Source organism: Acartia tonsa, chromosome 10, assembly GCF_053477335.1.
Source record: "Acartia tonsa isolate MP-2025a chromosome 10, ASM5347733v1, whole genome shotgun sequence".
NCBI lineage: Eukaryota > Metazoa > Arthropoda > Copepoda > Calanoida > Acartiidae > Acartia > Acartia tonsa.
Genome location: NC_137269.1, coordinates 15,188,525 through 15,476,882, shown reverse-complemented (window position 1 = coordinate 15,476,882; position 288,358 = coordinate 15,188,525). Strand labels below are relative to the sequence as shown.

At 31.4% G+C, this 288,358-nt stretch overlaps 11 protein-coding genes and 1 long non-coding RNA gene across 14 annotated transcripts; 8 read left to right on the top strand and 4 right to left on the bottom strand.

The window, feature by feature from the left end:
- Nucleotides 1-581: 581 nt before the first annotated feature.
- Nucleotides 582-15,850, top strand: LOC145329514 (uncharacterized). The gene is made up of 11 exons (XM_080173714.1): nt 582-959; nt 2,336-2,429; nt 3,413-3,469; nt 5,170-5,230; nt 6,006-6,106; nt 11,014-11,088; nt 11,309-11,525; nt 11,780-11,936; nt 12,265-12,334; nt 13,509-13,548; nt 13,817-15,850. The coding sequence occupies exons 2-11, from the start codon at nt 2,380-2,382 to the stop codon at nt 13,886-13,888; spliced, it is 900 nt and encodes a 299-aa protein (XP_080029840.1). The 5' UTR covers nt 582-959; nt 2,336-2,379; the 3' UTR covers nt 13,889-15,850.
- A 1,606-nt stretch (nt 15,851-17,456) lies between these two features.
- Nucleotides 17,457-28,804, bottom strand: LOC145330544 (uncharacterized). 2 transcript variants are annotated; one of them, XM_080175166.1, is made up of 8 exons: nt 28,716-28,804; nt 23,712-23,810; nt 22,544-22,585; nt 22,260-22,334; nt 21,914-21,989; nt 21,491-21,586; nt 21,201-21,244; nt 17,457-17,635 (listed from the first exon to the last, which is right to left on the bottom strand). In XM_080175166.1, exons 1-8 carry the CDS (start codon nt 28,761-28,763, stop codon nt 17,606-17,608), a joined length of 510 nt encoding a protein of 169 aa, XP_080031292.1. In that variant the 5' UTR covers nt 28,764-28,804; the 3' UTR covers nt 17,457-17,605. The 2 variants fall into 2 exon arrangements, with proteins under 2 accessions (XP_080031292.1, XP_080031293.1); XM_080175167.1 differs by lacking the exon at nt 23,712-23,810 and having other exon boundaries at nt 28,716-28,785.
- Nucleotides 28,805-55,520: 26,716 nt separating this feature from the next.
- Nucleotides 55,521-60,902, top strand: LOC145330543 (Na(+)/H(+) antiporter NhaA-like). The gene is made up of 10 exons (XM_080175165.1): nt 55,521-55,704; nt 55,976-56,120; nt 56,937-57,055; nt 57,528-57,614; nt 57,911-58,002; nt 58,776-58,848; nt 59,223-59,314; nt 59,619-59,754; nt 60,116-60,302; nt 60,637-60,902. The coding sequence occupies exons 1-10, from the start codon at nt 55,659-55,661 to the stop codon at nt 60,719-60,721; spliced, it is 1,062 nt and encodes a 353-aa protein (XP_080031291.1). The 5' UTR covers nt 55,521-55,658; the 3' UTR covers nt 60,722-60,902.
- Nucleotides 60,903-63,999: 3,097 nt separating this feature from the next.
- On the bottom strand, nt 64,000-142,312 carry LOC145329513 (neuronal acetylcholine receptor subunit alpha-3-like). Of its 2 annotated transcripts, none has more exons than XM_080173712.1 (22): nt 142,263-142,312; nt 141,821-141,888; nt 140,006-140,071; nt 139,612-139,668; nt 128,505-128,614; nt 126,683-126,746; nt 115,876-115,950; nt 103,175-103,219; nt 101,470-101,523; nt 95,589-95,689; nt 93,414-93,481; nt 90,011-90,051; nt 89,218-89,311; nt 84,137-84,234; nt 83,592-83,708; nt 82,575-82,633; nt 81,591-81,687; nt 79,576-79,660; nt 71,514-71,581; nt 66,481-66,534; nt 65,919-66,059; nt 64,000-65,609 (listed from the first exon to the last, which is right to left on the bottom strand). In XM_080173712.1, exons 1-21 carry the CDS (start codon nt 142,309-142,311, stop codon nt 65,934-65,936), a joined length of 1,596 nt encoding a protein of 531 aa, XP_080029838.1. In that variant the 5' UTR covers nt 142,312; the 3' UTR covers nt 64,000-65,609; nt 65,919-65,933. The 2 variants fall into 2 exon arrangements, with proteins under 2 accessions (XP_080029838.1, XP_080029839.1); XM_080173713.1 differs by having other exon boundaries at nt 64,120-65,609; nt 65,966-66,059.
- On the top strand, nt 107,965-114,308 carry LOC145329512 (uncharacterized). The gene is made up of 9 exons (XM_080173711.1): nt 107,965-108,093; nt 108,677-108,831; nt 109,631-109,744; nt 110,526-111,103; nt 111,343-111,399; nt 111,837-111,877; nt 112,269-112,406; nt 112,825-112,875; nt 113,269-114,308. The coding sequence occupies exons 4-8, from the start codon at nt 110,914-110,916 to the stop codon at nt 112,849-112,851; spliced, it is 453 nt and encodes a 150-aa protein (XP_080029837.1). The 5' UTR covers nt 107,965-108,093; nt 108,677-108,831; nt 109,631-109,744; nt 110,526-110,913; the 3' UTR covers nt 112,852-112,875; nt 113,269-114,308.
- A 9,088-nt stretch (nt 142,313-151,400) lies between the features above and the next one.
- Nucleotides 151,401-155,705, bottom strand: LOC145330541 (uncharacterized). The gene is made up of 3 exons (XR_013883455.1): nt 155,611-155,705; nt 154,803-154,881; nt 151,401-151,512 (listed from the first exon to the last, which is right to left on the bottom strand). It is a non-coding gene; the product is annotated as an uncharacterized LOC145330541 (long non-coding RNA).
- A 10,691-nt stretch (nt 155,706-166,396) lies between these two features.
- Nucleotides 166,397-173,196, top strand: LOC145330449 (uncharacterized). Its single transcript, XM_080175083.1, has 8 exons — nt 166,397-166,405; nt 167,599-167,721; nt 169,604-169,687; nt 170,182-170,267; nt 170,602-170,643; nt 171,010-171,063; nt 171,612-171,696; nt 173,113-173,196. The coding sequence occupies exons 1-8, from the start codon at nt 166,397-166,399 to the stop codon at nt 173,194-173,196; spliced, it is 567 nt and encodes a 188-aa protein (XP_080031209.1).
- A 209-nt stretch (nt 173,197-173,405) lies between these two features.
- LOC145330448 (uncharacterized) lies at nt 173,406-199,614 on the top strand. Its single transcript, XM_080175082.1, has 20 exons — nt 173,406-173,526; nt 175,356-175,461; nt 176,359-176,455; nt 177,289-177,390; nt 179,415-179,532; nt 180,206-180,359; nt 180,678-180,774; nt 181,205-181,281; nt 182,025-182,158; nt 183,335-183,440; nt 187,421-187,494; nt 187,959-188,027; nt 191,738-191,805; nt 192,588-192,678; nt 193,497-193,629; nt 193,742-193,810; nt 194,048-194,171; nt 195,480-195,519; nt 195,622-195,704; nt 199,364-199,614. The coding sequence occupies exons 1-20, from the start codon at nt 173,450-173,452 to the stop codon at nt 199,612-199,614; spliced, it is 2,070 nt and encodes a 689-aa protein (XP_080031208.1). The 5' UTR covers nt 173,406-173,449.
- On the bottom strand, nt 188,378-191,574 carry LOC145329511 (uncharacterized). Its single transcript, XM_080173710.1, has 4 exons — nt 190,952-191,574; nt 190,594-190,715; nt 189,681-190,262; nt 188,378-189,027 (listed from the first exon to the last, which is right to left on the bottom strand). The coding sequence occupies exons 1-4, from the start codon at nt 191,256-191,258 to the stop codon at nt 188,521-188,523; spliced, it is 1,518 nt and encodes a 505-aa protein (XP_080029836.1). The 5' UTR covers nt 191,259-191,574; the 3' UTR covers nt 188,378-188,520.
- A 5,982-nt stretch (nt 199,615-205,596) lies between the features above and the next one.
- LOC145330447 (uncharacterized) lies at nt 205,597-230,420 on the top strand. The gene is made up of 25 exons (XM_080175081.1): nt 205,597-205,704; nt 205,914-206,053; nt 206,398-206,415; nt 206,540-206,636; nt 206,949-207,030; nt 208,379-208,421; nt 208,494-208,508; nt 208,724-208,814; nt 209,819-209,885; nt 223,314-223,389; nt 223,655-223,754; nt 225,524-225,654; nt 225,727-225,741; nt 225,888-225,969; nt 226,060-226,457; nt 226,591-226,752; nt 226,821-226,926; nt 226,995-227,119; nt 227,210-227,312; nt 227,413-227,528; nt 227,650-227,740; nt 227,882-228,291; nt 228,501-228,673; nt 229,593-229,952; nt 230,295-230,420. The coding sequence occupies exons 5-25, from the start codon at nt 206,995-206,997 to the stop codon at nt 230,418-230,420; spliced, it is 2,826 nt and encodes a 941-aa protein (XP_080031207.1). The 5' UTR covers nt 205,597-205,704; nt 205,914-206,053; nt 206,398-206,415; nt 206,540-206,636; nt 206,949-206,994.
- A 1,273-nt stretch (nt 230,421-231,693) lies between these two features.
- On the top strand, nt 231,694-241,307 carry LOC145330540 (uncharacterized). The gene is made up of 12 exons (XM_080175162.1): nt 231,694-231,835; nt 232,028-232,149; nt 232,484-232,595; nt 232,941-233,007; nt 233,397-233,506; nt 235,588-235,666; nt 235,888-236,008; nt 237,266-237,357; nt 237,596-237,681; nt 240,179-240,272; nt 240,925-241,114; nt 241,207-241,307. The coding sequence occupies exons 1-12, from the start codon at nt 231,704-231,706 to the stop codon at nt 241,298-241,300; spliced, it is 1,299 nt and encodes a 432-aa protein (XP_080031288.1). The 5' UTR covers nt 231,694-231,703; the 3' UTR covers nt 241,301-241,307.
- Nucleotides 241,308-241,448: 141 nt separating this feature from the next.
- LOC145330538 (uncharacterized) lies at nt 241,449-251,523 on the top strand. Its single transcript, XM_080175161.1, has 17 exons — nt 241,449-241,570; nt 242,030-242,171; nt 242,613-242,681; nt 243,208-243,358; nt 243,926-244,035; nt 244,190-244,269; nt 244,594-244,679; nt 246,640-246,756; nt 247,144-247,234; nt 247,405-247,517; nt 247,622-247,720; nt 248,206-248,273; nt 248,586-248,711; nt 250,079-250,155; nt 250,577-250,632; nt 250,848-250,899; nt 251,437-251,523. The coding sequence occupies exons 1-17, from the start codon at nt 241,471-241,473 to the stop codon at nt 251,475-251,477; spliced, it is 1,578 nt and encodes a 525-aa protein (XP_080031287.1). The 5' UTR covers nt 241,449-241,470; the 3' UTR covers nt 251,478-251,523.
- The last annotated feature ends 36,835 nt before the right edge of the window (nt 251,524-288,358 follow it).

The following is a 288,358-nucleotide window of genomic DNA, read 5'->3' as shown; positions in this document are numbered from 1 at the left end:
TACCTCTATGATTATTACCGAGATAAATATATCAATCTCTCAAATTGGTAAGTCTCTTGAATGTAGGTTAACCTTTTTTATGTGATTCTTTTCAATGGTTTCTCTTAATCTTACTTTAGATTTACGTATTATGTATATTCATTTGTTAGCAAACTTTTGAATAAAGACAAACTATGACGACATATTTTTACATGTTTTCTATCCGATCTCACACAAATTACTACAGTTAATTAACTTTACAATGTATTTTTCCATCGGGATCAAACCACTTCAAAATTACAAAAAAACTGAATCATTATTAAGTTCTTACTTTACATAGTTTCTCAAAATACATAGGCCTGATTTCTTATGATTTAGTTTGAGTTGCTGCAGTTTTGCAAATATTCAAGAATCAAATCTTAAAAATTTTCCAAAAAGAGGTAAAACTGCTGTCTAACCTTACCCCTCCCTTTACCCCTCGACACTTTTAGAATAGCTGCAAAGGCCCTCGGGGGACCAAAAATGGGGGAGGTAAAAAAAGGTTCCGTCCCTCCCAGTTCCAAATTAACATTCAGGGGGTAGACATATTTTTTTATTTCTAGTCTATACGCGGATATAGTGTCTACAAGTTGTTCGGGGGGAAGAAAATAAAGAAGTGGGAAGCAAATTCAATGTAACCCTTTTATCTCAATTACCCCCCATTAAAATATAAAACCGCGTAGACACGTATTTGTGGTTTCTTTTGGTCATATTTGAAGCATAGTGCTTCACACTTTTACGAGTTTAACAGACCATTTTAGCCAAAGAAGGATTATTGCTATATGTGGTGGCTACACTTTTTATGGTGACTTTGTAGTTAACAAGTGATACAAAAAAGTATTTTTTTTGCGCAAATTTAACATTTTAAATTTTAAGCAGAATAATTAAACGGGATTTTCTAAAACTACAAAAGTGATTCAGAAAAGAAATTTATTTATTAGGTAAAAAGAATAATATATTTTCTCGTATTCATTCGAATCCGGTGGATAGGAACCGGTTCTCATCCATACGAAAAAACTATGTCTAGCATCGTATTATATCCAGCTTTCTACGAATATAGAAATGTACAATCATAAGATTAAAACCAGTTTTTTTAGCCGGTGCCTTCGGCACCACAGGGCTAAAAAAAACTAGTTTATTCTCATAATTGTACTTTCTATATCCGCGGAAAACCGTTTATAATACGATGCGAGAAATAACTATTCTTGGTTTAAAAATAGATCGAAAAAAAAGATTGTAAATGAAAGTTGATAAGATGTTTTTAATTAATTTAAGTTTGCCTTGAGGCTAAGGCTTAAATCAATTTTTTTCAAGATATATGGATGTTTGGTAATTTTTTTTACAACTTCTTTATTAGGTTCGAATCCTTTAGACACCGCTTCTGAGAATTTATAGTAAATTAAAGAAAAAAAATAAGTCCAGTGGGATTTCTCTCAGATGGGGTTGACACAACCCTAACAATTACTTACAACACGATTAGCCTATTTTATGTAGGAGTAGGTCAAAGCATCCAGGAATTAGTCCCAAGAGGGGACTAGAGTCCATCCCACCCTCACATACATTTCTTTAGAATTTAAGAATTTTTTAAAGCCAAAACTCCCAAGGTTGTGTGACGTACCACATCCTACGAATGGTCTAAAACCGGCCTGGCTTAAAAGACATAAGCTGCAATAGAAACACAAGGACAATCTATAACTTTAGTAAATAGGATTAGGATAAGAATTATTCCTCTTATGTTTAGTTAAATCAATTCAATTATTCCTTATTAAAAAGCAAAGTATCGATTCATCTGATTCTAAATACAGCACAAAATACTGCACTGACAACCTATAACCTATTATTTTAGAAGGGTTAAATTGTGATAAGATTAAAAATATACAAATTTAAATTTACGGTACTAGGAGTGAAATCGCTTTATATATTTACAGTCAAGCAAAATAAAATAGAATATTTCAACTAAAAGGTTTAGTGATTAATGTTATAAATGTGTTAATGATACAGAAACTTTACTACTTTATGTAATACTTGTGGGAAGAAGGGGAGGGATCCTCCTTCCATTTTAGTTTTAAAAATCAAATATTTTTTTTTTTTGGGGGGGGGGGATGGTTTCCAGGGGCGATTTCTCTTGGTAAGTTTGGAGTTATTCTTCCCCAAAATATTTATAAACATTTCCTAGAACTATAAGAAGCTTTTTTATAAATATGAACCTAATAAGTCCAACAGTTTGCGATTCTTAAGTAATACGCACATACACAGACACCACTCTGCTACTTTTATATAAGGTGATGTGCATATATTTACCATTGTTTATTTTCAGATATCAAAATATCTGTCACTGTGGCTGTCCCTGGGAAACGAGGTATGGGAAGGAAAAAAATTTCGATTTCCCGCATTTCGGATGAACGGAATAGGAAAATATTCAATCATTTTATAAATTTTTAAAATTCACTAAAAAAAGAATGTTTATGAAATTGCACCAAAACGACCGCACTAGTCCCTTCGAAGCCAAGATTACCTATAATTCTCCTTTACCAACCCAAGTTAACCTAACTTTAAATACAATTTATATGGTTTGAATTATAAAGAAGCCACGCTAATAAATAAGGAAATTATATTAGCTGTAAGTGAAGCTATAACTTTTTAATGATTTATAGACAATAAATGACAATATAATTTACTTGGTTCGTAAGTCTTCTATGCAGCAAAAGACAGTATGAATACTTTTTATCATTTTTTTGTTGGAGTTCTCGTGTTTTCTATGATTTATTGCATACATATCAACTGAACATCCACTTTGTCTGTTTGTTCTTCCAAGAATTTTTGTACTTCGCTGCATATAGATGTTGTCATCCTTTTTAATTATATTTGCGATGTTGTTATTTAACTTAATTAATAAGAATGAAATTCACTCTCTTTCATAAAGAAACATTTAAAACTTCACAAAATATAACTTAGCAAAAAAGATAGCGACTGCGCCACTAGAGACATATTATACATCAGGAAGGAGGTGAAGGAGTCAAGTCTAAAACCTGTGATAATGAAAAAAGCAAGGATATCCATCAGTTTTTTTGTGGGGGGCAGGGGTGCAATAAGTATTTTTTATGGGGTGGTAGAGTGAGAGGGGGGCGTTGAGTCTTTCTTTTTCATTTTTAAAATTAAATTAGTCATTTTGAATGAATATCCCTTTTCTTTTAACACTTATATAATTCTAATTTTGGAATTTCTTTGTTCAAAATTTGCCATTTTTTCTTTATTAATTAAAACTAAAAGCATGACATAATTTTTATTTCATCGAAAAATGATACTGCGCTTCTTATAAAATATTGGGAATTAAAGAAATATACTTGATAAAATATAAGTAAAGTCATAAAAATGATTGAAAATTGAAATATAGACAAGTAACGTTTACAAAACGGAAATTTGGCTTGATGAAGAAAGCATACGAACTCAGGTAACAAGTTTTTTAAAGCAGCGTAGCAACTCTACAAGTACCACCGTCTAAACTGACTGCTAGCGTCCAAACGGCTGTACGCAAAACTTTATAACCATTTTTTTACTGTGCAGATAAATGCGCGAAAATTATCTATTTTAAGAGTGTTTTCTCTAGCCCCGAACTATATTTTTGATATAGCCTTATATATTTTTCAATCAATAGGTAAGTATCACATGTAGAAATTGGATGAAGATTGATAAAACTCAATTGTTCAAGCCCTGTATCCTAGAGATGCACATTAATATGCATTTAAATGACGTCATTGTTCAACTTCAAACAAGGACAACCATGCCATTGTAAAAAAGGAAGGAATCGTTATTTTCGCCCGCTGCGTGTTTCACTTTATTAGAGCACATAAAAACCTGGTGTTAGATCCAAGTAATAATAATATATTCAATGATTTATTTCGTGGTTAAATTTAGGTCTTAGGGTGATTTTGGACTATTTTACTATTAAACCCCCCATATTCCTTTTAGAATATAAATTGCAATTAATATCATTACTTAAAAAATATTTGACAATAACTTGATATTAATATATAATTTTTGAGCAGATCTGCAGCAAGCGTGCATCATAGTTAATCGCCTTTTGTGGGTTCTCCTCTGACTTTAATGTTTAAGACTCTCTTTAATCGTATATATTTTGTTTTGTTTTAACGTACTAACTTTGGCAGGTGGAAAGTACGTAAAACCCTAAATAAAGAGTGACTTTGCACCTAAAAAAATTAGGAAAATACATTTAAGGACAAATAATCTAGAATTAAAAGCCATTAAGAAAGCATAATTAAACATAATATTTAAAGTAGCGTTATTACCCTGTAAACGAATAGTGGAGTTTACAAATCCCTTGCCGAGTAATTTAAAAATTTATTTTCAAATGTTACAAGCCATTGTTAATATTAAAAATGCGATGTTTTTCTAATCTAGATACTAAATACATCTTAAAAGAAACACCGCAAATACATATATTTTTATCAAAATTCAAAAAGAAGGGAAGGGGATTATTGATGATCCAGTGGAGGTTGGAAAGAACTTGACGGATAAATAAACTGCATTCAGAAATGGAGCAGAAACAATTATGTCCCATAACGTCAGTGTTTTGTAGAAAGAGTAAAGTATTTCATATTCGCAAAACTACACAGTAGCAAATTGTAGGGGATGGTTTCTTGATTAGAGTGAAGCAAAAGGGAAAGGGTACAAAACACAACATGTTTGGTCAGCCGTTTGGACAATAACAGCTTAATATGTTCTTTTTTTGTAAGATATGTTTGATATAAGCAACAATAAATGTATAGTGTTATACTCCAGAAAACTACCTGCCTTATTCTTCACTGACCCCTTATTATGCAGAACACTGTTATCTTAAGATATTTGTGATTTCTCTTTATGCTTACATTCGAAATGTTGAGAAAGTGCCACAGCTTTGAAGAGTTTTTTTAAACGACTGTTAAAATATTAAGGATAATAATGTAATTTTGAATTTTTTTTATTGTTTATTCAAGACAAAAGCAAATGACTCATTAAATTCATATTTTTAGCGTTGTTACCATAAAGAAACATAAAAACCTCTGTTTTGATATTCATTATGGATATAAATATTTATATGTTGCCCCGATATTCTCTTCTTTCACTTTATGCCATGAAATATTTTGTTTTTAGTGTTCTGTGTGATTGTGAGATAGCTGTCATCATTTTTAACTCACACAACAAATTATTTCAGGAAACAAATCAATAATAATAAATTTTAAATTGTTTTATATTAAAAGTAGGATGTATGTCTATCTCTACACATTTTAATTTCAGTTATAAAAATAAAAAAGTAGACAAAGTATTTTTGGGAGAGGATTTTTTCTATGGGCGAAACAGTTATGTTCCTTCCCTAGAACTATGAGAAGCATAATTGTAAAGGAGAACCATATCAGTTCAGTAGTTAGTGAGTTCCTTCAGTAAGGAAAGCCATCATGTTATTTTTTCATAAGGATTACTTATATTGTACCTACACTGTACAGTATAGTATGCCTCTTCAGATATAGACCAAATATTATTAAAGGAAGCCTACAAGAAATACAACGCTTTAACTGCTGAAAGACTGCCACAAGAAGACCCAATACCCTTAATTTGAGGCCTTCAGCTTCAATAACAAAAAAGTTCGTTCTATGCATTTTAAATGACATTTATGTACAAATGAAAATAAAAGATTTCCATTGCTCATAATAGAAATTACAATATTAAATTACGTTAAATTTTGTTTCTAGGCTACGTAGTTTAATTTCTAAATTTCTAACATGAGCAATGAAAATCTTTCAAAATTTTTATTGTACATAAAATGTCATTTTCAAATGTCTAGAACTTTTTTGTTCTTAAAGCTGTTGGCTTCAAATTTTGGGTATTGGGTCTACTTGTGGCAGTCTTTCAGCAGTTAAAGCGTTGTATTTCTTGCAGACTTCCTTTAAAATGATATAATAATATATTTATTATTGATATTGTGCCTACAGTATGCCTCAACAGATATGGACCAAATCTTACTAAAATACACAGAGTATGATCAGCCTCATGAATCTCAAACCAATGCTGATATTGTTGAAACCATACACAGGTAAATAATTATTTTGACGGAGTAATTTATACAGTTCTAAATGAGATGTTATAAACCTGAAAAGCAAGGCATAAGTATTAGCCTGGTAGATAGACAGACCGATAGAAATTTGAAATAAGTAAGGAAAATTAAGTAAAAAGATTAATAAATAAAAATAAATAGTTCGATAGATATAGATAGACAAATGACAAAATAATTACATAACACAATAACAACTCTTTTTGCTCCAAAAAGTTTTTTTCCTTTTAATGACAAATACCATCTAGTTTGATGTGTGTAAAAGTGATAATTATGGCTTCAAAATCATTTCATTCATAATATGTTTAGATAAAGAGATAGGTTATTCGTACAAATTCTGGATATTTAAATATAATAATGTCCATAATATAAAAGCTGTATATGATAATATGTTTTCAGGAATACATTAGGTAGTTTTATATCAATATTAGGGATGGGTAGGCCATGTTGTAGCTTACTGGTTAAAAGTCGTAGCGGACACACAGACAGATGTTATCGTCAATTATCAAAAATCTTTTCACCCATTATACTTAAAACGCTGACAACTTAAAACAAAGAAACATAAGTAGCTAGAAAAAAGAGGAAAAAGAGAATTTAAACATTTAAACACTTCTTTCATCGAATCACACATTTAAACAAGATGTTCATACAAAATACAAGAAAAAAAATAATTTAAAAATTATTTATGATAAAATTGTAATTTTAATATCATTTATCTTCCCCTGTTTATTTTCCTTGTTAAACTGCTGTTTTATATTTGTTAGCACCATAGACAATAGACTAAAACCGCCCAGAAAACCTAATAAAAAGCTTATTTGAAATAACAACCATAAACATGTCATTACATTTAGTAGTAGATGTATGGATTACGACACAGACAGACAAAAATCAAACCACCTTATGTTGTACATCTTTGTGCTTTTAATGTATCTTCGCTACAAAAAAATTATCTAGAATGTATGAATACCAAAATGAATGATCAAATATGTATAGGAGCAAAAACGCTGCTGTAAGAAATTCCAAGATTTGACATTTTATTTGACGAATACAAAGCAAATTTTATCGTGATTTACTTTTACTGTAAAATTCCTTTAAGCCTACAGTGGGCCACGACACCCTACCCCCAATTTATGCTCTTTGAATAAAAGTTTTTTTAAGGAGGGATGGAGGGGTTCTGTCTCCACCCCTACCAAAGTCTGTACAAAATATCGAAGAATGGAAAAGAAAATAAAGTATAAGGCAAAATGAAAGTTTGCGATCAATTACTAACATAACCATATTGGGCTACATTTGTACCAAATCAACCTAACATAAAATAACATCCACAAAAAAAATCAATGATCAATTTGACATCACCTTAATAATTTGAATGTTTATTTAAAAAGAAGCAGCTTACAGTGCCTAATAAAAATTGACGTTACCAATGATAGGCTAGTATACATTGTTATTGACCAATGGTAAAATGTATACTGGCCTATCCTTGGTCATTTGTATTGTATGACATAATTTTTTATTAGGCACTATAAGCTGCTTCTTAAAGAATGGTAGATATGGTTGGAGGATGCATTGTGTGTTCTGATTGTGTTTAGTTGGACGCTTCTACAAACAAGATGTCAGGATGTTTAATAATCATACATTTTACATACATTTTGTCATAATTCAAATACATATTACACATTTATAATCATTCTATACTTTAATAAGTAGTAAGTTGTATATAAGATTAAGCATGCCAACTAAGATCTATTAAACAGCAGGACTATATGTTACACCTTTTTCATAGACAAAAATGTTCTTGTTAAAGTTAAAATGAAAAAATCAAATGATGAAGCCAGTTTTACTAAAGCATAAAAATAACAAGCAACACTTATTTTAGTCTTAAATATTATCTTCAACCAGACCGTAGCTGAATGTACAGACAGATCTTATTGATTAGTTGCTGCACAGCAAAATGCAGACAGAAAGCAAAAATAATATTTTTTCTCAAGTAAAAATGAAAATCACCCTGTAAACTACATACTTAAAATACAAACTTTTAATCCCTTTTAAAATTTTGTCATAAAATCATCTTTAAAAGTTTCTTTCTGTCAAAGTGGAAGAATTTCTTCAACTTTTTAATCCACAGTTGATTTTTTTTTGCAAAAAATGTTATTATACAAACATTTTTGCAATATTTTCTGCATAGCTCAGCTACTCTATAATCAGCATATGTCCGTACGAATATAAGTAAGTCAGACCCTAACCCAATCCTAAACACAAATGCAACGCCTACATTGATGGACTATTGATCGGTAGAACCATTAACAGAATTGTCAAAAGACTGTCTACATTAAGTCTAAATTACACTTCAATGTTGTTTTTATTTTAGCTGTATAAAAGTATTATTAAGTTATAGCTGCCCTACTTATATGCATAATTATTCTTGTTTAAAGTCAGTTAATTTAGTAGAAAGATTTCCTCATCGAAATGCCAAAAGATTATCAAATCATTTTGTAAAATCATTGGTTAAATTTAAATGGAAGTTTAAACATTTCAGTGATTTAGTTATTTTTTAATGAAAAATATAAAGAGAAAGAGAATTTTACGTGGCGACCTGTCGCACTTTCTCATTGCAGCTAGCTGACTGCAGCATGTCTTTTGTTGAAGAATTGACTTCTTCTGCTGAGGATTTTTCCATTATTTACTTTTCATTAGCAGCAGTATACTAAAAGCAGCAGGAGGTGTACTTAACTTTAGAAAATCAGGCGCATGGGTAGGGCACCCGCAAGGGTTAGGCAAGGGAAACAACCTCTCATTATTTTTTTTATTTTTAAAAATGTATGACTTCATAAAAATACGTCTATGAGGGATGAGAGGAGAAGTGGGAAAGGAAAACTTAAAAAAGAGATGGATAATAGTTTTTTTTTATGCCGTCACACATGACACTTTCCAGGGCTTCTTTGGCTACTGAATAGAGTGATTGGCTGGTTGCTATAAATAAGCAAAACAATGTTGCATTCAAAAACTTTTTTCTTCTTCTCATTGTAATGAAATTCCGTAGGAATAACTAAAGATTAATTAATATAATTCCTAAGTATACTGTAGCTAATGTCTATGGAATTTATTCATATAATTCAGCTGGATTATTAAAATAGATAAGAGAAGCTGCGATGATATGAAGACAATCCACAAAAATATTATAATTTTTCATTTAATATCCGTGGAAAGCTGTCTTTAATGCGAAGCGATAAATAACTCTAGTATGGCTTCGAAACCTATTAATATCCGCTGGATTATAATCGGACTTTTTTTTTTAAATTTTAATATCCGCAGAAAGTTGTTTATAATACGATATGATATGATAATAATAATGTTACTTCTCTGAACCTATTTTAAGAAGCCAACTCTGATATAATAATATTACATTCTGATCAGAGATATAGGGATAAGGAAATTCCGTTTCCTTTCCTTACTCAATATCTAAAACATTTGCCTGCAAAAGATCGCAAAATGGTTGGCTCCATTGACAAGTTTTTATTATTTTATGGTCTGAAAATATTTTCCTCTCCTAAGAACCCAAACCCCCGAGGCTAAGTGCGAAGTTAATTGTATAATCACTAATCTAATGAAAGCAAAATTTAATAAGTTTGAATTTTGGAGAAGATTTATCGTACATTGACTTATCCTAATATCTTTGTACATTTCTTTATAATATTATGATTTGATACAGGGAGGAGAGATTGGACTGTAAATTATACTGGTACCCAAAAGCTTTATTCTCTAGTATTCATTAGCTTTGAAAAGTTGGGTATTATTGTTAATTTTTTATTGGTTGGTTCAATCTTGCAGTGTCCCAACTTTACCACCAATAGTCTTAATCTTCAGAAGGGTTGATTTTGTTTATCATTATTAGGCTTGTACATTAATTTATCCACTAAGATCCAAGGATTTGTCAAGCTTTAAAGTTGGTACCATAGGGATAGAAAAATTTTATAGAATTTTATCAGTGAATACAATTACATTTTAATTTCAACATACTAAAAACATTCATGATCATCCCACAAAAAAATTAAAAAAATTCGAAATAAAACTACTGCCTACACCCTTGGCTGTCAGTTTCTACAAATATTGATATTATACCTATTCTATCTCATGTTTGCACATGCACGAATAACAATGTCAATTTTATACAAAAGTAGCGCAGCAACAGAGAGCTAAAAAATGATAATAAAGAGTGAGATAGAGAATGAGGACTATCTAAAAATAGTCTGCGTTGGAAATTAACAATCTTTAAGTAACAGACGACCTGACGTTTAATATGACGTCTTACTGACATCGTTTAGGCGTAAAAATTACAAAAAAATGGAGAAGTTGCGCTACAAACAGAGTTGCAAACTGTTTATTTTGGACATAATTCGACGATAAATAAACTATTTCTGTTTCTTATTGTTTCTATATCATGATTTAATCTGATTTTATAAAGAACTTCAGGTATATTTGTTTCAGATCACTCTGCAAAATTAATAATCAAATAGATATATTTCATTATGATATTTTTTCTTGAAATTGTAAGGTTGCGTGAGCTTTTTAAATGTGTAAAAATAACATTAGAAATAATGTTAAAAAAAAGGATAATTTTCCAGAAGAGCTGCGAAGTCTGGCGTAATTAAAGTAAGAAAATACCTGAGGCTACAAACAATTTCAATGTGTGTTAGAATTTCCAGACAAAGGTTTAGCAATCAATGGGTTCTTTCATGTTAGTTTAATTAATTAAGGTAAATTGAACTTCAGATCAGGAAAGGGCTGGGAGGACCTAAACTAATAACTATTCCAGGAAAGGGCTGGAAGGACCTTAACTAATAATTATTCCAGGAAAGGGCTAGCAGGACCTAAATTAATCATTTTTTCAGGAAAGGGCTGGCAGGACCGGATTCTCCAGAGCCCGATGACGGATCTTATTCTATAGTTGATGATAGCTCACCCAGGTAAACTTTTAATCTATCTATCTGTCTATCATCTTTTATTTTATTCATCAACCTATCTCTTTATTATAAAAAATATCTGTCAATGTACCCTAAAAATAAAATATTTATCAATCTGTTCTAAAATATGTATCAATATAAACACCTTTTTTCACACACTTTTCTCTTACTATCTAGTATATTTACTTATGTTGATGTCTAATTAATTATAATTATTTTTCAGAGAAGAATTTTCATTGACTCGAAATCCTTTCCACTCTTCGCTGAACCCCTACAAGTTCCCATCCGCGCAGCGACTTTTGGACCTGCCCCGCCCCCCGCACGCCAGCTATAACCCCTCGCCTGGCTCCACCCCCAGCTCGCCGACAGTGTCTCCGCCCCCTCCAGGATTGCCCCCGGGGTTGCTGAATCCTTCCTCATCGCATCCTATCCAGGAACGGGTACTTAATCTTTTTCCTGCTGTTTATTAACAATGAATTAAAACAAGGCCATAAAAAAGGGCTTTACACCTACGATCAGACTGGGAAAAATAAGATTTCCATTAAATAAGGTAAAGAAGCGAATTCTATGTCTAAAATTTTTAAAAGGGCTTTACACCTAAGATCAGACTGGGAAAAATAAGATTTCCATTAAATAATGTAAAGAAGCGAATTCTATGTTTAAAAATTTTTTAATCATGAAAAATACAATTAAGTACCGGGACCAGATCCCACACCCGCTGGCCCCGCCACGACTGTTCTCCTCGTCCTCTGCCTCGTCCTTGTTCACAACTACACCCTCGCTGTTGTCAAATCCGTTCAGCCAGAATCCCCTCGCACCAACCACACAGCCTAACTTTAGACAAAGCTCAGGTTAGTACGGCCCAGTTATTTGAAAAAATAGTTTAAATATTAGGGCTTTTTTTTATAATTAGGTTAGAAATCTTAGCCACTCCTTAACCAATACCAGAAAGTCCGCTTGTCCATTTTAAACAGAATCAATTTTGGCTTAACAAAAAAAATGTTTTATACGGTATAATATTTAATTTACTAGTTCGGACAAAATTATCTAATTATTTATATTCTAATTATTATTAAAGTGCATTTATTTTTGATGAGTCAGTCAAACAAATACTAGGCAAAGAAAGACAGTGTGTCTAATAACGTGACAAGGACTTATGAATTAATCACTTATTTTTAGGACTCGGACCAACAACCTCAGGATCACTCACAAGCCAAGAATCTCCTTTCTCAAGTTTAAATGACCTCAGGTAATCTAAGATCCCTGTAATGGGTTCATGTTCTGTATACGTAGCATAGGAATGGTTCTTATATATTTAAAAACAAAAGCTTATGACGTTTCTAACGTTATGTATAACATTTTTCTACTATTAACACAAGCCGCGTAGTTTAAATTAAAAATTTTATGAGAACTTTATAAAATGTATTTACAAAAATATCTCTCATAATTTGAATTAAACAAAAAGAGAGATTTGAAATTTCATATTTCTAATAGCGCGCAAAGCTACTTTAAACTCACTTTGTACATTTTTTTTCTAGATGAAAAATCTGAAATAGGCATTCAGTTTTTACCTTTTCCACCAGTTAAATTTGAAAAAACGTTCATTTGTATGGCTCCAAAGACCTCTAAAACAATGGTCTCTAAAAAGTTTGATTCTCTTTGACTGTAGGACTTATGTCACACTTTTTATTGTTTTGGACAAAAACAGCAGTAAAAAATCTTCAGTCGTACTATGCAGTAATTGGATGTCTATCTAAATAAAAGTATGTAGATAGATATGAATGTGTGACTGTCTATGAGAAATTTGGTGTATCCTCTATCTATCTGATTAAAATTATTTTGCTTGAAGTATCAGATTTAATTTCTTTAAATAACCTTGTTTCCTCAAAATTAATCTTGTTTTTTTTTAAAGTTTCGCTTCTTATGAAAGCTGCTATCCTTGTTATTCATGTGAATAGAAGGAAATACAAAAGAATTAATTAATAATAAAAATTTCTGGATCTGATAAGAAGAATGGAAAAACATTGAAATTCAAACTTTATTTTATTCAACTTATAGACGAATTGTACTTTTAAGAAATTTATAGTGACTCCACGTACATCATCGAGGAGAACTGTACCCATATTTTACCTAAGTCTAGCAGCCATGACCACTTTTTATTAAAGCCATATAGTCGACATAAACAATTAAAATTCTAAATCAATAATATTAAGAGTTATGACAGGGGATGAAACCACAGAGATGTAACTATCATACCATTTTGCTTAATATATCTCAAAACATGTAAAACCAACCAGAGATATAAAGGGATAAGACAATGGCCGATAAATTGAAGTACATCCCAAATGATGATACTCTAAATTATAACTTCTGCCCTCTCTCACTGATAACCTACCCTTACGTGATTATTTTTATATTTTTAGATTAACCCACAACTCATTCAGTCAATGGCTTCAAAGTCAGGTAAAGTTAATTTTAAATTGAATTTCAATTCCTGAATATTAAAGTAGCTGAATGTGCGTGCGTCCAGTATGTTTTCGATAATCTGTACACCGTTTTATCAGGAAAGTTTTGTATTTTTCAATGATAGAAGATTTAGAGCAAAAGAAGAGAGAGAAAAAAGAAATATTAGTCCCCTATTAAAAAAGCCATTTTAAGACCTTTAGTTACAGCTAGATAGGCATACTATTTCATACATAAAATGATTTCCTAACTATTAATTCTACTTTAGAGTCCGCATGTGAAACCAGAACCTGTATCACCACGTCAAGAAATATCCAACAAGCCGGAATACATATCTTGACAATAACAATATATGTAGTTCAGAAAAACAATTTTCTGTGTATATATATTTCTACTTCTTTTCTTTGGATCAAAGCTACTCTAAAAGTTTCTGTTATAGTTTTTAAATTTAGTGTCAAAACGTTTCAACCACTAATTGAAATCTAGTAAAGTGATAATTTTGTGTATCATAATTGGGATTTTCATTAATTTATTGTCCATTGTCTTATCCCTTATTCTATACCAGTAATATAAAAAGGACAAAAAAGTCATTTGTTTTTACAAATAGACTTAATTTGTCACCAATAAGCAAAAGATTTTGTACCTTTAATGAAACTTAACATTAAAAGCTAATGCTTTATTATCCTGAAATAATTTTAGCTCCATTTTTCTTGTCCTAGTTATTTTTTAAAGACTTTAGGGGAGAAACTCTTACTCACTGAATAATAATTTAAGTTTAACCTATTTTTCTTTTCTTTTAACACTACAAGTAGAAAATATTATATAGCTCAAAAAACTTAGCTATTATTAAGCGACAAAGACAAAAACAAGTTTAAAAAGAATTTTAGTTTGATATTTTACTTAAAGATAAAGGCTGATTATTGGCCGAAGATTAAAGTAATTATTTACAAAACGAATAAAAATAATTATTTTTTATAGTAAAATTGTAGTTTTTTAGGCAGCTTAGATAATTTAGTCTTCCATATGAAATTATTTTTAGTAAAAAAGCTTCTCTAGAGAAATCTTTGTTCGTTCGTTGTTTAGAGGATAAAAAAAGAATACTGTTTTATATTCTTTAAATATTGTCATCTCTGTTAAATGAAAACCTACTCTGTAATTAGAATACTTACTTATAGAGGAAATAATTTCTTTCTTTCTTGTTAATTGACAAATTTTAAAATATTGTTTAAAATCAGAACTTCTATCCTTACCACCTATACTTGATTTTTTTTGTTTTTATCAAACACTTTTGCTTTTTACTCTGCGCTATAATATTTACTCTTGATTAGAAAAATATTTTAATTGAAATTGTTTTGTGAAAATATATTTGAAGGAAAAGTAATAAAATGTTTATATTAATTAATGAATATGTAGCTAGAAATACCAAGAAAAATAGCACATTTTTGTTATCTTTTTTTGAAAATGTCTCCAAAAGTAGCCCCCCCCCCCTCTTTTTTCTAGGGCAGTTACTTTAAAATAAAAAGTCCTGTCCGTTCATCCCTTACAACTTGACCCTAACCTAAGTGTCTTCCCTTATACCATTAAACTGTGTTTATGGTAGAGTATTCTTCTTTATTCAATTTTAGAACTGTGTTAGAAAAGACAAAAAAGCAATTATTACTTTCTGTATTTAATTATTTTGAGGGATGGGGCTACTTTATTTAAGAGGTTAATAAGAAATTTGTCAAATATTTTGTTTAATTATATAGATATTCCTATAGTATAGATACAGATAAAACAAGGATTAAAAAATAACAAAACAGCGAAATGTATTTTTCACAAAACGGATAAAAAATGTGATTATAATTTATTGTTTTGATAATGAAGTTTTTGAAACTTTTTATATTATTTTACAAAATTAGCTAATATAAGATAGTTTGAAAAACTTTAAAATGTTGTTAAAATAGTTTTATAAAATTAATCAAGGACAACCATGTTCATAGGCAGCACAGCAATAATATGCTAATAATTCCTTGATATATAAGTAAACTAATATAAAAACGAGTGTGTCATGAATAGTATTTTTTACTTAAGATGTTTGACTTTATACGATTTCATTCATGGTTTGAATTTTAAAATCCATTTTAGTTAAGAACGTTATTGTTATTTTAAATTCACTGATCTTTGGATTTAACCAACTTTAAGGTAGCTGCGCTACTTATAGATTGTGATAAAAATGTAGAATCAATTATATGTAAATATCTTTGTTTGTATAGGATCCATCATGATTAAAAACTGTTTATTTTTTTATAGTAATGATGTGTTATTCATAGTAATTGTAACTCTGTTTTTAGCATATTGCTATGTTATGTATTTTTTTTATCAATGATATTCAAATAAATGCTACAAAATTATATTTATTTTAAATTATTTAAAAATATTTGGATTCCTTCACTTCTGCACGTAATCAAATTAAGAAATGATCAGTATGGCAAATTATCATCAAAACAGCACAAACTGAATTTCTCGGCTGCTGTTTAAGACTGACTGATTTTGTTGTGAATATACCCCTTACAAAAAGCATTCAGTATGCAACTTACCTGTCGCTCATGATACGATAGACATTTATTTATTTATATATATAAAGGTTTTGAGATTTTCTATCATTATTCTACCCCTCTCTCTCTTTTTTTTATATAACCAATATGCATCTTCTTTTAGAGCCATTTTGTCCGTTTGTCCATCCATTATTTTTTCATGCTTGTTTCCAATATAAAATACTTTCCGGATGCATAGACACTAAAAGCAAACAATTTGCTCAATTCGATAATGCTTTCAATTAAAATACTAACCTAACCAACCTTAAGACAAAATACTAACTCATTTAATCGTCAATATATAAACCTTTAATTTAAAAAGACAAAAAATCATTGGAAAGATGCATTATATTTTCTAATATAATCTTATGCATCCTGAAATAGATTAACAATCAGATAAAATAATCATACCAAATAAAAAGAAATCAAGTATTTTTTTATTATTTTACTCACAAATGATTTAATTCTATAATATTTTAAATGAAAATAATTTGGACAGTTGCAAAAAAAATTTCTTTCAAAAATTTGATAATCAAATTATTTTTCAAGAGTCGAGTAGACATTGTATTAAAAGACAATCTATTGGTTGTTGATGAGACACTGTAAAGAATAAAAGGGATGATACAATAGGAAATTAATAAAATCAGGCAGATAAGATCCACAAGACTCAAAATCTGAGTTTATATATGTTATTTCTTTCTTAAATCCCTAACGATTTTATATTATTGCAATGTATAATTTTACTTTTGCTTCCACAAAAATATTTAAATTCGGCTAAAAAAAGATATGTTTACTTTCCTCTATTGGCCATGTAAACCAAAATATGAAAATTACCCATTTTCCTATTCCTATATCAAGGGAGTATTAAGTAAAAAGAAAATAAACCAATAGCCTCAATGACACCCTGGGGAATTCACAAATAAATCTTTACATAGGATTAGTAAACAAAACAAGGATGACAATTGACAACCTACATTTAGAACGGAGGTTCATTTATTCAATGGGTCGGTTCACGTGTGAAATAAGATCATAAAGTAGCAATAATATAAAAAAAAGAAGCATTTACCTGTGTATTAAGCTAAATCATGACAAACTAAAAGATTTAGGACTTAAATTATAAATCTTACTCAAACCTACGAAATTTAAAGTGATAGATTTTGGTTATTTAGCAATTATGTCAATTCTTTTAATATTAAAGCGATACTTTTAATACATGCATTTCAAGTATGATAGATCTATAATTATATTTAATTATAACTATTGAGTAAATTTTATTATTAATTTAATAAGTTATATATTAGACAAGTAAATATTTCAAAATATTGAATTTTATTCCAACAACATCCTTTGCCTGTAACATTTTAACTAGTTAAACAGTATAATATGCAAAAAAAAGGTCGATTATATAACATTATATTATTTAATAGATATATTCAATAAATTAATAATGTATCACAAAATTATTGATGGAAAAGTTGAAACTATTTTCCATAGTCAAACGCTCCAGCTCTAAAAAACCAAGATTAGCATTGGTTTCCAAAAATACCTACTAATAAAACTTCCTTCATTAAAACTCATAAACCAAATTTTTTTTAAAAATGCAGATCTTTGGTTAATCTTATTGTGGACTCAATTGTCCTAGTTATTCTGATATGGACTATGTCACCCTTGTCCACTCAACTTCTTTTATTACAGTTGTTGTTATTCTATCTAACATTATTCTGTTCTATCTTATAATAAATTCACAATATTAGACTATATGCACGCATTAGTAGACTGGTTATTGGTGGATAGGTGATTTGTTAGAGTTTCTACCAATAAGTACGAGGTAAAAAAGAGATGAATTTCTTCTTCTTTCATATAAATTGCATAGTATTAGCTAATAATGGATTTATAGAAAAAACGTTTATATAAAATAATACTAAAAATAGGAATACTTGCATAAAATTGATGGGTTGTGGTTAATTGTAAAAAGTTGTGTTTGTGTGTGTTGCTAAATTTATGTATGTATGTTCACAGCAAACCAAAGTTATAGTTATTTTGCCATCGGGCTGTGGAGAGACTAGCGGACGGTTATATAAACCTTAGTTAAAAGTAACTTCGCTGCTAAGAATGCAATTGTCAAGAACTAAGTAATATAATATACACACACATTCTCATATTTTATTAATTTTGATCTGCATACTTAGATCTTATTTTATTTTAAGGTAAACTATGTTCATGATAAAAAATTTTTTTTTAGCAATCATTGGGTTAACAAATTGATATTATATTATTATTAATTATTTTTATCATCATAAAATCTATTGTTTACAAAATATTTGTACGAGACTAAAAATTGGATAGCATGGGAAACTTTAATTTTTTCAGAGCCTATATCTTTAGTGAAGATACTTAAAATTTTGCTAGTATGATACCTGTAAAAAAGTGTTGTATTATCTGTTAACTGTCATATAAATAATAAAAGTACATTAAGATGATACATTAAATTAAATTTTATATCTTTCTGTCAGGGATGGAAAGGACAATGTTACATAAATCTTTTTGAGCCAATCCAACCCTCATATTCATGAGGTTATAAATGCCAAATTATACTCATATTAATTTAGTCTAAACTAATAAATGAATAATTATCTCTTTCCATAATCCCTGTCTTTTTTATAGTACTTCACATTTATCTTCATAACTTTAATAAAACAAAGACTAATTTTTGCGCCAGTGACGGAGCATTTGGAAGACCTAATTAAATATTATGTAACAAATAAAATATTTATACAAGACAATTTCTTAGAGCGGCTTTTTGAAATTTATTTTAAAATTCTAAAGCTAATGTAATGTAGGATTTTATTTGTAATTTCACGCTGTTACAAAAAAGAATTGTTATGTAAACTATAGAAGTATAATGCCGTAAAATTTGGAAAAAATAAGATTTTATTAAAATTTAATAATAATTCAAAATGTTTTCCGTCTGTTATAAACAGTATGAGGGAAACGTGAATTTCTCGAATGATATTCAAGATAGACTGCTAAATTTCCTTTGTAAATATTCTGTGTATCAATGAGCATCCAGTTAGTAATTTACATTGTCTGTCATTCTGCTGGTCATGCTACAATAGTCCTAAACTTATCCTTATGATTAAGTAACAAGATGTCTGTCTGTTTGTGCCGAAGTATCTCGCTAACCGCTGAACCGATATGATTCTCCTTTACAGGGTAGCTTCTCATAGGTCCTGGGAAGGTTAATAACTATTTATGGAGAGAATAAGAAAAAAAATTATTTTTCTTTTTAGAACTAAAATTGAAAATGGGGATGCCCGAATCCACCCCCCCTCAAAAAAATCTTTTTGGTACTTTTCTTTTTAAATCTAACTTTTAAAAATGGGTAGTCGAAATCAACCCCCCTTCCTCCTCAAGTGCCCCTAGAGGCCTCAAGGGGGGCGTGGCCGCTAGTCTTATATAAAATATGTAAAAGATTTTTTTTTGACACTGAACACCTTCTCTATTACTGACTGTGTCAGTTCGTCTTACACAAATTCTTGTGCTTCGTTTCTTTTCTTTGTTTCTTTATGTAAACCTTGTTTTTTTCTCTCTCAATAATTTAGATAATAATTGAATGTTTAAAGATAAAGTCTAATTTGCTTCTTATGAAATAATTTTACTTGTATTTATTTGTTTAATTGATATTTTCCACAAAACTTTTTTTTAACTATTATGCCAACTAAAAAGTAAATATTAGACAATAATAAATTGGTTATGTCTATATAGCACCCGTTCCAATATAAAGAACATAGATAAAGATAGAACTTAAATTGTCTTTAAATTCTGCCATAAAGAACAAGGATGACAACATCCATAAAAGCGAAGCTCTGAAACGGTAAGACAAATGGAAATTAACACTTGTATAATGTCAGAACTGAATAATCAGAATGCGAATGTATAAGAGTCAAAGCAAAATTGTAAGTAAATTTGTTGAAAAACTGCTTGATACAGGATAATGATTATGGACATACTTACATTTTTAGGACTTGATTATAGAGTTGCTTCGCTTATAATATTGTACTTTGTTGTCTCAGGAATCAGTATACCAAAAATCAGACCAATCGGATAATTAGGTCACATACAAATTTGTTGTTAAAAATGTAAAAAATATCAACATGTTTAAAATGGACGTACGGACATTCTGGTAATGATTATAGAGTTGCTACGCTTTCTAACTCGTACCTAACTACTAAAGGAATTACCATGCAAAATTTGAAATCGATAGGACAATTCTAACATGCCTAAATTAACGAAAAAAACTATTTAAAAAAGTAAAAAAATCAACATATTTAAAATGGACGTACGGACATTTTAGTAATGATTATAGAGTTGCTACGCTTTATAAATCGTACCTAACTACTAAAGGAATCATCATGCAAAATTTGAAATCGATAGGACAATTCTAACATGTCTAAATTAACGAAAAAAGCTATCCGTTACGGACGTACGGACGGACCGACCCTAATTATAGAAAAGCTTCGCTTTTAAAAAAGAGTGGTAGTATTTTTATGTCTATTTTTTTAACAGATTTGCAATCGGATATATCCAAGCTGCTCTTTGTTAACGATTTTGTTAAATACTTTCTAGAATAATTTAAAAACCTAAGCTTATTTCACGTATACCATTACCAAGCTTCATTGAGAGGTGCAAATCATTTGTTGTTGTTGTTTGTAGCCAGGTCAGGAAGCAGATAAATTTAGTTACAATATTCCAAGAAATTCTGCGCTCTTTTTGGGCTGCGTCATTAAAAAGATGGCAGAACTCTGGCATTGAACTGTAATTCATCTGCTCCTTCTGGAGCTTTGGTTCGGCAGGCGCTGATCCCACGGGGGTGGGCGTAGATGTGGGGCGGACACCCCCCTGCCCCCTGCCCCTGCCTGCCATGACATCCAAATCATTTAGTTTAGTTTACCGGTATAGTTTTCTAAATGCATAGAAAATATTTTAATTCTATAAGGTTATTCTTGATTTTTATATAAATTTTGTTTTCATTATCTCTCAGTATATTAGATATTATTTGATGCCAATATTGTTCCTGATAGGTCTAGCAGGACGAGGTATAGCTCCAGATTCTGCCACTTCTAAAAAAATAACAGATACAATTTTTACCAAAGTAATAACGTTTTATAAACGATAAAATAACCACACAAAACTAACAAAGTCAAATAAAAAATTCTGAAATGGTCATAGAGCTATTGGCCGAGGTAAGATAAGCAATAAGTCTTTTCTTGCTTGTTTAAAAATCTAAATATAGAAATTGCTTGCAATTCATTACACACTATTTAAACTAATATAATGATATTTCTTCGATGTTTTAAAATGCCTACCTGTAGACATGTCTTCTGGAGGCTTGGTAAGAACAGGTGGAGGTTCCTCTGTGAGGTCGTGCTCAGGGGCAGGAGGATGTAAAGTTGACATTGACCCTGAAAAAAATTATTAACTGGAAGCACAACAAAAAAAACAGAACTCTTTAACGAAAAGCAAAAATTAGATCAACCATGAGACAATTTTGTAAAACTTATCTTTATATAAGTCTGTCTGTGTAAACCGAAAGATCGACCCTAGAAAAAAATTACCTCTCAAAAAAAAAATTCTTTTTTCTTAATAAAGTTAATATTGAAACTAGAGGGTCGACCTAAGTGCCCCTAGAGACTTTTAGGGTTGTAGCCGCTACTAGTTAAAAAGATAATTATGTGTAAATGCGAATTATTTTGTCAGATATTGTCACTGAATTAAATTATTGATTATACCTTGCTCTTGTTTAATTAAAGGTGGTTCTGGTGATTCATTCTTTTCTTCATTTTCCGGGGGATCTGCGTCATGGTCCTAAATAGATAAATAGATACATTTTCTTTCAAACTGAATGACATACTTTGGGCTCTAGGCATAGGTAAGCTGTGTTCCTATACTTAGGCCTACTCTAATAACTACAGAATACATGGGTACTCTTATTGACACTTTAGAAAGGCCTTAAATCATATAGCATCTGCGCTTATAATGCTGAAAATATTCTAATAGTGAGTACAGAATTTCGCTCAGTGAGGTAATAACAGCCTCAAATAATAGAATAGCTACTCTAAAATTAATAAAACTTACTCTAATGGTTACTACAGGGTTAAATGGATGTTCAATGGCATCTGGTAATGGGGTTCCCCCTCCACTTACAGAACCCTGAAGTTAAATCAATTAATTCGAGACAAGTAAACAATTAACTTCAATTTGCGACTAAAACGGCTATAAAATCAAATTCAATGACGTCAAAATGAAATATATTATTTATGTACATGTATCAACAGACATTTAACGAAAAAAAGATTTGTTCAACATTTTGCTAATATTGAGATGTTGTTTATTGAGACGCCATTCTTGGTAAAATTTACCTTATTATTATAATTTCCATTGGCTGCGGTTGAATCTGATGCCTAAAAAGGATAAATGTTATTTAATTTCAATATCTTCACCAATTTGACACGAAAGTAAGGTGAAATCGTACCATGGTTGATTTAAAGAAACTTAATATGGAATAAAAGTTAATAAATCGTCTCTAAATTATGCAAGTGTGTAACCCTGTTGTTGTCATATGATTATTTTTAACGTCAATGCCCTTTGCCTCTATTAGAAAAACTAGATATTTGACTGAAATTAACATAATTGTTGTCCACTAAAGTATTTATTATCGGCTGTTTAAGTCAAAATATATATATAAGCAATATTTCAGTATCAGCAATATGGGTATTTTGATTTGTTGTTGTGACAGAAAATAAAGACAAGAATAAATAGTAATAGAAGAAAATATTTAATGTGCTCACTAAGTACCAATTAAATAAAATTTTGGATAACAGTTAACTGTTTTTTTTTTATATATACCTAATAAATAGCTAGGTCTAACTACAAGTGAATATAGAAAAAAATAAAAGCAGAAAAGTGCTTTCAAATATATGATAACCAGACAAAAATTCTCAATTAATCCAACAAATACACTTTAATGATTGTTAGACATTTAGATTTTAGAGTACTTATTACAAAATCTTTAAAAAGGTTTAAATTTTTCAAATAAATCTCTTTAAACATGTAAATTGCCGCTCGTTACGTCGGCTTAGAAGGTCTGAAACAAATAATGTGGAAAGGTTTTGCTACAAAAAAATAATGTTTAATTATAATGTATCGCATCAATAATTTCTTAATAAAAAAATAAAACTTCTCACAAATAACAAAATTTTAAAAATTGATATTAACTACTGGTAAAAGAGATTCAAAATAAAGCATGATGAGTTCTTATGGAAACCTTAAGCGAAAAAAAAGTAAAGCTAACCGTAACTTTCAGTCGCAATTATTTAAAAATGTAACAAAACACTGAAAATATATTATTACGTTCAGACTAAAAGATTTTTATTATCCGAAAATTTTTTCAAGACCACCGTTTTACTACAATTCTTTAGGTCCATACAAACTAAATGTGTTAAAGGTAAAAACAGAAAGTAATTTTTTGTTCAAAAGAGGTAAAATATGTTAAACCCAAAAGCATCATGCACTTGCTTGCGCATTTACCTCTGAAACAAAAGTTCTAATGGACAGCCTATGAGTGCCAGGACCAATATGAGCGGTTAACAATTCTTCCCGGAGTAACACATGCGTATTCTTTCTACTCTAATATATACAGTTATTTATTATACAAAGTAGAATGATGTCTATATGTCCGTCTGTCTGAAAGATTTTGGTAACCGATTAACAGATTGGGCTACACTCCTCAGGGGATATAGCTACTTGAGCTGCGATGGTTTTACTCTGTTTTCTTGAAGGGTTGAACATCCTCCTACCCTGAAAAATCCCCCAATCTTTTCTTGTGGAAAATACATCAATCAGAATTTTTTTTTCTTCTTTAAAATAAAAAAAATGTGGAATTTTTTAAAGGTTGCAGCTTCTGAGGCCAGGGAAATAGAAAATCCAGATTGTCTAGTAAAGTAAAATCTAAAAATCCTCAGCTCAGACAAACAAAACATATAAGCGTACATTTTTAAGGTATATCTAAAGATATTGATTTATGTATACGAGATATGTAAAATAGCTTAAAACCATCACAGAACCCAGTTTATCTTTTTTGAAAGCACAGCCAAGTCAGTGCAGCGGTTATCAAGATATTATGAGACAAGCAAATGATTGGTTGGACGGAAAGCCAAATATATTTTCTGAGATTCTTTGCGCATACGGACACACACATACAGAATCCTGTTACTACTGTTACTGTTATAAAGATTGATCTATCTATCAATATATTTACTTATGTATAAACCTATCTTCATATATATTGATGTAAGAATGTGTGTATTCATGGGGTAGCCAATGTAAAGTTTTTGTTACTGTGTGGTCTCTAATTTTCCTTTATATTTTATACAATACATGAGACCAAAAACTTGAGATCTAGTCAGAAATACGAAGTTAGCTATTTTTCCTGTTAACTTTAAATAGCTGACGACATATTAGCTAGGTCCACAGCATATGTCCATACACTATTAGAACCAATTTATCAAGACCATAGGGGTTGGTAGACGTATTATCCCCCCACCCCGCCTCTTTGAAACTCATTTACTTAAAAAAAATTTCATGAAGTTAGGGGCCAAATACTATAATTGTTTTTGGATTTATACATATAATTTATAGACCTTGCTGGGTTAGCCCTATAATGACATAGGGTGTGTCCATCTAGATTGTCGTATACACCAATTAAACAAACAAATAATCCTCCGTATTTCCAACTCGATACAAAACTTGTATTGGACAGTCTAGATTCCGTACATATAGAATAGATATGGAGATAAATAAACAAGGAAAATTATGTCGCTAGGAACAGAACAAAACAATTTGACAGCTAAAACAGAAAAAATAACTTAGACTGAATGTAACTCTACATAAGAGGAAAGTTTAAGTAAATTGTCAAAATCTCTTTAAAATATATTTGAAATACTATTAAAAATAATATCCTGAAATAAATCATGTCAGTCATGATTTTTATAGAGATATAGGATTTCGGTTGCTATAAAACAGGTTTGGAAAATACAGAATAAATATATATCTTATAGTTTTATAGAAATGGACGACTAAAAAGAAAATTAAAATCAAATATTTAATTCCTATTTATTTTGGTTGTGGGATGACCAACAAACCAGAAATGAACCCTATAATTTTGCATTTTTCTATCCACGGACAATTGTTTATAATGCCATATAATAAATACTTATTATAGTATTCAAGATATTTTAGATAATAATAAAATATAGTGCACTGCACAGTAGGGCAACCTCTACCAAATGCAGAAAATGTGGGTGCACAAAGTTACAGATGCTGTGAGTATTGGTGCAAAAAATGGGGACATGATTCCAGTGACGTCACATTTTTCTTTCCCGAAAAAGGGAAGGGGGGAAGAAAAAAAGAGATGGGAGAAAAGGGGGGTTTCCCCATCTCTTTTGAAGAGATTTTCTTCCCCCCTTCCCTTTTTCGGGAAAGAAAAATATGACGTCACTGGAATCATGTCCCCATTTTTTGCACCAATACTCACAGCATCAAAGTTACAACATTAATAATGAATAAGTACAAAGAATAAAAAAATGTGTAAAATTTTACAGGACAAATACAAAGCTTCCTAAAACGTTATACACAATTTATTCCACCAGTCCTTGATTCGACGCAAAATATGACAACTTACTTCTTTAGTTAAACAATATTTTTTTTTTATTTATCGTTCTACACTGCATTGCAGCAAACAAGAACCACCAAGGTCATATTATACTAAAGAATTAATTTAATTTGACCCATTTCAACTTTAATTAATCTTCCTCCATAAATTTAATGTTTATTTTGTACTTTTAAATATTTTGTTTTCTCTATGTTAAATTCCATGTTTAGCAGAAAGAAACAAGAATTACAACATACATAAGTATCAAAGCCATAGATTTATTAAACCTTTCAGCAATGTAAAAAGAAAAGTCAAACAAACGGTCTGTGATAAAGTAAGTTATATAGTAGATACACATTGATTAAAAGAAATTTCTTACGAATTACAAGTGAGTTATAGAGTAGTCCTCCCCAAAAAGGAATGATTAACTTTAAAGCCTTATTTAGACAGACGGGCAAAAAAATGCATTCATTCTAGCAGAAATATTTGTTTAAAAAATAATGTATGTTAGACTTTAGTAAAACGTTTAACGATACATAAGTAAGATACACTTGAAACTAGAATTGAAACTGATGATTACCCTTAACAGATTAAAATCCAAAACATTTTATTTTACTGAGTTCTATTGAAGAATCTTTTCATTTTCCCTCTGAATTTTTATGCTTTACAAGTTTAAAAATTAAGTGTTCTCTATAATTATTTTCTTTTAGTAATTATATATCAAATTATTTTATGAAATAGGTCAAAGGTTTGTAAAACAAAATTGATTATTTCTCTTTGTTTCAAAATGAAATTATACATAATAATAAAATCTAGGACAACTTAAATGCATTTATAACAGCCAGAGCAAACCTTTCCTACAATTTTCTACAACATCATTTATGAAAATTGGACACTTTAAAGTTTCAGATATGAAAGAATTGTCCTATCATTATTATACTAAAACTTGTCATAAATTTTAAACACATAATATTATCAATTTATAATTTTGATAATAAAAAGGTATTTAAGGCAAATTTAGGTCTTAACGTTTTAAATTAAGTATTTTTCATTTTTATTACAGAATTTAAAGAAATTATGCCCTTATAAATTTAAGGGAGTTCTAAAAGCTTTTAATTGTGAAGATGTGAGAGAGTAGTTACTTTATAATTGTATAACTTGTTAGTATGATTTATTTAGATTTGATAAGTTTGTAATTTTTTTATATGGAAATACAATAATTACTTCTTATCATTGCTGTGTTACTTCAAAACAAAAGAGTCCTTGTTTTATTGTAAACTTTATCCCGCTTATCAACTCTTAATGTTATGTTAATATATGAATCTTATTTGTAATTTTACATAATGTAAAGTACTATATGTACTAGCTACTATAGTATAGTATTGGCGTGTATTTAACTCATCGCAAAGTAGAAACATGAGTTCATATCTTACAACCAAAAATTATTAATAGCTCAGCATCTCTATGAATGTTCACCGTTTTGTAAATCATAAAGTTTGAAATATACTTAACTTTTCTTAAATTATCATCAGTATGAAACCAAATTAAGAACGATTAAACCTTTTCTCTTTTAGAAACATAATTTATAATTCATTATAAATATTTATTGAGCTGCCTGTATATAATTAGAAACCAGCGATCATAGTAAATTACATGACTAAAATTTTTCATATTTCAAAATATTAGTTGTTTTTGTATTAACACCACAAGAATAAAGTTTGCGAGCTTACAATTTTGACTAGAGGCATTACTTTCCAAATCTTTTATATATTTCTAACTTTTGAGTTTATTCAGCATACCAATAGTTACAACCATGATTTAGGGATATGAGAAGGCGCTAACTGCTAACCCTGTAAAAAATAACTCCTAATTTTTAAAAAATAGCTAATTTGCGTCAACATAATGAATATTAATAGTATAAAACCTAACATAATCTAATGAAATTCTAATATCAAAATTTGATAATTATATTGATCAATAGATAGTGATACACAGAACTTTAACTTGAAAATCGCACATTATATATTTTACATGACAAATAGAAATTTTTTATTACTTTATCCCTTATTCATGGTTATAACAAAGCTGACTTAGCAAAGTTGTAGTTTAAAGTTTCCATAGCCTAATATTTCAATACATGTAGATTCTGATTTTAGTGGAGCAAATAAGTAAATTAATGTTTATTGAAGCGGCAATTATAATTTATTTATAATGTTATACATAGGCTGAAACCAGTTTTATTTCATTATCCAGATTCAGAAATGGAAAATTGATCTATTTCAGTAATTTTATATGTTAATCTAATATCTATAAAAATAAAAATAAGAATATATATATTATCACTAAGGAGTAAAAATAAAATAGGTTTTTTTCTCTGGTACTAAGGACTTTTGCAAAATAGATGGTATAAGTAAATATAAGTATAAACATATTTCAAACAACTTGACTTATAACAAATACGTACTAAAGTTGATTTTATTTTGTTGGTTCTAGCAAAAAGTGACACCATTTTATATTTGTTATAACCTTACATTCTTCTAATATCAAAGATGCAGGGGTCTCTTTTATCTGCTTAACTCTTAAGATCTCGCAAACTTCATGACGGTTCTCGAGTAGCTTATCACAGGTTATGCCATGTTTTTTGGATTTATTTAACACTATTTAGACAAGACCTTCACGGAAAAATATAAAGCTCTTTATATTGTCTAAAAAAATTTACATAAACGTTATGACCGAAGTATTTAAATTTATTCCCTTTTTTATAAGCACTATAAAGAGCTTCATTTCTTACGTCTCAATATTATACACTTTTAAAATAATTTTTCTAACGACTAGCAATTTTTTTCCAAAATTTTTGGCAAAGCTACTTAATAAAAAGTTACCTGATTGACAGGGTACCCATCTGTCTCACTAGAAGGTCCACAACCCATTTCTACACATACTAATTAATATGTAAATAAATTAGGCATACAAATATTATAGAGAAAAATATTATAGCATTACAACTGGAGGGCTGATATAACATTTTAATCACTATAAAAATAGTTGGTTTTACCCATTTATAAAAAGAGGAGCAGCAATAAGCCAACATTTTTAAATGCTCGCGAAAAAGGTAAGAAGCACAGAAAGTAACTAAAAGAATAATGGTTTGAATATTTAAATAGAAAATACAGTATAAAATACACATACATATATTCTTGGTATTTAGGTTCAGAAATCAAGTAATAATGAAACAAGCTTAAAAAAATCGTATACATAAATTTTGGGTCCCTTTCGTGGCAACGCCTCTTAAGGGGCGTTTCGTATCATTTTTACAGTAGCTTTTCCCCTATTTCTAGCCCAGGGGGGGGGGCGGGCTCTAACTCTGCCCTGCCAATTACCTAACCCTGCGGGGCAATTCCCTAACCCAACTTAACCTAACCTAACCTAAAAGACATATAAAAACTAATGTGAGGAGTAGGAGAACTTTCCTTAAAGTAGGAACTCCATAAAATTAGATATAACTAACTTACCCCCCTTTGGGATGAATCCACCAGGCCAGGGCTAAGACAATAGTATATTGTAACTTTCTTGTAATGTTCAAAAGGATTCAATTATGCTCACATCTAAATAAGAAACACTCTTTTGCCTCTAACTTTTCAGTCCAGATAGTGAAATAATTTTAAAACTTATTATTTTATTGGTTGGAAATAATTACAGCATAAGATGCTGTACGTATTGGTGCAAAAAATGGGGACAATTTTTAAATTAATTTGACGGGGCTGTTTATTTACGTCACAAGTGAGGGGAAAGAAAAGGGAAGGAGGAAAGAAACCCCCTAGAAAAGAGATGGGGGTATGACGTCACACGCCAAAACAATTTGAAATTTGTCCCCATTTTTTGCACCAATACGTACAGCATCTTCCCTTTTTAATAAAACCCAGAAAAATAATTTTCCCCTTATGGCTGGCCTAAATTGACTGTCCGGTGGCTTTCTTTCCCAGTTTGTGCACCTTAGTTACCAACACAACCAGGGACAATTATTCAATCATTTTAATTAAATTACCCCCCCTCCCCTCCATCTTTCAATGTTGTTGTGAATATTTTCATCAGCCTAGCTATTCTACAAGTTCCATATTTGGTTGTCTGTCGAAAATACTTCTTTTTATGTATAAAAGACGCACTTTATTGTGCCTATTAAAAAATTACGTCATAATTATGACCAATGATAGGCCGATACACAGACTTACAATTAGATTCCAGTACACAGTTTAATTGACAAATGGTTGGCCAGTATGACGTCATTTTTTTGGCTTTATAAAAAGCTTCGTATAAAACTGTCAACTCAGCCTTCTTCTTTATTTTAACTTCGCTTATATTTGACCTAAGTAACCTTTTATTTATATTTTAACTAAAACTTACTACTAAATAAACAAATCTATGTTTTATTTAACTTTCACTGACAGAAAAAAATGTCTTAGATGAGATTTAGTACAATAGATTCTTCATGTAAAACAAAACGACCCTGCTTGTCCATAGAATAAAACAAACTTTGATTTTTAAATAAAACAATGAACGTTGGATCAATATTCCCCCCAAATCTTGTCTAAATTCAGCGTTTGGTAGATGGTAAACAAAGTATAAATATTTTCAAACACAACACATGAAAAAATAAAACACATAGTATTTTAAAAGGAAGGATTAAATTTAAAATTTTTCTTTGGGCTATTTGTTTTTTGAGTGTTGACAAACCTTAAAAAAGATCAACTCTTGGCTGGGACCTGTATGAAGAGACCCTAAAACAAGAACATAACCCAAAAGAGGTTTGCGAAATTTCTATATGATTGTCTGTGTCCCGAGTTACCATATGCTCATTTAGTGTCACATCAAAACAAAAAAAAACATTGTTGTATAAACAGCAGAGGAATATATGAACACAGTAATAGTGTCTGACTGATTATGACGTAACAAAAAAAATAGCCAATGAGAGGCCACTATAAATTTTACCATTGGTCAATAACGGCCTCTCATTGGCTTTTTTTTTGAGTTACGTCATAATCAGTCAGACACTATTACTGTGTTCGAATATATTTGTTGGTTGTCTAAAAAAAAGTTTCATAATTCCATATGGTATTATGAAACTATATGAGTAAAAACATAAAAAAAGGATAATTATATCCATAATGTACTCAACAGTAACATGTTTGTAAAATTTTAACCCCTCGACAGTGTTCTACAGTAAACGTAATGTTATTAATAGTATTTTGAAAGTACTGTCAATCAATCACGAAACGTGGCATCTGTTTAGAAATTTCAGCATGTTTAATATCTTAATAATTAATCAACCTAAATGATTTTCGAGCCATTTACTATTTTATATGCACGTCGATTAATTTTAATATTACAATGGGGTTTCCCTCCCATTCAACTATTTCAATAAAACCGTCCTCCCACCAAGATTAATTAGAGTGATGATAGTATCTTCAGGCATAAACCTTTGAAACGGCCAATGTAATGAAGGCACAAAAATGAACAAATACAAACCCAGAACAACTTAAATTTATTTAGTTCTACGTATAAACTTTTAGCGCGCCTACATTAAAATTCAGATAAAAACAGTTAGGTTACACAAAAATTGTAAAAGCTAATAGACACCATGAATATTTTTTATACCCTTAAAAGGTAATCTAGGGTACTAAAATTCTTCAAAATATGAAATAATTCCAAATTCCAGTTTATTTCATTAGTAAGTAAAAAAGTTTTTGTTGTAAATCTAATACGAAGACTTTATGCGGATTTTATAATTTCGTAGATTTATCAACAGGGATGTCAACATTTATGAGTAACGAAGTACAAAAAAGATCTATGGAAAAACGCACAAAAGTGAGTTATAGATCAGATGTTCAGTTGATTAAGTAAATTAAATAGAGAGAATATGTAAAAATCTAAGAAAATCACGGTACTAAAAATTAAGTATTTATGCCCTTTAAAAAATGAATGATATACAGAGGACAAAACCAAGTATAGATTAGATGTGCACAGGTCATTGAATCTTAATTAAAAATTTCTTCAGTCTATCTTATCTAGAAGCAAGAAAATGCCAATTCCCCAATTGCATTACGGACTTACTGACTGACGAACAATCAAATTAAATAGTAGAGTATCTTCTCTCATAGTAATCTATCTCTAATTCACTAATTTAATTATCGAAATTAATTAATCGATGAAGTTTATGTATATAGATAATTAAATATTTACTAGATCTCAAAAGCGACTATAGGATAAAATACAAGTTTAAAGAAATAATGTAAGTTTTCATATTTATAATATTTTGATATTTGATTTAAATGTGTGCTTGTAAATGAGATTTATGTCAACAATTTGCATATACAACAGTTACTTCCAATATATCAAGGATTATTCTGTCCATTAGTAGCACAGCAAAAACAAGAGTTACAGTAACAGAATATTTTAATAGATAAATCTGTAGGAAAATGTAAGATATACATTATGAATGTTCTTACCCTTGTTTAAGATTAAAAGTGTCCTGGTAATCACAAGTCAAACAAAAAAATTACAAAATATAAAAATATCTCTAAACAACATAGCAAAGTGGATACACTAAATTATGGAAATGCCACTTAAAATCATAATCTATCAGTATTATGTAAGCTATGTAGTCGAAAATACGGACATATTTTAAATGTATAAAAATGTTGCTTTCAATTTTAGGGTGAAGTAAAATTGAGGTAAAGTAGGTCACATTTCAAAACAAAGTAGAAATATAAAGATCAAGTAAAATATAACTTTTTTTCCTTAAATCTGAATAAACATTAGTTTAATTTTAGTAAAAGTCAGTTAACTTTTCTATAAAAATACAGAATAAATTTTATTTCAACGTTTTTTTTTCTACAATTAGAGTAGGAAAATACGAGGAAATCTATCTGCTATATCATTTGTTTAAGGGAAATAAGCTTGGTTTGAATCATATACATTTTTACCTCAAGTAATACTGTCTCCCCCTCTGTAAAAATCCTACACTATGAAAAAGTATGAATTGGAAAAGTAACTCGTCAAAATCGAAATAGAGCAGCCATAACAAACTTGAAGAAAAATAAAAGCTAATTATAATTAATTAATAATATTCAAGCGATTTTTAGTAATTTAATATTTTAAAATCCCTCTATAAACAAGGAATTCACGAATTTTACGAAAGCCAAAGTATGAATATTTGCCACTATGTTTATAAATCACTGTGTTTCCCCGACTATGTATCACAGTTTGAATGTAGGAAGTTACTCAGCGGGAAGAAAATATTAAGACATCAACATAATTCTTTTTTAAAAGCAATATTTACTATTTTTCTATCTCAAGGAATTTTCAGATTCCTTTTTTTTTTGTAGTGAAGCTACTTTATGAATGTTCTTTGTATCAGCTATATACCAGATATCTCTGTTTCTTCGCTAATATGATTCTACTTTTACATGTAAATAAACAGAATATCAAAACAACCATACACTCTCTAATATGTCAACACCTCTACACCTATCAACACCTCCTTTAAGAAGAGTCTACACCCCCTTATTACAACCAAGAAGTCCAACCCATCTTAAACTTAAGAAGGGTGTTAAAATAGGTAAAATAATAATATCTAACACTTAACTATAATATGTTAAATGTTTTTTTTTTTAAACGAATGCTTTGTTAAAGTCAAACTGTCTCTAAAATGTTCAACTAAATAAGAGCGAAGCTCATATAAAATAAATAAATCAAAGCCAGACTGAGAAAGGACATATGGACACAATTAGATGCAGTTATAGAGTAGCTTTTCTACACAGGTGTTTCTTAATAAAGTTGTCTTTCATGACTGTCACTGAACCCAGAAAAAGTGTCTGACAATGACGTCAGAAAAAATTAACAATTAACCAATGAGAGACCGCTATATATTTTACCATTGGTCAATTACAGTGAATACTGGCTTCTCATTGGTTAATTGTTATTTTTTTCTGACGTCATAGTTCGACACTTTTACGAGGTTCCTGTCACTAGATATATCTGTCACTAACGTACAGACACTATAATAGAAAAGCTTAGCTTTTGATAATAAATATGGCATAAATGTCTTTCAAACCATTATTTAAGTATATTTACTATACTTTACATATACTTATATGTTTATTATAAATCATTTTTATGCTATTACAGCTCATTTTTATCTCTTTTTCTCTCTTTGTCCACTTATCTCTTACTCCTATCTCCTGTAAATGAAATAGAAAAATAATTGATGAGAGTGTTTATGCAAAAACTAAGGCACGGTAGCCGTAGAAAATCCCCCCCCCCCCCCTATTTAATTTCCCTTGAGGTGCGAATTGTCGCTTTTGTATCTAGTCCTATTCACGCAAATGAAACAAACTCGGCATCTTATAATTAGTTGAGTGTTGGGTCACCTAAAAGAAAAATAACCCTTTGATTGCACGATTTGTCTTGGTAATGAGTTGCGTCTGTTCATGGGCCAAGGCATTACCCCTACTCTAACTATTGATGTCACTCTCCTGAATTAGTAGCAGTAAGAACCTTTTAAACGTTTCTAGTATGGCGTAGTATGGTCCATACTTAAACCCGTCACCTCCTTGACAGCAAGCCGACAAGTTACCAATTGCGCTGACGCCACGGGTTTTATGAAAAATTTTCAGCTGCAGCCACTATTATAGCCACAATAGGTTTATTTTTATAAAGCAGTCGATTTATAAGTTGCAGTAACCTGCTTCACCTCTTAAAAACTCGTAGTCGCTAGTTGACCATCTGCAAAAGGCATTAAACGAACCCTACCAAAAAGCTTCTGATAACAACACAAATGGTATCAAGCTTTTACAATAGACAATAATCATCTTAGCATAACTTAAATATTGCATTTACAATATTGGCTCATATTTTATAATAGAAATAACTTAATTCTAAAAAAAAGAAAATTATTCCTGTGATAGTTCTAGTGGTTTATAGAAATATTTACAAAATATCTGAGACCGTCGAAATGTATTATTAAAAAAGTTTGTTAATATAATGATGCTATTAGGTATTGTGTATATATCCAAATAAAAATTTTGAATTATCAAATAATGATTTTTAGATAGAACCAACGATAACAAACTAAACTAAATTACTAACAAACTTAGCCTATAGTCCAACCTTGCTAATTAAAAAATTTGCAAACCTATGCAGTTATAGTTCTTAATTACAAAAGAATATATATAAATAGAAAATGACTAATTTACTGACGATCAAGCTGATTTCCAATGTTAGATGTATTTATAATTGTATTTTAATAAAGATATTATATTTCACAATGAAATAAATATAAACTTTGTATAATTTTACAGGATTATTTTCATGTTTGCATTGTAAGCCAAATAAAAACATCTCAAATTTTGAGAGTTTTTATGTTTGCATCATAGAGAGTGAAGTATTGTTTGATTATCTATTATTAATAATCTTTATTCTAGGGATTAAGGTATAGGTAAAAAACCCTCTATATCTGACGTAGCGGATATCTGTAATTGTAATCATTAATCATTTTAGAATCAATGTCGAGCTTTTTATGAAGATCCTTAAAATAGAAGAGATTGAAAAAGAGATAGCAGAGATAGAAGAGAAATAGAAAAAGAAAAAAATGAAGGAGAGAAAATAATAAAATGTTTGCGTTCATGTGTTCTTATTTTTTAGGACATAAAGAGAGGTAGAGAGAGAGAGAGAATGAGAAAGAGAGAGAGAGAGAGAGAGAGAGAGAGAGAGAGAGAGAGAGAGAGAGAGAGAGAGAGAGAGAGAGAGAGAGAGAGAGAGAGAGGTGTAGATGAAGAGATATAAAGATAAATAAATTGCCAAATACATTGCACCAAATCAAAGCATAACATTTAAACAATTCGCTAATGCCTCAAAATGAAAGGAATCTTAATGTCATTAAAGTTAAGACGTGCCATCATACAGACGTACAGAATCTTATAATAGAAAAGCTTTGTTTTTAAAAATTGTAAGTTTACAACAAGTTAAACAGTGGAAATGTTAACTAAAAGACAACTTGAAAGGTATATGAACAAAAAATTTATTTCATTAGTTGATACTTGTCTTTGTTCAATACTTTTGCGGGGTGTATGGCAAAAAAGTTTGAAAGTGCTTGTCTTTTTTCATTCTCCTACAGAATATTTACCAAGAACACAATTTTACAGTGCTTGTCGTTGTTACTTACGTCTACAGGTTGTTTACCTAAAAAAACACACAGTTCAAAAGTTATTGTCTTTGTTAATGTTTCGTACTACTGCAGCCATGGTGTTTACCTAAAAACACAATTGAAATTGCTTGTCTTTGTTTTTATTTAGTGTCTTTAATAAAAAAAGCAAAGCTTAAAAGTGTCTGTCTTTGTTCCTTACTTCTACAGGGTTTATGGAAAAAAGCTCAATATTTTAAATTGCTAGTCTTTTTTCTTCTTCTGCAGGGTGATAAAAAAACACACTGTTGAAAGTGCCTGTTTTTTGTTTCTTACTTCTACAGGGTGTTTGCAAAAAAACACGCAGTTCAAAAGTGCCTGTCTTTGTTCCATAGTTCTACAGGGTGTTAACCAAAAAAACAAACAATTAAAAAAAACTGCTTATTTAATAAGTTGTTTACCAAAAAAGTTTAAAAAGTGCTTTTTTGTTACTTACCTCTAAATGAACACACAACTTATAAAATTATTAAAAAAACTAAGTAACTACTCTAGTATAAAAATATTCTCGAGATAAAGCAGCAGCGCCAAAAGTTATTGAAACGTTACTCAGAACAGTGATTACATTCTTAATGACCTCTTTTTATATTCGTATGTTTATAAGCAAATGATCTTGGTGTTCAAGCAAATCAACTCGAAGTCATTAGAAGTAGTGCAGCTACTCTGTAAGTATTGGATGTCTGTCCTTCTGTTATTGTATTTAACATGCTTTGTAAAAACCCAGAAAAAAAAGACCAATAGAATTACTCACGACTTTTATCTGATACAATCCCCCCCCCCCACACACATTCCCTTCTCGCCAATTTAGCAAGAAACAACTATAAAAAAAACAATCAAAATAAGAAAAAGAGTACTCATAGTTAAATATTATAATATAACGTTACTATAAAACGTTGAGTACCAGTAAAATATCCCCTCCCTCTCAGCAACAACCCTTTCTTCTCTATTTGTTCATTGCCTTTCTCCAAATTTAGGTTTGAATTCTAAATACAAATTAAGAACTATATTTATTTTTGTAACATTGTATTTCAGCCATTAGTATTGACCTCTGCCAATAGTTTAGCATATCATTATTATATCTACATTATCACAAATACATAATTGCATATAATAATTATCCTTACAATATGTATTTATTCATACATTTTTAGGGCCTAAGAAAACGAACCAACCAACCAAAATTTAACAAAGTTACCAAAAGTTTTAAGTTAACGAATAAGAAAATGTTTATTTTATATAAAACTTTGGGTACAAGTGTAATTAACAGTCCAATATCCCCTCCCTTCCAGAACTCAAGCTGTTTTAGGAAAGACCCGTAGGATATTAGTACAAGGTCAATGCTTACTTCGCCATGGAGTATACATCCCCCCCCCCAAAAAAAAAATATATATATATATTCATTAGAAACACACGTTAGAATTGAATTTTTCTTGCGCATTTATGTACTGTGCGCTACTGATGAGTTTTGTTGTCTTGCCAATGAACTAAGATAAGCTATTAGCTCTTTAAAACATCTTTTAATGTTAGTTAAAACATACATATCTTCGTAAATTTGACTTGATTCCGATATTTTATGTAAAGCAACAACACCAAGAGGTCATTTGTCATTCCTAGACTATTCATACAATTTTTCATAAACATATTTCAGTAGCAAAGCAACTTTACAAGTATTAATTGTCAGTTAGGATGTCTTTTATAAAAGCATATATTCACACTAAATTAAAAGCCTTTTCAAATTTCTTGCTTACATACCTTGACTTTTCATTTGTTAATTTATATATTTATGTGTTATTTATGGACGTACTTGTACTTGTTTATTTCTCAATATGGCTGAAAAATTGTTATTTAATGTCTTCTCTCAGTGATATACATCTTGTATGACTACAGAGATAGGAAAATGACTAGAAACTTCTTGTGTTTAATTATGTCTTTATAGCTTAGATATTTAGGAGATGATATATTTATCAGCCATTGGCACTTCCAGTAATATTTGCCGAATATTTTAAAGCTAAAAAAAGCAAAAAAGACATAGGCCGAACTCTACAAAATCTATAAAAGCTTTAGGTTGACTGATTTTATAAAGGTATTGTTGGTTGTTCTTGTTTAGGATGACCTACAGGAAAAATCAGTCGACCTCTAAAAGTTATTAGTGAACTGGGCAAAAGCTTTTTAACATTTGGAGTATATACATAACAAATAATTCGGATATTAAATTCAGGTATTTTATTGGTAGGGCTGTAAGAGATATGCTTTTGGAAACGTAATAACTCTATAAATAATTTTATGGCATAGCATCTCATAATTGGGTTTGAAAGGTTATTATAGGCACAAAATAACATCTAATATATTTAACAATTTATAACAGTATTTCTTCAGTCTTTGGTTTTTATGGATTTTATCATTCTTAATTGTAATAAATACCCATATTCACAATTTTACATTTCCAATAATAAGATTCCAAGTAAAAATTTGAAGAAATTTAAATTTTCTTTGCATAAATCTTGGAATAATATTGAATCTTTTATAAATAGGTTGTGATTTTTATTGATATATGAAATATGTATGTTTCACACACAGGGTGATTTGTTTGTTAATTTACAAGTGAGAATTACAGGTATGCAGTTCGTAGCTAAGTAATAAATAATAGGTACTAGCAGCTCCGCCCCTAAAGGTCTCCTCGCGCACTTTTTGGTTATATATTTTTTTAGAGGGGGGCCGGGGGGGGGGGGTTTCTCTTGAGAGGGTGGAAGTACCCTCATTCAAAATAGTTATAAACCTTCCCACGGCATATGAAAGATTCACTTATCGGTCCAGCTGATAGCAAGGTACACAGAGATAGACATCCTGAGAATTTTAAAGTATTCTTGAGTGAAGGTTACAAACTTACAAAATAATAGGGCTAAAAAGCGTAAGCTGGGATAGACTTTGATAATGTCAGAAGTTATCAGGGATAAGGGATGGGAAACTTAGGAAAATATTATTTATGCCTATTTCAAGCCTAGGCCTAAAAACCAGTTATGGGATGGTGCATTAGTTCGTTATCAACTCTTATTAAATAGCTAAATAAGCATTAAGAAGTTGAAGTATAGAATAAAATTCGGGTAGCTAGTCTAAAATAAAAATATAACTTTTTATAGGACAAATATGGTCAATGCCTTTTATTTCAATTATGTTTATCTCTCCTCAAAAAAATTCAAATTGTTTAATTTACTAATTCAAATTTTTTCAGACGGCTTAATGTTGGGTTGGCCTGAAACAGATTTTAGGGTGTGTTTTTGCATTTTATTTATGAGTAAAATTTAATTTAAAAATATTATGTTATCATTGCTTACTAAAATTCAAAGTCGAAAATATATAAATCAAGTAAAAGTGAATAAGTATCTCTGTAACATTCTATCAATTAACTGTTCCATGTCAAGATTAGACATAATTAAATTTTTCTTAAAAAACTTAATTTTACCTTTAAAATAAACAGAAATACTCAAACAATTGTGTATTAAATTATAGCAAAGTTAATAAAAAAAATTTAGGAAACTTTTATTATTTACATTTAAAACTAGTTTTTTTTGTTAGTATTCATTTAAGGGGGGTTATCATTTCTGCATAATTTTTTTTAAATTTGAATGGACCAAATACAACAGTTTCTTTAGCTACTTACATTTCGAAAAAAAAATCCTGTTTTTTTTTTCTTCTATAGGTTCCTTTTCTGATTGTGTAACTCTAAGCAGATTTCAAAATAAGCTGATGTGGTGAAACATTACTTGTTTATGTTTAATTATTATTATTATTTTAGAAGCAGAAATTTGTTTATGTTTTGAAATTTTTTTGTGATGCGCCCTTTGCCCCGTTTTTTATATTGGCTGCCTCCAATTGCCTATTGGTTGGTACAAAACAAGCCCAAATTACCAAACACTATTGGTTTAGAGTGGTAGCCAATAGGAGCCTGCCTCCAATGAAGTCATTTAATTAGGAAATGATAAATGTTGCATTATCCCTATCAAAATCAGGCCGGGAGCTTATTTATGGCCAGGTTTCCTATCCCTTATCCCTGGATGTCATGGTAACATTTAAAGGAAAGCTCAAAATCGTGTTATCAAGCTCTAATAGAATCCGAGGACGGTTGTAAAGGAAGGATTTTAACCCCATAACTATCCCTACTGATATGATTGGGGTATAAACATCTGGGGCTAGAATAAGTAAAACTTTTAACTTTTTGAATACACTCTGTATATGCAATTGCCATGCCAAGACTCAAAAAAAAATTTTCAATCATTTCAATTTAAAAGGACGCTTAGTAGTTATTTTTCTTACTTTCGTACCACCAAATGGCCTCATTTATTGAAGGATGTTAAAATTATTTTCTTGAAGTAAAGTAAAGTTAAAAAAATTTCATTATGAGTAATTTACTGACAATCATCTGAAGCTTGTCATATCTTATTAAACAGATGTATCCTGGGAACTTATGGATCATGATGATTAAAGATAATACATTCCCAATTAGGATAAACATAATTTCTTCTTCTACAAATTGAAATTATTAGTAGGAAAGTTTAGACTTTTTAAATTACTTTCCAGTTTTTATGCCAATGAATAAAATAATACGTTTATAATCTTTGGGAATCAATATAATTTACAGAACAGTACCACTTCTCTCCCCTTCCAATGATTCATGCATATACATTTAATTAAGAAGTAATAGTGTCCTTTCAAAAAATGAAATTGAAAGGAACACCCAAGAAATTTATATTCAACATTTATACACAAGATGATATTCAATATAAAAGTTGGCAAAAGGGGATGGAATTTTGTGACATCTCGTAATAAATGTCTATAGAAAACAACAATATACAAAACAAAATTTACATGGCTTATGAAATTCTTAAGCCCTAAAAAATCAACGTTTTACTTGAAAATTAAACTAACCCAAATCCTGAAATAAGTGCTCTGATTGTAACCAATAACAAAACTTGCCAGCCTCACTAATGACAAAATTAACACAACATTCAACTGATTTCGGAATTAAATTTTTTTTTATAGCTTTCAGTATTCATTTTGATTGTACCCTGACTTATAACTATTTATTCAAAGGAAGTTTGATGTAAATTTGAGCTTTCTTTGCACCTATCACTGTTCTAACCTCTTTTCGAGGAAGCTTTGTGTTTATCAAGATCGAAATTAATTCCTTATTTATTATCCCAAATTAAGCGCAAATGTCGTCTTGTTTGACTTTCCTTTTCTAAAGAGACGCGGCATGGATTGTTTATATTTTGATGCGTCCACGTTCGTTACTTTTGAATGATATGTGAGTGTGTGAAGATTTCGGAGAACAAAATTGGGCCAATCATTGGTCTCATAGTGCGTGAACGACCCTAGTATACCAGGGGCTTGAAACCATAAGAACTTCAGGTAGAATTTGTTAATTTTATTTAAATGGAATGGTGTATAGGACGATTATATTTAGTTTAAAAGGCTTTAGCCAGCTAAGCATGAAACTTTATTATGATTAATTATTATGTTTTAGTAATTTTTTATGTGCTTTTATTTTTGCATTTAACAATGATTTATTAAACCAAATAATTTTCCTTTAAAGCCAAAGTTTCCAAAGATTCTTAACCGTAGAGAAAAATGATTTTAAAAAGCAATTAAGATTACGTGGTTATAAAAACTGGAATTTTGTATTAATTGATTTTGTAATTTCAGGACTTTGAAATAGTTGCCTCAATAAATCTATAATCAAACCTGCTGTTGAAACTTGATGGTTCCTGGTATTGGGGGTTTGTGTGTACGTCAACAAGATCTCTAGAACTTCCCGCTAATTCGGAAGTCACACTCAACCAAAGTGTCATGGTTGAGACAATTTCAAAGTATCTGAAGAATAGGCGTTAGCATTCTTCAAGAGATCAATAGCATCCAGTGATTATTGATGCAATAAACTGTGACAATTTTTTCTGTGAAATAAGTACCTAGTGAATCAATATGCCACTAACCAAAAAGCAGAAAATTGAGCGAGCTATCGCTATTGGCAGTGAAAGGCTAGAAGTGTTTGATGAACAGTTAAAAGTGTTTTATGACAATCTAAAAGCCTGCCAAAGTTTTAGTTCATGTGAAAATGTGAATTTAAAATCAATTCGTGACATTTTTAGTGAGGTCAAGGACCAATCTGACCTAATAAAAAGTCTAAAACCTGCCGTGGAGACTAGTGAGTTGCGCGAGTTCAAGCGTGATTTGGATGAAGCTAGTGAACAGAAAACTGTTGCAGATAAAGTTTATGCATCGTTGGAGCAGTGTACGAAAATTCTGCACTGGCTTGACAATGATTCAGACAACGCGAGGTCAAGCACTGTCGCCAGGAACCTCGACGTCATTGAGAAGGTGAGGATGGACATGGGAGTGCTTAAAATTTCCATGGAGTTGCGCCAAGAAGTACGTGATATGTACCGAAGGCTTAGAGAGATGGATCGTCGTTCATCTAACTTGGATGAGAGTGGGACACCTGCCATACTCTCCAGAAGTATGTCTGCCGTGGATATTCGGAGTTCCAACCCGCAGTATGGGCGCTGGGACAACAGTTTGTTGCCGTCCTTTGACGGTACTGACACGGATTACTCCAACTTTAAACAGGTCTTTAAAGATCTATGCGCTGGTTACGGATTTTCTGACCAGAGGTTAAGTCTGATGTTGTGTATGGAGAAGGTGATAACCAACCCGGAGCTACGCAAGCAAGTGTCAGCGATTAGAGATCATAATGAACAATGGTTATTTTTGGATCAGATGTTTTTATCAAACACCCGCCGGTTCATGAAGATTTTAACTAAGCTGAACAAGATGAAACCTGTGGATAAACCTGTGGACGTGGTTAGTGCAATTGCTACCTTCAAGAGCACCATGCAGGAAGTAGAAGCCATCGTTGGTTCTGCAGCTAAGGATTACCACCACCTAACTCTTATTCATATTTTCAAAGATGCCCTGAGAGAGAAAATTATGATGGAGCTAGGTAGCATGAACCAACCAGACATCAAGAAGATTGTGGAACTGCTGGAGAGGACAAGGGGAGCAATGTTGGCTGGTGATATGTCCTACGACACTAGCGCCGGCAAGAGAAATCGTGACAGAGCTGCCGCCGCGCAAGTGTCTGGCCGCAGCGATAATAAGAATGGAAAGGCTGGAAAGGACAAGACTTCCAAGTGGAACAGTACATGTCCTGTTGAAAGCTGCAAGGAGAAACATCCGATTTTCCGTTGCCTCACGTTTAAGAAGATGGATGTGGTTGACCGAAAAAAAGTTGTCCAGCAGAAAAAGTTGTGTGAACTCTGCCTGTGTGATGGCCATGCTGCTGACAAGTGTAATAAATTGGATAAGCTTGGTGTTTGTGGCACCAATAATTGCGACAGATATCATAGCCGGTTGATCCATGAGGCTAGTGCTGGTGTGAATACAGTCTACAAGTCAAGTTCTGCACCCAGCCCCAGTACCTTCTTACTTCAGTTAGTTCCTGTTGTAGCACCTGGCGGCGGCACCTGCCACTGTCATGTTTGACTCCGGTGCAAATTTGCCACTTGTGTCTGAGAAGTTATCCAACAAGTTGAAGCTGAAATCTACCGGCAGATATACAACTATTTCTGTAGCTGATGGCAGTGAGACTTCCTGCCGCAATGTTGTGTTTTATCTGAAGGATAGGGACGGTAATTTGAGGGAGTTTGAGGCAGCTGTCATGCCTACCCTCGGCGGGGCCAACGAGATGCGCTCGGTCCACCCCGAAACCGCCGCCGAAATATTTAAGATGCCGCCAGAAAGATTTACATATATTAGTGGAGGCTTAGATATCATCATTGGAAATACACATCCTGACGTGTTTCCATCAACCTACCAGAAAGTGGGCCAGTCTATGTTGTGGCGAACCATTTTTGGTAGTGGTTTTATCTGTACAAGTGCTGATGGTGGAGCTGGTGACCAAAAATCGGCATATAAAGCTGTCAGTGTTAGTGGAGGCACCTTGCCAGATTTTTTGACGTCTGAATCGTTTGGCGTACAGCCGCAGGCACTTTGTCCAGGATGTACTGCCTGTCAAGAGTGCAAGGCTATGGCCGACGGCACTACCTGGGACCAGCGTGAGAGGCAGAGAATAATTGAGGCAGGTTTAACACTAGACTTGCAATCCAACAAGTGGACAGGTCAATATGCTTACATTGAAGATCCTCACACTTTGCCCTACAATGAGAGTTTAGCCCGCAAAATTGCTGAAAAGGATCGTGCCAGGATGGTCAAGGAAGGTACCTATGATATGTATGTGCAGGTATTCAATGACGCCATATCCAGAGGCGTTTTTCAAAAAGCAACGCCTGAAGAATTGAAGTATGAAGGGCCTAAGTCTTGTTCATCAATAGTGGTTGCTTTCAAGGAGGATTCAAGTTCCACACCCATGAGATTGTGTGCAAATAGTTCTCTGACGTTCAAGGGTAGCAGTTTTAATCACATAATGCTGGGAGGTCCGCCGCCAATGCAGAAGATTTTTTATCATTTGTTGCTTTTCCGCGGTTATAAGGTTGGTTTAACCGCGGACATTTCCAAGTTTTATAACTCCATCCTGGCCACAGAGTTCGACAGCCAGATGAAGAGAGTTTTATTTTCCCCGACGCCAGACGGTCCACTTGAAATTTACCTGACTAAAGTGGTGAATTTTGGCGAGTTGGCTGCGGGAAATCTGGCAGTTACAGCCCTGAAGTTGACGTCCCGCCTGTTCGGCAGAAAGAGTGAAGCAGAGGTCAAGGAGATGTATGGAGAGGGACAGATAAATGGTAGTGATATTGTAGCAAAACCTGAATTATGGAAGGAGCCAGAAATACCTACCTACCCCGAGGAAAATTTCAAGTTACCTCAGATTCCAGTTGCAGTCAAGCTTGAGAAGCACAGCTTCATAGATGATGTCATTTCGGGGGCAGGATCTGTGCCAGAAGCCAAGGAGATGATGAAAGAAGCCGACAGAATTATCAGCAAAGGTAGTTTTTCCTTCAAACAAGTCATTTATTCTGGTGATGATTGCCAGCCAACCAAGGTTCTTGGGCTGATATGGAAGCCAGCCACTGATGTGTTATCCATCGCCACGAGAGTCAACCAAGATGGTAAAGTCAAGGGAAAGAAGGTGAAAGAGGATGCTGATTTGTACAACCTCCAGGACGCCTTGGACGAGAATCTGACAAAGAAGATGGTCCACAGGTTCGCCGCCCAGACCTTCGACCCGCTCGGGCTTTGCAGCCCTATCTTGTTGAGAATTAAACTTGTCCTGCGGAAAACATGTTTGCTGAATTTGGGCTGGCAAGATTTCATTCCAAAAAGTCTACGGGATGAACTTGTTAAGTCGCTGGAGGACAGAGCTGAGGTCGCTAAATTGGAGTTTGACCGTTGTGTGGTTCCGGAGGAACCAACTGGCCTTCCATCCTTGATGATGTTTTCGGATGGGTCATCAGAGGCCTATGCATGTATGGCATATTTGAGGTGGCCAACTAGGCAAGGGTTTGAAACGTTCCTGCTAGCCACCAAGTCAAGAGTTGCGCCGGTCAAGACTGAATCAATTCCACGCCTTGAATTGATGGGTTGCCAGATGTCCACCAGGTTGTCAAAGTCCATCAGAGATGCCCTGCCCTTTGATGTTATCAGAGTGATGTACTTTACTGATTCATCGTGTGTTTTATCACAAATTGTTTCCAACAGTGCCATGTTGAACACATTTAATTCTCATCGCATTGGAGAAATCCAATCTGCAACCAACAAGGATGACTGGAGGTGGGTCCCTGGGACACACAATGTTGCAGATTTGGGCACCAGAAGCACCTGCAAGGTATCAGATTTAGGTCCAGGTTCCAGGTACAGATTGGGCCCAGAATGGTTGCGCCAGGATGAAAGTGCGTGGCCGGTGAAAACTGCCGAGCAAGTCAAGCAGGATTTACCACCGGAGGAGTTGAATACCAAAATGGTTAAGTTATGTTCAATGAAAGTTACCGGAGAAGCCGCTGAAGATGTCTTTAGGTTTAAGCACAGGAGATCATTTGGACAGGCCAAACGTATTATGGCAGCTGTCCTGCAAGTATCGAACACCTGGTTGAAGAAGCTAAAGAGCAGACAAGAAGGCAAGACTACAGCCGCTGGTAGTCATGTAGCAGCCGCAGATTCTGTGTACAAGCCGTCTTTGTACAATTTTATGGCGGCGGCGGAACTTTTCATTGTGTCATGTAGCCAACAGGATGAGTGGATAAATGACGCTAAAGGCAATTATTCGTCATTGAATCCATTGGTGCATCAAGTATCATTGACCTGGCCTGTCGTTGGTCCCGGAGGTAATTATGTGACCAGGGAGATGCGTATTCTAAAAATGGTTGGTCGTGGCGAGCCCGTCATTGACGCCATTACTGGTGGCCGTAAAATGCTATTTGAAGACATGCCAGGTTTAGTAATTTTGGAGCCTGGTAATTGGTTAGCTTCTGTCATTATGAGAGAAGCGCATGTTGAGCTTCATTCTGGTGTCCGTGGAACTTTAGCTGAGAGCCGCCGTTGGTGCTGGATTGTGAAGGCAAGGAGGTTGTCCATCATGGAGGTGAAGAAGTGTTGGCCCTGCAGTGTTGAGAGGGCCAAGGAATGTCGTACTACCATGAAGGATGTTTTACCTGACAAGTTGGTTCCGAGCAAGCCATTTGAAGCTGTACAAGTTGACCTTATGGGTCCGCTGGTTACGAGGAGAGCTGCCGCTAAAACGAGGAGTCAGACAGCAATGAAGAAAGTGTGGGTGTTCGTGGTAGTCTGCAGGTTCTCGGGGGCGCTGTGGCTGGATGCCTTGGAGAAGTATGATACCAGTAGTATCCTGTTGTCCCTGCGCAAGTTGGAGGCTGTTCATTGTCTGCCGAAGGTTATAGTAAGCGACATGGGCACACAATTATCCGCTGCTCGCAAGGTTTTAGAGCAGAAGTTGGGCAGCCAGGTAGAGTTTTCTTGGTCCCAGATTCCGGCCCGAGCCCACCATTTTATTGGGCAAGCTGAGAAAATGGTGGGATTAACCAAGAGATTGCTGTCCAAGAAGTTGGTGAATAGTTCTGTTAATTTTAATGAGCTCCTGGTGCTGTTGGCAGAGGTTAGCAAGTTAATGAATAGCAGACCGTTGACAATAGAAGCTGCGAATGACGTGGAGAATTGGCGGCTGATTACCCCTGGCCAGCTGCTGGGAAATGTAGACCGCCAGCCGTTGTGCAATGTGGCGATGAAACCGGAGGACCAAATTTCCTCCAGGTTGAAGTTATTAGAAGATTTGTCTGCCCAGTTTTGGACTTCCTACCGCCAGGAGATTTTGCCGAAGATATTAAGGATGTCCAAGTGGAAAGATGAGATGGCGGAGCCGCTAGCTGACGGAGATATAGTGCTGGTTACGAGTACCAATCCGCTGATGAGATGTTTGCGGATGGGCCGTGTGACGAGGATTGAGGATGGGAGAAAGACTGCAAGAGTCTTGTTCAGGCTGACAGATAAATCTCCCCTGGAAGAACATGCTGTATCAGTCAGGCAGTTATTAAAAATTATGATTAATAATTGATTCTTATTTTATGGAAACTGAGATTTTTTTTAGTAAAAAAGCCACATTTTCATATGCCTATTTTTATGCCTAAAATAAGAATCAACCGAAATGCGATTAATTTTTATTCTATTTCATATGCTCAAATTTAATTTTATTGAGTTTAATTTCTTTTCAAAAGTACAATTAATTATAAAAATTACCTGAAAAGTTTACCAAAAAAAAGAATAAATGTGTCGAGGTTGCGTGATTCGATATTTATTCTAAGGAAAAAGATCAAGTATTTTTAGCAGATTTTTTTTAAGATTACATATGAATTTCAATCAAGTAAAACATTTTATTCAGATCAAGGAATGGTTGAAAATTCATATAAAAATTTTCATTTTTTTTTACAAAGAAGAATTGGTATTTTTTTCATAATTTCGATGAAAATTCTAACAAAGATATTATTATTATTTTGCTATTATCTAAGTATTGAAAAGTTTTATTGTTGATTAAGATAGTTACAGTTCTTATTCATTAAGTTTGAAAAACTTTCTGCCCAAGGATTTTGAAATATTTTTTCTTACTACTCTTTTTGATGCTTAACAAATTTAGTTTTAAGTACCTATAAATCTTAATTTTCTTGTCTAAGATTTATTTCGTTTTATATTTTACCATTATTTGGTTACATTTCAACCAGATTTCATAGGTACTTATTGATTTATTAATAATGATTTATTACCTATTGATTATGAAATGATTATTAATTAGTATAAGTTGTTATATTTACAACATCATGATTAATAGGATTATCCATTTTAGGATTTGTGTATGTGATCTTGTGAGTGTCATGTGCCTGGAATATTGTATGGTACAAACCAATCCCCATCCTTCTATCCTTAAATGTGAGGTATTATGAGTCCTAGTGAGGAGTATAATATTGTGTATGCATTTCACGGGGTTTCATTTAGTTAGGAGCAAAAATTGTCATGTTTTTGGGATGTGGCCATTCTCATGTGATTATGGTGAGTTGAGTTTAGTGAGAAATGTTGCTAGTGCTCAGCGCAAAAAACCTTGAATCTCGTTAAGGAAGTTAATTTGACTTTCAAACGGGGGGTGTGTCTTAACCTCTTTTCGAGGAAGCTTTGTGTTTATCAAGATCGAAATTAATTCCTTATTTATTATCCCAAATTAAGCGCAAATGTCGTCTTGTTTGACTTTCCTTTTCTAAAGAGACGCGGCATGGATTGTTTATATTTTGATGCGTCCACGTTCATTACTTTTGAATGATATGTGAGTGTGTGAAGATTTCGGAGAACAAAATTGGGCCTATCATTGGTCTCATAGTGCGTGAACGACCCTAGTATACCAGGGGCTTGAAACCATAAGAACTTCAGGTAGAATTTGTTAATTTTATTTAAATGGAATGGTGTATAGGACGATTATATTTAGTTTAAAAGGCTTTAGCCAGCTAAGCATGAAACTTTATTATGATTAATTATTATGTTTTAGTAATTTTTTATGTGCTTTTATTTTTGCATTTAACAATGATTTATTAAACCAAATAATTTTCCTTTAAAGCCAAAGTTTCCAAAGATTCTTAACCGTAGAGAAAAATGATTGTAAAAAGCAATTAAGATTACGTGGTTATAAAAACTGGAATTTTGTATTAATTGATTTTGTAATTTCAGGACTTTGAAATAGTTGCCTCAATAAATCTATAATCAAACCTGCTGTTGAAACTTGATGGTTCCTGGTATTGGGGGTTTGTGTGTACGTCAACAAGATCTCTAGAACTTCCCGCTAATTCGGAAGTCACACTCAACCAAAGTGTCATGGTTGAGACAATCACTGTGATTACGAAACCTCTACATAATGTCGGAGCCATAATGTCTTAGGGAGTAAGGGAGGGAACAATGGGCAATTAATTCAATTTAAGAGTATTTGCTGAAAGACCTTGAAATCCAGATTAATCCAGAAAATATGGAGGAAATTGTAAAGGGATAGTTAATCAGGGAGTAAGGGAGGGGACAATGGGCAATTAATTCAATTTAAGAGTTATCGCTGAAAGACTATGAAATCCAGGTTAAACCAGACAATATGAAGGTAATTATAAAGGGAGAGTTAATACAATACAGAAAACTAAAAAATAAGAAAAGAGTTCAGAGAAAAAAGCATTCATTTCAAAATTAGATTACAAGCACGTCAGACTGACATAATCATTCTGTAATTAATAACTATAAAAATCTCCTTGGAACCCATTCAACCCATAGCCCCATAACCCAAAATTTAATTGGGTTCTTCAAATGGTTATTAAACAAATATCACAATAAAGTTTTTTTCTATGAAATTATATTTTCTTGAGAGAGAAAAAATTGTTAAAACCAGCCACATCATAACAAATTAAGTTTATTGATACTTGTCTGCAATATTCAAAACTAACACACTAGTTGCGGCTAGTTGTTGCACTAGTACCCAAAGTCAGTCAGAAACTGCTAAATTCTTGTACATTCCCTTTAAGCCAGTACCTAAAGTCTGAGACTCTTAAAAATTGAATATTCGATCCGTTGTCCCCTCCCTTACTCTCTGATAATGTCTACATCTTTATTAATCTTGTAACTTTTTAGTTCATTTCCTCCTACCCATTATGATAAATCAAAAACTTTAAATAAGGTTAGCCACACTGCACCGTAATACAAAAAAACTTTTATTCTACAAATTTCAAAACAATAAAAACGTGAGTTTTCAATGATTAGGGTCCAAACGTCAGAACAATTATATTTTATTTTTTAAAAGTGAAGCTTTTCTATAATTAGGGTCTGTCAGTCCGTCCGTCCGTAACGGATAGCTTTTTTCGTTAATTTAGGCATTCTAGAATTGTCCTATTGATTTCAAACTTTGCATGATTATTCCTGTAGTAGTTCGGTACGATTTAGAAAGCGTAGCAACTCTATATTCGTTACCAGAATGTCCGTACGTCTATTTTAAACATCTTGATTTCCTTTACTTTTTTAACAGCAATTTTTATTAGTAGCGAAGCTACTCTATAATTCACTTTGTCTGGCCGTCAGTCCGTCTTCCGTCAGTTTGTCCGTAACGCTATGGGGGAAACGCGATTTTCTCGGCTCCTACTAAAGATAGACAGCTGGAAAAATTTAGTGAAAACTCCTATGACATTTGTATATCTAATCTATACATTGTTTTGTCCGTCTGTCTGTTAATTGGGGTGCTAGATCGATTCCTAGATTTTTACGTTTTTGTAATTTTCTCGATTCCTGTTCAAGACAAACGGCTGGAATTTTCAGGGATTAAATAAACTCACATATTTCCATCAAGTTTTATTAGGATGCCTGTATTGGTTGGGGTGCTAGATCGATTTCTAGATTTTTAAGTTTTCATGATTTTTTCTATCCCTATACAAGATAGACAGTTGAAATTTTCAGGGATTGAATAAGTTTACACCCTACAAATTTCCATTAAGTTTCATTAAGATACCCTTATTGGTTGGGGTGCTAGATCGATTCCTAGTTTTTCAAGTTTTTGTGATTTTCTCAACTCCTGTTCAAGATAAACGGTTGGATTTTTTAGTGATTAATTAAGTCAACATTCTACATATTTTGACCAAGTTTAATAAAGACTTACTATTGGTTGGGGTGCTAAATCGAATTATAGATTTTCCTATTAGCTTAATGCTTGAAAAGACCATTATACAATATATATTTTAAAAGGTTTCGTGATTTTTAATATTGAAGTTTTTTATGACATATTTTATAGATAATTTTTTCCAGATGTCTATTTATAGTTTTTGAGCTTCGCAACTTATGGATGTTGTCATCCTTGTTTATGTGATTAGATCATCTGATTGATCTGATTTTTGGAATACTGATTCCTATTACAATAAAATACAATATTTTGAGCGAAGCATCTCTATAATCAAATCCGAAAAATGTCAGTATGTCCTTAAACAGAATTCTGTATTAAAGAAGTTTTGCAACAAATTTACGTATAATTTTGTCAAAACTTATATGTTCATATTTTGTAAATACAGTTCTGGCACTCTACAAGAGATAATTTTCGTCTGTCCTACCGTTTCAGAGCTTCGCTTTTATGGATGTTGTCATCCTTGTTTTTTTTTATTAGTATATCTTGTATCTTTTACTAAATATTAATCTTTATGTTTACAAATAATCTCTTACAGTTGGGGAGTTGAATCCATTTTTATAGAAGCAGAAATGTAATCTATGATTACGGTTTTGACCCTCTAAAAACGTAATCTATCATTCCACTTTCCCCTCACTTGGTGATGATATCACCAACCCTGATATGATTTTTGTAATCTACCATTCCAATTTCGCCTCTCTTGGTGATGATATCATCAATGCCAATACAATTTTTGAAATGTACCATTCCACTTTCAAGAGAGACGAAACTGGAATGGGGGTTTACACTTTCAACATTGACATAATTGAAATCATACATACTATTTCTAAATTTTGTTAATCGTAGGAATGTATAAAATACTATTTATAATTCAAATTTTTTTATGTAAATAAAAATTTAAAAACAATAACTAGAATATACCATTACTTTTATGTCGATTTAAATAAGGAAATCAATGTTTATGAATATTCTGATATGTAAACATAAATGTATACCATTACAGTTTCGCCTCCATTGAAAGTGGAATGGTACATTTTAAAAATCGTATCGGCGTTGATGATATCATCACCAAGAGAGGGGAAAGTGGAATGGTAGATTACGTTTTTTAGAGTGTCAAAACCGTAATCATAGATTTTATTTCTGCTACTATAAAAATGGATTCAACTCCCCAACTGTCTTATAAACATAATTTTACAACGTAGCAAGTTAATAAACAAGGAAAACGTATATTGCAGTATAATAATATTTATACTGTAAATACTTATATCAAATATTTTCTTGGTTATCTTGATATTAAGGTAATAAAACATACAAAATACATCTAAACCCCATTTACTAAATTGTCCTCTTTATATTTGTTTATTTAAAGATAATTCTTATAAGGGAATGGATAAATGTGATTAAGGATGAAAGGGGGTGGAAATAAATTTGGTTGAGAAATATAAAAAAATTACCCGATTCTTAAAAACTAAGGGCATTAAACCATCCCTTTCTCTTCCCAAAGAATTTATTTTATTTTTGTTTCTTTAATGTAATTTTTTGGGGCGTTAAAAAAGAGAGCGTAGCGCCTTATAAATTGTTTTTAATTCCATCTAAGACAATCCTAATTTTAAAAACTCTTCGTTAGAGTCAGGGATAAGGGATAGGAAACCTGGCCATTAATTAGGTCCCGGCCTAGATTCTAAAGGGATATTGCAACTATTACAAATTCCTATCAAACTGGCAGACGCTCCCAAGTAGCTAGCGCTCTAAACCAATAAGAATCGGCCTGTTTTTAACAACCAATCACCAATTGGCGAAAATTTTAAAAGCAGACAATTCTAGAAAAAATAATGATTTCGTCTGCTACTAAAAAATAAATATAAATGGTGTTAGATCACATTAGCTTAATTATTAAATCTGCTTAGAGTTAAACATTAAAAAAGGGCCATATAGAAAAAACAAAAATAACGGGATTATTTTTTTGAAAGAAGGTAGCTACGAATTTTCATTTGGTAGTTTATAAATTAGATGTTGTATTTTGAATTTTAAAAATTTAATACGGAATTAATACAACACCTTAACCCTAATATATGTACAATACAACACAGTACAAATATGTCACTACATAATAGAATCCAAAGAATTTGATAGAATGTTACCCAAGTGCATATTAATTTATTTATTTTGAATTTTAATTAGCAATGAAATTTTCAAATAAAATTTTTACTCATTAATAAAAATGCAAATAATACAAACTAAAATCTGTCTGAGGGAAACCCAACGATAGCTTTCTGACAGTTCAAATTACCAAAGTAAAAGATAAAAAAATTTTGGGAGAGAGAAAACTTCATTTTAACAAAAGCCATTAATATATAGGTTTATAAAAAGTTATGTTTTTTACTTTAAACTAGCTACCTGAATTTGATTCTATACTTTATCTACACACACACACACAGCTTTTTCATTAGGGTTTTATACGAACCACTGCGTCATCCCAAAACTGGTTTATTAGGCTAGAAATAGGCCTAGGCTTGAAATAGGCCTGAAATAATATTTTCCTACGTTTCCCATCCCTTATCCCTGGTTAGAGTAAACCCTACAGATAAAACTTTATCTGCAGATAATAATTCAATAAATTCCAGCCGCTTAATATAAACAATCCAGTTAATTCTTAGAACCGATCTAAATATTAGGCTGCCAATTCTAAGGAAAGTTTGTTGTATTTGCCCATCCTATATCAACATGTCAATAGTTCTAGGTCAAATCTATATACATTGCAGTTAGATAGGAATATCTTAATCGTCATTATAATATCAGGGAGTGGTCAATGAGGAATAGATAAATTTTCTATCAACCTCAAATGTGTTTTTAAGATAGAAAAAACCTGAAGAAAATATACAACGTTTCTACCGAATAATGCAAAGTACATTTTTTTAGATATTTCTGAAATTGCATTTTTAAATAATATACTGAACATTCCTAAAATTAGTTTTATGAAAAATGTAATTAAAAAAGATAAGCTAGAACAAAATTTGACAGATTTCCTTATGGGATGTAAAAAGGATGGAAAGGTCACGTAAATAAGAGTATACAGTTACAATATACATAATTTTTCCTATGTATCCGCAGACAATAGTTTTAATAAATCTTCAATATCTGCCATCCTACCAGCTGTAAGATAGAAACTATGAAAAGACAATTAATTTAAAGAATATTATTTTCTAAGTATCTGAGCAAATAAGGATAAAAGAGAATGGAATCTTACACTAGAAAAAGTTGCACATTAGACAGATTTAATTTTATCAGTTACTTTCATTTAATAATAGATCAGTTACTAACCAATTAAGTCCGCTAATACTAATAAAGAAGTTACTAGATCTACCTTGTTCATTAGCATATCTTTAAAATAAAATCCATATGTGAATTGGCTATACAACATACTAGTAATTGTTTTAACGAAAATGTTATTTACTGAATATTGCTGTACTTCTATTAGACATATTTTTTCGTTTTAAGTACTAATGTTGCTTTAGATAGCATTGGGTGTTAAGTAATATGTTTAGTCCAAATACATTACAAAAAAGTTTGGAGATCCAATATGGCATAATATTTTACATTCTTAATATTTATCATTACGCATATTATTATGCATTTATTGTAAAGGATGTTCTGTTTCTTTATATTTTGCTAATATAAAAAGGATTATTTGCTGAAATGAAATAAAACCATGACATATAAGAATATCCTTCGGTCAGTCAATGAAGTTTCATTATAGAATTATTGGAATCCCCATTTATATATATCTTGAATTATAGATACCCTATACCTATCTATACTATATATCGTTAACTTACAGATCAAGCAATCTGCATAGATAAAGGACTATCTTTTTTCTATCTTTTTAAAAGTACCTATAGTACAGTACAGTATATGTTTATCTAATTAATAGTAAGCTAAATAAGAGCTAATAAAGGATGTAAAGTACGGAAATATAAATGAAAATTAATCAAATATCGAGAAAAGTCAAATACATGGACAAAGTCAGTTTAAGAGTATGGTATTCAAAAACTAAAATCTCCTTCATAGAACTATGGACAGACGCACAAAGAAAGTCAACAGTAAGAGTAACATAAAGAAGGAGAAAAGAAAATAATGTAATCTTATATAACTGTTGGAATGATTGAAAAAAAATAGTTATAGAGTAGCTGCAATACGAAAAACATTGTATTAATTATCAAAAATTCACAAATTAATTAAGCCTTACTAAAAATCTTCCAAATAATAAAAAAGAAAATATTCCAAATTTGAAAATTCATTTTGTAGTTTATTGAGGAGAAGGATAGAAGGATACACACAAGCTACAGACCTATTAAACGCAGTTTACATACTTTGAATAGCTGCGGTATTATAAGAATGGCGTCTGTTGTTGCCATACTAGAGTTTAGAGGAGGTATTGGAGGTAACAATTGTTGGATTATATTAACATTTACCTATCAATTAAGAAGTAAAACGAAATATTTTTTAACGAAATAAATCGACTTTTTTAAAACACCACAGTGCGCGCCAGCCGCTCGTCAGCAGCCTTCAAGCATCAGGAAGATTATCCAAACGGGTTTAAATTTGAGGCTAATTTTCTCTAAAACTAAACTAGTGCATGAATAAATCAAATTGAATTAGAAAGTTGCAGAGTAGCATTGCTCCTATAAATCCAATTCTGTATCTATATTTAGGCCATGATGGTGACTTGACTTTGGAAAAGTATAGGCCTGCCATTGACAAGGCATTTTCCATTGAGGATCTGGGCGCTTTTTGTCTGGTTATAAATTCTCCCGGTGGTTCTCCTGTTCAAAGTCATCTTCTTGCTGAATATATAAGGTAAAAGTTTCTATTAGATTCTAGCTTTGGCGAGTACAGGGATTCAGCAGGAGGGGGGGGTGAACGGTTTATTGTCAAGGAGGTTGATACATCTCCTAGGTGTCCTTACCTACATAATCAACGTCATAAAAAAAGTCAAACAAAGCATTTTTGTGATGAGAGACTTTTTGTGAAACTAGCCTTCTAAAGAAATTAAAGCATAAAAAAGACAACCCACATCCTACTGCTATTATGATTATGAAATCGATTACTGTTTTAGTAAGGAACTGCATTGATATTGATATCTGTAGTTGGCATAATTGCAAATATACATTTATAACTTTCTCTATGGGTTTGTCAACAATAAAAGAAAATTGCATTAAAAACATTATCATTAAGATATCTCTATTTAAAAATTTTATCAATGTTAAATGATACATTTTTTGTAGCTTAACTACTCTATAATTATATTTTGAAATTTGGTCGTTTTGGTCCAATTTTTAAAATTTTTGTGGGTAAGAATATCAAATTATCTAAGCAGGGGTCAGTAGCCACAGCCGCTCTAAGCCGCGCGGTTTACTAGGTTATGCAATAAGCCTCAGCTTTAGTAATATAAAACATAAGCCACTCGAAGCCTCAATTGCATTCAGCCTCATTAAGCTACATTCTGTCACATTCAGCCACTCAAAGCCTTAGCTACCCAAAAGCTTCAGACACAGTCAGCCTCAGCCATCCTCAGCCGCACTCAACCTAAGCCACCCTCAGCCTCAGCCACTCTCAGCCTCATCCGCAATCAGCCGCGCAGCTTACAGAAAACTAATGTTTCCCTTTTAATAGGCAATGTGGAGATACAACTGGAGTTCCAATCTTTGCATTTGTGGAGGATATGGCCTGCTCAGGTGGTTATCTTCTTGCTTCAGCTGCTGATCATATATTTGTTTCTATATTTTCTACAGGTAATTATGTCAGGAGAAATTTTGAATAGATAAGTGAGTACATGCACTAATGATGTTTTCACAATCCTATTTTATAAAGTAGTAAGCTTTTTTGTCTGTAGCGAAGGATCTCACTGACTGCTCAACCGATTTGGTTCTTCTTTACAGCGAGGCTTCTTATAGGTTTTGAGATGGTTTTAGGCTATTTATTTTCATGAATGAGTCTGTCCTTTTATATCTGTTCGATTATAGAGAACCTAGATGCTAGGGGCTCAGCAACTAGTGATTTTAAAGAAAACAGATACAGAGCAATTTAGATTCAAATTTAAAACAAATTTTACTTACTAAATTGATAATATACTAAACTAATACCTCATCTTATTATATTTATTTGGAAGTATTGGTGTAACTACAACTAAATTCCAAGTATCTTAACTTTTTATTCTATAAGTATATTATAGGCTGAACTCATACCTAATCTTATCATATTAAGTTGGAAGTATTGGTGTAACTACAACTACATTCAAAGTATCTAAACTTCTTGATGCTATTGGAATAGAAGCTAAGACTTACACTTCAGGTAATTAATCAATAACCAATAACTTCTTCAATCATGCCTAAAACATATCTATAAATTGTAAAAGAAAGTTTATCATAAAAATACAAATGCCAAAAATCTTTGTATTACTTTAAAACACATGTAGGCTTGTCAATATTGAAAAGATAAAGGTGCTAATATCTCTTTAAAAATCAAAATTTGTAATTATCTCTTGGGTCTTTAATGCATTGTTATTTACGTATAACATAAAAAATTTATAATGCCATTAATTGTACAGTTATTATGAAGTAAATATACAACTTTCTTTCAATCAATAGGAGAGAGAAAAGGTGGAGCTTTTAATCATTTTTCTGTAACAACATCTGAAGATGAGGAGGATCTTAATGACATGTTAACTAATATGCATAAGGTAGGAAATTGCATTGGAGATATAATTTATATCATAGGAACTAATCATTAATGAAAACGATTTTATTTGCTTGTTAATATAAGTTAAAACTTCCATGTTTTTTAAGCTCTATTATTTGGATAATTATAATGAATGATTTAATGAAACATACTCACATGTAAATATTGATTTAGAAAATTCTTAAGGACCGGGGTGGAATTACTTTTTATAATTCTTCTAGCGGCTACGCCCCTAGAAGCCTCTAGGGGCACTGGTAGGAGGGGAACCTCATCCCATTTTAAATTTAAGTTTCAAAAAGAGTTAAAAAAATATTTTTGGGGGGAGTGGGGTGAAGACACCCTCTCCAAAAATAATTAAAAACCTTCCAAGGACCTATAAGAAGCTTCACTGTAAAGGAGAACAATATCGGTTTAGCGGTTAGCGAGATCCTTCAGGACAGACATAAAAGCTTACTACTTTATATAATATCCATAGACACAGTGTTTCGCCCTTTTAGGGCTCATCAGTATGGCTCAATTCATCAGAGTCAATTTTGCACGTGGCGTGGCTTGAACTTTATATAATAGAATAACCAACAGCTCTAGAGACAAAAGTGTATAAGAAACTCTCATTAATGAATAAGAATAATAAATTATAGATAATTTTTTTGTTGGCATTTTAGGGTATTTGTATTTCTAAAGATAATAAAAGTCACATTTTTTTGTAAATTGATAGGGATACAGCTTAACTTCCCTAAGAAACTTTCAAGAATTGAAAACTGAAAACATGTTTAGGAGTTTATTAAATGGGTTCTAAGAAGAAGAGAGGGTAAACTTGACTCCTCAAAAAGGAATGAAATATTTTCAGGTATACTTGCAAACTAGAAACGGTCTATTGATGTAAGGACTTTTTACTGTCTTTTTATCATTACTATTAACGAAAGTAGCAAATTTTTATAATAGGTGAAATAAATTGTTATATATCAAATGTTTGACAATACCCAAAATATAAACATGAATCAATCTAATAAATACTAATACTAGTGCAGTGGGAGGGAATAAGTTTTATTGTCATTGACATAATTGTAACATACAAGGGAGTATGAAAGATTGTTGAAAAAGCTGGCTAAAAAGAAATTTTTAAATCCATTAAAATCATTAAATTTCTACTAAACCAAATTTCTATTAAACTAAAAATTAAGCATTGTGACAAATTTTAGTTTCCATTAATTGTTATCTAAGGAGCTGTATTTACTGGTGCAGAAGCCATTGATCTAGGATTAGCTGATCAACTTTACTCTGTCAAGGAACATTCAATCAGAGAAGCCATAGGGGTAAGTCATACATTTTGTTTAAATGGGAAGGTAGGACAAAAAGATTGAAAGGGATTGGATAGGAGGGTTATTTAAAGGGGAAGGAATGGGAACTTGGTGGGATATGGAAAAGGAGGGAAATTGGAAGGGGAAGGTATGTGTACTAGGAAGGGTATGGGAAGGAGATAAGAAATACTTGTATGAGGAAGTGAAGGGAAGTAATTTATAAAGTATCTGGACTCTTTTTAAGATTGGTGTTTGAACCATTTGCCCTTTGCATAATAATTATAAATAATTTTTGTAACAGAGTGTTGTTATATTTTAGACAGAACAAGTAAAGATTGTTAACATAGTTCCCTCTGGAGGGTCAGGTATGATTGTCAGGCTCAGAGATCTTATTGCTAAAACCTCATTTATACCGTCTTTAATGACTAGATTCACCAAACCTTTGCCAGTTTCAGGTATATATTCTATTTAGTTTAGTATCTTTTTTTGAGTTTACTAAGTTTTCAAAGACAGCTTGACTGTTAGTTTTTAAATCATCATGGTAGTTTTATACCATGGTTCTGGTCAGTTTAAACATTATTAGGAAATGGTTACTACAACAAATGTTTAATAAAACCCTAACTTTCAATTTTAGCATTGATTGAAAATTATTCAGCCATATATAAATCCTGTAAACAACAACTAAATTGATTCGAAAAAATATTTGGTAATTTCAGTTGATTTTTTCTTGATTATGGCTTTACTGTATTACTAACTAAAAACTAATAATTACAACTTTTACCATTATTTGTGAATAATTTTTGTTTAACTGTTTAGGAGTATCAATGTCTGTTTTTGGTTTCCTGGCCTTGATTGTTTTAATTCCAATATTCCTGCTCATGTTTATCAGCATTATGATTCTCACAGCTATATTTACAATCCTGGCCATAATCATCATTGTTCCTCTTAAGATTTTCTACATGATCTTTATCTACCCTTGTATTTGGCTTGCTGGATGGTGTAGGTATGGATTGCTTTCATTATATTTCAAGTAAAACAATTTACTTCCACTAAGTAACTCACATTATTTTAACATTTTTAATTTTAAGATGAAACTCTTGATTTTTTTAGTTTTTTTGCAATGAAAGTTCAAGATTTTTGTTTAAAATATCAAACTTTTATAAGAATTGCAGATAATATTCAGATAGTTATAATAGGTTAGATAAACTTTTAGTTCTGTGCGTTATAAAATAATCTGCAGTTAAAACCTTGCAACTTGTCAGTAGAACCAATAGTGATAGATTCAATCTTATACATAAATAATTGGTCTGAAAATTGTAAACACAAAATCATTTTAGTGGTGATAATGAGACTGATGATAAACTTTACAAAAGAAAAAACTACAAGGAGAACAAAAAGTACAAAACCGTCATTACTGTTTGAGATATCTATTTAACAAGAAATTATTATATGTTGAAAAATTGTGTTGTGTTTTATATATTTTATGTTGTGTCATTTAAAAATTATAAAGTATAAATTGTGTAAATATTTTTAATTGTTAACATTTTAAATATATACTTTTGACAATAAATAGTTTTACAGATCAAGAATTTTCTAAAAAAAATACTTTTGGAGCGTACATTTTGTATTAAATTAAAATTCTTTTGTTTTGTACTCAAGGTTTCTAAATTTGATTTTTCCCTATACATTAAATGTTTTTGACATTTAATGCAAAAAATATTCAAAAGCAGTTACTTTACATTTTTATTATAAAGAGACTTTTATTCATAGAGAAAGAATTATTTTGAAAATATAGTTGAATTTAAAATAAATAATAATTAAAAAGCCACAAAATTAAAAACAAACATAAGATATGTTTTATGCAGAGTACAAGTATAGTATGTCATAGTTTTAGATCAAAGCTTTTTCGGTATGTCATATTTTTTTTCTAAAGTGAACGTTTGTCATGTTTTGGTTCTGGCTAAAGACTAGTAAAAATATGAAAATAAACTATTATAGACCTAAAGGCCTCTAGGGGCATTTGAGAGAGGGGGAGCTGAATCCCAAAAACCCATTTTCTTTATTTTAGATTTTTAAAAAATAGTTATAAACCTTCCCGGTACCTGTGAGAAACTACCTTGTTAAGGAGAACCTGATCGGCTCAGCGGTAAGCGAGATCCTTCGGTACAGACAAACATACATCCTTTTACTTTATTATGAGGATTTATCCTTTTTACTGTTTTTTATGTTGCTATCATAGTTCATTTGCTTTTATACAAGAGTAAATCTTTTATAACAATCGTTTTACGATTCTGTACCAATAAATATGTATGTCCCCCTATAAGTACCAACATTAACGACAAGGATTAATCTCAAAGGTACAAACAGCAAAATTATAATTATTGGTTAAAATGTGTAATTATCTTTTTTTGTACTGTATTTCTTTAAAAAAAATAGCGTAAATAATAAAATCATGCTTTTCATGAAAGCTTAGCATATATCACGGGTATGTATTAGGTCATTTGATATAAAGCAAGAAACACCTTTAACTGTATCCCATAGAGATATGGATGTTTCCAATAGTTTAAGTTAATTTGGAATACATAAAGAGATGCAAAATAAAACAAATAGTGGCAATAGTATTATATTTTTGCTAAACCATTTGAGACTTTTGTTTTACTGTATTAACCGGATACTATAATATGAGTTTAGTGATCTGTATATTATCTCTAGCGAAGAAAGGTTTAAGAAGGGTTCGGCAGCCGCGCCTTCAGTCGCGCAGCTGCTGCTAAGAATAGGCTGTGAATGAATACAAAGTTGCGGCTGTGCGTGTCTTTAAGCAGAAGCAGCTGAGGGTGACTATGGTAAGTAATATCTGAGGGTGGCAAAATTAAAATTTGATGGCTGTGGCTCTGTGTGGTTGCGGCTGAGAGTGGCTGATTCTTCCGATAAGCCTGGTTTGTTGCGACTGCTACTACAGTTTTGTCCAAAATTAGCTTGAAATCTGATTTTAAATTTTGATGACTGTGACTGAAGCTTACTGGATTGCTGAGTAGGCCGCTTATTATGTGACACACAGAGCTGATGGTGGTTTTGGCAATCGAGAAGAAATTGTTTTGGCAGCAGTGTGTTGCCATCTGACTACTTATAATTTAGAATTTCTAAAACTTCAAAATTAAAAACTACAAACACCTGTTGGATGTAATTATTACTTAGAATAATAAAATTATAAAAACAAGATTATTATTATGTTTCAGGGTCAACTATAACAGATAAACATTATAGCCTAGCAATTACTCTGATAAAAGTACTTGTAAGGTCAAAGATAAAATTTATTTATAATGGGAAATACACAAACCCCCGTACTGGACCCATCTCGTGCAAATAAAGGAACAAATTCTAATATATTTTGCTCCAATTAAGTCTTAAAAAATAAGTGTTAAATTCTGCCAAACTATTTCTGGAGATGAATAATTTTAATAATCATCACATTACCAGTGAAAAAAAAGAGCAAATTAGAATCAGAAATTATGTTAAAAGGGCCTTTAAAGGTTTAAGAGCAAAATGTAAACGTTTTTTTTGCAGTTTAGTAATAAATTGACGATTCTGATAGCATAGGTAATCCACATGATAGTGCTAAAAATCTTTAATTACTTGCTTTTTGAAAGTTCTAACAACGGTATATGGGGGGGGGGGAAGGTTGTACTCTACCAACATAATAAGGTAGGTATTGCAATATGAGTTATAAATGGGCATCACAATTGTTTCTCCCCAAGTATAATATGGGTCACCTACTTACAACAAATATACTGGTAAAAAGATGTTGTTTTTCTTTCAAGAAATGGGTTCTTTTTCATATAAATATAATTAATTATAAATAAAATTATCATTAGTTTTTTAAATTGTAACGACAGTAACCTTCTTATAGTGCAATGATTTGAGAAAAACAACTGGTTCAAAACAAATTCTTCAATTTATTCTTAGCACTCATACTAGAGATTTTTCGATCAAAGTAAAATAAAAAATCCTCTCAGGATATTTTCAAAAACTGACAATTGGTATTTTTACAGTGCTTAGCAAACACATGTATATTGTACATGTGTGATTATTTGTGCACATTACATGCGGATTTGTTTTCATTGCATCCATTTCCTATATGTTTGATTTCCACAGACTTACAGAAAATCGATAAAAATGATGCTTGATAAAAGACCAAAGGGAGAAATTATGGAATGGGAAAACGGACGACGTGAGTTATAGTTATATAGTTATCAGATTTTCAGTTGTAATGGCAAAGATAAGAAAGTATGTGCAAACACTTAAAGAAAATCACGTAACCTTAAATTAAGGTTTATGATTGTTTTAGCGTACATACAGACGGTCAAACAAATGTATAAACTAGATTCGCATAAGTCATAGGAATCTTGACTGAAATTTGTATAGTGATTAGCTGGTTGCTGAGACAAACTTACGGACCAATTTAATTGTAATTTTTATAGAATTTAATTGCTTTATTTGCAGCACTATTTACCAATTTAACAAATAAACTTTAGAATAGCTTAGGCTTTGCATTTTTTTCTAGCAATTTAATTGTTTATGGCTCGTATTTGTCATACTCATCAATTAATCTTTAACGAGGAAACGACTAGTAAATTATTCTTGAAATAAGCACGGACTACTTACACAATTTTATAGCAGATTCGTTATTAAAAAAATAATAATAAAATTTAATTGTATATTATCTGAAACATCAAATTTAAACACTTTTATATATCATTAATATAATTATTCTACAATTACAATGATAAATAATAATTACATACAGTTAATATTATATTTTTATTTCATGTATATTTTTTACAATATTTTTAAAAAGTTTATAAAGGGCAATTCTGTTTCTGTAAAAATCTCCCTTTTAGTAAATACGAATATTTATTAGTGGTACATCTACTCTATAATTCGTAATTATATGTCCGTAGGTCTGTTTGACATTCACTCTTACTTTTAACAAACCGTAATGATTATTAATATATTCAGACTTTGTCCTTAACTACTTTTTAAAATCTTCAATTCATGTAAAACAGAAAAAATATTTTAGAAATTTGTTGGCGATACCTGCAACAAATTGAATGAATCTTTCTTACTGTACAAATACATACTTTTTTTCATGTAAAAGATTTTAAACTTGTCATTGTTGCGCTATTATGAAATTCTTTTTCATTGTTAAATAAGATTTGACTATTAAATGTTTTAGTCAAAAGTAGCTTTAGCAATGTTTAGTTACATTTATTTTGTGTATATGTATAGTTAAGAAAACTGGAGAAAAAACTCGACATTTGAAAGACAATTTTAAAAACTAAACTGTGATAGGTTTTATTTATAATATGTTGAAAAATATTTCTTTTAAGTCAGGATAGTTTTATTATTTTGCTAATAATAATCAATTCACAAAAACTATTCTTCTACATAAATCAATTCTACATTGAATTCCTTTTTTTACTATATTTTATCTCATATGCGTATATTTACATGGACAATTTAATGAAGTAAAAGATAAGCCAAAAATGATGATATAAATCTAGAAACCTATTTATTTTATAACTGAATAACATAAGAAAGAAAAAAATCAGTAACTAAATGTAATTGAATGATAAATATTTAAGAAAATATTTAAGAACCAAAGATGAATAAGTAAGGGCAGTGGATTATCGGAATACATATCTTTTCATAGTTTTCTGCGGGAAGTAAAATTAAAAGTTAAAGGATTAATTATAGATTTTCTTTAATTTTTTGGTTGGAAAATTTCATTAATAAAAGACATTTTTTAGTATGACCCAGAAACAGTTTTTGGATTCTGATTCGGAGACATACTGGGATTATCTATTCTAAAGCAAATAATAATCTTCAACATTGACTTCATCTTCTTGAAAAACTTTGTAACCCATAGTAAATAATCCTAGCATGTGCTAACATAGGCCTTTCATACTTTTCATTATATCAAAATATTCTCATCTTCATAGTTCATAATTGTTTATGCAAACAGTTTTCTTTATTATCAACATAAATAAAATCTTTCTACATAATATATGAATAATTCAATCTTCACTGAATATCTATTATTGGCAAAAATTTTGAGATTTCAATAGTTTAGAAAAAATTATTAAGTTACATTATTAAACAAAAGCAGCAAAACAATCTACACACTAATATATAATAAAAGAAAATTCCTCAAAAACTTCAAAACTCATATGTGAGCACCTTTATGGTCTGGCTTGTCTGACAACAACTTTTTTACACTGAAACACCTTATTCTTTTCTCATAGCTTCTACCCTAAATATTTTAGGTTTAAAAATATTCAAAAAGTATTTTATCTAAGTTTTCAATTCATGCTTTAAAGATAAGGGAATATACCCCCCCCCCTTTTCATTTACTTCAAAGTATCTAAGAGGCTTGCATAAAATTTTCTGAATGAACTCAGTCAAACAATTCATCTGTAATTATCATCTGAACTTTTGAGTGACGGTTGATAAAACCCCTTGAAATCATACATACATAACTGTACAAAGCCATAGAAAATTAATAGGGGGGGGGGGGGGTGCAATGCATGGATGGTCCCCTGGCTAAACAAATAGGACTTACCCTATTCTAAAATATTTAATTATGTGGATGTTGAACATTTCCTGGACCTAGATGTGGGGAGGATGTGAGGATGACAAACGAGGATATAGTCATCGCCAAGAAGAAGAGCAGCAACAGCAATCTGTCAATGACCAAAGCAACCTGAAATAACAAGCAGTTACGATATGGAAAATTATGCTTAAACGTAAAACGAAGGTTTTTTTTCATTAATTCGTTTATTTTGTCAAGTCTTGTTTAAATCTTGTTTAAATATTGACATTAGCGTAAGTAAAACAGTACATAAATTTTTTAGTGTATAGATTTAAAGAAATGATTATGAACCAAGACAATGATGTTCAATTCAACATCTACAAACCAACAACTTACCCGAGAAAGGATTTTATTTTGGGAAATTTATGCTTAAAATTAAAAGTGATTATATTTTTTTTTTCACTCTCTAACAGTTAATGTAAAAAATCGCAAAATATGATATTATAAATGCAAAACTAAGTACATATATGACATAGTCATTGGTGTTTAGTCATAGAGTAGCTGTGCTTCTTGAATAAATCATAAACAATACCTGTTTCCATTCCAAAGCATGTTGTTCCTTTTTGTCTGTTTGTTGAAATCTCTCCTAATAAAAATATAAATATTTAGAAAATAGTTCAGCTACTTGAGTTTCTGCACTTTTTACGTTTAAGGTGTAATCGATATATTTGATTGTAAATGATTCTAACCTAAAATGAATATTCTTGTAAAATAATGCATTACATTATAAAAAATCTAGTGGTCAGGACAATTCTATCCTATGAAAAATGATACGCTTTGAAGATAACTTCTTATTGTTACTGAAATCCTTATGGAAAGTTTAGACTTGTCTTTTATCCCTTATTAATATAGAAAAAACTCTATAAATAAAATTTCAAAATATGTTTTGCTAAGATGTCCATATGCAGGAATATTGGGCGTATTCCCCATAAGTGCCTATTTAGCACTGACCCCCCCCCCCCAAACTCTTATTTTTGAAAGAAATTAAAAATAAGGATACGGGGTAGTAGTTATTTTTTTGTCTGTTTATTATTTGATGGTTGGTTAGATTAGGTCATATTGGGTACTGGGTAACCTGACAGAGTTTAGGCTAGGAACTTCCCCCACCTGATTTTTAAATTTAAAAAAGGGGGAGAGTGGGTCAACCCTCAATAGGAACATTGAGGAAAGCACTAAATATTTTGTTGGATGTTGTACATATAAAGTTTTGTCAAGCTGTCAGGCACAAATTTCAAGAAAGTTTAGTTAAATTTCATGTCATTGGCATATTCCTAGGAGTTCTAACAAAAAAGGAAAATTATTCATCCAGATTAACAATCTTAAAAATATTCATTTTTTCCAGACAATCCGAAGCCCTATACATATTTAAAGTAGACATAAAAGCTACATTCTTTTGGACAATCTGCAGCCGTTTTGCTGCCGCACTTTTTAAGATGTGACGCTACTCTATAAGTTTCCTCAATTTGTCTATTTTTTATAAAGTAGAAATTTATAAAATTTTATAAGGTTTAAGAGTTTGCTAACTTCAAAATTAAAAATATAAAAGATATAAAATATGTTAAGAATATGATTTTATGATTTATTTACTAAGTATATCTGCGATAACTTTTATTTAATAGATTCTTCCAATTTTTAACATTTACAAAACAGCCTGCTTTATTGCTTCAAGATCCATGTCAGATCTATATAGGAAATAAATGTCTATAAATGAGCTCAAGTTTTCCAAGGAATAAATGTTTAAAACTAATAGAGCTTCAATAATCCATAATAAACTCTCATTGGCCAGAACGACGAGACCCATTATTTAACTTTATTAGAAATAAATTCATTTTTTTCATTTCATGTTGCTATTTACATTATTGTGAAGTATTTAATTTCTAATCATAAAATAGAAAATCAAATTTTTTAATATATTGTAAATTTAAGAAAACTCTAGAAAATATATAGTATTGGAATGTGGAATAGACAAGGAGGTGTCAGGTTAATACTTTAAATGTTAAATTGTACAGCGCTTGCCATTAATAGTAATACTTTTACCTAAACACAGTCGCAAACTATTACTAAGTACAGTTAGGTCTTCCAGGGTGTTCATTAGAAAGGTTGTTTAAATTAAATAACACTTTAATGTTTAATGTTTTTGGATATAAAAAAGACATTGCTCACCCCTAGTCATCCTTGGTTTCTGAACCTGACGCTACAGTGTTATGGACAGCAGCCAAGCCCATGACAGGTAATAAAAGTTAAAATTGGAACTTATCTTTGAAAGAACCATGTTTTAATAATATTTAGGCCTATTATCAAAGATTTATTTTACAAAAGAAATTTTTAACACGCATATTAATCACAACCATTAGAACGAACATTCAGGACTGACAAACATACCTACAAACCCTAACTTTGAGTAGCTTTGCTTCTAATCATAGAACTCAATGAGTTGTAAAGAATATTCTTTGAGTAGTCTAATGAATATTTAAAGATGAAAGGAAACTGATGTGCAATAATTTCCGTCTAAATAAAATACACACAAACCGTTATATGACTGTAATGGTTATATGCTTTTCTCATTTAAAATGATAATTATGGCAAAGATGCAACTAAAAAAATATTAGTTTCGCCAAGCATTCCAATTTTACAAAGTTATTTTTAGTGTAAGTAATGGCATACTATTTTAGTAAATCTACTGAGACAGTATTGTTCACTCAGCAATCTTACAGTTTTAAATCCTTTTCTAGGTGGCACAGCTAATCTTTAAACCAATTTGTTTTTTCTTTCTATTAGATTTGTTGTTTTTTCCCAGGGCAATTGCTCTTGGGAGGGTGAAGGTTCTAGTTAAAAACCTCCCATAGACCTACACGAAGCTTTGCTACAAAGAAGAACATATCCGTTCAGTGATAAGCTACAGATAGAAACACTCTTACTTCAAATAAGGCTTTACATATTTCGCATATTTTTCCTTATACAAAAAATAGTCTAAACAATTATTACATTTCAATATTCTAGGAACTCCAAGAGGGGGGGGGAGGGGTTGCCCCCCTCTATATTCGCACAATATCCTAAAAACTTCCAATGTAAAACTATTGAACTATCCGTCCTCTCGTAAAAGAGATATCAAAGGAAAAAGATACACACATACAAACATTTGGTTACTCCTGTTAAAGTTCTTAGCTTTTTATCGGTGCACTGTGCACGGAGAAGAATTACCCTTGATTTTTCTTGATTTTTTTAATAACCAAAATATAATGAGTTCATAAAAAAAGTTTCCTTAGAAGTTAAATTAAATATTTCTATCCAATAGAAATGCATCTGATTTAGATTGGCATTAGAGACTTATAATGAATCATATTAAAGTTAGGTTAAACAGGTTAATGTGGTACGTGTAAACAACTTAGTTTTCCTGTTTTAATATTTCTAAAAATGTGGCATACGGTGGGAAAAAGATTATTGTTATACATATATGCGATTCAAAACGTCACCATTTATATTTTGACAAATGTATATGGAGGATGTTACATTGATATTATTTAATATCGGCAGAATGCTGTTAGCTTTGACAGGGACTACTTAAGGAAAATGATTTTCTGATTGTGTGTACACCATAGACGTCCAAGCTTTTTTTTGGGGGGGGTGTAAAAAAATTTTAAGGGGGGTAATTCGTTTTTTTTTGGGGGGGGGTAAAATGGCGCGCGAAGCGCGCACAAATATTTTTTACCCCCCCAAAAATTTGTACCCCGGGGGTAAAATTTGCTCGGGGGGGGGGGGGGGTAATTACCCCTCCTGAAATCTGTTGGCAGGGGGTAAATTTAGTATTAAAAATGAGCAAAAAAAAAATTTATTAGAGATTTTTTTTATTTTTGGGGGGGTATTTACCCCCCTAAAATTGTTTGGGGGGGGGGGTAAATACCCCTTCCTAAATGGTTGGGGGTACCCCCAGGGTAGGGGTAATTTTTAAATGGGGGGGTAAAATGAAAAAAATTTTGGGGGTGCCTACGGCACCCCCAAAATCGTTTAACCCCACCCCCCTTGGACGTCTATGGTGTACATCAATTAATCTTTATATCCTTTATTAAATTTTAATTTTCTTGTAATTTATTATCTTTAATTTATAAAATACACGTATATTTCACGAATTTGTATCAAAATAAAGAGAACGAATTTATCCAGCGGTTACCTAAAGATATTGGTAAACTCGCGGAAGTTTTCCAATAGTTGTTAAGATACAGGGTCTTTCAAGAGAAATGAGTTTAAAAAAAACTTAATTATTAATAGAAACAAACCTATTATATAAAATGCTTTTTATATTTGGAAAACCTGTTAGGGGACATTTATGTTTCAAATATTTAGAAATGATTATTTCAACAAATTATGTCTTAAAAACCGTTTTTTTCCAATTGCCTTATTTTGAAGATTTATGAATTTGAAGGTTTAAAAAAATGCGCACATTTTTAAAATTCAAATTGTTCGACTTGTTTTAGTAGTAGTAATATGTTATGCATACTGTTAAAATCGTCATAAGCTCTAGTTTTTGGATATAGATGGACCATTCCTGCGCTACGTATAAAATAGGAGCTACGTGGTAAAATGTTCTAACTTACTTAAATCCTTTCGAACTTTTTCTCACATTTTTTAAAAATGTGGTTTTTGATTACCCCCCCCCCCCCCCCCCCCAAGGTGAATTACTCCCCATTTCCAGATGTTTTACCCAACACAAAATAAAAAAGCTTGAATGTTCTTGTAGAGAAGCTTGGCTTTAAATAATACATAAATTATTTAATTTTTTTCTAAATCTTTTAATTCTTGTGTCCCATCTCTTTCGTACAAAATATGAAAAATCAATATGAAAAATATATAGCAAATAATTATATCAAAGGGGAAAGCAAAAAAACAATGATTTAATTAAATAGTATTGAATTGACCAACAACCAAAATGCTATTCTGATTATGGTAGTAATATTAAATTGCGCTGTTGATATTTATGAGGAGATGGTTCGCCGTTAATTCTATGATGATATTTCTAACTTACTGGATAATTTAAATTTCACTAGAATCAAATTCCAGTAAAAGATTAATTTATCATTATTAAGAAAAAGAATAATCATATTATGGTTATTTTTTTTCTCGACGCATAGCTTATTAACCGCCACAATTATGAGCAACTACCTAGCCCTGATCTACACAGATTGCTATATTTCTGACAAAATGTTTTCCTTCTGTATATTTGTGGTGTGTGTGTGTTAGTGATAAGTTATGCAAACACGAGTTTACCAAGCAAAAACTATTTAAGATGAAAAAAGTAAATAAAATTGTTTTATCTTTATCTTTATGTTGCTATAAGATAGAACAAGATATGGGGGAGAGAGAAACTGCAATGCCAAATGTGTCTAAGTAATAATCGTCAAATCTAAGAAAAAGGATGATATAAATTAGTAGATACAGTATATTCACTTTCATGTGTTACTAAAAGCTTGGAAATGTAAATAAAAAAATATGTGTGAGTGACGGACAGATGTATTAACATGGCCTTATTTTAGATATTCTGCGATTTTAAAAGTAAAAGGAAAAAGTTACCTCGTTTTTGTCAATGGTATTCGATACTTTGTGTAGAACACTCTGAAACTTAAACTCCATTCCATCAACTGAAAACAAATACATACATAAAGACGTTAGCTTTCATCAATTAACTCTGGGGATAGGTTAATGAAATATTATTAATTACCTTTAAAGTCCCTAATTCTGTTTGTGATTTAAAAAAAAATGTGAATGAGACTATAGTCATAATGTCCTCTATCCTAATAGAAAAGTAACTGGATGTCTCGGTGTGTAGCAAAGGATCGGGCTACCGACTCAAATAAAGGGTTGACTTTACCCCCCTTTCCCCCATCATGCCGCACCCTCGTTGGAATATAAGGAAATAGAACATCTATTTAAAATAATCTATTTTTAGATTTTTTAATAGAGTCTCGACCTAACAAACAGACGGACATATTCTTTGTATATAGAAGAGACTGGGCTAAAAATACCACAAATATACATAAAAACTAGCTGGCCTATATTTACATGAGTATTTTTTCAAGCAATACATTTTTGAAAGGTATATTTTTTTCTTTTGTTTTCCTTATGTATGTTATATTTTGACTCTAGTAAATAATTCACCTTTAAAAGAGTAGCCACTCTATGACTAGTATGGTTATACATTAAATCATTATAAATTCATAAAACTTCAATTTTTTAATAGATTTTTTCAATACAAAAATTCAAAAATCTATTTCATGAGACATCAAACATAGAGAGAGAGAGAGGAGACAATGAGCTGTTATTACACTTGTCCCCAAAGTTTTATAAGAAGGTATTCTATTTCGTTTGCTTTACAACTTTAAGGACTTGATTGAATTTTGATTTGTTGGTTAATAAAGTTGAGTATTCAAACGTTTCAACCACTAATTTTAATCTACAGAAGGGATAATTCTATGTATCATTAATTTGGATATACATCAATTTATCGGTCATTGTCTTATCTCTTTATATCCCTGCATCCAAGAGCACTTACAATAAATTTTATCGTTTCAAAATAAATTTTAAAAGTATTTGACATTTTAATCTTGTTTTCATAAAATTGTGACATAAAACTAGTACTGCTTCGCTACTTATATATTAGATATACTTGTTGTTTATGCTTTTAAAAAATATAATATAGAAATAGCATCATAAATAAAATAAAACAATGCACATTTCCCATATACGCACGGTATCTAAATATAGATAGAAAACTAACGTCTATTAGTAGCAAAGCAAAGATATTCTACAATCATGAAACATATAAATTTTATGCCACTTGAGGACACCTATTTGGGGTTATGAAGAAAAAAAAGTTAGAAAAGAAAGCTAATTTCATCCATATTTTTCTGGGTATATATTTCAGTAATTATATAGTTGTTCTTAAAGCTTAATTTATTTTTGTTTGTTTACAAAAATAACTGAAAGTTAAGATCTATGTTTCTCACTTCCAAAAGCCTGAAATATAATACTTTCACACTACAAAGTAACAACAACAAAATTTCCTCAACAAACCAAATCCTTTTAAAACAAAGCAAATTTCTAATCTTGCCCTAAGATTATGTTTTAATAAGTGAAGCAATAATTCGACACTAGAGTATTTGTAGAAACAGTGGAGCACAAAAATATTGAAAGATGACCTTTCATCGACAATTAAACAACCTCTATATTAACTTAAATTACAATCTAATTCTAAATAAATAAAAACATCAAATATATGTGAAAATAAGAATGATTAAGCTACTTGTACTTTCACCTATAGATACAAAAATCCCTTAGAATAACGGTAAATTTAATTTCTATGCTATTATCAGGATTATTTTTGAAAATCGGACCAATAGTGTGAATAATTTAAAAGCAGCTAGAACACAGTAATAGTGTCTGACTGATTATGACATAACAAAAAAAAATTAGCCAATGAGAGGCCGTTATTGACCAATGGTAAAATTTATAGTGGCCTCTCATTGGCTAATTTTTTTTGTTACGTCATAATCAGTCATACACTATTACTGTGTTCCTAAATTAAGGTTTGATTAGGTTAACTAATGTTCAGAGGAGCCTTAATAGATAATATCCTTAAGAGCTAAGGCCTCAGATAGGGAATAAAGTATGTTTTTTAATCTTCGAAAATTTTAAAAATAATGACAAGGAATTTTCTACTGTCCAAAAGTATGCTTGAGTCAAAGTATCGAAATATTTTTTCTTATTTATAGGACAGTAATTTTCATTTCCTTTAATGGATGTTGTCATCCTTGTTTAGAGTAAAAACAAGAAATCTAAAGTGGAACAATATAAATATATGTTCTTTCATTCAATATCGAAAAAAATAAAAATAGCAAAGAAATAAAACCACCAAATTTAAACTATTTGCCAATCTTATTAATTAATCAAAGAATATGACATTCTCGCTTCATAAGCAAAGAAACGGCTATGCTCCTAGAAGTCTATAGAGAGAAGTAGACCCCCACCTCCCAAAATTTTAATTTTAATCCATTTAATGTAAATTTTTGTTCTAGGGGCGAATTCTCTTAAAGGGTGGTGTTGCACTTCTCAGATAGTTTTGAACCCACTTAGGTTAGCGAGATATTTTGGTACACAAAGTCAGACACACATAGACAGACACACATAGAGAGACACACAGTCAGCACACATATACAGACACACAGTCAGACACACATAGACAGACACACAGTCAGACACACATAGACAGACACACAGTCAGACACACATAGACAGACACACAGTCAGACACACATAGACAGACACACAGTCAAACACACATAGACAGACACACAGTCAGACACACATAGACAGACACACAGTCAGACACACATAGAGAGACACACAGTCAGACACAAATATACAGACACACAGTCAGACACACATAGACAGACACACAGTCAGACACACATAGACAGACACACAGTCAGACACACATAGACAGACACACAGTCAGACACACATAGACAGACACACAGTCAGACACACATAGACAGACACACAGTCAGACACACATAGAGAGACACACAGTCAGACACACATAGACAGACACACAGTCAGACACACATAGACAGACACACAGTCAGACACACATAGAGAGACACACAGTCAGACACAAATATACAGACACACAGTCAGACACACATAAACAGACACACAGTCAGACACACATAGACAGACACACAGTCAGACACACATAGACAGACACACAGTCAGACACACATAGACAAACACACATAGACAGACACACAGTCAGACACACATAGACAGACACACATAGACAGACACACAGTCAGACACACATAGACAGACAGACATTAAAGTATTAATAGTCTGGGGTAGCTATTCTAACCAACATTTCTACAAAAAATCACTAAACCTTATAACGTATCTGGTGGTATATTTTGTTTTTGTCATGTAACTGAAGAGGGGTGGGAAAGAAGGGAAGGAAAAGGGGAAATGGGTTGTGGGGAAATTTTCCTCTAGAGTTGTTTGTCAGAATATCATTCCCTTGTCCCTGATTAATAGTTTATTTGCGCAAGTTACTCAGTCATATAAATGTACTTCTATAGTGTTTTATAGTAAATCTGCGGTCCTCGCTCCTCAGAAATAGTATTTCTTTGCTGTGAAGTATTAACTCTTAAGAAATATGATATTTCTTTCTCTAATACAAATTTATCGTAGCTTTGCAATTTTTACACTAAGTAATAAAAGATGTTAAAGAAGGTTACCTCTTCTCCCCAAAATTTGTGGAATTAAATTAGATTTACCCTATCCCCCCCCCCCCCCAAAAAAAAACGCCACTAGGGGGCTTTAGTGGCAAATATAATTTTGGTGTTAGGGTATTTTTTTCTAGGGGAGAGATTTGGTTGGTGATGGTACCCTCCCCCAAAATAAATAGTTCTAAATTTTTACCATACGATAAAGTGTGTACTGTCGCACTCCTAACAAGAAGAAGATTTCTTATGTTGTAGAAGTATCTTTGTATTGTTTTATTAAGTAAACAAGCTTTCATAACATAACCATCACAAAAGAAACACTTAGAAGGCAGGTTCCCCTACGAAATATTGAAGCTTTGTGTTATGAGATGTTGAATCGTTAAGCTTAAATTTTGTGAATGTTGTTATCCTTGTTAAAAAGGCTTTTAGATATAATTTGATTTAATAAAATTGAATAAAGGTAGAAATTTCAAAATTTTAAAGTTAATGATTTAATGATATAGTGTAAAAAACTAAATAGGGATCTAAAACAATTTTGTTCTTATATTAGTTGCAGGAAAAATGCAATAGAATTTTGTTAAAGAAAATTATATTAGATTTAGTAAATAAATGGATAAGATTAAGTGTTCAGAAATAGGATATAGCACTTGAAGAAAATATATCTTTTTCTGTCAAACTAAAAAACATCTAAAATCTGATTATAGAAAGAGTTAAACTGATTAGGTTTGTCTTTTCAGGAAACTTAATATAAATCAAGGTTTTACTTTTTTTTAAACTAGCGGCTTCGCCCCTAGCCTCGAGGGGATTTGCCCCATGAGGTTTGATCAAACCAATTTTTCGTAATTTAGATTTTAAAAAATAAATCTAAAAAAAAAGTTTTCTTTGGGGGGGGGGGGGAAATTTGTTTTTTTTATGGGCTGGGGGGGGGGGGGGGAATCGACACCACTATTTTAATTTTAGTTTTAAAAAGAAATTTTTTTTTTTTTGGGGGGGGTATTTTTAATTTTTTTGAGGGGGTTGGGGGTGTCCCACCCCCCAAGAAAATAGTTATAAACCTTCCCGGGACCTATGAGAAGCTACCCTGTAAAGGAGAACCCGATCGGTTCAGCGGTTAGCGAGATCCTTCGCTACAAACAAACAGACAAACAGACACACAGACAAACAAACAGACAGACAGACATCGTTCTTCTTTGTATTATAGATAAGGTATGTTTACCATACCGATAGATAAATACATATAAAAATAATTTAACGCGGACGAGGCGATATGAAAGTAGAAAAAATAAATCAAATTTTAGTTCTTAAAACTTTCTTCCATTAATATTAGAATAAAAATATATTTCAGGAAAAAACTCTCATCAATCTCTTTACTTTCCTTTTTAATTTACTATTTATAGATAAACTTGGAATAAAATGGATAAACTGGTTTGCAGAAATAAAACCTTTCTGCATTAGTTTCTGAAAAAAAAATATTTAATGGATATATCAAAAGCGAAGCCTTTCCAAACCTAGGGTATTACAAAATCTATTACGGATAACTTTTTTCTCAAGAATTTTGCTATAATAGAATCGTCATATTAATTTCAAATCTTACATACTGATATCTGTAGCAACAATAAACTTTTTGTTCAGTCATTTTAAATTGAAAGTATGCAGTTAGAATATTATTGATTATGTCGATGAAGTATAGCGATGACAACTTTTATTGAATGAATCATATTTTATAATACAAAGTCTATCTGTCATGATTAAGCTTAAGATCTTGCAAACCGCTGACCCAACTTTCTTTGTGGATGGTTGTCCCGACCCTATGGAAAATAGCTTAAAACCTACGTATGAACATTAGGTCCCTAAAAAGAGGAGCTTGTTCGGTGTATAGGTTGACGATGTTTAAGACTTTTAAATAATATGTTAGACTATTGGCGTAAAAAGCAAATCAATGGGGAATTAAGAATCATTCAGGAGATGAAGAAAGGACGGCAATTTTTTATATTATCTTGTTTTAAAAGGTTGGTTACACTCCCTTAATCCCCCCTTTTTCGCACACCGCCGCTGTGACTGACGACGTGGCCTTTTTAAAAAACTATTTAAATTGTATGTTTAGAAAAATGCTCAATTTTTGACAGAGTTCCTATTAGTTGAAGAAATTAACATAATGCACTATATTTTGGCAAGATCATGTCATCTAACCTTGTAATGTAAGCACAAAATTTGATTTAAGGGAGACTCTAATAGTTTTACTTTCTGTTTTTTTTATTATCTGAGTAGAGATTTAAATTAATTTTATTTTTAGGCAAGTTTAGTAATTTGCAACAGGTCAGGGTATAAAAATATTGAAATCTAGGTTTTATCATATATTATAGATTATAAATTGATTTCTTAGTAAAAAGGTTACCTTCATACACTACTTTATTTTCAAATTTAACAAGATTAAGTTTTCATGAAAATTTACGCATTTTAATTTAAAAAAAGCTAACTGTCCTTTCATGTGAAGATTAAAAGAAAAACACGTTTCTGAATTATATTTTAATAGGGAGTAAACACCAAATTTTAAATGGACAAACCACAAGTTATTTATATTATATTTATTTAAATATATATTTTACCAAAAACGTTTTAGGTACTTAAATTCTATACAGACAGACAATCGGACACCTCAAATCTAAAATTTCCACCTATGGTTTGTAATTCAGGTGATTGTAATAACTTTTTAAATAAGAAACATAAAAAATAAAATATGTTTGATGAAGACTGAATACTATACCGTCTATATAAAAGCAATAAATATACATTTTATTGATTACATTAGTAAAAGGCATGAGTCCATGACTAAACTGATTTACTTTGTAATCTATGATTGTAGCCAAAATTAGAACATCTTGTTTATTCATTATGCATGGATGTATTGTACAATAGCATTTATCTATGTAAGCTCTACCTACCAAATATAATTATAACATAAAAGCGACTGCGACATAAACCCTTAAATATTGTATTTCGATAAAATGTCAACTGTTTTTGCGGGGTAAATAAGAGTTGGAGTTTTGTTGTTAACAATATCCCGTAAATAGATGAAACAACTGTTTAGGAAGCAATATTATTCATCTTTATTATTTATTATTATTTAAGGGGGGGGGGGGGGAAGTTCTGACACTTTTGCGTAAACGGTGAGTATAGGCTTTATCTTTGGACTGAGAGGATAGGTTATTAGGGATAAAATCATTCTTATATGATGAATTTCCCCCAGATTTAAGATTTTTTGGATAGGCCTCCAGGTCCCGGAGCTCCAGGCCTCCTGGTGGTCTCTGTACAGGTAAAATTGAAAAAAAAATTTTTTTTTTTTAAGTTACAGGTCAACTTATAAAACAAAATATGAATCTTTTTTAATATTATTCACATATTTGAAGAAAAAATATGCATATTTTGTTTTATAAATTGATTTTTAACTTTAAAAAAAAAATTTTTTCTTCTCATTTTTACCTGTACAGAGACCACCTGGAGGCCTGGAGCTCCGGAACCTGGAGGCCTATCCAAAAAATCTTAAATCTGGGGGAAATTCATCATATAAGAATGATTTTATCCCTAATAACCTATCCTCTCAGTCCAAAGATAAAGCCTATACTCACCGTTTACGCAAATGTGTCAGAACTTCCCCCCCCCCTTATTCAGGTTTAAGGTTATTTTGCATATTGGTAGTATACAAATCACTTAAAAGATACGGTTTAATTTTTCTTTAAAGTTTTTAAAATTAAAAATGAATGGTGATATATACACTTGTGTTTAAATTAAAAGGAACTTGAAACTTAATAATTTTTTCTATAAAACAATGATTTTATAATATTGCAGAAATATGGCAAATCTGACAATTTTAATTCCCTAGAGCTTGAAATATTGATTTACGAAAAAAAGTTGTAATGATTGATTTACCTTACAGCCCCCCCCCCCCTTCCCCTCATAAACTTTACTCCACTTATAAGGAATTTTTATAATTCTAGTAGAACCCATTATTTTTATTTTCCTCGTGTATCTAAAATTAAAAACAAAAATCAAACATAAGAGAAGAGTTTTGTTTATGTCTGAATAATATTCATGACGGCTTCTTAAAATGAATATGTTGAACCCGGTATTAGTGTCGGACTGATTATGACGTAACAAAAAAAATTAGCTAATGAGAGGCTACTATGAATTTTACCATTGGTCAATAATGTCCTCTCATTGGCTAATTTTTTTTTGTTACGTCATAATCAGTCCGACACTAATACCGCGTTCGAATATGTTTATTTGAAATATATGTTTATGACACTAATAAGACAATCAAACTTTGTAGAAGAGCTTCACCTCTCTTTAATAAATTTTACCTTTTGGATCATTTAGAAGATCACAAGTTTGTGACACTGTATGTTGAATAGTGCTGTGCAGTTGTATATTATTGTGAATGCCTCCCTATAATATATTATAATATAGTCACACTATATGTTGAATATTACTATTATAGTTATATATTATTGTGAATACCTTCCTATAATATATTATAATATAGTCACACTATATGTGGAATATTATTATTATAGTTGTATATTATTGTGAATACCTCCCTATAATATATTATAATATAGTCAGACTATATGTTTAATATTACTATTATAGTTATATATTATTGTGAATACCTTCCTATAATCCTATTATATAAAGTAGTTAGCGTTTTTTGTCTGTCCAAAAGGATCTCGCTAACCGCTGAACCGATATTGTTCTCCTTTACAGTGAAGCTTCTAATAGATCCTGAGAAGGTTTTGAACTATTTTAGGGGAGGGTGTCTTCACCCCATCCCCCCACCCAAGATATTTTCTTTACTCCTTTAGAACTCAAATTTAAAATGGGATGAGGTCGACTTTTCCCCCTCCTACCTTAAGTTCACCTAGAGGCTTCTAGGGGCGTAGCCGCTAGTATATTATAATATAGTCACACTATATGTGGAATATTATTATTATAGTTGTATATTATTGTGAATACCTCCCTATAATATATTATAATATAGTCACACTATATGTTTAATATTACTATTATAGTTGTATATTATTGTGAATACCTCCCTATAATATATTATAATATAGTCACACTATATGTTGAATATTACTATTATAGTTGTATATTATTGTGAATACCTCCCTATAATATATTATAATATAGTCACACTATATGTTTAATATTACTATTATAGTTGTATATTATTGTGAAACCTCCCTATAATATATTATAATATAGTCACACTATATGTTGAATATTACTATTATAGTTGTATATTATTGTGAATACCTCCCTATAATATATTATAATATAGTCACACTATATGTTGAATATTACTATTATAGTTATATATTATTGTGAATGCCTCCCTATAATATATTATAATATAGTCACACTATATGTTTAATATTACTATTATAGTTGTATATTATTGTGAATACCTCCCTATAATATATTATAATATAGTCACACTATATGTTGAATATTACTATTATAGTTATATATTATTGTGAATGCCTCCCTATAATATATTATAATATAGTCACACTATATGTTTAATATTACTATTATAGTTGTATATTATTGTGAATACCTCCCTATAATATATTTTAATATAGTCACACTATATGTTGAATATTACTATTATAGTTGTATATTATTGTGAATACCTCCCTATAATATATTATAATATAGTCTTCCTTTAAAATCTGCAAAAAAAAAACTAATCTTCGCAAAATCTCTATGGATATAATAACTAATTCTCCATATAATCTATTTGCTTTGTAATTCACGCTTTAAAATTACCCTCATAACGTGTAAGGGTTTCTCTTAGTTTTCCAATGATAAATTAAAGTTAGCATAATATTGGCTATATTCTTACTTTTCTACTCAAGTATCTCTTAATAATGATATTTATCTGCTTCTAAATGATTTTATGTCACCTTTTCTTTCCTGTTCTTTATTTATTGTTTTTTTTATGTAGCAGAATCAGAGTATATAAAATGTGAAGTATCTGTATTATTTTTGTTATATCAATATTCAGCTTTGAAAAGAACTCTAAATTTAGTCTTTCATTTTTGAACCATATGAACTAATGCTCGGCAGTCGTTAATTGTTATAAATGATATCTTATATAGCTAGGCAATTGCTGCAAATTAAAGGATATTTATAGGGTAGCTTCATTTTAAAATGGCGACTACGGTTGATTTTATAATATCCAGGCTTAGTAAGGTTATGTATGCCGAGCCCTGATATAAACTAACTCTAATCTATTTAAAATTTGTCTGTTGTATACATTAACTTTAATTTAATTTTTAAATTGAAAGTGACGCTACTCTATAAAACATACCTGCTGGTTATCTCTCTGTATGTCTGTATTAACATGATGTCTACCATTCACAACCCCACAACCAACTCCTGCGGGCTCAAAAAGAGGACTGTAGGACCTAAAATATATTACAATAATTTCCATGTTTCATAATTAGAAATGTTTTATTCTTTCTAAAAATATGATCTTTTACATAATACCATAGAAAAACACTTATAATCTAAATTATATTTTTAAGTTGATATTGTCAATAAATCTCTGAATATGGCATATTCGTTAGACGGCACATTAACGTTTGGTTAATAAGGAAATTAAGTCTAACAAACTTAAACGTACGTAATCAATATAATATATGCCTAAACTTTAGACTATTTTATATAAAACTATTGTCATATGAGAGATGAGGTCATTGGTCCAAATTATAAAAATATTTAGGTTAGCCTAGGAGTTGGAGTTTACAGTATTAAAAATTTCTGTGTAACACTTATAGGCTAAGGAAACTCTATTTTCTATTCTAGCCTAGAAAATTTTATAGGATTTAGCCAATTCATATTAAATGACAAAAAATAGTAGATAAATAACCTTTAGAAAATATACAAACTTATATTGGGGAAGGGTGGCCAAATTACAATTATAACAGAAATAGTTTTCGGGAAAACTGATGCCATTTTGAAATTAAAAAAAAGATTACTGTCCTTTCATGTAAAGACATACAAAGCTTAAACATATAGAAATTATATTGCCCTCTAGAATCACCTCAATATTAATAAAAACTAACAAAAAAAAATCATTCTTCGTGCCCTATTATAGCCAAAAATAGATTTTTGTTCAGTAACTTAATTAAAAAACTCTTTGGGTACCTTGATGAAGTCCCCAAGGCCAAAGAAATGACGTCGGGAAAGCATTGATTTTTTTTTGAATAGGTGGAAGAACCAAACACTAGATGTCTATTTTTCAAAAAGGCATAACAAATGACAATAAAAACTATTAGATATAAATTAGTACCTAGAGAAAATACCAGCATTGTCTATGCTTGTGCTTCCTTGGATCACACCATTCCGCTCCTAAAAGAAAATAAGGATTAGATGCAGTTCACGGTAATATGTTCCTGGTATCGATAATTTTTTTTTAAAGTTAGAACTTTAGATTTTGCTAACGTCCAAACGGCTGAACGTCAATATTATCCTTTATTATAAAAAGAAAGCCGACAAAAAATGAACACTCTATACTGGTAATTCATCAAACAAAAGTTATAATGTAACATAAGATCAAATAGAAAAATGTTACATAATTCACAATTTTATAGATATTTTGAATGACCATATAAAAATGAAATTGATTATATCTTACTGCTATGTCATTCTTACATTTTTTTAACATAAATGTAAGGAAACTAATTTAAATTGGACTAGAGTCTTAAATTTTTACTTATTCTCATAACGCATATTATTATCAATTTGTTGTTTTGTCGCATGGGGCGTCAAGCCCTCAATATAAACATGTCCTAATTATTTGTTTGAGTAGATACGCTATTCATAAACAAGCAAATAACTTTTCGATACCTCGTGATAAATATAATTCTAGCCATTTAGATTATCTGTTTTTTGTTTGTTAACAACAGATATTCTTTCATTATTCAATAGATTTGAATAAATTTGATCAAAAATAGAAAAATGAATTAATTCCATTTAATTTTGTATCTTTCAACCTTTCTAACCAATTAGTTATTCTAATTTAATAAAGTAGGACTAACAAAAGGGATCTAATTCATATTCACATTTTTACCTTCATAGGTTTGTAGCTGCGTAATAAGTGAGCAGTTTTCTACGGGGAGAGGGAGGAGAAAAACATAGCCTAATTCATCCAAAGATTTAAATGAGATTAAAAAGTAAACAGAGTTTAAAGGTTGAGGTGTTCTACCTTTCCTAACTAGAGATTTTGTTGGTCATTTTTTGACTCTGTTTAATCTAAAACTTAAAAAATATATATAACAAAACAACAAACCAAACCATACTTGATTACCTTTTGTTGTTTCTCAAACTTGATCTGAACCTTCTTATTTTGGAAATCTGAAGTTGGTTGTATGAAAACTATTCTAGCAAAGAAGCCAAGAAAAATTGCTTTCAATCTGTATGGAACCTAAAAAATAATCTAGATAGTAAAGTAAAAGAATGTTCATTGAAACTTTGAGTTAGAAAAAAGAAGTGCATATAATTTTATTTGAGATTGCAATTAAAAATAATTTTGATCTAATGTTCCATGTTCTCTTTTTACATTTGCACATGACTATTTTGCAGCATTATTCTATTCAGTTAGGTTGGTAATTAATTAATGCATCTTTGACTTTGAATTGGTGATCGATAATATTTATTTTTATTTATGAAAAGCAACTTAACTATCCTATAATATAAAGTAGAACCAAACCGCTGAACCAAACGATTTTTTTAAAATTTTTCATTTACATCTAAAATACGAAAAATTAGGTTGATCAAACCTCTTGGGGCAATGCTCCTAGAGGCTAGAGGCGAAGCCGCTAGTGTTTTTAAAAAGAATAAATCTAAACTGACCTCTGCTCCTCTGAGTCCCCTGTAGTGTATATTAAGTGTTACAACTGCCATGGCACTAGCAAATGAAACCAGACAGATGCTTACACCATAATACAGCGCTGAAAAAAACGATGCTGTGAGTATTGGTGCAAAAAATATGACGTAACAAAAAAAATTAGCCAATGAGAGTCCACTATAAATTTTACCATTGGTCAATAACGGCCTCTCATTGGCTAATTTTTTTTGTTACGTCATATTTTTTGCACCAATACTCACAGCATCAAAAAAACACGCATAATTATTTAAATGTTAGAAATGAAAAATAATGTCTAGATAGGGTCGTTTTTGCCATATTCAATTACATTTAAAATGAAGAATCATTCGATGATGAATATTTGATTTCTAATTGCAATTATTTTCCTCACTTTCTTTTACCTTTAAATGATTTTCAAACAAATCCTTACATATTTATTCCCGATATTTTCAAAGAAGATATGCTGCCAAAAATGCACAAAAAGATGAATAAAATGGTTACATAACTAAGATTAAATTTTACAAAAATCTTGCCATCAAACAATTCATAACCTCACAGTATACAAATGTAAATAAAGAAAATTCTTTGCTTTTTGTTTGTTTCCAACTTTGTGATTATAAAAAGAGATATTTCAACTAACTTTTGAGACAAGACAGGGCAATGGAAATTGTAGAAATTTAGAAATTGATTTCAGAATTTTAATAAAAATATCTTTGAATTTTAAATTTAAATTTTTTTCGGGCCATCGTTCTTGGTTGATTTTTTATTTATTTACAATTTTACAAAAACAAAACATCAAACGTTTTTTTTCTGCGGCTAGTCAAATTGTGTAAGAATTTTTAAAAAACTTGTTTCATGTTGTATGGTTGAGTTTGAATACTTACACACCTTTTCTACATATTTATTTTATTTTCTTGGCAATATTCATCATTTCAAATTTCCAGAAAATAAAGTAAAACTTTTTAAAACATTTGAAATTTTGGCAAAAAGTTTTCTAAAATTTTCAATTAATTTTTTAATCAGTTAAATATCAAGTTTGTTTAGACAATATACTTTTTAGTTTAACATAAATATTATTATATGTTACTGTATCTCTATATATTCTATATACATACAGCTTTGTTTTCTAGACTTTTATACTTTTGTTTTCAGAAGCGTAGTAGATCTCTTGTTTACTGTGTCCAAAAACTTCAACAAATCAGGGAAATTGTTTTTCGGTGCTCTCACTTATTTTAGGTTTTGAAAAAAACTTAATTTTGCAGATGTGAGAAGTTCTATCACTGCGGGGTAGTATCCGTGTGGGGCTCTTAAAAGCTTTAATTAACCTAACCATCCCTGAAATAAGGATCAGCAATGCGTTTCTATAATAATACATTTGTGGTCTATAATTAGATGCAATATGAAGACCAGCATAAAAATTCAGTAAGATTGTTGTTGTTACTCATGGACGTTATCATCTTTGTTTTTAATAATGTTTTGTTATGATATATAACTCTGTTATAATCCAACATCTGATGGTAATTAAAAGATACAATTGAGTTACAAAATTATTTCTAAAAATGTTGTTCCTTATTTAAGAAACTTCTCTATAATTAGTGTATTTTTCTACGCCTGTAGCTCACCTTCTATTCCAACATTTGAAGTTTTGAGAGTTTGCTAAATACTAATTAAAAGTCGTATTTTTTTTGTTTACAGCGCTAATAATTATGGAGTAGTTATTAAACTATTATAGCACTATTATCAAACAAAACAGTAATTCCTCTACGAACCTTTTGAATAACAGCTTCTAATGCTGTGAACCGTAAGGACATAACTAAAACATGGTTTTTAAAAAGAGAAATTAAATAAGAACAATTTTTTCCAGAAACAATGCAGCTAAAACAAGGTAACAATAGTTTTCATTGAAAAAATATTGAACATTTAGCTAAATTTGTCAAATCGTATGAATTGAAACATTAAAATTTTAGTTCAGTAAATTAATTAATGAGTATGACTCATTTCCTATTAAAACTTTAGTTATAAAGTATCTGCTCTGTCAAAAACATGTTAATGATAATTCTAAATTATTTATTTACAAAATAATTTTCTCCTTTTACAACCAAGAAATATTTATTTATAGAAATTTCCTATCTTTTTTAGGATTTTTAATTTAATAAGATTCTTCTGAAAAGGGAATTTTTTTTCCAGTATAGATTCAAAACCGATTCAGAACCGGTTTCCAGCAATATTGAAAAATCATTTATAGCATCGTATTACAGACAATTTTCCACAAATACTAAAAACTCATATATATAATATTAGTTTTGTTAGCCCCGAGAAGCCGCGGGGACGAAGGTTTTAATCTTTATTTTAATATCCGCGAAAAGTTGTGTATATTACGATGAAGGAAGGCTTGATTAATGATCATGATTATGAATAATATTTGGTTGACCAGCAGGATGTATATTTCTTACTCAATTACAAATAATCAGTATTGAGTGACATAATACATATTTCTAAACTTGAAAATTTAACACTTATGTTTTTTGCAAATCATTGAATTTATGTTTGAATTTTCAAAAATTTAACCAGCAGCGAGTAGACGGCGGTGCGCAAAATTCACAACCCCCATGTCTGTTTGTTTGTCTGTCTGTGTGTCTGTACCGAAGGATCTCGCTAACCGCTAAAACGTCGGGTTCTCCTTAACAGGGTAGCTTCTCATAGGTGCCGGGTAGGTTTATAACTATTTTGGGGGAGGGTACCACCACCCTCCCAAAGAGAAATCACAAAAAATCGGGAAAAAAATAAAATATTCGTAGAGACTTGAACGCAACATACATAGAACTTTTCTCAAGTTCCCCTAGAGGCCTCTAGGGACGTAGCCGCTAGTACAATATATAATAACATCAGAAATTGAAAGAAAGAGGTTGATGAGACTTTATGTTTTTAGCTTAGTCTAGTTATTAGGAGTACAGCTTCGTTGTAACTCTACGTTTAGAAGTCAGAGATTTTTAATAAAAGCTTAATATTTAATATAAAGTTCAATTTAACTACAAAAAAATTAAGTACCTGTGGAGAAGCCCCCACTCCACTACTAATTTTAAATACCTAATTAAAAAAAAATGGGGGGCGATTTTTTCATTTTCGGGGGGGGGGGTTGAGGGTGTCCCACCTCCCAAGAAAATAGTTTAAAACCACCACAGGACCAATAGGTTTATACCCTGAAGAGTAGAATCCGATCGGTTCAGTGATTACCAAGATCTTAAGGGTCGGACGGACAGACAGATGGACAGACATCAAGCTACTTTGTATTATAGATAGTTTCATGTACAGCGTCTAAATTGATGAACTTGATTGTTCTTGTTCTTATTAATGATTTGACACCTCGCCCTTTGGTATTGATGGATAGACTTACACAAAATAGATAGATGTTCATCCAAAACAGATAAAGAAAATAAGATTAATTCTTATAGTTTCAATGAACTTGTATCAGGGCTCGGCAGCCGTCTGTAAACCTAAATCTTTTTTTTTAAAATCAGCTAGAAATCTAAAACTGACTCTCTTTTTAACAAAAATCTTAAAAGCATACGAACGGGTTTAAATTGGAGGCTTAGTCGCGACTGACACACGGCTGCTGAGCTCTGAATTGTATATCTTGTATGTATATAAGACACACTTTTTAACCATATTTTTTTTAAAATTTCAAATAGATTTCTTTTATTGAAGCAAGAATATAAGCCACATTGCATTGACTGAGTGAATCTAGAAAGATTGTTGCTAAGGGTGGGTTTTGCTAAGTAGGGCTGATTATTAGAGTTACATATTCCTCCTCTTAGCCATGCAGTTTTGGTTCAGCCCGTGGCTTTTTGGGCGATTATATAAGATACGAATCTGACGGTGAAGCTTGTGACTTTGGTTACCGGGCACTGGATGTTTGGAGCTAATAAAACTTTTTTTCCTGTTGATTTTTGAGAACTATGAAAAGACCAAAAATATTATGTTTTTTCAAATAACTTTTTTCTCTTTTTTTTTATTTCTCTGAAGATTTTAATACTTGGAACTATTTAAAAAGGAAAGGGTTATACAGAATTGCAAGATACTTTTATATTTTTTCCACTATATCTTTTTAATTCACTTTCTTTCAAAACTTAAAAATCTATTAATCTATTTCGTAAAAAATGTGTATAAATTTAAATCATTTTTATTTTCTTAAAAGACAAATGATTAACAAAGTTTTAATACTATTAAAAATTAAAGGATATAATTAATCATTATCAAAGATCTAGAGAATATTTCTTTTGAAGACGCACGGGCGAATAAAATAAGAGATCCTTGAAGCTACGGGTGCAAGCATTATATAATTTAACTGAAGACAGTCCTGATAAGCTTTATTTTTTTGCAGAAAAAAACTTTTAATTGAAAGATTTTTCTGCATTTTGAGAAAAAATTGACGAACAAGATTTTTTATCGGCGTAGTTTATAAAGAATTTAAGCCTAAGTTAAAACCCTCGTTTTATATTCTTAAAATGCTTTTGGTATTAGTTTGTGTTTCCTTTACTCTTTCCTTCAGAGTTAACTAGCACACAAACGTACTAATTATTCAATAATTGCTCAAAATATCCTTGACATTTTGTATATTGTTACATTACATCTAAATATTTTGCTATTTATTGATAAAATGGTACTTTTTAGAGATAATGTCCCTTATAGAATAAGATCCTGAGTAAATCCAGTAAGCATTCACTTCTGCATAGAGGTCATATTCATAATAGCAAATGACATTTAATATTGAGAGTGAAGCAAAGGGGAAAGTGTGGTTTGTGTTGTTGTAATAAAATTTGGTTCTGGTGATGTGATATTTTTAAGTCAATGCACACTAAAAGATGCAACAACTATACCAATCTTATGTAGAAAAAATATTTGTTAATTTTTATAAAAAGGAAAAGAATTATATTATTATATTTTTATTGTTCTGAATACTGAAATAATTAAGAATTTTTTTTATAAAACATTAAAAACATAAAATTAAATTATTTTTTAGTAAAATATTTCTATCAGGCGGACATTTATAATAATATAAATATCTTACTTATGAGAGGAGTTTTCTCTGTGGGAGGCAAAGATTCTCGAATAGTCATCAGGAAAACAGTCATTGACAAAAGAGCTGAAATTCCCAGGGTAACCTAGATATAACATGAATAAAACATTTCCCTTTGGGCGGTTTTTATCAAAGTGTCCCAGTGAAACCCTCCCCATTATTTTCAAGCCAGTGATGTCAATTGTTACATTATATTAAGAACAGAAAAGCCCATTAGGTTTAAAGCCCCCGAAGGGGTTAGGCATAAAGATAACAAGTAACCCTATCATTATTTTTAAAATGAAAAGTGAGGTTTTGTGATTGCTATGTACTTTGAGGAAGAGCACCTCATTCAGTGAAAAAAATCTAGCCACATTTAAGTAAAAATCAACATTGTTAGTCAGCTGATCAAATACTGCTTTCTTATTTTACTAGTAGTTTTCCCATAGCCTCTAGAGTATATTAATTTTATGAAATAGATAAAAACCTTCCGGAACCAATATAAAGCCTACATAAGAACTCTACTAGTTAAATGGTTATACTTTTACAATTGTATTGTGTTTGTGAGTCAACTCTTGTAAGGATGGCGTTACTTGAGGACAGTATTTATCGGTACTTGATAATTATTGACACGTTGACTTCAGAATAGCATTTGATATATATATTCCGTTATAGTAAGAAGGGCTGTATGTTAAAAGAGCCAAATCTGACTATTCGAACACATGGAAAATTTGTTTTAGAGATATCACATAACAGATACTGTTTTGATAATGTTTTAATAAATATATAATTTAATTTAAAATACCTTTTCTCCGGATTCTGATGGCACGTAGAACACCAGCAATGCTGAAATAAATAAACAGGATTTTTTACATTGTTTTGTTGATCATATCTATAGAACAAATATTATGAATGATAAAATCATAATTAGAATTTTATGCATAATATAAGTTCTATTCTTCTATGATTTTTACACTATAACTTATTATAAAAGGATTTTAATTTTGTTTTTCTTATCAACTTCTTCGTTCTAAGTTAAAATTAACGTTAGAGCAATTTTAGAGAAAGGAATATTTTCATTTATATTATGAAAAATAGCTGACGAACAAACACTGGAGGCATAACCAATCTTATATAGAACATTCCAAAAAAAAACCATAGGGAGTAGGAATCTAGAGAAAACGCGCTTTAAATTGATTTTCATAAACTTCATTTACATATACATATTTGGAGTTATTATTTTTAGACAATTTTCATAATATTTTTAATTCATTGATCAAGCCTATATCCATGATTATTGAATCCATTATAAGTTGCTCAGAATTAGTTCTGGTAATCAAATATGTTCATTGTTCAACCACTCTTCAACATTATTTAAGCCTAATACTCAATTAAATAAGGAAAAAATTATTTTTCTAGAAATTTCTGAAAAATATTGGTAGAACTTCCTTGCTGATTTTTTTTTATGAAATACCTATAATAAAATGAACTAAAACCTAGAATGAAAATATATGAAAATATTATTGTCAAATAAATGGTACTAGAGATATTGAATGACATTCAATAGAAAATTTGATATGTTATTTGAAAATTAAGAATCAGTCTATTACTCAAATGCACTTTTCTAAAAAAATAAACAAATTCCCCCTCTTTCCATTTCTTTTATCTCTGTTTCTCATTCTCTCTCTCTTTCTTTTATATCTCCCAATATATAATGTTCTTTTGTGAAAGAAAGAATAATATTTGTATAAATCAGGTTGTGTATTCAGAAACCTGATGAACCTTCATCATAAGTACTAAAATAGCTGAATGTTCACTTGGTCTTGCATAACCAGTAAGATCTCACTAACTATTCAACCGGCTACTTTGATAGTATAATGGGTCAACAATGCAAGCAATCTAACTTAGTATTCCATTGTAGATTTTTTTTAACTATTTGATGATTATCGATTTGAAAACTGAACATCATATTTGATAAGATTAAATTAAAGTTTTTATTTAAAAAATTGGAAATAGTGATTATCGACAACAATAGACCTCAACGTTTACTTTTTACATCAAAATATACCTAGCTTGTGTCCTTCCATTTATGATTATTCTTTCAAAACAATAAGTAGCTTCATTCCTAACTTTTATGGACTTCGCCGAATGAGGGGTCGGGGTTCAATTTTGTTTTAAAAGAACAAAAAGTTTGTTCTTGAAGAGAGGATGATTTTGGGGCTATTACTCTATACTCAAACATTATTGCAACATTATCAAAAAAATCGTTCAGCTGTTTACAAGATCTTATACAGCGGACATATACACAATTTACTACTTTATAGAATAATTAATGTCTTTTTCACTGAACGTGACCATATGCAGTTAACCTTCACCTCATTTTTAGTTTTGTTCACTGAGAGGACAATCAAGTTCTTAGTTAGTGTAGAAATTACAAGCTAATTTAATATTTGATTACAAGAGAAAAGAATAGAAGTTATGATACCCTAACAAAGTGTGATCATTAAAATGATAAAGGTATAAGATTTTTTTTTTGTAGATCAAAGTAAAAAAAATCACTGAAAGTAGAAAGCTCTTGTAATCTTAAGCTGTTATGTTTTTGTAATCCTATATTAAACAAAATAACTTTTACGTTATTTAACTTATAAAGAAATATCATATGTGAAGAGGAGCTACGCTACTAAAATAATTATTCTGGTTATTTATATGCATTTCTTTTGACTAACCAAATAATTAATGAATAATAAAGCCCAGTAGTTGATGAAAATGCAACACAAAAAAAAGATAAAACATTGTTGTATGTGCAGCTACTCTATAATAAGGTAATTCCGTATATAACCGCCCGAATACCAACACTTTCGAATTCAGAAGAATTTAATTACACAAACACAGATGTAACAATGTCACTTAACCTGTCTAAACCTGAAGACAGCCAGGTCTTTGATTAAACAAATCTTTTCTGGAAGTCCTAATTGAGCATGGAAATCAGTTGCCCATTTCAGGCCAATTAACTTCCTCTATTCTAGTTGTTAAGTTGCCTATTTGACAAAAATCACAATCTTTTTGATGCAATTTGACACAGGGAGTAAGGGAGGGGACAATGGATCGAATATTCAATTTTTAGGAGTCTCAGACTTTGGGTACTGGCTTAAAGGGAATGTACAAGAATTTAGTATTTTCTGACTGAGTTTGGGTACTAGCGCATGTAATGCCGCTACTCAGTTTGAATAAAGCAGACAGAGAGTAGTGTGAATATAAAAGGTAAGAATACACGGCCACCCTCCCATAATCTATTTCACTCCCCTCTCCCCCACCTCACCCCCACCTCCCTTTTTTAATGCAGACGATAGGGAAAAGGAGAAGATGGTGGGGGCAAGGGTAATAGGCAGGATATTCTTGCCCAGCCAGCTAGCTGTAGGCCGGGTCCAATAATCTTGTAATACAAAAATCACACCATTAAACCTCATTGTATTTCATCAAAAACAAGTTGTGATTTCGCCTGCCTGTCCCCTTTTTCCCCTGTTCATATAACTTGCCCCTTGCCGCCACCTCTCTTTTTCCTTTCCCTGTTATCTGGAGTGTTCAAGGGAGATTTTTCTAGTAATTAATTACAGAATGGTTATGTCAGTCTGATATACTGATAATCCAATTTTGAAATGATTGCTTTTTTTTAGTTTATAGTTTATTAAATTTAACTAACAATCCCTTAACAATTTTCTTCCGAATTTACTGGATTAATCTGGATTTCATAGCCTTTCTTTGAAAACTCTTAAATTGAATTAATTGCCCATTGTCCCCTCCCTTACTCCCTGAATTTGACACACCCTACACCCTAGATTCGAACCCATTTAATATCCTTCACGAAGCGGATGCGTAACGTGTTGTGCTAAAGTCGCAAATTTATCTACACGATGAAGGGTATCTTTAATTTTTACTGTACTGTCATAAATAGCTTTATTTATATTAAGTATAGATGCTGTAGGTAATGAAAATCTTTACACAAAATTTCATTTACATCTTTACACCCGAAGAAAATCACATTTTCTCCTTCTGTATCTATCTAGCATTTCATAAAAGATGGATGGTCAGAATGACAGACATAGACAGTAATAAAGTAACTTTGCAACTAAAAAAAAACAAGATCATTGCGGACTAGCTTACCTTCCAGATAAGTTAATCATTAGCTGCGTTACTAAATATACATTTACCTATTCCGTTGATGAGAACACAGGGCAGAATAAGATTAAACACGTAGAACAAGGGTCGTCTTCGAATCCTTAACAGAGAAATGTATTGAATGTTTATGCTCAATACAGAAAACAAAAAAGACTATAAAAAAAAATTGACGATAGCTTCTAGTATTAAAGAACTATAGATCTAGATTAAATTTATTTTGGATGTTTCTTGATATGTGGCAAAAATATAAATTTCATTAACTTCTTGAAATTTAAAAATTGGAAAAAAAAGTGCAAAATTGCAAAAGAAAATAAAAGTTTAAATTTTGATATTTCCAAACCCAAATAAAGATAGGAAAATGCAATTTTGATGTACTTATACAATTCTCAATATTTTTGTTTTCTTTTGGGATTATATTTAACATTTGCAGCTTTAAATATGTTTGTACATCTATATATGTATGTATATACTATAAATACAGGGTGTCCCAAGAAAGTATAAAAATTATCACATTAATTATTATAAAGCTTAAAACCATTATAATATTTAGTTATGATATTTAATTGACAATTTGACAATACCATATATTAAAACTGTTTTTTAGCTTGTCTTAATTGACTGTTAAAAAAGATGCTTTGGTTTGTTATCGTTGCGCTACTAGTCAGTCTTTTTTTTCAAATTAAATTTTTTTTGTTTGCCAACCTGTATAAAATGTTAGTAAGTGTTTTGCTAGAATGTTGATGTAAGAATTTTTGCAGTAATATTAGCAAATCATTTTGAACGCATCATAAAAGTTGATCACCTATTTGCTCCATTTTCTCATATTATAATAATATTTATCCAGCAAATCTCGTTTTTCTCACTCTGTATTTATGTCTGTATGTACGATTTCATGTAGCGTTTTTTTGTATACAGGCATATAAAGCCTCTAGGTGCACTTGAAGACTGGGAGGGGGGGGGGGGGTTGGAATAAGTGGTAATCAAGTTATCTTATTCTAAAAAAGAGAAGAGTAGTATTTTTTTTCGAGGGGGGAAGCTATTTTTTCTTAGGAACAATTTCGCTTGGGGAGGGTGGAGATACAATCTTTCAAAATAGTTACAAACCTCCTATGGACCTACAAGAACCTTCACTGTAAATTATAAATCATATCAGTTCAGCGGAAAGCGAGACACTTTCATAATCTGATATTTATTAGAAGTATAGTATATGTTATATAATTACTTGTTCTTGATATGTTTTAGCTTATTGTAATGTTTATAATCCTACCAGGACTTTTTTTAAGGAAAGATTTTCTATAATTAGGGTCATTCGTTAATTTAAATAGGTTAGAATTGTACTATCGATTTCAAACTTTGCATGATGATTCCTATAGCAATTTGGTACGATTTAAGAAGCGAAGCAACTCTAAAATCGTTACCAGAAAGTACGTACGTTCGTTTAAAACATGATTTTTTTATAGATTTTTTATAAAATTTTTTGTATGTTATAATTATAATATTCATCTGATTTTTGGAATACTGATTCTTATTACCACAAAGTACAATGTTATAAGCAAAGAATCTCTATAATAAAGTTATAAAAATTTAAGTATTTCCTTAAACAGTATCCTGTATTGAAGAAGTTTTGCAACAAAAATTTACAATTTTGTTTAAACTTATGCATTAATATTCTGAATGCTTATTCTGTTCTGACTTTCTACAAGTTTAATGTTCGTTTGTCCAACCATTTCAATGCTTCGCTTTTATTGATGTTGACATCCTTGTTTTATATTATTCGCATATTTTAAAATTCAATTTTGCTTGTAGGTTACTTCTAAATGTAAAGATATAAAAAGCCAAAAAGTATAATTATTTTCAAATATAACATATTTTTGCTACTATAAATATAAAACGGCCTTACTAACCGCAAACCTGTTGTAAATTGAAGAAACTGCAATTCATATATAAAAACCAAGAGAATTTTTGTTGGCATGAAATCTAAATATAAATTACAAAATCCACAACATTCTAGATAGCTAAAGTTATTCTCTTACAATTCGGGTTTCAGAGAAAGCAGCTTATTTTCAATTTTCTATGGTGTCATTGCTTTTTGTTATCTAAGTAATTTGTAAAAAAAAGTATATATATAATATGACTTGATACCGTTACATACTAAAAAATTTAGGCAAAATTGTTTTTCTTCCGTTAGCAAAAACGTGATGTATTACCTTATAGTGTAAGTGATATCTGGGTATGGTTCCTCACAACAGCTGTAATACTTCATATGATACTCAGAACGAAAATCCTCCAACAGAAACTCTCCGTTTATCTGAAATAAATAAGACATACAGGATTTAAGTTGTACAGTTACAGATGGAAGTTTTAAACAGATTCTTTTTTTCAAATAAGGATAGGCGAATGATCCGATATTAGATTAGTATTAATGTTAGATTTAAGATTTAATATTGTTAATAAATATTGTCAAAATTACCTTGAATACCTATATTTTTATTTCAAAAGTAAAAACACATTAATAACAATATAAATAGCAAACATCCTACAGAATAAATCTATGTAAATCACTTAAACGAAGAAAAGTAAAATAATCAACTTCAAGAATAATGTGGAGCGAGCAATAATTGTGGATTATAGTTACAAGAAGTAAAGGGTACTTCATTGCCTTAACTGTTCAAGAGAAAGGATTTGGAAGTTGCAAATTTAAGAAAATTGAAACTGAATCCTTTGTCTTAAATACAGAAAAGCATAAATATTACTGGAAACAATTATTTCTTTGCAGTGCTAAGTGGGGCATATAAAGAATTAAAATTAAAACCTAGCAACATTTTGAAGACTCGAAGCTCTTCTAAGACTTCTGTATATCAAAGTTTAAGGTATGAATGTTCAAACTTAGCCTTGTTATCATTACTTTTCTGATGTAAAAAACATGAAAAGTTGCCATTTAGAAAATCGATAAAAAAAATATATATCAATTTGTTATTTTACGGCGCATTTTTAGATTATACTTTAGACTATATACATAATATCTGACTATAAATTCAAAATGGTACACATAATCAGAACTTGCCTTTATATAAGGTGAACAAAAAGGTTTTATCTAATACCCCAGCGACCCGCAATGTGCGAAAAAATAATATTAGAGAGTTAATTTAAACGAATATTTGAAGAATTTTTTCTGATGACGCCTGTCGTTTTGCTCATGTCGATATTGGAATTAGTTTCTATAATTATTACGGGTATTTTTAGCAATTTTCAGATTATGTAATTCTTAATTTAAAATTAGAAAATTTAAGTTTGTTATGTTCTTGTAAATCAAATCTTTCAGCATTATTAAACATAAAAATTATTTTGAAAATGTAGTTTATATTTTTGTCTTTTTAATATTCTAGACGTTAGTTAGACTTTAACAAAGTATTTGATCCCAGATTATTATTTTATTTAAATTGGCGCAAATTAAAATTATTTTAACCTTCTATAATCTTACAGGAAAAAAATATTAACTACTTATGCTGTAAAAAGGCTTTCCTAATTCATGTTACACTAAATAACTGATTAAATGCATGACTGATTGATGTTTCAACCAAAAGAAATTTCAAGTGGTCTCGCAAATGATCTTTTTTTTAAAGACACATCCTGTAATAATGTACATCCCATAATATCTTCCAAACAAAACAAAAAAACAATTCTGCGAATGAAATAATGATTTGTAAACAACTTATATTCATAATATAACTCAATAACAATAACAGTCATATTTATTGTGTTGAGTTTGACGTGATCCTGTTACTCTGTTGATTTTAATTAAAGAGATTCCTAGGATGATTTGGCACACGTAGCATCTCTATAGTAATATTTTTAAATGTAAGTAAGTACTAGATATTGAGAAACAGTATATCATACAATTTACGAAAGATGTAATTGAATTTCTGTTATACTTAAAACTTTGATCTAATATTCTCTACTATAAAAGCAATGATGAGCGATTGTCCAAATTCTCTTTTATGTTATCCGTATATCGTTGGTCAAAGAGCTCTCTTTTATTCAGAACTAGCGGCTTCTCCCCTAGCCTCTAGGTGCCACTACTTTCTATTTTAAAAAAAATGGGGGAATTTTTTTTTGTTTTTGTGGGGGTTGGGGGTGTCCCCAAGAAAATAGCATAAAACCACCACAGGACCAGTAGGTATATACCCTGAAGAGTAGAATCCGATCGGACATACACACAGACGTACGGACAGACAGACAGACATCGTTCTACTTTGTATTATAGATGTCTTTCAGATCGCATCTCGTTATAATTAGACGTAATCTTTTTTTTTTGCTAAAATGTGGATTTAAAGGTTATATATAATATTTAGGTTATTCTCACAAGTTGCCTGTTGAACACTAAACCACCCTCTCTCCTTAAATTTAAAAATAATTTGAAATAATGGAGCCGGTATTTTTCCCTATTGAGGGGCCTATACCTGCTGTGCCTATACTATGCAGGGCTACTCAATACCAGACATAACTTAACCTAAACAAACAAACGGAAAAATATCCCCCCCCCCCCTCCTATTTTCAATTTATTTCAAAATAAGGAAGGTGGTACCATTGCTCAAGTTGTTAATCTGTGTAATAGTGCCAATATTTATTGTCTGTACCTATTGCAAATGATAAAAATGTTTGGATTGAGTCCGAAATACTAAGGAACAAATTTAAAGTCTGATGCAGCCGATCGGAGCGACATTTTTCTCTAGCTGCGCGTTTCACACATATTTTAGAGTGATATCTATTAGCATTTGTTGACTCTGTTTCAGTTTTGATTATTGTGCAAACTGAGGCTATACACGGTTAGTTTTTTATTAAATGAATAAGTTAGGGTACAATGTTTGGCACTTTCGAAATAAGCAAATGATAATAACAAAGCCACAGAATACGATAATACCTTCAGAAAAATCGATAAAAATAGTTTTCATACTAAATTTTGTTTTTTTATATTTTTTTCTAAAATGTCATGACAGAAGATGCAAAATGTCGTCTTAGTTTTTTGAAAGGATTAATCTTCTCTGAAATCTAAATTATCAAAATATTTTTTTTGGTAAATGATTATACGATATATGTCAAACATTTTATCAGAAAGAAATATTTAAAATTGTGAAGTAGAAACCTGAATAATTTTTCTTATGGAAATAGTTTTCTGCAAATGTTGATAAACATATGTCTGCTAGCATTAAGATGTTTGTACTGCCAATACACGTTGGGTTTTATTTAAAGAATTTCTTAAAAATGTTTTTTTTTTACATTGTATACCAATAACGCAATATTTGCTATCAGAAAACCCCCGACTAAGACTCGCCTACGACCCGAACTTTTAGGATTGCTTTGTAATTTACATTTTTGAAAGTCTTTTAACAGTATACACAGCAAATTCTCTCTTTTTTAACTAACTTTCCGAATAATATACCTAAAGCATTTGAATTGACAAAGGCTATGCTTATATTTTTACCATTCAAGTTTATTTAATATTCTAATGAATAGCGCAACCCTCCAAGTTTATGACTACTTTTCATGAACATATGATCTAAGGAATAAGCTCTGACGCAATGTCATATAAGGATATTATAATATTCATTAAAAAAATTGTTATTTTAGCATATATGATACATTTTACAGTGTTTTGTGGCTCAAAAGAAAGACAATTAAAAATTATTTCATATTATATAGTTTAAATTACATAAGATAACCTAGAAATAGTAAAAAATTCCCTTTCTTTTTTTGTCGCAAAAGAGAATTCAACAAAGATTTTCATTAAAAAACACCTTAGTGTAAAAATTAAAAAGTTTAAACATGGTCACAAAAAGATTCAATTAGTTTATTAAATGTTTCATTTTCAACAAATGACGATTAATTTCTATTACAAAGAATAAAGTGTAAAAAGATATTCTCGTTTTAATTTTAAGCAACTTAAAATGCATTTTAATACCTTTTAATGATTTATTTTTTAAAACATCATTTTATAAAATGTTATTGATTTTTAAAGTTATATATTATAATGTTTTAAAATTTTGTTAACATTTTGTTTTAAATGTAGAAAATTGGTAATTCTAAACATTCAAAAAATGATTTTATTAAATTTTCATCACTTAAATTGCATGTTTGATGAAATTTTCAACTGATAATTCAAGAAAAATCGTTTAAGTTTTATTATATTTTACTTTGAAATGTTAAAAAAATATATTATTGTCAAAAATGTGGAAGTTATACTTTCCTCAAAAAAAGTCCTAAAACATGCAAATTAACACGTGTAATGAGATTTTTTTTCTTTCAGGTTTAATTTTAAGTAATTATTGATATTTTTTGTAAAAAGGATTTTATATAAAAAGTTTTAAAACTCGAGTTATGTAGTGGTTCTAAAAAAGGTTGCGAATTTATGCAATTTTCTTGCAAAAAAAATTTTCTAGGATTTTAAAAATAGCAAAGGGTGTTATTAGACGTACTTACAGATACAATTGCTAAGTCATTTTGGCCAAACACTAAAATAAAGTTTTGACATCTGAGGGTCCAGCCGTGGCTAGTGAGATAGGCGTTTGACTGGATTATTATCTTTAAACATATTTTCCACTTGATCCAAATATTTGACAATGTCTTAAAAGTGAAATAAAATGGGATATTTACTGACCATTTCCTCAAAATGGGGTCAGGGATGATAAAAAAGGAATCCTCCGAATAAAACAGATAAGATAAAATTATTAGCAAATTGTCCAACGTCCTTTTGTTTAATGTTTCAACATAAAGGTCCTGATACCTTAACATATTTGAAGTGGTTATATTTTTAAAATAGTTCGGGTTTAAACTAGGACAATGGACTAGAATTTTTCTTAATCTTATAATAGCCTATAAAATTGGAGAAAAAATTAGTTATTAATGATTTAATTTACAGCCAACAAACTTACTGCTTTGTATTTGAACCATAAAATATAAAGACAGAGAGACAGAAAGCTGTATATTATACATAAATTATACCTTCATATTAGATTGTTTCAAAGTACAAGATATTATTGATTATAGTTACGTTTAAAAACATTAAATTTTGTTTATCAAGTAAGGGCAAGTATCAAAAGGAGCGTTGAGGGAGGATACTTATATAACCGACAAGGAAAAAACTTGAGGATTGTATGTAACAGAATGTTACTTATTTTTAAAACCAATTTCATTGGCTATAAAATGCTCAATAAATACTTATTTTTAAATATTATTTGGGTTCAATTATTAAACAGGGTAATTATTCTCAACCACCCCCCCCCTCCCCCCAAATTTTTGTTGTCCCAGGAATCAATATACCAAAAATCAGATCAAACGGATAATTAGAACACTTGAAAATTTGTTGTTAAAAAAGTAGAAAAATCAACATGTTTAAAATGGATGTACGAACATTCTGGTAATGATTATAGAGTTGCTACGCTTTCTAAGTCGTACCCAACTACTACAGGAATCATCATGCAAAGTTTGAAATCGATAGGACAATTCTAACATGCCTAAATTAACGAATAAAAGCTATCTATCTCGGACGGACGGACGGACCGACCCTAATTATAGAAAAGCTTCGCTTTTAAAAATGTTCTCCCCAAAACTATTTCCCTAAAATTAGAAAAACTCAAAAATATTTGTATCAAATTTTCTATTTTTAGAATTAGTAACACGTCTTTGTAGACGAACCCCAAACTGTCCCACTTTGAGAAAGACAATTCCAGTGACGTCATATACGTTTAGGGAAGGGGGAAGAAAATCTCTTCCCTTTTCTCCCATCTCTTTTGAAGAGATTTTCTTCCCCCTTCCCTTTTTCTTTCCCAAAACGTATATGACGTCACTGGAATCGTCTTTCTCAAAGTGGGACAGTTTGGGGTTCGTCACATTTGTACTTAAATCAAAAAACGACTAAGCAGTGTTTAAACTCTATTAAAAAATAAGTTTAATCTACAGAAGGGGTAATTTTGTTTGTCATCATTGAGATTCCATATCATTCCACCTAACCGTTAACAAACCAACAAAACCTTATTACAACCATACACGATAAATATGTAAAGTAGCTGTAGTGATAAAAATATTGTTAACCTGATAATTACTCATATCTCCGGATGAATTTACATTTTGATCTCTCAAATCCAACTAAAATAATAATAATCATTTTGATTGCAACTTTGTGATAACAAGGACAATTAAGTACATAGTTAGCGAAGCGGTAACACTAGTTTACACCAACAAATCGTTATTTTTGAACAATATATTTTGAAAATTTTGACATAATTAGCAAGTAAATCATCGAAAATAAAGTCAGCTTTCCTAGCAGGTATTATGTATTTATTAAAATACTGGCAATAGACAAAAATGAAGAACATACGGACGAGTAATGATTGACTTTTTAATACCTTGTTATAGAATAGATGCGATATCAATAAAATTAATAGTCATTAGTTTTAATTGGTTTTCAATCTCTTTTTAGTCTTATTATTAATCATATTTTTAAATTATTATATCATCAAAATTTTACAGCACAATTAAGTAAATTAAAAAAAATATATTACTTATTTTGAAGGAAATTTTTGTACCAAAAAAATGACCAAGTTAACAAAGAGAAAGATTGATTTCTGCAAAGCTTTTCATAGACTATGTGTCAGTAGGGCAGTATATTTAGATTCCTTTTCTTAAATCATACCTCTTAAAGGAAATAGTAGCTTTTGCAAAAGTAAGATTTCAAATTTCCGTCAAATGCGCTTATAAGGTCAAACTTTTAATAAATATGCGTTTAATTATACTATGCGTTTCATTAACATTAAGAACTGTTATACATAATAAGCAGATTTGACTGGAAGCTTGCTCACAATTTTACGGAATATTGCAAAAGCTACTATTCCATTTGTGATAAATCTGATATTATATTTCCTTCCAAATTTATTGAGAGCTGGACGTTGGTGCATATGTGGAGTTATAATCGTTGGGCAAAATCGAAATCAAACAAGTCTATCCGGAATTTCAGCCTATAGAAAACCTTTTGACGCACAGACAAATTTAACAAGTAGCTTTGCTACTAAATATTTCCAACAATATTTATCCATACCAGTCATTTATGCAAGGAACCATTAAAACCATGATTACCAAAAAGAAAGAAATACCTTATATTTTAATGTAAGTAAATTTTCCCAACCGCCTAATTGTATTTTTTTTGTCCCTATTGTTAAAAAGAAAGCTTAGCAGCCAAGATGCATTATTTGTCAAACTTCAGATTTTACCAACAGCAACTGCAGCCGCCAACGTTTTAATTTCAGCAGCTTAACTCAGTAAGTATTTTTTACGACTTCCCCCAAAAATCAGCTAAAATTACAAAAAAAATCGAATTGATTCAGTTGTTGATTACTGTTGAGATGATAGGCATATCACTTTGGATATGACAAGGTCGGTTGCTAGACTTTTAGTTTAAATATCTAAAATAAAAACCTCAATGTTTTCTACAGTTAGTTAAAAGAAGTAACCTAATTGCAAATTCTTAAAATAGAACAACTTTCAATACTTTACTTTTTCTTTTCATTTTCCCTCTTTACAATTTTATATTAAAACTATTTCAAGAACTACGTGAAGATTCTTAAAATCTTAACTGGCAGACAAAAAATCTTATTTCTTCTTCTGATATGATAATTACTCAATAAACAAATACTAGCCTATCATTCTACTTAAGCCTTCGCTTTATCATAAACAGTTAAAATTGTAGACAATTGGAGGAAATTGTTTGTCTGTAAAGTTACTCGTATTAAATGTTACTTACCGAGTATCCATCATAAGTCCAAGAGGCCCACTTCATGTGACAATCCTAAAAAGTATTGGAATTTTATTTTTAAGGTTGGAACGTTTTTTTTACTTCGTAGTACGTAGAACGTGGCTTATTCACATATTTTTGAATTAACAAGTAAAATTACCTCCAAAAACAGCGAATAAAAGCAATGTGATATTTTTCTATCTTTGTTTTTTATTATTAATTATGTAACACAACTTCTCTCTTTAAATCGTATTCCCTTTTTAAAAAGAATACCTTTTAACCAACATGTGACTTGTAGACAAGCCTTGCTTTAAATAAAAACCTAGAAGGCTTCATTTGTATTGATATTCAATTCAAAATCTTTTGTGCCTTCACAATAGAAATTTAATTTACATTTTTGTAAAATAATTTTGTATATGTGTTTGATTATTTATTTCTTTATGCGTAGGAATTTTTAAAGATTGAAAATCATAATAGATTTTAAAATTGGGAAAAAATAATCGTTATATATGGCGCAGTAATTATATAGAAAAAAAGGAAATTTTATTACAGTTTAGACAATTAACCTGTAATACTGTGAAATAGACAGACTTACATAAGTTAATGATAGAGTAGACTTAATATTCAATTCAAAATGCAAACAGATTTTTAAGTATTTATTATATTGGATTAAATGCAGTTTTTGAGTAAATAAGATTATATATTGATACTTTATTTAGAAATGATTAAATATATTAATAAGTCAAAACTACTGATTATTTAAGCTGGAAAGTTCTGAAGTAGCAGGATGTCTGTCTGTATATCAGGACACCAAGCAACAGGATGATTGTCTGTTTAATTAATACAATGTATTAATTAACTATGCACTTTGAAGGGGTAGAATATCTGCCAATGTAAACTAGCTAAAGTAGTAGGATGTCTGTAAATAGCTGTATTGGTCTTAATAAAGACTCGAACCCAAACCAGATAATGTTCTGTGTTAGGACTCTCAATATCAACTGACTTAAATATATTTTCTCTTTATTCTTTCTGAGAGCAATTAAAGAGTAATTAAGAGTAACAACTAAAATATGTCTGCAAACTTAAATATATGACATCACAACATAAATATATGACATTTACCCCCTTCTGAAACCATCCAGCTAAGCATGGTTTCACCATCCATCAGGCTGATCCAACAAACTGGGATCAATGTCTTCACTGGGTGAACCTACATCGAAATTAACCCCGGCCTCAAGTCCTTCATCTCCTTCACCCACTGGAGGAGGAGTGTTCAGCGCCCCTCCACCAACCTCAGCCGAGACACCCACTGTTGCCGCCATGACAGCATTACTCGCTGCAGCAGTTACTGGCCCTCCTACAGCAACCATCACAGCATCATTTACCGCTGAGGCAGTATCATTCGCAACAGCCACCTCTGCAGCAACCGCTGACCCATCTGCCGGCATTGCCACCTCCATCTCAACACCACCAGTGACCTGAACACCTCCCGAAACCATCATCACCCCGTTGTTAGCCTCAGCACCGCCAGAAGTCCCAGCCTGTTGCAACTGCCAATATGCCGCCGCCGGTAAGTCATTGTTTATTCTGCGCCGGATCTCGGACAGCTCGCTAAAAATATTAGACAGGTGCCTTTGCACTTCAGCCTCTTTTTGCGCCATCTCAGAAATAGCCTCTTGAACCTTAGTTCCCTGCCCTGCCAAAACACTTTCCACCTGTTGGCCCACCTGCTGTCCCAACTTGGTTGAACTACTTTCCCAATTATCAGTCATTGCTGTCTGTACACGCTGTACCAGATAAGAAGCCTTTTGCTGTGCAGTAGTAGCCACCATTTGCTGTACCTCCGTATCTACCTTCCTTATACATTCCATTAGATCCTTCTTATGCGTGGCCAACATATCTTTAATCCGTTTATGACCGTCCGTCTGCCAAAGTTTCTGTGCAGTGTTCAAACTTTTGACTGATTCTTTTACAGCCTCACGAATTTTTTCCTCAACCATAGGCTTTAGAGTCACAGCAACAGAATTACTGATTCTACCTATATCTTCATCACTGAGCGGCGCCAAACCACGTCTGTCATTCTTGCGCTCAGCCTTATTTCTCTCGACCTCAGCACGCAAATCTGGTAACTCCCTCTTCTGTTTAGGCCCAAGAGAATCTGCCCCAGCAGGCCGCTTGACCACGCCCCTTCTGGAAGTACCTTCCCCAGCATCATCATAAGCCTTGCTGGCTCCCTTAGTCCTGACCGACCCAGCAGCCTGATTTGGCACAAACTTACCAAACCTGCGCCGTCCCTCACCAGAACTAGTATCTGCCACCTTTTGTTCAGGCTTGTCCGTTGGAGGCTCAGCCCAACTGTCTAGCTCCGAACCACTCTGTTCACTAGGCAGACGATCCCTGGAATCAAGCTCAACCTCAAGGCCCACGTTGCCAACATCGTCTTCATCATCATACCCAGGCTCATACCTGGGCGATTCTACATCATACTGCCTCCTATCATCTCTTCTATACACAACATGCCGCCGATTAGCTCTACCAGCATCCAGCATCTCAACAGACGGTTCACGCTCCTCCCGCCGACCAGACGCCCGCTGATACCGCCTCTCGTTTCCATCTCCATTTCCTGATAATAATCAATAATTAAATATTAACATTTTAATATTTTAACATTTTTCATATATAAGACGACATTCAAAACGAAATACTTTACACAAATTATATTTATCAGGGATGCCAAATTTTAATTACTGTCTTCCCGAAGGATAACGCGAAAATTTAATGCAGTTACACAGTTTGCCCAAACAACCAACACACAGCAATCCAACAACCACCCCCGCAGCACCCATCACAGCCATAACAAAATGCTGCCAACTATTAGTCAACCAATCAATCGAGGTATTATACAAATGTACAAACCAATCTTCTGTAACCTCTACAACAAAAGCATGTGAATTAGCAGCCAATTCCGAAAGTTTAGCCTCTTCCACAGACTCCAACACCTGTCCTTTCTCTCCCTTATCCAACAGATGCTCAAAATTCAACGGTACCTTCAACCAACTATCCTCCAGCCGTTTAGTCTGAACCAGCTGCATTCCTGCCCCCTTGTTGCCTAGATATAATCCAGGTTTAACTCTCACAAATACTGGATTTTTCCTGCACTCGACAACCATCAACAAGGAAACATTTTTAACTAATCTTGTGAACGGTTCTACAGCAACAATTCTACCGTCCATGAACAAAGAAAAATGACCAAGATAACACGGCAAATTCGCTCCTAAAGTCACATTCAACCATCTTTTTTTACACACAGACACAAGTTCCATCTCCCCTAGATGTTGTACCAACAAATTTCCGACTTGTTTGATGTTGGAATGAAACAAATTATTCTCCCAACACCCCTGTTCTGCCTGCAAAATCCTTTCCACCTGATGGTATGAAGAAGTTAGCTGTAGTAATAAAGCACCATCCTCCTCCTTTCTTCGCATCCAAGGAAAAAAATTCTTTTTAGCTGTTGTAATCCACAAAAATACATCCGGAACGTTGGTATGAAAATAATGCAAATCAGTCAGAAAGTCAGAAAACTCCACTTTTTTCCCCAGTTTCAATCCCAACGAAAACTGTGGAGAAATCGCCAACCAACTTTGGCCACCCTGATTATTAGCATCATCCGCCATATTAGAAAATGTAAACAAAGTTAAATTTACAATTTCAACAGTCCGAAAATAACTAAAATGACGTCTATCTTCCTGTGATTTATTGTGAACTATCACTCGATCAAGCCCAAGCCGCAGATCAGACTCCAGACAATGTGCACCAATGAACTGATCCTCAAGAAAACAACTGTTATCAGGTAACATTGAAATTTGTATATTTTTCAGATAACTTGTAATTTGAACTTCTTGAAAAGTATTAGGCACAAAGGTATTATTTAAATAAATACCATCCCCTCTGCACTGAGGGTCAATTCCATACGTCATCATATCCTCATACAGAATGGTACCATTTATGAAATAAGTCATTGACCGATCATAAAACGCTACAGGCAACCGTCGTCCATCTATGTCTAACACCCTCTGTTCCTCCATCCTTTTACAATCTTCACTAGAAATTAACTCATCACTACTAACCACAGCTGGTGCCCCTAAATGTATGTGGCTATATTTGCCACAATACCAGGTGTGAACCGTTCTGTCGACGTGACATTGTACCGCGGGCAAAAATCTCACTCCTACTTTTTTTAACAGATGACCACTGATTGTTCCATTAAACTCATGCTGTCCAAACACTGTACATTCTGAAGCCCTCAATTCAGGACCGTCGCCAACACACTCCTTTACTAGCACAGGTATCACATCAGCCCCACAGGATATTAAACACAATCCCCAAATTAAAAAATATTTACCTGATTTGAATTTATTATTATGACCAGACATTATTAGCTGATAACTGTTCACCAATCCACCCGCAAATATCAACTGATTTAGCCTTTCATTGTAGAACAACTCTCCACCTACTAGCTTTGTCAGCACATATTTGTTATTAAAATAATCAAATAACAATTCATGAACTCTTATTATAATATATTTTTATAATATTTATATATATTTATATAATATTTTTTTTTTTCAAAAATAATTATTATCAGCTCTCCTTTCCCTACTTTCTCCGTCCTCGAGTTCCTATCTGAACATGTACCACAGGACCCCCTACCTGAGATCTTAACTTCCTCCCAGTGTCCCATAAATATTTCGCCACCCGTGATCCACTTTTCTTAATTGTTACTAATCTTTCAGGTGAAGATTGCGGCGGCGCCGTAGTCAAAAACGACTGTTCCGATGGAAGCTCAACCTCGTCAAAATTACCCTCAACTACAGGAGCAGGCACCACAGATTCATCTGTCACTCCCACCTCTACTCCTTCCCCTACAGGTATATTTTCTCTATTAACGTTCCACTCATTTCCATCCCCTGAAACTCTGTCATTATCAACCGCAACCTCACTCTCCTTCTCCTGGATCTCGTCACTCTGTCTTTCCTCTGCCAATTCAAAACCATCATTTTCAGATGACAAATACACAACATCTTCACTCTCTCTCTCCTCTACAGTTTCCCTCTCTACAGGCATATTATCAACCTCCAAAAATATCTCATCGGACGGACAAATTTCAGGTAAAGGAAAAACGTTAAAATTAACCTCCTCTCCTAAAACTTCCGTTCGAGCATGAATTTTTCGAATTTTATCTCTAGCCACAACCTGATTTTTCTTGATGGGATTATTCCCAAAAGGTGCCAACTCATACAATCCATCCGAAAATTTCTTAACTACAATAAAAGGCCCTCCATAAAAAGACTGTAATTTCTTGGACACGTCAGTCTTCACAATATTAAAGAAAGCATAACAAACATCTGTCACCCTCAATGCTTCCTTCTGTACTCTGTGTTTATTTTGAACCTCTAAATATAACTTGGATTTTGTAGAAATTCTCTTAATTACATCCTCCATATTTTTCAGAAATTCCAAATACGACCGCGAGGATGAAGATTCAACAGACGGGACTGGTGATAGAAAATCGAGGGGAATACGTGGCTGCCGACCGAAAACCAGAAAAAATGGAGAATAGCCAGTTCTAGAACTCTTGGAGCAGTTAATCACTAACGTAGCCAAAGGTAATTTTTTAGCCCAGTCCTTTGTTCCATGATTTTCATCTACTTTCAAAGCAGCATACAAACTCTGATTTTGCCTCTCTACAGGATTCGAATTTGGATTCCTGGGGGGAACTAGGACAGTATCCACCCCCAATCCTTTCATCACCCCTTTAAACACACTGCTTGTAAAATTTGTACCTCTATCCGATCTCAAAGCCCTAAATAAACCATAGGTAGGTACAAAATTTTCCAATATAGCCTTTACAGTTGTTTCAGTTTTAGCATCAACCAACGGACATGTAAAAACATATCTAGAAAATAAGCAAACCATGATTAAGACAAATTTAACCGTCTGTCCCTGATGATAACATGGAGTCCAAGGACCAACTAGATCCACTGACATATTAGCAAAAACTTCACTACTTTGAACAGAATGAGTTATAGGTGAAACATGTTTAGGATTACTTCCAGCCTTTTTCAAACATGTAATACAACTTCGCATTCTCGATTCCACAAACTTGTTCACGCCAGGCATAAAAAATCTCTCATTTATTTTACGTATTGTCTCCTGCACACCTCTATGTCCAGAACCATATCCACCATGAGCTGAATCAAATATATCATTGTATAAAGAAAGAGGCACTACAGGCCTCTCGACAAAACCCCCTTCGGCCAAAGGCTGTCTGAAAATTACAACCCCCTCTAGCACATACATATGGCCAATAAGGTTGTACAATAGTTCTTTTCTGCCCGATAACTCCGCCCTCTCATAAGACGACAACTGTCTCCTTTCCAATATCCATAACCTTATTTCATTTAGGATCTCGTCCTGCTGAAGACTACTTTGCCAGACAAACTCAACATCCACCTCATCCTCTGCAGAATGTACCTGCATAATGGAATAGATTTGATCCAGAAATGGTGAATCATCCAGGTAAGGATCCAAAATTTTATTATCTGTCTCTCTACACTCCTGACAATCCTTCAGTCGATGTTCCTTACAATCTAACTCAGTTCTCGACAAATAATCTACATTCACATGCTTAGTCCCCTGTCGATGGATAACTGTAAAGTCAAAACTTTGCAAGAAAGTTATCCATCGATAGGTGACACCGTTTATTGATCCTTTAGCCCAACGTTTATAATGCACTAGTGAAATACTGTCTGTCCGAACCAAAAATTCACGAAACCTACAAAAGTGTAAAAAATTCTTTAATGCATATACTAATGCACCTAATTCTCCTTTATAAGAAGGATAATTTTGTTCCGCAGCATTACACTTTTTACTACAGACACCAAACACTCTCTCTACACCATCCTGTTCTTGCGAAATAATCCCTGCAAAATACTGAGAACTATAATCTACATCCACGATTAGGATTATCCCATTGAGGATAGCCTTTACACATCTCAGTCTTGAACATTTCCATAAATTCAGTCCATACTCTATTCAATTCTTCTGTCCACTTTATTATAGTGTCATTCCTGTGACTATCCAACATGCACGACCTCTTGGCATAATCAGCAAAATATCCTCTGTAATAATTGGTAAATCCCAAAAACTTCTGTAACTCCTTCCCTGTTCTAGGCTTGCCCCAATCCTTAATCCGTTCCAAATATGCAGGATTCATTTTCAATCCATTGGCACTAATAATATGCCCCAAATAATGGCATTCTCTAGTCAATAAATCACACTTATCTAAATTCAATTTCAGGTTGACCTGCCTAAGAACTTGAAACAGTGCCTGCAGATGCTCTACATGTTCCTCTGGACTTGATGAAAACACGATCAGATCGTCCAAGTAACTGATACAGAATCCATACATACCTGGCAGGATAGACAGCACCTTATCCATCAGAGCACAGAACAGGCTGGGTGCATTACACAACCCAAATGGCAACCTGTTAAACAAATACATCCTGTTTGCTGCACTAAAAGCTGTCAACGGTTTAGAGTCTTCATCCATAGTCATCGAATGGTAGGCAGCTGTCAAATCAAGAGTACTGAACACCTTGCCAGAACCCAGCTTCGTCAGATTATCAGAAATCAGTGGCAGCGGCCACGCCACCCGCTTAGTCACGTTGTTCAAATTGCGGAAATCGATGACAAACCTCAACTTAGCCTCTGCTCCAGGTGCAGCCTTCTTTTTCACAGCAAAAATAGGACTAGACCAATCCGAGAAACCCTCTTCAATAATGCCGGCGTCCAGCCATTTGGTTAACTGTTCTTTCAACTTAGCATCGTACTCTGGATTCAATGGAATATTTCTGGCCTTCACAGGTTTAGCTCCAGGTAACAATTCTATATTATATGTCATTAATCGACAATCACCAATATCTGAATCATTCATTGAAAAGATATCAAAATTTTCCAAACAAATTTTAATAATCCTAGGTTTCAATTCTGGATTTTCCTTAATCATCTGGTTTTCATCTAACTTCAATTTTTGAATAATAAACTGTACCCGTTCATGCATTTTTTGCCCCGACAACTTTTCTGGCTTATCCAACTCATTAATTGTTTTATTACAGGTGACATCTTGATTATCCATGACAAAACAATGCCCCATCTTCACATTTCTCAGCAAGGTAATAGGTTTTATTGACGCATTAACTACATTAACCACGCAGGACCCATCTTTCCGTGGCTGATACACTCCCTCAATAATCATAATCCCATTGCCACTTGTCATCTTAGAAGAATTAGGGGACACATACCAAAACCCATCATTCTTTAATCCAGCCACATGCACAACAGCTGTAGATCCTCCAGGATAAAAAATAGTTTTGTCCAGCAACTTCACATTATACTTCGTTGAATATAACTCTCCAAACCCACCCCCCTCCTTTATCCCAGGCAAGGTAGGTTTAGATGGAATTTCAGAATTCATTCGTCCGGACAAAATAGGAATTTTCTGTACCTCCGCCACCACCTGTTTCTGTAAACAGGAATTAATAGGAACAGATTCCCCACAAAATTCAAACTTATCCTCATCCAAACAAATATTAATTTTATTCTTTTTCAGGAAATCAGATCCAAGATTCACCAACCTACTCGTCACCTCAGGTACATAAAATATCTCCGTAAATACAGCTTGAGTTCCAGCAAATCTAAATTTCAACTCGACATATCCAATAATATTAACTTTCTTTAAATCTACTGAATACGCTGATAATTTAGCAGGACAAAACTCAATTCCATGTTTATCAAGAATTTCTCTAGATATTAAAGAATTAAAATTATTCCCTGTATCAATAATTCCTAACTCCTTCACCGTAATATCAGCCCCTGGCACAAAGAAATCTAAATCCGCACAAATAGGCATTTTCGTTATCTTCAAAAACTTCACAATCTCTTGAAAACACTAGTCATTTCTATCCATATATCTTCGAATTAAAATCTCCATGCAGGATTACAAATAATTAATATATCCATGTCAATTAATTTTAAATTTTAGATATACATCATTCCACTACACAGCAGTCAGCCCTCCATCCGTTACCAGCCGCCAACATACTGTTCGATTTATGAAATCCTGTACACCTTCCAGACTACCAGCAACACACAGCTACACACCAAGCCTTTTCTCATACAAGTAAGTACCTCTCAAAGTTTTAACATTTACTTCAACTTTGCATAGGTACCTATCAAAATATAATATATAGTAAATATATATATATAAATATATATATATATTGTTTTCATTAACACGATCACACCTTGACTGAAGAATAAGCAAGACAGTAATACTTTATAAAGTTGAGAGCAATTATCTGAATACAAAACAGCAAAATTAACTAATTACACATAGCAAACCCAGAAAAAATCAACTACAGTACTATAGCCTATATAATGAATACGAATAAAAGAACGATCTATAAATTTCATTCATTTCAAAATGAAATTTATATATCGAATCAATCATATCCATTACATAGGATATTGCTGAAAATTGTTCCTAGCTATGTCAGCAATCATAGCCTCATACTGTTTCTCATCTCTGCTCTTTTCAGAATCCACAACAGGCCCCACCTGATTGACTGTCTTCTTCAGAAACTGCTCAGGTATTACCCTATTATTAGGCACTCCAGAACCTTCTTTCTTTTCGCTACCCGCTGAGAAAAACCTAGCTTTGGTCTTTCCTATGCGAGAATCAGGAGCTGGCGGCTTACCGTCTCTCTTCTGCCAGCAACTAGCCACTACATGACCTTTTTTCCCACAATACCAACAAATCATAGTTTTAGCCTTCGAATTCAGAGCCCCAATCACGTTCTCAACCTGATCCCAAGGAATATCATCATCCCCTTCAATCCACGCATTATTATCGCCAATCTCAGTCCTGCCCTCCAAATCAGATACATGCACTTCACTAATTACAGGCCTAGCTTTTACCTCCCTAGAATCCTCTAGCTTCAACCCTTCCATAGCCTGAGAATAACAGGACGTTACATTTTCAGGTGAAACGTGTCCAGAACGGGCCCAGCTTATGTAATGCTGACCTCTGCGAATCAAATAAGTCAAAAAAGCACTGTAATCTTCCAGGTAATGCATAGATTCAATGAAATTAGCCATATCTCTAGCTAAATCAGAAAACAGCAAATTCTTAGCCACATTATTGTAGAAATCACGCCAAGATTGTCTAGAAATTTGACCAGGATGCATAAGCCTAAACAGCCGTAACTTAGCATTGAAGAACACATCCACATTCTGACCACTCTTTTGTTTCAGGGCGTAGAAGAATTCAGTAGCTGACTCTGTATCCGCAAAGGGTATCACCAACCTTCTTATCAACAGGTAATAACCTAAAGCACTTAGGGAAGCATTAGCCTCCGGCGTAATAAGCCTCCCCATCTTCTTCCCTTTGCACTCAAAAATCCTATTGTACAGGACGTCCTTGAAAAGCATAGGATCCTCCAACTTTGCGAACCGAGCAACCCTCCATAAGGATAAGAAATAATCCTCAAAATCAATGTTTCCATCCCAAAATGGAGCATCCCGCACAAAATCACTATCCCACTTGACTCCTCTTACAAGACAAAACTCCTTAAACTGCTCCTCTACAGTCTGTTGGCTTACACTACCGCCGGCCACCTTTTTATAGGCCTTAAGCACTTCAGCCCTTTCCTCAATTAAAGGAAATATATCCAACAATTGATTCTCATATTCGGTCAGACAACTCTCACGAACATTCATCCAATTTCCATTCCCAACCGGACCCAAAAACTCAATCTGCGAAAACTTCAAATGTCCAGGAGCACTTTTCACCCTTTTAGCCTCAAAATTTGTAGAATCCAATTTAGCCTCCACACTCAAACGATTAATGAAAGATGTATTAAACGAATCATCTCCCGTCGCTTTGACTGCAGATACACTAGCCCCCATACTTGTCTCATACAAAAAACCGCTAATATCCCCATCCGCTGGCAATTGCGCCACCTTTTTCTTAATAGTAGCCAAATCAACATCATAGCCTAACTTCTTATGCTCATCAGAATTCTTGAACTCTTTCACCTTATTCTCCAGCCGTTTATTCGCCGCCGTTAACTTATCCACCTGACCTTTGACAGTCGTATGCTCCTTTAACATTGCCCTAACATATTTTTTTATGCTTTCAGGCACAACGTCATTCTCCACCTCGCCCAACGCCGACTCCACATTCGCATTGGCACCTGCACCAACATCCTCAGCCACAGCATCATCCTCCTCCCAATTTTCGGGAGTTCCATCATCATCCTGACTGTCAGTCTCCCGAGGACGCTTAGGCGGCCGTCCACGCTTGCCTTCATTTTTACCCCGCTCTCCTTTTTCTCCATCAGCCATATCCGAGCACTAGAACTAGATTCGCCGTGAAATTTAGATCAGAAGAGTTAAAGAATGAAATTCCACAGAAACCTGAAATATAAATCAAGTTAGAAATATAAAAAATTAAAACAAAACTGTGAAAAATCCGAGATAAAAAAATCTCAAAAAGTGATTGACTTCAAATTAAACACCACTTCCCCCACCCTTAACTCAGCAGCAGGTCTAAATAACACGTAGCACAATAAGACTGCGCCAAATGTGAAATAGACAGACTTACATAAGTTAATGATAGAGTAGACTTAATATTCAATTCAAAATGCAAACAGATTTTTAAGTATTTATTATATTGGATTAAATGCAGTTTTTGAGTAAATAAGATTATATATTGATACTTTATTTAGAAATGATTAAATATATTAATAAGTCAAAACTACTGATTATTTAAGCTGGAAAGTTCTGAAGTAGCAGGATGTCTATCTGTATATCAGGACACCAAGCAACAGGATGATTGTCTGTTTAATTAATACAATGTATTAATTAACTATGCACTTTGAAGGGGTAGAATATCTGCCAATGTAAACTAGCTAAAGTAGTAGGATGTCTGTAAATAGCTGTATTGGTCTTAATAAAGACTCGAACCCAAACCAGATAATGTTCTGTGTTAGGACTCTCAATATCAACTGACTTAAATATATTTTCTCTTTATTCTTTCTGAGAGCAATTAAAGAGTAATTAAGAGTAACAACTAAAATATGTCTGCAAACTTAAATATATGACATCACAACATAAATATATGACAATACAGAAATGATAGACGCACTGACGGACGGACCTTTACAATTGTAAAGAAATATTTTTTTCATTTATAAATCTGTAAGATTTAATTATATATTAATCCATTCCTATTAAATAAAAATGTGTAAATTAATTAATTTCTTTCTATATAGGAATAAAAATACACGATGTACGTTCTTTTTAATGAAAGCAAGGATTAAAGCATACATAAAAGCAAATCTCAAAGAACTTTTTCTTTTTTAAGATGCTAGGCGTTTAACCTGATTGCCTAATGGCCTTAACCAAAATCAGTCCTAAAAAATTTTAACGTGTCTTTTTATAAATACATACGTATTGATTGTGGTGTTTTGCCTATTGTGCTTGAATAAATTATAAAGCATTTTTGTGGGACCTCGGTGTAGATCAATATATATGTCATCGTATATACGATAAGAAAAAAAACACTCTTAAAGAAAAGATTTTCTTACCTGAATATCAAAAGGGAAATATTCTACAGAAATTTCACAAGAAGATTTGAACATCCCATGAGATAACCACACAACCTAGAAAAAAAATAAAGAATATGAAAAATAACTTGAAATTTATTTTAAAACTAAAAAATTCTTTTGACCATTTTACCAGCTTAATTTTGAAAGCAGCTTTGGATTCAGCAGCTAACGAACAGCTATTGTCGAATTCGGAAAAATTATCAGTTCAGCAATCATGCTATTGGCGACAGGTAGCTGCTAGCTGGGTTTGCTATTTTAAAGTTTTTAAATAAGGCAACTTAATACGATTGCGGTACACGAGCCCAGATAAAATATTTGTTTGTTACAATTTTTTGCAGAAAAACTTTGAGCTATTTTTTAATCTGTAAATGTGAACACTGTGGCTTTGTACTTCCTTGTCTGATACAAAGTTTCCAGACTCGCGCAGCAACTCTATAAATTATTATATATTAAGACATTCATCAGTTACCTTATACAAAAGTGGTTTTAATCTGCAATTATTTTTTTTTATTGCTCGACCTTAGAATCAAAAGGATGAGCTGTCATGAAAGTTTACTAAAAACTTGAAAGGTCGACCTAAACCAAAAAAATATGACAAGATTAGTTTTCGTGGTGCCTTTTACAGATTAAAAAAAAAATTAGTCCTTACCTAAAATTTTCTACAGATAAACCTATAATAATTTTTGGTGAACTAGTCTATGGACAGAGTCGTACTTGTTAGAAACCCGACACTGATTTATATAGAAATTGATATTTGAAATGTTTATCTAACAGATAAAATGTGATAGTTTTCTTTCATGGTTTTCATGGAGGGAGGGGACATTTATGGCTAAATGAACGTCGAAATCTTTCTCCCCCAAATATTTATCCAAGTAGAATTTCATACACAAAAAAATTAAGGTGAAGATTTATTTACTATCTATAATCCTATCCTTGTGTCCCTGCCAAGTTTAACATTTCTTAGTTGGGAAAACTTTTCAGTAAGATTTTTATTTATTTTGGGTTCATATTTTTATATTTTATTTTTTAGTATAGAAATTCTGTTTTGTATATTTTTGTTAATATATTTATCCCTTGCGGCTACGCCCCTAGAGGCCTCTAGGGGCACTTGAGGAGGGGGGAGTCGAATTTGTCGCCCTATGAAGTAATGGGAAGTCAACCCTCCTAAATAAAAATATTCAAAAGTGATTCTTTGTTTAATTACTCTGTGGTAAAATTAAACCCAGGTTGTGCGCTGTATGCACAAAAATTTTAATTCGTAAAAATTAAACCCAGGTTGTTTGCCGTATACACAAAAATTTAAAATCGTAAAATTAAACCCAGGTTGTTCGCATACACAAAAATTTTACATTTGAAAAAAAAAATATTCAAAATCTTTTTTTTTTGGAAGGGATTCATGGGAGCTTCGCCCCATGGTGCAGTGGGGTTCCTCCACCCAAATTACTGGTTTTTTAAAAAAAATTGAAAATTTTGAAAGTTAAGATTTTTTTATTTTTGGGGGGTTAGGGTGTCCCACCCCCCCAAGAAAATAGCTTAAAACCACCAGAGGACAAGTAGGTATATTCCCAGAAGGGTAGAGCCCAATTTGTTCAGCAGTTACTGAGATTTTACCAAAAATGTAAAAAAAAAATTTTTGGGGAGTGGTTTTTTTTAGTTTTTGAGGGGTTGGGGGTGTCCCACCCCCCGGGCAAATAGCTTAAAACCATCACAGGACCAGTAGGTTTATTCCCTGAAGAGTAGAGCCTAATCGGTTCAGCGGTTTCTGAGATCTTAAGCTTCAGACGGACTGACAGACATCAAGCTACTTTGTATTATAGATTTAGCAGAGGTACTCTATAATTAAGATCTATCAATGCGTTTTCTAACTAATTTATTCACCTAAAATTAGGTTTTTTTTTATGTACAACAATATCTTATCATTGATGATTAATTAGCTTGTCAGTTAAGAGAATAATAATAAAAAAGTTATGTTGGCCTACGTTCATAAGACCCAAACATACAGTTGTGCCTAATTTTTTTAGTATCTTTGATACAAAAAATCATATGTCAATCCATATTTTTATAGAAACATTCTCTTTATAATGAAAGATTTTATTTTTAATGTGTTTCCAAAAGTTTTGAGGTATGTAAATGAGCTTCATATTTTTTTTATAAACCAAATTTGTCTATAGATAGCATTTGTTAGGGCTAGAGGTATAGACTTTTTTTGTACAGTTCCCTTGACTTTTTCCTCAACACTAACATCCAACATAGTCAAAGTCAAAGTCTTATTTTTGTTTTTGTGTCCTTTTTTAGTTGTATCATAAGACTTTTCAAATTAACCTTTAAACATTCATAAAGTATTTTGTTTATATTCCTATTCCTTTATTCTATACTTTGTATGCGGAGGTATGTCTGAGTATATGTGCCTGTGTGTGTGTGTGTGTGTTTGTTTCAGGAATGAAATTAGTTTCTTCTTTTCTAATCTTGTCAGCTCAGTTTTATTCTTTTTTACAGCATTATCCAATTAAGTTTATTCTTTAACTTTAACCCTCTTAATGTTAATAGTAGCGCAGCTGCTCGAGAATTATAAACATATGTCTGCACTTAGAAGTACTCTAGATCAATTGTGAAAATACATTATGTTCTAACAATGAAAAACACCATTAGAGTAATTTATATTCCTTCCTAAAATCCTAACTTTTCTAACAAACTGTTAATGTAATTCAAAGTTTATCTTGAAATTTGATAATTTTGAAGAAAAGAGGGGCTTATAAATGACACTTAGAGCCTTTAAAGGAAAATACATTTTCTCTTTGTTAAGAATTAAATACTTTTAAAGATTTGTTTTATTTTTTCCACTAGATAATATAAAAATAAAAAACACTGAACCAACTGATAAAACTGTGAATAATAAATAAGATAATTTACTTCCTGAAATTTATATCTTGGGGGCTTTTAAGGTCACATCTGAAAAAAGGTTAAATACTTTTCTGAGCTACACTTAGGTTACTTACTACCATATATGCTTACTACTAGTAGTTTCACCCTAACATTTCTAGCTTTAGATTTGACGGGGGGGTGGGTGGGGGGGGGGGGGGGCCGGGGGGTAGGGTTAGAAAAATTGCCCAAATACCATCCCAAGACTAATTAAAAAAATATCTGGTGACCTATCTAAAGCTTTCCTAATATGGAGAACCATTTTAATGGTTTGCAATATCTTGTCGGACCTTATTATAATAGGATATCTGAATGACACCTCAATATACACCTGGGGCCTGTTTATGACAACGTAGATCCAAACTATTGTAGATCAAAGAGTACATCCTAGCTTTAGAAAAAATTGTACTCTATGTATGTTTACTTGACTTTTGTCTAGAGGTCCTATCTGTATGTGGCAACGAGCAGCGTCTAATCCTCTTACTTATACTTATCTTACACAGCAGCAGTATATGCTATTTTATAATAGTGGTTTGGTCGGGGATTTACACCTATTATCTAACAAGTGAATTTGCCACGCTTTACAATAATATCGCAGGTAAATCTTTGTGGTACTTAATATCTCATAAACGGCTCTTTATAGCACACTTAATTTAAAGTTACTTTTATAGAGATAAGTCAGTAATCTTTCTAAATAATATTAATTACAAAGAAAGTCTGGAATGTTGAGTATACCCCCCGATACCCCCTCCCCCCTCTGCAAACCTCTGCAACCTCTGGAAGTAAGCCAATATTATGGGAAGTACTATATTATGAAATTAAGATTTTATTACTTCTTAATGCTTTATGAGACCATTAACATGGAAATGTCTTTAAGATTTTTAAAAGCAAAGCTTTTCAGTCATTTATATAAGTCGTTAGAATCATATACATATTTACTAAATGCATAATTATTTATTTATCTCTTATTGCTTATTTAGGCATGATAGAATTGTCCTAGTGATTTCAAACTTTGCATGATGATTCATGTTACAGTTAGGTACAACTTAGAAAGAGAAACAACTTTGTAATCGTTACAATAAATTGAATACATTCATTTTAAACTTGCTGATTTTTAGGTTTTCTATTATACTTTTTTTCATGATATAATCATCCTATTCATCTTTTTTTTTAACAATGATTCCAAGACAACATGGTGCAATATTATAAGCAAAGGATCTCTATTATAAACAATTTAAGTATTTGTTAAACATTATCATCCTTGTTAGGTAATATGAAAAGACTTCCGCAATAATCGTTTCTTATATTATCACTTTTATTCTTCTGGTTTGATCTTTAAGGAGCGCAACAGCAAATATAAATTTTTATGTTCTTTTCAACAAGAGCTATATAGAAAAGTAATTATATTTGGCTTTATCTATCTAGGATTACTAAAATCAAGTATATCTGTCGGAACCAAGCCCCGATTGGCCTTGTTTCGACTTACGCAACCTTACCTATTACCATAACCTAACCTATTACCATAAATAAAACGGACACGTAAAGTTTAAACATTTATTGTTGAATAAAAGCAACTTTAAGATCGACAGCTAAAAATTTAAAATAGAATTAATATTAGTCATATTATACATTCAATAATAAAATATCTGTTACGAAAGCGAAGCATAGAACAAAAAATGATCTTTATCTTTAAAAGTTTAAAATTTAAAAAGTTTGAATCGAGGACTATTAACTTAGCACTTATTATCAAATGGTCCAAATAAAAGTAAATGTATCTACTTTTTTGTACCAGTGTCTCAAACCAGTAATATGGGTCTGTCTGTAAGTGAGACTGATAGTCAGTTACAATGGTGAAGTGTACGGAAAGTATCTACGCAGTCTTTATGGTAATCCCGGACGAAATTACAAATACTCAGTCTATACACCTTTCATCTTTCCTTGGATATCTATATTTTTACTGTGTGTTACTTTGCTGTTCTTTTTTCTTTCAGAATATTGTGAGTCTATGTGGAAAGAAAAATCTTCAAACTACATATTTACAAATATGTTTAACCTTGCATTTCATCACATCATTGAGTTTTTAGGTCACAAAATTTCTTGATAATTTGAAATTTTAAAGTAAAAGTTTAATTTTCTTAACCCAGGGGGCTAAGTGCGGATTCTGTCTATTTAAATAAATTGAAGGATTTAAATCAATTCTATTTCAATTACTTTATTCACTTTATACCCACTACTTCTTGTAAACAAACCAACGCTAGGTTTAACAATCAACTTTTTATTCTACTCAACATTTTAAAATAATTGAGTTTGGAATAATTTTGTACTAAGACAATGTTTTCCCCTCTCATTGGAATGTCGTTAGAATGTGAAATAAATTTGGTTCAATTATGAAATTTTACTGCACTGATTTTGTATCATAAAGTGGAACTATATAATGTGATTATTAGTTAATAGATATACCTATCTATTTCCTATAGTAAACCTTCTCTCCATATCTTTTAGTGACCATAAATAGAATGAGTTTTTTAATACAATAGAAGATTAGTTAAATAACTTGGAACATAGAATCATCCTTATACATGGATTAATCAGGGATGCAAAGATAGATAAAATATATAATGGGTGCTTTCTCTATAACTCACTAATTTGTCAGTTTTTCTGTAATGGTCTGAGTGACATCAAATTTCAAGAAAATGTGTTTTTTTCGGTACCGCTATTTTGGAATACCTTGTCTCTTTTTAAATTTGTATTATTGTTTTTTTTTAAAGATTTCGTTTATTGGATATGTTGTTTGGTCTAAAGCCAGCATGTTTGAAAATTATAAAATGTATATAACTTTTTTCAATTTAATTCTTATTTTACTGTCATTAATAAATTTTATAAAATAAGTAAATTATTGATCATGTAAATTCTACCAACTTGCTTGTCGATAATGTGTTAGGCCATAAGAAGAACCTAAAAACTTTCATCGGTTCTATTTATCCCTTTATCTAAAAAATTAATGTACACTTTATTTGTATTTTTTGTCTGTTGAAAATGAAAATGAGATATGAGTCTGTTCTACTTTCACAGATAAATTAACTTTTGCCTTAAAAGATTAAATTGAAATTTTTCTGCTCCAACTTTTCTTAAAACTTTTTACTGGAAACATTTGAAGAGTTTTTAACTTAATTTGTTACTTCAAGCAACTTCGCTTCGTCAATTAATCAGAAAAGTACTTAAATTTTTTTCCATTTTTAAGCAGATCTTTTATAGATAGTATATGTCCGTCCGTTTGTTTGTACTTCTGGTAATAAATTTGGACAGTATTAAACCATGCATGATTCCAATGACCAACAGATATAATTTTATTTTCAGGAAGTCCGCACGTCTAGTTGGTGATGTTAACTTTTTTATATTTTCTTGGATAAGAAATGGTGTTTCCTAGGACGATTTGGCATTTAAAAAAGCGTGGATTAAAGCTTTAACTTTTAAAGTATCGTTGGTTGGACATTTTAGTTTTTTTTAAATCACAGGACAATAGATACAATATATTGTAATACTATAATAGTTATATTTTTTTCTTAGGGTGCTTTTCAAATTTAGTTTTCCTAACAATAAAATAGAATTTTAAAAATTAATATTAAAGCCTATCTTTATTATTTTTTTTTATAAAAAGTAACAATAGGAATGGGAAAAAAGTTAGTGAAAAGGAAAAAGATTGTCACAGGGAAAATATTAAACATAACTGAACTGGTTGTCCAATAACCAGGAAAATAGTATTTCTAATATAATAGAGAATTGTTTTAATAACTTTTAGTTACGCATTATAAGCATTCATTTCATTAACATTAGGTTTTCAAAAATATTTTTTTATTTATAAGTTAACAATCATTGAATTTCAAGAAAATTATCTAAAAAAAATTTAAGTTAAAGCTTCAAAAATTTCCCTTATCCCTGAAAAACTTTATGTCATAAAATATTATAAAATTACCAACCAAAGTTTATATCTTACATCAAAGTATGTCATTTTACAGTCTTTATTTCTTACTATATCAAACTATATATCATATATAATTATATATGGGAGAATCACAGATTTGGTCAAGTAGTTTTATAAAAACGCTGTATTATATGAAAGATATAAAAATCACCACAAATTATATAACATAATAGTCTGTATATAATACATATATACTGCAAGTCTATATAAAGGCGACCACTGGCAGCTGAATATTTTCTAATCTGAATATCATGGGCTTGTTATTGTTACGCTACTTTTGGACATAATTGTCCTTGGTCTACTATGGTTGCAGTCAAAATTTATGAGTTCAATTTAAGGATTATGAATAAAAGTAAATTGAATGGAAATTCTCAAATTTTTCTTAAAGTTCTTATTTTAACATGTTTAAAAATAGCTCTTATTGCGAGGAAAATATTACAGAATGTAAACCTAAACATTAAAACAAGACTGGTCACGGTCATAACACGCAAGAGAGACATGAAAACCAATATTAATATCACCCTAGATTAATCAGGAGGGGGGAAGCTATTTTTTAAATTTTTAAAACGTTATTTGTATTTTTTTTAATTTACTGTTTTTATGTTATTTATTTATAATTACAAACATAAAACTTTGAATTTCTAATTGAACAATCAAAGTTTTATTTGCTTAAAGTTCATTTTCAACACTTCAGTCAGAAATAAAAAGATACATTTTTGTTAAACTTTTTCTTTTTAAATCTAAAATAAAAGTTAGGTTTTCGAATTGAACTCCCCCTCAAGTGCCCTGAGGCCTTTAGAAGCGTTGCCTCTAGTAAGAAAATAAAGTGACATTTTAGCACAAAATTTTTGTAATAATATGTCATTGACATTGTCCATTTATTCTATCAACTTATGCAAAATGCAAAAAACCATAAAAAAAATAAAGAAAGAACAAAGTACAAGGAAAAATCTGCTTAAAAAACTTGACATAACTACCGTACTATTATTGCTCATTTCATAGATTTGAAAAAATGAAGTTTACAGTTTCATTTAATATTCCAATATTGCTTTAGTCTCCATGAGTCACATGAATCTAATTTTGACTATTAAAAGTAAGATGATCCATACACTCACAATTTTAAATATAGATTATATGTCAAGGTGCTTGAAGCTCAGCTATACTATAACTAAAGACAAAGACCAAAGTGTGTTAAAAATCACCCATGTGACGTCATAAGAATAAGGGAGATGAGAGGAGAAAGGGGAAAGAAAACCCCTAAAAAGAAATGGATAATCCCACATTTTTATTACGTCACATGGGTGATTTTTAACACACTTTGGTCTTTGTCAACCTTGTTATTTAAATGGATACAACAAAAGTGTGCATACACTTCCCCATATCATATTATCAAATCTACAAGACTGCATATTATTACAAATTGCCTCTTCCTCTAGCATCCCTATGAAAATAAGCATTCCCTCTTAAATTTTGCTTTTTTGTCAATATGAAATAGAATGCAGAGAGAAATTGACATTGATCTATTCCATTTGAAAAGTTATGAATATTTGAATGTGAAAAAAGTAATCGCAAAAATCATTCTGAAAAGTTTTGAGTAGTTAGGAATAGTTATTTCTCGCATCGTATTATAAACAGCTTTCCGCGGATATAGAATGTACAATTATAAGATTAAAACCATTTTTTTTTAGTCCCGAGGTGCCGAAAGCACGGGCTAAAAAACTGACTTTAATCTTATGATTGTACATTTTTATATTCGTAGAAAGCTGGATATAATATGCTGCTAGACATAGTTTTTTCATATGGATGAGAACCGGTTCTTATCCACCGGATTCAACTAAATACGAGAAAAGAAATTATTTAAATGGATATTGCAATGGCACTGCGAATTTTCAAATGAATAAAATTTTGACAACAAAGATTATAGTTGGATTATAACCTGAGAAATGCAGAAAAAAAAACGTCAAAGCAGTGGCCACTGCAAGCTGTAAAAAAACACTCCTACTATCAATTTTATTTAATGCTCAACTATGTACGTACACATGCATAAAGTTTAAAATCTATTTTTCATAGCTGTTGTCTTACAGAGAAAAGATAGGTTATAAAGTAGCTGCGCTGTGATATTATTTTAAGACTTTAGTATGAATATCATTATCAAAATAGAGTTACTAAAGCTTTTATATGGCAGAAATAGTTAATGTTCATTATAATGTAAAAATAAATAATATAGAAATTAGCTCCTGTATTGTCAACATATCGATGATGATATGCAAACCAGGAACGCTTAACCAAAAAGTTTATTGACAACGTATGTCAACAAAATGATTTCACGTTTAACAGGTACATTGTCATTTAATACTGTTTGGTGCATCCAATTTATATAAAAAATAAAGGTCCCAGGAAAATACTTTTTGTGCATTGGTGTCCAAACATTAGATTTAGTTGTTATGGATACACAATTTATTTTTATTTATAAGCCTCATATAATTGGACAATATAGATTATAGAAGACGAAAAATTTACGTTATTATTTTAAATGACTGTTATTTTTGTTTGGTAGATCAATTGATTTTAAAGAATTTATGTATTTTGAATTTGAAAATACGGTAGCCAATTTTGAACTGCCGGACATACAAACTGTAAAAATAGGGGAGATGATCTATTAGAAATGTTGTATTCCTAAATGTAAATGTTCATTGAAGATAGAATGACATTTGTTGGATATTTAATGTTTATTGTTCCTCATAGGGTTATGCACGGCCGGTTTTTTTTGTCCAATGGAAGTCAAGCAAGGACAAGCAAACAAACTTTCTTTTTGTGTCTTCAATTTTCTTTAGGTGTATAAAATATGAAAACTTTTTTCTAAAATTTACCAATAGTTCGCGTTTTTTCAGCATATTAAACACTTTTAAAAGACATATTTGTCCTTGTTTGAAGTAAATAATTCTACAATTTTATTGTTTTAGTGGTGCATTACTCACGTTAATGTTACATGGAAACCAATGAGTTAATAAACAACACTGAAAGGACAGTTTTGTTCATAATAATCTAACAATATATGGATCAATAAAGAACATTTAAACTATAATACTGGATCGATTGGATCTACTGGTCCTGTGGTGGTTTTAAGCTAATTTCTTGGGGGTGGAAAACCCCTAACCCCTCCAATTTTTTTAGGGTTGCTACTTAATTTTTTTTTCAATTACCTGTTACGGCAAAGCCCCTAGAGGCTAGGGGCGAAGCCGCTAATAATATTATACAGCAATATGATTTTTTGTCTGTAACTACTGTACCGTTCTAGTTCTACATTATATGGTAGCCTTAAAGGTCTCAGGATTGTTTAAGGCTATTAAATTTTTTAGATTTCAGTCTTGGGATGATTTTTGACTTTTTTTTCTTTCCCTAAACACCGAACAAAAAGCTCTCAAATGCTATGGGCGTAGCTGCTAGTACAGTAATTAGTCGGCACACAAAATAACAGCGAGTAGCCGTAAAGGCATTTAGACTATTGCTGAATAAACTAAAACTCCAGGTTTGCAGCTATCTAAATACATACTAAAGTTAGTTATAAAAAGCTGAGCATAACTGTTCTATTGTTCATTAAGATCTTAGAAACAACTAATAAGATTAGGTTGTGCTTTTCAGATAAACTTCTAACTAAAAAAGTTTTTGGCCTTTTTAGCTAACGCAAAACTTTTATAAAAGGTATTATAATTATGTAACTTTACAAGGACAATATTATTGCGGTAACATCAAAATACTTCAAATAAAAGAAATTCAATATTTATATCAAACGATATTCTAAAGTCAAACAAACAAAAAAACTGGTAAAAATTATTAACTGATATTTCTAAATTACAAAATCAATAAAATTTTAAAACATTTTACCTTTCCTGTGTGTGTGACAATAACATTAGTATTAATTGTTGCTGTGTTATACTGAGAATCAGCGCTGAAAAAATATTCAATTAGTCGTATTTTAGCTGTGATTAGCAACTAAAAAAAGATACTTCGTGATTTCAGCTTTTTTGGGGGGATTTCGCAATGAAGACCCTTTCTCTCCCAAAATGATTTTTTACTGTTTATTATACATATAATTTATATTTGTTTTGTTCTTATAAAGACTAAGAGTTAAAAGTACATATAACTGAGAAATACAAAGCCCTGCATATAATTATCTTTCTCGCATTATCATAATTCCATTTACAGTATGTGACACAAAAATGTGGCAAAAGGAAAATTTTATCTTTAAAATAATTTCTAAGATCTAAACTCATTCGACAATTTACAAAAAAAAACTCAAGGTTTTGAAGGTTCCATTAAAATGCTACTGCAGTTGAATTTTAGATATTCCTCTTCTATTAATTGTGTCCTAAGAGACAGAAACTGCAATTTGTTATCAAACTAATTTTTAAGCATTGAATGACCATCGGCCTCGAAATAAATTATTTTTAACATTAACTCAAATTCAACAATCTGCAGCTGACCCTAACTTTTGTTGGAAAAACTGTAGCCTAAACATCCATATAAAGTTTTCAGCCATAATAACATTTGTAATAAAAAAAATACATTACAATGTAAACCTAGGGCGATGCAAAGCGGGCATAATATTAATTTTAATGAGACACAATTAATGAGGCACACTGTAATAACAAAAATACAAAGACTGCACTGTAAATTATAATGGTTTACGCCTATAAGAAGACACCAAACAAAAATGGTCATATAAAGAAATAATAAATTAGTTTTAAGGGCAAATCTCATAAAAATGGATTTATCTTTAGCTGAACAAAATCGAAGCTGTAGTTTATTTTTATTTGCTGCCTGCAGTTCAATTTTCAGCTGCCTTTAGTGGAATTTTTAGGATGAAAGCCTTTGGTTGCGAATTGTTTAATAGCTGAGACTGGCATCTGTGTCTGAATTGGCTACAAAAGAAAATGCGACTGACAATCCCTTGCCAACTGCTACACAGTATAAGTTATGTATGAATGTCTCATTCAAATTTTGGTGATTATAATGTGAAAAATATGCTAATTAATTACTTCGAAGCAGAATCATAATTAATTATGGCGGTGGAGAATTATAATTATACATTACATTCGCAGTCTTAACATAATTTTAAGAAATCGATGCTTTGAGGAGGACAGCTATCTAATTTTTGGAGTACCACTGTACCGTGTGCCGTTTGTTGATCTATTGGCATAAAAAATTAATCCAGCTTTTCTGTTCATATGTCCATAACGTTATAGTTGATATAAGAATGATAGAATTGTCCTATTGATTTCAAACTGTACATGATAATTTTGAACACGCTGATTTTTATCTTTTTGAAAACAAGTTTTGAATGCATCAAAATTATATTTTTCGTCTGGTTTTTCCTTAATGATTCATATGACAGCGAGGTACAATTGTAAAATTGTAGCATCTATGTTATTATTAATTATTTTCTACTTAATAAGTTCTGACTCTCAACAAGTGTTAATGTGCAATACATTGAAAAAGTTGATTACTTTATTCATTCAAATCATAAATTGATTTTATTTTTAAGAAATTTATAAACAAGATTTTATTTACGTCTAAAAAATTTGGTATTCTATAACTAAAAAACTCAAAATTACTTAAAGTAAAAGCAACAAAAGTGTATTGAACTTTGTTTAAAAAATGCATAAAATAACCCAGCGTCAGTCATTGGTTTTAAACGGTAACTTACTTGTTATAAAGAATAAGATCTGGTTTCCAAACTTTTGTGTGTGGCAGACGAATAGCTTGGATACCTCCAAAATCTGAATAATTCCAGCGCAGATGTGTATCATTCCATATCTAAAACATAAAAAGGGTATAAAAGGGCAGCTAAGGAGTAATTCGCAACCAACTTAAGATATATATTTAGGTAAGTTAAGTGATGAGGTAAAACGATCTTTTTCAAAACCTATTAGGTCAGGTTAGGATATTTTGGCTCAAAATAGTGAACACAACATTTAAAAATAATAATATACGGAGAATATCCACCACCACTCCTCTAACAACTAGCGGCGAAGCTACTCATAAAATGTGAAATACAGCTTGAGAGTATTTAGTGTAAAATGTTTAAAATATATCTCTAAAAGTGGTAATGTTATATCATTTTATTGTTGTTTTAAATATAGTCTGACGGGGGTGCCAAAAAACCGATCATTTCTTTTTTGTTGAACAACAGGAAAACAATTTATCAATTCTTTAATTTTTAAATAAAAAAATAAACCCACTCTAATCAATATTACAAGAAAATGAAGCCACCCTGAATTATAATAATAAAGGAAGCTAAAGTTTACAGCTTTTTCCAGAGAACCACAAAACCAAAAACATCCGAAACATTTTCAACACGTCTCTGACGTATTGACTTATGTTCAGGAATAAAGAAAATTCCTTCACGTTCTTCAAACAAAACAAAAATAAAGTCTGGTAGTATCTTACAAAGCTTTTTGTATTAATATGAATTATTTGGTAAAATATTTATATTTGTTTCTTTATATATTTCTTTCTCTATTCCTTTAAAATCATTATTTTCCTCTACTTACAAGGTTGTATATTTCAGTAGAAAATAAGATTCATACCCTAAATTGTTTATAGACCACAAATTACCCCATTCCCTTCCCATAGAAACTAAGAAACAAAATTGAAAAGACACTTATCTGAATATTATCACCAGAAGTATCCCCCACCCTTAGTCCCTTTTAATTATTTAGAATAGATTAGGAGTTGTGAAGTTCTGTACTGGCAGCTAAGAAGAATATTTTTGAAAAATAAAAATAAAACGAATTACAACAAGCTGTAAAGCATTCATTTGTATTAATAAAACATCCCAGAAAGATAAATTAATTTAATTTGAACATGAATGAAAGTATAAACAAAAGTGGATAAATGAGATAAGACACCGTCACTGGCGTAGAAAACTTTTTATGGATATTTTAAAGTTACTTTAGAGGCCTTCACTGGCATAGGCACTTTTTTTAGTGTCGCTAGAGGCCTCTAGGGGAGTGAGTTAGTATATATGTATACAAAACTAGTAGGTGACCTCTGGAGGGATTGGTTTCGCTTCGGCGCTTCGGTTTCTAGGCCTCTTCACACACTAGAGGATACGCAAATGGCAATTTCAAGTGGGTTTGAGGGGTGGGGTATTTTTCGTTAAATGGATAGTTTTAAAAGGAGCATGTAAAAGTTTTTAGAAGAAAACGTATTTTTCTACGTAATCTGATTCTTCTCAACTTTTTTTCAAGCTTTCTCATTTTATCGGAATCCCCTATCTTTTCTTTTACATAAGAATTATTCCTTTAACAACATGACTAGATGTTTGGGCTGTAGATTTGTCTTAACCTCTTTTCGAGGAAGCTTTGTGTTTATCAAGTTCGAAATTAAATTCCTTATCATTAAACCAAAATCAAAGCGCAAATGTCGTCTTTTAGGGCTTTCCTTTCAAAATGTGGCGCGGCATAGAGTGTTTGTTTATTTTTGATGCGCACGTTCTTACTTTGGAATGAGATATGAGAGTGTGAAGATTGCGGAGAACAAAATTGGGCCTATCATTGGTCTCATTGAGTGTGAACTACCCTAGTATATCAGGGATTTGAAACCATAAGAGCTTCAGGTCTTTTGAAATAATTTCATCAATAAATCTATATTCAAACCTGCTGTTGAATCTTGATGGTTCCTGGTATTGGGGGTTTTGTATGTTCGCCAACTGATCTCGTGAACTTCCCGCTAATTCGGAAGTCCAAGCTCAACCAAAGTGTTATGGTTGAGACAATTTCAAAATATCTGATGAATAGGCGTTAGCATTCATCAAGAGATCAATAGCATCTAGTGAATTATTGATGCAATAAACTGTGACAATTTTTCTGTGAAATAAGTACCTAGTGAATCAATATGCCACTAACCAAAAAGCAGAAAATTGAGCGAGCAATCGCTATTGGCAGTGAAAGGCTAGAAGTTTTTGATGAACAGTTAAAATTGTTTTATGACAATCTAAAAGCCTGCCAAAGTTTTAGTTCATGTGAAAATGTGAATGTAAAATCAATTCGTGACATTTTTAGTGAGGTCAAGGACCAATCTGACCTAATAAAAAGTCTAAAACCTGCCGTGGAGACTAGTGAGCTGCGCGAGTTTAAGCGTGATTTGGATGAAGCTAGTGAGCAAAAAACTGTTGCAGATAAAGTTTATGCGTCGTTGGAGCAGTGTACAAAAATTCTGTACTGGCTTGACAATGATTCAGATGACGCGAGGTCAAGCACTGTCGCCAGGAACCTCGACGTCATTGAGAAGGTGAAGATGGACATGGGAGTGCTTAAAATTTCCGTGGAGTTGCGCCAAGAAGTACGTGATATGTACCGAAGGCTTAGAGAGATGGAACGTCGTTCATCTAACCTGGATGAGAGTGGGACACCTGCCATGCTCTCCAGAAGTATGTCTGCCGTGGATATTCGGAGTTCCAACCCGCAGTATGGGCGCTGGGACAACAGTTTATTGCCGTCGTTCGACGGTACTGACACGGATTACCCAAACTTTAAACAGGTCTTTAAGGATCTATGCTCTGGTTATGGATTTGCTGACCAGAGGTTAAGCCTGATGTTGTGTATGGAGAAGGTGATAACCAACCCGGAACTACGCAAGCAAGTGTCAGCGATTAGAGATCACAATGAACAATGGGCATTTCTTGACCAGATGTTTTTATCAAACACTCGCCGGTTCATGAGGATTTTAACTAAGTTGAACAAGATGAAACCTGTGGATAAACCTGTGGACGTGGTTAGCGCAATTGCTACCTTCAAGAGCATGATGCAGGAGGTAGAAGCCATCGTTGGTTCTGCAGCTAAGGATTACAACCACCTAACTCTCATTCATATTTTTAAAGACAAGTGCCCTGAAAATTTGAGGGATAAAATTATGATGGAGCTTGGTAGCATGAACCAACCAAACATCCCGAAGATTGTTGAACTGCTGGAGAGGACCAGAGGTGCCATGTTGGCCGGTGATATGTCCTATGATAGTGGCGCCGGCAAGAGAAATCGTGATAGAGCTGCCGCCGCGCAAGTATCTGGCCGCAGCGACGATAAGAATGGAAAGGCTGGAAAGGGCAAGGCTTCCAAGTGGAACAGTGCATGTCCTGTGGAGAGCTGCAAGGAGAAACACCCGATTTTCCGTTGCCTCACGTTTAAGAAGATGGATGTGGTTGACCGAAAGAAAATTGTCCAGCAGAAGAAGTTATGTGAACTCTGCTTGTGCGACGGCCATACTGCTGACAAGTGTAATAAATCTGAGAAGCTTGGTGTTTGTGGTACTAATAATTGCGACAGATACCATTCCAGGTTACTCCATGAGGCTAGTGCTGGTGTGAATACAGTCTACAAGTCAAGTTCTGCACCCAGCCCCTGTACCTTCTTACTTCAGTTAGTTCCTGTTGTAGCACCTGGCGGCGGCACCTGCCACGCCACGGTAATGTTTGACTCCGGGGCAAATTTGCCACTTGTGTCTGAGAAGTTATCCAACAAGTTGAAGCTGAAATCTACTGGCAGATATACAACTATTTCTGTAGCTGATGGCAGTGAGTCTTCCTGCCGCAATGTTGTGTTTTATCTGAAGGATAGGGACGGCAATCTGAGGGAGTTTGAGGCAGCCGTCATGCCTACCCTCGGCGGGGCCAACGAGATGCGCTCGGTCCACCCCGAAACTGCCGCCGAGATATTTAAAATGCCGCCAGAAAGGTTTACATATATTAGTGGAGGCTTAGATATCATCATTGGAAATACACATCCTGACGTGTTTCCTTCAACCTACCAGAAAGTGGGCCAGTCTATGTTGTGGCGAACCATTTTTGGTAGTGGTTTTATCTGTACGAGTGCTGATGGTGGAGCTGGAGATCAAAAGTCGGCTTATAAGGCTGTCAGTGTCAGTGGAGGCACTTTGCCAGACTTTCTGACGTCGGAATCGTTTGGCATACAGCCGCAGGCACTTTGTCCAGGATGTACTGCTTGTCAAGAGTGCAAGGCTATGGCCGACGGCACTACCTGGGACCAGCGTGAGAGGCAGAGGATAATTGAGGCAGGTTTAACCCTAGACTTGCAGTCCAACAAGTGGACAGGTCAATATGCTTATATTGAAGATCCTCACACTTTACCCTACAATGAAAGTTTAGCCCGCAAAATTGCTGAAAAGGATCGTGCCAGGATGGTCAAGGAAGGTACCTATGGAATGTATGTGGAGGTATTCAACGACGCCATAAGAAGAGGCGTTTTCCAAAAAGCCACGCCTGAAGAGTTGCAGTATGAAGGACCTAAGTCTTGTTCATCAATAGTGGTTGCTTTCAAGGAGGATTCAAGTTCCACACCCATGCGATTGTGTGCAAATAGTTCTCTGACGTTCAAGGGTACCAGTTTTAATAACATAATGCTGGGAGGCCCGCCGCCAATGCAGAAGATTTTTTATCATTTGATGCTTTTCCGCGGTTACAAGGTTGGTATAACCGCGGATATCTCCAAGTTTTATAACTCCATCCTGGCCACAGAGTTCGACAGCCAGATGAAGAGAGTTTTATTTTCCCCGACGCCAGATGGTCCACTTGAAATTTACCTGACCAAAGTTGTAAATTTCGGCGAGTTAGCTGCGGGAAATTTGGCAGTTACAGCCCTGAAGTTGACGTCCCGCCTGTTCGGCGGAAAGAGTGAAGCAGAGGTCAAGGAGATGTATGGAGAGGGAAAAATAAATGGTAGTGAAATTGTTGCCAAACCTGAATTATGGAAGGAGCCACAAATACCTACCTACCCTGATGAGGAATTCAAGTTACCTCAGATTCCAGTTGCAGTCAAGCTTGAGAAGCACAGCTTCATAGATGACGTTATTTCGGGAGCAGGATCGAAGCCAGAAGCCAAGGAGATGATGAAAGAGGCCGACAGGATTATCGGTAAAGGTAGTTTTTCCTTCAAACAAGTCATTTATTCTGGAGATGATTGCCAGCATACCAAGGTTCTCGGGCTGATATGGAAGCCAGCCACCGATGTGTTGTCCATCGCCACAAGAGTCAATCAAGATGGTAAAGTCAAGGGAAGGAAGGTGAAAGAGGATGCTGATTTGTACAACCTCCAGGACGCCTTGGACGAGAATCTGACAAAGAAGATGGTCCATAGGTTCGCCGCCCAAACCTTCGACCCGATCGGGCTTTGCAGCCCTATTCTGTTGAGAATTAAACTTGTCCTGCGGAAAACCTGTTTGCTGAATTTGGGCTGGCAAGATTTCATTCCAAAAAGTCTACGGGATGAACTTGTTCAGTCGCTGGAGGACAGAGCTGAGGTCGCTAAATTGGAGTTTGACCGTTGTGTGGTTCCGGATGAACCAACTGGCCTTCCATCCTTGATGATGTTTTCGGATGGGTCATCAGAGGCTTATGCAAGTAATGCATATTTGAGGTGGCCAACTAGACAAGGATTTGAAACGTTTCTGCTAGCCACCAAGTCAAGAGTTGCGCCGGTCAAGTGTGAGTCAATTCCACGCCTTGAGTTGATGGGGTGCCAGATGTCCACAAGGTTGGCAAAGTCCGTCAGAGATGCCCTGCCCTTTGATATTATCAGAGTGATGTATTTTACTGATTCATCGTGTGTTTTATCACAAATAGTTTCCAACAGTGCTATGTTGAACACATTTAATTCTCATCGTATTGGAGAAATTCAATCTGCGACCAACAAGGATGACTGGAGGTGGGTCCCGGGGACGCAAAACGTTGCAGATTTGGGCACCAGAAGCACCTGCAAAGTATCAGATTTGGGACCAGGTTCCAGGTACAGATTGGGCCCAGAATGGTTGCGCCAGGATGAAAGTGCGTGGCCGGTGAAAACCGCCGAAGAAGTCAAGCAGGTTTTACCCCCTGAGGAGTTGAATACCAAAATGGTTAAGTTATGTTCAATGAAAGTTGCCGGAGAAGCCGCTGAAGATGTCTTTAGGTTTAAGCACAGGAGGTCATTTGGACAGGCCAAACGTATTATGGCAGCTGTCCTGCAAGTTGCGAACACCTGGTTGAAGAAGCTAAAGAGCAGACAAGAAGGTAAGGCTACAGCCGCTGGTAGTCATGTAGCAGCCGCAGATGCTGTGTACAAGCCGTCTTTGTACAATTTTATGGCGGCGGCGGAACTTTTCATTGTGTCACGAAGCCAAGAGGATGAGTGGATAAATGATGCTAAAGGCAATTATGCGTCATTAAATCCATTAGTGCATGAAGTATCATTGACCTGGCCTGTCGTTGGTCCCGGTGGAAATTATGTGACCAGGGAGATGAGGATTCTTAAAATGGTTGGTCGAGGACAGCCAGTCATTGACGCCATTACTGGCGGCCGTAAAATGATATTTGAAGACATGCCAGGTTTAATAATTTTGGAGCCTGGTAATTGGTTAGCTGCTGTTTTTATGAGAGAAGCGCATGTTGAGCTTCACTCTGGTGTCCGTGGAACTTTAGCTGAGAGCCGCCGTTGGTGCTGGATTGTGAAGGCAAGGAGGTTGGCCATCATGGAAGTGAAGAAATGTTGGCCCTGCAGTGTTGAGAGGGCTAAGGAATGTCGTGCTACCATGAAGGAGGTGTTACCTGACAAGTTGGTCCCGAGCAGGCCTTTTGAAGCTGTGCAAGTCGACCTGATGGGTCCGCTGGTTACGAGGAGAGCTGCCGCCAAAACGAGGAGTCAGACAGCAACGAAGAAGGTGTGGGTGTTCGTGGTGGTCTGCAGATTCTCAGGGGCGTTGTGGTTAGATGCCTTGGAAAAGTATGATACCAGCAGTATCCTGTTGTCCCTGCGCAAGTTGGAAGCTGTTCATTGTCTGCCGAAGATCATAGTAAGCGACATGGGCACACAATTATCCGGTGCTCGCAAGGTTTTAGAGCAGAAGTTGGGCAGCCAGGTAGAGTTTTCTTGGTCTCAGATCCCGGCCCGAGCCCACCATTATATTGGGCAGGCTGAGAAAATGGTGGGATTAACCAAGAGATTGCTGTCCAAGAAGTTGGTGAATAGTTCTGTTAATTTCAACGAGCTCCTGGTGCTGTTGGCGGAGGTCAGTAAAATTATGAATAGCAGACCACTGACGATTGAAGCTGCGAACGACGTGGAGAATTGGCGGCTAATTACCCCTGGCCAGCTGCTGGGAAATGTTGACCGCCAGCCGTTGTGCAATGTGGCGATGAAACCGGAGGACCAAATTTCCTCCAGGTTGAAGTTGTTGGAAGATTTATCTGCCCAGTTTTGGACTGCCTACCGCCAGGAGATCCTACCGAAGATATTACGGATGTCCAAGTGGAAGGATGAGATGGCAGAGCCACTAGCTGATGGAGATGTAGTTCTGGTTACGAGTACCAATCCGCTGATGAGATGTTTGAGGATGGGCCGAGTGACGAGAATTGAGGATGGAAGAAAGACGGCAAGAGTCTTGTTCAGACTGACGGATAAATCTCCCCTAGAAGAACATGCTGTATCAGTCAGGCAGTTGTTAAAAATTATGATTAATAATTGATTCTTATTTTATGGAAATTGAGATTTTTTTTAGTAAAAAGCCACATTTTTCATATGCCTATTTTTATGCCTAAAATAAGAATCAAATGAAATGCGATTAAATATTCTTCTATTTCATATGCTCAAATTTAATTTTATTGAGTTTAATTTCTTTTCAAAAGTACAATTCATTTTAAAAACTTACCTGAAAAGTTTAACAAAAAGGAATAAATGTGTCGAGGTTGCGTGATTCGATATTTATTCTATGAAAAAAATCAAGTATTTTTTAGCAGATTTTTTTTTAAAATTATATATGAATTTCAATCAAGTAAAACATTTTTATTCAGATCAAGGAATGATTGAAAATTCATATTTACAGTCTCATATTTTTTTTACAAAGAAAAATTGGTATTTTTTTTCATAATTTCAATGAAAATTCTAACGAGGATATTATTATTTTGCTATTCTTTAAGTATTAAAAAGTTTTATTTGTTGATTAAGATATTACAGTTCTTATTCATTAGGTTTGAAAAACTTTCTGCCCAAGGATTTTGAAAAATTTTTCTTACTACTCTTTTTGATGCTTAACAAATTTAGTTTTAAGTACCTATAAATCTTAAATTTCTTGTCTAAGATTTATTTCGTTTTATTTTACCATTATTGTTTACATTTACATTTCAACCTGATTTCGTAGGTACTTATTGATTTATTAATAATGATTTATTACCTATTGATTATGAAATGATTATTATTTAATATAGTTGTTATATTTACAACATCATGATTAATAGGATTATCTATTTTAGGATTGTGTATGTGATCTTGTGATTGTCATGTGCATGGAATGTTGTATGGTACAAACCAATCCCCATCCTTCTATCCTAAAATGTGAGGTATTATGAGTCCTAGTGAGGAGTATAATATTGTGTATGCATTTCACGGGGTTTCATTTAGTTAGGAGCAAAATTGTCACGTTTTCGGGATGTGGCCATTCTCATGTGATTATGGTGAGTTGAGTTTAGTGAGAAATGTTGCTAGTGCTCAGCGCGAAAAAAACCTTGAATCTCGTTAAGGAAGTTAATTTGACTTTCAAACGGGGGGTGTGTCTTAACCTCTTTTCGAGGAAGCTTTGTGTTTATCAAGTTCGAAATTAAATTCCTTATCATTAAACCAAAATCAAAGCGCAAATGTCGTCTTTTAGGGCTTTCCTTTCAAAATGTGGCGCGGCATAGAGTGTTTGTTTATTTTTGATGCGCACGTTCTTACTTTGGAATGAGATATGAGAGTGTGAAGATTGCGGAGAACAAAATTGGGCCTATCATTGGTCTCATTGAGTGTGAACTACCCTAGTATATCAGGGATTTGAAACCATAAGAGCTTCAGGTCTTTTGAAATAATTTCATCAATAAATCTATATTCAAACCTGCTGTTGAATCTTGATGGTTCCTGGTATTGGGGGTTTTGTATGTTCGCCAACTGATCTCGTGAACTTCCCGCTAATTCGGAAGTCCAAGCTCAACCAAAGTGTTATGGTTGAGACAAGATTATAATTATCATTGTTATTTCATATCTGTAATTCTTTATCGGATAACTATAAACAGTTAGACTTTAAAATGACGTTTGATAAACTTTTACTTCTGACAAAATACATATGGGGCGTCGTAGTTCAGTGGTAAAGCAATGAGTTACGGTGGTGAGAGTTTGAGTTCAAGTCTCCATGTGGCGACTCTAATTTCTCAGTCGTAATACAATCACGCAGCTTCCCCTGGTTGTGTAAGAAGGGAGATTATTGAGTGGTTTGGATACTTAATAGTCAGGTGCATAACATCTGTACAATCCTTATCCCAAGCTCCTCTGCGGAGAGCGTTATTCATTACGGTGACATAATTTGGGACACCTGCCATACTCGGCGAGGGTGAGGTAATAACGAGTAGCTCCCTTGAGACAGCGGGTCAAGTCATAATGAACTTGAGTGTGGAGCTTGAGCTGGCTCTAGTGGTAAGTCGACTCGCCTCCATTTTCATTTTAAGATTTAAGAAATATAGAAAGAATATTTTTTTTTTAAGGGGGGGGGGGGAATTTTTTTTTAGGAGGATTGAGATACCCTCCCCAAAAATATTTAAAAAAACCTTCCATGGACCAATAAAAAGCCCCACTGTAAAGGTGAATCATATTAGTTCAGCGGTTAGTAAGATCTTTTGCTACAGACAAAAAAGCTTACTACTTTAAAAAATAAAATACCCTTATAACAGATGACAGCATGACCCTCGAAAAAGTATTTTTAAGCATCTGCAGCCCATATTTCTCAATGAATTATCAAAAAATGTATATGTCCTTGTTCTCTGTAGATTTCCACATAAGTAGATATAAAAATATTTTTTTTACATCAATTAACAGCTGAGATTTTTAGAGCTAAAGTTTTGAAAAAGTGGCTGAGGAAAAAGTAACTTTTCAAAAAAAATGTTTTTTTAAAGTGAAATGACGGTTTTCCTCATAATTTCAATACTTTTTATAAAACTTATATAAAGATGTTTTCAAGAAATGTATTTCATGCTGAAAGCACTTTTTTCACTTGCTCTAAAAGGCATTTTTAGATTAGTGTAAATTGCAAAAACACCCTTACAGAAAGAAATCCTATAAAAAATAGTAGCAAATTGAAAGTTTACATAAAAAGAAATCAAACACTTTTCATTTTATCAAAATAAGTTAAAAAACCAAAAAGTTACAGCTACAAACTTTTATTAAACATTTAACAATTTAAATGATTTTTATGTGTCTTAGATTAATTTGGTGGGCGTGAATTTATTGGTAAAGGTGGCGCTAATCCTTTCTAATGAGCATAAATTGGGGAAGGGTTTATTTAAGGTCATATTAATAAGTGGGAGATATTATAAGATTTGAGGGAAAATGGTTATAAGAAAAATGTATGCAGTAAATTTGAAAAGTAGTTTTTTATATGTAAAAATAACGTTTTTTAATGCAATAAAAAATGTATCAATTGTAAACTTGCTCTTCTTTCTTATTTGTTTTTTAACTGGTTGATAACAAGTAATATACTAATAAAAAACTAAGAAATATTTAGCAATATCCAGTTTCTCAATCACTTATTCCAAACTTTGGCTTTAAAAATATCGGCTGTTAATTGATGTAAAAAAAATATTTTGATATCCTTTGATGTAGAAAATTATAGAGAACAAGTACATATGAATCTTTTAATATTTTATTTAGAAATATAGGCTGCAGATGCTTAAAAATATTTTTTCGAGGGTCATGCTGTACAAAAAAGTATATATCCTTTGGTTTGCAATAATTTGTCATTACCTGAGTTAACCAACAATTTGTTGTCAGAATCTGATTTTTCTCGTCTACGTCGACAATCTATAAGAAAAAATTCAGTTCTGGAAGCAAAATTATTGACATTTCTGACAACAGTAATATTGGGTACTTTTTACAGTTGAAGCAGAAATATTAAGGGTTTAAAGACCTTATTTAAAGAGATTCAACAAGTCCTAAAATGTCAACCAAAACTTTAAACAAACAAAAAATGTAAGACGGTGACGGATAACTTGTAAAGTATCTTTGAAAATAATATAAGGTTTATTCCCTCTAGCTGAAAAGTTCGACTAAATCCCGCGAGGAATTTTACATAAACAATGGTTCACTTTAAGGTGAGGGGATATTGTCAGGACATCCTTAGTACTTTTTGTTTTGTTACCTGATGCAATGAGACACCAAATTCAACAATAATTGGAGCACTAGAATTCTCTACAGGTCTCACAGCCTAAATTTAATTTACAACAACTTGGAAACAATAGATTTAACCAAAATTTCTTAATCTAGTTTTGTTTTAACATCACGTAATGTATAGTCGCATACTTTTAATCACAATATTCAATAGTTTTCAATATTTCAATAGTTGTGGCGTAACACGATTTCGGGAAAGTGATAGGTTCGAATCTTGGCCCTAAACCAAATATGTTAAAAGTAGTTTTACTGCTGCTATGTCAGGTGCACAACAAAATGATTATAATATGGAGAATGCCTTAACAACTCATTACCAATTTTGACTTATAATAATGCACAGGTATTAAGCATTATATTTTACATATAAAATTTGTGTCAGGCTATTCTACATTAACTAAGATGAGACTTGCTTCAGGAAAAACTACAATTGTTTTCCTTTAAAAGTCCTTGATTTAATCCTTTTTCAATGTCATTTTTTGTAGGTAAGATAGAGAGCATCACATATGAAAACTGTACATGATATTTCAATACTTATGTGCTTCGTTACTTATAGATGTTGTTATCCTTGTTTTAATAGAACTAATAAAAAAGTGTGTAAGTTTATATCTATAATTACTCAGTGAAAACAAGAACAGTAAAGATATATTTATTCATGAAAGGCAGGTTATAAAAATTAAGAATTTTTTTTGCGGGTATTTTCTATATGACATTGTTTTTACGTGTAATATAAGTTTGGGCATTTCCTTCTTATAGAGTAGCTACGCTTCTAAGAATATGCGGAAAACCTTTGATACTATCGTGATTTTTAAGGTTTCAGTTTAAACAAATTGCCCTTTGATGGTTACCTCAACCTTCATAAACATGGTAGGGGTGATTATTATAGAGATCCTGTAAACAAAATATAATGGACTGAAACTTTTGAAACATTTATTTAGCTTAAAATTGCCTGATTACAGATAAAATTGAAAAACCCTCATTGAATTAAGTGTTCATAACTAATTCATGAAACTTGTTTTTTTTTAACTGTATGCATTACATTTCTTTATTATTTGTTAATTTATGTGTAAAAGAGCAAACGTAAACAAATGTTTATATCCATTCCATTTTGTCTCGTGATAACTTGATCTTAGAATCTACAATATCAAGATCCATCTTACTTTAATTTTTCTTTTGTACCTTACTCTACGAGATTTCTTTAATAATTATCCCTCCCATGTTTGATGAAACTTTGATTATTGAATTTATGTGAAATGAAGTCGCTGTTGTACACTTTGTTTACTTCATTTTTAACCTTTTTTATCCTCATCATAATAACAAGGACAAGTTTTTATTCATGGCGTAGATGAAAAACTTTAAAGAAAAATCTTAAAAACATCCCAATCTTACAACAAACTTACGTTTAGAAGTAATTTTCCCTAATTGGTAAATTTTATAATTATATGCATACTTTTTCAAGTAATGTTTGTGACAAAACTTGATTTACATTTCTAAATGTTAAGAATATTCTATACTTTATATATCTACTATCGGCTTCGCCCCTAGCTTGTAGAGACTTTGCCTCAATAGGTAATTTTTAAAAAATTATAAAAGAAAAATTAAGTATTTCTGATGCTGCCATTTATTTTGAAGTGGTTTCCCCAGCAAGCAATTTTTCCCACCCCCCAAGAAAATAGCCTAAAACCACCACAGGACTAATAGGTATATACCCTGAAGAGTAGAATCCGATCGGTTCAGTGGTTACTGAGATCTTAAGCTTAAGAAGGACAGACATTAGTATTATAGATACCTCTTCATAATTAGAAAGAAGATATTTTGTGAGCCTATATTCATGCTCCCCTCCTTGGCATACCAAACCTGAAATAATTTTATTATAGAAAATTTGCATAAATTTGCCTAGTAAGTATTTATTGTATTTGTCATGGTCCCAGTGACGTGCACAGGGTGTCGCCAGTGGAGTTTGCACAAATATTTTAACTACCCCATACCTTTTTACCCGCCCCCCCCCCTTTTACACCAAAATCGGGGAGTTGTACTTGTAAGCTTTATGCGGGTATGTACAGCAACAATCACTACCAGAAAAATATTTTTATCCTATCAACCCCCTCCCAAAAAAAACAACTGCTCTTTAAAAGTATCTTTAAAAAAAAATATTTTCTTGAATCAAAAGAGTCTGTTTTTTTTTATTAAATATTTAAAACTCTAAACTTAAATTTGTTTTAAAACTTTACCTAACATCATAAAATATAAAACTTGGATAGATAATCTTTGCACGTCCATTTTATCTGTAAAAATAATATCAAATATGTATTATTGAAATAGTTTTAAAACGAGGATTTTCTACATTTTGGTTGTTTATGTTCTTTATCTGATATGTTTTACATTAACAGATATTTAATAGTTATTTCTCGTATCATATTATAAACGGCTTTCCGCGGATATAGAATGTACAATTATAGGATTTAAACCAGTTTTTTTAGCCCCGAGGTGCCGGAGGCACCGGCTAAAAAAACTGGTTTTAATCTTATGATTGTACATTTCTATATTCGTAGAAAACTGGATATAATACGATGCTAGACATAGTTTTTTCGTATGGATGAGAACCGGTTTCTATCCACCGGATTCGAATGAATACGAGAAATATAATTAAATCCTTTTTAAATTTACTTCATGTTTGTATAGCAGATTTTATTAATTTAGCTTAAAACTTTTAAACAGATTAAGATAAGTTTTTTTTCTTTTTCCAATTCATCAATACGAAAAAGAATTAGTTTTCTTTTTACTTAATAATTTTTAAGGAAAATTGAAAGCGTACTTTTCATAATATTCTCTTGATTTTTGTTTTTGTAAATAATAATTATTTGGGAGAAGAAATGTTTGTACCTTGAATTAATCATAATTTTTTTTTGCAATAATTTGAAAAAAAAACCTGAATATTTTTCATAGCAACTAAGCACCTTGACAATTTATTTTTAAAATCTTTTGCTTTCATTGCAGTACATCTCCGGTATAATTAGTGTCTGTCTGTCAGTCAGTCTGTCTGAACGGGTTTCCTACAAAAATAGATTGTAACTTATATTTACCGGCTGGTCGTCTAAAATATTAATCTCAACATTATCTTATCTCTTTTTACTGATTTTTTGACAATAAAAAAATAAAACAATTCTGTAACTTTGTTTTTAAATTTATTGTTCCATTTTCATCCAAATTGATGTTGTTTTTATTACAGCACCACTCATGGTTTTATTTATCCTTGTATAAATGATGATTTGTAAATTGGTTTTGCATTGGTATAATAAAGTGTGTTGATTGATTTGTTTATCTAGCAGAATCAGAATCTAAAAACTCCCCCTGCTCACACTTGGGTATGCACTCACTACCACCAGTTTAATTGTAATAATAGCATTATCAATTTTTCATCCAAAATAAGACTAACCAATATTAATTGAATTGCCATCAAGGTAATATTTCAATTACAATATTTAATCATTGGCGTTTAAATGGTGATATTTGAAATGCCAGACAGGTTTCACGATTTGAAAGTGAAAATTTAAAATAATTAGAAATAGTGACTAATATAAAAAATGTAATTAATGATTTTATGATTTTAAGGGTATTAAAATGAAATCATAACATTTCTGCGGAAGTTGTTGCGCTCCAAACACTTCTAACCACAAATTGAAGACCAGAGAAGCAGCTCCTATCATCCAATACAAATTATTTATGAAAGGAAATTTTCTTACAACTAAAAAAATCTTGAAATTATCTAGAACTAAAATTCATTTTACTGTATTAGTCTTAATTAGTACCATTCAACTTTATCGTGGTATATACATTTTTTTGTCTCAAGCTTATAATTTCAATTATTGAGCTAATTGGGTTTTCCTTATTAGCCAAGTTTAAAATAGATACCAATGTTGTTTTGGGCAATTTTTTTTTATTTTAGTTTGGTGTTAGGCTATTTTAAATACAGAATTTCAAATGCTAGGGCCATAACCGGTAGTTATTCCATATGGTAAGTGATTACACATACCTTTATTTAGGTAAACCTTCGTCATTTTATTGAAAAAAGTTAGGGTAAAATCATAAAAAAAAGCAGAACCAAATCACTAGCTATAAAAGTAAATCTACAGTTTGAGGGTTTTTCTATGATTTTTAGCAAGATTCAAAAAAGATGTTAATTCTGCTCACGACTTTATAAAAAAAAACTCAATGTGTCCTTAATTTTTAAAGATGTTCTTAGTTCGAATCTTTGCTATAACCAAGTCATAAATTAAGAGCAATTTCTGTTTTATTAGACACGTATACTTAATAATTATGGAAGGCATTGGTAAAATAACAGGCAGAATTCAGCTATACAGTAATACCTTAAGGACACTTAGGTATAAAATAAAATAGATATTTGTCAGATAGGTCTTTAATAATTACCAAAACAAATTAGAAGAAAAAGAAAAATTTGTATGGTCCTTATAAAAAGCCCAGTCCAAATGGAATAAGAATTTTTTATCTTTTTGTACAAGGCTATTCATTGCCTACCAACCTTTTCTTTACAAGCAAAGCTTGAAATCTGCTGCCAAAAAAGGAGTTCAGCCTCTCAAATGATATTTCAATAAATCTGTCAATTATTGGCACACATAAACTCGAAACCCTCACACTAACCCCCCAGATGTACTCCCTCCCTTCCCCCCCCCCCCCAAAAAAAAACACAAATAAATACGCACATAAATAAACCTCCACACGAAAACACAAGTACAAACTAAAAAAAGATTTAAAACAAAAATTTTAAAAGTTGAGATTTTAAATTTCAATAGAGTTATCAAAATTTTTTTTGTTTGTTTTAGAGCTATAAAATAGTTAAAACTATTTTTAACATAAATTAGTAAAAATATATTTTGATTCTTTTAGTTTAGAATAGTTGCTTGGTTCCTAGCCTGTAGGTGCTTCACCCAAGAAGGGTTATTGGTGTAGGTATCTACCAACACATTTAATTTTATTTTAAAACAATGACAATTTTTGGGGGATGGTTGTTTTTTTTTAAGGGGAGGGGGAGGCTTGTTGTAGGTTGTAATGGAAACTTTCCTGAAAATAGTTAAGTGATTTGCGAGATCCTAGCGGACATACATTCATAAATACAATAGAAATCCAGTCATAGTAGAAAAACTGTAGAATCCTTCAAGAAAAAAAGAATTTAACCTTGAATAATTTTCAGTAAATATTTATCTAAATAAATACATTTACTATTTTTTCTTTTTGGAAATTTAGACTATCAAGGACAATTTAGTTCATAAGCAGCACTGCATAGCTCGAGTATAGAGATTAAAAATGATATGCAACATAGAATGCTTTCTCAATATACATATTCATATATCAATTAGATTTTACAGTGTATTTAAAATAATTTTACATACGGAATTTTGAGGTAAAAGACATAACTACATACTCTATTTACAGAGTAGTTACAACCTTAAAGATACATGCAAATATGATGAGTTAAAATTAGATTTTATTTAATCTTTTCAGACAAATTCTATTTTGTATATTAAAACCTGTATATGTAGGTTGAAGTTCATATAAAAATTTATGATATAAAATTATGTAAATATACTAAAATTAACCATATAATTTGGTTATTTTAATATAAACAAGGATGACAATATTCATGAAACTATTTTGCGAGATAAACAAATATAGAATGAAGTTAAAAACTTAAAATATTATAGAAACTGAATATTGATCAAAAGTCTGGACAAATTTTTTAAAAAAAAAGTCATCATTACTTTTGTATTGTTTAGTAAGACCTATCATTCATTTTTTTAATTTTTTAAAAAAAGTTAAATAATTACTTATCTTTAGAGGGTATCATTTTAATTTTCAGAAAATCTAATTAATATCCTCATTGATAAAGTTTTACTAGATCATTAGATACATTTAATGGTTTCTCAAATTACAAATATTTAGATATAAATTTTCCAAATCCGCCAATTAATTTATAAAATAATTATTAGGAGAAAATTTAAATGAGCAAATTGATAACGGAACACATTTTAAACAACCAATTAGGGAACATGATTAATATTACTAACAAACAGTTTACATGTAAAATTGGAATCATTTTAGAATATTGATTGATTGCTATTTATGATAGAAGGCCAAAATTGTAAAGACACTTCTGAACAATGAGCAGTTTATAACTCTGTTCACCTAGTAGGAGACTTTTTTCAAGCGAAGCTTTTCTATAATTAGGGGCAGTCCGTCCGTACGTCCGTCACAGAGAGATTTAAATAGGTTAGAATTGTCCTATAGATTTCAAATATTGCAGGGTGATTCCTGTAGTAGTTAGGTACGATTTAGAAAGCGTAGCAACTCTGTAATCATTATCAGATTTTTGGTATACTGATTCTTGGGACAGCAAAGTGCAATATTATAAGCGCAGCAACTCTATTATTAAGTCTCTAAAATTGTAAGTATGTCCATAAAGATTATCCTGTATCAAGCAGTTTTTCATCAAATTTACTTACAATTTTGCTTCGACTCTTATACATTTATATTTTGATTATTAAGTACTGACACTATATAAGTTTTAATGTCCGTTTGTCCTACCGTTTCAGAGCTTCGCTTTTATGGATGTTGTCATCCTGGTTTATTTACTTATAAAAGAGGGGGGAAAGTATTGATTTCATTCCCTTGAAATTTTTGTGAGAAATATATTAGATTCCATCCCCCTATTAAAAACTCATAGGCATAACCTAAATGATTAAAGGCACAGACGCAAAAAGTCTATTAGTAATAGTGGACAATAATAAAACCCATCATTTATTGCATTTCTAAGTTTTATCTGATGCAGAAATCTATATTAATAAAAAGGTTTATCAGAAATATAATCAGTCAAACCCAGCTCAAGCCATTCACATAAAGATATGAAAACGTATGGCCATACAAACCAAGGACGATTTAGTCAAATACAATAAAGCTAGCTTTGGAAATATCAAACTTAACTTTTTCGCCTTTTTATCATTTCTATCTTAGTTTTTATACTAAAGATTCTTTGTACCCTCTTTATCTATGGTATGCCTGCCTGTCAGTAATTAAGGAATTACCTAAGTAAATTAAATATATTTTAAATTTGTAGTTGGCTTAACTTTAATTGTAACTTTCTTAGAAAATGCAATATCAAACTATATATTGACAATATCTGCTCAACCTGCCTACGTCGTTCTTTTGTGATTGTTATTTCCTTATCTTTTACCCCTTTTACTGTAAATATTTTATGTCCTTTTTTATTTGTATTTACTTTTTGTATTTACTTTTTTAATCAAAGCTGTAAGTTTTAATCATAATTTAATTCATTGGCGTGCTGTGGGGGTTGTCAACGCCGTCCTTAAATTGAAATTAGGATGGCATGCCTTCCTCTTTTTTACCACAAATTGTGTGACATCCCACTATTGAATTGCTGTGCACGCCAATAATCTAATTAAATAACAATACGATTCAAATAGTTCAAATAAAAAAAAGTAAATCATAATTTTAGCTGATTTGTGTAGATTTTTTGGTTGTTTTATATTAGCTTGCAAACTTTGTTACCCAAAAAGTATATTTGGGCAAAATAATAAGTTTTGTTAGAAAAAGTTTTGATACTGTAATAGATTGGTTTTAATTGTATCAACATTACATTATTTTCACAAGTTTATACAGATATAAAACAAGGATAACAACGGTCATAAAACAGACAAAATAAGGCAAACATAAAAAAATCAAAGTGACATCTTTAAATATTGAAGAAACAGTATGATATGGTTTATATGTACTTGTCGTTATTAAGATTGATATGAACTCTCCTGGTTTGTGGTGTCATTAATTGAGAATGAATTTTATTAATTCTTGTAACTTCAGTTCCAACTGTAGGTAGGTAACTTGTAACTGTAGGTTTTTGGTTATCTCAATCTCGAGTAATTTATTCGGCATAGTGAAACCCCAAAAAAGGTTCATCATCATGCTTTTTTCTAGCAAGTAAAAAAAATCAAAAGTTAACAGAATGAATACAGTAAAAATCACCTTGCTTAAAACCGCAAAAAAAATAAATTAAAAGACTGTTAAGTCCAGGCTTAGAAACTAATGTTATTTTTTTTGTAAAGATTTCTCTATTTCTGCCAAACATTTTTACTGTTATTATATCAACAAAAAATGTGATTACAATCGTTATGTACAAGGAAATTGCTCTCATAATGATAATTTTTATTATAAACCGATTGAACAGAATGTTGACTATTTTCTATTAAAAATGTGTACTATTAGAAATAGCATTTGTCATACTCAAACGTTCCTGTTCTAATTTTGCTTAATAGTTGTGAACATTTTTTATGATTTGGGATGGAACATGTACAGTAAATATTTATGTTAAATTCTGTCTTTGGTAATAGGTAAGTATGGAAGGGTAAATGGTAATTGTCTCCTCCTTGCATGGTAATTTGAAAAATATTAGCAACTGCGTTCCTAGTATCTAGGGATATTTAAAGGGATAGAAAGGGCATTAAAATAGCTTATACCATACAACGACTTTAAAAAAAAAAAAAAATCAGTCAAAAACCATTTCGGGCCTATATGAAGTTTTACTCTAAAAGAAAACCATATCGGTTCAGCGGTAAGTAAGACCCTTTGCTACATACAAAACAGCTTACTACTTTATAAAATAGTATATATATAAAACAACTATTCAAACAAACTATACATAGTGAATATTGAAACCTACATGTACTTTATAACTATGATATCTGGAAGAAGAGTAACCCTAAACTGAGATTATATCCCATTCTTCATATTTTCATCTCCCATATACCATAACCAAGAACAACTACATACATCACTAAAGAAGTCTCGAAGCTAACACAAAACAGCAAGAAGCAGTTTAATAAAACATAATTTTAAATAGTTTCTGGAAAGTACAACCTTATTGCTGAAGCGGTTAGCAGTAATTTAAGGGACAAAAGAATCTACTAAGGGACGAACGGACGGACAGAAAGATATTGTTCTACTTTGTATTATAGATAAAGCTTGTTTTAACTGTGTATAAGAAAGAAAGTTGGAAATTTAGTTGCGTCGTAATGACACCTATATCTGGTAAGAGGCCCTTTCTTCTCTTAGATTCTCTGGGAGATAGATAACACCCTATCACTCCCCCCCCTCACCACCACTACCAATCCCACCATTTCTTATCTGTTGTACTTGATATTATGACCCTGCCTCGGGCCATGTAACCGGACTAGAAACGTCAAAGCCCCGATTAAATAATCTGATGTACGCGTTCGATTTTAATCCAACATGTTGTATTAAAATTTAATATGAAGAGAAAAGATTGGTTTTCAAGTGGTTAATTTAATAAGAAATAATTAAATTAGATTATAACTAGCGGCTTCGCCCCAAGAGGTAAAACATTCAGTACCACTGGTGCAACAATCATCAAAAATGGTGGGGTGGTTGGTTTTTTTTTGGGGGGGGGGGGGGTTTGGGTGTCCCCCTCCCCCCAAGAAAATAGCATAAAACCACCACAGGACTAGTAGATATATTTCTGAAGAGTAGAATCCAATCGGTTCAGTGGTTATGACGGACAGACATCAAGCTACTTTGTATTATAGATATACATCCTACTCACTGCAATTTTTTTGTTAATAATTTTTCCGCTTGTATCAATTCCCATTCGCACACATTTATATGTTTCTATACAAAAAATTGAGCTGGGGGATAATTTTTGGAAGATTTTTTTCATGTCGAATTGTCAAAGTACGCTCCCTTCTTTTCAAAAAACTTAAAACCTTCCCGGGACTAATGTAAAACTAACCGTTGATGATATCTTGGAGAACTTATATACATACAGAAAGACATTCTCTGTCTTTAGTATACATGATTATCTTTTTGTTACTTTTTTGTTGGATATTATCATCCTTGATTTTAAAGTCCTGTTCCTATTGGTGTGATTTATTGAATTTAGCTATTTTTATGTTGCTGTCTCTATTAATAATATTAACATTTGCGTTATTTTTACTGATTTATAATAAAACAAAATCGATTTATTTATTTATAGAAGGTGTATTGTTGGTTCTTTACGTCAATATACATACGTGAAAGCCTTACTCTATGAGAGCAAAGCTACAATTTAGCTATTTTGCACGCTTATATGTAAGTAACCTACCTTACTGCTGCCCCCTCTCAACTCAGGGAAAAAACTAACCTCCTAATTACGAAGACTATTTCAAGTTGATTCTAAGATACTACTAGTCACACGGGCATACTCCAATGAATATCAATCTTTCAAATTAGGCCATAGAATCAGAATAGAACGTACTTGTCATTGAAAAATATTTTATTTAGTCTAAACAAAAATGATTCACAAAATTTCCTTCATTCTGTTTGCGGACTAAGTTATTTGCTTGAAAATATCTTTTAGGGATTCTCAATTTCGCACAATCAAATTCAATTTCATGAGCATAAGGATTAGTTTTTAAAAAATACGCTTTGGAAATGTACTGTATTGTTATAGGAATCTTCAAAAGTTGTTGAAGCTTTTAGTGAGATTATATTCACGGATAGAGATGTTCGTTGCTCTTGGCTCTTAACAATATAAAGTAGTGATATATAACTCCTTTTGAACGAGTATCTTCGCTTCCATCTATCATTGTGGCCTGATTTAAGAAATCTGTATAAAATGTTTAGCTATAAAGATAAGAGGGAGGCAAATATTTCAAGATGTCGCGAACAAAATACAGCCTTTATGATTGGTAATACAAAGAACAGCTAGACCCACAAACCCTGTTCTAACTATTGGGGTTACCGTATCAGCCTTATTCATCAGTTGCTTTGCTTTAGTCTTTGTTACTTTTCTACATTAATTTTTTTGTTTTAAAAAGAACGAGCTCAATTTTAAATAAAGTCTTAAAAGATGACCTTTATCTGAAAGTCATATGTTGCATTCCTGCTTAATGGCAAATATGATTTCTCCACTCTATTCTAGACTCAAACCTGACAACTACTCGACAGCTTAAAAAACTTTCATATTATAGCCAAGTAGCAGGTTTTTGTGCCTGAGTTTAAAATTATAAATAGTTGGCGTACTTTACCGGTAAAAAGAAAGCAGAAATCACATAGAGAAGGATTATACAGAATTTATACAGGGTGTTTTATTAATGAAACAAGAATATTGCTTACTTTATCCCACTTTCCCTTGGCAGAATTAAATTAGTTATCAACTTCAATTTTCTTATTGGACTAGAGGAGTTTCTTATCAGGAAAATAATTCATGGTATATCAAAGAAAGCAAGCTTTTTCATAATAAAACAATTTCTATAAAAAAAGTTCAACATTAATTGATTATTAAGACATATGTTTAAATTAATATATTTTTGTTAACAAAAAATAGATCTAGTAATTACAATGTTAAATATCATCATCTTGATTCTGTAATAATAATCTTTCTTTCCTTCCATCCAAAATCTGAAATTAAAACAAAATTTTGAATAGCACAACTATTATTCAAGTTGGACCTGTATTCTACTGGACATTATGTTAATTTGCTTTTTATTCATTTATTGTATATATATACTAGCGGCTTCGCCCCTAGCCTCTAGGGGCTTTGCCCAAAGATTATATAAAATAAGGTTATAAAATTTTTTTTGGCGAAATACGTAAAAGGACCAAGGAAATCCCCTACAAAAAAAAGGGGTGGGATTTTTTGTTTTTGGGGGGGTTGGGGGTGTCCCACCTCCCAAGAAAATAGCCTAAAACCACCACAGGACAAGTAGGTATATTCCCTGAAGAGTAGAATCCGATCGGTTCTGTGGTTACTGAGATCTTAAGGGACGGACAGACAGACAGACGGACGGACAGACAGACAGATAGACAGACAATATTATACTTTGTATTATAGATAGTTCTTTAAATCTAAGTTTTGCTCAGCTGATATTTAATAAACATTTTAGTGTATCTGTATGTTCCCTAAGAAGCTAATATCAAACAAAACGTCTTATCAGTGTACTCATCTTTTTAAGTATTTAGTATAATCAATTCAAAATATTTATTCGTTATTTGTGTTTTCATAATGTCCACGTTTATGCAGTTAACAAATGTGGAAAAATTTAGTCTTATCAGATACTCTTTTCATGAGTATATCTTATTGCAATCAAATGTTCTACCAAACTGACTATGTCGTACAAACATACCCTATTTATACGAAAGATGCGCTACTAACAAGGAAATCAGAAAAATAATCGGGAAAATAAAATGATTTAATTATGTTGTTTATTTGTCTGTTTATGTTCAATGGTGATTCTTATCAAACATAGAACAATTTATATAGATAATCTTTGGAATATAAAAGTATCCCTTTTGGGATAGAGTAATTACTGGTTTAAACAAGGATGACAACATCCATAAAAGCGAAGCTCTGAAACGGTAGGACAAACGGACATTAACACTTGTATAATGTCAGAACTGAATAATCAGAATGCGAATGTATAAGAGTCAAAGCAAAATTGTAAGTAAATTTGTTGAAAAACTGCTTGATACAAGATAATGATTATGGACATACTTACATTTTTAGGACTTGATTATAGAGTTGCTTCGCTTATAATATTGTACTTTGTTGTCCCAGGAATCAGTATACCAAAAATCAGACCAATCGGATAATTAGGTCTCATACAAATTTGTTGTTTAAAATGTAAAAAAAATCAACATGTTTAAAATGGACGTACTGACATTCTGGTAATGATTATAGAGTTGCTACGCTTTCCAACTCGTACCTAACTATTACAGGAATCACCATGCAAAATTTGAAAACGATAGGACAATTTTAACATGCCTAAATTTACGAAAAAAGCTATTTAAAAAAAGTAAAAAAATCAACTTGTTTAAAATGGACGTACGGACATTTTGGTAATGATTATAGAGTTTCTACGCTTTCTAAATTGTACCTAACTACTAAAGGAATCACCATGAAAAATTTGAAATCGATAGGACAATTCTAACATGTCTAAATTAACGAAAAAAGCTATCCGTGACGGACGGACGGACCGACCCTAATTATAGAAAAGCTTCGCTTTTAAAAATTACAAAATCCTTAGAAGCGAAGCTCTAAAACTTTATGACCAACGAACATTGCTTCTCGTATAGTGTCAGAACCGTATACGCAAAATGCAAGTCTAAACAAATTTTAAGTGAAATTGTTGCAAAAATGCTTAAATACAGGAAGCTGTTTCAGGACATACTTACATTTTTAGGATGAGAAATATGGATAAGAATTCCAAAAACTCACACATGAAAATTTTTGTCAGGAAGGTTAAAAATTAAAGACATGTAAAGACAATCAGCTAACGTTTATAAAGTTACTATACTTTCTAAATAGTACCTAACTACTACAGGAATCACAATGCAAAGCTTGAAATCGATAGGATAATTATAAAATTAAAGATAATAGCTATCCGTTACGGAAGGAAAAGAGGCTTTTTTCGTCCAGGGCCGGACGATTTCTTATGGGTATGTGGAAATAGTTATATACCTTCCCAGACCTATAAAAAACCTCACTATACTAAAGAAAAAGTATTTCGGAAATCGTAAGCTGAAGAAATTCAGACAGGCATCGTTACTTTAAGGATAAGGCTGCACATCTAATGTTTGTAACTTAGAACAGCGTCCGCAGCCGCCTGCAAACCAAGCAGAAACGGCGGCTGAAACTTTAAAATTTAACCATTCATTCTACATATATTTTTATATCAGAAGTTAAAAGAGCTGCTGAAAATCGACAATACGGAGCTGCAATAAATCTGAAAATGGACGGATGCTGAGCCATGGTTAAACCATGATTTTGTAAGGAGTGATTAATTTGGCAGATAAAGGTTTGTAACATGTTAACCTGACTATTCTGGCACTTCTTAGGATATTATCAGCCACAAATAACGGTTAGATACACATATGACTTGGATATCACAACAAATTTCAAGCCTTTCTTAAGTAATGTATGTTCAAAGACCTATTATTATCTAGAAGATTATCTAGAAGAGAGCCCGCTCCGGATTTAATGACAAGAAGATATGATTCTTATATTTGTATAACAATTATTAAAGAAGACGTATATTGCTCAAAGATCATTATTTAAAAACATTATTCATATCCTAATAATATAAAGGAATTAATACTTCTAATATATATTATTACTTCCACATGTATATTACTAGCGGCAGCGCCGTTAGAAACTAGATGAAGGAGGGCAGCGAAATAGCATAAAACCACCATAAGATTTAATGTTAAAAACAAAATAGTTTAAACCCATTTTAACGGAAGACCAAAAACCTAACTACTTGTTTTCTATAGAGTAGCTAAGATCTTTTGATAAAATATGACTAAACCCATCCAATGCACAAGAATACATTAATGTACCTGGCTAAATAAAAGATAATAAAAACATGTGGTTAATGTCTAGGTATTTCAGACTAATATTACTGTTAAAAAGAAAACAGGTAAGATAAATGGTTTGAATCTTGGTGCAAAAAAATACAAAAAAATCATAACTGTGCATGTATATTGTATAATATATTGTTCTTCATTCATAAAAAGTAGTGTTAGTTATTGGAAATAAGTTACTGAAATTATTATACTTTAAATCATTTTTATTTTTTTACAATTTTTGTAATGATAATGAAGAATATAGAAGTCATATGTTCTGACTAAAATGCCATATTTTGACCAATTTTAATACTTGAATAGCAGCTACCAGAACAAAATAAATTTACCATTTTCTTGACAAAATCTCTCTCTTGTTGAATCAGTTTTAAATCATACTGTTCTTCTTTCACATAGGAATATATCACACTAAACAATTACAACATTTTTTTAAATTACTAGTGGCTTCGCCCCTAGCCTCTAGAGGCTTTGCGCCCAGGTTTGATCAAACCAATTTTTCGTATTTTAGATGTAAAAGAAAAATTTAAAAATATATTTTTTTTTTTGGGGGGGGGGTGGATAGTCGACCCCACTATTTTAATTTTAGTTTTAAAAAGAATATTTTTTTTGGGGGGGAGGTGTTTCATTTTCGGGGGGGGGGGTTAGGGGTGTCCCACCCCCCAAGAAAATAGTTATAAACCTTCCCGGGACCTATGAGAAGCTACCCTGTAAAGGAGAACCCGATCGGTTGAGCGGTTAGCGAGATCCTTCGCTACAAACAAACAGACATACATCGTTCTACTTTGTATTATAGATTAACAAAATTTTAAAGTATCAAAAGTGCCTGAGCAGACACTCTATGAGTGTCCGTCCATCCAAATGACTCTTGATTCCTCTGTTATTGCAATATATAAATTCATAAATGTAGTGAACTCCTATTTTAATAAGCATAGCTACTCTATAACTTGAAATATCTGTCCTTGTGTCAGCTACGTTGTTCTATAAATGCTTACAGTGAAACGGGTCGGTGAAGTGGAGGAAAATAATAATCTGCATATCTAAAACTAAGAAATGGCATCTCCCAACTTTAAAGGCAGAATAACATACAGGCAAACTCACTCAAAGAGCAGCTTCGCTACAAAATACTTAAAACGTTACCTAAAAATGAATAAAAATGTAATGAATAATGTAATTATTTGAACCTTATCTCTGTTATTCATAACTAAAAACTAGATATTTATTATCTCTACATTTTAACTAGATAACTACAGGGCTATAGAGAATATGACAACCTCTAGGGGTCTGTATGCTAATTAAGAGAAAATAGCTTAAAACCTTCCTATGACTTAAATCTGATAATGGAATGACCTAATACTATCACATGATCTATGGGAAGCTTAGCTAAAAAAGAGAACTTAATCGGTTCAGTAGTTATCAAGGTCTTAAGCTTCAGACAAAAAAAAACTTGTAATACAAAATAATTAACTTAATACATAGGTATGGTTGGTCTTTATTAAACAAAACAAAAGAAAATAATTTGCTCTATCTCTGCCAAATTAAAACACTTTGCAATTAAAGCCCTATATTCATCATGCATGGAATAATAATTACCTGGTCAATATCCGTGCAAGCAGGACAGTCTTACAGGTGAATTTTAGCATACAAGCATTATTCTTTCAACAACAATCAACATACATCTCACATCGCACGCATTCTCAACAAAAGTAAAGGCGCTCAACGGAGCCGCACGCAAGTCTTACTAGCAATGCTGCACTTGGGATTTCTCTGGTGGTTAGGAGATGTCGTCGTTACCACCTCCGGAGTAAGGATTAATGGGCATGAGACTTTTCACACGACACAAAGTACACAAGAACAGCTTCCCTGTCAATACACTTGCCATAATGTCTGTCTTTCGATCAGCCACCCCATTCCTTTAGTACTTATTTCTGTGGTGACCATTTTTTAAAGCTTCCTTCTAATAATATTATGATATTTAATTAAGTTATATCTATAACTATGTCAAACTTTCAAGAAGAATGCTCGAATATTTGTATAAATTCTAAATGCTTTATGTACTACAAATGGATATTTCCTTTTATTTCTGATGAAATGTAAACTCTGATTCTTATCTCTAAATCATATAAAAATTCAAAATATATACATATTTCTATGGGCTTAGTCACAAGTTCAAAGAAAAGAGAGGAAAAAATCTACTTTGAAAATATTTTACTGGCCTATTATACATATCAATATAAAACAGCATTTAATTATTATGTATAAATGTATGCATATAAATCTTGACAAAACTATTTATCATATAGAAAAGCGTTGCTTAAAATAAACAATTATATTTGTAATGTGTGATTTACCACGAGGGGGGGGGGGGGGGGGGAGTGAAACCTGAGATGATGGTGTATTTTCCTTTTATAAGTAAGGAACGAGAATTATTTACTTTTAGCGGTGTTAGCTTTATTAAAAGCGAAGCTTTTCTATAATTAGGGTCGGTCCGTCCGTCCGTCCGTCCGTACGTCCGTCCGAGATAGATAGCTTTTATTCGTTAATTTAGGCATGTTAGAATTGTCCTATCGATTTCAAACTTTGCATGATGATTCCTGTAGTAGTTGGGTACGATTTAGAAAGCGTAACAACTCTATAATCATTACCAGAATGTCCGTACGTCCATTTTAAACATGTTGATTTTTCTACTTTTTTAACAACAAATTTTCAAGTGTTTTAATTATCCGTTTGATCTGATTTTTGGTATATTGATTCCTGGGACAACAAAGAACAATATTATAAGCGAAGCAACTCTATAATCAAGTCCAAAAATGTAAGTATGTTCATAAACATTTTCCTGTTTTTAAGCAGTTTTTCAACAAATTTACCTACAATTTTGATTCAACATTTATACATTTATGTTCCGATTTTTCAGTTCAGATACTATACAAGTGTTAATGTCCGTTTGTCCTACCGTTTCAGTGCTTCGCTTTTATGGATGTTGTCATCCTTGTTCTTTTATATACACCCTATCCTAGATAATACGAGTTTAAAATGTTAAAGAATCCAAAGCTATTGGGGACATAAGACAGATAGTGTTTCTTTTAGCAATACATTAAAAACATCAACAGTAGCATAAACGTCCAAGGGGGGGTGTGGGCTAATGGGGCGATTACCCCCCAAACGATTTTTTTCATTTTACCCCCCCCCCCCTCATTTAAAATTTACCACCCCCAACCATTTAGAAGGGGGTATTTACCCCCCCAAACAATTTTTGGGGCCCCCCAAAAAATAAAAAATCTCTAAGAAAAAAAAATTTTGCGCGCTTCGCGCGCATTTTTAATACTAAGTATTTAATAAAATTTAAATTACTCCCCCCAAAAATTTTACCCCGGGGGTAAATTTTGGGGGGGGGGGGTAAACTAAATTTACTCCTGCCAACAGATTTCAGGGGGGGTAATTACCCCCCCCAAGCAAATATTACCCCCGGGGTAAAAATTTTAGGGGGGGGGGGGGTAAAAAAAAATTTCGGCGCGCTTAATATACTTATAATCTCCAAACTATTCCTTAAAGAATGTTAATCTACCAAAAACAATCAAGTTTAGAAAAGTATTTGGTCTTTTTTTGTTATTTTTTTTATTAAATTTCTTATTCTAATTTTACAAAATGTATAAAATTGTAGTCGGAATACATTTCATATGTCATAAGTAAATTTATAATGTTGAGAATGATACAATAGGGAATACCAACCTTTATTCAAAAAATCAAGTATGAATTTATTCAAAATTACCATTTGTGTAAATAAATTATTAGACATTTTATAACTTGTTATTAATTCGGCCCCTAATAGTCAACAGAATAAGGTAAGAGACGAATGACAAATAGAAATAATTTCATGTGAATGATTCTTAGGTTTGTTCTGTAGGTTTCAGTGGGAACCAAAATGATGAAAAATGAAAATAATGTTTTCTCCATATCCATACAGACAGACAGATCATAATAGCAGTTAAAAATAAGGGGGGAAATCTTGCTGTTTAGATACAGAAAATTACTTAAATGCCAATATATGCAATAGTACATATCTATAATACAAAGTAGAATGATGTCTGTCCTTCTATCTGTCCGTCCGTCTGTCTGTCTGTCTGTCCGTCCGTCCGTCCCTTAAGATCTCGGTAACCACTGAACCGATTGAATTCTACTCTTCGGGGAATATACCTACTGGTCCTGTGGTGGTTTTAGGCTATTTTCTTGGGGGGTGGGACACTCCCAACCCCAACCCCCCCCCAAAAAAAAAAAAAAAAAAATTTTCCATCAATTTTATTTAATGATGCAGATGATACCAATTATTGAAGCTAGTAAAAGTGGATAACTCAGATTATGACGTTAAAAAAAATTAACCAATGAGAGGCCACTATAAATTTTACCATTGGTCAATTACAGTGTATACTGGCCTCTCATTGGTTAATTTTTTTTGACGTCATAATCTGAGTCAGCCACTTTTACTAGCTTCCAAATATTTGGTGCTGCACCACATGTACTACATTTTTTTTAATTACCTCTTGGGGCAAAGCCCCTAGAGGCTAGGGACAAAGCCGCTAGTATTTACAGAAAGTATTGAGGAAATTGATTAAAATATTGGACATTAGCAACCAAACTTGTATTTTTTTTCTAGATTTCAAAGCTGCCGCTAAATTTTGGAGTTGTTGTTTTATAACAAATTTAGGAGTGAGCAAATCACAATGAAAATTTTGATTATCTCCTAAAATATAAAACAAGGATGACAACATCCATAAGAAGTGAAGCACATAATAAATCATGAACAAGAATATGGACAAGGAGATTTTTAGAGCATTTTTTTAAATCAAGAATTTTTTTGATATTTATATTTTCCATGATTACTGATAGACTGGTGGTCAAAGTAAATTAAATAATTAATGCTGAGAAAAAAAATTTAATCGGACCAACAACACCAAAGGTATGGAAATAATCAAAAAAGCCTCCTCTCCTTTCATCTTTGATCCCAGCTTGTATCAACAATTAGATTAATTCGGGTAAAAAAAAACGAAACCTATACGTGTTTTTAGCTGTCGTTGGGGGCAACACATCGTAAAATTGACGACATCTCCATTTGCCCCCCAAATATCATTTTAGATTTATTTCGCTTGTTGGTTATACCTTATTCCTGGAATGATCCATATGTACTGTAAATCATGCACATGATCAGCGAGCATGTATAAAATGTAGATAGCAAGTCTTTCAAAGTATAGGGATAGTGCACTGGAATTTGAAAAGGCTATGTCTAAAGACGAAAGAAAATATTAGCGATACACCCATCCACTTTTTAAAGAAATTAAGAAGAAAGGCTGTTCTTATTCACAATTTCTTTTACATATTTCTTTTGAAAGTATCGTTTAATGGTCTGCTTCGAATGACCTACTTGTTGCAAATAGGAGGAAAGTAAAACCAAGATTTTATTTCAAGGTTAACTTTTTAGTTGTTGTCATAACCTTTAAACTGTAATAACCAAATCCATGAGAATGACCCTTAAATAGATTCCACTATTTCAAAAACGGCTTACAGCAATGACTTTAAAATCTAACTCCAGGACAAGATTCATCAAAATTATTTTTGAAATTGTTTTTTTAAACAGTGAATAATCATTGCCTAACCTATAGAAATTTAAGTAGTGAAATTCATCTTAAACATTAAACATATATAAACCTGTATTCAAAAACTTGATCCTACACAAATATTTTGTGAATGTGTATTGAAATTTTCAATGATTTATCATTATAGCCCACCTTGCTCTACTTTTCTTTATAATTATCAACATATTATCCGCTACATTTTCGTAAATTTCAACAAGCCCTTATTTATGTCGTTAAAGGGCGAATATAGGTTCAATATGATATGAGCTTATATCAAAGGTGCCATTACATACTTTTAGAATATCTATGCCAAATTTAAAAATTCAAAAAAATCCTTAAGTAGATTTTGCAATTTTCTGATTCAATTGAACATATAATAAATGAGATTGCCGACAAAATCGTTTATTTTAGCCCTTTACAAGACTTTTTTTTGACTATTTTGCTTAAGTTTGATTGACTATTACATTGGCACGCACCTTAAAAGATAATTTAAATGTTTATTATTTTAGATTAAATACTATTTTATTTCATTTTTGAAAAGCATAAAAATAATTTGCGTAGAAGGGCGTCAGGACTATTGACTAGGGTAAATAATACGTCTTAAAGTTTATTTTCTGTACAGAGATCTTTGATTAATTCATGATGATGTAAACAACCCTTAATTACGCATTTTCAACACACACACACGGCCACAAAAAAACAGGGATTTGAAATCATTCTTCCTCCAAGAAAATTTTATTGATTATTTTTATTTTATTTTTTACATTATTTAATGTTTTTTTAACTTTTAAATATTTTACTTTATATATTTTGTATAAAGGTAGAAGGAGGGTATATTTACCCCTGATTAATTCCCGAAACCTTTTTCTCTTTTATTTGTACTGCAAAATAACAACAGTATTTAGGCAAACTCTACACGCATCCTGTTGTGAATATTGGTATTTGAATATGTTAGGGAACCACTCCTCTGACGTCACAAATTAGCCCAGTTGGCTAGGTTTTTAGCTATAACGGCCTTATCCAATGGAATATCTTTATTTGCTTGAGTTATTCATAATGTATATACTTGCACCTTTGATATAAGCTCATATCATATCCAACCTATATTCGCCCTTTAAGGTGACGGTTTTTTAGTCTTACTGATGCTAATTCAGGATGATGTAATACAAAGTAAAAGCTTTTGTGTCTTACATTACGACTGGACTGTTATAACTAAGTATTTGATTAGTTTATTTAGGTGTTGATTTTTTTATTATATTTATATACACCCTATATTCAATTCTTAATTTGCAAAGAGGTGCAGACTGTATTCAAATATCAGGGTTTGATTAACTTGGAGCAAAATATCATGCAAGATTCTGAGTATTTGTTATTTTCGGGGAAGCTTCCTACTGGTAATTAATTTTATGGTTTAAATCCTCTTGTTCTAGTTAAGTTTATATACATGTGTTGTAGGGGTAATGCATAATGGTATCATAAAGTTTTGTTTTCTGATTGATTTTTTGTTTTGTTAATTCCGAAGCCTTTGTAAAAATTATTTGCGTGATAAAAAGAAAACATATTAATATAGAACCAAATCAATAATTTCTTAATTTATGTGTAAAAATTTTACAAACAAAATATTAAATTCCAAAAGACAAATACGAGTGTCTACAGATGTCTTTTTTATTAACAACGTGCAGTTACAAAATAAACCTTATTTGTATATTTATATAATTAGATATAACAGAATGTAGACTTGATGTACATTTCAACTTCAGTTCTGCCATAGTATGTTCAGCGACGTGCTAAATGAGGTTGCCAACAACCTCTAGAATACAAAATTATAAGGATTGATTTTCTTATTTCAGCCCCCTGGCTCATGAGTGTGTAGGTCCCTGAGCAAGTTAATACAAAAAGCTCGCTACTCTACAATAGAGTAAAACCGTACTATAATAAATACTCATTCCATTGCAAAAAACGTGATCTTTGGTTTGTCCATTTATTTAGCATTTTTCAAGAATGTCAAGCATGGGAAAATTTTTAGAATGTGGGAACCATTTATTTTGATTTAAATGGTACATATGATTTTCATTTAAATTCATTTTTTGGACCCGTGAGAAAATTTTTTTAACGTGAGAACCATTTAATTTTCATTGAATTTCATTTTTTGGAAGTGTGGGAAAAAACGGGAGAAAAAATATGTTTTAGTATAAAGAAATGTTCTATCAGTTTCAAACATTTTTCATTCGATAGATCATACTGACTTTGGAAAAACTGTCAGACCGATTTTTGAAATTCAATCTGTGAAAAAAGATATTCAAGTTTAAATTTTTTGTTTTGAAAATATTATTTTACATGTATTAACGCCATCTTGGATTATGATAATTTTTTTTGTTAGAAGATTTTTTTTCTAAAATATTTTTAAAATATTAACTTTTTACAATAAAAAAATCTTTGAACTTAAATTGACCAATAATTCAAAGATTTTTCCTCTTTGATTTGGAAGATTTTTTATGATTTTTATTTTTAATGTCAAATAAAAACACAACAGTGAAAAAAATGAAAATTAAATGAAAAAACGTTTTATGATTTTATTCAAGAAATTATTTGCTAACATCACCTTTTTGTTGCAATAGAATGTTATTTAAGCAAACAAAATTTAGCATAAATGGATATTTAAATCCCTCGGTATTAAATGATGAGCTAACGCTCGATCATTTAATACCTTGGGATTTAAATATCCATTTATGCTAAATTTTGTTTGCTTAAATAACTCATTGTAGATTGTGATGCACTTTCTATTAAAAACCAATGAGAAAAGTTTTCAATTTAACCTAAAAATCTATTTTTGAAAAGAGTGTTATAATATCATCAACTTTCTCTCTAACTCTAAACTTAAGACTTTGAAATCTTTTTTCTTGTGATAATTTATTAAGTATCCAGTCACAATCGACAGTCGAAACTCTCAACTGACTGTGGCTAGAAGAATCAAAGCCCTACGTGCCACTTGCCGAGAGCAGTTATATGTAGGGGACGGCTAAGGGCGACTGTAAATATTGCGGATGCGTCTAACAGCACTAAACAAAACTAAACATAATCCATTATATAAGCTAGTATCGACTAATAAGAAAACAGATCTTGAACAAAATAGCCCAGGACAAAATAGCCCCAGGACAAAATAGCCTCTTGGACAAAATATTCTTTTGACAAAATTAGGGTTGGGCCGGATATCCGGTGTGGCCGGATATCCGGTCATTTTCAATATCCGGCCGGATACCGGATATTGAAACTATCCGGCCGGATATCCGGCTCTATAATTTTTTATACTTTACACCAAAAATCTCTGCTTTTTAAAATCTTAAATGGCTATAATTTTCTTATTATTGAAGCTAGAAGAACATTTTTTCTGAATAAGTTTAACTTTATGTAAATTTATTTAAGATTTCTGAAGAAATTTTTTTTACTACTTTAATATCTGGTAATTTTGCCGGTTATCCGGCCGGATATCCGGTAATTTGGCCGGATAACCGGATATTTACCGGATATCTGGCGTTGGCCGGATATCCGGCCGGTTACCGGATATCCGGCATTTGAAATCAGCCGGATATCCGGTATCCGGTATCCGGCCAAAAAAGTATCCGGCCCAACCCTAGACAAAATAGCCTCGGACAAAATAGGCTCTTAAGAAAAATAGCCTCAACTGATAATAATGGTCATGGCCGCAGCGCTCGGCCCCCTGGCCTGCCTAGCCACGGGTGCTCGGCTCCTTAGCTACATAACCACATTAGTTGGGGCTATTTTTATTCAGTAAATGTTCTGAGGCTATTTTGTCCTGAGACTAGATGGATTTATATTATGATATATATACAAATAATTTAGCATTCGTTAATTGTCGAAGATATTTGGTAATATTTGAATTTCCTATTTTAAAGGACAGAATTAATAATTTCATATGGCATATTAGGCATCAAAGTAGCACACCTTTGCAAAAATTATTCAATACAGCCAAATAACCGTTTAACAATTTTTTAACCGGACGAAAAATTGTAGAGCAATTAATTAAACGAAGTCAATTTTTCTTTAAATCAGCACACACAAAAAAACATTTTGACGAGAAAAAAGGATCAAGTCAAATAAATCAATAAATAACTAAATATTTCTACCCTTATTTATTTTATTCTAAGCATTTTGCGTTTTTTATTTCCTATATTTGTAATTAATTAACTTACTTTATCGAATATACGGTCTTACTAAAGTTGTAGAATAATTGCAGTGTTGCTAAAATTCCAACTCTATAATTTGAGTTTACAAACTTTTTTGCCAACAATTCTCAATCATAAATCATGTTTTTTAAATAAAATGTGGACATTAAAATGATTTCAATATGAGTATATTTTTGCGGTTTCCCTGAAAGTGCCTAGACAAGCACAGAACCACACACCCCTTGTTTTGAAACAAGTTTAAAATAATGGTATGAGTTTCGGTATTTCTTGAGGTATTTGGCCCCACAGAGTTAGGTCCTTTCCTTATTATATCCAACAACAAACCCCCTCCCCGATCCCCACCTTATTTTCAATTTATTTCAGGAATAGGGGGAGGGGGGCATAGCTCGATAGGAACAATGGGAGTAAGCACCTACGTTTTTTTTAATTAGGCACAAAATTCATTCAATAAAGCTTATTGTTGTTCAAAATATCGACGTAAAAATTATTCAAATTACCTCTCATGAAACTTGTATTGAATTGCATAAGAGTCAGACATTACATACCTCAACAAATAAACAAAAAATTATGAATTGTAGTCATACTAAACCTAAAGAAATTAGTTAGCACTATTTTTCATGATAAAGGTATAAATGATGAGCCGTCATTACATTTTTTATTCCTTCCCTGATAGTTATTAGAAATAATGCTTTTTATATTAAATATCTTTACAACAAAAGGAGGACTGATAGACTATGTACGTACAGGCCCAAGTTGTGTAGTAGCTGCGCTACTAAAAATCAGAGTAATTTTAAATTATTGTTTTCCACATATAGAGTAAAAAAAGAGTGTTCCTTTAAGATTAGACTTAATTATTTACAGTATATGACAATATAAAAAACTGTCCTACAACCTTTAGTACTTTAAAGAAGGTACAATGATTAATTTATAGAACATATACTCAGTATTAATAATATATAATCCTTGTGAAGTAGTACACAAGTATAGTTGTGCAGAAATCACCAATGTAGAAACAACAAATAATATGCTTATTTATGAAACATTTACCATACATTTATTTATGCTGAGCAAATCTTACAATCTTGTTTCTGACTATCTTACTCACGGATAATAATTTTTCAAAGTACCCTTGTTTACCACTTTTAAAATATTTTTTTTTTGTTCTTATACTACTGCTATGTCCATAAAATCGTTTACATTTATGCAATATAAGTTTGTAATTAATGCCACCAGGACAGTAAAGATATTGTACTTATTGCTTAAGACATTTTTAAAGAATAAAAATGATTAGAAAATTAAGATTTGTTGTATTGTTGTCATTAATGATGACATTGATACTCGCACCTGACCCTGAGGCTGATAGTAAGTTTTATGCAAAATTAAAATAAAAGTTAGCGAGAAAACATAACTCAACAACTTCATTGATTTTTTATAAATGTTTGATTTTAATTTTAGTTCTTAGTTTAAGCTTTTAGTCAAAAATGACCCTAAGGGGTTAGATCCCCTAAATAGCAAGAAAAGTTTTCTTAAAGGTTCAAAAGTAGATTTTGATAATTGTAAATAAAGAATATATCTTTCTTTTATGAAATATGATTATCTATGATAAATCACTTATTTTATTTAATGATGTCTATCAGTTGGTATGTCTGTAGCTTAAGATCTCGCTAACCGACATTGCAACAGCAAATTATTTACAATAAAGCTTTATATAATTCCCGAATGAATCACAGGCCACCCCAAGAAGAAATACCCCCCCCCCTCCCCTCCAATTGCGTGGCCTCTAGTAACCTGCAAAGAATATATCAGAATTTGAATGACAGAACAAGTTATGAACTATTTCATGATTTTAGTAGGCGTTTTATTAAATAACAATTTTAGGCTTGGTTGGTTGCTATTCTCAGGTTAAAAGACCACAGAAGGTAAAAACAAATTTAATTTTTTTTATATAATATAGAAAATATTCAAAAACTAAAAATCAAGTACAAAGTACTATACTACGAAAAGTTTTAAGAATAAATTAATTTATAAAAAATTTTAATTTACCTAAAGAACATGTTTCTAAAATTGATAGCAACTGAATTATTATCATTGAATATGACATGTGTCAGTGTCATACTTTAGTACCAGCAGTTAGTGATGCTTCGTTTCGTTACCTGGTCGCGTGTGATTGACATACTTCCTAAAAAATGTTTTTATCTATGCGTCAATTATAAACTGTAATTTTGTAACTATCCATTAATTTATTAACTTCTAACGGTGGTATTGTTAGGACTATGGATTAAAGATATTTGAATAATCCAAAATTATAAAACATAACAGTAAGGCGTAGTGGGTAATCAGTAGACCTGTTACTCAAAATACACTTTTCGAATTTAATTCTTCTGCTGACCTAAAAAGTTACTTTAGGAGCTTAGAAATACATGTACAAAATTTTATCTCTCTATCTCTATTGGCTACCTAGCGCCAGGCCTCTAAAAAAGGCCATTTTTGAGATCCCGTTATTTCATACAAAAATTTCAAATGCATACGAGAATGGCTTAGAGATTAATTTAGGTGTTCTGCATATTTTTTAAATTTTAAATGCGATTAATATTGTTGCTATCTTTGAATCGTGACTAGCGCTGTCTGTTTTTTAACATTTTTCAGCATTTTTTTAGAAAACTGACCGGCGCTGACCGGCGCTAATTGAAGAGACTTTGGCCCTACATGTTCAAGTTGAAATATGCAGAAGAGCTAAAACCTGCACAATGCTGAGAAATTGTTAAAACCGCCGTTTGGCCTGGCGCTAGGAAGCCAGTAGAGATGGAAAGATAAAATTTTGTACATTTATTTATAGGCCTCTAAAGTAACTTTTTATGCCAGCAGAAGAATTAAATTCGAAAAAGTGTATTTTGAATAACAGTTCTAGTAATCAAGTACATCTTTGTAAAGTGGATAGACTCGAATAACTTGCCAATTAGAACTGTGAGCCAGTGCCCTAAGTATCCTTTTAATATGATTAATGTTTGTACCTTGAGAAATGTGTGCTCAGAAAACAATTTAATTTGACTATTCTCTTAAATTTTATAGTTTATTTCCTAAACATGTTTCCTCTTGAAATATATAGAAAAAAGAGATTTTGTTTTAAACCTAGTTCCATATTTTTGGATAGTAAGGTCTTTAGAAGCAAATCTAATTTGTAATTCCTAACGACAGTCATTTGCATTAAGGGGAGCATCTAATTCTATCTGCAGATTTCTAAATGGCGTTGAGCATCTGTTCATTCATTTATTAGTTAATTGTTATAATTTATTTAGGAAACACATAGCACTCGATGGTTTGAGGACAAAGCAGATTTTGTTTATTGGAGACAGTGTTTAGAATCATGTAGAGGATATAGTTCTAAAGCTGAGTATTACCAAGGATTTGCTGCTTTGAAGGTAAGGAAAATATTAAATTTCCTTAGCTTAGGAATTCATGATTATTTTTTTTTATAAATTGTAACATCTTAAATTTTTTAAAATCATTAACCTAAGTCATGAATTTTAGTACCACTTTTGTGGAATTTTAGTGAAAATTAACTAAATTTTTTAGTGATTTTACTATGTAATTTTTTAGAAAACGTACCTAAAATTTTAGTAAAATTTGCCCCAAACATTTTTAAAGTGAAAACCTAATGCTGTTTTAGTCCTTTTTTTGGACCCAAATTTGGCTAAAATTAGTGTAAAAAGACTAAAATATTTTTAGATTTTTGTTTTGAAAATCCGTAAATTATATATATAAAGGGTACATCTGGCACCTCTGATACAATTCTGATTTGAAGAATACTCAGATAGATGAAAGCTGGGTAGTTTGAAAAAAAATATTCAACACCATTCAATGGATGATTCCATTTCATGTTTTCAATTAATAATAACAGCACCTCTCTAAATACGATCATTGGTTACAGCATTACTATATTGCTCAAGGTTGCAGTACTTTGGTATACTATGAGTATAGTTGGAAATTTCAATCATCATGTCAATGTCTAAAATTAATTCTTTTAAACTACTATATACGAACAATTACAAATGTTACTATAACCTAAATGATTAAAAATATACAAAATTTGAGTCAAAGTATTATATAATTTAAATAATAATTAATTAACCGGTACTTGCTTACATGTGGTAGACTGGAGCACCGAAACCCCCACCCCCTCCCCCGCTTAGTTTTGACAAAAATCAAAAATAAGGGGGGGTAGTAGTAGGGACTGTCCCCATGAAAACACTTCTGATATATTCTCTTTAAGACTACCTGTTCAGGGATACATCAATTACTAAAATCAGTCAATAAATAAGGAAATTATGCTCCAAAACATGAATGTCCCTGTTATAAGGTTTCCCCTCTGGTATACTGGATTTACTTGATTTACCTCACTCAACTTTCTGGCGTGTTGTAAAGTGAAAAAACTACCCCCCCCCCCCTTATTTTTGATTTTCTTCAAAATTAAGGGGGGGGGGTTAATTCTTTGCCTTGCCGTGCTTTTTTCCTCCTTGCCGTTTTCCAGACATTAAAAAACTACCCCCCCCTTATTTTTGATTTTTGTCAAAACTAAGCGGGGGGGGGGGGTTCGGTGCTCCAATTAACCTTTAAATGTTTACAAAAACACCACCTAGCGTTGAAATTGTGAACTACATATAATACAAGTTTTGAAGTTTTCTTGTTAAACACTATTTTATTGCTTGAATATAATAAGGGTATACAAATGATTATATCCAAAGAAGGGAAACTTATCAAAATGTAATTGGAAGAATGAAAATTAAAAATAGTACCTAGTTTTAATTTTTTTAAATTTTTGTTGAGTAAAATTTTACTCCAAAAGTTGTCTCATTTTTTGGGACTTTGACTCAGAAATTAATGAGTAAAATTCATTTCTTTAGAACTAATAATTTTAAAGTACTAGAATAAATTTTTAATAATTTAATTTAAAACAACTCAAAAAATAACTTTTTGTTCTATAAAATTTTAGTAAAAAATACTAAAATCTTAGCAGGAAAGAGTGGATAAGAGCTTCAAAAAATTCTTTTACTAAAATTCATTTAAAATCTTACAAATTTCGCTAAAAAAATTTTTAGTTCATTTTCACTAAAAAACCAAGTTTTACGCAGTAAAATTTCTATCCTGGGTTAATTATACGCAGTCACATATACTGTTAAAAACTAAATTCACATTTGTTTCCTAAATCGCTGTGTCGATTATTGACTACCCTTTTCACAAAATGTTTTTTTTTATAATTTCCTTTTAGGGACATAATTATCCTTTTAAATTTGTTACTTCTAGGGAAAAGAGTGTTATTGTATAGCACAAAATACAGAATCAACATGGAGAGCCAGTTCTGAAGACCCTTGCAACAATGACTATAAGGTTTAGAATAAAAACCAAGTTTTTGTTAAATATTTTTTGGATTATTCCATCTATCTTAATTTTTAAGTTCAACAAAATAAGTGTACAAAATCTAATTTATCAATGTTTGCGACAAGTTGATAAAATAGTATTTAATAAAATAGAGGAAGATATGATATAAGTTGAACTGAAAAGCAGACAGACAATAAAATTGAGATTTAGAGAAAATGAATTTTTGCCAAATGTTTATTTACGAGAAATTTTTAAATAGCAGCTCAGTCATGTTAATTAAGATACTTATGGAATTTATTTACTCCTTTTGCACTAATCATTTACATTCGAGCAAGCTACGGGACTTAGTAGATACACATTTGTCAGAAAAATTAACATGTAAGATTTTAGTCAGTTCTTTTATAAAACAGTGGAGAAATAAAGTTTCTTAAAATACAAAACGTTTGTGATGGACAGATAATATTGAAATAATTTACTCTTTGTAATCTGTTAATATTTGGTAGGTGTATTCCCTTGTAAAAGTTGCTATGGCTAAGAGTTGTGGTGAATTATATTTTCAGCATCAAGTCTATCTGGACGACATTTACAGGTCAAAACAGATTTATTTCATTTGCAAGGACAAACCTTTGGAAGCGAAGCTCACTTATTAAAAAAACTATTATCCAGGCGTTTTAACTTACAGAATATCTCTTTTTAACAATCAACTCCTAGGAAGCTGATAATTTATTTAGTTTTATGACAAAAACTAAGATTCATTAGGATACACTTAAATTATCAAATGTAGTATGTTTTTAACTAAATAAAACAAAATATGTTGAATTATTTCTTCTTAAAATTTGCCATATTTAATGTGTCTGTTATACTTTTAAACATAATTCAATTTATTTTATTATAATGTTGCTTAGCTAATCTAATACTTTTAGAGTTGAAGCTGTAAATTCAGATGGAAATAAAGCCGACATAAGGTAAATAAATAATAAAAATTAAAATTATTAATCAAATGCGCTGTTAAAGTCAAGCTGCTTTTAATTGTAAACTGAAAAACTTTTTAATGCTTCTTTTGATCTGAATAAGTTTTTTTCAAGTTTTTTGTCTTTCCTGTTTTTCTCAAGTTATGTATCTCTAGCATATTTTTAGTTGCGTCGCCACTTCTTATTTTTAAGTAGAATATTCCTGTAGGCCATTTAAACCATTAAAATAATTTAACTAATATTAACAGATCATTAAATTTTAAAATTTTAATTTTTACTTAGTGAAAATAAAGCATAATTGTTTAAAGTTTGCTTATCTCAAATAGAATGTATATTTATAAATCTTACTTTGATTTCTAGGGTAAAATGTGACTATGGAGATGATTCATATCAAGGACAAAAATTAGCTCTGAGGTTGGTTATCATAATTCTTTTAAAAATTTCAATATAATAAAAGTTTCAAACATATTGTTTCAAAAATAAAGCCTTTACAACAATATAAAATACCACATACATTTCAGATAAAAGTTTTAAATTTTAAAATTGTTGTACATAATTTATAATAACGTGTTTTTTCATTCAATCTGTATACAATCTTTTTTCGCTCAAAGGTACCTATTGTTTTCTGAAAATGCCCTAAAATCTTTTGAAAACCAGAGCTGGATCTTTAAATCATTTTAGTGGTGAGCCAGATCGAGGTGCGCCGAATTTCAGCCAATCACAGCGCGGCATTTCATAAAATGGTGTGCTCTCATTGGTGGAAAGTTGGCTCATCCCGATCTGGCTCACCATTAAAATGATTTAAAGATCCAGCTCAGTTTAATATAATTCATATATTGCAAAATTTGCTTTTCATCATAAAAATTTAATTTCCTTCTTGCTTTTTCGTAATTAAAAAAGAAGATTTTCTTATTAAAGACTAATTGTAAAAGTAATATATTTTTTTTTATTTTGCATTTAAGGTCTTTGGTTCTAGGAGATCCTCTTTCTATGACAAGCCCTGATCAAGGGGTCAGAATAAAAAGAATGGAATCAGATTTGACAACGGTAAGCTGCAGTTACCACGCTTACACACTTGGAATTTTTTTTTCAAACGTAACTCCTGGTCAAATTTATGTAATCTTGTTATATTTAACATTAATATATAAGGATTACTTTTAGGGCTCGGCAGCCATAGGCAGCGCAACTTAGATTAGTCACGTGGATTTTAAGGCCTCTCAATAACCATTCTGGAAGGCCTTAGCCGCTAAATTTAAATTTAGCCAACCGCGAAGCCACCCTCAACTACACCCAGTCTAAGTTAACCTAAGCCTTAGCCACCCTCCGCCCCCCGTCACTTCTCCCTACAACACACAGCCGCGTGACTTACAGTTTGCTTGCGTGCAAATTCTCAAATATCTGTTATTCTGATTTGGTAGCTAGTAAATTTTGAAGGAATGAGTATTGTAAATAAACAGGCAGATGCTGTAAGTATTGGTGCAAAAAATGGAGACGAATTTCAAATTGATATGACGGGGCTGGTTTTTTTACGTCACAAGTGAAGGGAAAATCCCATCTCTTTTCCAGGGGTTCTTTCCCCCTTCCCTTTTCTTTCCCTTCACTTGTGACGTAAAAAAATCAGCCCCGTCAAATTAATTTGAAATTCGTCCCCATTTTTTGCACCAATACTTACAGCATCAAACAGGCATAGTCCCCACCCTTCATTATATGATTTATAGAGTAGCATTCACTACGCATTAAGGTTAAGAATTGCTATAAATATAAATACAACATATTTGGTTATTATTTATGATCAATTTAAGGTTAATGGTCAATTATAAAATCAGCCCGTGAATTTAAAATTTTTTTAAAATAAAGTATTAGTAGCGCGGCTACTCTATAATTAATATATTGCTAAAACGTAAAGTGATCCTCCAGCTGTAGACTTTTAACAGATGAGTGTCAAAATTTTGAATATGATTTAACTTTAGAGTGTTTCTAATTTTGTTTACAAGTTACAACTACGCACTAGTCTTTAACACTCAATTCTTCCTATAGTTCACCTTATTTAAACTTGTTTGTGATTTGGGTCGTTCTTGTTCATATTTATTGTATACATATATTTTTAATATTTATATAAGATATAAAATGTACTATACAACTAGCAGTTTTATGAAATAGAAAACTATAGAAAACAAATCTTTATCTTTTTGAATGGTCAAATTTGAGACACAACATTTTTTTTAATTTATAATATTTTTGTGATAAAATGAATACCAAATCTTCACAAATTGAACTGTAAAGGATAGAAAAAATATTTTTTTAGAAAGTTGATTTTCAAACATATCTTAAATATCAGCCTAAAAATATCTAATTTTTTTCCAACACATGTGAATTAAACATTTACACGACTGCCTAATGTTCATGAGAATCTCGAAAATAAATCTGAAGATTTTACGTCAACAGTTAAATATATAATTTTAGGAGTCAGAGAATATTGCCGTTTATGAAACCAGCACTCGTCCTTTTCCATGGAATGGCTGGACCGACACAGGAATAAATGATTGATTGGATTATATATTTTAAAATTGTATGTTTATATAGATCTCATAAACAGCTTAGATTTTTAAATAAGTTTATAATTATAAAAAAAACCAGACATAATAATTCTCTGTTCTGATTACCGGTTCATTTGAAATAAGTGCGGAATATTAGTTCCAGGGCTTCCTCACTAATCATAATCTTATGGTCTAAATTAATCTTTATAAAACCAGGAGAGTTTCTGAAGATAGACTTCCAGCGAACTGCTCATGTGTGGGGGATGAAATTCTTTAAGACACAGTTGACTGCAGAGGTCACTTTTCAGATGAAAATCTATATGAAAGACTCTCCAACTCAGTAAGAACTTTTTACAAGTGTAGGTACTATTCATCTCTAGTGTTTGTTGGTCTGCTAGTAAAAGTGTAACATGAAGTATTTTTTTTCCATAAATGTACAAAAAATAGTTTATGTGGGCTATTCTTGAAGTAGCTTATAATAGTGCCTAATAAAAAATACTATGACCAAAGATAGGCCAGTATATATTGTTATTGATCAATGATAAATATATACTGGCCTATTATTGGTCATTTGTATTGTATGATTTAGTAGGCATTATCAACTGCTTCGCTATTCTGTATTAATTATTGCTTTATATTAAAATCTCTTAAGTTTGACATTTATTAGAAATTTTCGTGTGTCGGAAACATTTTTTGGGACGTTTGGCTTTCTCAGCTCATTTTAAGATAGACGACTGAAGTTTATTGTAAACATTTGTTTTTCTGTTGGTCTATCATTACTATTACAAATGATAATTGTATTTTTATTTTACAAGGTTTTGTAATTTTTTGTGCATCATCGCGTTCTATCTCTCCTATTTTTTGTCTTCTTTTTTCTTCTTTCCAAGATATTACAATAGATACAGAGAATTTAAAATAATTAAAATTGTGGTAAAATTAACATAAAACTGATATGGGTGAAGTTAACTAGAATTACCTGGATTATTATTTATTATCATACAATTATTTATCTTTAATGACCGGAGTAAGTATAAATCATAAAGATTGTTCACCAAATCATTAATATCACAATATAATCAACTAAGTTATTAATTTCATAAACTTTGACACATTGGACAAATAAAATTTGATTTATTTCAATAAATTGCTTTTTGAATCATTTGTCTTGAAAAATGTGTCTTTTTATTTCCAAGAAATATTACTTTATCAAGTCTGGGGTAAATAATTAGTTTGTTGATAAGTCACCAAGAATACAATTATGCAAAGAAGGCACCTAAAACAAATTATTAAAACAAGGCAATTTAAAAAAATATTATTTAAATATATAAATTAATAAAGATTTCGTGATTTTTATCATTCTTAATAACTTTTAATCTAATGTCATTCTTTTACTTTCTTTTTTTATGACCAGTAAGCATTTTGTTGATTCACATTGTCCATGTCAATCCATGTTTTTTGTGCTTCGATACTTTTGGATGTTACTATCTTTGTTTTATTAAGAGTAATTAAATTTATTTGTGTCTTTAGGGTCTATTTTATTATTTTTAGTTAAAGAGTAGCTGTATTGATAGATATAGGTATAAAGATAAATTACAATAGTACATATTATATTTCAAGTACATATTTACTTAATAAATTAGTTTCATAAAGATAAATTTATGAAATAGAGGGTCATTAAGAATTAATTTTAATGCGGACAAGAACAAACATTTTTTTTTATAAATGTTGATTTTTATTTTTAGAATTTTAATTAAGTGTAAGTGTATTAACAATAACATTAGGTACACTCAAAGATGTATTGAAATGAAAATTAAAACAGTAAAATAAAAGTTTAATGTAAATCATTATAAATATACAGTGTTTTTTTTATAAAATAAAGATATTGGTTCATTTAACTCACATGCCCTTGTCAAAAACTATCTATTAATATCTTATTTTCTTCATTGACGTGGGGAGTTTGTATCAGAAACAAACATTTCATGCTTTTCAACAAATTATGCCCCAAACACAATTTCGACAACATAACTTGTTTTACTTAGAGGCCTCTAGGGGCGTTAAAATGAAGCAATAAATTCTTTTGTGATGTCGTTTATTTTTTATTCAGCGCAAATTCGACCATATTGATGAGTACATTTATCTCACTGAATGCTAATGTTAAATCTTTTGCAGGGATTTTATAGCACCTGTGGCTGCAGGATCGGATCCCAAGGGGGGAACGTATGAATTTACAGTAAAACCTTCTGATCTGGACGAAGCAGGAATATATTATTTTATGGTAAGTAAATTTAGATTTTCAATGGTTAGGTTAGGTTTTATAGCATTTAATGCTAACTTACTGTGGTTTTTTTTTTCATTAAATAGCATTAAACTTATCAAAACTATTGTTTCTATTTTTACATTTGCATAACATTTGCATTACATAACTGTTGTAAGGTGCTGAGAATAACTTGCTCTCATTCGTGAATATTTCCCTTTTTTTCAAAATGAGTAATGTTTAACTAAAAATCTTAAAGATCAAAATTATTATCTCTCTTTGTTTGTAAAAGGACTATCCACGAACCAGACCAAGTGATTCTAAGCATCTTCCAGCATTAACCCATAGTATTTTTTTAGTGAATATACTAGGTTTATGTTTAATATTTGCTTTATCGACTAAAAAGTTAGGTTTCGCCATGGGGTTATATGAAAAAAAACATTTGAAATGTTAAGCAATTTTTAAAGCAATAACATCAAATGCTTTGTTGAGTTAAAAGGACAGAATAAAATAACACTTCAGAAAAACATCAAATGTTGTAAATTGCAAAAGTACATTAATTAAACTGTTTACAAGTTACCAACCCTTTTTTCTAAATATGAATTTTAAATCACAATGATATACTTTTGTGTCAAAGCTTTTAAACAACAGTTTGAACTCATCAAAACATTCGATGATATTGCACCAAACAAAGCTTAACATTTCAAATTTTTCTTCATATAAAACCATGGTGAAACCTACCTTTTTATTTGATAAAGCAAATATTAAACATAAACCTAGTATATTTACTAAAAAAAAACTATGGGTCAATGCTGGAAGATGCTTAAAATCACTTGCTCTTGTTCGTGGATAGTCCTCTTTATGATATTTTCTTTTCTTGTTTTTTTAATCCTTGTTTTTACAAATCTTTTTCCAAAGGACCCTACAGATACCACCAAACATCTACATTTCTCAGCCAGTCAAATATTACTTCTCTATCAATCTGGACACACAGACATTGCCCTGGATTTTGTTGGTAAGTTTACAAATATTGATTTCCTTGGTTCTTTTACTGTGGGTGATCTGTCTTTCTATCCACAATATTGAAACTAACCTGAAAAATTATTCAAAAAGTAAAAACAAACACAAAAACATCCTCAGTTGTGGGGCTTGTAATCAGAAGCTTCTTTGTCTGTCGCCCGAGTAACATGAGTAGTTACAAAAATTTCTAAAGTGGCAGCTATCCAGCCCTGAATATCTAACACAATTTTTATTTTCTGTTATGTTATAAATTGACACCCTTCTAGTCTGTACCAATTGTATCTCTTTTCTTCACATCTACTAAAAAGTTACATTATTTTACATTTAAATGCCTTAACACGCTTTTTGTTATTGTTTGTTTGTCAAACTATTTCATTTGTTGAGTGTTGCTTTCATGGATGTGTTGTCATCGTTATACATTAAATTGTTAATGCTGCACAACAGTTTAATATTTTATAGATTGACAAATTAAACTTATTCTTTATATAAAATTTGTTGTTAATAATACAGTTTGTTGAAAATGCAAAGTTTGGCAAATGATAGATAAAATATTAATAGTTCAATTAAGTTTTATAAATATGTACAGAGTTTTTTTTACCAAGTGACATATATGTATGTAAAGGTAATCTTTCCTGAAAAGAACAGCCCTATCATAGCATACATATAATCAAAGCTTATTTTGTATGAGAACCTTTTTGCCTTCATACATATAAATAGGGTAATGATTGAGAGAACGGATGAAGAATATACCTAGACTGCGTAAAAGTTGTATTATTGAAGACTAAACAGTGTTAAAGATATATATATACACCATACATATTCATTTAGGAATGTATTATGACTATCAGACTTCAATCAAAGGAAAAGCTGGAGATAATTCGTGGGATCAATTTACTACAAATGCACAGATCGGAATCTACATTTTAAAAGGTATCGATTTTGATATGATAATGTTTTAATGTAATTTCATAGTGCACCAATTTTTTAATCTTTCAGGTATCGATACATTTACACACCCCTCCTTAACCGAACTTTATATTAACAAAATGTCCCAATCATTTGGACAATTTTGCGATCAAATAGGACCTATTGGTAGTTAGAATCAGTTGAGAACAAAATCCTAGCCGTTCCTTCTTGCCTGAAATGGCCATTTTAAGATTTCAAGTCAAATTACACTAAATAACCTGATACAAACTTCACTCTTCTTTGAAAACATTAGTGTAATTGTCGTGTGACAGCCCTAAAACAGAATAGCTTTGCTCCTCTGACCAAATTGACTGTCTGGAGTTCCTAAAAAGAAGTGCCTTATTGTGTTAACATTAGTTGGGATTCGAACCCATTCCCAAAACTATCCAACATGGAATGGGGTTCTCTACAGTCAAGCCCCTGCGCATGAAAATCGGCCTGGTCTTGACCACCATCTCAAGGGGAGGGGGGAGCAGTTTGATGCTTAACCTCAGCCCTTTCCAGATGGAGCCTCCTGGAGGAACCTTGAATACCATGGGTGTGTACATCTAAGAATAGCCCATGTCCAGTTTCACCTTCTCAGGGGCCTTGGCCTCTACCTTAATGGGAATTGCCAGCAACTCCATGCTACCCATATCCTTATAATTGGTCAGCTCTGTACAGATGGGAATAAGGGCCGTAGCTTGCAGGGCCCTCATGAGAGCTTCCTTGGCCAGACAGTTGATTCTACGGCTAGTGCGCTTCTTGCCTTAAGTTGCTGGTGGTGGGAGGGGCTCTGTACCTTCTCCAGGCTTGTTAGGGTTGGGGCCACTGGCTTAATGGGAGTGGGGGCGACCATGGCTACTCTCCCAACTGATCCATACCAGCTCAGGTCCATCAGAACAGTAATAAAACAGTCCCCCAACTCCCTCAGAAAGAACCCTCTCAGGTTCAGGGCATGGTTCAAGATGCACACTACCATGACCTCCTGGAAGATCAAGACCAGGGTAGGGCTAAGATGAGATGCTAGATCAGCACAGCCACAACAGAAGAAGAGCCGTATGTGGTGGGCTGCATTCTTTGCTCAAGATGCAAGTTAGCCATACCCTGATCTTGGCCCTCAAGGAGATAATGGTGATGTGCATCTTGAACAATGCCCTGAACCTGGGAGGGTTCTTTCTGAGGGAGTTGGAGGACACAGTTGCTGTTTGGTGGACCTGAGCTGATGGTATGGATCAGTTGGGAGAGTAGTCATATATGTTCACCCCACTCCCATTTAGCCAGTGGCCCCAACCCTGCCAAGCCTGAGGAAGGCTCTGAGCTCCCACCACCACCACTCAGTTTGGAGAGTAGCCATGGTCAGCATGAGGAGGCATGAACTGGATAGGGCTAGGGTTAAACATCAAACTGTCCCCCAGGACAGAGATGGTGGTCAAAACCTGAACAAACTTCCAGCTCACGGGGCCTGACTTTGGTGAACCCTAGGTACAAGTCTAACAAGGAGCTGACCCTGCTACTAACAACAGCCAGGATCAGCAGAGGGTATCCAGAGGGGCATGCATTGCCTGAGCCCAATATACAAATTACTGTCATCATGCTGTAATATACAGCTATTCCATGTTGGATAGTTTTGGGAATGGGTTCGAATCCCAACTTGTGTTAACACAATAAGGCACTTCCTGTTAGGAACTCCAGACAGTCAGTTTGGTCAGAGGAGTAAAGCTACTCTGTTTTGGGGCTGTTGCACTACAAGTACACTAAAATATTCAAAAAGAGTGAAGTTTGTATCAGGTTATTTAGTGTAATTTGACTTGAAATCTTAAAATGGCCATTTCAGGCAAGAAGGAACGGCTAGGATTTTGTTCTCAACTGATTCTAACTACCAATAGGTCCTATTTGAACGACCAATTGTCCGAATGTTTGGGACATTTTGTTAATATAAAGTTCAGTTAAGGAGGGGTGTGTTTAGGTTCTACTCGAAATTAAAATAAAAATTCATTATATTATAGAGGAAGGTAATGCTGATATAAGCAGCCAGGATCCAACAGAGTGTAAAAACCAATGTAGCGATTCAGGCGGTTTCAAACATTTCTATGCCGCTAGGAAATTAGCTCAAGGAAAATTCAGGTATTCTTAATAGTTCGAAACTGTTTTTCGTAGACAAAATGACGTCATACAATACAAATGACCAATGATAGGCCGATACACAGACTAAAGTATTTTAAGTGGAAGGCCAGTATGTTGTAATTTTGTATAGGTACTATGAAAAGCCTAATAGTTCTGTGCACAAGTTGATTTATAGTGTATATCAGCCAAAAGGTCTAAATCACTTAATATGAAACTATTAATTGCAACTAAAATATTTTGAAGATTTATGTTCTTCTTTCTAAGTCTTTGACTATTATTGTTGATCTATGATCTATGAATAGTATATAAATATTTAATTCAGATATCTTATTATTATCATTTTATATGAACTCAATCTTCTTCTTTTAAAATAAAAAGAAACATTTAAGGGATATATAAATAAAATGTTTGCCTATTTATTTTCTTAAATACAAATGGGGTAAAGTTTTTTTGAGGGGTGAAAAAAAAATTGCGGCGCGCTTCGCGCGCCATTTTACCCCTTTCCCCCCCCAAATAAAAAAACTGGTACGCCCCTGAATCTATGCTTTTAATATTTTTATGTTAAATTGATTATTTTCCAAATCTGAATAAGTTTTTGAATAAACTAAAACATTTGAACATTTTTATTAATTATTTACTCAGGTATTGGTTATACATAAAGATATATTTCTAGATGCCACTGTATAACAAGAAAACAGGATGTGATAATAGGAGGAGGGGAAAGTATTGTTAGCTGGCCACATCAAAATATTCACTGTTCAGATGAATATTACAAACCATACCTGGATGATTTAGATGCTGACACCTTGCTGATTCATTTTCTAACAGTAATTTTTTCTTGTTGAAATAACTATCGCAGTAGTAGGATGTAAATTCGTCTGTCAATAAAAACTTTAATTATGATACTATTATCCACTTAATAATTTTAAATGATAAATAGGTTCATGATTTTCGAAGCAGCTTAAAGTGCTTATAAAAATGACGTTATACAACACTTATGACCAACGATATGCCAGTATACATTTATCATTGATCAATTACAATGCATACTGACCTATCATTGGTCATTTCTATTGTATGACGTCATTTTTATAGGCACTATTAGCTGTTTCATACTTTTCTTCATAAAAACTATTTATACACAGGAGAACAAAACAGAGTTAATAACAACAGCAAGTAGTGATACATCTGATGAAAAAACTAATATTTGTAACATTGATAGAGTTACAAATATCATTACAGGTTATTTTCAACCTTTAAAATTGAACAGTACACGTTACAATACGGTTCATATCTTTATCAAACCTACCAAGGGCGTCCAAGTTATTTTATGGGGAGGGTGTGAAACGGCACGCATAGCGCGCCGCAAAATTTTTTTACCCCCCCCCCCCAGAATTTTTACCCCGCGGGTAAATTTTATATGGGGGGAGGTGGGGGGGGTAATCAACCCACCCCCTTGGTCGTCTTTGCAACCTACCCCTTTTAATATTATAAAAATAATTTAATTCTTACTGTAAAACACTTAAATACTCTTTAATACAGTATCATTATAAGTATTCAATAGAATGTATTGTTATGAAATTCAATTGTTGTATCAATGTAGTTTAATTAAAAGGAATTGATTAGGAAAGATCATATGGCCTAATTTAATCATTTCATATTTTTTATCTAGTGTACCTTGCAAAGTTTCTTGGACTAGATATGAATACTATCATTAAAACTTATGTCTATCAAGCTACTGAAACAAAGGTAACAATTAAACTCTATGATTATCTTTTGGGATGTAAAATATGGTTAGTCATGTTGATAGCAAAAAGGGATAGCAAAATTTAAGAAATATATTCAAGGTCTGAGTATTGTTGGTAAAACCCCAATAACAATGCAATGGAGAGAAAAGATTAAAATGGGGATCAAAATGTTCTTAATTATGACTAAATATTTATGTATTATTATATGTATAAACACAGTTTATTTTTTAACTTTTTATTGATGGAATACATATGTTTCTCTATAAAAATAGATCATCAGTTCCAATTAAGATGTATAAAATAAGAGTTAAAAAAATATATGTCCTTGCATTTTGAATCCTTTTAAAAGACTAAATAAGAAAGAAGTGTTAGAAATTGTACCCCCTGCGGGGTTTTTTACTACTTATGTCCTCTTGGGGTTGGGGGGAATTAGCATCTTTATATAAAAAGGGGGACGTGTTTAAAGAGAATCTTTAAAGAGAAAAAATAGGTCATATTTTATCATTTGCAGTTTTACAAATTAATACATAATTAAGAACAGTTTGACTTTATAAGCGTATTTGACTAAATGGCTACACACAACTTTACGGAAAATACGCAAAAATGACCACCCTTTCAACTGTTCAAACTGTTCTTAATTATGACCAAATGTATATATATTAAATGGTCATAATTAAGAACAGTTTGACTTCATAAGTGCATTTGACTAAACGGTTATACACGAATGACCCCCTTTTTATTTAGACCTATCCCTTCTATGAGAAGAAAGTAATACCTCTAGAATATAACGAGACTAAGTATGCAGCCTATGCTGGGATGGAACAAGCTTTCTGGACTATTGTACAACAGTATTCTAGTGAAAATGAAAATAAATTAAGGTATTGAAACATAAATTTTCCCAATTTAAACAGTTTCCATCCTAAGCAAGGACGTCCAAGTATTTTTTTCTGTGGAGATAAATGTGGGTTTTTAAATGGTTAGAGGGAATGGGGAATTTTAATGTAGTTCCAAAATGTGTGTTTTGGGGGTGTTTGGGGGTGGAGGAGGGATGACAACCTTTTTACTCCCCCCCTCCCATGATCTTTAGAAGAAAAAAAACAGATTGATCCCTAAAAAAGAATATATCTTTTTAATTAATAACTTAATAATTTTATCTTAACCCTTTACAGTCGGGCCCCTTGCCGCACCTTCATTGGTTGGAAGGGGGGGGGGGTGTTCAACGTACCTCCCCCTATTATCTCAGTTCCTATTAGAGCTAGAGGGCTAATTTTTTTTGTGCAAGTCCCCTATTTGATAATGAATTTCCTACCTTTTATAAGTCTAAGTCAATTTTCGCTTCCTTCACCCTTTTATTTAACAACCTTTGTTTTTAGGTCTTTTTTTACTTAAAACTTTCAAACGGCTGTAATTTTCTTATTTTTGAAGCTAGAAGAACAATTTTTTCCAGAAAATGTTTATCTTAATGTAAATTTTAAGTTAGAAATATAAAAATGTAAATTTCAGCGGCCGCAGCTGTACTTGGCAGCTGCCAGCCGCCGCAGTCGGCGGTTGGCGGGAAATCTTTATCAAATTTTAATACGTTATGTAGACATGTAAGAAAAGCTTAAGTTTAAAATTTGAAGTATCTAAGTCAAAAATTGCGGCCACAGGAGCCTTTTAAAGATTTCTGGAGACCTGGAGGATCAGGACCTGCAGGATCATACCTGGAACCTGAAAGTGACTTGAACACCTGTATTTCATATAAGGATGTACTACTAGAGGATATTTTAGTATTTTGGTATGATAAAATGCTTTGTTTTAGTCAAAAAAATATTTTTGCTCATTACCTGGATGACCCTGCCAGGTTTGCTGGCATCCTGTGCCCGCCAGGATGGAGATATTTAAAAAATTCCAACTCTCAGTTATGTGTCATACCCATACTTAAAAAGTCACGCAGTTTGGGCTCTTTATCTTTCACACGCAGAAAATGAGATAGAAAAAAACGGAGGGGGGGGGGGGGGGGGTTTCAACGCCTCCCCCCCCCCCCGACCTTTAAGGGTTAAATGTTAATTTAGAGAAGACAAGGATGCATACTGGTGTAACTTGAACGCAAATATTATGGTCAAACATTGCCAGAAATTAGATGATCAGTGTACAGACATTCCACAAGATTTTTGTGAGGTTGTTCTTTTATTCTTTAGAATATAATTAAGTTACAAAGTAGTGTGTGATTATTTTGTATCATTTAGTTTATTTAAAGTTAAAAAAGTTATATTATATGTAGAATATAGTATCAAAACTTTTTCGATTCCACCACATAAAATTTGAAAATTTGAAAATTGTAGTTTAATCGAACCCGGTATTAGTGTCTTAGAAATTATCTTAGTGACGTAAAAAAAATAGGATGTGTCGATACTACTAGGATTTTTAAGAATTGTTAATATAGGCCTGAAATCAAGATTTGTTGTGCTTTTAAAAAATATTTAAAATATTTCTAAAAATTCTACATTATTTTTGCTCACTTTTAAAAAACCAAATCAACTTTTTTTTATTTTTTTTTATAAAATTATCTTTCAAAATTGAAATAAAATCTATCAGCTGATATTGTACTTCTTACATAACTCAAGAGTTGACTTACAATGTGTAAATATTTTATAGATTATTTAGCAAAATAATAAAAAACCTATATGTAATTTCGCGATTAATAATTGGCTTAATCTTACATTAAACATTGAATGATTTTAAATAATTTTCAAATATTTGCTTTTATAATTATACTTATTGTATAAATCCCTCATAAGTTAGCGCAAGCTGCTATATATTTTATCACATATGAGCTATTTTTTAAGCCAGCTTTTTAGTCAAAATTTCAAACCAATAACAATTAAATCAAAAGATATTAGGTTAAAACTATATATAAACGAGAGTAAAGAAATAAGATATTGCTATCAACAACAACAAAAAAGGGTTTTGTCTAGTTTTTGGTAAAAATAACGCATATTTATCATTTTAAATTAAAGCTATCTTTTCAAGATTACATCTATAAATTCGTCTGTATTTTATAACTTATACCTGTTTCCATGAAAAATCAATTGATTTTCGATAATAATTTTATTTCTATATTAAATTTAGAGACAGCTAATTTTTCTTTAAATATAATGAGATGTTTATCAGAAATTTTTAATTAAGCATAATAATGTATATATAAAAAAGACAATTACGAATAAAAACAAAACAATCAATTATTAGATTATTTATATCAATAAATTTAACGGAATTTGAACGTAATTGTTAAAAAAGCTAGCTTAAACAGTTTTGCCATTAAAAAATAACCTTCTTTATGAATGGTACATTCTAACAAGGGTAATGATATCCAGTAGAGCAACATATTTAACAAATATGTCTTTAAATCATCAGTCTATTTAACAAATATCTTTTTAAAATGCATAAGTTATATTACCTCTCACAAGATTGTTTAGTCCTTTGACACTGTACATAATTATTATTTGATTGATCTATCCTTAATTTTTATTCATATTCAATTTTATTGTTTGTATATAAATATTTAATACCTGTATTATAATACGGTTATTATTTTTTTTGCTATGTTTTTATAAAATAAATATCTAAGCAAATGTTACCAATTCTTATAATTATCTGGAATTGAAAAGAATTACTTTCATTCGGTTGCTAAAAAGAGGAGAAAAAGAAATGTATTGAGTCAGATAGTAGCCTTAACCTGTACAGCTTTACATTTATTTCATAGATAAATTGAAATTGAAATTAGATAAAATTATTAATTGATTTTAGATTATTAAACAAGACATGTTAGAATTATCCTATCAATTTCAAACTCTTCATGATGATTCCTATGACAGTTAGGTATAATTTAGAAAGCAACTCTATCATTGTTAACAGAAAGTCAGTACGTCCATTTAAAACATGCTTTGTGTGTTTTTTGGCTGCTATTGAAGAAAGACAACTGAAATTTTAAGTGAAAAGGTCTTTTAAGAGGTGTTTTAATGTATTTTTTTACAGTAGCTTTTGATGGATTATTTTAGGTTAGGTTAGGTGATTGCCCTGCAGGGTTAGGAAAATGGCCCCGCATGGATAGAGCCCCCCCCCCCGCAGTGGCTAGAAATAGGATAAAATCTACTGTGAAAATACCAAGAAACGTCCTTTAAGAGGCATTGTCATGAAAGGGACTATACCCAAGATATATGTGCATCTACTTAACGACTTCCAAAATTTGAGGGTGCCCTCAAGTAATCACCCCTTCCCCCCCCCCCCCTGCATCTACTCTATACATTATTTTGTCTGTCTGACTGTCGGTCATGCTTAAAAAACCTTATTGTTGGAGAAATGTTATTTTCTTAACTGCTTTTTTAGATAGCCAGCTGTAAGTTTTAGTCAAGATACCTTATATTTATACAGATCTGCTCCATATATTTATTGTCTGTCTGTCTGACAGATATACTTAAAAGGACAATTTAGTTTTAAAAGAAAAAAATTTAAAAAATGTTGGTGGTTTTTTTTCTAAGCGCGTGAGGGTGCAGGTACCCTATCCTAAAATAGTTATAAACCTTCCCATGACCTATGACCTATGTCCCTGCAAAGGAGAAGCATATTAGTTAGGAAGATCCTTCCATATAAATAGACACACACACACAAACATTCTTTTACTTTGATATAAGGATTAGCATTTTGTTACTGTATCCTATTACTAGCGGCTACGCCTTAGAGGCCTCTTGGGGCACTTGAGGAGGAGAGAGACCAATTTAATAAACCAATTTATTTTTCTAGATTTTAAAAGAAAAAGACAAACAAACAAACAAAGAGACAGACAAACAGACATCCTGTTACTTTATTATATCCTATTATATAAATTAGTAAGCTAAGCTTTTTTTGACTGTAGCAACGGATCTTGTTAACCGCTGAACCTAAAGGGTTCTTCTTTACAGTGAAGCTTATTATAGGTATAGAGAAGTTTATAACTATTTAGGAAGAGGGCTCTCCACTCTCCAAAAAAAATAACACCTAGAAAAAAAGTACCATCTCCGCAATTTTACTTCTTTGTTTTAAAACTTAAATTGAAAATTGGAAGAATGAACTTTCCCCCTTACCACCCTAAAAGCTTCTAGTGATGTTACTGCTAGTGATAATATATTATAGTTTATATCAACATAATATGCGGATTTTAAGAAAAATTTAATCAAATATGCGGACTTTTTTCAACCTTTTTTTGACAACATTTATTAGACATATTAGAATTATACTATTGATTTCAAATTTTGCACGGAAGTATGTCCTTTTACTGTATGCTATATTTACGCAATTTTGCAACAAATTTATGTGCAATTTCATTTAGACTTCAAAATTAATATTCTGCTTATTAAGTTCTGACACTCTAGCTATTGTGCGTTTGTTCTACCTTCTGATTTTTGTGCTTCGTTTTTATGGATGTTGTCATCCTTGTCTAGAAAATACAAATTAATTAATCTATGGTAGAAAGTACAGAGAGTATAAATTATTTCCTACATTTTCTTTATCAATTATCAATTATCAATCACCTCTATTATCCATCTCTTTTTTAGGGGTTACCTTTCCCACCTCCCCTCTAATCCCTCGTTTTTAGTTACGTCACTAAGATAATTTCTAAGACACTAATACCGGGTTCGTTTAATCGATATAATAACAAATTTTTACCCACCAGGAAATGTCACACTAGCAGCTTTATAACTAAATTTCTTATTCATTATATACTTTTTCCAATTTTGTATTTTTGCATTTACAACGAAAAGCTCTGGCCCTAAAACATTGAACTAAACGTGACAAGATCAGAGTCAAACTTTAAATTCATTTTATTTAATATTAAGAAAAGGAATTTTGAGTAGGATCATAACATTTTCAAATATCGGAATTCATAATTCATGTTCTCATATTGGTCTAGTTTACAAAAATATTTCATGAGGGACATTTTTCTACACAGTACAAAAATATTATTTGTTGTAGTTTTTCGGCAGTTAATTTATCAAAAATAATACACTAGGTAGTAGATTGTAACTATCGTTACTCGAGACAATAACCAATGCTAAAAATAATTATCTGCGCCTCTAAAAATAGGTATTTAAACATTCAAAAAATGAATACAATTTTTTTAGTCATATGTATGGGAAAGATTTGTTTTTAACTGTTATGTTACATTAAATCTAAAGACATCTATTATGCCTAGCAAGTAAGTTTCTTATCAAAAGCTAAGCTTTTGTATAATTATGGTAGTTCCATATTTCCGTCCGTAAGTCTTAATTGATATTTCTTATTATTATTTTAAGCATGTTAGAATTGTGGTATTGATTTAAAACTTTAATTTGTTATATCTTTCAAAGGCAATCTTAAATGGTATAAGTATTCTATTCTTTTGATGATTGCAATAAAGTTTTTTTATGGCTATTATTTATATGTTATAGGCAAAGCATCTTTATAATGAAATATGTTATATTTGTTTTTAATTATAAAAATTCTAATTGAGTCATTTTAGATCATTTAAAGCACAAGGTAAATCCATTAATATTTACCAAATACACAAATGTAAATGAAAATGTTTAACGAGTTTAACAAAATTTGTAGCATTAAAAGTTATTTCTTAAAGCCGTGCGTAATCTATATCATTAATAACAGATATGTTTGATACAATTTCAGGCCATTTTCAAATTGTCTATCGAACGAAATGTTTACAGAAAAACATTATCCCTACACTCTGTACAGAAGGTATTTTTTTATAGAAAACTTTAATTTAATTGTTAATTCGTAAACCTTGGAATGCTTGTGCAATACAAAACTTTTAATTAATTTGACATTAATTATCTTAACACACTAAAGCACATATTTGGTAGGGTTCCACGACAAACGTAAGAGTCCCAAACGTCAGAGTGGAAAAACATCAGAGTGGACAAACGCAAGAGTCCCAAACGTCAGAGTGGGACAAACGTCAGAGTGGGACAAACGTCAGAGTGGACAAACGCAGGATTTTTGGGACAAACGTCAGAGTGGACATTTTATAAGTAAAACGTATGAGTCTCGATTTTATAATCATTACCATATAAAAAAAAACATTTATATTTTTACTTTTTTTCATATTTATTTAACAACTGTGTTAGAACGAAAATTTTACACCCTTTCAAATATATCACATATATATTATAAAGTTTAAATATTGGCATACCCAAATTTTTAACAAACATAATTTTTGTGCAGTGGAATATTACTCATTAATAACGTCATGGTTGTAGTATCCCACAATTGTTTGCATAAATATGACAGGGCTGACATCCTCGTCATATTTCTCTACTATGCTTGCCAGCTCCTTCCTTCGCATATTTGTGTAGGTGTTTCTTGCACTGCTTTTGGTTGTCTCGTTATTTTGAGGTCCTAGTAGCGCGTCCCTGAGCTTTAAATTGGCTGTTGCTTCTTCTGCTTGCAAACGAGCTACTACAGTCCAAGTACCTGAATTTGCAGGCAATGCTGATGATAAACCATAGTTATATCCTTCAGCAGAATTTGTAGTAAGAAACTCATCATTGATGACAGCATCATGCTTGTTCCATAAAGTATGTGGGAATCTTGGTTGGTTTCTTATTCCGGTCCTCCCATTTATGGCTCCAACGAAATTCTTGTCAAAGTACTCAATAAATTCATCAACTTCGTCTTTTTCTTCTGGCCAAGCTGGTTCAAGTTCTTTAATCCTCTTCTCTACAACAGTATCACGAATCTAAATAAATATAAATTTGAGAAAAAAATTAAATGTAAATTTAAAACTATCTTATTGGTTATGCCTAACATTGTTTTGCGCCCCCCCCCCCCCCCCAAACATAACAATGACTCTGGACAAGCACAATATTTTCTTTATAATTAGGTTAGGTTAGGTTATAGGCTAGGGGGCCGAGCGCCCTCGGCTAGGTAGGCTAGGGGGCCGAGCGCTGCGGCTAGGTAGGCCAGGGTGCTGAGTGCTGCAGCCAGAGTCATTTTCTTTATGATTAGGTTAGGTTAGGTTATAGGCTAGGGGGCCGAGCGCCCGCGGCTAGGCAGGCTAGGGGGCCGAGCGCTGCGGCTAGGTAGGCCAGGGTGCTGAGTGCTGCAGCCAGAGTCATTTTCTTTATGATTAGGTTAGGTTAGGTTATAGGCTAGGGGGCCGAGCGCCCGCGGCTAGGCAGGCTAGGGGGCCGAGCGCTGCGGCTAGGCAGGCTAGGGTGCTGCAGCCAGAGTCATAGTTTTGTCAGGAGGTTGGGGGGGGGGGGAGGGGTAGGGTGGTATTAAAATTTTTGTTTTTTTTCTTTTGTTCAAATAAATTGAGGTCAATATATTGAAATTAATTGTTTACACCTAAATTACTTTGTTTATAAATTCAATACTGTATAACTTTACCTTATGAATATCATCTATTGGCACCAGAGAAAGAGCCCATATGTACCGGATTAGTATCTGAAACTCCTTACAATTTTGATACAGAGAGCCAAGACCAAGCTCATTGACACAGTGAGTCCTAAGTGCACGTTTGAAATGAGTGTCACATCCATACACTGGAACTCCTGGGTAACTGATCTTAATGGCTTTTCTGATATTTATCTCAAAATCGCAATGGAATCCGCTGGATGGAGCTGCTACTCCCTTAGACATCAGGAAGGAAAAGACTCTGGCATAACTTGCCAGCTCCTTGTTTGGAAGGAAAGCAAACAGAGCTGGTAAATACACCCCACTTGGCATTTTTGCTGTTATAATAAAAAGTTGATAGAAAAGAGATTTCCGTACAACCTCAAAAGTTCCATCGCCAATCCAAGACTCTGCCCTGTTTAACATCTCCAGTTGGTTTGGGCTACAAAAGATTAAAATCTTTTTCTCAGTTCCATACTTGTCAACAATAGACTCTTCTAATTGAAGAAATTTATCTCCAGCCACTGTCTCCTTGAGAATCTCAGGTACAGTCATTGTAGACCAATCTTTAGCTTCCTAGAAAACAAAAATATTAATCAAGCTTTTTATAGAATATTATTTTTAGAAGTTAGGTTAGGCCAAGAAAAGGATACACAAATAATCTAGGCTTTTAAACCATATTTCTAATGTATATTAGGTTAGATATAAACACATTTGAGCACGCTCATAACAGGTTTGATGTCAATACTTATACTATGGTTAGGACTATTAAGTAAAATTCAATAAAGAAATCCTAAATTGTGTAATTCTCCTTTCACGCTTGAGTGCACACAATTGAATTTTATAGGACACAGTGCTATGTACTTGGGGATATATTTTGCTTTGTTTACAGTTAAACTATGATTACCTTTGGTATCGCAAGATTCTCACGTCTCGCTCGAATTATATTCTTCTTAATGTTGGCACTTTTTTTCATCATCATAATTCCATCCATACCAAAATTATTAAGAATGTTCATGCTCAAGTTTCCTGAAAAAAATATATATAGCTTTAAAAAAAATGAACAAGGATGATATTATTTATAACGCCAAAGTCATGAAACGTTAGTACAAACATTAACAGACAGATTGACGGACTGGTGGACAGACAGACCCTATTTATAGAAAAGCTTTTAAAAATATTATATGTACGATTATGATCATTTAACTATTAATTATAAGAATTTCCTTCAAAACAATTTGATATTTACAAAGTAATTTGCCTACCTAAAACATTTTTAGGAGTTTCCAATGTTGTTGCCGCAGTTTGGATGGCTTCTTTTACGATTTTGTCAACTTCTTTTTTAGCAAGGTCGCTGTCATGAGAGTGGTATCCATTGAGTTGCACAAGCTTATCTGTTTTAATATCAACAGAAGCAGCTGCGTTGCAGTTATGTGTTTTATGCAGTACACATTTGTAGAATGTTCGGTTTTTCGTAGCACCACGTTTCCTGTATTGAAAGTTATCCGCATCATGGAGGTGTTTTCCTCCCTGCTTTGCCTGGGAGTACCTGGCAGGGTACGGCGGCTGCATGGCTATCGGCTCACAACAAAATCTCTCACGTCTGATTGTTACCAAAGACAAAACACGAATAAGATGTCATTCAAAATTGGAAGATTTTTATAAAATATTTGAAAGATTTTTTGCAAAAAATTAGAAGATTTTTTGTCATATAATTAAAATAGCATAGACTCTGATGTTTTACTTAAGCAATGTCCACTCTGACGTTTGTCCACTCCGACGTTTGTCCCACTCTGAAGTTTGTCCACTCTGACGTTTGGGACTCTTGCGTTTGGGACTCTTGCGTTTGTCCACTCTGACGTTTGGGACTCTTACGTTTGGGGTAGGACCATTTGGTAGGAATAATAAGTATTTTTTTAAAGTTCTGCTACTTTTGTTTTATTGTTAAACAAGGAAATATTTAGTAGACATTAATATTTTTATTGCATAGGCAATTATGCTCTTTGAATAGTTATAATTTCATTATCTTTTATAATATTTTTATGAACTAGATGGTCGCGTGACTGTGAAGGAATGGAAAATACATTATTCAGTACTTCAGTGATTGATACTACATTAGGTATTATATTATTAACTAATAGTGATATCATAACCATCTTACTTCATTACTTAGTCTTAATAAAAAAAGGGTTGTTTATCTAAAATTAAATGGTTTGACACTATAACAGGATTAAAACACTAATATTTACTATATACGATCATATTTAAGTTATATCCTGTGAGAAAAAAGAAATAAATTTAATTTTTTATCGTTATCTTTACTAAAATCAAACTATCATAAATTTTGAAAAATATATAAATCAATTAAAAATTTACTCTTAAGTTATTCACCACAATAAATAGAAAAAAATCGACCAAGAGTTATTATTAAAATGTTAAACAAAGTTAAGCCAAAAGAGGTCTATTACAAGTTTTGCATATGGTACAGTGGAATCTGGTTGACAGCCAACATTCTGCAACCAGGGGCGATTTTCAGCTAAAAGTATTTTATTAAATTTCAACTTGTGTTTTTGTGTACATGGGAAAGTTTTAATGATATATATTTTAAGTATAAAAAATTTACCCTGCTGTGCTTTTGAAATTTTTATAATTTTATAAATTTATTAATTTTAGACTCTACAGGCTACATGGTGTTACAGAATTTTTATAAAGTTATATTCTTAATTTTCGACTCTACAGGCTACATGGTGTTACAGAATTTTTATAAAGTTATATTCTTAATTTTAGACTCTACAGGATACATGGTGTTACAGAATTTTTATAAAGTTATATTCTTAATTTTAGACTCTACAGGATACATGGTGTTACAGAATTTTTATAAAGTTATATTCTTAATTTTAGACTCTACAGGCTACATGGTGTTACAGAATGCTGATAATCCCTATGACAAATCCTATAAAGTTCCTGGTTCTATTCAAAATTATAAATGCAAGTAAGTACAAGATTTATTTTTAAAGATTTGAATTAGGTGCTTTACAGAAAGTGCCCGTTGAGCAACCATTCTTAGAAATAAATTAAAAATAAGGTGGGGGAGGGGAGGACTCAGTTCCATGCAGGATGCTCTTACCTGCGGTGCCCTAACCCTGTGAGGCTACCCAATGCCCAATATAGCTTGACCGAACATAAACTAAAATAATAATCAAATAAACAAGAACTCCCCCCCTCCCCTTTAATTATTTTAAAATATACGAAGGGGTTATCAGTGCTTATCGGGTAACTTTGTATGTAAGTACCTATTATTATTAATGGAAGTAACTTCTTTTAACCCCTAAGGACAGGACCCTTGCCGTATCTTCAGCGGTCGGGAGGGGGGGGGGAGGGCGTTCAATGCCCTCTTTATTATCTCAACTCGTATTAGAGCCAAAGGGCTAAATAAATTTATGCATGTTTCCTGATAAAAAATTTCCGACCTCAAGTGAGTCAAAGTCAAATTTTGCTTCCTTTACCCTTTCATCTAACAACCTTTGTTTTAAGGTCCTTTTTTACTTAAAAATTTTAAACACCTGTAATTTTCTTATTTTTTTAGCTACATGAACAAATTTTTCAGGAAATGTTTTTCTTTATGTAAATTTCATATTAGAAATCTCAAATATGCCCAAATAAATATGTTTATGTTCGTTTATGTTGTACATGTTAAAAAGCTTAAGTTCAAAATTTGAAGTCTCTATGTAAAATATTTCCACTGGATATTAATCATTTTCGAAGCATTACTGTAAAATCTGTTGTTTACCATAATAGAATTGTATCTAGGGATGGATGGAGATTGGCGGATAAGACTAATCCTATTCAAAAGTTTGAATGTTTACCAAATAGACTCCCTTTGTTGGGAAGTGCTAAGTGTCAGCCAGTTATATGTAAACACTCACCAGTTCCTGCAACACAGGTGCAACACTTTATTTATGAAATATATAGAAATATTTGTAAGCTTAGTTTGATTGTAAGTTAAATGATGTTAATAAGTCTCATATGAGAATTGTAGAGGAAAAAAATTTTAGTATGTGAAAAGAACTTGGACAATTTATGGATCAAAACTTCACAATGCTAAATCAACATATACATGTAAAGTAAGTGTTGTTATCGCTTTGAAAATATATTAGTTAAGTAACTTTTTATAGTTTTTGTTGTTATAAATTCATCATTTTATGATATAATAAAACTTGAAAAAAAAACTATAATGTTTAAAATAATCAAAGGATAAAGGACCAATAAAGAATATTAATTTAAATGTAAGAATAGATGAATAAAGTTTGCTGTTTTCCTGCAGACAAATTCAAGATTGCTATATATTATATTTTTTATAGCTTGGAACAGTATTTGAAACTCTAATGACCCGACACGTAGAAGATTCTTGCCAACTGAGAAATGGAGAAACAGAAGACCCTAGTTGGCTCTACACTGACACTAAACCTCTGCCTAAATGCATAGGTACGTTTATGTATGATTTATAGTGGTTTTTAAAGCGAAGCTTTTCTATGATTAGGGTCGGTCCGTCCGTCCGAGATAGATAGCTTTTTTTTCGATAATTTAGGCATGTTAGAATTGTCCTATCAATTTCAAACTTTGCATGGTCATTCCTGAAGTAGTTTGGTACGATTTAGAAAGCGTAGCAACTCTATAATCATTACCAGTATGTCCGTACGTCCATTTTAAACATGTTGATTTTCTACTTTTTTAACAACTAGCGGATTCGCCCCTAGCCGTTAGGGGCTTTGCCCCAAGAGGTATATTTACATCATCTATTACTTAACCAGCAGAACGTATCGCAAATTTTCGCACCTACCCAGCAGGAAAACATTTTCTCGATTAAATAACGAATTCGCAAAATTTGTAAAAAAAAATAGTTTAATATGTTCTCAAGAAAATTACTACCGGTGCTGCTCATAGTCTAATGTGTTCTTAAGAAAATTAATTTTTTTTTTGGGGGGGGGGTAAATTTTCATTTTTGGGGGTGGTTGGGGGTGTCCCACCACCCAAGAAAATAGCTTAAAACCACCACAGGACCGATAGGTAGATACCCTGAAGAGTAGAATCCGATCGGTTTAGTGGTTACCGAGATCTTAAGGGACGGACAGACAGACGGACAGACATCGTTCTACTTTGTATTATAGATAAATTTTTATGTGATCTAATTATCCGTTTGATCTGATTTTTGGTATATTGATTTCTGGGACAACAAAGTAAAATATTATAAGCGAAGCAACTCTATAATCAAGCCCCAAAAATGTAAGTATGTCCATAAACATATCCGTGTATCAAGCAGATTTTCAACAAATTTACTTACAATTTTGCTTCGACTCTTATACTTTTATATTCTGATTATTCAGTTCTGACACTATACAAGTGTTAATGTCCGTTCGTCCTATCGTTTCAGTGCTTCGCTTTTATGTATGTTGTCATCCTTGTTTTTATATAAAAGATAGAAATAGTTCCAGATAACTAACAAGACAAAAATAGTTTTGTAGGAAGCTACATTTTTTTTAAGTTTCATGTCAATGCTTTTGCTTGTGATGTATAGACCAGAACAAAAGGAATTTATTATCGTAAACAAGATACAATTTCTTTCCTAATAGGATAGCATGTGCGTAGTCAGGTCATTGCATTGTGCTAAACAATTTTAATTACCATTTTTGTATTTTACTCTCTATACAACCTTGACAATTTAGAAAATATCACACCATTTCCAGTGAAGAAATTAAGAAAAAGATAAATTATTTGATTTAATTTTAATTACAGCTCAATGTGAAACAAGCCTCCTGTCCACATTACCAGAAAGGTGAAAAATTTTGTTAAAATTCTAGATTCATCAAAGTTACAATAATTTACCTTCTATTCCATACATAAAATTTCCTTTATATAAACTCAAATGACTTTTTAGATCAACAGTAACATATAAAGAAGCCACAAATGGAATTGGTCAAATTGCTACAATAAAATGCAATGATGGATTCGAATTTATAGGTATGTAAATAAAATAGTGATTGTGATGGTTTATTTGTGTAAATAATATAAATTGCCATTTTGTGCAAACATGATAAACTGCAATCTATTGCAAAGAATCTTTTGGATATCTTTAATATTTGTACGACAGAAATTAAAATGGCATAGCCCACAAAAATGAAATACTGTGGTAAACCTCTTAACTTAAGGATAATTTAAGAAAAACATATATTTATAATTTATTATGAATTTGCATAACTTTGTGACCTTACCATTAATATTTTTTGGTTTGAAGGAATTTAAAGATATTATATATATTATTAAAGGACGCCTGCAAGAAATAACATGCTTTAACTGCTGAAAGACTGCCACAAGAAGACCCAATACCCCAAATTTAAAGCCTTTAGCTTCAATAACAAAAAAGTTCTAGGCATTTCAAAATAGCATTTTATGTACAATGAAATTTTTGAAAGATTTCCAATGCTCATAAAAGAAAAAACAATATTAAATTACGTCGCCTAGACACAAAATTAAAACCTTATCTTTGTCAGAAACTTAGATTGCCTGTAACTGATTAAATTTTTACAATGAAAACAGCACATTTCATAGTCAAAATCTATGAAAAAAATTCGATTTAAATTGCATTTTTAAACGAAAATCATAGCGGAAACAAAGGGGTAAACTAATACAAGCTTAGCTGTGATTGGTTGTTAAGCTGATTCAGCCTTCTGATTGGCTACAGTACATTCGGTACTACGCAAGTAAAACCTAATTTTTTTTAATGATTTAGACTATGAAAATGGGTATTTTTATTGTAAAAATATAATTAGTTACTGGAAACCTAAATTTATGACAAAAATAAGCCTATAATTTTGCTTCTAGGCCACGTAGTTTAATTTAAAAGTTTTCAACATGAGCATTGCAATTCTTTCAAAATTTTCATTGTACATAAATTGTCATTTTAAAATGCCTAGAACTTTTTTGTTATAGAAGCTGAAGGCTTCAAATTTGGGGTATTTGGTCTACTTGTGGCAGTCTTTCAGCAGTTAAAGCGTGGTATTTCTTGCAGGCTTCCTTTAACAACTTATGTATGTTTGAATAAGCATAACTACTGTATATGTACATGACAAGAACTCTGATTTCAAATGAATGATGAGAACAAATGTCATAAAAAAAAATAAAAGAGAAAAATCAAATAGATTAAAGGTAGGAAACATTTGAATTAAATTCACTGGAATGAAACAACAGTAATTTTCTCCAAAGTACTTTTTTGAAATATAGTTTTGTGAAGACAGCAGTCTACACAGTCTATTACAGTTATCTAGATGTTTGATGTAATCGGAATTAAAAGTTCTTAGAATCCTTTAATATAGACTACTAGCGGCGGCGTTCTAAAATTTTCCCGCTATTGGCTAGATTGAATATTAATCTTTTTCTTCCATTGTCTTATCCCTGAATATTAATCTTTTTCATCCATTGTCCAATCTATGAATATCAAACTTTTTCTTTTATTGTCCTATTACTGAATATCAACCTTTTTCTTCCATTGTCCAATCCCTGAATATTATCCTTTTACTTTCATTGTCCTATCCCTGGATATTAAACTTTTTCTTCCATTGTCCACCCCTGAATATCAACATTTTTCTTCCATTGTCCTATCCCTAAATATTGATCTTTTTCTTCCAATGTCATTTCCCCTACTATTAACCTGAATATTAATCTTTTTCATCCATTGTTCAATCCCTGGATATTAAACTTTTTCTTCCATTGTCCGCCCCTGAATATCATTATTATTATTTGATTCTTTATTTGTCTTTATCATTTACATACAAAAATTACATTTAAAGTTTATCAATATTATTTTAAAAGTCATTCACACTATTAAAAAAAAATGGATATAAATTATTTATGTACACATATATTAAAGAATATCATATCAAAATTACATTGGTTATAAGAAAAGATTTTTACATACTGTGACATTCCCTTTGTTCAGCCATAATTTACGTCTTCATAAAATAATAATGGATCACATTTAAGATGTGATTAGCAGACTGAATAAGTAAGGGAGGGGCATGGACAGTTTTATTAACACTGTTAGGTACAAGGGTCGCCAGAGGATGACTGGTCCCTTACCTTGTTATTGCCCCTTTAATTTAAGTCAGACATCCTGTGGTATTCCCTGAGCCCAGTCATCAATAAAGCCTCAAAGAAATAGTGTATCACATATAAGATGTGCTTGGCAGACTGAATTAAGATGAGTGGGGCAAGGACATATATCAACCTTTTTCTTCCATTGTTCTATCCCTAAAAATAAATTTTTTTCTTCATTTATCCTTTCCCTGAATTTTAGTCTTTTTCTTCCATTGTCCTATCCCTGAATATCAATTTTTTACTTCCATTGTCCTATCCTTGAATATTAACCTTTTTCTGACATTATCCTATCCTTGAATATTAATCTTTTTCTTCTATTGTTTTATCCCTGACTATTAATCTTTTTCCCCCTCTCTCTCTCTGTCTCTATCTATCTTTATCTCTCTCTCTCTCTCTCGGTCTCTCTCTCTGTCCCTGTCTCTTTCTCTCATTCTTTCTCTTTCTATTTCTCTCTCTTTCTCTCTCTCTTTGAACAAAACTACAAAAAAAGTTACTACACATAAAGATTACTACAACTTTAGTTAAGTTTTTTCATCATTTTTTAAAGATTAAATGTCCCTCTCTCTCACTTCCCTTTACTTCTGTCTTTTTTAAATTTCATTATTTTTATTCAAAACTGTATTTATAATTTTTTCTCTCTTTCTTTAAAATATTCGAGAATTCTAGTATTTTTTTTGTTTTAAATTAACATCCTGAAAGGGTTAAAATGTTTAGTTAAATGTTAAATTTTAGTTTAATATCTGAACACAATACGGACGCGTCGCTAATATCAAATTATTTAAAACTATGTTTTCTTTGATTTACTATTTTATAAATTTAAATTTTCTATTGTATGAATAGAAATTTAATACTTTAATATAATTCAAAAGGCAATATGATATAAAAAAATGAGTTTATTCTTCATAGAGTAAAAAAATGGGTCATATCGTTCTGGTCAATGCCAATTTATTGTAAATTGTTGGAGCACAATGAGTATTAAACACTCTTCTATTGGAAGACTCGAGCTCATTCATAGACGTTTATTTCCTATATAGATCTTTCATGGATCTTAATGCAATATAGCAAGCCTTTTTATAAAAAATCCGTTAAAAATAATTCATAAGGTAAAAAACAGAAAAAGTAGTCGCTCATATAAGTATAGAAAGGTTTTTAAAATTCATTTCTTTGAAAAATTAGTCCTTGTAATGATACATTAGTAACACAAGCCGGAACAAAAGCTACAATTATTTTTGAATAAGTAAAGGCCTTATAATGATAATATAAACATCCCCCATTAATTTTCCTTACGACAAACTTTAAATGTATTCAGAATGTTATAGCATTAGATCTAAAGCTGAATATCTGACCTTCTGAAGTTATTTTTTTTTCATCATTCCTAAAGCTTACAAAATTTGTGTGTTTTCTATATTGGATTTCTAATCAATCTTGCCACTGTCAATAACAAAACTTCCATGGGTTGAAATTATCATAACAGCATAATGGTAAATTTAGCGGCTGATAAATACTGTTTCTTCTTCATTCTTTAGAACCCCATACACTAAATACAGATCCAGAGCCAACAACTACTACAACAACCACAACAACTACTACCACTACAACTACCACAACTACAACTACCACAACTACAACTACAACAACTACTATTACAACAACAAGTACTACTGTGACAACAACTTCTACAACAACATCAACTACAACTACTACAACAGCAGTGGGACAATGCTGTCCACATGCATCATTAAGGGAAGACAAGACTTATTTGAATAGAAATATATAAATTCAAGGAAATATTGATAACCTCAACTTAGGTCTAGATGTAATAAAAATAATTTTTGCTTCACATCTACAGAAATAAACTTTGGTACAGAGATAAGGCTGCTGAATATGTACAAGTAGACAATAGTAATAACAGGTTGATATATAGGTATGAAAAATAAAAATAAATGAAAACAATATAAGAACGTTTTTATTTCTTTAAACTTTGGAAGGTTAAAGAAAGATAAAGGAGAATTTTTTTTAGAAACTCTGATAAAAAATGGTATTATCACGAAAATGGTGACAGAAAAGATTGGTTAAAAATATATATCAAAGAATCAAATGGTGGCTGTCCAGAAGAGCATGGACTGTGGTCCTATTCCAAACCATTTGTTTGTGCTGGTTAGTGAATTATATTGCTATTAACAGTTAGGGAGTTGAATCCATTTTTATAGAAGCAGAAATATAATTTATGATTATGGTTTGGACCCTCTAAAACTGCTATCTACCCTTCCACTTTCCCCTCTCTTGGTGAAGATATCTTCAACGCCGATACGATTTTTGAAATATAAGATTCCACTTTTGTCTCTCTTGTTAAAGATATCTTCACCAAGAGAGGCAAAAGTGGAATCTTAAATTTCAAAAATCATATCGGCGTTGAAGATATCTTCACCAAGAGAGGGGAAAGTGGAATCTTACATTTCAAAAATCGTATCGGCGTTGAAGATATCTTCACCAAGAGAGGGGAAAGTAGAATCTTACATTTCAAAAATCGTATCGGCGTTGAAGATATCTTCACCAAGAGAGGGGAAAGTGGAAAGGTAGATTACAGTTTTAGAGGGTCCAAACCATAATCATAAATTATATTTCTGCTTCTATAAAAATGGATTCAACTCCCTAACTGATTAAGGATGTAAAAAGTTTTTTTTTTAAATAATCATATGCATGTACATATGATAATATTTCTTGTTGCTATATGTTTCACAAAACATGGACTTTAAATCCAATAGTATCAAAGCAGTTGAAAAGATGAGAAAAATATATGACCATTGAGAGAGTTAGAGAAAAGAATTTTAAAAGGACAGGAAAAAAAGTAGTAAAGATATGCAAAAAAAAACTATTAGTGTAGCCTGAAGCTGTGCCACTAAAATGATATTAACATATTCTTTATTACTATCCATCCTTGAAGGAGAACTGTTAACTTGTTTTGATATGTTATTTTATTTTTTTAGTTCAAATAAACAGTGGTAAGTATCTAAAATTAAATTTGAAAATACTACTAAATTTATAATTTTTTTAACATTACTACAAAAAAATGAAATTTATTCATCAGATTGTTGTACTCCTGCAGGGTTTAGTAAATTCAAGGATTTGATTTTTAGATCAAGTAACACAAAAAATATTCTAAGTTTTGGGTATGTTTTTTTCATTTCATAAAATCACACTTTAAAATAATATTTCTTATAACTCAAAATTGTAAAGTTTATTATTAGAAAATCTGATAATAAAATTGGCTGGCATTGGGTAGACAATCAAAACTACAAGGGAGTTGCTCTTACTACTGATCATAGAAGTTGCCCAACAGACTTTGACTTTCCAGATACCATTGGAACTAAAAGATTTGCATGTAGTAAGAAAAAAAGAGAGCTGAATGATTCAGGTGTTGTTATGATATTGCTTTTTGAAATAGAGATTAAGGAGGATTCTTATCCAGATATTATTTTAGCTAAAACATCTTCTAATTATATCCTAAAATTTTATTTTTTTATTTTTACCAAAAAATATTAAAAAATATAGACAGCTCTAAATCTTTAGATCTTGAAAAAAAAATTTAGTCTAATTTATATATTTAACCCAGTAAAAATTGTTAGATATACTGTTAAATATATTGAATTATTTAAAAATAATAATGTATCTCCTATTTTGTGTAAAGCTAAATATTTTTATGAAGATAATTCTTTACATCTTTTAATCTTAATAACAATTTAATTTTAAAACAAATCTGTAACATAAACTTTTCGGGATATCAAATACATATCAGCATATCCTGATCAAGTTGCGGAATATGGAAGGACAGGCTTATCTAACAATCTAGTAACTGAATGGTTGGGTACTGGGGCCTCATATGCGAAGAAAGAACAAACAACTGCAGATATTCATTTATCAAGAAATAAAAAAGGTTTGATGAATACTGATATGTTCACAGAAAAAGTTCACTCAGTTGACAACCTACAGCAATCACTACAAATATGAATTCTGAACACATATTCACACATTTTTACCTATGTAAAGACAGAATTGTAGAAAGGAAACCTGATTAACCATCCAAAAAGGACTTTTCAATAAATACAGGACCTATAGTATCATTTGAATATAAAAATGAATATAGGACCTTCAACATATCTGACAACAACAACTAACACAGGAATGTTAAAAGATGCACTCAATAGTTATTTCAAGACAATATGATGCTTTGTTGGACCAGCAAAGATAAGTAAAGTTTGGTGTTTAAACTTGACAATAATATAACCATCAAGCTGTCCAATAATTGTTAATAAAATATTGAAGCAACAACTCATTACAATATGTAGACATGAGATCAAATATTACTGATCCAAGATTACATAATAGGGGTGTAAAATGATACAAAGGTTTCTATAATTTAAATTTTTTGGCTATTGTTAGATATAAGCTATTTATTCATTTTTTAAAATATAACTTGCAAGCATTAAAATGATATGCAAAGAAATTTTCCAGCTATTTAAATTTTAATTATCTATGTATTGTTTTACATACAATAAAATTATACAGTGAACAAAACATACAGGACTTAAATTCTAAATTACTACAGGCTCAATCTATACAGTCAAAACTAAATATGTATACATAAACGGAAAAATATAATTTTGTATATTTATTTATATAAAACATAATTGTTGTTACAAAAAAGACAAGGCATTTTGCATGAATTTTTAAACAAACAAGGATGACAACATCCATAAAAGCGAAGCACTGAAACTTTAGGACAAACGGACATTAATACTTGTATAGTGTAAGAACTGAATAATCAGTATATAAAAATATGAGTCAAAGCAAAAATGTAAGAAAATTTGTTAAAAAACAGCTTGATACAGGACAATGGTTATGGACATTGCAATTTGTTGTCTCAGGAATCAATATACCAAAAATCAGATCAAACGGATAATTAGATCACATAGAAATTTGTTGTTAAAAAAGTAGAAAAATTAACATGTTTAGAATGGACGTACGGACATTCTGGTTATGAGTTGCTACACATTCTAAATCGTACCTAACTACTCAGGAATCACCATGCAAAGTTTGAAATCGAAAGGACAATTCTAACATGCCTAAATTAATAAAAAAAAAGCTATCTATCTCGGACGGAATGACGGACCGACCCTAACTTTAGACAAGCTTCGGTTTTAAAATACTAAAGCTGCTTTAATAATACACACAAGGATCAATTACTTAGCACAGAGTAATTAAAAACAATCTTTTTTATGTCAAACCTTTTTTCCACTGGAGTATAAAAAGGTGGTTCCTTGGCATGTTTGTGCATATTTTTTATTTTATTAAAACAATTATTTTTTCTTCTAAAAGACTCTGTTGAAATAATATAAACTGAGGTGATAATGGTTGATATTACTCAACTTTACATTAATGTTTTTGACACATGTTTTGTGAAGTAAACTATATTTGCATGCTCATAAATTATTAACTACTAGCGGCTACGCCCCTAGAGGCCTCTATTGGCACTTTAAATATTTTTTTTGTATTTAAAAAATGGCTATTTTGCGTTTGACGTTTATTTTTCTTTGAACTCTCTTTCTAAAATCGAGAAATTAAAAAAAAAAATTAATTTCTCTAGGGAGGGTGGTGGTACCCTCCCCCAAAATAGTTATAAACCTTCCCAGGACATATGAGAATCTACCCTGTTAAGGAGAACACGATCGGTTCAGTGGTTAGCGAGATCCTTCGGTACAAACACACAGACATCCTGTTACTTTAGTATAAAGATAACTCAAAACTAATATGTCTATTGTAGATGACAGACAATTAGTCACCAATGCCTTTCTGGGTGTAAATGGGGTATTTAGCATCATTATTATTTCATGTCCTCGGGAATGATATCATCTATTTTTTAAATGTGCTCGTAATTATTATATTCCACACAAACAAAAATATTTTTTGTCCTAAATTTTTAATTTAAAGAAGGCGTCTTGACTTTTATTTTTATAGCTAGTCGGTGTTTTTAGTAAGTAGTAGATGTAAAATTTTCTTATTTTTAAAGTAATTTAAGTTTTTTTTTATAAAAAAAATAAGTAGGTTTTAAGGTACTAAAACGCAACAACAACAAAAAAGAAGAAAATTGCCATTATGAACAAAAATACTAAGATCTTTAATTTGACTCTTTACTTTTTTAATTCTGTTGAGTAATTATTGAAATAATCTATTTTTTTGAACCCACGAGAATAAAAACTTTCAACTTAAATATATCATTACAGAGGTATAAGAAATAGGCATTATATATACTTTTAGAATGAGAAAAATATTACAAATCCATTCTAAGCAAAATTAAAATAAAAAGTTTACAAAATAGTAAAAAAACTACGATAAAAGAAATTTTATGAAAATATTATATTATATCATACAGGCAACCATCTTAAATCTTAAGAGTAAAATCATTGAGAGTAAAAATGGGAAGGGTGTAAATAGAAGATAAAGAGGGGGTAAAGTAAGTGTTGCCTGTAAAAAATAATATGTTAGGCCATTTTTATTATTTATTTTTTTTACTTTTTTCAAGTTTGCTTACAATGGATTCGTAATATTTTTCTAATTCTAAAAGTATATATGAACCCATATTTTTTATGCCTATATTAGGATATTTTACGTTCATAATGACCATTTTCTTCTTTTTTTATTGCGTTTTAGTACCTTAAAACCAACTTATTTTTTTTTTAAACTTAAATTACTTAAAAATAAGAGGTCTACAAAAAAAAACGATTGCATATCTGAATTCTATGGAAAATTTTACATCTACTACTTACTTAAAACACCGACTAGCTATAAAAATAAAAGTTAAGACACCTTCTTCACCAAAAAAGAATCTTTGAGCAGGAGGAAAGTGTTAGAGCAGCCAAATATAGTCCGTGCCTGGACCTGAATTAGAAATTCGCTACTGACTTTTAAAACTTGTAGGAAGCTTTGTGTAAAAGGATATTTGTTGAAATAATTAAAAATATTAACAAATAATCTTTTAAGGTCCTCATGAGCAAAATAGAGAGCCTGAACCTTCAACAACAACTACAACCACTACTACAACAACCACTACAGGTCCTACAGTTAAATAATTACTTTAAAATATGCTTTAAATACAATTTTGAAGAGATAAAATTTTATACGGACAAAAATTCTCATAATTTTATCACGATTTTTTTCAGTTTAGTAAGCCCATAGGTGAATTTAAACTTAAAATTGTAATTAAAGTCTCATTTTTGGAAACTTTTAAGTGGAATGTTTGTTTACATTTTTTAAGGGAAAATCATATTTGAAGTTAGACCTTTATTTATTTTTGTCATTAACTACTATATATTTGAGATAGAAATTTTTTTTAAAATTAGAATTAAAAATCAAACAAATTCACTATTCCAATACATATAAAGATTTATTTATTTCAGAACCAGAATGTAAGTATTTTTTATAATTAAACCGCACAATTTTTATTTTATCATATTTATTACAACTTTTACAATTTTATTGTTTAATAATAATAAATGTATTTTTCAGGTATGCCAAGTAAGATACATCATACTTTCACCTTTTATGAATGAATTTTGATTAGGATTAAACCCATAAAAATGTTATTTATTTTACATTTTATGCCTAATAATAAAAATCATCTAAAAATTCAATCTTTCTAAGAAGAAGTATTGAACATTAATAACAAAATCAGTACAATAATCAATATTATATTTGCAAAACCTTTAGCATGCTGTGAGAAGTTATACTTTGAGAAAGAAATCTACACTTTTAAAGTGAATGGACAAAAGGATACATATAGCCTAGGCAATGAAAAGAGAATTAAATACAAGTAAGACCAACTACTCTCTTTTTACAAGAATAACTTATAACAATGAACGAATTTTTGAGTGACTTCAATATAATTCTCTAAACATTATAAAAAATAATGATTTATTTTTTTAAATTTTGTTAACCAACCAAAAGGTTAAAATTTATGATGTAAAGGTTAGTAACGCATAACAAGATGTTTGTTTATTTATTCTGATTCTTGTATTTTAGTTGTGATGTGAAAAAGTGGGAGTATGCAACATCAACAGATGGTGGCTCTACTTGGACAATACAAATTTCATCAGAAGTTACTGATATATGTCCTGGGTTAAACACCTTTAAAAGTCATAACAAGTACTCAATTTGTTCAGGTACCTATATCTCTTTTATAAAATGAATATAATTGAGATTTTAAATATTTCTGAATTCAGGATTCCAGAGCAAAAAAAAACATTTTGGTTAGCTTTACTTTTATGCATAACCTCCAAATACTATTTATTCACTAATACCACAATTGGAAAATGCATTTAAGTAGCCAGAACAACATCTTTTATAATTGTGCTGTGCATATTTTTCTTCATCTATGAAGAAGAAAAAAAACATGTAATAACCAGCCCTATAAACTAGAAAATTGGGTTCTTTATGATTGTAAAAGAATTACTAAATAAGTTCATAATTAATCTAATGTTCAAAACTCATAGAATGTATGTTTCAGATTCAGAAGTTCCTTCTAGTAAGTACATAATTTAATAAATAAATTTTTTCAAAATTTTCAACTAAAGCAACTTATAAAAAGATAATATTACTAAAATGCATCATTTTTATCAATACTTTAATTAAACATATTGTTTAAATAGGTTGTTGTAAATTCTTTGCATACAAGGGAGCAATTTTTGAGAAAAAAGAAAGATTTTATCAAAGCATAAATACTCAAGATATCATTGTTAAACTGGGGTAATATGTTTTTTTTTAATCTATTCTGCTCTTCAATTTTCTTATAGAAAAGTTGAAATGATCATGTAAAAAATCTATATTTAAATGCTTTAATTATTAAAAAAAATTTTAAATCAAATAAAATAATTGTCTTGTGATATCTTGAAGCCAAACGGCTTAACATACATGTCATGTCCTTACATCAACTTATGATAAGAAGGCCTAAAAATAATCTGAAATATCAAGAATTCAATAGTGTAGTGTATCAACAAATTTTTGATCGTTTTACATAATATAAAATAAATATTATTTCAGCCACATATAAAAATTTAGATTTGATAATAAATGGGGAAAGGATGTTTATGAAGGAGGGAGAGATATGTATTATTCAACTAATGGAGGGACTTGTCCTACAGTGAGTTGAATTAAGAATTTATTTGTTTTTATTTGCACTATCAAATTAGAAATTTTCTGCCAGACCCTGTTCAAATAAGTAGCAGACCCCTCTAGAGTAGTTGATGGAACTACCTGGACTAGTTGATAGTGTTTTTGGTCCGGAATTTAAACACTTGGAATTTAAAGGGCGAATATAGGTTTGATATAATATGAGCTTATTTCAAAGGTGCCATTATATAGATTATAAATAACTTAAGGATATTGACATATCTAATTGTATAAGTCTGTTTATAGCTTAAAACCTTTCTAACTCAAGATAATATTATGTAATAAGTGTGGTTCCCTAAGAACCCAATTACCCTAGCATCACACAAGGCTTCGTAGCAAGGTTCAATTAAAAAGCTTTCGTAAAGGATAGTCGTAATAACGTGGAAACTAATTAATCAGGGGTAAATATACCCATCTTCTACCTTAATACAAATTATATAAAGTAAAATATTTAAAAGTTTAAAAAAACATCAAATAATGTAAAAAGTAAAAAAAAAATAATTGATAAAATTTTCTTGGAGGAAGAATGATTTCAAATCCCTGTTTTTTTAAGGTTCGTGTGTGTGTGTGTTAAAATTGCGTACATCAGGGTTTTTATATTTTCCAGAATTAACCAATGATCTTTGTACAGAAAATAAACTTTAAGACGTATTATTTACCCTAGTCAAAACTTTTACGCAAATTATTTCTACGCTTTTAAAAAATTGAATTAAAGAGTATATAATCTAAAATAATAAACATTTAAATTATCTTTTAAGGTGCGTGCCATTGTAATAGTCAATCAAACTTAAGCAAAATAGTCAAAAAAAAAGTCTTGTAAAGGGCTAAAATAAACCGTTTGTCGTCAATCTCATTTATCATATGTTCAATTGAAACAGAAAATTGCAAAATCTACTTAAGGATTTTTTTGAATTTTTAAATTTGGCATAGATATTCTAAAAGTATGAAATGGCACCTTTCATATAAGCTCATATCATATCAAACCTATATTCGCCCTTTAAGACTGAGAATTGTATATTATTTTGGCAAAGTTTGTGTGTTTGAAAATTAAATATATGGAAATATTTGTAAATATTATTGAACATTTTTTAAATCTGATAGTTCAATTAAAATGATTTTTAGTGTATAAAAAATTGACTAACAATAGTGGGGTCTGGTACGTTTCTTTTTTACTAAAGTCCGATGGCAATCAATTATAGGAATAATCATTAAGCATATGGAATTAAATGTAAATTGTATATTTCTTGCTAAACAAAATCATCATCAGTGTAGCCTACTTTTATTCTAAATCAGCAAAAAGCAATTAAACTTAAATTCAGGATATAGGATTTGGAAAAGGCGATTGGGAACCAGGCTGTATGGGTAAGTTATTAACTTTTTGTTCACAGCCATATATGTAAATATTTAAGTTATATATTATCATATATTTTTTAGATCGCCTGCCAGATGGTAAGATTTTGTTCTGTATAATATATTTTCATATATTTTTTTGTTTTCAAATAAGTAAAACGAATGAGTTATAAATCTAAATATTTCTTTTAAACCTAAGATAAAACGAGAAAAATTAAGATAAAATAATTTTAAACCAGAGAGACGGATGCACAAACCGATAGTTTCTAATTATTGAGTTGCTACGCTACTCTAAATATTGTCTGGATAAATAGGTTGTTGTGCCACTATAACTTTTCGTGGAAATGAATTTACAAAAAAAGAATATTATTACCACAACAGTAATTCAAGATTCCTGTATAAAAGGTAACTACATTTCATTAAATTTTAATTTTACATTGTTAATTCAAATCTAAGACTACTATTTCCACAAATAAGCACAGTAATTACAAGAATATTTATGATATGATATGATATGATTTATTAGCAGTAAATTACAGATTAATTTTACAAATAATTTAATACATTTTAAATTACATCATTTTTATAGATATATTTATTTATATTGACATAATTAGGGTAACTGTACTACAGGGCCTTTAAAGTCAATCTTGACTGTCCTTCGGCCCAATTTTCATTTAATTTTTTTAAAAATATTTACAAGTTTCACAAATAATATAAAATAATATTAGCTATTTACAGGGTATGGCATTAAAGTAGCTTACTGGTTGCGATATTCAAATTATATTTATATTTTTCCACAGGGATAACACTTTCTCTCCCTGCATTGAAATGTTTTGTACTTTGATATACACTTATTTTTTACATATTTTTTAACAGCTTTGGATGAATTTAATGATCTTAGCTCACCTGCCCAACTATTCCAAATTTTCGGGATTTTTACTGAAGGGAAAGTTTCATAGATTTTATAATTTGGCTTCTCTACTAGTAAACAGTGTTGTTTTTGGGGGAATCAATGAAGTATTTATAATTATAGCCCCCTGAAAAACAATTATAATAACCAAATAATTTCAATTAATTAACAAAAAAAATAGAACAGTGAACAATTAATGTTCAAAATAAATGCTCTGAAGGATTTGTTTTTATGTAATTTAATTTGACATATAGGTAGGTGTGTATTTTTTTTGATTTAGTTAAAATATTCAACTTCTAAAATTTTCTGATTACTTTCTGGTTATCTAATCTAAAGCTTGATCTAAAGAAACAGTTAAAGCATATCTATTTTCAGTAACCTTATTTATTTAGTATCCTTCATGTAACTAACAGTTATGTTGGTTTTAAAAAACATTTATTCTAAACAAATAAAAATAAATTATGGACTTCACATATGATAGCAAACAATTTTATAGATGGTGTTGGAATAGTAAATGGAGATGGACCGAAATGTTTGATGGAACAGACAGCCATTCTTACAAGGTCAATATTTTTTTAATAAATCAAATGAAGCTTCTATTTAAAAAAAATAACATGGATTTGTGATGTATAGTCCCTTTCTTCCTGATTTAAGAGCAATGCATGTATTTTATAGTTTAGCTTTTAGTTCTTGTGTCAACCGTTTCGGAGCAAGACATTGCTCTGCAACACGACACGAACATAAAAGTGAACAGTTGTCTTAATATTAATATTATTATTGTATGTTAATCTTGTCTTGAATTAATACACTTTATAAGAATATTTAGCTGTTTGTTCTTGCTATTGCTACACGTCATTTTGGCGCAGTAGTGTAGTACGAATCTATAGCTCAGATTTTCTTTTAATTGTATTATTTCTTTGCTTTTGGTTTTTGTTCAGGATATTTGTAGTGACCAGGATGGACATTTCTGAATGGAGGAAGATGTCTCAGGTGGAGAAGGATGAGTACATGATTACTTTTTGGGGTACGGTTAAGAATGAGATTCATGCTATTGGGACTAAAATTGATAATGTGGCGGCGGAGCTGGGTGGGCGTATAGCGCCACTGGAGACGAAAATTCAAGAGTTGACGGATAATGTGGATACTAATGTTGCTGCGGTTACTGGACTGGCTACTCGGATGGACGATTTAGAAGATCGTCTTAATAAGGTGGTTGAGCCTAGTGTTGATAATGATATCAAGACTGAGAATGTGACCGTTGTGGATGAGTTTATGACTGGCCAGCAGCGAATTCTTGAAAAGATTGCCCAGCGGAATAGTTTGAATGATCAGCAGAATGGTTCGAATACCCAGCAGAATGGGTCGAATAACCAGCAGAATACCCAGCAGAATGGGTCGAATAACCAGCAGAATACCCAGCAGAATGGGTCGTATAACCAGCAGAATGGTTTAAATAACTCTATGCCGTGGCAGAGGACGGCTGGTGGATCTGGAGGATTTGGAGGATCAGAAGAGAAGCCTAACCTGTTTGCTGGTGGTTCTCGGCCTATTTTTGGTGGTATGCAGGGAAATGAAGATAAGATCATTAAACTTTGGGAATTGTCTAGGGTTGATGCTGTGGATAATATCTACAATGGAGTTCTCATGTGGTGGCCAGCCCTTTCTGAGGTTGATGCGGAGGATTTTAATACGCTCAATTTTTTTGAAGCTGGACTGAGTGATTCGCAGGTTAGTTGGTGTAAATCTCTTGTTTATGTACCAGATAGATCTCTGTATGTTTCACAGGGGGAGGAAAATGTGCATAGGTACAATGAAACGTGTGCTAAACTTGATGATCAGTTCAGAAAAAATGCGCCTGAATTTGCGGTTGACGATGATGTGATTTTCTTTGATGATTATTTGGAAAGATTTTGGATGACTACTAGACGTTATCATATGACTAATCATCAAGTGTGTAAGGAAATTTTGTTTGATAAATGTGTGGGTGTAAGAACCGCTTGTGGTTATACACTAAAACCTGCTGACATGGAGAATAGACAATTAACATTAAAGGGGTACTTGTGTAAAATGCGAGAGACATTTTTACCACCCGACATGAAAAATGTGTGTAAAGATGCGTATTTGAGTGTTAAGCAACATGAGAATGATAAGATTGATGCATTTTTTGATAAGATACTATCTTTCTGGAAACGTGCGTATCCGAAACCAACTGATGATATGTTCATGGATTTCTATTCTCAAGTGTGTAATGTGGTTTTATCTCCACTTTTGGCTAATCAGATGCGTCAATTTGCGTTGGATTTGGAGCGTGACGGACAAGTGCGAATGATAACGAAGTTTCGGACAGAGTTAATAGTTAAAGCACAATTGATTGTTAAAGGGTTACAATTTAATCAAATTTCAGGGTCAATGGCTAGAGGATGTACAACAAACCAGATGGCTTTGGCTAAAACGATGGTTGGAGGCGTTGGTTCCAAGTCAAATCCTGTAACTATTGATCAGGTTAGTGATGAAGATAATTTGTCATATGAAATAAATCAATGTGAAATTGATTTAGCTGATGAATTTGGTGGACCAGCTGAGCTTATTCCTTTAATTGGCGCAATTCAAGGTGGTTTTATTTGTTATTATTGCAACAGAAAGGGTCACATGATGAGGGATTGTTTTGATATTAGAGATAAAAAGTTGCCTAATTCTAAAGGAAAATACTTTTTGCGGTGGGGAAACAAGCCTTTTGTTCCTTATAAGACGGGGCAAAAGAGTTTTAAAAAGAATGAAAATAGTATGGATAAAAAGAAATTGGTTGGTGAAATTGAAGGAGAGGTGAAAGAAGGGGAGGATACGAAGGAAGTGGCGCATGTCGATGGTTTAGGGGCAAGCGATTATGAAGACGATCTTGTAGCGGAAGTCGAGGCATGGAATAATGCTATTATAGATGACATTTTATGGTTTTAATGTTTTGAATGTATTATAATCATAAAACCTTATTCCATTTTCTACTTGTTACGCGGCATTGTTTTGATTTATGCGCATTGTAAATAAACAACAACAAAACAAAATTAATGATAAAGAGTGAACGAAGCAACTCTAATTTTGTGATAATTTATTTTGGTGGTTTATTTTGAATTATGAAAAGATAACATATTGTTTATAAGCCTATATGAAATTATGAGATTATGTTATAATGGAAATCAAAATAATTAATTTAGTTTTTGATTATGTTTTGTTGAAATTAGGAAAATTCATTTTTGTTTCAGACTGTTGTGGAGTCTAACAGAGATAAGAATAATAAAAAAGTGAAAATGAAAAACGAATTAGGAATACAATTTTGTAAAATTGCTATTGAAAAATATTAAATTGAATTTTAAATTGAATTAAATTTGATAAAAATGTGAAATTAGATATTTGAAAAGTATTAAATTTTGATGAAATGTGGAAAATTGTTTTAAAAGATGAGTCAGTTATTGTGATTTAAAGTATTCGATTTTAAAACAATTATATTGCGATTTAGTAATGTTGATTCAGCAAAATTTTTAATGAAGTTTAGAATTTCATGAAGCAAAATTGTTATAATGCATTAGATATAATCGTGGAGAAGTCTCTTTCTATGAAGGAAGGGAGGGGCTGTCTCTCGGAGCTGGTATGCACAAATATGGTGGAGCTGTCTCTTTTGTTGGAGGAGAAAGGGGGAGTGAACATATTTGCAACAAAGATTGCACTACCTCTCAGAGTTGGTATGCGCAGATATGGGGGAGCTGTCTCTTTTGTTTGAGAAAAAGGGGGAGTGACCATATTTGCAAAGAAATTTGCACTATCTCTCAGAGCTGGTATGCGCAAAATGGGGTGGTGTATAGAGGTAGCTGCAATGATTATCGGGCGTGGAGCGCGCCATGCGCAGAAAGTTGAGCTGCGCAGAGAAGCAAAGCTGCGCAAGAAGGTGCTCTCAGGTATTGAGATATATAGTTAGTTGAATTTCGACTTTTAAACCTTTTATACATCTCAGTTTTAATCTGACAATAATAGTTTTGTTAGGTAATATTTTATTGAATTTCAAAAGAATTGAACTTCTGGTATTTGGAAAGATTAATTTGCTTGGTGATTGATAATATTTGATCATGTCATATTTCTTAATACAACTTCTTTTATTGTGTTACAAGTTTATTTGTTCAGTGAAAACATTTATTTATGGCATCTAAAATAATTGTATTTTATTTTAGATTGGCTGAGAAGAGTGTTTGTGGTGATTGGGAGAATTATTTATTTGATGGTGAGTTGTTAAGATTTTGTTTCATGTTGTTAACATTTGATTATATATATATATATATTGCTGTTCGAAAAATAGTCTTGTAAAATTTGTTATATATATATTAATATCGATATTAATTCTTATGTACAGTGATTTATCCATCATTGGCATCTAAAAGTTTGTAATATTTTAGATTGGTCGGAGAGAAGTTTTACTGATTGTGGATTAACAAATAGTTTGGGGAGTTTCTGTTGGCCGGAGAGAAGTCTTGTTGATTGTGGATTAAGAGATATTTTGGACGTTTCTGTTGGTGGATGAAATATTGTCGGTGAGTGAATTGTTTTATTCAGTTATTTTGTTATTTGTTGTAGACAGATAGATAGTTATTTGATAGACAATTGGATAGTTACAACCTCATAACTGTTGGTGTTAGTTAGATAGCTGTTTTATAAGTTTCATGAAGATTCTGAGATGGCGGCTGGAGCGGCTGAAGTCTATGTTCCAACAAAGATTGGTGGCATGGAAATCCTGACCTTAATTGATAGCGGCAATGCAAGAGGCTGCCTGATATCTCAAGTGTTGGCTAGAAAGCTTGATTGTGTGATTGAAGAAACGGATTTGAAAGCAACAGGCGTGCAGGGTTCCAGCATCAAGATTGATGGTGTTGTTCGGAATGTTGAATTTCAGATTGGAGGTCACAGTTTTCAAGAAGATTGCTTTGTTATTTCCGGCATGACTGTACCTATGAACCTAGGCAGTTATTGGCTGAACAAAAATAACGTGAAGACGATATTTGCCAAAGACGGCAACAGGATTGAGATGCATGGAATCAGTGTGAATTTAGTAGCTAAACGGAAAATTGTAGTGAAGAATTTGGTTCATACAGTTTTGGAGAAAATGGAGAAAGCAAGAACTAAGAAACCTGAGATTAATGTAGCTGAGTTACAAGACCAAAAATGGATTTGCTCATTGAAAAATCGAATAGAAATTCCTGCATTGAGTACAGTGGTGGTAGAAGTTTCAACTAAGGGAAATATGCATGAAGGACAGTTGTGTTATATAGCTCCTAGACAAGGTTACTGTAGCCGAAACAACTTGTTGATAAACGAAGGAATTACTGAGGTGGGAAAGAACGGTAAAATTATGACTAAAATCACGAATTTTGAAACTGTTAAGAAATCTGTTCCTGCTGGTACTTTGGTTGGAAATTTGTTTTTGGCGGAGAAGATAGCAATGCTGCAAGAGAACAGAGTTAAAGAAGATGTGTCAACAACATTAAAGAAGATTCGTTTTATTAAAGATAAATTGAAGTTGGATAAAGTTCCGTTTTTAAAAGATAATGTTTCTTTGAAAGGAAGAATAGTTGGTTTGTTTTTAAAGAATTTTAAGGCGTTATCGATTGATCCTACGGATATTGGATCTTGTACTTTGGAGGAGTATGATATTCAGTTGGTTCCTGGAGCTCAACCTTTCAAGAATAGGATGATTAGACTCAATCCTCATCATGCAGAGAAACTAAAAGAACAGATTGATTTATGGTTGGAAACAGATGTGATAGAAGAATGTAATTCACCGTTTAATTCTGGAATTTTTGCTGTTAAGAAGAAGGTTGGAAATACTAACGAGGTGAAAGTCCGTTTTGTCCTGGACTACCGCTCGTTAAATGAGATAACTGAGAAGATCTGTTACCCTTTGCCTAATATTGGTGAGCTATTTGACAAACTTGGAGGAAAGAAGATTTTTACGTCTATTGACCTAACTTCAGCGTATAATTCAATGCATTTGAAGGAATCTGTCAGGAAATATACAGCATTTTGTTCTAATGGACGGCAATATTGCTTCAAGAGGCTTCCGTTCGGATTGACCAATGCTCCAAGTGCATTTGTAAAGTTGATGGATAGAGTAATGGATTTGAGTCCTGAATTAAGGGCATTTTGCCTAGTTTATTTGGACGATGTTCTTGTATATAGTATGAATGTGGAGGAACATCTGGAGCATTTGAATACTCTACTACGAACATTCTGTGAAGCAGGCCTCAAGATTAATCTTGGAAAATGTACATTGTTTGCAGAGGAAGTGAAATTTCTGGGCCATATTATAAATGCAGAAGGCATATTTATGGACCAAGCATATATTGAAAAGATTAAGAATTGGCCAGTACCTGAAACAGGTAAAGATATTCAAAGATTTACTGGTTTCATAAATTATTATGGTTCATATTTCAAGAATTTTTCTGATATTACGGCACCATTGAACAAATTCAGAAACAGTAGTAAAATAGAATGGGATGAAAAAAGTATGGAAGCCTTTACAAAGACTAGAGAATTGTTCTGTGAAGAAATAAGTAAATCGTTCCCGGATTGGAGGATGGAGGCTGAACCATTTGTGTTGGATACAGATTGGTCATCTACAGCTATGTCTGCGGTGTTAAGTCAAAAACAAAATGGACAAGAGAAGATGATATCGTGTTGGTCACGTGTTTGTTCAACTCATGAAGCCAATTATGCAGCACATAAAGGAGAATTATGTGCATTAGTAAATGCTGTTGAAAGATTTGAATGTTATTTGAGACACAAGAAGTTTATCGTGAGAACTGATTCAGCTGCATTGAAACATCTATCTACTTGGAGGCAGAACGGATATTTTGTTGGTCTCACCATAAGGTGGATAAACTTTTTATCCACCTTCAGTTATGAGGTTGTACATAGGCAGGGCAAGATGCATACTAATGTTGATATATTGTCACGTACTGCATTAAAGGATAGTAAAGATAGGATATCTAAATTATCGACAGACGAACAAGGAGAGTTAATATTGGATACTGTATATCAATTGGAAGATCCTAAATTATGTCTTATTGCAGGAATTGGAGCAGAGACGGCCAGTCAAATATCATCCAGATTGAAGGCGAGAGAATTTAGTCGTAGCCTGGAGAAGGATCCTGTTTTAGTTGAGGTGAGGAAATTTATTGTAAATAATGTCAAACCTACGTCCAGAGAATTGTCTCAAATGCCTTATCGTGGTAAACAAATATTAAGATTTTTTGAACATTTGAGTTATAAAGATGGTTTAATTATCTTGACTTCACCTATGCGGCTCCAGAAAGAATTTCAATTTATTGAACGGGTAGTGGTACCTATTGGAATGTACAATAAAGTTTTCTTGTTAGCTCATGCAGATGTTACAGCGGGGCATAGGGGTTATTTGGAAACTTTGAGCAGGATTAATCGTCACTTCATTTTTCCCTATGTGTCTAAATATGTAGCGGCGGCAGTTGCAAATTGTGTCATTTGTTTGAATAGACGTAAAAAACCTAAACATAATCATAATATAGAATTTTCTCCTTTGGCTGGGGAAGCTATGGCAGAGTTGGCCATAGATGCTTTAGGTCCTTTGAATGAGTGTGAATATAATGGAGTCATTTGTAAGCACATTTTAATAGTAGTTGACAGTTGTACTAGATATGTGTGGTTGTTTGCTATTGAGGATGTTAAAGCTGAAACAATTATTGAATGTTTGAAGTTTAATTTATTTTCTGTTTGGGGACTATGCGAGAGAATCAGGACTGACAATGCACAAAGTTTCAAATCAAAAGTTTTTAGGGAAGTTTGTTTAAGGTTGGGAATTGAACAAATTTTTATCCCTCCAAGATCAGCAAATTCGAATTACAGTGAAAGATACAACCAATCGGTGTATTCGTTTCTTAAGACTGATTTACGTTTTCAAGATGGAGATTGGGCTTATAAACTTAAAGCTACACAATTTTGTATGAACACTTCTTTCAATCGGAGGTTAGGATGTTCCCCGTATTTTAAGATGTTTCTAAGAAACCCTAAGCTTCCACTTGACTCATTTGATCCGTTAACCCGCTCGAAAATTAAACATATGAATTTTTCAGAGTTATTGGAGTGCCTTGACAAAAATTGGAGAACTGGACAAGAAAGAACTGAGAAGTATTTACAGGTAGAAAATACAGAAAGGATAGGTCGGCCGATAGCTATAAATTCCTATTGTTATATTTTTTATGACGTCACAACGATTGGTGTAGCTCGTAAACTCTGCTCGCTATGGGTGGGTCCGTGTCTAGTGACAAAAGTAATTTCTGATAGTTTATTCGAGGTTCAACCCCTAGAAATGTGTAGATTGAAAGACAAAGGGGTAAGAATTGTACCAAGAGATAAAATATATGTTATTGAGAGTACTTTAGACTTGACTCCAGATGAAAAGATTGACTTAGTGATTACAGATGAGTTTTTCTCTGTGGATAATACCTTGAAAGTAAACTATGACTTTCCCAATACTTTAAGAAATTTAACTTGTTCAGGCGTTTCTGAAGAGGAGAATAGTTGTGGCGCTAGTCCAGAGGTGGTTGGAAGGCGGAAGGATGGACAGGTAACACCAGATTTTTTGGAGAAATCTTTTTTGGGTGTTGGGTTGTCACAGCAAAGGTCAAATGTATCTCAGGATAATGAAAATTTAGATGATTTAGTTGAGGATCTTAGTGATACTTTGGAAAGTACTCATATTTCTGATAGTGTAGATTCGAATGATATGACTGACAAAACTAAGTTAGACTCTACATATTCTACTATTAGTAAGGATAGTGTTTTTCATGGAGATTATGCCTCTGATAATAGTTTAGTAGACAACAGTTTGGGTGTAGAGGATGTTAACATGGAATCTGCTAGAGAGTTAGAGTCTCGGATGAGTATTTTAGAGGACACTTTTCCAAAACTGCAAAGTAAAATTGTAAACTTGGAACAACGAAGGGGAAGTGTTAAACGAGGTAGAGATGTTGAGGAGGATGAATTAGATAGATCGTTAGATAATGCAAAATTGCAAAAAATGTCAGAGACTATTCCTGTTAAAGGTCGTCCTAAAGGTTCTACAAATGAAGTACAATTACAAAAATTGGAAGAGGATAGACAAAACAGAGAAAAAGACAGATTAGAACGTTATTCAGTAGCAGATGTAGTAACTAGGAACCTCGCAAAATTGATTAAAAAATAATATTTGTAATAATTTGTATAATATTTGCAGGAGAAGAGATTACCACGAAAACCGTAGGGAGCGTGATGACAAGAGAGGAAGCGGCGGTGGTGATAGACATGACCGGAATAGACGAGATGGAGATCGTGGTATGCGCAAGAGGTCGCCTGACGCTTGTAGTTCAAAGAGTGGACGTGCTGGACCAGTACCTGTGAAGAAATCCAAGGATGATAGAGGAGTCAGGTACTTGGATATTTTGTTATTTGTTGTTGTGATGCAGGTTTATTGTTTGATTGTTGTTGGTGGTATGTATACGTCACAGGATCCACGGTTAGCAGCTTATGATTGTTCTCAAATAAGTAATGTTGAACTTAGATCAGCTGCCTGTTTGCATGATAGGATGGAACCGGTCAGATCTGTGGAATTATTGGGGTTAGCAGAAACCGATTTTATACTGTCAGAAGCCATTAGTTGTAAGGTTAGACTAAAATTGGAGCGCTGGTTTTGCGGTACCGCGAGTCATGTGCACGTACTAGACGTGCCACATGAAAAACAGGTAGAGTTGAGTATGGACGAATGTAGAAGGATTTTTCATTCTGGCAAGTATCAGCATGATGGTATTAGTTTTAAAGTAAACATAGACTTGCCAACTGTTCACAGTTTCACAGTTAATGGAACATTGTCACCTTTCTGGGATGTTGGTGGTGAAAATATTCAATGCAAGACACTGGGAATATACGCACACAATATGTGGTTCAATTTAGGTTTTGCTGTTGGGACTTTGCATATTTTAGTAAAAAATACACCCGTTTTGATCAAGGGAAATGTTGTTATGGATTATGATAAAAAGACGATTGTGGCGAATTTTGAAGATAATCATTTGTGGGCAACATCAACTTCTCCATATTTTCCGTATGTAGTACGAAAACCGGCCAGTAATTTTAAGGTAGTTTTTCAAGATACATTCAATTTAACTACGTGGAATGAACAACTTTTTGTTTCTAACTTGGAAAGGAATATTTTAGTTAAAATTATGGGAACAGAGAAACTTACTTTGCAGCATCTGGATTTCAACATTTTTGTAACAGAATTGGAGGGTATCAAGTTTTTAGAGGAACCGAAGGCGGCTGTTAGAAGTTATTTTGGGGATTTGTTAAAACAGGAAGCTAGATTTGATTTGAATGCTATGTTTTTGGCTAGCAGAGAAAGGAATGAGAGGATGATGGAACTTTTTAGTATTTCTAGATGTGCTCAAACAGAAGTTAGATCAAATGTACAGATGCATCATGGGTTCAGAATTATATACCTGGGAGAAATTGCTAAGTATGAAAAGTGTACAGCGGTTGAAATTCCAGTAAAGTTAGGTGTGGATTATGGATGTGCAGTAGGACATTTGATGGTGGATTATAAAGGTGAGACAGTTGGAATACAAGAATATAGTAGAATGATTGTTGCAGTAGAGGATATAAAATTGTTAAATTGTTCGCAAAGTCCGGTATTTTTGAAGTTGACAGCTAATTTGTTCCTTGGGAATCAGGGGCAGGGACTCGAACTTCTGCACATTGCCAATGAAAAATCAGAACATGTGGGACAAAAGATTTTTCTGAACGATGAAAAGGTGTTTATTGCTGATTTTAATAAGACTATTAAATATCAGGGATTAGAGGATTTTGAGGATTTTAATGGACAAGCTTCTAAGTTGGATTTTGTTGATCATAAGTTGTCATTTTTCGAACAGGTTACAGGTCCTTGGTTTGGTTTAGAACATTTGTTCAAAGATATATTACCATTGTTTGCCAAGTTTGTTTTGATTGTGTTAATGTTGTTGTTAGGTATAATTCCTATGTTGGCATTGTTGTATTGTTGTTGTTCATGGTGTCATAAAAAAAGATTTACTGAGGAAGAATTTAATGCTAGATCTTAAATTCTTATGCTGAAATTTAATTATATTGTATTTTTGCAGGTTGGTTACGGCGGCAACAATGAATCAAAAGTTATTGAGCAATGAAGAAGATGGCCGCCACAAACAATCTGTCAATGAAGGAAATCAAGTCAAACCTGGTCTACCGGTATCTGCATTGGTCAGCAACTCTGCATCCCGGCTGGTGTTGGTAATGTCGCGCGTTGAGCTGCCCACGTTGAGTGTGGGCAGGGCGACGAGGAACATATTTTTGAGCAGTGAGGACATGCCACTGGCAGATTTAGCTCGTCTTATTGATAATGAACCAAGGTTTAAGTTGAATTTAGTAAACATGTTATTGGTGCAGTTAGAGATGGGGAGATGCATCAACTCCATAGACTGGCCTGTGGACAGGATCCCTATCTTTACCAGCCAGAATTCAAGACACCTCAACCTGATGGCGGCTGGTGAGCATTCTAAAGCTATAAACAGAAAGTTGTCATGGAACGAGACAACTAGTTTGAATAAGTTGAGTGCAACCATATTTCTCTCTAAGCTTGTTTGCGAAATTTTACCAAGTTTGGTGTTGCTTGCTAAGATTGAATACCTGTCAAACGTTGGGCGAATTGTTACCCATAATCAAACATATGGGGGAACTTGAGGATTGGCATCAACTTTCAAAAATTGACGTCATACCTGCAGATGGTAAAATGAGTCTTCAGACGGTGTTGAGAACGGTGGGTAATAGCGTTGATCTGAGGTTGAAGACGCAGGTTGTGTCAGCTATCCGGCTCCTGGCACATTGGAAAGATGTAGTGAATAAAGTAAGCTTTATTCTGAAGCAAATGCCATCCACAACTTTGTTCGAGTTACAGAAAGATTGGCTTGATGGAAAGTCTGAACAGGATTTGAGTGCTAAAGTGTTTATTGACTCTATTCAGGTGAATGAATACATGAACTTATCAGTCTACATTCCACGCATTGTAAATGTGAATTCGGTGAGTTTAATCACCAGTGGAGAGATGCCAGCTGAGATACGTTATGTTAGATTGGATGGTCAAAGAGAAATAATTGATAACCTGGTGAGTGCCACATATGCAGGTAGTCTGTTGAATGATAAAGTAGACGCAAGAGTTTTGACCTGGGAAATGCAGATGCGCTGCAAGCGTCTCCGTCCGACTCTAGCCAAGCAGATATTGTTATGTGATCCAGATACCACTTTAGAGAATGTAGTAAAGGAAATTAGATTGGAGTTGGATGGAAAAGTTTATACAAGTTTGTTGACAACCAATATTGAGTGGAAGTTTAATCCTGAACACAAAGTAAATGAGTGGTTCGAAGGTGATTTCAAATTGGTTACTCGGTTTGGGGATCCTGTTTGTGTTCAGATGGATCAGCCCTTAAATCCGAACATTCCTGTTTGTCTGGACCTTGAATTGTCAAATCAGCAATGGCGTGTTGATGAACAAGTGAGGGAGGAAATGAGGATGGAACACACGCCTGGAATATTGATGATGCTTGATAAATTTGGAGAGGAGGTTAGTCGTAAGCATCAAAAGATTTTGGATAATCAGGAGGAGGTTGATAACGTTGCAACCTCGATTTCGGTTGCGGTTACTAGTGGATTTGAAAGATGTTTTCATATGCTTGGTGATACTGAGGCAAGGATGTCTCAAGACGGCTTGTGTGATGAGACCGCAAAACTTGGAGTGAATGATGATGAAGCTATCATGCCCATGGATATTGAAGAATCTGGCAAGAAGAGCAGAACATCTGGAAAAAGAAAGTAATAATTATAGTTATGTGTATTAATTCATATTTTATTTTATTTTATGTATTTTATTTTATGTATTTAATATTTGTTGAGGCAGTAGTAGTCTCAAAAAAGTTTAAAATTAATGTTTCATATTAATGCTCTATAATACCATGCTTAAATCTGATGGTTATATGTTAACCAATGTTAATTTTATATCATGTATTTATGATAACTATGTAATTAATGCATTAGGTGTTAATCAATGCATTTTTCAATGATTATATGTTAATCAATGTTTTTTTCTTAAAAAAATATTAAAAAGAAAAAAAAAAAACACATAAAGAAAAAAGGAATATAAAAAAACACAAAAAAGAGTTCTAAAGAACCAAAATAAATAAAAAAAAATGTATACGAAGTGTTTAAAGATCTGGAATAAAAATATATATAAAAAACAAAAAAAAAATATGGCAGGTGTCATACCAGATCAACTATTATCTATTTAATAAGCGTTCAACGCTACTTATAATATCTATGATAATTAACATGTAAAAACCTATTGTTATATTTAATCTGAAATATTACAGTTTGAAATCCAGGTTCATGTTAAAGCCAGGGAGAAATGTGATGTATAGTCCCTTTCTTCCTGATTTAAGAGCAATGCATGTATTTTATAGTTTAGCTTTTAGTTCTTGTGTCAACCGTTTCGGAGCAAGACATTGCTCTGCAACACGACACGAACATAAAAGTGAACAGTTGTCTTAATATTAATATTATTATTGTATGTTAATCTTGTCTTGAATTAATACACTTTATAAGAATATTTAGCTGTTTGTTCTTGCTATTGCTACACGTCAGATTGTTGCTTCACATGAATTAAATATATACTGTGCACTATCAAGAAAATAGTTTTAGACTTAGACTGCCCCAAGATATTTATAAAGCTTACCTAAAAAGTATATCCAATTCGTTCCAACATTAACTATTTTCAGCTTCAGACATAAAAAACTTACTTCTTTAGGTTATAGGATAAATTGTAACCTTTAGGTTTACTTGCTCTACTCATTTTTAAAACCATTTGATTACATTGCCCCGTAATTTAGGAAAGTAAAGATGATACAACATGTCCAAATGATGGTCCTTTTCATGATAACAACACACCAGTATGCAAATATTCTGGTAACCTTAGAAACTTTGTTTCGCTTAAATAGTTCTTGAATTCATATTTTTTTAATAATTCAACATTGGAATTGTTAAGATTAACAATTATTTTAAAATTAAATTCTGAAGTGCATTATGTTAATGTAAGATCAATAACTAAAAGATTAAATATGGTAGCGCTTTTGTGTTAGACAACATCCAACAAACTTAGAAAACATATATTTACTTATTTTTTTAGTTTTTTAAAAAAAAACCATGTTTAAAAGTTAAATTTATATTCAAGGAGTTTGCTGTGAATATGCACACATAAATAAGGAACTGTACCAACGTATTGGTAGTGGATATACTCAAGTTGGGGATCCTAGTTGGACAATAACATACAAGTAATAAACTTGTACATTTCTATTCACTAACATAATAATATTAGCTATAATATTACATCAAAACTTTATAATAAAGAACACTCTAATGAAATATTTAAGATGGGTTTAATGATTTTATAAAAAGCTTGGAATAGTTTAAACAAAGTAACTTAAAACTTAAAATCCTTACAAACAAGTGCTATGTATAAATGAATGTTTGTTAAAAATCTCTTTATGATTTATGTCGTAAGATATTTGAATATTATTTCTGATGTATGTAAATAATTAGTGCATGACACGATGTTTGCATTAGTGTTAAGGGGTCAAAGACTTTAACCGTCAGGCTAGTTTCCCACCCAATCAGAGTGCCGCATTATCCCGCGTCTTTCACACACACACCTCCAGCAAATTTTTAGGTTCGAATCCCTACCCTGTTTCTCCCTCCCCCTAGAGGCACATAGCAAGCTTTGTGCGCGTTGAATCTTGAATAAGGCACGTTAATTTTGAATCCTTTGTTTCCATGTCCTAAGACATAAACTAAAGATTTTATACTTTACTTACGTTTTTACTTTCGAAAACTGCGGATATCTGTTATCATAAATAGTTTATAAGTGAGATAAAACATCAAGGTAATTTTCATTACAAATATTTTTTAATACTTGGTCATAAATTTACTTGTTTTATTCGTATTTAATATTGATAAAGTGATAATTCATTTTATTTATGTTATGTTTAATTGCATTGCAATCAGTCTGGACACAAGTTATGCTTGTGGGCCTGTTATCTTATTTGTTGGATTAATTATTTGAATTATAAATGTCATTGCTATTAGTCTGGACACAAGTTATGCTTGTGGGTCCATTATCTTATTCAAATTTATTTAAATGTTGTGTAGACACATATTCGTTGTAGTGTTGTTGCGCTGATTTTTAATACACAAATAGTAGCGCTGCATCTTTATAAATCAAACTAGCGGCTTTGCCCCTAGCCTCTTGGGTTTTTTTCCCTAAAATTCAGGAAAGTATTTTAAAATTTTTTTTTACATTTATCTAGATATTTTCTGTATTTATAACTTTTTAAAACTCTTTATAACTTTTTATATTAATCTATATTGATTTATATTTTTTAAAACCTTCGAATTTATCTCTTTTTTTAATGTTTTTGAACATTTCTTTGCCATTAGACTTATTGAGGCTTTGCCACTACAGGAGAAGGAAGGTTTCACAATCTTTTTTAGTTTGATTAAACAAAGATTAAAAGAAATTTAAAAAGAAGAAAAAAAATTTAAAACATAAAAAAATATAAAAAATATAAAAAAATATAAAAATTTATAAAAAAAAATATGTAAAAACATTAAAATTAGATAAAAATAAGAAATTTTTTTTTGGGGGGGGGGGTCTTAACCCCCATGGAAATAGCTTAAAACCACCACAGGACCAATAGGTATATACCCTGAAGAGTAGAATCCAATCGGTTCAGTGGTTACCGAGATCCTAAACTTCAGACGGATGGACAGACATCATTCTACTTTGTATTATAGATATTTCATAACTAATTTTATCCTGAAATTTTCTTATTGAATGTATAATATGTTTGATTATTAGATATATCAAAAAGTTTCATATATTCAACAATAAATGTTTAAACTTTGCGGGTCTAGTTTGTTTGTTTTTATGGTAATAGGTTAGGTTGCGTCAATCGTAAGTCGTAATAAGGCCTATCGGGGCTTGGTTCTGACAATGACTATATACTTAATTATTACTACAATAACATATACTACAATAATTTAGTGCTGGTTTAAAGAGTTGGCAATTACTTCAAAGTGGAGGAATTAAAAGCTTCAAATTTGTGGATGCTCCAGAAGGAAATTGTCCTGAAGAACATGATAAATGGTCTTCCAGTAAAAATTTTGTATGTGCCAGTAAGTACAATAAATACTAAGATATAAGAATATAGCAAATAAACTTTATACTAATTAATATTTTTATTTTAGCACAAATTAATCCTGGTAAGACAAATTTTATTTACATTAAATTTATTTTGGATAATTAATTGGTAAATAAATAAATTTTCTTTAAATGATTATGAAGAGTTCTTACAACAATTAAGAATAAATAAATTTCATAAGTTAAATATTACTTTTTGTCTTTTTAGCATGTTGCACTCCTAGTGGTTTTGATAAGTATGAAAATGTTGCATTCAGGTCTTCTCACAGAAAAAATTATCTGTCATATGGGTAAAATTATTGTTAACTCTAATAAATCACAAGACTTGAAAATTACTGTAAAATATTTATGCTGATTTAAATTAAATAAATTATTTTAAGGAAATCCAACAACAAAGTTGGTTGGCATTGGGTTCATAATGAGGTGTACAAAGGAGTTTCACTTTCTTCAGATCCTAATTCATGTCCAACTGACCTCACCTTTCCGGATTCTACTGGTACTCATACATTCTCTTGTAGCAAAAGGAAACGTGAGGCTACATCTGATACTTCTTTATCCAATAGTACAGCTACAAATAGTTCATTAACTGCTTCTAGTTCTATGGCTCCTTCTTCATCCTCTGCAAGCTCTACCACAGAAAGTTCATCTTCAACCATTTCTGATACCTCCTTGTTAACTGTGAGTTCCGTTGTAACAATAAATTCTGATTCTACTATTTCAACGGAAAGTTCCTTATCTGGAAGCACTGGTAGTTCTGCAGCCACTAACTCAAATACAGGTAAACTTTAATATTTCTTTGCAGAATGCACTATGAAATTCCATTACAACATGTTGCTTCCATTTATTAATATACTTTTTACTGGGCTTTTCTTCTTTTGTTATATACAGAAAAAATAAATTTTATAATAAAGATTCAACAGTAACTACCACAACTACTACAACAACAACTACTACAACAACCACAGAAGTATATGATCCTCTGAAGAAAGAAAGAAAAGTAGAATGCAAAGGTTGGCAATCAAATACTGCTGCATATTGGAAACCTGAATATAAAGTTCCTAGCTATTGTTTCAGTAAGTATTTTATTTTATTTTCTGTTCATGTTATTATATTTATGTAATTAACTACTATTGCATTTAAGGAATCAACTGCACTATTGAGCACGTTACTAAAGCTTTAGCACAGAGAGATGATGTTGAGGCTGTTGGATGGAACCAACAGGATGCTTGGTACCAAAAACAAATAAAGTAAATATATTTTAGTAGACATTTAGAAATGTTATTGTTGTTTATTCTTAGTTTGCATGATTATTTAGAATTCAATGCAAAGAGTTTGGAAAAAGTTTTAGAAATTCAACAGGTCACTTCTACAAATATCATATCATGGAATGTCAAGCTAATAAGTATTGGTCTGGATACACAATTTCAGATAAATGTGAATGTAAGTTTATATTTAGAATACTTTTGATATTGTATTGAAAATAAACTTTTATATGCATAAGATATATAAGTCGTTTTTGCTCATTTGAAGGGGCCCACTGTTTGAATCCCGAGACACCAGATAGTTCACACAATCTAAAACTTCAATGGAATCCAAATTATCCACCAAAAATAGGAGACTTTGTTAAATATAAGTATGATTTCTATATCAAAGTTGATTTCTTAGTAATTGCAATTATATATATTATATACTATTTTCATTATATATATTATATACTATTTTCACCAATTCAGTTGCGTAGCTGGTCAAATGAATAGATTGGATATTGACATTACAAAGGAATACTTTGAAGTAGAATGCTTAGAAAATAATCAGTTCAAAACTGTTACTTGGCCTACATGTAAAGCAAGTAAGGAATTTTGTACTGATTAATTATACTGATTTTGATTCATTTGATATTTAACATGGGAGTTATATAAAAAGTATAATCTAAACCTAATTACAGTAAGTTTTTTTGTGATAATTTTTAGTTACCTACTGTGATCCACATTCATTCACAACTGGTGAAATTGGAACATTAACTTCTGCGGGGGAAACTGTAGAACATAATAAAACCACACAGTAATCATTTTACCAATTATATTTTATGTTAGAATTAATCTAACATTTATGTCAATTATGTCATATTCACTAATTTTTTAAAACAAATTTATTGTATTATGAACAAACATTTTACAATTGTTAGATTATTATTATAAACAGGTGGAAATGCAAAGATGAGAGATATTTAATCCAGAAAGGAAGCTCAGGTCCAACAAGCAACATAACTGGCCAATGCACGTGGTATACAAACTTTACCATCAGTCCAGCAGAGCTTACTTGTGTTCTTACTTATTGCAATAATGCAACTAAAGAACCTTTAACCAATGGTCTTAATTATCTAAATGTTAGAAAACCAAATGGTCGAGACTATAACTTTGAATATAGATCAAGGATAGTTTTAGGGGAATACATTGATTATGAATGTAAGACAGGCCATGCTATGATTGATGATGTAAAATATAGAAGTGAGGCCAAAAAAGATATAAGAGTTTCATGTAAAAATGATGGTTTCTTTGATTACCCCAACCCTTGGCAACCATGTGTTTCAAGTGTACAGTGTCCAGATCCAGGTAAAAACATTATTAATCATTTGCATTGACAGAGGAAATGATGTGGTGCTGTCACACAAAGTGCATTTTGTAAAATGATAATCCCCCACCCCTTATATTTATTAATTGAATGAAAATAAGGGGGACGAATAGATTTTTTACTATGTCTAACACCTGTGGGGCTATTAATGATGAAATAACTTTTAAATACTTTAAGATACACTATTTAGGAACAAAAGAAGAATTAGTAAGGACAGTTCTTAATGGAACTGAAGATCCTCTAGAATATTCTACTGGTCTTCAGTACCAATGTAAAGATAAGAGAAAGTATTTGAAGTATGGTACAACCTCTACTCCAGTTGCAAGCAGAACTTATGTTTGTTACTGGAAAAAAGTATTTGAGGTATAGTTTAAGCTGAAAGAAGTTGTTGAAATTTTTATATTGATATGATCATATTGAATGCATATTTCTTCTGTAGCAAAATTTTCTGAGATACTTAACATCATCAGTTAAAAGATAAAAGTTTATGAATCCTATTATATAAAGTAGTAAGCGTTTATTATCTGGGTGCTTGCTTACATGTGAAGACCGGAGCACCGAAAACCCCCCCCCCCCGCTTAGTTTTGACAAAAATCAAAAATAAGGGGGGGGTAGTTTTTTAATGTCTGGAAAACGGCAAGGAGGAAAAAAGCACCGCAAGGCAAAGAATTAACCCCCCCCCTTAATTTTGAAGAAAATCAAAAATAAGGGGGGGGTAGTTTTTTCACGCCAGAAAGTTGAGTGAGGTAAATCAAGAAAATCCAGTATACCAGAGGGGAAACCTTATTACAGGGATATTCATGTTTTGGGGCATAATTTCCTTATTTATTGACTTTGGCCAGTAAAAGGTTTTAATTTTGCGCAAAATTAAAACCTTTTACTGGCCAAAGTCAATAAATAAGGAAATTACGCCCCAAAACATGAATATCTCGTAATAAGGTTTCCCCTCTGGTATACTGGATTTACTTGATTTACCTCACTCAACTTTCTGGCGTGAAAAAACTACCCCCCCCTTATTTTTGATTTTCTTCAAAATTAAGGGGGGGGTTAATTCTTTGCCTTGCGGTGCTTTTTGCCTCCTTGCCGTTTTCCAGACATTAAAAAACTACCCCCCCCTTATTTTTGATTTTTGTCAAAACTAAGCGGGGGGGGGGGTTTTCGGTGCTCCAGTCTACCACATGTAAGCAAGTACCATTATCTGTCCCAAAGGATCTAGGGGCGTAACTGCTAGTAACATATAATTCACCAATGCCTTTTTGATACATTTCTATATTGTTTGAAGGTAAATGTTGCAGAACTTATATGTGAGATGCACCACTGTGGGCACCCCAATAAGGATGATGGCAGCCACTCTCATCCACATGCTGACAATAATATGTACCTTGTAGAAACTGACCAGACAAAAGCTCATCACGTTCCATATGGTACAAATGTCATTTATCAATGTAAAGAAAATTACTTTATAGAAAACACTGAACTAGACCCTACAAAGAATAACATCAAAGTACAGTGCATAGCCAATGAAGGAATTTATAATGTCCCTCAAAGTTGGCCCAACTGTACTGAAACTGTTGACTGTGGTCTTCCACCATCCATGCCTGTTGATGGCTCTATTACTTGGCTAAATGGAACTGAAAATGAGGTTATTTAAATTGATTTCTCGTATTCATTCGAATCCGGTGGATAGGAACCGGTTCTCATCCATACGAAAAAACTATGTCTAGCATCGTATTTTATCCAGCTTTCTACAAATATAGAAATGTACAATCATAAGATTAATACCAGTTTTTTTAGCCGGTGCATTCGGCACCTCGGGGCTAAAAAAACTAGTTTTAATCTCATAATTGTACTTTCTATATCCGCAGAAAGCCGTTTATAATACGATGCGAGAAATAACTATTCTTTCATAATTTCAAATTGTTTAAAACTTAAATATTCACCAATTTTGAAATTTTCAATCCAAGTAAAGCAAATATATATTTAGCATACCTACAATACGTGGTTGTCATACAGATGTGTTAATGGATCACAATTTGATACTGATCTTGATGGGTTTGGAGATAAACAATTTATAAATATCAGGAACACAAATTACAATGATTCTGACTAATAAAAATCTTTTTTAAATTTCACATGAAACACTATCAAGATATTTAGTGTGTAATTGCTAACAGAGTTTTAAAATTTTTAGAAATTAATGTATCTTTTAAACTTAAAGACTTTAAAAATATTCATATTAAAGGTTTTAGTTTCTTATGTGTATTAGATTCCTTCCCACACATTTTATTTTATATTTTAGAAATACAAAGTACATTACACAGAAGGCGAATTTGCTGTGATTTTAACAATCTTAGTACATGGAATTAGTATGTCAGTCATACTATTCAGGGAATATACTAATAGTCATAGGATGGTTTCATGCTATTTTGCTGTTATCTGATCCTAATCAATATTATCTATGCTTATTTTTAGTTGACATGTGAAGTATTAATATTTAAAGTTGTAAAATAAGAAAGGTGTACTAATAAAATCTTGGGTAATTTATATGTAAAATTTGTCTAGATGTCAATGGAATAAAGAATGGTCACCCTATAAGACATTGCCATCTTGTAAAGTTACTCATTGTGTGGCTCCTTTTCCAATACCAGATGATTCTAATCTGGTGGTAAGATTATTATTTTGATTTCTAAAATAATTTCTTTTCTCGTATTCATTCGAATCCGGTGGATAGGAACCGGTTCTCATCCATACGAAAAAACTATGTCTAGCATCGTATTATATCCAGCTTTCTACGAATATAGAAATGTACAATCATAAGATTAAAACTAGTTTTAATCTCATAATTGTACATTCTATATCCGCGGAAAGCCGTTTATAATACGATGCGAGAAATAACTATTCTAAAGATTAGGCAACAGTCAAATTAGAATCTTACACTATTGTCCATGTGTATTGTATTATATGGGTAAAATAAATTGTGCTTAATTTTCATCACTTAAATAAACTTTTTGTATAAGTATATTTTAAACACATGAAAAAGAGAATGTTTACACTTTAACACTTATTTGAAGGAAAAAAGCTCAGCATGGACTGAAGTGGGAAGAAATAAAGAGTATGAATGCAAGAACAAACAAACTGAAGGACACACCATGTACTTCCAAGCTGATAGATCTAAATCAGGAAGTTATCCATAAAAAAATGAATGTAGAATATGTATATATATATTGTATATTTATAAAAGTTTGAGGACTTTTACATACTTTACTTTTTGTTTAACTTTTCTGTGACTCTAGGTATTTATTATTAAGTTCTACAATAAAGCTTTGCTTATATTTATGTTTCTAACTTTGAATTTTAAATTTTTAATGGATTTTTTATAAATCAGATTTTTCCATGTTATGCAAGGATGATGGAAGTTATGAATTTGTAAATATTAGAGAAAATTGGCCTACATGCCTAGCTGATATCATGTGTGATCATGTTCCACCTGTTATCCCAACTAGTGAAGAATATGTTGATAAAAAGGTATACAATTCTGCATAAATATTCTGTACTTTGGTCATATGGTTTACTTTGTCTAAAGAGAAACCTTAAAATTTTACTAAAATTCTAAATAAAAATTGTGCAATTTGCGGACCTAAATGTTCATAGTAAATAGATTTACCTTAATATTAAGCATAAGTAAAAATTCTTAACTTTCAGTTCAAATCTGTTAAGGATGATGGATGGGCCCATATAAAATATTATGAGTATCCACTTCCCCCTGATCACAAAACCATTAATGTTACTTCAGAATATAATCATACAGATATCAAGATGAATTTTAATGCTGAAATTACGTAAGTCTTTAGTAATATAATTTCTCATATTCATTCGAATCCGGTGGATAGGAACCGGTTCTCATCCATACGAAAAAACTATGTCTAGCATCGTATTATATACAGTTTTCTACGAATATAGAAATGTACAATCATAAGATTAAAAACATTTTTTTTTAGCCGGTGCCTCCGGCACCTCGGGGCTAAAAAAACTAGTTTTAATCTTATAATTGTACATTCTATACCCGCGGAAAGCCGTTTATAATACGATACGAGAAATAACTATTTTTAGATGTAAAACTTATCAATTAATAAAATGATACTTTTATTTTCACTGATCTTATTATTAATTCAGGTATGGATGTGGAGCAGCTAGGCAATTCAAAGGAGATTCTGGGTCTTTTCATCCAATACAGAAAATACAATGCCTATGGAATACATCATGGACACCTAGATTTGATTTGCCTGTAACTTTTAATTCTTTTAGATCTGAACACAGAAACATATTTAGTTTAATTACATAAATATGAATTTATAGAGAAAACAAGCTTGATTAAGACAGTCACATTTATAAATAAAGAATCACAAACAGACAAAGAGAGGCTAAAAAGATTACCTAAAATGGGGAACTTATTCAGTTTAGTGGTTAGCAAGATCTTAATGGACAGACAAAAATATAACTTATTTATATGAAATAGGATGTAATTAGAAAACGGACTTATAAATCTACAAAAAAAAACTGGAAAGAAAAAAGGATTAAAAAGATTCAGAGAAGATTTCTATGAAAGTCATCTAAAAATAAAATATTTTAGGAATGTGATTGGGTTGCCTGTTTGCGGCCACCAATACCACCAACTGGAACAAACCTTGTCCTCACAGGTTTTCCGAGAGTACATTAATACAAAAATATATTTTTCTAGTTACTATGATTGGTTTAATCAAGGGTAGCTATTGTAACAATCAATTCTACAAAAAAAAAATCACGAAACCTTTTAAAGTATCCGGGGAGGGGACACGTTGTTTTTTTCATTTAACTGAAAACGGGTGGATAAGAAGTGGAGGAAAGGGGGAAGGGGGTTGTTGGGAAATTTTCCTTTAGAATTGTTTGTCAGAATATCATTCCCTTTTCCCTGGGTTTAATATGTCATGTTAGAGCACTCAATTTTAACTCATTAATTTACTTGCATATTCATAAAAATTGAAACATGTTATGTGCCATAAAAAAAGTCTAATTTTCACACTCAATTTTTTTTTTAAATCTTAATTAGACTGGCATGGAGAGGTTGTACCTTTTGGTGGTTCTGCTAAATATGTTTGTAAGAGAGGAATGTTCTTCCAAGAAGATCCAGCCCTTGAATCCGTCACTTATCAATGCCAGGTACTATAAAATATACAAAGGGAATAGGGAAGGGAAAATTATTTAGTTGGCAACGATTGTAGGTCAAAAACAATAATTTGTTTAAAGTATAGCTCAGAACCGGTTTTAATCCAGCAGAAATTGATCGGATTCTTAGCCGTTCTGGAATATAACTTTATTGTTTGATTTAATCAGGGCTTTGCAGCCGCGCATAAGTCTCAAGTTTAAACCCGCTTGTGTGTAAAAAAAAATAGCAAAAAAAAGATATTCTGAAAAGAAAGATTGCGTGTTAGACAGCCAGCTGAATTTATAGTTATAAAATGACGATTTCAATGAGGCTGACCCACAACAACCGAGCCCTTTATTTTATCTTTATTCAACTTCTCAATAAGTCTTAATTTTTTTTAATGGATAAGAACCGGTTCTCATCCATACATATCCTTAATTCTCAATACGAAAAAACTATGTCTAGCATCGTATTATATCCAGCTTTCTACGAATATATAAATGTACAATTAAAAGATTAAAACCAGTTTTTTTTAGTATATAATTGTACATTCTATATACGCGGAAAGCTGTTTATAATACGATGCGAGAAATAACTATTATCTTATTAATAGCTAGGTTTTAAAAAGGTTTAAAACCGGAAAATTGGCATAAATACAAAAGAAACAAAGATCTCTAGTGTTCTTTACTTCACTACTTCTATCTTTTTAATGCTTTTTCGTCATTTCTATGGCATTGGGGACTTCTGAATTGTTGTTCTCAAGAAAATGTGTGACCGTCCATGAGTGTGGGTGTGTATTTGTGTGTTTGTTTGTTCTAATAGAGACACTTACTGCACTAAAAATATTCTAGAGACTCGCTCTCTAAGAAGCTAAGAAGAAGCCTTAATCTAAGGTTTTATTTTTATTGATATTTAAATATTCAAGTTAAGTTCTTAACAAGAAAAAGTATTTCTGCGTTTGTGGTAGTCAGATGATTAAATTTTATTTTGCACAAATTTATCTATTAATTGAAAGAAAGGTGTCTAAAACAGAAAAAGATTTATATACATACAATTTTATTCAATTTTTTAGAGATTTCAAAATGATTTTTGAAGATTTTTTACAGACATAATTTTGGTGATTTATTATTATTCGGTTTTTAAGGATTTTTTTTTTCTTTGTATTTGCCACCGAAATTTAATTATGTTTAGTAAAAGTGATTACGAACTTAAAACTTTTAAATCTCCATCTAAGTTTAGAGAAATACCTATGCATTTATTAGTGCAAGTAATAGAAATTTGTACAACAATTATGATATGTACTATACTGTATTAAATTTATTAATCATAATTTTCTCCTACCTTTCTTTATCAAATTTAGCAATCTAAGCAAGCTTTTTGTTTTGGGGGGGGTAATTTTTTTTAAGGGGAGGGTAATTCGTTTTGGGGGGTGTAAAATGGCGCGCGAAGCGCGCCGCAAATTTTTTTTACCCCCCCCAAAATTTTTACCCCGGGGGTAAAATTTGCTGGGGGGGGGGGGTAATTACCCCCGGGGTAAAATTTTTTGGGGGGGTAATTTAAATTTTATTAAATATATAGTATTAAAAAAGATCATTTTGGGGGGGGGTATTTACCCCCCAAAATTGTTTGGGGGGGGTAAATTTTAAATGGGGGGGGGGGTAAAATGAAAATCGTTTGGGGGGGGGGGGTAATCGCCCCATTACCCCCCCCCCCCTTGGACGTCTATGAATCTAAGAGTGATTTGAAAAATGATTCATGAATTTGTACATCATCCACGTAATTATGTATAGTTTTTTCTGGTAATTTCAGGGATCTAAAGTGATAATTCGATGGCCGATAAATTGATGTGTATCTCCAATGATGATACAGGAAATTAACCATTCTGAATAATTAAAAAAAAAAAACTTTCTTGTCATTTGGCTCTTGGGACCAAAATAGTAGTATCCAAAACTATTCTCTTATTGTGAGTGTGTGTCCATCAGACATTGGAATTTTATTGTGATGTCTAAGTCTCTTTGGTATTTCTTTACACAAAAGAACAGTCATCTTTATTTTATTTCAAAACTAATCTTGTTTGTAATTAGTTTTTGCTTAGGATGGAGCAGCCAAATTTACCAAAAGAGGTTTCTTTAATGTTCCAAATGATCCCTCCAGATGGCCAAGATGTTTAACAGGTAACTTCATTTTTTCACAAAATTCTTAGTTATGTTTATAACCAGATTATATGTTAGGAAATTAGAATTATTCAGCCGAGAGCGAGTGCGGAAAATTTGATAGAATTTACGAAGCATAGGTATAGCTAGTTATGACACACTTCAGTTATGCTTTATAGTTATAGCATAATGTGTAATTTGTGTATGTCTGAATTTCAAAATAAAATTTTACATTTTTTCAGCACCACTATGTCCCAAACCTCCCGTGGTGCCAGTAGATGGCAAGGTTACTAATGATCCTATTAGTATTGATTTGGAACCTGTTCATGCTTGTGGGGTAGATGGTAAAGATTTTACAATCAGGTACTAATACTACATAGCAGTTTAATAGGATGTTGTTAATTCGCATGGCCAATCCAAATTTAGGTTATAGATCAAAGAGATTAATGTGAAATTAAGAATTAGGGATATGTATAAATCAAGGATCAGACATTTAAATTTGCAATTAAACATATTAAAATAATGAGTCTTAGTAAAAATTTGTCAAAAATTAATGTAGTACCTGTGTAGTAGATGTAAAATTTTCCATAGAATTCAGATATGCAATCGTTTTTTTTTAGACATCTTATTTTTGAAGTAATTTAAGTTTTTTTTTAAAAATTTTTAATTTGGTTTTAAGGTACTAAAATGCAACAAAATAAAAGAAGAAAATTGCCAGTATGAACAAAAATAGTAAGATCTTTAATTTGACACCTTACTTTTTTAATTCTGTTGAGTAATTATTGAAATTATCTATTTTTTGAACCCACGAGAATAAAAACTTTCAACTTAAACATATCATTACAGAGGCATAAGAAATAGGCATTATATATACTTTTAGAATGAGAAAAATATTACAAATCCATTCTAAGCAAAATTAAAATAAAAAGTTTACAAAATAGTAAATAAACTACGATAAAATAAATTATATGAAAATATTATATTGTATTATACAGGCAACCATCTTAAATCTTTAAGAGTAAAATCATTGAGAGTAAAAATGAGAAGGGGGTAATTAGGGAAAAAAGAGGGGGTAAAGTAAGTGTTGCCTGTAAAAAAATTTTTATTTTTTTTACTTTTTTAAATTTTGCTTACAATGGATTCGTAATATTTTTCTGATTCTAAAAGTATATATGAACCCATATTTAATATGCCTATTTTAGGATATATTTACGTTGAAAGTTTTGATTAAACCGAGGTTTTAAAAGATAGATTATTTCAATAATTACTCAACAGAACTTAAAAAGTAAGGTGTCAAATTAAAGATCTTACTATTTTTGTTCATACTAGCAATTTTCCTCTTTTATTTTGTTGCGTTTTAGTACCTTAAAACCGACTTAATTATTTTTTAAAAAAACTTAAATTACTTCAAAAATAAGAGGTCTACAAAAAAAAACGATTGCTTATCTGAATTCTATGGAAAATTTTACATCTACTACATACTAAAAGCACCGGCTAGCTATCTTAATTAAAAAGCAAAAAAGTTAAGACGCCTTCTTTTATATTTATTAGAATTTTCTTGATATAATTTTCATAATTCAAAGGACAAAATAATAATAAATAATTATGAAATTTATTAAGTTGTCACTCCCATCTATCTATCTTCATCAAGTCTGCATATTTTGGAAGAATAAAGAAGGCCAATAAAAAGCTACTTTGCGATGGTGCTGAAGGTATATAATAAAGATTTTATTAAGACAAGAAATAGTATAGTTATCAGCATACAAAATGCCAATTCACCTCTAACTCTAACATGGCTTAGACTATCATAATTTTTAAAAAGATAAACAAAAAATAAAAATTCGAAGATTATTGCAGAAAATTGCAAAGCTTATCATGTATTGCAAATACGTATTTAGAGACCACTCATAAAGTGTTAATGAAATAGAAAATAATGTAAATGTTGTATAGAAAATGATCCAAAAGGAGGACCAGATGAAACATGTATCAATGATATTGAAATTGTTGAGGATCTTAGAAAAGAATGCCATGAAAAGGTAAACATTTATTAATATTTATCATTAGAGATAATTTAAAATGAAGAGCAGTGCTTGACAGTGTCTATGTGTGGTAAAATAAACACATTTTAAAAAGCACTCGTTAGCTGCAGTTGTTGACATACTAAAAGAAGCCTGCAGGAAGTACACGGCTCTAACTGCCAAAAAAAAACAAGTAAACCCAATACCTTAAACTTGAAGCCTCCAGCTTCAATTACAAAAGGTTGTACGCATCTTAAAATGACATTTTAGAGAGTTTGAAATCATTTAAATTTTTCCAGCCCTCATATAATTTTAATATTAAATTACACAAGATAACCGTTTAGACAAGAAAGTTTAACCTATTTTTATGGAGAGATTTTTACTATGAAAAGGGAGTTTTAATTGTAAAAATGTTATCAGTATTCAAACTTTGTGCCCCAAAAAAGCTTATAATTTTGCTTCTATCATGTATAATTTAATATTAAAATTTCTTATATTTGAGATATTGTCTTTCAGCAGTACGAGCGGCGTATTCCTGTAGGATTCCTCTAAAGCCAGCGAGAGATGCCTTTTTAGTTTTCGGCAATCTAAAGCAACCTGCATAATTAATATAATTATGTTATTTTTATTTACAGCTAAGGTCTAAATAAATTAAATCTACTTTTTAATCTACAATTTACTGTTTGGATTCAAAACTTTTAACAATATAGCTTAATACTGTAAGATGTGAAAACATTTTCCAAAAGCAATAAAAAAAGATTTATTATTGAATGCAACAAGGGTGTCTTGCACACTCGGCAGCGCAAACAATCTGACAAAAATATACTAAAAACTATTGCTACTATTTGTTTTTTCTTTGTATTATTTCTTACAAATGTTTAAATTTGTTTGTACTTTAAAACGAAAACGTTGAAAATGAAATCCAATATGCATTAAAACATTTATATAAAAAAAACAAGTTCTGTAGACTTCACATGTAAACGAGAACAACTCTGTCATTAAGAAACACAGCAACAATCTACAACATTTATATTTAAAATGGAAAACAAAATGTAAAAAAAAATAAGGAAAAATATATTGAGGAAAAAAGCCAATAAACGGAAAACAGTTTAAATAAAACTGAAGTATACACAATGAGATATTTTGGGACTATTGAAGCTTCACTATAAAGTAGAACCATATCGGTTTAGCGGTTAGCATTAGCTAAACTGTTCATTGGTAATTTTTAAGGCTATATACAAACAAACACACACACAAACATACATTGGGAAAAAGTAAACCTCATTTTTTACATACTTTAACACGGACCATTGAGCAACTTTTTCACAAAAATAAAAAGGCTCATTAACTCATTCTTAACTTTCATCTTATACAATTTTATGAAAGAAATATATATAATTTATAGGTATATGATTATGCATCAAAAGCCCTTTTAAAAAATGTGTCTGGAAGATTTGCCTGCAACAAATACAAATTCAGGGATACAAGTATAGGACAATCAGATAATTCAGGGATACAAGTATAGGACAATCAGATAATTCAGGGATACAAGTATAGGACAATCAGATAATTCAGGGATACAAGTATAGGACAATCAGATAATTCAGGGATACAAGTATAGGACAATCAGATAATTCAGGGATACAAGTATAGGACAATCAGATAATTCAGGGATACAAGTATAGGACAATCAGATAATTCAGGGATACAAGTATAGGACAATCAGATAATTCAGGGATACAAGTATAGGACAATCAGATAATTCAGGGATACAAGTATAGGACAATCAGATAATTCAGGGATACAAGTATAGGACAATCAGATAATCTCATCCTCAAAATCTATTCTGTATATCATATTTAAGTTTGGGTGCAGAGCATATTTATCTGCATTTGTTTCTCACTTATGGATGTGGTTTGTGTAATAAGAAATTATCAAACATTATCAATCAAAATATAAAATAAAAATATTGAATATTATTTTAGCAATAAAGACTTATTGGAATTTTTTTTAATGTTTTAATTTTGCTGTGAAAAGAAATTTATCAATTTTAAAATTTATAAAAAAAATTATTAAAGAATTAACAGTAGCTATTACGTTTATATCCTAGCTTCAATAGTGAAACGTTGTGGAGGAAACTTGATTTCTGAAAATAAAACTCAATTTACTGATTTTTACAGTGATAACCTATCTAACTAAATCTATTAATATGTGGTTGCTATATGAGCCTGCAATACTCTTTCTTTTGCACATTAAATTGGGAAAATGTTTTTTTTCTGATCTAATATACATAATACAAATCTCTACAACTCACTTGCAATTTCACTTGGTGCTCTGCAATTTACGGATTTGTGTAGTAATTTTTACTATAGGCCTAGTTAACTTAGGGAAAGTTGACTTATTCCTGCCCTATAAAAACAGGCTGAACCTTATCATACCAGTTTTGAGACCTTACTGATAACTGGTTCTGTCCACACCAGCAAATTCTTTCTAAAAAATTTTATTTTTCTTCTAGTACTTGTGTACAGCGAATATTCCTGCATTCACCTACCCACTACCAGCTTCATGTGAAAGATTTAAACGGGAAATTAACGCAACTGTAATATGTGGTCAGTATATTTTCCAAGTTTATCATTTTTTAGGATATATTCCTTACATAAAAGTAACAGGATGTCTGTCTGTTTTTCATACCAAAGGTTATTTCTAACCCTCAAACCGATATGGTTCTCCAATACAATGTAGCTTGTCTTAGGTCCTGGGAAGGTTTTTGGGGAATGGTACTCCCACTCTCTTAAGAGAAATTGGCTCTTTTCAACTAAAATTTAAAGTAGGTGGATGATTTTAATTAGTCCTCTATTTGTATAGAATTCTAATCCACTAATTACTCCTTCAGTTAAGATATAATTGTCTACAGATGGCTTTAATTTAAGAAATAAGGGTGTTATCCTCTTTGAATTTTTTTTTTCAATTTTGATAATTTGAGTATCCATTCCCCCCCCCCCCTGACAGAGAACAGCTATTTTAGGTTAGGTTAGGTTATAATCTAGGGAGCCGAGCGCTGCAGCTAGGCAGGCAAGGGGGCCGAGCGCTGCGGCTAGGCAGGCAAGGGGGCCGAGCGCTGCGGCTAGGCAGGCTAGGGAGCCGAGCGCTGCGGCCAAAGTTCATAGTTCTGTCGGGGGGGGGGGGGGGGGCGTACTCAAATTTTTAAAATTGAAAAAAAAATTCTAAGAGGATATTACCAAAAAAAGTTTATCCATTTAGTTGCCTGTAATGACTGGTCTAAACTAGTTGACTCACCAACATGCCTCAAAGATGGTCTAATTATAAATGAATGGTCAACTGAGGAGGATCTTGTAAATAAGACATCTGAAGACTTAAAGACTGAGATGATCTACACTCTCTTTGATAAGATTGATTATAAAGTTCACAATATTATGGATTTGGGAGTTAGGTAAAAATTTGATTTAATTTATTTTTTTATTGGTTACTTTTATCTTAAAAATAACATTTGGTATCATTAATTGAATATCTTGTGTAAATTAGGACTACAGTAGCAGAAACTGGAGGTTTATGTGGTATAGCTGCAATGTATTGGGCTCTCTTTGATACAGGAAACAAAACAACAATAAAAATCTAAATCTAAGTTAATCTTTGCAAGTTATCAAGAAATCTAAATATTGATTAAATTTTGTATTTACTCATTTTTTTCTAATATTGTTCTCTATTGAAGTTTAAAGTATTTTTGTAAAATATATATTTTTTATTATTATTTTGTCGCTAGTGTCAACTCCATCGCAGCTAAGAAAGATGTCCTATGGACAAATGAGATCCATTATCTTTGGTGAACTCCAAGAAGCTGAGAGTGAAAGTACCCCTGACAAAGAACTCCTTAATAATTTTTATAGATGTAAGATTTAGATTTTATGAATTGTAGATAAACATATTACATATTACCAATTCTGGAAGGTTTTTAAATGATTCTAGATTATTGAAAAAAATATTCGGTTTATATAAAATTCCTGTAAATTTGATAAAGATCTGAGACAAAATAAATTTAAGTATGGCCATTTTAAATCATCAACATATTACTATTGGTGTAAGAAATCTGGCCAATTGCAATTCTGAGATAAAAATATGTATTATAGTAAGCCAATTATCATTATGATTTTTCTATAATTTATTTTTTAATTAACAATGTTAGCTTGTGCTTGGATCATAATAGTATGTTAAAAGAGTGTTTAGTATTTTTAAACACCCTCAATAACTCCAAAATAGATTTAAGATTGTACAATATTTTAGCTTTTAATTAAAGGAAAGAAAAAAAATGAACATTACTACTACTACTAAACAATTATCTTTACTTAAGTAATCTGCAAAGCCCCAGAGGAACCAACGACAACTGCTGAGCCTACGACAACAGCCGCACCTATAACAACAGCCGCTCTAACAACAACAGCTGCTTCTACGACAACAGCTGCACCTACAACTACTGCTGCTGCAGCAGTTAGGTAACTTTTAATTCTTAGTATTAGAAAGCATGAAACCTAAAATGTTACTTTAAAGCTACGAAAATTGGGGGAATGATATTATATTATATTCCTTTAAATAAGATGCCTTTTAAGAATAATATGCATAAAAATAACTTTGATTTGATACATTTATTAAGGTAAAGATAGGCCTTGTTCATTTATTACATTAACATGCACAAATTTAATTAATTTGCCAGGGATATTTATGACAGATTTAGTTGCCCATTACATAATGTTTAATATTAAAAAACATTAATACTCTATAATTGTCACAGTTCATTTGTCTGACCATCTAATTGAGCTTTTCAGGATGATGTCATCCCAATTACAATTAAACTTTTAGATTCCATGTTCCTTATCCATCTAGATAATCAATGATCTACCTCCTTTGCTTTTAATTTTGTATATTATCTAACTAAGACGGAGAAGGCAAGCAGTACTAGAAACGCCAGCAGAATTAGCCCTCAGATCATATGGTGCAATTCTAACGTAAGTATAATTCATAATATAGTCATAATATGATTTAAGCCAATCAAATTCTTTTGATATTATGTAAACTATGCATGGATTTTAAGATAGTACTATTAGAACAAGCAACCCAGAAGCAACTCTTGGCATTTTTTTATTTAAAAACAGTAAAAATATAAAACAATTGTATAAAACATGAAATTTAAAAAAAAAAGTATGTTCTTAGATTCTAAAACTTAGTCTTTAAGTATGAAATGAGTTTCCTAAAGCTTTTTCTATGACCACCAAAAATACAGATTGAAGTGGTCACAAGGTGTTAACCCTATTGACTATTTCCAGGAAAAATTTAGGGAAAATTCAGAAGAATTGTGAACCCAACTTCCCTTTCCCCCTTCCCAAATAATTCAAGGGGGTGTACCATGCCCTGATCTCCTGTGATTTTTTATTGAAGAGGGTTAAAATTATGTTTAATATTTTTTTTAATTTACGGCCTTTATTGTGGATACACCTAAATAGTTATAGAGTTGCTGTACTTGATTTTTGTCAGGTATGAATGTGGAAAAGGTAGAAAGTTTAAGAACATAGACTCAGGAGATATTTATGACAACAGAACCATCCAGTGTAACTGGAATCAAACTTGGTCACTCTACAATACTTTGGATCCATGTGTTTGGGTTCAGTGTCTTTATCCTCCTCAGGTTAGTTTATAGGACACCTACAAGGAGAAGGTATTACAACCCCAATAACCTTAAAATAATCCCAAAAAAATGTTTCACAACGGTTCAAAGCAAATCAGAAAAATATTTTTACATTTCCTCCAAATATCTTGATAATTACCCGATGTAAACTTCAGGGTAAAACTATTGGGGGGGAGCAAAAAAAAGTTTGGGCGGGAGTGGCGTTTCATTTTTTACCCTCAAACTGTAATTACACAAACAGACATGGTGGCAGGTGTTGCAACTATATTTTAAAGGTATCAAGTATTACAAATTCTAAAAGGAAGAGAGAGATAACAAAATGTTATTAAACTTTATAGAAAAGTTTGAAAGCATGTAGTTCATTCTCTTGTAAACACAAATAATTACCTCTAAAAATAAGTTGCCTCTAATACGCCTGTTTTTACATATGTAAGTATAAAAGGTAATATGAAAATAAATGTTGTATTGTCCTGTTTTATATGTAAAATGAGATGTTGTTATCAAAACATTTATAATTGATTTTATAATAGAAATTAAGCAATTTTGTTTAATTTGTAATTTGTATAGGCACCTGCAGGCACAAATTTGCAAATAAATTGGGATGGTGAAGCTGTAGATTTTGGAGATACATCCAACTACACATGTACCAGTGATAATCTATTCTTTGAAAATGACAGGTATATTTTATATTTAGCTGCCATTATCCCAGCCAACAATCAAATTAAATCCATTAAAAACTATTTTCATTATGGTAAAGAAACAGTTTCCAATATTTGGAAATTCAGTAAATGCATTAATGCGGCTGTTACTTTATGATATTTTTTGTTATAGGAATCAAAGCAGCTATGAAATAGAATGTTTAACAGATGGTTCTTATGCTGAACCCGACATATGGCCCAGATGCCTTTCAAGTAATATATTTAGTTTAGCCGTTGTAAATTATAGTAGTATAAAACTGGCATCTATGTTGTCAGTGGGCAGGCATAAATCTCAAATATTTTGGTTATGATAGTGGTTGGACAGGAGAGGACTTTAGTTCTATGTATGTATATGAGGGTATTTTGACCAGGGCTTAGCAGCTGCGCGTAAACCACGTGTAAGTGACTTTGTCATCTAATAACTTTGAAATTCAGCTGGATGTACAAAACTGGTATTTTTTTACCCTAAACTGGTTATTTCATCATAATATTACCCCATGGATGTGTAAGATTGGAAAAATTAAATCTTGCTTTCAGATGTTGAGTGTGGAGAGCCGCCTGTGAGACCAGGGGCTGGAACTTGGGAATGGAATGGAAATTATTCTTATGGAACAAAAATTCAGGTATTTTTGACTCATATAATTTTATACTTTTTAATGGGTTTTACTATTTAGCCATTAAATAAGGTAACCAGCAAGGAAAACTTTTTCGGAAATCTGCAGAGATACTACCAATCTTTTTTTTATGTTTTAAACCTTAGGCAATAGAACTAATGCAACTCTCTTATTTTTATAGACTTTGGGCACCTTCTTCATACAGACAGAGTTTAATGAATAGCAGACAAAAGATTTTTTGTTGTTTTTAAATTGCATTTTATTCTAATAACTTCACAGTGGGATCCAGTGGGACATCCAAAAAATTTAAAATTGACTTTTATATATCCTAGGAATTAATAATGGCTGTAAGTAGACAGCTAGAAAAGAAATTTTTAAAAAATATTCATTTTTGGCGGATTTATGCCATTTTTAGAAAAGGTAGTGAAAAATTTCTTTTCAGTTTTGATGATTTTCCAGATTTTTTTACACAATTTTTTCAAAGCAACAAAAAATACATTTATGTTCATGTTATGAAAATAATTTTTGATTGAGGTACTTTTCAGATACCTGTACCAATGTCTAATTAAAGAAAAATTTTAAAAAAATATTTTTTTGGTGGTGTAAATTGACATTTTGTGAGAAAATTTCACCAAAAATATTAAGATTTTTAACCCCCAAAAATCAGTTTTATCCATTTTACCCAAAAACGGCCAGGATGCCCCGGGTTTTGCAATGATAATATTAATATGCAACATGTATTGTGTTTAAAACAGTTTTCATAACCTGGGGCCGCCCGGCCGTTTTTGAGTAATTGAGCATTTTACATTGCATGGTTTGAACAATTTTGTTCTTGTTAATTTGAAATTTTTCCTCGTTAGAGGGGGAAGGAGTCATTTTAGAGCCCAAAGTCATCTCTGCAATGTTTTCTAACTTTTGGAGGCGTAACTTTCTTTACTTATGCATTATTTGCCTCCGGCCAACCGTTTCGCCGTTAATTGCCGCCGTAGGTGTGATTTTTAACGATTTTTGCCGTTCTCGCGGTTTTAATGGACATTTAAGGGAACAAGGAGTCCTTAAAAAAAGATGACTTATAAATACTTTTATTTTAGCAATTAAATTTGCTAAATTTCATGTGTTCTGAAAAAAAATGTATTTCTAACTGGTTTTGGTTCAGCAGAAATTCAAATTCGGGGATTAATTATAATATTGCAAAAACATTATATATGCGTCTGAGAGAGATAGAGAAATATACGTTTGAAAGAGAATATAATATAAGCAATTATGTTTATATTCTTATACAAACTTTAAATGAAGATAGCTAGACTTAGAATAAAGGTATTAACACAAAATCAAAAGTGTTTTGAAAATTATGTTATTGTTGTTTATATCTGTAAAAAAAAAACATTAGAAAACATGCCTTATTAGTGTCCTATTTTACTTATACTGGACCTACCTAAAAATGCCGGGACTCGAACTGGGTGCACCTGACGCTATATTCATGTTCACAAACATTGTTTGCATTGAAGAAATATTTACATAGACGTTTATTTTGTTAAAATATTCCTATCCTAACTAAAGTTATGAAGGTTTATAGATTTTTTAAAAATAGGGTAGCTTCGCTCCTCCAAAACCGCCAGACGTACTTACCAAATGCACATTAGAAGTTAACAGGAGCAAAATTTATGTTATTTTTGAGTTAAAGCAAAAGAAATTACATCATTTTGTCAAATACAAGCTTTTTTATTGATGTTTACTTTTGTCTACCCTTAATGTCCCGTTTTTTGGCAAAAGATCCCACTGTGAACTTTCTAGCTAAGACAGAAACTCTACTTTAATAATTCTAATTTATGCCACTATTTTGTTTGGTATAAATTGAAGAATTATGGTATGGGGGCGTCAGCGTGTTTTGGTGACAATTGAAAGCGTTTAATTATGATTTTTCTGTATTCTTTTACTATTTTGATTAACGAAATGTTGTTCAATATAGTACACTTGTGGTCCGTATGGAAAGTTTTGTCTGTCAGATGGAAGCTGCCTGAATGAAGTTATAGTTGAATGTGCTTGGAATAAATCCTGGGTTCCTGCTGTACTACCACATTGTCAGGTTAGTATTTTAGCTTTAATCTTGGGCATTTATACAAGCCAATCAACGCTTTTTTTTATAGTCTGGACATTGTATTACAAAGATAACATCATATGAAAATTTAACATTTATTCAGTAATACACTTATTCCCATGTTAGGTTATTTAGGATCTTTTGCTAATTGATGATTAGATAATCAAAACAAAAGATGTAAAATAATCTAAATTGCATGACAAATCATTAAGACTTTTTTCCAGGAAAAAGAAAATATGAGGAACTATTGTAGAAATATGCTAGGCGAAAAAATGATGTTTCTTTCTTTTATAGTGACATCTCATAGATATTTTTTATAAGTTTCATTAATTTTATTATTCTTTATAAATTGTTATTGTTTTATTAAAAATTAAGGCAACTGCATGTCAGAATATTCCGTTTCCCCCACAAAAGATTGGACTGGAATATACTCCCGATGCTAAGAACAACATGACTTTAGTTTCAGGTAAATTCTTCTAAAATTTGTTTACTTTATAGAAAGTTTAAATTGAATATTATAATTTGGTTTAGTTGGTTTATATTTATGCAGTCTCTGTAGTATGTACAACATATGTAAATCAAATATGGAAAAAGGGATTATTGTAAAGAACTAATTAAAACCCACGTTTTGTTTAGATTTTACAAGATATAATCCCACAATTCCCTTTAAACTTGGTTTCCCTGGCCCTGGCCAGTGCGATGGAAAGAAAAAACTCATGATTGTCGGCTCCATTTTTCAGGGAAATAAGGTACAGTTTTTTTTTTCTCAAATTGTTCAATACCATGTAAAAGTTAGGTTGACTTACATTTGTACTTTCTTTCAATTTTTTACGCAAATTTTTCTTATTTTTAGGGTGCTTCAATTATATTGAGAGATGATAATAAAGAGGAGGCCTTCCATGCTTTCATAGATTTACAAACAGAATCCATTCAAACATGGGCACATATTGGAGTAAGTGTCTTTCTTTCTTTTGCTAACCTTCACTTAAGGTGTGAATGTAATGTGCTTGGAAAGTAACGAGTTATAATATGCTAGCAATAAACAACCACATAAGAGACAAAAGCTTTTGACGTAGCAGTCGGTTTCTTAGTTTTTTTACCGTTTGTTTTTCCCTATTTCTAGCCACTGCGGGGGGCTCGTTAACATTAACTTAACCTTTAATAATCTATCAAAAGCTACTGTGAAGCGTTTTCTTTCCATTATCCCAATTTTATGTTTTTTTTATATTGTATTACGACTTTACCATTTGCTCTGATTATTTTTGATCTTAAATAATATACCTTCACATTTTTCGTCTTTTTTATTTTCCACAATTTTATTCAACTATTTATTTATCTTTTTGTAACCAAAAGTCAAATATTCCTGTAGATATTTTTAAGAAAAATACTTTGAAATATTGTGAAAATTATTTTATTGTAGAATTTATTTTCTTGTAGGGGGAGAAACGAGGATTATCCATTGAAAATGGAACCACTGTTGATTATGATGAACCTATTATTATAAAGTAAGTCATAAAAATCACTTTGTAGCGTAAAGTTTTTGAAGCCTGTACCCTTCCAAGCACCACCCCCGCCCCCCCCCCCCCCCCCCTACTTACCCCTTTTAATTTTATTTTCTTCTTGTTTAAACAGAGCTAACTTACCTGTTTTATAAAGGAGGGGGAGAAGAAAATAACTAAAACCAAGGTTGGGGTATTACCTTAAGGGCAGAACCCAATTATTGTATCGGTCAGCTAATTATCTTCTTCTACCGAACAGAAAAATATATACAGACAGACATACTTCTAATTTGCTTTTAAAAACATCTCAATTTTTAGAATATTTTGTGATGAGGATGGCTGGTCAATGCAATTAAATCAAGATCCCCCTCTTCCTCATTTTATTCACATTATGCCCTTAGAAAATATTACAGAATTGTTTCTTCATGGAGATATCCATGCAAGGTAAAAACATTTTCATTTGATATTACCTGTTTGTTTTACCATATTTCTTATTTATTAGATTGTGCTATTTAAATATGGAGGGAAATATATCTTATTAGGACCAAAGATTTTAGAGAACATGTGGGATTATATGAATATAAGTATAACAGAAAAGTTATACTAAAGTGGTTGAAACTTTTGGACACCTAACTCTGTGAACAAACCAATCAAAATTCAATAAAAGTCCCCATAGTTGAGTTTTCATACTTGTTTATGGGTTGACAATTTTGTTTTCTTATATAGCAATGAGATACAACGACAAGAGGTTTTTTGTTTCCACTTTTTTATACCAGATGGGTAATTAATCAACAGATGTCAATTCAGCTTTCCTAACTTTTTTAGTAGCGAAGCTACTCTATAATTCACTTTGTCCGTCCGTCCGTCAGTCCGTAACGCTATGGGGGAAATGGGATTTACTCAGCTCCTATAAAAGATAGGAAGCTGAAATTTTTTGACAACATTCCCATCATTAAGGAGCACAATTAACTATAAAACATCAATGGCGGTCGGACGGCTTTTTAGCAGGTTTTAGGCTATTTTTTTATTTTCCACATTTTTCCTCATATCTTTGGTGTTTATGGTCCGATTTTTAAAATTTTTTCAGTTAGATATATCAAAATTAAATTTCCGTCGTTTGAAGAAAACAACAATGACGGTCAGACTGCCTTTTTGCAGGTTTTTGGCTATTTTTATATTTTTTTACATTTTCCTCCATATCTTTGGTGTTTATGGTCCGATTTTCAAACTTTTTTCAGTTAAAGATATCAAAATTAAATTTCCCTTCGTTTGAAGAAAACAACAATGACGGTCAGACTGCCTTTTTACAGGTTTTTGGCTATTTTTATATTTTTTTACATTTTCCCCCATATCTTTTGTGTTTATGGACCGATTTTCAAAAATTTTTCAGTTAAAGATATCAAAATTAAATTTCCGCTCAATTAAAGAAATCAACAATGACGGTCAGACTGCCTTTTTGCAGGTTTTTGGCTATTTTTACATTTTTTACATTTTCCCCCATATCTTTGGCGTTTATTAATCTATTTTCAAATTTTTTTCAGTTAAAGATATCAAAATTAAATTTCCCGTCGTTTTTAGAAAACAACAATGACCGTCAGTCCCATCCACGAAATTTTGTGCTTCGCTACTTATGGATGTTGTCATCCTTGTTACCTATATCTCGCCCGAGTATGGCAGATGTATAATTTTAATTCACCTAATTTTAGCGTGTCGGTGGAATTTAAATCACTATTTCTTTGTGATAATATAGATAAACTAGAGTTGATGCCTTTCCTACAGAAACACTGACCTTAATGTAAAATTATATTTAGTTTTGTTGGATTTGGTGAAGAAAACCTGGAGCCTGCTCCTCCCCTTGGATTCAATCTTACATTTATGTGTCCAGAAGGTTAATAATTTGTATTATTTAATAATTACTTATAAAAAAGAGGCAGGATGTTTTTCTACATATTCTAAAGATATTGAACTTTTACAGTGGAGCTCCCTGTGGACTTTGGCAAGGTTTTTTTGGGGGAGGTTACCCGCCTCCAAATAAAATTCTATATTCTTTTTATTTACAATAAAGTGTTGTAAAATGCTCAAAAGACCTTTAGGAGCATATAAATTAGGTTTATCTATAAATTATTTGGTTTAAATTAGATGATTTTTAATTACTTATTAAATTTAAATTAAGTAAAAAATGTTTATTAAATTTTAGATTTTATCTGATCTCTTAATTTTGCCAGCAACAAGAATGCTTTACCATGGCTCTAAAGAACAATACTAACTCAAATCTTCATACTTGACCTCTAAATAATTCAATTTTATAGGAAAGGTTTTTGATCATGATTGGCTCGCCACACCATTTGTATTAATGACATGTCAGGTTTGTAGAATAGTTTCTTCAAGATTAAAATAATGCTTTATTATGTTATATTAGTAGCAAAGCTACTCCATAAGTGTTTTGTCTTTTTCATCTTTTGGTGATGCTAAGGTTAGCTGATTTTTATTTGTAGTGCAATAATTATTTGATTTTCATTTTCCCATCACTTTACTGGTTTCTGGAAACAACTAATATTATACATATATTCGATAATTCAGGATACTGGAACTTTTGATGAACCTGATTGGGATATTTATTCTTGTGTTCAACGTAAGTATTCATATTAATCATTATTGGCAGGGAAGTTACTCTACAATTTTTGTTTGTTTGTCTGGAGTTTTCTCAGATGCTATTAAAAATAGAAGGTTATTTTTTGCGAACCTTTCCTTAACCAAAGGGCATCTATTATTTAGCTCACTGTATCCGTCCATTTGGTGAAGATGTGAATTCTGCAGGGCAAATATTATTTGCACGTCTTTCTGTCATTAACCCTTTGTGAAGTTAGAACCTATTGATGAACTGATATTTTCTTAATCAAAGAAGGATGTCTGAAAATTCAAGTGAGAAATGGAAAAGTCACATTTCATTTTGTCATTCTTTTTTAATATTCTTGACTGTTTTAACAAATTAATGAACTATACAATTCTTATTTTACATTTAGTAGTTTTCTGTTTTTCTACATTGTTTTTCTATTAATAAGCAGTTGTTTTGTTTAGATTAGTTATACATTTGAAATTATAGATTCCTAGATCACTAATAATTACATTCGGACTTTCTTCATTTCTTTAATTTCTAAATTTATTTCAGCTACAACTACTGAATGCTTTGACTGTACAAGTAAGTATTAATTTTATTAGATTTTAATTTCATATATAATTGTATGAAAAAGAAGGCTACAGTGTTTTCACAACAATGTCTGGAAATTACTAAAATAGAGCGAAACCTTTTTAAATAAACCATTTATTAAGTAAATTTACTTAATAAATTTATATCATGATTTTATGTTTATTGTGTTATCAATTCATCTGTGAAAAATTATATAATTATTGAATTATTTGTCCTCTCTCTTCCTTGTTATCCCATTAATTGATTAATTTCGAACCTAGTAATAGTGTCTGACTGATTATGACGTAAGAAAAAAAATTAGCCAATGAGAGGCCACTATAAATTTTACCATTGGTCAATAATGACCTCTCATTGGCTAACTTTTTTTCTTATGTCATAATCAGTCAGACACTATTACTGGGTTCATTAATTTCTAATTAAGAGCACCTTGACTTTATCATAGTATTTGATAATGTTTTGATTAATAGTATTAGAGATAATCTGGAGAAAAAACTTTCTTATATTAGCCAATAGGAAAACAGTTGGGAACAACAACCAGCTATTTTTTTTTGGTTAGAAATTTTAGAGTTTGGTGAGAAAAAGTATTTTTTTGTAATTTCATTCGCATAATGAATAATCGCATTTCTAAGGATAAAGCTTTGCTTGATTAAATTATATCATTTAAAATTTCTCCGCTGTGAAGTCAGCTGTGAATAGTTCAATTTCTTAGGATAAAGTTAGTTTTCGTGAAATCATAATTACAAATAATCGTATTTGAAAAAATAAGTTAAGGTTTTTTTCTGCTATTCTTTTCCTTTTCAAGTTTAACGGATTATGTGGTCATTTTGAACATTTAGATATACTTATCTATTATCGTGTACGAATTGTTAAAAATTTGTAGCCTCTCATTTCTCCAGGTACAGATATAAAATTGTTATGGTCCATTTATTAAATTACTGTATCATCCTTGATTATTGTATTTGTGATTTTAATGATTTGAATTGATTAATTGTTATAGTAAATTAATATAAGTTTTTTTATTTATTTTTTATTTAATAAATAATGTGAAAAATTTGTATTTATTCTAAATAAACACTTAAATAACTACAAATGTACTAGTACAGAATGAAAAAAAATATAAATCAAATTTTGATGAATGTTCTACACATCCATTAAGCTTTTTTATATGTCATTAAGCTTTAAATAAATCCTCTATTATTCACAGTGGTATAATAACGGAAATAATTTAAAAACTATTTCTATATTTTTTAGGATGACAATATGCAAAAGTAGGAATGAAGTCAAATTTTATGAAACATTTGAGCATTCTGTAGATATGCAAATTTCATGTCTAACATAGGCAAAGTATTCTACAGATTAGATGTTCTTTTGTCCTGGAAATCTTCACAAAAAAAATATATCAGTCAAAATTTCTCAAATAAAAGCTCCTGTCTTGGAGGGATGTAAATTTTGAAAAATATCTTAAATGATTCTAATCCTATCATTTAAAGTATCAAGGTTTTTTTGCCCTATTCTAACCATTTTATGGTTACTTTGTTGTTCTTTCTTCTAAAACTTGCTCTTTTTTTTAACTATAAAGATGAGGATAAAATTCTCCCTACACCAATGTTGGTGAAAGTCCAGTTTTCTCTTTTATTTATCAAAACAGAGGTTTTTTTCAACTTCCTTTCATAATTCACTGTTTGTTGATGTTTGAGTAATTGTTACTTGGCTTTATCATTATATTGTCTGTATATTGTCTTCATAGATACCCAGCTAACCTTTTCTACTGTTATTATATCAACATAAAACTACAATCATGTTGACATAACATTAAATAAAAGCGTTATATAGATTATTCTTCATAATATTAATCAAACAATGTTGGTTACATTGTCGAGGTATATTTTATACTTGTTAAATAGCTCATATAATGGCATTCCAAAAATATATCAACAACGACCACTTATAAAAATGACTATCGCACCCAAAGCTTGTGGGCTTATCAGGGTATTTTGCTAGCGTCATCAATATGGTGTTTGTGTGTGTTTTTGTATATTTATGCTTGTATACAAATTGTTTTTCGCATCATTAGGTTTATTAACATATATTAACAGCTAAACTGAGTTTTCTAGTAATCAAAAAAAAATAATTATTAATAAGTATACTTAAGTATCCATTATTGTAAGTCCTTTTTAGTTACTTTAAAGAAAACATTTTTCCAGCAGCTGTAATTTTTTTCAGATTCTCTTGATTATGGGGAACATTTATGCATTAAGCCATTCATTTTTTAAAAAAGAATTATATACTATATTATCTCATCCTGTTCTCATCCTATACAAACTGGCCGCAATTTTAAACTTTTTTACATTTTAAACAGTTTTTCCAAACAAATAGCAAAGGTTTCACCAGATAGAATATTTCTTTATGATGTAACTATATGTGAATCAAAAATGCCTGAACAAAAGTTTGAAAAAATATGAAAAAGTAATGTCCCATGAGGTAATCGAGAGTTTGGAATTGTTATAATAGCTTATTTTAGGGATGTTTATCAGTTAATTAAATTTTAAGTGCACCAAATACAGCCCTATTTACAATGAAATGTGATTTCAACATTTATCACTTTCAGAACGTTTTGCATGTCGACCTCCTAATATAATAAATAACTCTTCTCAAGCCTAATAAACCTTACTACAGACATTTTTTGCTATTAAGTAGGTAAATAATCATGAAGCTTCAATAATCTAGACACTAGAATATCATTATGAACCCACAAATACCCATCATAATGTACCATATCTAAACAATTAACTTGAAACCAATATTTAGCCTTAAGGTTATCATTTCAGTTCATTAATAGATGCCAAACGAATAACGTCCTTTAAATTTAAAATCTTTGCTTAGTCTCTAAAATTATAACTTACAAAAAAGAGAAAAATTCCTATAAAACTAATTTTTAAAAATAATTTAATTAAAGAATTTTCAAGTTGCGATAACTTTATCAAATGTTTTTTAATTTAGAGTAATCTAAAATTTTTTCTTATTTAGTTCACTTGGTTAGAATATTCTTAAAAGTAATATTTGCTTTTCATGACTTGTGCGTCAACACTTTTAAGATAAGCAAAATGTAAACTATAAATCATTATAATTCTACTAAACTGATCTAACAGTAAAAAGATTTTACATTTCTAATTCAGAATCTTTGTAATGAATCTTTAAAATGTCAATATTGTTGATTTTCGTGATTATTCCTTGCATAATATGCACAACAGTAATAACAGAAAGTCCCACAACAACAACTGCTACTACCTCTACAACAAGTAGCGCCACAACCTCGGATACCAACACCCTAGAAGGTAGTGGTGATTATACTAGTTTGGCTACTACTACAGTTCAAATTGACTTATCTTCAGGTATACATTTGGTTTTTAAATGGTTTTACCCTATTATCTACGTCATTTAAATCGCTAATCTAGGATTCCTAATAATTTTAAACACCTATGCTCTGTTAATTTTACTTTTTACATCAAGATGTTCAAAATATTAGCAAAATAATGTTCAAAAGTTGAATTATTATCTGTTCAAGGGTATGACTGTAAAAAAAAATTCTGCTTAAGTTTGGAAAAAATACTTTGATTAATTATTTTTATTTTTTGGTGTGTTTTCACAAAGTGGTACTACGTCAAACCCTAGATACGTCAAGCAGTAGATAGGACAAACGCTAGACAGACAAACAGTAGACAGACAAACCCAAGATACGACATACGCTAGATACAACAAACGCTAGAATGCGACAAACACTAGAATATGACAAACGCTAGATTTTTTCTAAAGGCGACAAACAATAGATACGACAAACGCTAGAATATATCCTTATAATAAAGTTAAAGGATGTTTGTTTGTCTGTACCGAAGGATCTTGCTAACTGCTGAATCGTTCGGGTTCTCCTTAATAGAGTAGCTTCTCATAGGTCCCAGGAAGATTTATAACTATTTTGGGGGAGGGTACCACCTACCTCCCAAGATATTTCGCCCCTAAAAAAAAACAACCCACCCCCCAAAAAAAAACCAATATTTAAAAAAAATTACTAAAATAAAAAATGGGGTTAGGGGGGGGGTCGAAAGTTTTATAAGAAAGTTTTCTTATTTGTTGGCTAACCAACTTTTGGTACTTAAATGAATTTTGTTTGGTTGGTTTAATAAGTTGAGTGTTCAAATGTTTTAACCACTACTTTTACGCTATAGGGGATGTACATAGATTTTTTTGGCCATTTTCTTATCCCTTTAGATCCCTGCATTAATAGTAATATATATTTAGTATTTATGAAAGAAAAAATCGATGACATTTTTTTAAAGTTTTAATTCTAGCGTATGTTGCTTCTAGTGTTTGTCGCACTTAAAAAATTCTACTGTTTGTCGCAAAATTGAAAATTCTACTGTTTGTCGTAGTCCAGTGTTTGACGCATCTATTGTTTGTCTGTCTAGTGTTTGACGCATCTACTGTTTGTCTGTCTAGCGTTTGTCGCATCTACTGTTTGACGTATCTAGTGTTTGACGTAGTACCGTTTTCACACATCAATATTCCTATTTTTAGTTTATATTGGATGCTTCAGTGGCCTGAATGATATATTAAAGGTAACCCATATCAAATATATAACCTATACAAAATATCAGCTCTTACTTTCAATTATTTTTAGGTAGACAGTGAAAGGTGTTGAATTGTTGTACTTTTTACTATTGACAGTAATAGGAACAAAAATACTTGAGTTTATATTGTTCAGTCCATAACAAAGAGGGGGGTTTTTACCTGCTTCTTGTAATAATTTGTTTTGTTATAATCCCCTAATTCAAAGAGCATCCAGATTACTGCTAACTGGTCTGTTGGTATAAAAGACATTATATTTATATTTTAGGTTTCATGATTTTGCACTGTGTAGAATGTCATTATTTTCCTATCCTCTTTTTATGGTCACGAATAATATGTTCTACATAACTTAATTTGTCCGTTTGTCAAATATGATTTTTTTCTTTCTTCGCTACTTATGGATGTTATCATCCTTCTTTTGTATCTAATAACATATTCTGTCCAAACCTAAATTAAAGTGAAATTTCAAAATAAAAAATAGTCCTGAAAAAATATGATAGGAGATTTAAAAGGCGATTTTTGCCGATCATTCAAAACATTCTTGGAAAATTATCCAATATCAACTTATATGTTAGGATGAGGAGGCGAGCACTTGGTTTTCTGATGTTCCAGGATTCAAATACTGGAGACAATGTGTTGAATCTTGCAGAGGAAAAACATCAAATTCTTCTTTTATCAGTGGCTTTGCTGCAATCAAGGTTATATAAATTCTTGGTCAATAATTGGTCTTTATCATGGCAATTGTAAAAATCTTGAAAATTTAAACTAGAGTTACATTGTTTTCTTGTTCAATTTTTAAATATTTGTTTTATTATTTTTAAGTGTTTGAACTAAACTTCCCAATCCAACACTTGTTATACTTTAATTCTTTTATTCGCAATTGACTTACAGATTAATTGGTGGTGGCTTATTTATATGTGAGATTATAATGTTCTAATTAGATTTTATTTTGAAATTTATAGTCTTGTTTCTACTTCTAGGATTTTAACTTAATTAATAAAATTTTAGAGTAATGAATGTTACTGTGCTGTATCCTATGCTGTTTATGGTTGGACTAAAGATGATTCTGATCCATGCAATGAATATCAGGTTATTCTTATTAAATATAGAATTTTATAGTGCAGCAACTCTACAACTAAAGGATGTTTCTCCATGAAAGAAAGTAAGATAAGTCTCTCAGCTAAATTAAAATTATTGAGCTATACCATGCTATAATGTTTTTTTGTAGATTCCTATAACAAATGGGCATGATTAATTATTTATAAATGTTGGAAGAATAATATTGTTGCTCTCTTTTAAATTTAACATTAACCATTTTGTAAAAAGTATTTTTTTAATTATATGGCACATCAGTATTTTTACCCCAGGTTTATTCCTTGGCAAATGTTGCGATGGCTAAAAGTTGTGGAGATCTTTATTTTCAACATCAAGTCTATGCCCCAGATATTTACAGGTTCATTTCTATTAACAGGATAAGCATAGATTATCCTGGTACAAGGGATGGGTCATCTAAAAAAAACAAATTTGCTATAGTCAAAAAAAAAGCAACATGCTCAAAGAAGAAAAAGTATAGAATATATTCCAGGTAGAAGATTCTGGGTGACAAACTTGAAATAAAATTGGAACTTTTGAAAGACCCAAAAGTAGTTCTGGATTTTAGTAAAATGAAAGAGTTAAATTCTCTGTTTCTAATCACAGAACATTATATTTGATTTTTGGATATTATTGATTATTCATTACTGTAATTTTTAGGTTGAAAGCGATAAATACAGCAAATAGTGAAACAGAAATTAGGTAAAAAAATAAGTTTTATCTGCTCATTAAATATGTTTGTAACAGAAAAAAGTTTAATTAAGAAGGATTTGGTTCAGAGCTACACCAACATAAGATCTCTTAGTGTATCCCGTCCTTAATAGGCTATCCAATGCTATTGCACATTGTTTAGGGTGTGTGAGGGAGATGTAAAACAAGGTTTGCGGCTTAACAAAACTATCCCAAACTCCGTCCCTCCCCTCTCAAGAGAATAAACATTGTCTTTTTGTACGCTATATGGCTGAGTTCATCTCAGTGTTTATGTTTTAAATATGTTTAGGTTAAAATGTGATTTCTCTGACAATACTTTTCATGGTGAAAAATTGGCTTTAAGGTAGAAATTGAATTAATTATAGTGTAATAGATCATATAACCAAAGGGTCTGTAATCCCATCTGAGTCACTTGAGATCTTTTCTTATTAGTCTTATTTAGTTAATCTGGATGCTACCAATGTATGCATAAGTATTTCATACTAGTGACTGTCACTTACATAAAGAATAAATTCGATTAATAGTAAAATTTGATAAAATATCTCTACCTTGATTTAAATATCCTTCCCTGTTTATAGATCATTGATATTGGGAGATGAAAAATCTATGAAAGATCCTAACAATGGTGTTAAAATTATGACCTTGGATGATTCTAATAACACGGTAAAATAATTTTATAGTAATAACATCAGGGATCAAAGGGATAAGACAATGGCCTATAAATTGATGTACATCCCTAATGATAACACACAATATTACCACTTCTGTAGATTACAATTAGTGGTTGAAACATTTGGATACTCAACTTAGTGAACCAACCAATCAAAATTCAATAAAAGTCCCCAATGATGTAAATCAGCGAATAAGAAAACGTTCTTGTTAAACTATGGGGACTAGTGTAATAAACATTGTTGTCTAATTCCCCATTATTTAGTTTTCTAGTTTTCATGGATTCGATTTATTATATACAGGTAACAGACTTTACAGCAGTTTATCCATCTGGTTCTCAGCTCTATCCCTGGACACAAAACTCAACATTACCATGGACTGTCCAAACTATCAAACATTTAAAAATTGATTTTCAGGAATATTTTCTTCTTTTCTTTGCAAATATTAATTCAAGTTTATATAAAATATAAAATTAATAATTAAGCATGATTGCACAGACAGAGCAACTTACTTTAACTGAGTAACTATACTTTTTAAAAAGAAAATATAAAATTATTACAGAGAACAGCCCATATTTGGGGAATGGTGTTTTTAAAAACACTATTTACATCAGAAGTAACATTTAAATTGACAATTTATGAGAAAAATTCACCAATAGGGTAAGTATCTTATAAACTAACTTTTTGGCAATTTTTTATAATTTGTTCTCATATAATGTTATTTTTTTAATATCTGTAATACAGAGTATACCTTGTCTTAAGACTGGGATCTAACTAAATGGCGGACTGATTTAGCTCTGCTTTCTAAGGAATACAAATACATAAGTTTTAATATTTTTTCTTGAAGGCTTGACCACATAAAGCTATCATTCTCAAAAATGTTAAATCATTGAATTTTAAAGAATGATATTGTCAATTTCATTCATTATAGTGTTATTGAGTTATAAGGGAAAAATTTGCTTTAATAAATTTCATTTGCTAAATAGTATTGTGGTAAATTCATTCATGATAATGCTTTTGTTATGTTATTTGTTTAAGTTATTCTTGCATTATCGGTATGTTGTGCATGTGACAATGAATGGATGAAAAGCCAGAGAGCAGTTCATACATTCATTGGTCTTCATGTATTAATACTGATTGATGGCCTGATATGAGTTAGTTCTGTTTTGTCTTCTGGTAATTGTAGCAAAGTTCACATTTTCAGTTCGACATAAGAGCTCTAACTAATATCAGGTTAGCCCTCTAATTAATTACTATGAATATAACCTTATATGCACCTTATACTCAAAATATATAACTTGCACCTTAAGGTCATAAAGTTATTACTTAAAGTAGCAAGGCTACTCTATTACTAAACTACTAGTCGTTGGTAAATAGGATTGAGGGGCGATTTTGCACAGTATTATCTATGTTCTTGTCCATTTGTATTTTTTTTTTCTTTTTAAAAATACCATTGTAAAATCTGTTAAGAATTATGAATGTATTGTATTGATACAATAATTTTTAAAATTCCAATCAATTAAAGTGTTTTCTTTGTATTTAAACAATGGCCTGTCTGAAAATTCCTGTTAATTCTGGTTTTATTTAATTAAATAATTGATCACTTTTAAAAATTATGTTAAATAACAAAATGTCTTAGGTTCTGGTTACACAAACACCCTGTTCTAAACTTCTTTATAATATACAGACATAAAAAATAATTAATTTGTTAGTGTACATGTGAGCCCTGTCCCCTCGGCTGATGATCCTTTGGGGGGAGAATTTGAGTTTACGGTGAGACCTCAAGATCTTGACGATGCTGGAATATTTTATTTTAAGGTAATAAAACAGGAAAGGATAAAAAAAATCAGTAAGAATCGGCCTCTCAGAAAATATAACAGTCATTGAAAATGATTTACTTAATTAAGTGGCACTATACTTAATTAATTATGGTCTAACCATACTTTAAATCGTCAAACTTATTGTCGGTTCAATGTTAATTGATTTATATGTTTCTTGCTTATTAACGAACGAGAGTAAATTGTAGAAAATGTAGACTGCAATAAAATTTTTTACTAATGATGCGCTTGTTTATATAAAATTTTATTGCACTTTGTTCGTTTTTTGATAAGCCTTTATTTTTATAAAACTATTTTTGTCGACTATATGGCATTGGACAAAAAAAGTAAACATGAAAAGTGTTGATTACACGATATAAGCCGACATGAAGTTTATGCTGATATTAAAATAATAATAGCACAATGGTTACTTTATTCAGGACCCTGCAGATGCGAATAAATTTGTCCATTTCTCTGCAACCGAACTTTACATAACCCATGTCACTGGCAGTAATGATTTACTTATAGATTTTATAGGTAATCATTTTAAAGTATTTGTCATAGAAAATAATTTATAAGCAAAGATTGTGTATAGTCCCTTTCGTAACATCGCACCTTATTGGGCGATTCTTCGTATTTTTCACAGTAGCTTTTCTTCTATTTCTAGCCCCTGCGGGGCCAATCACCTAACCCAATATAACCTAAGCTAACCTAAAACAACCTATAAAAAGCCATTTAAAAATACGACGAATCGCCCCTTATGGGGCGATGTTACGAAAGGGACTATTCCCCAAAGATTTTCTAAATTTAAGGTCGGTTTGTCAGTAACAAATTATTGTTAACTTAGGCATGTTAGAATTTCCCTATCAATTTAAAATCGTTTTTAAATAATTCTATTTTAAGGTCTTAAAATAAAATCATATTTATATAAAGTATTCTAAATTTTGCAAATACAACATATATTTTATTGGGCTTCGCTTTTATGAATGTTGTCATCCTTACTTTATACAAAACAGATACACGAAAAAATTCAAAAACATCTTAACGTCAAGATATTTATGTACTTAATGTTAAATTCAAACTTTTAACAGTTTAGAAATACCTTAAATCATTTTATTTTCTCAATCTTAATTCTATTTTTATAAATAATTTGGATTAAGACTATGTCAAATCAAAATTTTAGTAGTTACTATTATTAGTGAGAATCACAAACGAAGATAAGTGTCCTTAATGGTATTTTCTTATGTCAGGCTTATGTAAGCTTTTAGTTAAGTATCCCTTTGGAGTTTCTTAGTTATTGTTAAGTATTCCTAAATGTAGTAATGTTAAGTAAGACTTAGGAAAGGTTTAAGGTACCTTATGAAGTTTACTAGGGGTTCCTATTTTGTTCTTAGTTACATTAAGCTATGTCAAGAAAAAGCAGGTTTGATATACGAGTACCTTTTGGGTTATGTCTTAAAACAGCTAATTGTTTTTCTAACTAAAATTTTTAAAAAATATTCCTATCTTTTCAAATTTTTTGAGCACGGTTCCCTGTAAATTCCGCCACATACATCCTATCTGTGTTATACATAATAGCAAGTAACCATCTAAGGCCTCTTTAAAGATATTTTTGATTTTTCTAATTATAAAGAATGGTTACTTAAAATTTTTTTTATGGGGTGATTTTTTTAATAGAAAATATGGTAAATTAACCTCCCCCAATATATATAAAAAACACAAATCATATTCAAATATTGGAAATGGGCAGGTGTCCTAAACATTTGCAAATTATTTTTTTTCGTTAAAGTGAATGAACAACAAAATAGATGTAATCATTTCATTCTACATTTAAAGAGTCATGATTCAAAATTTATTACAATGAGTACACTTTTAGTTATCTATAATGTTTCTTTTTTTTATTTATGTAGACGAAAAAAACTTTGCTCTAATTAAGACTTATCTTTCATATTTTTTTTATTTTATTTCTTAATTATTTAAATAGGGTTACATAAAATTACTTAGGTATACTTAAAATATTAAAGGATGAACTGAAATTAGTTTCCGAATGTGAACACATTTCCTAGGTGTTTCCCAATCCTATCTCAATATTTGCTACTAGCTAAAAAACCTTAAAACTTCAAAAAAAAATCAAAATTTGAATGTACTAACGATTTATACATTATACATTCAAAGTTTAAATTTTTCAAATTTTGATTTTTTTTTTGAAGTTTGAAGGTTTTTTATTTAGTAGCAAATATTGAGATAGGATTGGGAAACACCTAGGAAAATGTGTTCACAGTCGGAAACTAATTTCAGTTCACCTATTAAAGATATCTTATCTAGTTAAGTCAGGTAGAAAGCAAGTACAAATTCGCATTCAATCCAGGAAGGGAGGGGTCATTGGGCTTTCTAAAATATTACATTAGTCCCCAAAGTTTTATTATAACGTTTTCTTATTCAATAGCTTAATAACTTTTGGGACTTTTTTCGAAATTTTAATTAGTATGTTCATTAATCTTAATATCCATCCGTTTCAACCACTTATTGCACAGGACAAGGACGTCCAAGCTTTTTTTATATTGGGGGGAGAAGGGTTCAAAATTCAAAAATTTTGCCTAGGCATCTCAAAATTCAATTTGGGCGGGGTATCAATTTATCTACTATTGTCTTATCCCTTTAGATCCCTGATTTCATCTACATTTATCTGATTGATTTATTCATTTGTGTTCCTTCATATGCGCTAAAATTTAGAAATAAAGTAAAAGTGAAGGAAAATACAATGGTCATACAATGGTCTTGGATTTCCCATCACACATATAAACATCCTATTTTTGTTATTTAAAATAGCAGCTACCCCTCAAACTTTAAAGATATTAGATTCACAAAGAAAGGTTAAAAAAAACAGGCATCCAAAGGGATAAGACATAAGCCTATAAATTGATGTACAGCCCCAATGATGATACACAAAAATACCCCTACTGTAAATTAAAATTGATGGTTGAAACGTTTGAAAAATCAACTTAATGAAACAATCATTCAAATTTTACTAGTCCCAAAAGTTATTAAGCCAACGAATAAGAAAACATTATTTTGAAATGTTGGGGATAAATGTAATAAATCAGGTATAAGGTTAGAAGGGATGTAATGATGATACACAAAAATACGCCAACTGTAAATTAAAATTGGGGGTTGAAACGTTTGAACACTCAACTTAATGAAACAACCAATTAAATTTTACTAGTCCAAAATGTTGTTATTCCAAAAAATAAGAAAACATTATTTTGAAATGTTAGGGACAAATGTAATAAAGCTTTATTAAAATAAAACATGTGATGTTTTATTAGCAATTTTCTTAGCACAGTAAAAAATGTTTTCAGTGTTCTCTTCATCCCTAAATCAACACTTCATAAAAGATAGGCGAAGAATTGTCGTAAAAAATTTTAATCAAAAATAAGTCATTTAAAGCTGTCATTCAAGTTTTGAAGAAATAAAGGAACACCAATAAAGAAAATATCAAGTAAGAATTATTAAAATGTATAATATAGATACATACTCCCAAATTCAGCCAATAGGAATACAGGGGAGGATCAATCTGCCATATATTGATTAGAAAGTAAACAGAATTTGGTTAGAAAGAGCAATTATCCTTTCATATCATTCGCAAAATAAATCAGCTATAAATAGTCTTTCATAGGATAAGCCTTTGCTTAGGTTAATCATATGGTCAAAAAATTTCTTCCCTCGCATGATGTAAAGCATACAACATAACATACATAAGAAATCATCTTTAAATAGTTAACTTTTTTTGGGATAAAGATAACTCTTTGGAAATTCCTTATTAAGTTGGGCCCGATTTACCATCTAGATCTACTATATCTATTGGTTCATTATACTATACTTTTGTACTTTCTCTGTAGAATATTTTTTTAAAGGTTATTATCTAAAACAGCTAATTGTTCTTTTAGCTTAAAAATTAAAAAAAAGTATTATAGCCTTCATTAGTTTTTAAGAAGTCCCACACACACAGACACACATCCTGTTTTTTGTTATACATGATAGCTATAACCCCTCTAATATTTAAAGATGTTAGATTTTTAAGTTAGGTTAAAAAACGTTTTTTAAAAGCGAAGCTTTTCTATAATTAGGGTCGGTCCGTCCGTACGTTTGTCACAGAGAGTTAGCTCTTTTCGTTAGTTTAAACAGGTTAGAATTGTCCTATCGATTCCAAACTTTGCATGATGATTCCTGTAGTAGTTAGGTACAATTTAGAAACTCTATAATCAATACCAGAATGTCCGTACATCCATTTGAAACATGTCGATTTTTAACTTTTTTGACAACAAATTTTTGTATATTAAAATTATCCAACTCTTCAGATTTTTTTGAAAACTGATTTCTTATGCAACAAGGTAAAATGTTATAAGTAAAGCATCTCTATAAACAAGTCCCAAAAATGTTAGTATGTCCTTAAACAGTATCATCCATTTAGGCAGTTTGCAACAAATTTACTTACAATATTCTTTGTACTGATGCATTAATATTCTGCTAATTAAGTTCTGACAATCTACAAGTGTTAAAGTTTGTTTGTCCTTCCATTTCAGAGCTTCGCTTTTATGGATGTTGTCATCCTTGTTATATAGTGATTTCTTACCTTGGTATAGGCACCATGTGAAATATAGGTAAAACACATGACACATAATCGAATATTAGAAATAAGCAAGTGTTGAATCTATGTACTTTTTTGTTAAAATGAATGAACATCTATATAGATGTTAAAATTAAAATCTACAAAGAGTCACATATTATCAAATTTGATATGTTTATTACAAAGAGTAGCTTTTATTTCTATAAGATCTTGCCTTATAATTTTTTTCTATTGTAGTAAAATTAAAAATAATCCACACAAAGTCGACATCAAATTGTCTGCATATGAAAGAATTTTAATTCTTATATTTTAAAATTAATTAAGGTAACCTTTATTTTTCATAAGTAAGGCTTGGAGAAGTGGATCAAAAGGGTTGATATATGAGTTAGGGGCATTGAAAAGGGGGAGGGGATTAGACTAGCTTTACATAAAGAGTTAGGTATAGCTAAAGGGTACCTAATTGGAAAGAAAGCAGGTAGAGGAGAGAAGAGAGGGGAAGGGGGGGGGGTTGATAAAGGTTACTTAGGAAACTTATGTAAGGTTTTTAGTAAAACTTTAAGGTAGGCTTACATTAAAAGTTAGGGACACCTAAATAAATTAAGGTATTCTTAAAGGTATGAGAAAGCAGGTAATTTTTCTTTCTTCTCTAACTTGTTTTAAAACACCTTTGACAACCAATGAATAGATATTTAAGATCTAGATGGTCTATCTGGCATCAAATTCTGTTATACATATAAAGCGGTTCCTATAAGACAAACCCCTTTGTTCATTTTTCAACTTTTTTATTTCATGGGTGGGTGATCTCCAACACCACCTTAAATTTTTTTTAAAATACTTTTCTTTTATTTTATATTTTTTGGGGGTTGAGTACCCTCCCAAACCCCCTTAAATTAAAAAAAAATTAACTTCCATTTTAAATTTTTAAATTTTTTTCTTTTATTTTTTTAATTTTTTTGGGGGTGAGGTGACCTCTCACAACCCCGTAAAAAAATTTTATCTGAAATTTTTTTATCTTCCATTTTAAAATTTTTCTTCCATGAAATGGGGTGACTTCCCACACCCCCCGGTACAAATATATTTTTCTTCCACTTTTAATTTTTCTGGGGATGGGGTGACCCTCTTAAAAAATGTTTTGTCTTCAATTTCAAATTCATTTTTTTTTGGAAAAGGGGTGAACTTCCACACTCACTAAAAAGATTTTTCTTGTCAAATTTTTTTTCTTCAATTTTCAATTTTTTGGGGGTTGGGGTGACCTCGCACAACACCCTACAAATTTTTTTTAAAATTCTGTTTCTTTCATTTTAAAAAAGGAGTTTTAAAAAATTTCTGGATACCTGGAGCGGGGCAGCCAAGCTTTTTTTGTGGGGGGGGGGGAATTTTTTTAAGGGGGAAAAAATGGCGTGCAAAGCGTGCCGCAAATTTTTTTTAACCTCCTTAAAATTTTTACCCTGGGGGTAAAATTTGCTTGGGGGGGGTAATTACCCCAACTGAAATCTGTTTGCAGGGGTAAATTTTGTTTACCCCCCCTCCCAAATTTACTCCTGGGGTAAAATTTTTTTGGGGGTAATTTAAATTTTATTAAATATTTAGTACTGGAGTGCCTGGAGGATCAGGACCTTCAGAATTATACATGGAACCTGAAATTGACTTGTATACCTATATTTCTTACTAGCGGCTATGCCCCTAGAGGCCTCTAGGGGCACTTGTGGAGGGGGAGTCAAATTTGATTACCCAATATCTTATTTTAGATTTTATAAGAAAAAGTAAAAAAAAAATTTTGTTGGGTAGAAAAAATTTTTTTAATTTTAGTTAAAAAATTTTAAAAAAAATTGTGGGGGGGGGGTATTTTTCATTTTTGGGGGCGTTGGGATTATCCCACCCCCCAAGAAAATAGTTATAAACCTTCCCGGGACTTATGAGAAGCTACCTTGTTAAGGAGAACCCAATCGGTTCAGCGGTTAGCGAGATCCTTCGGTACAGATACACAGACAGACACACAAACTTCCTGTTACTTTAGTATAAGGATGAGGATGTACTACTACAGGTTTGGGGGGATGTTTTATGGGGTTCAGGAAAACCTCCCCCAAATAAAATAAAATGGGATGAAAAATATATCTCCCAAAAAGCTGTATTTTGTCCAAAGTTTTTTTTTATGTTTTTTTTGGTGATCCCCTCCCTAAGTAAAAAAGGATGTAAAAACAAAGGTTGTTGAATAAAAGTGTGGAGGAAGCAAAAATTCATTATCAAACAGGGGACATGCACAATTTTTTTTAGCCCTCTAGCTTTAATAGGAGCTGAGATAATGGGGGGGGGGCATTGAACTACTGATAAAGGTCCGGCAAGGGGCCCAACTGTCCAACTGTTAAGGGTTAAGTCTCACAAATTATGGATCCCGATTGACCATCTAGTTCTATTATATCTATTGGTTAATTATACTGTAGTACTGCTGTACTTCCTTATTATTTTTTTGGTTATTTTTTAAAACAGCAAATCGTTCTTTTAGCTTGAATTAAATAAAAATATTATGGCCTTAATTAGTTTCAAATGAAGTTTCTATTTAATTCCCATGCACACACAGACATACATCCTATATTTGTTATACATAATTGCGGCTACTTTTCTAAACTTTAAAGATGCAAGATTTATAAAGAAAGATTTTAAATTTTTTTTTGTACAGAGTGATTTCTTTGCTTGGTATACAGGCACTACATGAAATATAGAAAAATCACATGACTCATAATCAAATATTTGAATTGGAAAAAGTGCTGAATCTTTGATCCTTTTTTGTTAAATTGAATGAACAACTATGGCGATGTGAAAATTAAATTCTACAAAGAGTTATATTTAAAACTTATTACAAAGAGTATGCTTTTAGCTCTATATGATTCTATAAGATTTTTTTCTATTGTATTAAAGTTTAATTTAATCCGCAAAATTTTTTGTTAAAAAAATATATCAAATTGTTAAGCTAAGAAACAATTTTATTCATTATTTTTTTTTAATAAATTAACGACACCCTTAGGTAACCCTAGGTGGAGAATTTTATGAAAAGGGAGGATTTATGGTTGTTGACAAAGGAGTGCCAAACTAACCCACGCGGTAGGGGCGTGATTTGAATATATATAGTACACATTTATTTAAACTTAATTTAGGGGGTTACATATTATTACAACGTAGTTATAAGACTTAGGAAGCAATAAAATGAGACGTTGGGTATCCCTCTAACTGAACCAATTTTTGATTAGTCAACGGATCTAAATTTGTCTCGGCCAGGATATAATTAAAAGCCTAAGTCAGCCAAGGATTAGCTGAGTACAATAGTTTTAAACTCAAAAAATTAAAAATAAAGAGCTAAATGAGTGATTGCGTCTTTCTCTTTTTATCGACAGACGCACTTGGATATATTATTTTCATAATAAATGATATGTATTTCCGATTTTAACGTCAGCTTATGTGTAAATTTGGTGAGCTATATTATTGAGTAGCGTTGTTAAGATTGGATGGAAGAATTTTGTAATGAAAGTAAAAGTGGGGAAGGAGGATAAGGGATGGGGTAGAACGGGTTATCAAAAAACCAAAATTTCTTGCCAGTGGAACAAATTCCACCGGATTTATAAGGCTGGGGCATCATAAAGGGAGAGGGGTTTATGATAGGGATTCCTAAATCTTTTACTTAAAAGATAGGAAGAGTTTTTATTAATCAGCTAAACAATCTCTTAATTAGTAAAAACAAGATTAAGATTAAGGGAAAAAATGTAGAAAACTTAAAATAGAATATACAGCCTCATTCATGATAATTTTTAACGCCTCTAAGTCTAATGAAACTTTGCTAATGAAAATTTTCTTATATAACCCCAATTGAAAGAACACTAAGGGACGGGGGGGGAGGGGAATGGTGAGTGTTATGGCGGCTATTCATTGGGGGGGAATCGTTTGAAAAGGGTAGATGTGGAGGGGGGGCTGGCAAAGGAAGCCAACTTAGAGTACCTTATATTGATGTGATAGGTTTATGTAAGGCTAAAGTATTCCTATCAAAATCTTTACCTAAGCTTGACATTACTAAATTTAAGGGTAGACTATCTCCCCTAAACTAAAGTAAGGCTAAAGATACCCTTATTTTTAAGGGGTCCCTAATAAACCGTTTGTGATTAGCTCTATTGTGTCTTATAGGAATATAGTATTACCACGCCTGATTGTTACAATGTTGCGTAGGTATGTATTATGATCATGGCAAGTCTCTGACAGATGATGGAGATGATTTTAATGACGATTACATTGGAACTTATGTGTTTACAGGTACATTCATTACAAGTTTGCAAACTAATCGTTTAAGCCTTTTAAATAATTCTTACGCTTGACATCACAAGTCTGACATAGGAGCAGTAGGAACCTTTACATATTTAGTTTGAGGTATGTAGCTAAATTCACATGTAACAACTTTTACTTGTTAGAATCATATCTTTTCTCGAAAAACCTTTTTTCATTTTAAAAATGATTTTTGTTAGTTGATGGGACAGATGATTCTAATAGTCCGGATCCGCGCAGCTGCAGTTCTAAATGTACAGATAGCCAGGGAGAGCAAGCATTTTATGCAGCAAGAAAGATCGATATCAACAAGTTTAGGTAAAAGATTGCTATATTTAAACTCTATTGGGAGATTGGTTGTAGAATTTTAAGTACATTTTCTTTACAAAAAAGAGATTTCGTTCCATAGAAGTAATTATTACATAAATAATGTGCCAAACATACAAAAAGAGAATCAGTGAATAGCAAAATGCTCAATAAAAAAAGCAAAGTAGCAAAAAACGAAGTAATAAAGTATCAATACAGCCAAAAAAAGTACATAAAGTAAAATAACAAAAAGCAAAGAAGTAACAAAGCAAAATATCAAAGTAACAAAACAACAAATCAGTAAAATAGTAATAGAGAAAAAAAGTAAAGTAGAACAATTTCAAAATAAAAAAAGAAATTTATGTTTAAAAAAGACAGACAGATATATTTACTAATAGAGTAGCTTTGCTTATTATATATGTTTAAGATGTAAATGTATGACCAAAGAGATAAATGCTCTCTTGGGTGGAGGAGATGGTGTGATGGATGAACCAAGGACAACTATTGTTTGTGATGATTCTTACTTTCAACCATTCCTGGCTAATCTTGATGCCAGCGCAGAGTTTATTGCTTTTCTCAAAGTAATTGATACTTTCCCTCAAATTCCTGTAAAGCATTGAAGTAAAACTATTCTAACCTACTCTAAAATAATAAAATATCAAACGAAAAACAGCTCGTTTACCTCCCCCCACCCATTCCCCCCTCCCGCACCTAACATTAATTTTAAAAAGGGGGATTGATTTGATGCTCAACAGGCACTTTGATGGGAAAAGTGTTTTTTTTATTTTTATTGTTTCATGAACACTATTTACTAAATTTGTGGTCATATCATATTATATATTAATTTTCATTTAATCTCCTTTTGGCATCAAATTTTAATTTTAACAAATGTTCTTTGATTTTTTCTAATATAAGTTGGTGAAGAGAGAATATTTAATGTGTAGTAATGGAAGATTCACAAATAAATAATATAGAAATTTAATTTGGCTACTTCACACAATTGTGCTACATATATGGCTGTTTTTAGGATAATATGACTGAACTGGAAAGCACCTCTAGCGCAGATACAGCAGATATTCCAAATATTTGTAATAATGACAGAACTCCTAATATAGTTACCATTTATCTGGCACATTTTCTTAATTTGGATGTAAATAAAATCCTAACAAGTTATACTTATGACTACAGGTAACAATTAATTTTAGATATGAGAAGAGTAATGAATGAAGTATAAAAAATTTAATGATTTATTTAAGCAATGGTTACGGCTAAACCACTGACATGACATTCAAGCCTTTTTATGTGGGTAAGGGGGAGGTCAAATTGTGTGCGGGTGCCATCCCCATAATTTGTTGTTTATTTATGTGGATATGAAACCCACCAACCTCTATGTAAATTCTACTGGGAAAAAAAATTTGGGATGGCAAAAATTTATTTCGCCGCGCCTTGCGTGAAATTAGATTTCTAAAAATATCCTGTCCACTCTAAAAAAAAATAGAAGTTTGGATGTACTTGGAAGGGAGGGGAGGTAATTTTACCAAAGCAGAAAAAATGTCTCACTGCCTAGGTGACGGCATCCTGTCAAAAAGCAGATTATATTTTTGCTTAGCCGCAACCTGGATTGCCTTTTCAAATATAACATTTGTTATTGTTTTTTTTAGAAAAGAAAGAACTCTAGATTCTGTATTTAACAGCAGTGGATATCAACAAATTTCTGAGAATACCTTTTCTGAATATTTTGGGCTGGAACAAGCTTTTTGGACGATAGTTGATCAATACCCAACTGATTCTGTTGATTCTTTAAGGTAAATTATTTTATATGTATTTTTATCAATAAATGGGTTGATTATTTTAATTGATGTGTTTAAGAACAAATGAAATAAATGTTTTTGCATTACCCCATATTTATAATTTTCTTATTGTAACACTTACTTCATCTGTCAAAACTAAATAATTTTTTAAAATACTGTTTCAATTGTTTATGCCTAAAGTATCATGAACAACTGTGTTCATGGCTAGAATGTCGATTAAGGACAACAGTGTCCAAAGGTGCAAACAGTCATGTAGCTTAGCACAGATATCTGTTTTCAATTTTATAACTAATGTCGACAGCCCATAGCTCTTAGGAACATTGATCAAAGAGGTTTCATTGGGTACCTAAACAAATCTTTCCCGGGGAAGGAAGATGCCGTTTTGATTTTTTATCCTTATTGTAAGAATCCTGTACCTGGAATATAAATGATTACAGTATAAAATGCCATAAAATGAAATTACAACATAAGTTTAAGATAGAAGTTAAAATTTAATGTTAATTCATGTAGTCCTGACTGCAACAAGGCATTTGACACTGTTTTTTTTAGAAATGACAAATCTAGCCTTTGGTGTAATCTGAAATCAGATGTAATGGCAAAACATTGTAAAACTATGACTGCTGTTTGTAGTAATCTACAATCAGACTATTGCGAGGTTAGTTAGTTTGAGTAAACAAATTAATATTCATTGGCAGTGCTATTAAAATGTTGAATAAATGGTTCCATTGGAATTCAGCCCACACGGGATTCAACTTACGGAATTCAGCCCAGTGGGATTCAACCCAACGGAATTCAGCCCACACGAGATTCGACCCATGGTATTCAGCCCACTCGGGATTCAACTCACGGAATTTAGCCCACATGGGATTCACCCCATGGTATTCAGCCCATACGGGATTCAACCCACGGTATTCAGCCAACACAGGAAACAACCTACGAAATTCAGCCCATATTGGATTTAGCCATATATGCATACAAGTGACAAAGCGGCCTTAGGCCGCCTTAGGGTCCGAGTTATTAGAAAAAAACAGAGGGATATTTCAAATTATATAGAAGCTTCTCTACTAAAAAATATTTTAGCAGAAAATCTTACATGAACTTTGTATGTCTGTCTGGTACACAATAATCAGAATTATGTTTTACTTTAAAATAAAATAGAAAGCAAATTTGTCTGTGAGGAATTTGCTGACTAAAAAGCATCATATATTCAATTAACTTTGTCAGTCAGTCTGTCCATTATGCTAAAGTTTTAGTAATTAGATTTTTATGGTTTTAGAGATGTATGTTTAAAGTTTACTGTATATATTTCTATTGACAATGACATCTAATGTTTTAACCACATTTTCTATCTTATTAGATTTTTATTAACTTCACAAAGTTTATGGATGTTATCATATGTTTCTTTGTACACTAATTGAAATGTCTGTCTGTCTGTAAGAAACCGTAAAGGAGTAAACGTGAATTTCTCTTCAGTTATTAAAGATAAATGGCTGGAATTAAAAAAAATCCCCATGCTGATGATCATCCAGTATAAAACTTACTTAGTCCGTCCGTCTGTTGGAATGCTTTGATATGCATCTACTATCAAAGATATTGTATCAATTCTATTGTAAACCTTTCCATGTTTTTTAGCTTTACTAAGGACTTATAAATGATGTCATCCTTGTTAAGCTTTAAAATTTCTTAGAAATTCTATATATTCTATAATTAATCCTATCAAGAGTAAAGGCACATCAAGTGTAAACCTCGGTAGGTTAGGGCCCCCTGCAAGAGTTAGGCTTATGGGAAAAACCTATCCCCTCTAATTTACAATTTATTTATAAAATATGGAAGTGTATTTTCAATGCTTGATATGTACTCGATATGGGAAAGCACCCTAAACCTCACTTTGGCTGTCCTTGCTTAATTATTATTAAATATATTTTTTAACGCAAAGCACCTCTACAATTTTTGAGAATATACTCTATACCTTTGAGCATCCAATATGTGATTTACTTATTCCGTCAGCCTGTTGGAAATACCCTGCAAGGCATTTAATTTAAAATGTAAAAATTTTATTTATCAAATGCTAAATTAGATAGACAATAGATTTTTTCTAGAGAAGATTTTCCTGAGAAATGAATATCTACTCTCTACCTTATTTAGTCGGTTAGTCTGTATGTAACCCTCCATATGACATCAATTTCTGTAGGGAAATATGCCTTTTCTTTTATTGAAGATAGAAGTCTAGCCTCTAGTCCATAAAATAAAGTAACAGGATTTCGCTGTGTGTGTGTGTGTCAGTCTGTATTTAAAGATATCTATAAACGCAGAATTGATATGGTTCTCCTTTACAAATAAGCATCCATTATATAATTTACCTGGTCTGTCAGTCTATCGGTAATGCTCTGTGGTCATTTGATTGATAGAAAGATGATTTTTTCCCGGGTAAAATTTTACAGGGCGATGAACACCTACTCTACATCTCAATTGGCCGGTCAGTCTGTCTGCAGTAGTCTAGAGGCCACACATTTTTACCGTCGGCCTGTCAGTATAGTTTTTAGTATTTCCAGGGAAGACTTTATTATCTTAGCTTCTATTCAAGTTTTGTATGATTTTCAACATACAACAATAAATAACTAATAAAAATATTTTTATTTGTAAATATATTGTCAATTTGATTTCAATGTCTCATTCTTAATATCTAATCTACTTAACTGATTGGGTTCTCTATTTTATATAAACTTAACATCGGTCCCGTGATGGTTTTAGGCTATTTAATTTTTAGATTTAAGTCTTGGGATGGGTTTAAGCTTTTTTTCTAGTCCGTAGATAATAAAGGGGCAAACGCTAATAATATATATAGTTTTTTGTCTGAAGGTTTAAATCTCAATAACTACTAAACCGATTGGGTTCATAATTTTAGGTAAGCTTCAAATAGGTACCATGAGGGTATACGGCTATTTCATTTTCAGATGGTTTTAAGCTATTTTTTCTAGCCTCTTTCTGCCCCTTTAATTACAGAGCCCCTGGATGCCAGGTACGCATCCGCTAGGTATGCATTTTTTGATTCAGAATTAGAAATATGGATTTTGTTAAAATTTCCCTGACAATTCCTATGCCCTTTTTTTTTGGGGGGGGGGGGGGTCACTGTATATTCACAGGGGAAATATTAGAAAATAAATATAAATACATTAACTTGCATATAAAGATTACTTCAAGTTCAACTACTTACGTTAGAATTTCTGTCCGGCTGATTTTAGTTAATTATTTTATAATAAAAGCCTTTGATACTATGAACGTAATAACATTCTGCCTTAGTGTTTTCTTGTTTTTTTTTAAATCTCTCTCACACTTGCTTTTTCTTCCATTTTTCTTATGATTTCTTTATTTAATCTTCAGATACGTATTTATAACAATGCTTTTTTCATTCTTTCAAAAATGCAATTTGAATTATGGAATTTATTTTCCAATATATATTTTTTTATATAACCGTCATGAAAGGGTTAGAATGTTTTTAATTTTTGTTTGTAAATCTGAACACATTAAAAGTGGCGCTAGAATCAATTTATTTTAAAACTTAGTTTTCTTAAATTTACTATATTATGAATTTAAATTTTCTGTTGTAAGAATAGTAATTAAATACTTCTATATCATGTAAATATCAACATGAAAAAAAAAAATGAATTTATTATTAATAAATTAAATATTGGGTCTTATCATTCTGGGCAATGAGAGTTTATTATGGATTATTGAAGCACTATGAGTTTTAAACATTCATCCCTTGGAAGACTTGAGCTCATTTATAGACATTTATTTCCTATATAGATCTGACATGGATCTTGAAGCAATAAAGCAGGCCGTTTTGTAAATGTTAAAAATTGGAAGAATCTATTAAATAAAAGTTATCGCAAATATACTAAGTAAATAATATTTTTTTTTAATTTGTGAAAAAAAATTTGTAGAAAATTTTTTGTTTTAAAATATTTTTTTTTAAATAACCTTATAATCTATTTTTTTTGAATTTAGAAAAAAATACCAAGGGAAAAATAAATTTTAAAAATTTGAGAAAAAAATAGGATACCTATTTTTTTAGAATTTTATATATATTTCCCGTGTGGGCTGAATACCGTGGGTTGTATTCCATGGGTGGAGTCCTGTGTGGCTGAATTCCGTGGGCTTAGTCCTGTGTGGGCTGAATACCGTGGGTTGAATCCCGTGTGGGCTGAATTCCGTGGGTTGAATCACATATGGGCTGAATTCCGTGGGTTGAATCTTGTGTGGGCTGAATAACATGGGTTGAATCCCGTGTGGGCTAAATACTGTGGGTTGAATTCTGTGTGGGCTGAATTCCGTTGGGTTGAATCCCGCTGGTCTGAATTCCGTGAGTTGCATCCCGTGTGGGCGGAATTCAATGGAACAGGAATAAATGTGATAAAGAAAAATTGGTATAATTATATTTGATTTACAACGAGCCGCTTGGGAATTTTTCCCTCTCTTTCTTCATCGTCCAAGAACAACTTACATATTAATTATCCACAACAAATAATTGAAATTCAAAAGAAATCATAAAATAATTATTTAGAAATATTTGTGGTCAAGAGTGTTGCATACTTGTTATGCTTTAATTGGAGCGGACCTAGAAACTAAACCAGACAGGTAGTCCAGAAGCTAGAAACTAAACCAGACAGGTAGTCAAGAAGCTAGAAACTAAACCAGACAGGTAGTCCAGAAGCTAGAAACTAAACCAGACAGGTAGTCCAGAAGCTAGAAAATAAACCAGACAGGTAGTCCAGAAGCTAGAAACTAAATCAGACAGGTAGTCCAGAAGCTAGAAACTAAACCAGACAGGTAGTCCAGAAGCTAGAAACTGACATTTTCAAACCCTTATAATAATGTAAATGCATCTCTGTCTGTGTTTTTGTGTGTGTGTTCCGAAGGATCTTGCTGAACTGAACTGATATAGTTCTCCTTTACAGGGTAGCTTCTCAAAGTTTTAATGTGATAAATATACTAATTTCCGTTTGATAAATTTCTTATTTAGGTGGCTAACAAATTGTATACCTGATGATATTATTAATGCTGGATTCTTTCCTTTTTCTTTGTATAGAAGGTTAAATTTTCATAACTATTACTAACTTAAGAAGATCTTTATTCGTAATCCATTCATTTTAGATTAATTCAAAAGCAAGAATCTTTTTTTAACTAAACAACATTTTCGGGATCATGGAACGAAAACGAAGTAGTGGGTTTCGTCGTGTTTTAATAGTAACTTTTGATATGTTATTTTAGGTTAAGTAAATGTTAATGATTGCCTCGCAGAGTTAGAAAATAGGCCCTGCAGGGTTAAAGCCCCCCGCAGAAGCTAGAAATAGGAAAAAGCTACTGTGAAAAGTCGACAAAACCCATAACTTAGTTTTTTTTCCATGTTTCCATTTTCGTTATAACAAATCACTGGATGGGTATTTGTAATATCTTAGCTACTAAAAACACTCAAAAATTAATTTGTTTAAGATGGACGCGAAATTGTGATGAATTAACACCACAGTTAAGAGATTCTCGAGTGGTTGACCTTCAATGGGGTAAAAAATATTTTTTTTAAGTAACTGGAAAGTGTAGTAAATATATTAAAAATCAAAGGTAATGCCTTTACTCTAGCTTACTTGTAAACCGAATTAGATATACAATTTGGGGGAGCTTCAAATAAGACTTGGGATTTAGGCTATTTTACTTTAATTAAATCTCATATTTGCTTTTAAATAATATTTCTCAAGGTGGAGATGGGTATATGATAATTCAAGATCCAACAGATACAAAATACAAAAAGGAATATCCTGTAATTGGATCTGTTCAAGAATATATTTGCAGGTCAGTTTTAATTGATACTTAACTTACCAAGGCTATATCATCTGCTTTAAACATGAACACTTTCAAAAGAACAAAATAGACAAATAGCAAACAACATTAAAAAACAGATATATCATCAAATGTTTTGTTGAGTTCAAACTGCTGTGAAACAAATGTAAACTTTTTCAACTTGTAATATTGTAAACAGTTTTACTTTTATTAGAGTACTTTCATAATTTACAGCATTCGATTATGCTTTTATATTTTATTTGAACCTTTGAACTCAACAAAACATTTGATGATATTTCATCAAAAAATACTTAATATTTCAAAGTTTTATTCAAAGAAAACCATGGTGAAACTGAACTTTTTTAGTTGGTATAGCTATATCAAACATAACCCTAGTATATTCAGAAAAACAAATTAAGAATCACTGCTGGAACGTGCTTAGAATCACTTGCTCTCGTTCGTGAATAGCCCCCTTTAATTTTTTTTTTTTTTTAGAGATGGATGGGAGCTAGAAAATCAAACAAACCCAGTTCATAAGTTTGAATGCCTCCCTAACAGGTAAAACATCAATTTCAATATACAGTGGTTTTTTTAAATATTGATTATTTTAACTCACTTACCATTGACAGAGTTAAATCATCAATATCTTATTTTTTCTTTATTGGCTTTTCTGAGTTTTGTATAAGAAAAAATATTTTTCAGTCGTTAACAAATCATACCTCTAAAACCTGTTTTTTTGCATAGTGAATAAGATGATGTTAGAAAATGTATTGCCAAGGTTATTATTATGTCTAAATAACTTCAAATGCAGCTAAGCTTCCACAAATACAGGGATCCGATTTCTCTATGATAGTTAAAATTACCATATAATTAATTTGGAAAATTATGTAACTGATGTTTTTTATAAAGGAAAGCAATAATATCATCATCCAAATGTCGACCATTATTTTGTGCTTCGGATCCTATAACAAGTCCTAGTTTGGTAAGTAACAATTTTAGTTGCGTAGCCGCTTTCATCAATGCACTGACTGACTCACTACTTCCAATTAAACTCATATTTTACTATTTTTTTAAATTTTCATTAAATTGTAGACTAAAATCTCTTTCAATAAATACAATATATGTTATTCATTTGATGTAAAATTATATGAATTATATATAAATCTACCGAATAACGTTTGGTTAATTATCATTTTTATGCCGAACTCTCCAACAATAAGTGCTCTTTTGAGAAATAACCGACACGTGAAGGTCTATTACCATGTGTTATGTCTAGAAAATTTATTTAAAATTTCACAAGCATCTTTTTTGATAGAAGGCACAAAACACAAAAATACAAATCCATTAGAAATATTATGTTCTCTCAAAATCAATAAAAATATTATCTGTATATCTCTTTTACAAATTGAAAATATTACCTTTATTTTAGGTTAGTCGAACATGGGAGCCTAATAATTCCAAAATGTATGGAGCAAAAGTTAACTTCAAATGCCAGGTTTAGTTTTTGTATTAACCATATAAGTTCAGGTGTATAGGAAGAATTTAACTCTAGCTATAGAATATATGAAATGTTTTTTTCTTCTTTTGATATCAGTTCTACTTCCTGAGATCAGATTGTAATTCTATAACATGAATATATAAAACTAAACGTATGTGCAAAAATTTGGGGTTTCTCTCATATTGCATTAAACACAAAAATAAATTTTTGGTATACAGGAATTTTTTATGCCTTTTTAGGTTAAGTGATTGCTTGATTGAAGGCATCATAAATCCAATCAACACTTCTTTCTGAATATTAAATCACCAAAACAACCAAATAATGCATTGACACTTAAAAGTTAAACTGACTGTCTTTACTGATGTGATAGACTTTGTATGATCTCAGTTATACAAAGCTTAGTTTTTATCTGCAAAGTAAAAGGTGTATTATTATATTTAGGATGGAACAGTTTTTGAAACAATAAATAATAGCACTATAGAAGATGAGTGTATGAAACAGTCAACTAGTGATACAGGTATAGTTATTTCTCGCATGGATATAATACGATGCTAGACATAGTTTTTTCGTATTGATGAGAACCGGTTCTTATCCACCGGATTCGAATGAATACGAGAAAATATATTATCAGTTTCAAAATATTGATGAATTCGTGTGTTGTTGCTTTTTATCAAAATGCGTTTTTCTGTCTGAGCTTCAATTTTATGAATGTAATCATCCTGTTTCATTTTCTGTAAAACTCTCAGCTATTGGTCATTTAAACCATTTGTAAAAAGTTTTATTCACTTACAAATTCTGTTCAAGAATATAGTTACATTTAAGATTAAAGTTTTTAAAAGAGATAATCATAATGAAAAAATATTTGTTATCTTGGAATGATGTATTTTTGTGACAGATGCTACATGGAAATACAGTGACACCAATACTCTTCCTAACTGCATACGTAAGTAATAAAATATAAGAAAAATTACCCTCTCTTTAAAAACAGAAATAATGCAGGGTTTGCTAAGGCCAAGGGATATATAAATCAATGAGATAAAATTCAAGGAGATAGGAATGAGAAAATTTATCAAAATTTACTACTTAATTTTTTGCCTGTCTTTTGCTTTCAGCACTAGAACTAAAGCAAATTTTCTTATTTTGAATAACTTTTAAGACATTCAATACAAGTGCATAAAATGCCACTAAAAATCATTCTACAAGCAGACAAGGCAAACTGAATGTAATAAACACAAACACTAGCAGACTATAATGTTTAATATAAACAAAATTCAAAATAATTTTATTTGGGTTGTTTCTTAAAATTTTGTCTTCTTCAAATTATGGATAGAGTAAGATAGAAGCTATACTGTGATACATCTGCATGGAAATTAACCATTCTAATAAGATCATTTCTTCTACTTCAACCAAAAAGATCTTTGGTATTATTTTGAAGAGTTCGAAAGTAATATCTTTTATGATCAGTTAATACAGACTAATCACAGTATCAAAAGCCGAGGTTAACTTAATGTTAGGTATTTTTCTTATACGTCTTACATATTTCTTATTAAATTTATTAAAGATTGTCCTTGCTAAATTGTCGTATTTTTTTCTAGATAAAGGCTTTGAAGACTATTTAATAAGAACTATAAAATTAGATTAATTGACCACTGTTCTATCCCTATATCCATGATGTACTACATATTACTGATCTGACTAGTAGTAGAACAAAATGGATTTGACCTGAAATTAGTGATCAATTAGTTTTGGCAATATCAAGAATCAAAAATTATACTCTTGTTATATATGAATATTTTAAAAAGTAATTTTTTCATCAGAGCCGTAAGACAAAACCTTTAGTGGTTCCATTTCGATTATTATTCACTCTCCTATGAAATATTAGTATGAATCTTTCTTTCACAAATTAGACATTTTTGATGTATCTAACTTGTTAAACCTAATGCAATATCCCTTTGCATTACTAATGGTTTTGTATGATTATTGATTATTACCTAAATATTTTTAAGCATCTTCAATTACCCTTTTTTGCTACACATATTTTTTAAATTCAAAAGACTGAGCTTAAACATTCAGCTAAAATTTATCAAATTTAAGTTTAATCAAAAAGTGAATTATACTTCAAAGAAATTTTACTTTTTCAATTATCAAGCTCTTAAACTTTTTTATATATTTAGAAAAGTTCATTAAGTTTAAATTCTGATTTAGTTTATCTTTTATTTGTTTTAATCATTTAAGACGAAACTAAGTTTTTAAAACATTAGATGATTAACAATAAGAGTTAATCCACGTTTCTTCTAAAAAAGAGCGTAGTCAATTTTTCTTTAGATTTTTGAATAAAAATGAATATTACTTTTTAGCTTTCTGTGAAGCAAGTTTGTTTCCTTCTTTACCAAATAGGTATTTTTTTAATCCCATACTGTACATAAATAAAAACAATTTAATTTTTCCAATGAAACTATTGATAAGGCTTTTCTTAAATTAATATATAATTTATTTTATGATTCCAACGACTAGAACAAAATTAGAGTTTGTTGATGCCACCAATTCTATTGGCCAAGTTGGTAAAATCACTTGTGAAGAAGGGTTTCAATTTGTAGGTAACACATTATATTATTTTTTACATTTTCAATTTTTGATTAAAAAGACTGATGAGTAGCTTCGCTACTTCAAATAAGGCTAGAATAAATGAGATAATTGTTATTTCCAGTACGTCTTTAAAAAACCGATAAATATCCGCTGGATTAGAACCGATTCATAGCTATATTGAAAATCATGTTTCATATTGTAGACAATTTTCTACGAAAAATGAAATGATAATCTTAATATGAATGTCAGTTTTGTTTCTTTGGATTCTCGAGGCTAACAAAACTGTGATTAATCTTAAAAATTTTCATTTTACTACCAATTCTCATGTGTGCAATATTATAAAAATGCAGTACATAAGTTGGTGAATTTTAAATGAAAAGATAAGAATTACAGTAGGATTTTTCATAATTGATTATTAATATGGGACTTGGTTGCTATTAAATAAATCAAAAATATTTTGAGGATTAGATTCCCTTGTACATCCCATTCTTCTAACATAGGACCTCACAGTCTCAATACAGATCCAGAGCCAACAACTACAACCACAACAACAACCACTACAACAACCACAACAACAACCACTACAACAACTACAACTACAACAACAACAACTACTATCGCTGCTGTAGATAATTGTTGTCCATATGCCTCATATAGGAAAGACAAGACTTTTTCTTAAATTAATTGTTTTTTGCTGAAAGACTTCTCTAACTTTGCTTTCAATATTGTGTTTTATTGAATTATTTATCTAAAATATTTCATTAAAGATCCCTTTTAAATACAGATGTTTTATCATTTCAAAACCTATGATTTCAAAATGAACTAGTTCCTATAAAAAATGAAATGAGTACAAAGTTTTTAGCTTTTTAAGCAGAAAAAACAATAACAAATTAGTTTTGTATCCTAATTTTAGAGATGTGCTTTGGTACAAAGATAAAAAAGATGAATATGTACAAGTAGATGATAGTAATAATAGATTAAAATATAAGTAAGTGGTATGAAAAGATCTTTATGATTTTCTAATAGATCTTGGATAATATATAAATTAAATTTGTAATATTTAATAGTTAATATTTTTAAAATAAATATTTAAACAAACTTTTCATGTAGAAATAAGGATAAGAAATGGTACTACTATGAAAATGGAGACGAAAAACAATATCTGTACAAGTATATTAAAGAGAAAGATGGTGGTTGCCCAGAAGAGCATGGACACTGGTCATTTTCTAAACCATTTATATGTGCAGGTAAAGGCCCTAATTTAAGGTTCTTATAATTCAAATTGTTAAACAATCAAAGAAATCAAAACTTTATAAAATACAAATAAAATACTATATAATATCTATCCCTGTTTATATTTGTGAAATTTGCGAACAGAAAAACATTTGGAAAACTTTGTTGGTACTTACTTTTTTTTTGATTAGTTCAGTTGTCCTACATTTTATCATTTTAAGTTTTTGAGTCACCATGCTTTTATCCTGCACTCATATCTTGATAACTTTGCTACTTTAAAAAATATGATATACTAAAATTTGTATGTATTTTTCCCCTTTAAGTGTCGAGAACAGAACCCCCTCCTTTCTATGTAGATTTCGTGTGTTAGAGTTTTACTTTACTTTAAGTTAGGTTATATTGGGTAGCCCAGCAAGTTATGGCCAACGCAGGTATTGGTCCAGTAGTGTTCGCCCCCTCCCGTACAGAGGTCAGACAGAAAGAAAAATATCCTCCCTCCCCTTATTCTCAATCTATTTAGCAAAGACGATGTGAGGCTTTGGTACTCGCTGTGTTCAGTTTTATTTTTACAATCTTATTGTTTTTATTTTTTTAGCACAAATTAACAATGGTAAGTTACTTTGATTATAATTTATAAGCATTATTTTATCAACATTACAAATAAAAACAAAAAAAGATAATAAACTTTTTTCTCAGATTGTTGTACACCTGCAGGGTTTAATAGGTTCCGGAATTTGATTTTTAGATCTAGTGACACAGAAGATGTTCTAAGTTATGGGTATGTTGATTTTTTTTAATTCAGATTTTTATGGTTATTATCAGTTGATTTTTTTTCATTATTTAGATTTTTTCCTTTACTGAATTTTTTTTATTAGTTATTATCAGTTGAATTTTCTTTCATTCCTTAGATTTTTTTCTTTTTCTGAATTTTTTTTGCTTCAAGAAATGAATACAAATATTTAATACTAATTGTACTTAAATGATTTTTTTAATTAGAAAATCTGATAATGTGATTGGATGGCATTGGGTTAAAAATCGAGTTTACAGAGGATGTGCTCAAACCAATGATCAAACAAGTTGTCCAACAGACCTTGACTTTCCAGATATTATCGGAACACATAGATTTGCGTGCAGCAAGAAAAAAAGAGATCTCGATAATTTAGGTTTTTGTTTTCAAGTTGATTTTTAAGAAAAAAAAATTAAGCATTCATCATTTCCAATCAGCAATTATAAATATGATTCTTTACTAGGGGCAAATAATAGAACAAGGAGGGAGGTGACCACTGAATCAACAACTACAGTTACTACAACAACAAATGGCGGAAGCACAACCCCTAACAGTGACACAACCACAACTGTAACAGAGACAACAATTATAAATACTGAAACAACAACATCCAATAATGAGTCCACAACAACTATTATTAATACTCCAACAACTACAGGTTTATTTACTACTGGAACTGGTACAACAACAGCAAATACTGACCCAACAACTACATACACTGGAACAACAACCTCAAATACAGGAACAACAACTACAACAGATTCAACTACATTGAATACTGGCCTTTCAACAACAACTACAGGGTCCACAACAGTAAATACTGGTACAACACTAACAAATACAGGATCCACAACAGTAAATACTGATACAACAACATTTAATACAGGATCCACAACAGTAAATACTGATACAACAACATTTAATACAGGATCCACAACAGTAAATACTGATGCAACAACATTTACAGGACCTACAACAACAGTTATAGGACTTATCACATCAAATACAGATTCTACAATAACAGTAAATACTGGTACAACATTAAATACAACAACTACATTAAATACAGGAACTACAACAACAGATACAGGACATACCACAACAAATACAGGGTGTTTCAAGAGAAATGCGTTTTTTTTAAAACTTAATTAGGCATTAAAAAAAAAAAATATATAAAATGCTTTATGGATTTGGAAAACCTGTTCTGGGACATTTATGTTTCAAATATTTAAAAATGATAATTTTTAACAAATTATGCCTTAAAAACCGGTTTTTCTGAAGACCTTATTTTGAAGATTTACTAATTTAAAGGTTGTGGAAAAATGTGCACATTTTTAAAATTCAAATTGCGCGGCTTGTATCAATAGTAGAAAACCGTTTTGCATACTATTAGAATCGTCATAAAATCTAGGTTTTAGAAATATAAGTACCATTTTTGTGCTGTTTGTAGTTTAGGAGCTACGTTGAAAAAATGTGAGAAAGGATGAAAAGTTGTAGGTAAGTTGGAAAATTTTACCACGTAGCTCCTAAACTATACGTAGCACATGAATGGTTCTTATATATTCAAAAACTAGAGCTTGTGAAGATTATAACGGTATGCATAACATTTTTCTACTATTAATACAAGCCGCACAGTTTGAATTTTAAAAATGTGCACATTTTTACCACAAGCTTTAGTTCTGTGAATCTTCAAAAATAAGGTTTTTGGAAAAACCGGTTTTTAAGGCATAATTTGTTGAAATAATCATTTTTAAATATTTGAAACATAAATGTCCCAGAACCGGTTTTCCAAATCTATATAGAATTTTATATAATTGTTTTATTTTCTATGCATAATTAAGTTTTTAAAAAACACATTTCTATTGAAACACCCTGTACAACAGTGAATACTGTTACAACAACATAAAATACAGCACCTACACCATTACTTATTAGTTCATAAGCTAAAAATACAGGACATATAGCATACAATACAGTTGCAACAAAAATCACTGAAACAACAAAAATTTTGCATGATCCACAGGATCGAACAATATATATGGAATCCTGCAGCAACTACTTGATTTTTCTAATAAAAACTTCTACCTTAAAAAGTCCAATAGCATAAAAGTTATAGAGATTTTTTAATGGTATGTGATGGTTAAAAAACCTTTACATACAAAATAATACATTCTTCTCAATTAGAAGCAAAATTACTTTTAAAATACCAGGGATAAGGGATAGGAAACCTGGCCATAAATTAGATCCCAGCCTAGTTTTGAATGGGATATTACAACTTTTACCATTTCCTAAGTAAATGACGTTACTGGAGGCAGCTCCAAATTAGTTATTGCTCTAAACCAATAAGGATTGGCTTGTTTTGTATCAACCAATAAGCAATTGGAGGCAAGCTATATAAATACCGCGGCATTTTTAGAAGCAGACAATTCTAGAAAAAATAATGATTTGTCTGCTACTAAAAAATAAATAGAAATGGTGTTTGATCACTTTAGCTTAATTATCAAATCTGCTTTAAAAAGATCCGTATAGAAAAAAAACCAAATAGAGAGATTATTTTTTGTTGGTAGCTACGAATTTTTATTTGATAGTTTATAAATTAAATGTTGTATTTTGAATTTTAATAATTTTATACGGAATTTTATACTTCACTATATACAGTACAAATCTATTATTACATAATAGTATAATTACAAAAAACTTGATAGAATGTTACCCAAGTGCATATTTATTAATTCATTTATTTTGAATTTTGATTAGCAATGATATTTTCAAATAGAATTTTTACACATTAATAAAAATGCAAATAATACAACCTAAAATCTGTATGATGGAAACCCAATGATAGCTTTCTGAAAACTCAAATTACCAAAGTAAAAGATAAAAAAATTTTGGAGAAAAAAAAACATCATAACATGAAATTAACAAAAGCCATTAATATATTGGTTTATAAAAAGTTCAATTTTTACTTTAGACTAGCTACCTGGATTTTAATCTATACTTTATATATACACACACACACACACACACAGCTATTTCATTAGCGATGTTAACGAACTAATGCACCATCCCATAACTGGTTTTCTAGGCCTAGGCTTGTAACAGGCCTGAAATAATATTTTCCTACGTTTCTCATCCCTTATCCCTGAAAAATACTTTTTAAGAAAGGTTTTCAACATGATACAGATACTATCAATGTACATATTTTTCTGATACAATTCTTTTAGAAAAAAAAGAAAAAATTTTTGAGACATGCCTTTTCACAATTATGTATTATTTTCAGCATTTACAAATGCTGTTAATTATGAATTATTTCACCATTATGCACCTATAATGTATAAGACTAATAATTAGTATATGACACTATACCAAAATATTTTTGTTATGTATATTCTACATAAAACATATAAAAGTTGTTCACTTTATTTACTATTTTATAACACACTCTTATAAAATAAAAATATATACATTAGTAATAACACATGGACTAGAAAAATTTTAAATTTGAATTTTCTAGAATCAACTACTACAACTACAACAACAACTACTACTACACCAATTACTACAGAGGTGTATGATCCATTGAAACATGAAAGAAAAGTCACTTGCACTGGATGGCAGGAAAGATTTATTTTTAAATATATTAAAATTTAATTTTTAAGCATTTTTACTCATTTTTTAAGGTTTCTTTTCCCTCAACATGTAGGGCATCCACTCAATGTCGCAAAGGTGATAAGGTTTGAATCTTGGCCCGACACCAGGTAATAGCTAAAGACGTTAAAAATTGTTCCTACTTCTGCTATGTCAGGTGCTTGACATAAATAGTTAGAGTAGGGGGAATGTCATGGCCCAAAAGGCGCAACTCATTACCATGCAAAGTTAAGACTACTAGAGAAAGGTTGTGCACTCAAAGAGTTTGTTGTCTTATGGGTGTTAAATTAATTAATACTCTGGGTGATTGAGCTCATTACATTGCAATTCAAACGCAGAGTATTTTTAAGGTGGAGTGGAGAGGACTTGTAAACGAATGTCACTGAGCCCCCAGTAGGTCATCATTATTGTTTCTTAAAATTTGCAAATTGTAAAAACATTGAGCTAAGGGCAAATTATTTTTAAAATATTTTTTAATCCTGACTCTACTCTTCTTTACCATAGGAAATTGCCCTAATGATTTTTTAAGGGGCTAAAGAAACATACTTGTTCACCTTAAAATATTGGAAAGTACCTTTGATCTATTATTTTTATTGTGTTAATACATTGTGTGAAAGGTACTTGAGAGGATTTTTTATTTATAAACCCTGTTTAAAAACTCTAAACCTCTAATACGTTATTGGTAATTTCCTTTTAACCTTAATTTTAATTTAGTCATCAGTGTTTTAAATTTTTTAATGTGTACTAGAAGCAATTCATTTTTTCCCTGATTTAAAATAAATATTGCCAGAATAATAATGCTGGGTACTGGAGACAAGAGTATTATCTTCCTGATTCTTGTTATAGTAAGTAATGAAAATAGTTATTTATTGAAATACTAGGTAAGTATTCAGTAATTATTTATTAAAACATGAGTAAAACAAATTTTTGTAAAGGAATAAATTGTACCGCAGCTGATGTGATGCCATACATAAATAAAAGAGATGATATTATAATTGATGGATGGAATGAACAAGATTCTTGGTATGAATATCAAATCAAGTGAGTGTATACAAATTTTACATAATTAATAAATATGATAACATACTAGTTAAAATCTAATAAAACATTCATATACTTGATGTGTATAACAAATTATATCTAGAGTAAAGTGTAAAGAGTTTGGTAAAGCATTTAAAAATGACGATGGAAGCTTTCAAGTGTACCACATAATCACTTGTCAGTCTAATAAATACTGGACTGGTCTGACAAACATAACTTTGCCATGTGAATGTGAGTAATATAATATAGTTTTTGAAACACCATAAAACTCTTCATCATATGTCTTATACAATAT

Excerpts from the sequence above, each read along its gene's own strand:
- LOC145330448 (XM_080175082.1), top strand. The coding sequence starts at position 173,450 with ATGAAATTCTTTAAGACACAGTTGACTGCAGAGGTCACTTTTCAGATG. Across the intron at positions 191,806-192,587 it reads AGTGATTGATACTACATTAG|ACTCTACAGGCTACATGGTG; the intron begins GTATTATATTAT and ends TCTTAATTTTAG. Across the intron at positions 194,172-195,479 it reads ACCTCTGCCTAAATGCATAG|CTCAATGTGAAACAAGCCTC; the intron begins GTACGTTTATGT and ends TTTTAATTACAG.
- LOC145330449 (XM_080175083.1), top strand. Across the intron at positions 170,644-171,009 it reads GGAAATAAAGCCGACATAAG|GGTAAAATGTGACTATGGAG; the intron begins GTAAATAAATAA and ends TTTGATTTCTAG. Across the intron at positions 171,064-171,611 it reads GGACAAAAATTAGCTCTGAG|GTCTTTGGTTCTAGGAGATC; the intron begins GTTGGTTATCAT and ends TTTGCATTTAAG.
- LOC145329513 (XM_080173712.1), bottom strand. The coding sequence starts at position 142,311 with ATGGACGTGCAAAGATTATCTATCCAAGTTTTATATTTTATGATGTTA. Across the intron at positions 139,669-140,005 it reads TTGGTGTCTCATTGCATCAG|ATTGTCGACGTAGACGAGAA; the intron begins GTAACAAAACAA and ends TTTTTCTTATAG. Across the intron at positions 83,709-84,136 it reads GGGGACTCAGAGGAGCAGAG|GTTCCATACAGATTGAAAGC; the intron begins GTCAGTTTAGAT and ends ATTATTTTTTAG.
- LOC145330538 (XM_080175161.1), top strand. The coding sequence starts at position 241,471 with ATGTCCTATGGACAAATGAGATCCATTATCTTTGGTGAACTCCAAGAA. Across the intron at positions 244,680-246,639 it reads CTTATGGAACAAAAATTCAG|TACACTTGTGGTCCGTATGG; the intron begins GTATTTTTGACT and ends TGTTCAATATAG. Across the intron at positions 247,721-248,205 it reads AAACATGGGCACATATTGGA|GGGGAGAAACGAGGATTATC; the intron begins GTAAGTGTCTTT and ends ATTTTCTTGTAG.
- LOC145330447 (XM_080175081.1), top strand. The coding sequence starts at position 206,995 with ATGTATTATTCAACTAATGGAGGGACTTGTCCTACA. Across the intron at positions 207,031-208,378 it reads ATGGAGGGACTTGTCCTACA|GATATAGGATTTGGAAAAGG; the intron begins GTGAGTTGAATT and ends ACTTAAATTCAG. Across the intron at positions 227,313-227,412 it reads GGAGACTTTGTTAAATATAA|TTGCGTAGCTGGTCAAATGA; the intron begins GTATGATTTCTA and ends TCACCAATTCAG.
- LOC145329512 (XM_080173711.1), top strand. The coding sequence starts at position 110,914 with ATGACAAACCTCAACTTAGCCTCTGCTCCAGGTGCAGCCTTCTTTTTC. Across the intron at positions 111,104-111,342 it reads CTTCACAGGTTTAGCTCCAG|GTGACATCTTGATTATCCAT; the intron begins GTAACAATTCTA and ends GTTTTATTACAG. Across the intron at positions 112,407-112,824 it reads CCAAGCCTTTTCTCATACAA|AATCCACAACAGGCCCCACC; the intron begins GTAAGTACCTCT and ends TGCTCTTTTCAG.
- LOC145329514 (XM_080173714.1), top strand. The coding sequence starts at position 2,380 with ATGGGAAGGAAAAAAATTTCGATTTCCCGCATTTCGGATGAACGGAAT. Across the intron at positions 3,470-5,169 it reads AAGAAAGCATACGAACTCAG|TGTTCTGTGTGATTGTGAGA; the intron begins GTAACAAGTTTT and ends TTTTGTTTTTAG. Across the intron at positions 6,107-11,013 it reads ATTGTTGAAACCATACACAG|GAAAGGGCTGGCAGGACCGG; the intron begins GTAAATAATTAT and ends TCATTTTTTCAG.
- LOC145330543 (XM_080175165.1), top strand. The coding sequence starts at position 55,659 with ATGGCGTCTGTTGTTGCCATACTAGAGTTTAGAGGAGGTATTGGAG. Across the intron at positions 57,615-57,910 it reads AGCTAAGACTTACACTTCAG|GAGAGAGAAAAGGTGGAGCT; the intron begins GTAATTAATCAA and ends TTCAATCAATAG. Across the intron at positions 58,849-59,222 it reads AAGGAATGAAATATTTTCAG|GAGCTGTATTTACTGGTGCA; the intron begins GTATACTTGCAA and ends TTGTTATCTAAG.
- LOC145330540 (XM_080175162.1), top strand. The coding sequence starts at position 231,704 with ATGTTATGCAAGGATGATGGAAGTTATGAATTTGTAAATATTAGAGAA. Across the intron at positions 236,009-237,265 it reads GGTAAAGATTTTACAATCAG|TTGTCACTCCCATCTATCTA; the intron begins GTACTAATACTA and ends AAATTTATTAAG. Across the intron at positions 237,682-240,178 it reads GAAAAGAATGCCATGAAAAG|TACTTGTGTACAGCGAATAT; the intron begins GTAAACATTTAT and ends TTTTTCTTCTAG.
- LOC145330544 (XM_080175166.1), bottom strand. The coding sequence starts at position 28,763 with ATGGGTTGTGGACCTTCTAGTGAGACAGATGGGTACCCTGTCAATCAG. Across the intron at positions 22,586-23,711 it reads TTAGAACTTTTGTTTCAGAG|GCATCAGATTCAACCGCAGC; the intron begins GTAAATGCGCAA and ends TATCCTTTTTAG. Across the intron at positions 21,587-21,913 it reads TTTAATTAAACAAGAGCAAG|GGTCAATGTCAACTTTACAT; the intron begins GTATAATCAATA and ends AATTTTTTTCAG.
- LOC145329511 (XM_080173710.1), bottom strand. The coding sequence starts at position 191,258 with ATGCAGCCGCCGTACCCTGCCAGGTACTCCCAGGCAAAGCAGGGAGGA. Across the intron at positions 190,716-190,951 it reads AACTCCTAAAAATGTTTTAG|GAAACTTGAGCATGAACATT; the intron begins GTAGGCAAATTA and ends TATTTTTTTCAG. Across the intron at positions 190,263-190,593 it reads AGAATCTTGCGATACCAAAG|GAAGCTAAAGATTGGTCTAC; the intron begins GTAATCATAGTT and ends TTTGTTTTCTAG.